The sequence below is a fragment of the Molothrus ater genome, chromosome 3, assembly GCF_012460135.2.
Source record: "Molothrus ater isolate BHLD 08-10-18 breed brown headed cowbird chromosome 3, BPBGC_Mater_1.1, whole genome shotgun sequence".
In the NCBI taxonomy this organism is placed as follows: domain Eukaryota; kingdom Metazoa; phylum Chordata; class Aves; order Passeriformes; family Icteridae; genus Molothrus; species Molothrus ater.
Window position 1 is genome coordinate 35675451 of NC_050480.2, and position 250198 is coordinate 35925648.

General features: G+C 37.9%; 2 protein-coding genes and 1 long non-coding RNA gene across 3 annotated transcripts; 2 read left to right on the top strand and 1 right to left on the bottom strand.

Annotated features, from left to right (window-relative positions):
• The first annotated feature begins 34262 nt into the window (after window positions 1-34262).
• On the top strand, window positions 34263-48855 carry YIPF4 (Yip1 domain family member 4). Its single transcript, XM_036380644.2, has 6 exons — window positions 34263-34550; window positions 38050-38203; window positions 40837-41008; window positions 43173-43250; window positions 44944-45057; window positions 46222-48855. The coding sequence occupies exons 1-6, from the start codon at window positions 34466-34468 to the stop codon at window positions 46357-46359; spliced, it is 741 nt and encodes a 246-aa protein (XP_036236537.1). The 5' UTR covers window positions 34263-34465; the 3' UTR covers window positions 46360-48855.
• A 1521-nt stretch (window positions 48856-50376) lies between these two features.
• Window positions 50377-226218, top strand: BIRC6 (baculoviral IAP repeat containing 6). The gene is given in 76 exon segments (XM_036380755.2): window positions 50377-50626; window positions 65966-66147; window positions 68486-68623; window positions 69006-69199; window positions 70824-70935; window positions 72189-72271; window positions 73380-73602; window positions 73704-73864; window positions 75717-75775; window positions 76499-77893; window positions 86611-86760; window positions 89998-90223; window positions 94480-94640; window positions 97431-97562; window positions 98797-98826; window positions 98829-98927; window positions 99181-99359; window positions 99831-99961; window positions 100790-100951; window positions 101060-101191; window positions 101463-101560; window positions 102750-102897; window positions 107463-107596; window positions 108689-108823; window positions 109404-109591; window positions 110226-110540; window positions 110916-111015; window positions 111504-111718; window positions 111889-112097; window positions 112404-112750; window positions 113787-114006; window positions 114946-115079; window positions 117575-117712; window positions 118496-118623; window positions 119034-119165; window positions 121103-121318; window positions 121699-121882; window positions 122268-122423; window positions 122763-122896; window positions 124477-124630; window positions 125407-125523; window positions 126437-126591; window positions 127736-127862; window positions 128720-128830; window positions 130442-130575; window positions 131513-131640; window positions 133425-133483; window positions 133486-133986; window positions 136911-137086; window positions 137633-137729; window positions 137905-138099; window positions 139975-140175; window positions 140802-141081; window positions 143612-143868; window positions 145043-145151; window positions 145662-145883; window positions 148788-149568; window positions 150453-150596; window positions 152305-152434; window positions 155761-155892; window positions 158202-158369; window positions 161420-161593; window positions 165703-165899; window positions 168056-168356; window positions 170983-171200; window positions 173848-174012; window positions 175930-176098; window positions 204128-204338; window positions 212126-212271; window positions 213097-213207; window positions 214442-214659; window positions 215335-215496; window positions 216730-216807; window positions 220894-221082; window positions 224379-224513; window positions 225534-226218. Coding segments are annotated over 76 exon segments (14547 nt in total). The 5' UTR covers window positions 50377-50391; the 3' UTR covers window positions 225714-226218.
• On the bottom strand, window positions 181872-186120 carry LOC118685293 (uncharacterized). Its single transcript, XR_004979950.2, has 2 exons — window positions 185265-186120; window positions 181872-184159 (listed from the first exon to the last, which is right to left on the bottom strand). It is a non-coding gene; the product is annotated as an uncharacterized LOC118685293 (long non-coding RNA).
• Window positions 226219-250198: the final 23980 nt, after the last annotated feature.

Here is a 250198-nt window from a genome sequence, read left to right on the forward strand (position 1 = left end):
AAGTTGATTCAAATAGAAATGGCCCAGAACCCCTCAAGAAAATTGCCACTTTAGAGACTCTCTTTCATTGCCTTGTAGTGACCTATACGTTATGTAAAACAGAACATTTCTTTTCCTGATCCTTGAAGTGGGATATCAGGAAAGGCATAACTTAGGCAGGCAATGCAAATATTGATAATCTTGTATGCTAAAGGAAACAAAAATTTTTCACTTAGAAGAAAGAGAGAAAGCAGGAAACCATGACATAAAGTGGCAAGCATGTAACATGGGATGGATGAACAAGTCTGATCAAAATAAAGTTCCCAGAAGCTCTTATTAACAATTTTCAATATTATTGTGCTGATTTCTTTGCGTTAACAAAGCTTATATATTTTGGGCTTGACATTATCAATTAACTTTGATGGACTGACTCCTGATTGACACAGCTGTGAGACTAAAATCCATTTTTCCATACTTCTAGACATGCCTCTGAGTACTGATGACATTTACATGTGAAGAAGAGAAATAGGAAGCCACTTTTCAATTAGTTTGACAAATGGTAGCATAATAGAGTCCTAAGCTCTTCAAAAACCCGATAATCCTATGAAGAATTTTTTCAGATGACATATGTGTCATGACATCTGGAGTTAGGAGACTTTGAAACACAACCAGAGCTGAATACATCTGAAGTAAGTATCATGTCAGTTATGCCTTCTGAAGAAAAATACACCAGTGAGAGGGCTCTGAAATTGTGTCTGCAAATATCAAACATTGTCAGTCAAATCCAGCCAAATCTTCAGGGATAGAATTCAAAATAAATAGTAAACAGTAAAATATTAGGGTCACTGAAATCAACAGGGCTGGTCTAATAATGGGCAGCAAGCTCAGCACCTTGCAATTTAATATCCCTAATGAGAACAACAAATGCAAAAGTCCATGTTCACTTTCTAATCCTACCACTCTTTCCTTCATTTTCTTCTATATCAGAGCTGAAGGAGGTTATGGTTGTCAATGATATTTGTAAGCAACGCAGCTTTTCTTTGTGATTGTTTCCAGCTCCAAGAAACATGAGAAATTACATTTGCTGCCCTAGAAATTCTCTTCAATCACAGCCACTTTCCAATACCAGCCCATTCTTCTGAATGTAATGTATTAAAGTATCCAGTGTGAGTGGCTGCCTTTATACCCTCATGTGCCTTGCAGCGTAAGAAACATGGGGAAGCTGTGCAATCTGAGGATGGAAAATAGCTTGGTCAAATAACTCAATGCCATTTGTTGTATATACTATATCTCAGCTTATATATGTTCTTACCTTTTCTTAATCAACACCTTCACTAACTTCAGCTTGAAATTGAGCCCAAAAAAAAGAAAGAAAAAAAGACAGAATCAATGACTAGGTGAAAGATGTATAAAATGTATTTATAATTATTATTCAGATAGTCCTCAGTCACTTAAAAAAAAGTGACTAAAAAAAGAACTTGATATGCCTAAACGCATCTTCTCTGACTAAAGACTGAAAGGGCATTGCTTCCTCACTGAAGATCTGCTCTGAATGCCAAGTCAAACAGGAAAAGAAACCTTCATGGAAGTGTTATTTTTAGCATCTACAGAAAAGCAGTAAGGCATGCTCATAGCCCTCAACCTCAAGACCCAAAAGCCTCTTTTCTGTTGCAGTTCTTCAGGTTCTGCACAGCTTGGTTTCTTGTCCCTTCTTTTTCCCTGGACAGATGCATGGGGCACTGATGAAGATACCATGATTCTTTTCAGCCAGTCCTTTGAACTTGTCTCATAGTTGAATTATTAGGCTTACAATATCAAGAGCTTCTTTCATCCATGGAGAAAAGGGCTGAACTTATCCTAAAAGCCCCCTCATAAACACTGCCTGGTAGATTATTTTTCTATTTATCAGGAAAGCAGCATTATGGGAGATGATCCCACCATCCTTGAAACTGTAATTTCTTACTACTGTTTATCATAGTATGGCATTTTCATAACGAGTTACTTCAACACTAGCCATTTAAAAATAGCTGCTTTTCTATTTTCCAGGGCCACAGCTGTCTTACATCAGAAATGCTATTTTGTGAGAGGTTTCAGTTGCTCTGGCAACAGCCTTTGACAAGTTCTGTCTGTGAGGCTGCAGAGAAGAGAAATTGCTGAGAGGAGAGGTCCATCCCTTCCCAGTGGTGCTCTGACTTGGCCACACAAACAGTACCATGTCTCTGAGAGACATCAGTGAATGCGTATCAAAGATGTCATTCCCTTACTGTCACTGAGTACTACAGGGAAAGGATCTTATGGAAGAAACACACTGGCTAAGAGTTAAATGGTTCTGATTCAGAACATGCAATACATGAAGAAATAGTACTAAGTTGTTATGCATGTTCTTACCTGAAAATGCCACTTCAAAAATGGTGGTAAAACAGCTGGCAGGCTCACTATTCTCTGTGTATGAATACCATCAGAGCTGAAGGTTACATAGAATCAGATTTTGAAGAAGTAATATCATACATGTTTATTGTTTAATTTTTTTGCTATAAAAAAGGTTCATGTTTCTTGAAGTTTTCTTTCCTTTTTTTAAGGCAACATGATAATTAGGCGTATGTGTTACACTATGTCAGTCCAATGTAATTTATTTGCAATTGGGGCAGACAGATGTTTCTTTCTACTAATTACTCTTAGCTTTGGACAATATCTCTGTAAATTTGCTTCTTCTATCATGATCATGTCACATTAGATCCCTCCAGACCACCTCTTTTCCTTTGGATTTTGGGTTGACAGAATTTTTGATTTATGGAGCCTCTTGCTACTGAAGTACAGGGAGCTTCTGGAAAGAGAGCCTTGACTTAACCCTTTCAGTTGCACAGTGGTGTATGGGTGCAGTCCCTATGCTTCTAAAAGTACTGCCCAAAGATGAGCTGTAGTAATCCTAGAAGATTGTACAAAAGCCAGTTTTGGGTAGGTGGGTGTAAAAACTAGAGATTCCTTCTCTCAATTTTTCATTGTATTTCATCTGCTGACACACAGTCAGGAAACTGCTATCTTAAGAATATTTGAGCTCTCAGGGCTTAGAAAGCATCCACAGGATTTTGGTGTCACCTATTAAAGTAAGTGACAAGATTAAAGAACATGAGGTTGTCCTCATGCTCTTGTCTGACAGCACTAAGCTGCAAAATTAGTTCTTGGCTTGATGGCAAATTTGGGATCAGGAAAAATCAGGTGGTTTAGTAAGGAATCTATGGCTGTCTAATATCTGTCAAGGAGAGCCTACTTAAACTGTCAACAGCTTTATGACTGAAAGTTGAATGTAGGATGTAAGTAGCTATCATTTATCATTTTGTTTGGTGGTGTTGAATAGAATGAAAATATGATAAATTCAACAGCAATGAGCAAAAATCTGCCTTGCCATTTTCAAATCTGCTGCCTACCAGACTTTAGCTCCTGTCCCATATAGTTGCACAGAAGAGCTCATTTGGGATTGAAACCAGTGTGAGCCCACCCAGATGTTACACCAATCCTGATCTTGCTTAAGAAATGTGATAAAGGGTTTCTTTTCCTGTTCTTCTAGGATGTCTTCTTAACTTGCAGTAACATTTTCAAGTTCTTTTTGCTGCTGTCATTCAATTAATTTTTCCCTTCTGTTCTACTGCTCTTCATCTTTCACAATAAAAAGTCATGTATCAAACATTCTTACAAATGGAGGCAGATTCCCCGAAACTGAGAGAGGCTTTCAAATAAAATTACAATCAAACAGTATTAATGGATTTATGGTTCTCTTTAAATGCTTCTTGCTATCAGCATTTTAATTCTGCATTTTAAAAATTTAACCCTCAGGACTGGAATTCTTGAAATTTTCATCACATTTTTTTCAATATAAAAACACCTGCAGTCTTTAAGTATCCTTATTGTAGCATTTGAGAATCTCAGGGAGCAACAGCTATTTCAGGACTGTTAAAAAAAATTAAGAAATGAAAGCACTGATAATTTTATTAATCTTATTAGGGCAGAATCCTTACAATTTGATTTCCAATCAGGAGCAAAATAGAAGAAGTATAATATGGACATTGTCTCTAAATTTGAATAGAAATGAGTGGTACATTTACTTTATGATACACATGACTGTAAAATCTTAAATAATTCTAGCACGGCTTATGTATGATCAAAGAAGTAAAGAAGCAGCAGAAAGGAGGCCCCAACCCTGGGAAAAGATTAGTGCTGACAATGTCTTAGAGCATAGAAGCTATAATCAGTGCTGAAAACTGCTCTATCCATCCTACCAGTAGATACCAGGGAGTTTGTTTTATTGAAGATGATATTCATAGCTCATCACTGGTTTTAACAGTGAATATGTGACAATTGAAAGTCTCAAAGAGCATGGCATTTATGGCAGGCAAAAAGCAAAGGTTGCTTATTCACAGGCTTAATTAGATGTAAATTGAAGGCTCCAACAAAGATTTTGACCCCACCTGGCTTTCAGAAACCCAGCTCACAAAGGGTTTTGCAGACTGCTGCTGTGAAAAATCAGGAAAAATGAGCTTCTTTTCAATAGGTTAAGGTCTTGCAAGGCCAGCAAGGATCTAATGAGTTTTTAGAGAAGTCACTGACAAATGTAATGATACGCCATACTGAATGAAATAGAAGTCCTGCAGAATAAAATCATATGTGAGCTCCTAATTATTTCTACTACATGATATGAAGGGATGGAATTAAGGATTTATAGACAACATTGTTATTCCTTTTGTCTAAGGCTATCACAATAAAACCCAAATGTTCTTTTATATGATTTTCATATATTTTTTATAGTTCTTTTTAGTATCTTTAGTCTGATAGCTGTTCCAGCAATGTGGAAATGAAACTAGAAATTACAAAAGCAGAAGGTTTGTCTGTCTTTCATTGTTAGATTGCATATGCTCATAATGATTCTTTGATTATTCTCCTCTTACTCTTACATGTATGCAGGCAGAATAAAGATGTAGGAATGATTATAATGACTGATTCAATATGACTGACATATTGAATCAAACCCATGTAAGTTGTTTGAATAAATCTTAATGATTATTTAAATATCGTAACACTGGAGTGAAGTTTTAAGGTCATTAGTACTAACTCTTTATAGATAGTCTTACAGAAATTCATAGTGACTGGATGTATATAGAGAATTCAAATTTGTCAGTAATCCCAGTGAAAAAAGAACAGATTCAGCTCAAGGGTGTCATTTAGCCCAATTGCTGGTCTCTTTCTCATAGACTCCACATTATCCCAAGGTATTCTTTCTGGACTTTTGCAGCCCTGTTAACACTGTGTAAGTTAACCCTAGCTACATGTCTGCCCTGTCATGTTCCCAGAAAACAGAAACTTCCTCCAACATTATGAACAAACAAATAAAGATGTGAGTGATGCAGGTAAGGTGAGCAGACCACCTAGGCTCCTTGAAAACCCTCTGGGTCTCACATGTTTTGCATTACCTCACTTTTTAAGAATGTTTTTTCATCATGACTGATGGGCCTGATGACTGATAAAGATAAGAAATTCAAGAACTCATATGAATTTACTTACTGTCAGCACTTCCAGGGATGCAAGTTTGCATACAGCTGCATCAGGATTGTTACATTTCCTACCTACATGTATACTTTATTTTTTCCTACCAAAGAAGTGAACAATGAGAAATGCATTGGCAGTTTATCAAATGAAACATCTGACTACATGCTTTGTACCTCTAGAGTATTAAAGTACATGGATATTTAAGTTATAAAAACTCTGCAGCTTTCTGTTACAACAGAAGAACACAGTGGGGTCTCCTATAATAGCAAGTTAGAACTTGCTAGTTAATGTCTTCCCATAACATTGGTTCTTGTCAATAATTTTTTACATCCCTGTGCTGAAGGTAGTAAGCAGTTTCAATCAAATCAACCAAAATATTCTAAATGCAGTTGTTTTGAATAGGAATTCAGTCATTATGAAAGAATTTTGAGCTTATTTCTCCTCTGATTAAATACTGCAGTTTTCCACCATTTTGAAGGAACAGTCTACATGAGCCTTTGCCACAAACAGATTTGTGGCATAAATTAGCTATTCCATTTTCAGTCTTAAACAAGGAAGCATATTGAGGCATTTTGTGTTCTTTTCCAAAATGCTTTAAGCTTATATTTCAGCAATATTCTTGTGTGGTTTCAGTCTCCTGCTGCTAATTAGAACAATCTTGAATGCCATCTTAAAAAAAAAAAAAAGAAAAATAAAAGAAAGGGTATTTTATGGTTTCCTTTCTGGGTATAGAATCAAGAGTGGTAAGAGGGAGTGCATTTTTCCATGTGGCTGATAAGACTTCATAATAAGTTGCAGTGAGAAGTAAATTTAATCCTTTAAAAATCCTAGGTTTTATCCTAAGTTTCTTCATTTAATATTTCTTTCTTCTCTCTTTTCTATTACTATTGCATCCAGTAATGATTCTAGAAATGTGAATCACAGTTTATCTTCTGTCCTGACAAATGTAAATACCAAATCTGATACTAGAGATCCTATGTAGTTCATGTAGAATCACAGAATCACAGAATGTGCTGAGTTGGAAGGGACTCACAAGAATCAGCAAGTCCAGCTCCTGGCCCTGCACAGAACACCCCCATGGATCATACATTGTGCCTGAGAGTATTGTCCAGATGCTTCTTGAGCTCTGTCAGGCTAATGCTGTGACCACTTCCCTGGGGAGCTGTTCCAGTGCCCACCCACCCTCTGGGTGATGAACCTTTTCTTAATATCCAACCTAAACCTCCCCTGACACAACTTCAGGCCATTCCCTTGGGTCCTGTCACTGGTCACCACAGAGCAGAGATCAGTGCCTGCCCCTCCTGTTCCCCTCACAAGGAAGCTGTAACTGCACTGAGGTCTGCCCTCAGTCTCCTCTGGGCTGAACAGACCAAGTGACCTCAGCTGTTCCTCATATGGCTGCTCCTCATATGGCTGCTCCTCAAGGGCCCTTCACCATCCTTGGTGCCCTCCTTTGCACACTCTCTAATAGTTTTATATCTTTCTTACTTCTTGCCCCCAGCACTCGAGGTGAGGCTGCCCCAGTGCAGAGCAGAGCAGGACAATCCCGTCCCTTGCCTGGCTGGCGATGCTGTCCCTGATGCTCCCGAGGACAGGGTTGGCCCTCCTGGCTGCCAGGGCACTGCTGACTCACATACAGGTTTCTATTGACCAGGACTCCAGGCCCTTTCTACAGCACTGCTTTTAAGCCTCATCACTTGTACTGTACAAGTCTGTACAAAGGTCTGGATGACATTTTTACACTATTTCAGAGCCACTGATAAATCATTCTGTTAGTCACATAAAGCTATAAATGTTCAATATAAACATGGCATTGGTGAGACATTAATCTTCTCACCAAATCAATGTTCTTACATGTAGAGAATGTATTTTGGAAAATACCATGTTATCTGTAAATGGATTAACTCTCCAGTTTCTGAAGAGAAAAAGTATTCCATTAACTGTGCTTAGAGTGCTTTTTCTACTGTTTACTTAATTTTACTGTTTTCTCAAATATTCCAATTTTAACTCTTACCGTTCATTTCCTTCTGCATGTGGAATTTTTTGCTTCTTTGTAAATATATCCTGTCTGCACTAGCTGGCAAAAAGCTTCCAAACAAAGTTTGTGATTTAGATTTAAACTACATGAACCTGCAAGTAAGTGTGGACGTACTTAACAGCAAATTTGCTTTCTTCCCTGCAGTATTTAAAGAGTCCTTTGAACTTCATCTTATTCCCTTTAAATGGTTGGCTCTGATGTCTTTGCTTTCTCCAAGACAGACCCTCATATGTAGAAAACAACCAAGCCTCAGCAGCCCACTTGAGCAGCTGTACATCCTGTTCCTTGTCTCAGGAGCCTGGGGAGCAGCTGGAAGAAGGGCTTACAAAAAGAAGATGCTGCTTGCTCTAAAAATATTGCTCATTTTAATTTCCTGAGGCTTCTAACATCTCATCGAAATATCAGAGAATCCAAATAAATAGAGACCTAATGGAGCGCTCAGTTCAGCCAAGTAAAACATAACACTGTTACGCTGATCTCAGGGAGTCTTTTCTGGTTGGTAATACACAATTGAGCATCACCAAAACTTCCACTATGTCTTTCCTCTGCCTCCCCTCTTTCTCCACTTCCAAACACTAGTTAGCATCTTGCTCAAAGCCCCCACTAGTGTTAGTGCCTTTTTTTGTCAGGTTGTTTGGAAATGAGAGAGGATTCCTTCCTAAGCAGACTAATGGCACACACAGCACAGAGCTTTTGGCACTGGATTTTCACTTGGCACAACAATGCCCAGTCCCACATCCCAGTTTTGCTTTAGAAGGTATTAAGGAGCTGCTGGGAACACACTAACATTTAGAACTGTGGCTGGCTAGCAAATCAAACCAAATGGAGTAATTTATTCAATACTGCAGATATGCTGACCAAAAATAGGCTTAGTGGTCACTTGCATTGTCTTCCCCAAATGCCTTTTGTTACCACTCTGTGGTAACTGCTCACTAACGTGAGTAATAAGCCACATCCATTGTTCTTCTTTTTATTTGGGAATAAAAATTTCTATGTTGTAAGGCATTATATGTAGATGATTAAAACTGTTCACACCAGCCTGCAGGGAGAATTTCAGTCAGGATGAGTAACTAATTAACTCTCCAGTACTCAGAATCTTCAGGAATTTGCAGGGTGTTTTTCCATGCTCAAATGCACAATTTACATGTGGAAAGCCCAGACAGATTGCTGGTTTGCTGATATGAAATATAGTTTCTCAAGTATAATTTTATCTGTATTTGAAGGCAATTTTACACCTCTGAGATGAAACCTCAGGAAGACATGGTGAATGGGGAAGAGGACAGGGCTCCCCTTCCATCACCAGTAAGCAGTCTATTCTGGAACAGTCTGGACATGGGACACTGATAATCCCTGGTGCTGCATGACTGTGCTAGCCAGCTGTAGTCACAAGGCTGACCTCCTCTCCTTTTTTCTTCCATTATTTCCTATCAGCCATTTCTGCCATATTCTGACACAACATTTTTTCCCATCTTCTTTCAGACTCCTCCAAGGTACCACCAAATTACTGTTCTGGGACCACAAAAGGTGGTGGAGCTGTGGTAGACGAACAAAGAATGAAAGCTAACAAGGCAAAAACCTCTCCTTATTTTGTCTCTTGCCCAACAAATTTATGCCTCCTAAGTGTAAGGCAGATGTGGCTTAAATGGGATATAGGCCACTAGAAACTGCAAGACTTATTTGGGTTGCAATTTTTTTCTGTCTCCCCAGTTAACTCTAATTTAAACAAACCTGTGTGTAGGGATTGTCTCTGGAAACAGCATCACTTCTGGTGAGTTCTACTAGTGGAAAATAAGAAACGGGGTATATGGAAACTTTGATGATAGAAATGAGAAAGAGGAAGACAAGAATTCATGTTTTTAACAATCTCCCTTTACCCAAGAACTTGTCAGTAAAGGAGATGTTTGAGAAAAAGCTTCATGCCTTGTTTGTTTTAACAAAAGTGTATTGTACAGTTCATGCAGCATTTACAGAGGAGAGTAAATGGTGAAAATGGTGAAAATGGTCTTGCTCTTCAAACCTAAGTACTCTTTAGTACCTTTGCTTCTTAAAATTATCCAAGGGTAAGGGTCTATTATGCTCCAGTGGCTCACAGATTCTGGGACCAGTGCCAATTTATTTGCAAGGGAATAAAAATGAGGATTAATATAATTGAGGTAAACAGCTCTATTTTGACTGAAAAGGAATATCACAACCAAATGCATTGTACAAACTTTCTAAAATTTAGCTAGGCTGTATAAAGACAGGAATTTCAAGAAGGAGGTCTAGAAAACCTACTGCCTCAAAATATTTAATCTTAAAAGTACTTAGAGATCAGAAGTTAGTTAGATACCTAAAAACAGATACCATTCGTGTTTAGAAACAACCTAATCTGGGAGTACAGGTGCTGTTACCTAGCTCTTCATGCCTCTTTACCTATGACCCTTCACAGACCTTCTCACAAAAATATGCATCAAAGGAAGTCTAATACACCACATGTTCAGTTTCTAAGGAGAGGGCTGACCTGCTGGGCCCTGACAGGAACTTGGGGAGAAATAGTGCCCTGTCACTTGGAGCAAGAAAGGAAAAGTGCTGATTCTGCCTCCTTGTTCAAAGCACTCAAATGAAAAAGTGACATCTTTTTCTGCATGCCATAAAGGGTGCAATGAACAGTGCGCTTTTGTAGGATGAGAGAGAACTGGCACTAGAGCCCATATCTGCCCACTTTAAGGGCTGAGAACGTCTATTATTATAGTCTCCAGATCAAGGCTAGAATTTTCTCACTCTTTTTCTGACTGTGGGACTCTTGCACTGTCAGATATTCAACACAAAATAAAGGCAAGACAGAGCTGCTCAGGAATTTGAATGCTCTGAGCAGAGATACTTTGACTGCATGAGGTTCTAGGAAAAGTATGTGTGAGTGCATGTGAGCGTGTGTATGTGCCTGCCTGTGTGTGTGATATGGCTCCGGGATACAAGGAGCCAGACCACACACTGGAAGAGAGAGAAAAAGCAGCCTCAACAGTCTGAACAGAGCTGCTGTGTAGGTTTGTGGGAAGCCTGGAGAGGTGACTCTTGGATTAAGGTTCTGGCAGAAAGTGTCTTGAAGGGGTAAGTGAAGAAGCTGTCATAGGTTGTTTAATTTTTTTTCCTGCGGTCAAAGTGGGATTTGGACATTTCTGTAAATCAAGTTGCATGGAAGATGTGTGATTGAATCCATTACTAATTTTTCTTCCCAGCTGGCTGATCTAACAGCTGCTTAGATAAAAACCTGCTGCTAGTAGCAGTAGCAAGTTCGCTTCTCATGGGGAATGGGAAGATATTTTTAAGAATGTTCATATTTTTATGTGTCAGTGCTATGTCTACTATCTCACTACTGCTGCCCCTTTTTCATGGTATTCAAAGATACTATTATTTCACAAAAGCAGACTTTAAATTTAGTCTACCATTTCAACCTTTTTGTCTTGAAATAATTCAGAAAACTCAGAGTTCTCCCACGAAGAAGATAGGCTGGCTTCCCATATTAGCTGTACTCCTGCAAAGCTCTATCAGTTGACTCTGAGTTTGAAATGAATCCTGCAACTCAGATCATTTAGGTTACGTTAAGTTTATATAAGAAAGAGATCTGAAACTCAGCTGACAAGTACAGATCTCAGTGGTATATGTTATCTGTCTTTTCTCACAAATCAGTGAGAAAATCAGCACATCATCCACAGACAATAGAGAGGAAGAGAGACTGACAGGGAGATGCACAACTGACAGTTCAAAATAGTCAGAGAGGGGCTAAGGCTTGCTTTTGTTAAAGGGAGAAAAGATGCTGGGGAAGTCAGTCAGCTTACTTTTGAAAGCAGCTAGGAGGCTTCTTTCCACTCTCCAAGGAAACTTTCTGACTTTTGGAAGGAAAAACCTATCTACAGAACCCAAGATGGCTCAAGCTTAAGAGAAGTGAATGAGCTGCAGGCTGGCTGCTCTGCTGAAAGCTAGTGCTGGCTTCTGCAGAGACAAGGGAAGTAAGTAAGTGAGTACCTTCCCTCTAATCTCAACAACCCAGTAGTGCTGACATCTTTTAAGAAGTAAATTTAATTTGTATACAAATGATGCACACATAAATCCTGCTAGAAGTGAGACACTGCTCATGATTCACATTTCCTACTGCATGAGCATCCAGGTGAAATTTCTCCCCACTCACTTTCAGCAGTGGCCTGGCTCTGGCTTAGGTTTGGGCTCAGGCTGAAGCTCAGATTCCACCACAGTTCTTGGGGCTCATCCCATTAGCTTCCAGCAATGTGAACTGTTCTACAAAGCTGTAAAAAGCCAACATGGAATTTAGCTGAATAAATAGTTTAGGAATGAATACTACAAAGTAACCTTTTACTTGGTCTTTAATAAAAAAAAGCAAAAAACCAAACCAAACCAGGGGATAGATGTTTGCTGGCAGTTTGTGTGTTTATTTTCCAGTTGCCATAGAAAATAATTGACCTATTTTCTTCCAAGAATAAATATCTTTATTCAAGCTCCCTAAAAAAACAGGCAGCCAAGACTTGCACTGAGGCCCCACCCATGCTGTCTGCTGCTGCAGTCCACAGCGGACAGATTAAGCTTTACCATTTTTAATGAGGCTTTTGAACTGTTGGATGAAAATGTGTTTCTTACAGTACATTTATCCTGCTGACTCCTACTGTTTCAGACCAGAGATTTGGGTCTAATGAGAAGCCTGTGTAAAAAAGACAAGATATTCAGCAGTGTCAGTGCCTTGAGCTCATTCCTGTTCTCTCTCCGTTTCTCTAAATCTTTCAAACAGAAAACTAAGCCACCTTTCAGAATGTTTCTCCTAGTCATTTTTCTTTACCTTGCTCTGGATATGTAAGGGCTTCATCAAAAGGCCACTGAATTTATGGAAAGAGTTGATGGCTCAGGAGTTGAGAATTTCAGTGTTAAGTAGATTATCCTTTGTTTCTGGATCCTTTTCTTACTTTTGCTTGTGGATGTAAAATGGAGTCACTTTGGAAGTCCTCATGCAGCTCCCTGAGAACCAGGCCATTTGCTCTGTTACCTTCTCTGTAACCCCATAAAACTCAGATACTTCTCCAGTTGCTTTTTCTCTTCATACTAATTCCTGAATATTCATCTTCTTGCATATTATTCATGTTTGCATACTTCTGTTCACTTTAGATAATTCTAAAATTATTTCGGACAGATTATAGGCAGTATTTCTATTTATATATGGTAGATTTTTTTTTTCATTGCTGCTAAACAGTGCACTGTATCTCTGAAAATCTTATCTATGGCTTTGTCTGCAAAATTTCTGTTCAATGTTTAGTGGTGTACATGGCAAGTGAGGTAGCCTTGACATGACTGAGAGTGTCTGGAGGAGTCCAACTTTATTTGCTGAAAATGTGGAAGCATGTAGTAAAGGCAGCACAATGATACACAAAAGAACAGAATTCTGGTTTGATTTTATGTACTTGATTAAGTAGCTGTTAGAACAGCAAGTTGTTGGGCTGCTTCTTCTGTTCTTCTTGTGCAGAAGAGTCAGTATCTTCAGACCCATCTACTGGGCAGTCAGAAACATGACCCAGGAGGACTAGGTAGAAAATTCCTCATAATCACAGGTAGATCCATATTATCCATTGGGCCATATTTGAACACAGCCTTGCACCTTTTCCTTGTCTGAATGCAAGGCATGACTTGGCAATGGGATTAGGCACATACTAAAAGAGAGAGTCAGAGAATATCCTGCACCTGAGTGCCACTTCAGGCCCCCATCCCCAGGGGCTCTTTGCTCTGCCTGGCAGGTACTGCTCTTCCATCCCTCAGCTGCTCTCTGACACTACAGGAGTCCTCTGTCCTCCAAACCTCCACACGGAACGTACCATGGGGACAGTTGTATCTCCTTCCCAAGCCTATTCATCACATCTGCAAAGGGAAATCATTATAATGCATGATCCTGTCACCCAGCTACCCTTGTAGAACATCAGGTATGTTTTAAAATGCAGTTGTTTAAAACAATCCATATTATTTGTAAACTCCCTTTAAAAATATGCAAATAACTAAAAAATGCTTTCTTGGTACACATCACAAGATTTTATTTCAGATACTAAATTAAAATTGATAATAGCTGGAGTTTCTGAGATAAATAAGATTGATGGCAGCTGGGAAAAGGAAAGAGAAATTATTATTATTTACTTGGTGTTGACTGTATCATTAAGTTAAAGAAGGGATGGTTTTGATCTTGTCTTTCCACTAGGATTTCATGTATGTAAGTTAAGTGATCCCAAAGATGCTTATAAGTATCACCATTCCTGCATGACAAATTGTTTCATGTTCTCCATGGTATGATAGCGAAATAAATAGAGGCAGTGTTTATTTTGCCACTCAGCAGATCTTTCAAATATTATCACTGTGACATATTTTCTTTGTTTTATTTTATTTCAAGGCAAAATTCTATTTAAGACTTTAGGTCACTGCTTTATGCCCTTGGGCCGGGTACAGGTCTTTAACCAAGCCACTGTAAATAAACGGTAGTGATTTCCATGATTGCAGATCATGACCACACTGGCAGGAACATTTTCTTTAAATGCCATGTCACTTTCACCTACTGCCTTCAGGCCAGTGCATGACATGCAGTAAGTGTCAGGCGAAATGTCACATCTGGGAGGAAGAGCTTGTGTGAACGTTAAACTGGAATGTGGAAAAATGGTGTCACATACTCTGTAATCTAATACTGTTCTCCCTTAAAAGGGATGTTTTCTCTATGGAGATATGTGTTTACCAAAAGGACTTCTGCTTGAAGTTCAACAGAAACTAAACTTATCTACTTATCCCAAGTTTTCTTGGGAAGCTCTTGCTACAGGGGTTGAATTCCACGTCCTTGTATATTTTGCTGACATGATAAGAGTCTTTAGCAAATAAACTCAGAAAATGGAAAGGAGAGGAATTAAATTAATTTGTTTTATGGAATGAGAATAATCTTCTAGGACATGAGAACATCATCCTACCCCTCAGACTCAAAGTCTTACGAGTCCCTATTCTTATATTTGGAAGGATCCAAATATAATAGTAGGGAGGGTATCTAATGATGCTTCACTGATGCAAACTCAGCTCAGGAATATTAAGGACTAAGGATGCATCATGTGCAGTGCCTCTTTTCTGTTTGTTTTTAATCTGTCACCTGCTAGGTCTGTTTGATATCATAGTTCTTATAATAGAAAAGGCAATGGATAACTATTCCTATTGTTATTAATTTTTCTTGGCTACTCTGCTTGCAGAAGTCTGCCACAGCATTTCTCCATTGCTTTCTGTGCTGTGTTCTGTTCCTCTTGTGGAAGACATTGCCTGGCTTGTCAAGAATCCCTCTTGTCTACGTCTTTATATTTTCTGATTTTACTATATGTTTTTTGAGATGATGGCACTGGAATGAGTTTGCTGTCCACTGTGGATTCATGCTGTACTCTTTTCCAAATAATTCGCAGAATTTTAGCAGCTTAATAATTCATTAGTAAGATACCTTTCAAAATCTCTCTCCTGAGTGACAAACTATTTCTGAATCTAACCGGTAGGTAGGATTGTTTCTCCCACAGGCATTACTTTACATTTATGCATTCAGTTTCATTCATTGTTCTATTACTGCCAAAACATCATAGAAGTCAACAAATCCTCACAGTCAGCTTTCATTCTGGTTACCTTGAAGAATACAGTAGCATCAGCAAATTTTTTCACTTCACTGTTAGCCTCCTTTCCAGCTCAGTGATTACATTCTCTGCCACTCTTTTTACCTGTTTAGGTAGTGTTTTCAATAATCTTGAATTCTTATTTCTGACAGCTGTAAGGAATTCCTTTCAGCTGTCATTGGAGTTGTTATAAACAAAACATTACATGTAACAGTTAAAAGTTTAGTTATTCCAAGCTTGAGATCCTTTAGAACTCTGCTCTGAACTACATCAAGGTACAGTGATTTGTTACTATTAATTTTGTTGATAATTCCACTTCCACCAACAATTAAGTTTGTGACACAGCCTCAGATTCATCCTCTAGGAAGGAGGAGTCTGATCGAGAAGTATACCCAGAGTCTCCAAAGAAAGCACAACTACAAATTTTTTTTTACTGTTTCTGCTCTGTCCTTGTGTTCTCTGAATACTCCCTTTTATGCTTGGCTATCAATTGCCCTGCTAAATTTCAGTCTGGCTTTTTATTCTTCATCTATTTGAAAAATAATCTACGTACATTTCATGTCTTCTGCAAGTTGTTCCTCAAACTCTTTTCCAACCTGCCTTCATATGCATTTATATTTAACCTGCCAGGTTTAATATTGTTTTCCATTTTCCTCTTCTCAGTGTAGCCTCAGATATTTGAAAGCCTGTCTTCTTACGTCAAATACCTTCCATTAACCTGATATTAAATCATGTCAATTGATTGCTTTGGGCTCAGGGTGCAATGTGATATACCTGAAGTTTGTGTGGTACAAGTCCTGCCATCCTTCTGAGCCTTTGAAATAGTGCTTATAAATAGTCTTCATGTTAACTGCAAACATTTACTCTTTAGTTGCCCCTTTAGGTAATTTTTTTCAGAGTTCTCATTTTTAATAGCTCTTGCTTTTTTTGTTTAATTTTTTTTCTCTTTTGTAAAATCAGCTACTACTGAAATAAATAGATTTTGGAGACTTGCTACTCCCCAGAACTATCATTGCCTTTGTGACCTTACTTCTGCCTTCTCACTTGTCTATTACCTGGCTGTAAGAGATTGTCTTTATGTGCCCCTTTCAAAGATGATGAGAAATTTTGCCCATGCCCTATTTTCAGCTAGGAGGTCATTCATGCAGTAATGCATTGCCTCATTCAAATGGGATCCTCTGCATTGCGACTGCCCTTTCTTCCAGTGAGATATTCCCTTCCTGGAACCATTTAACTGGATCGACACTCAACTTGCCCTTTTATTTCTAGGCAGAGGGATAATTGTGTGGCGTCATCTCAGACTGTGGAATGAAACTGTCACTGGTGCAGTGGTGCCATCACACAATATTTGCCAAATAGGTCACAGAACTGTTAGTATGTGCTGTCATGTCAGCACCACTGCCTCTGCCCTCAGACTGAGCATCTTCTTCATGCACCCTCTTCATTTGACCTCAGAAGCAAGTCTCCCAAACTCACATTTTTGATGGGTTGGTACAGAGCAGGGCATACTGACCTCACTGAATACTTTATTAGTGAAGAAGTAAATTATTGAAATACATACAGATAGAAGGAGAGAAAATGGAAACCATGCTATAAATAGAGAAAACTTGCTGCTTGAGAGTTAAGCAGCCATTCATACTCATCTTCTACATTATTTAACTCACTGCTTTAATTCACTAGTTTCTTCCAAAATGAAAAATTGACACTTGTTTCTATGGCAATCCTCTGAATTTACACTGAGCTGAAGATCTAGATAGCCCCTTATATTTTACAGGGGTTTTTAATCTGTTTAACCAAAACCTATAAACTCAAGTCTACCTTTATTTTTTTAAAGATATCCTTGAGGTTAGCTCTGTGTCTATACACTGATGACAGCGATAATACAGTAGAAAAATGAATAAGAGAGGCTTAAATTGATTTCATCAGGATGTTGCAGCCACAGTAACCTTGACATAAACCAGCTGCAAGCTTCTCAGGCTAAAACAGGTCCTGAGATGGATCAGTTCTAATAATACTTCTGGCTTGTGTGCCATTTTAACTGTATCTAAAAGTCCTCCAGGTTTATTGAGTTCAAGAGATATTGTTATTATTCAATTTTATTTGCATGAGTCACATGAAGCTTAAGCAATAAGCTCCCCACATGCCATGTACTTTAAAGGGTCATAAGTGACCTGTGAAGAAGTTTGTTGTAAATCCTTCTATCACAGAGCTTTGCAGACAGAACCAAGTGAACCACAAAACTCAGAAAAAAAATCTTGTGTCTGTGTACAAAAGACCAGAGAAAGAGAAATCTCATTCTTAGCTGCTTTCTTCAGTTATGATTGAGGGGTGGGCCTGGAAGTGCCTGACCCACCAGCAGCTGCTTCATTACTGTACCTTGCAAATGGTGTAAGGTAACCCCATCTGCCCATAGTTCAGTGAAGTTCACTATTAAGTCAGTAAATGTCAGGATTTTCAAATTCACCCACCCAAAGTCCCAAGTCTAGGTGCTCGCTTGTTGTTTATTTTTTGTCTCAAGTGATGAAAACTATGCATGTTTTAGCAAGTTTCCTTGGCACAGAGTGGACTTCTACAGCTGTCACTCTGTTTCATGTTGCTCAAAATTAGACTGAAAATTTTGGGACCTTGTCTGCATTATGACTGGTTTGCACTGGATCTCACTGTGAAGACAAATCTAAGCAATAACCAGGTAAAGTTTAATAGTACAAAATTCCTGTTTAATACTTCCAGAATGCTTTGTCTCTCCCCTCAATCAGCTTCTTATTTCCTTAGCAAGGAGGTAAATCAGAAATAGCCTTGAGAAGGAAATCCCATTACATTTTGCTTCGTCTTGAACTGAGCACTTCTGAGACAAATTTGGATCATGATCTTTGAATCCAATTTTATCAGTCACTTGAAATGTAAAGAATTAAAATATTATAGATGAATCTTGCTGATTCAACAATATTCCTCAGAGACCTTTTCAAAACAGAGAGCACTTCAATATAATTCTGAAACAGCTTGGTGCAAACCAACATAATCTGAGAACCTCCGCATGCATGCTCTTGGTGGTGATCTGAGGACTAAGGACTGCAGCATTAAAGTCATAATATTCTGTCTGGTGCCACAATTCAAAGTGGTTACATAAAAAAAAATAAAATGAGAGGACACTCTAGGATTACTTTATGAAATAAAGGATCTGAGGGTAACTCAATGCATATGGTCCATGTCACATGGTTAAGAGTTGCAGTGGTGGGATAGAAGAGAAACACAGCTGATAAAAGCATCTGTAATGTGGCAAACCAAGTAAGACCTCAGAGGTAAACCTGCACAATGGAATTCTAAATATTTGAAGAGAGATGCTTCTGGTAAAGATCCCTCTTAGTTCTGTTGCAAGTGTCTCTAACTACAGGGTATTTGAGCATATGTCAGGTTAATCACAGCATGTGAGTTACATGTCAGCAAATTCCTATTAGGTCTGTCATTTCCTACTTTACAGCCCATATTTGCCTTCAACTGAGAAATATGCATTCAGAGAAGTTGCTTCTGTATTTGCAGAATCGAAGAAGGCAGTGTGTAAACACCCTGATTTCTTGTTGTTTTGCTTAAAGTAGTCACTTTAACCATCCTTTCCAAAAATGTCATCAACACTTGGAGTTGTTTGCATTTGAATGGATGATCTCATTACAAACATATGCCTTTGGTGTTCCTCTTTCTCAGCATCCTGTGATTTTCCCTTCAAGAAAAGGAAATTTGAAATGCAAACTGCAATTTAAAGAAGTGGTGAGACCCTTAACAAAGTAGAGCCTCACAGCTGGAGAAAGGAACTTCAACAAAACTGGGCTTTCTGTCCAGCGTGACTGGATGATGATCTCATTGCTGTCAATGAACCAGAACAAAGACCTGACTGGAGCTGTTCTGGAGGAATTTGAGAAGAAAGTGTAATGACAGTGGAAAATCCTGACCTGTCAAAACCAACATGTTCTTTGGAAATAGTTTGGTTTCAACAAACTTCTTCCAAATCACTGTTGTATTTCCTTTCAAAACTTGCCTAGTTTTCTGAAAATTCATGGAGACAGGGCAGTTTAGGAGTTTGTATTTCAAAGATCTAGAACTCTTGCCAGCTCTAGCAAAGCTTAAAATAAGTTGAGTTGGAAGGAGTTGAAGACACAAAGTTTACAGTTTGTGAACAGAAGGGTGGTTTGCAGGAGAGAGCACTTGACAATATTCTGAAGAAACTCCTCTAATTGATTGCTGTCTTCAGAGCCCTGCATCTGGGCTCCAGCAGCTGATGACAGCTTCTGCAGAGAACAAGGTCCATTGCTCAGCCCTCCTGACAGAAGAAGACCAGACAGAAATGATCAAGTGTCACAGGCTCCATCCTGGTAGCAAAAGGACTGCTCCTATCATTTCCACTTCTGCAAAACCTGTATGGGAAAAGGGAAGGACCAAAAAACACCTGGCTCTGCCTGGTGTCAGGAAAGAAGATGTCATTGCCATTACAAACTTAGGAGGGACTGCCTCGGTGAGCAGTTCTTCATAATCTCACTTCCACAGGTACAGACCTGATTTGGGATATGAGAGACCAAATTAAATTTTTGACAGGGGTTGGGCTAATCTCAGGCTGGTGGTGGCCCCCACATAGATTTACTCTATGCTTATAGAACATGCAAGGCACAGGTGTGTCTGCTCTTCAGCCTAGCTGATGGTTAGACATCCCCAAATTTCAAGTCCCCTGCCCATACAGCTGGCAGACTCCCTTCTTGCTGACCTCTCAGGCTATAACACAGGGCCCAGGAGCTCTAGGAGCCTCAGCTCCCACTGGGTGTCACAAGACCTCCCCCCTCCTCAGCAGAGGACTGGCTGCTACATGTAGACACCAGAGTTTTTTGGCTCCCTGAGCTGGGTCTGGGAGTTGGGAAGCCAGGATACAGGGGGGGCTTTTGAGTGTCCTGGGATCTCTGGCACAGAGTAGAGTGCTGTGCCAGGCTGCAGGGCAGCAGCAGCAAACCTGCTGGAGAGCCCCCAGGAGATAAGTCAGCTCTGTTTCTTTTTAAAAGACAAAACCAAAAGCAAAGCAAGAAGACAGAAGAAATCTGGTGAGGGAGTGACAGTGCCTGTAGTTTCCATTCCAGATCAGAGGGGAAATAGTCCATGTTTAGGAGTACAAAAGCCTGAGTTTTAGGCAATTCTAGTTGCAACCACAAGGCCCCAGTCCTTGCAACTGCTTAGGCATCAGCAGACTCACAGAGGCAGAGGTAACTGCATAGCTGCTTCAGCTCCTCACCAGAGAATGTTTCTAATGCATACTCAGAATTTAGAAGATAACACATGTATAACTCACACTAAGTCAGTACTTCTCTCTCCTGTTTTCATCAGGGCACTGACCTTTCTGCCTTCCTTGCTGAGATTGATCAATCAGAATAGTGTCATTGATACCTACAGTTGCCTGACTCTTGCATGAATACTTCAGATAGCTAAATATATATCACATGGATATTTCAGATAGCAAAATATATATCACACTAATTTGAGCCTAAAGAAAAAAGAAAGCACTTCACCAGCACTTTCTGTTCTTGCTCTGTGATAACCATAGATGCAAGACCAAAGAAATGTTGACTCTTAGATGCAGTTATCTGCCAAGTCTCAACTCTTTCTACTTATGCTGCTGTCAAGTCCAGAGATGCCAAGAGAGTATCACCACATATTTCTTCTGAGCTTTGCATATGTGCCAGTCATGACAATTACTCGTGGCAGAATCTTATAGAAAAAGACTTTGAGAGGCAAATTATATGCCTGGACTTGAAAGTGAGGGCTTTAAAGTATCTTGACAAGTTGGATCCAGGTTCCCTCCTTTGACAGCACCACCTCTTTCTGCCTCTGCTCTTCCCACTGGCAGTCCTGCAATGACCTGCCAGGCCTTGCTGGCAGGAGCTCAGCACAGCTCAGCTCCAGGCTGGGATGCTGCTGCTGGTGAGGTTCTCTTTGCTGTCCCTGCAAGCAGTGCATGGTAACCTTCACTGACAATGACACTGTCTTGGGAAACATAAATAGCTGGAGAAGCATTCAGGGGAGTAATGTGTACAATGATCTGTCCAAAGCCTGGAAGTTATCCTGGGCTTTGTTTTCTCTGTCAGACTGAAAGCTGTTGGTGAAACAGAGGGTTGGAAAACCAGAGTTTTGAGCTGTTGTGTGCCATAATCAATCTTTTTTAGAAAAATATTCACCGAAGAAAGAACTTCCTTCTGGAGATCAAGTTGTTTACAGGATGAATTCCATGCTGAGGTTAATATTTATAGCCACTATGAATCTTTTAAAGGAGAACAGCTTCTAAATGCAGTAAGGTATGAGGCTTTAATAACGCAATAGTTGCAGAGCTTGGTCAAAAGATATGGTAGGCTTTTTTGTAGCCAATCTGTTGCAGAGAATGAAATATAAAATGAGCCTCTGCCCACGCTGATGCCAGCAGTCACAGTTGCAGATTGTAAAAAGAGCAGAAAAAGCAGAAAAGAGTATCTTTTTCCTACAGTAATCTCCTAGTTGATTTCTAGTTTTCTTATCATTACCTGTTCATTACTTTGGGGTTAAGAGTTTCATATATACAGCAGAATAAGCAACTTGACAATTCCATAAAAAGCCACAATAATGGTCGGCATTGTAGGCAACTGATTTATTTTCTTATAGTATCAAGCCCATTTTAGCTGTATTTGTAGTGACACAGTGACACCCAGTGGTTGCTAATAAATATAATGGACTGATCTATAATTTATTTGGGGCACTGGATCTGATCATTATCTAAACTAGCTCATATACATTCAAAAAAGTTCCAGTGTATGCTGTTTATTAAATAAAAGGTGATTCAGTACCTGGTTTTGTTTTGTGTATTATATTGAATCTCTAAAAGGAAAATAAAACAGAAACATACAAAGCTGATCATACAAGTAGTGTTTTCTGATAAAATAAAATTGTCTTGGCTCAAGCACAGTTCAAAGAACTAGCTGTTTTCATTTGCCACAAAATTTTTTCTAATCAAGTCTGTACAGGAAATATTCTGTGTTTAAGACAGGAGATAGCATGGTTTACATTCACTTTATCCTTCCATCTTTATTTTAGCATCTTGGGTAGCAAATGTGCTCTTACAGTGGACAAGTGTGTGAAGATGACTTTATATTTTAAAGAAAAAAATCTGGCTTTCCTCTGTGTTCAAAGTGTAGATTGGAATTTTATTGTGATTTTCTTTTTTTCTTTTTTTCAGGAGCCAAATGAGACTTAAAAATTGAAACAGTACAAGGTTTAATGAAAAAAACCAAATTGCTCTTGCATCAACTTGACATAAATAAGAAGCTTCCTGCTTGAAATTAAGCTAATAGTGAAGAGTGATTGCTGATTTCTAATCTAGCAGCAATAGTCATTTATTTTTCACATTATGTAGAGCTGATGCTCAGTAATTCAATTCCCTTCGCTTGAAATATTTATTGAATCTTTGCTGAAGATTCACAGAGGTTATTCTGATGTTCTTGTGATGTTCTTCTTCTGATGTTCAGCAGAAGGAGTACAACAGTTTAAGGGTGGTTCTGTGCCAGGCACAGATGAGCATTAGTACACTGTGAAAGATGAGACTGTGCACGTTCAGGAGTCAGGGGAGGCAAAGCAGCATCAAAGCCCAGGCTCCACAGAGGATCCCAGAGAAACTCCCACTGACATCAGTGGAGCAGAACTGTGTGTAACTGGCCATGAGTGCTGGCCCAGGGGATTCCCGCTGTTGACAATGTGCCTCAGGTCTGGGGCAGATATACACTCCTGAATTGGCTATTGCCACCCTGACTGTTGGGAGATATTGCTATACTCACTCATCTTCCAGGCTGTGGCTTTCATGAAGTACTGATTTTGTCCTACAGCCTGCGGAAGAAATCTCCTAGTCACTCATCTTTTCATGTTGTACTGGAAAAGGTTTGCTTCCACCAGGCACACTCCCATCTTCTAACATATAATTCATAATAGGAGTTGTTTAAGCCTTTTTTAGGATTATGTGTGAGCTGACATACCTTCTAACCTTCAGTGCATGAGCTTCTAGAATTTCCCAGCAAGGCACTATTGCTATTGGCTTCAGGGAGCCAGGTGTGCTCCACATTCCTACCTTCAAACTGTCAGTTGGGAGTGGTCTGGGGCAATTTTGAATAGAGAACCTAAGGGAATGTGAGTAAAGCTTCTGAGACTTCTGTGTGCCTTGACAAAGAATAGGAGTAGCTATGTCGCTAGTTTCTGCGTCTCCAGATCACTGCAATTTCTCTCTGGATACTGGGATATTCACAGGCTTGAAGAGGAGCAACGCTTTGCTGTTTTTCCTATTATATTCTTATAATTTGGAGGGAAAAAATGAGTTTTAATACTAACAAACCTGTTAATGTTGTTATGTTATTGCATTGTGGCAGGTGGCACCAGTTGATACAGATCTCAAGCTAATTTTTGAGGTCCCAGTTCTTGAAAGAATTTGAGTGATTGCAGCTCCCACAAAAGCAATCTGGCCATTCCAATATCACCATTAAAATCTAGTTAAATACATTTTGTTAAAAATCTCTTTGTTTCAAAGAGAAGGATATCAGGGAAAATTCACAGGAAAAAAGGAGAGGGAGGAGAAAGGAGTAAAGTTAAAGAAGAAAAGGAAAACAAGTGCAGGGGAATAAATTTCAAAGCCAGATGTGAAGGTTAGAAATAGTCCCCACCTTATTTCCTTCCTATTGAATCCCAACATGTTTTCACACAGGAGAACTAACACAGTAAGGACTCTAATACACTTCTTGCGTGCTAGCTGGTTATTAGAGCCTCACAACAAGGAAGGTGATCAGAGAATACTTGTCACATGCCCAAACTACCCTAATTCAAGGAACTTGCCACCTCAGTGCATCATATGAGGCAGGTCAAGCCTAGGGTGAAGCAAGCTTTCCGTGTAAGAATTTTAATTAGCAATGAGCACAATAAAATACATAAGCTGCTGAAAGTTAACAAGTGCTACTGTTTGAGATTTTTGTTCAAATCCATGCTGTGCACTTCCCTTTCCTCACTGCTAATGGATTAGCAGTATACTGGATAGTAATCAACAAATATTACAGTCATCCTTCTAATCTCATTAACAAACTTGTAAGAAGCATTAAGGACACATTTATACCACTTGTGGGAAACAGTCCAAATACAACGAACCAAAAGCTGCTTATCTACAAGCAAAACCAGCATTATATGACTGAAGGGCCAAGTAAATCAGAGCTATCAAGAGGCTGATTCAGGTCCAGAGGGCTGAGAAGGCAGGTGAAATGCTTGTTCATAAATCATTGAAAGCATACTGTATTGTACCACACTATACTGCATTGTAGCAACAAACAACGTTCTTCTGTAGGGTGCAGTTTCCTGCTTTCTGTATGTCTGTGTTTTGACATTTTAAGTATCTCATCAGCATCTCTTTATCTTTAAGTTGTGAATATGTTATAACTCAGCTTGTTAATCATCAGATCTTTAGGAAGGAAGGGGATAGGCTGTAAAAACAAACCTAAAATTGTTCATGTTTGCAGGGAGCACTACTGTGCTCACTACAAGCATATACAAAATAGAAAAGAATGTGGTTCCAAGATACTGTGGAAGAAAACTGGGGAAAGCAACTGAGAAAATCTGAAAAATCAGCTGTATTTGTTCCCAGATCCTCTGCTTTATAGGATGGAGGAGAGGACACGGATGGTTAATTTTTCACTTCAAAATACTTTAGAGAAGCATTGAAATGTGCGGGTTTATATAATATAAGCTCATTCACTGATTCCACCAGGGAAAAACTGGGATCTGGTCTTATTATGCCTTTCCTCTGATGGGATTGAGACTATCCACAGGCTACAATTCACTGCTCTTTAGAACTGTCTTCCAAAGGCTCACTTACCAATTTTTAAAAATGTTTAAAACACTGTTCCTCAGCTGCTTGCTTCCCCTGCACCCACCCCCCCACCCCCACCCCCCCCCCCGCCCCAGTCCTAAGGAAGACTTTCCTATTACTTGCTGTAAGTAAAGGATTCCCTTCAAAGACTAGAGATACTGGCACTCATTTCTGATCTCACAAGACGTGGAATATACTCCTGTTCTACATACAGCACAATAGTCCATATTTCCAGTGCCTGATATTCTACTGCTATGCACTGTGGTATTTACATGCATCAGCACAAAGCGAGGGCAAAAGGCTCCATTGCAACGTGTTCCCTCTGAAAAAATGACACTCTGGGATAAAAGACAACAAAACATGTTAGGAAGAACAGAATAGTCCTTTAATTACAATCATTAAGTCATGTGTGGTTTTGTCAATTTTCCCAGAGAACACAGAAGGTCGTCAGACTGGGACAGTATGGCTGAATAGCACAAGAGGCCAAAAACATGTGAAGCCAACACTTCTATTTGATAACATTGCCAAATCAAAATTGTATAAATTTGTCTTCAGCTACCTGAACAGCATCATTTGCTCAGTTTTGCAACTTCATGGGCATGTTTTTCAGTTCTCTTCCTTTCTTTTCTCTACCAAAAAACTTTACATAGCCATTTTTAGCTCTAGGAAGTAGAATGCCTCAGGGCTCCCACAGTCCTTTCACTTTTAGCATAGCATGAGACATAAGCCCTCATCTGGCTCTTATTTTCTTTCTCAGCCTCACCAAAATTTGACTGCTCCATAGCTCACATTTCCAGCTTGGTCCTATTATGTCTGAAATGCCAACTGGCAACAAAACTGCACAGGCACCTGGAGCAAAAAGTAAATATTTCTTATTCATTCTAATTTTTCAGCATCATGTCAGAGCTCCTGGTTTGCTCCCTAAGATTCTCCCTAGGGTCTCAAAAAAAAAAAAAATAGGATTATCCATCTCCGTTCAAGCTCCAGGACTGAACCTTTACCATCTGTTCAGAATTTTGCTCTTACAAGGCTCCCTGCCTGGATTGCACACTTTCTTCTTCTGGTTCACCAACAGCCATTAACACTATTCTGTCAGCAGCTTTCTAGAGATGAGTTTTTGCAACTGCCTTTAAATGGAAAATGAAGCCCTCTCATTTGATTGATTCAAACATCTGTCCACATCCTTGTACATTATGAGGCCTAATAGAGCTTTTTGGTTTTGTATCATTTGTCTTAGCTGTCATACATCTCAAGACAAAAACACTCAGTATGCTGCAACTCAATATCCACCAGAAAATAGAGTGTGGGCTTTTCTACTTATATTTTCTTAAGAATAAAGCTGTGGAACAAAAGGGATTTGACTCAATCTGCAGAATCAGGTGGCAGTCATAAAGAGCAAACAAAAGAAGACACATAATAAAAGTAGTCTTTCTAACTTTTCATTGTTTCTGCTGTAAACAACATCAACTGCAGTCTTTGGTGAGAAGTACACTCTTCTGAGGAAGTAGGAGGGAAAGAAACCAAATTCTGCTGTGAGAAGAGAGAGGAAGGGATAACCAAGAGCTTGGTTCCTCTTCATATTTTGACCAATCTGAAAGAGAGCTTTGAAGCACAAAGTTGCTCTGCTAAGCAACTAAGAAATTGAAAAGATTGGAATTCTTAAATGTTGATGAGAATATCTTCTTTATCATATTATGCTGAGATCTCTGTTCATCATCAAAATTAAAAATAAGTATTTACTACAAAAATCCATGTATCTGTTTTCACAGATGCGCCCTAGCAATTTTAAATCAATTTTTCTATTTTATTCAGCTTTATTCCATTTTTGGTCATATATCTTATATAGGATTTTTCTGCTTGGGGAAAAAAAATCTACTATGTCAGATTTTCTCAATACAGATAACTTACACATTCTCACTGAATTTAGCTCTTTGTTGAATTGGAATCATGCCTTTGAAGGAACCAAACTACAGGAAAATTACTCAGAAAATTTTCTTTTAATTGGCAGGGCGAAGTAGCTGAATGAAACAGCTCCAAAGCACTGCCCAGCACAAAACAGAGCCCACAAGCACAAGTGCACATAAAGAGATAACAGAGATAATGGGTTCATGATGTAGCAGCACCCATGGTTTAACAGTGCCTGGAGAAGTGAAACAGCAGCTCTCACAGGTGCTTCTGCCCCTTCATTCCACTGACACACTGGAAGCAAAGAGTACTGTCTTTGGTTGGCCACCACTTTTTACAGAGGTGGCCGAGTGACTCATCTGTTTTCTTCCTCTTCCTCTGCGTGCATGGTGCTCTCCTGGGACATTTGTGGGCTCTGGGAGCCTGGAGACTTCATTCTGACTTGTCTACACCAGGACCTAAAAAGGTTTCAGTCTTCCTGTAAAGTGAAAGTACAACATGAACTTGAGAGCACACCTGCAACTTTGTTATTATATCCAGACGTCAACTCTTATCACATGTTAAATGTGAGATGGCTTATTGTGAAAGAAACCAATACATGGTGACTTCTTTCTGCAAACCCAAATGGTGGTATATTAAAGATGGTAAATTCACTTAAAATAAGCTATCTGCTGTTTTGCTGTAGAGTAAGAATTCATTTGTGGTAAATAACTAAAGAATAGCTTCTGTTTACATCTACTCCAGCTCTGCTTTGTAGAACTAATATCCTCTAATCACTCTGTTGCTATTTTAGAGGTCTAAGTTTTAATTGGCATATTCTGTCTTTGCGATAAATTTTCATGTAGTGAATTACAGAGATGTAACTATACTAGAATTATCCTGCTGGTAGGAAAAATTTCCTTTTTCTAGGTCAGACAACTGTACTATCCCACTGGAAAAAACCCAATGGTAAAACACCTACCTATTATGCATCAGGTTGCAGGTTTTATTACCTTTTTCTTAAGAGCTTTCCCTAATCTGGATAGTTAATGTCAGAGCTAACAAAAAAGAGCTCATAAAAAAAACCACACAGATAAAGTGAACACTCTTTGAAATCAATTAAAGACTGAGGGGTGTTACAGGTTGCTGGATCTGAGGGTAATGCAAGGTCAGCTCTCCTTTAATTTCTTTTGACTTGTTTCTTCCAGAAGAGGATATGATACTATTCTCACTCCAGTCTCACTTGCCAACAAGGAGATCCAGATAATCCTCAAGCTGCTGAGTCAATATGTGGTTATAGAGAAAAGTATTTCTCGAATATGAGAGATTGTATGTCCACTGGGAAAGCTCTTTTTCAGGCTTCTCTCTCAAGGAAAACAAAACTAAACTATTTCTCATAAGTCACATTTTATTAACCTCTAGCTGTTCTTGGTGCTCTCTCTCAACTTCTCTGTACCTTTCTTAATAATCCTACTGAGGCTGAACACAGACTTGTTTTGCAGGACTCACCAGCACATGTTTTCTGCAATAGCACAGTTTTCCCAGTCTTTCACAGAATAGCCTTATTTTTTATCTGTTACACAGGTAAACCTCCATTTATATTAATGAAAATGATGACCCATTCCCAGCTGCAGCTTTTTACATCTGTCTGTAATGAATTCCCTATTGTCGTTTTTGAATCACTTCTTAAGTACATCCAATTTGATTCGTGGTTTTGTATTACAACAGGGTTGGTAAGCCTTTGAAATTCTGTATCATCAGATATTTTGTAAGTGTATCCTCCATTCTGTTGTTTAAGCCAACTGTTAACATATTGGTTAGAACAACAAAGGACTTAGAACCATAGAATTATGTTTTTTCCTTCTGTTACAGAATTATGTATTCATTGTCAAAACACACATATTCCATTTGTAAACTTACTATTATTATTTTTACCTAGAATTTCCACAGCATCTCTGGAGATACAGCAGTTGCCTAGTGGGATTTCTTCAAGGTTTCTTAGTTCATCAGGGATTTATCTCACAATGTAGGTTATGGTATCCTCAGTAGCTACAATAAGCATAGCCTTCTCATATTTCTGATACCTTCAGCCATGAAGGGGATGAGGAAAAAATTACAGGTCATGTTCTTAGCTGAAGTGTTTCGATACGTTTCTAATGCCTTGGTCACAGCAAACTGCTAGACAGAATTAGATGTTTACTCTCTTACACACTACAGCTGTCTGTATTTTGATGCCATCACTTATATGGCAAGTTTTGTTTGCATAAAAAGATAAACACAGCCTACTGATCAGGTACTGTATCATGTAATCAATATGAACTACCCCTCAGCCCAGAGAAAGTAACTCATAGAAGATCAAATGGGATCTTCCTGTGGAACAAATCCAGGAGAAACATTTTTTTACCAAGTCATCAAAGGCAGACGTATGAATTGCCATATCCATTTCAGTTACTAGATTGTGTGGCCCTAGCAAACACTCAAACTTTTCAACCTTGGTATCCAGTGACTGACCTCACAGAGAGGCAGCAGTGGGTCAGAGAGGGGAACTGTGTCACCTTTGCAACCTGAATGGCAGTTGGTGCAGATTAGCCAGGGCTGGGGTCAGTCTGTCAGATCAGCTTGACTGTGGTATGCATCACTAACTTGAAAGGAGCTCTCTGATACTTTGTGACATTTAGGATACAGAACATATCACAACTTCAGTGCAAATGTATAAGAAATCACTTTTCTAAATAAGTTGTAGGATTTTCAAGTTGTATTAGCATACAAACTTCAGAGGTTATTGAAACATTCACATTCTCAGCACAATATACTTTATTGTAGTGTAAAATAAGAGTAAGCAGCAAAGTGTTGTAGTGCTTGTCAAAAACTGTCTCCACATTACCTGAGTGCACTTTCTCTGCAAATTTCCTCCATGTACAATTACTTCATATCTTGTTTGCTTACAGAGTAACTTGTGCAATGCCCTTCTGTTGCCAGAAAAATTAGAGAATTGTTTCTTGATGCAAAGCAAGTTCCTGTTCATAAGTATTTGAAATTTTATGATACAGCTATCAAAAACTTGTTTTTCTGTCCAGAATTAATAGTCCAGTTAGCAAATATTTCTGCTACCAGCAGAAATGAGTGTATCATTCATTTTTAATGATTTCATTAAAAGATGGTAACTTTAATTCATTAATAAGATGTTTTTTGTGGGACTTTGATATCAAGACTAAACCAAACAGTCATATTGTTCCAAGAAGCCAGGCCTTACTAATTTGAGCAGCACTGACTCAAGCAACTAAATATAGTGAGGCAGGTCCAAAGAGAAGCTCTAACAACCCTAGATGAAAATTCAAAAGCCATTTCAAAGTGGATTATTTATATTATAACAATTAACCTAATCCGATATTACTCTGAGACATTAGGAATAAAACTCCACAGCAGTCTACCAACTTGCCTCATCATGGCAGTTGGCTCCAAATTTCCCAAAGAAATCAGAAGACGACTTAACATCAGTGGTTCTGACTTCCTTTTCACACAGTAATTATTACAGTATGTTTTGGAATTCACATAATGCATGATTCTTGAATGTCTAAAATTTAAATCAAACAGGAGTCTTTCCTAATGGCAGACAGGTTGTATTTGTGATGATGCAAAAAGGCATTTTTATGCAGCACAGCTTATTACAATCTGTTGAAATGCTTCCTTTCCCCTTTCCCTTTCTACCATACAGTAAGCCAGAGGGAAAGCAAAATCGCATTGGTGGTAGGAATGAAGCCAGCCTTTGCCAATAGTTAAAATACGTGGAAGGGTGGCTATGTGCAGAGAGCTGTAAGACACCCTGAACTTCAACAGACCAAACAGAACACTTTATGATTGCTCACATATCTACATGTGGTGCGGGCCTTAATAACTAAAGGCAATTTACTCAGCAGGTTTCAAGCACTTCTCACACACACACAAACACACAAACACGCACACACACACACCCACACCCACACCCACACACACCCAGGAAAAATCCCTGAATGGAACCGCGGACAAGGGCTGATCTAGAAAAAGCAGTGCTAGAGTGCCCTCCGCTGGCACAGCTCAGGCAGGGGATAGAGGGTTGCTCCTCTAGTCTGAAGGGAAGAAGCTGAAAGGAGGACATTGAATATTTGAGCAAACGCTGAGAAAAATCCAGATGGATTTCTTGATCCTTCACTACTCATGTATGACAGAGCATCCGGAAGAGCGACTCTTAAAAACTTACTCACTGTTATTTTACATAGGTATGGGCAGAACATCTATTCTTTGTCTCTTTCAGTGTCTCTTTGATGTGAAATTCCATCTGGATCTCAGCTGGTCAGAAAATCCCTAGAAAAGGAAATAATTAAAGTAAGTTTTAATCTTAGTCTTATCAAAATTATATTTTAAAGTGCATAATGATTGATAATTAATGTCTTCATAAATAGTCTTCTTTTGAAAGCAGAGAAATCAATTTACTTAAGTGCTTGTGCTCATACAGAGATCACAGTCAGAATCAGACAATGAGAAAACACAGAAAATATTTCCAAATAGTGAACAATATCTGGTCTTTTCTAGGTACCAGCAGTGTCCCAAAATTGTCTCCTGCTTCACACAACCTATGTGTATTTCACTTATACTTAGAAAATGATACAGCACATGCACAGTACAGGGTCCAGTGCATGAAACCATGAAACAAGGAGAGACAGAACTAGTCACCCAGCCTGTCATGCAGCCTCATTTGTCACTGCTCCTTTTCAGCACACTAATAAAACATGCATTTGTGACTCATCTTATTGCATAATATTCTGTCATTAACTACCATTGTCCAAGTTTCCTCCTCAAAGCTGATTCAGAGTGATATTTCATCTCTTTCTCTTTTGTCTCCTCCCACCCTTTTACAGTGCTCAAGGACCACTCCTTGTGTTTATCAAGAGGTACACTACTTTTGTGCCCCTAATCACCAAGTTTTGTTCTAGTTTTGTATGCTGTTGGTCTTGTTAGGAGGCAATTACTAAACAGTTTAAAATTCTATTTCAATAAATAAGAATTGCAATGAGGCAAGTGAATGGTTTGCCTTAAGTGCAAGCAATTCCTTGACATGGCATTCTTTGTTGCCATCCCTATATGTAGTTAAATAAAAAGAAAAAATAAAACCAAGCAAACAAAACAATAAAAACCACAAACTAAGAAAGGAGTCTAGGCTCCAGAGAGGGATCTGGACAGGCTGGATCAGTGGGCCAAGGCCAATGGGTTCTGCACTTGGGTCCCAACAATTCCTTGCAGTATTATATGGCTGGGGAAGAATGCTTGGAAAGATGCCTGGGGGAAAAGGACCTGGGGGTGCTGGTTGATGGTGATGTGCCCAGAGAGGCAAGAAGGCCAATGGCATCCTGGCCTGTGTCAGCAACAGTGTGGCCAGCAGGAGTGGGGTGGGGATTGTCCCGTGTACTCAGCTCTGGTGAGGCTGCACCTCAAGTTCTGTGTCCAGCTCTGGGCCCCTCACTACAAGAAGGACATTGAGGTGCTGGAGCATGTCCAGAGAAGGGCAACAGAGCAGGTGAAGGGTTTGGAGCACAAGTCCTGTGAGGAGAGGCTGAGGGAGCTGGGGGTGTTTAGCCTGGACTAGAGCAGGCTCAGGGCGACCTTGTGGCTCTCAACAACTGCCTGAAAGGAGGGTGCAGCCAGGTGGGGTCTGCCTCTTCTACCAGGCAACCAGGGACAGGATGAGAGGAAATGGCCTCAAGCTGCACCAGGGGAGGTTCAGGTTGGACATCAGGAGGAATTTCTTCACTGAAAGAGTGGTCAGGCACTGGGACAGGCTGTCCAGGGAAGCAGTGGAGTCACCATTCCTGGAAGCATTCAAAAAAGTGTAGTTGTGGCACGTGGGGACATGGTTGAGTAGTGGACTTAGTGTTAAGGTAATGGTTAGACTTGATCTGAAGTGTCTTTTCCAGCTTAAATGGTCCCATAATTCTATGATTTCATTATTTGAAATTTGTCCAATAATAGACCTGTCTGGCATCCTCTGGAGGGCAGATTCCAGAAGCATCCAAGACATCCCAAAACAACAGGGAACAGCACACTCATAGCACTGTAGTTAAATATAATAATAGACTCATGGAATGTGTCAAATTGAAGGGATCCATAAGGATGAACAGGTCTAATTCCCACCTCCTTGCAGAAAACTATATGACTAAAAGTATCATCCAAAAGCTCCTTGAATTCTGACAGGCTGGCTGTAACTAAAAAAAGAGAAAGAGACATCAGAAACTGAAAGAAGCCTATTGCAAAGATCTTGTACCACACAACAGCTAAGAAAATGAGGTGCTCTTAATAGATGTGTTGACTGCTCACCTTTTAAAAGGGAAAATCTGACAATACAAGTGTCTGTAGGGGCATTTTGTACTCATGACAATTTTTTATTTAAAAATAGGTTATGTGCAAATATAGGTAATTTTTCCTCTGCTGCAAGGAAATTGATAATTGTTGTAAAATGTCTACAGAGAACCCGAACCTGAATTGTATTTGATATACATGCAAATTTGAGTGATCCTTGGATTTGGCAAAGTAGGAACTTCGAGTCATGTTTTTTCCTTAAAAAGAAAAAGACTAGGTTTTACTTGTTAAGAAGTTTTTGAGATGGACCTTGCAGATTTCCTTTAATGGGGTATATATGAAAAAGAAAGTTCCTTCTGTACATCAAACCACTGTTCTAATGCAATTTCTGGACCTGCAACTTTTCCAATTTATAATACATTTATTATATTTATATCTCATGGCACTTGATGAGATCTATGTATGAAATGGAATCAAATGTATGTAGCACGAATGCAACATTTTAAGCCTGTTTCCTCGAGATGTCAGGCAAAAAGTGTGTCCTCTCAGAATAAACGTTGGTATTTAGTAGGGAACAAAGGGATGGATTTACCCTAACTAGGAGCTTTTCTGCTAAGTCATTGAACACAGGAAAAGTGAGATCCCACTTTCTGATTCTTCAAAGCACAGACCACAACCAGAGCCAGTGTTTGTCGTCTTATTGTAACAGGGATTGGCAACATCTCAACTGTATTATTTTAAAATTTCCTCACTGCTACAGAGGGGAGGGGAGGGGAGGGGAGGGGAGGGGAGGGGAGGGGAAGGAAGGAAGGAAGGAAGGAAGGAAGGAAGGAAGGAAGGAAGGAAGGAAGGAAGGAAGGAAGGGAAGGAGGAAGGGAAGGAGGTTCGGCCCCCGGGAGGAGCTTGGCGGCGGAGTGGAAGTGACCTCACTCCCGGGAAGCGCCGGGATCCACTCAGCGCTGGAGCACCGGCGGCCAGTGCGGGCGCGCCTTGCGAGCAGCCAATGGCAGCGGCGGCGCCGCTTGTTGTCGCCCCGTGAGGCGGCTGCGCCCTGGGCTCGGTGCCGCCGCCGCCGCCGCAGGAGGGACCCGGGAGGCCCCAGGCCCCGGTAGCCGCTCGCCTCTCGCCGGCCCCGCAGCCCCCGCGGAGGGCGGGGAGATGCAGCCCCCGGGCGCTCAGCAGCCGCCGCTCTACGCGCCCAGCAGCGGGGACTTCACCTTCGTCTCCTCGGCGGACGCCGAAGGTGAGCGCGGGGCCGCGGGCAGGGCCGCACTCGCTGTCCCGAGGCAGGGGCTTGGCCGGGCCCCGGGGGAACGGGCCGTTCCCGGGCCGCGGACACAGGAGGGGCCTTCCCTGCCCCCCGTGCCGCCGGCCCCGCGGTTGGTGTCGTGGCTGGGGGCGGAGCGGGGTGGCCGAGCTGGCCGCTGCCCTGGGGCCGCCTGCCGCGTCCGCGTCACGGGAGCAGCAGCAGCGTGGCAAAGGCGGCCGTGCCCTCCGCTTGCAGCTGCTCTGGAAGCCGGGGCCGAGAGTGTCCCGGCTAGGTGACATAGCCGTGAGCACTGTCACTGCCTGCTCCTCTGGCTGCCGAGCTGCTGGAAGCCCGCTCTGTTTTTTGTCTTACCGAAGCCACGTTTGCTGTAATGTGTCTGCGCCGTGTCTCACTGCGGCACAGTCACGGAGCAGAAAAGGAGGCCGTGTATGTAATTTAGGGGGTGAAGCATGGCCTGTGCCAGGCTGCTGCACAAACAGCAGTGCTGTGCCAGCATGCCGTGAGGATGTGCCTTCAGACTTCGAAAATGAACATACAGGATCAACATCGTGCAAACTTACTTTGTTAGAGAATATTTTTTAGGTCTCTCCCCATTTAAATAACAAGGATTCTACTTTCATGTGTGTATTTAGTTACTCTTAAAATTGTGACTAAGGAATCGTATAAATCCTTACTCATGTGTCCCACCCTGGTAAGGAATTGCTGAAGTGGAGAAATTACTGTAGAATACCTGTTCTTTAGTGAACTTCACAGTCCTTCTGAAAAGAAACACAAGCCGACAGTACTGTTGTAGCTGTGGCGTTTTTTTGTTGCTGGGTTTTTTCTTTTTGCTGGTTAGTTTTCCTTTGTTTTGGTTTTTTCTTCTTCACCTTGGCCTGAAAAGGAATCCTTGTACCTCTGAGCAGAAGCTCTGTGCTTCTTCTCTGGAAGTATTTGTTGGGCAATGCTGAACCCAATCCAGTAAAACCACCTTTCTGGTAGGTTGTGTTGAATCACACTTGGCTCTGTGTTTTTTATGAACACAAGCAAGATGTGATCTCCTGTGTGTTCAAGTGTAGTCCTGTCCTCAAAGTGCTGGATAGACCTACCCTAGCAAAGAAAAAATAAGCAAAATTAAGCATCGTGATATTTTAAAATTAAAATACTGTGCATTGCACTCTAATTTTTGCATGTTTCCCAAATCCCAATCCATATGAAAAAAATAAAAATTAGCTATACTGTTTCCCCGTCTTATTTCTGTGGGAGCTGTATGGAAGAAATCTGGGGAGATGTTCACAATTAGGTCACCAGACAGAGTAGAAAGAGCCCTCTGTTTGGGGTTTTGCCTCTTGTACTGCTTTTTCAAAATTAAGAGTCAAGACTGTTTTGAAAGCTGGTTTTCTACAATGCTTCGTTGAAATGAGGCATCTGAGAGACTTTGGGTTTGCTTCTGTTGTGTTCAGCCTGAGACAGTAGCAGTGAAGGCACCCAGAGTGTCACTAGGAACCGTCAATGTCATCAGTTCTTGGCAGATTTTCCAGTTGCCCTGCAGTTAAACGCCTCATTTAAAGCAGCCTGCAGAAGAGGAGGTGACCAATCCCTTTTCCCCTAGGTTTCTGCAGCTTTTGTCTTGCAAGACAGACTTAAGGTCATGTTAATAGATTTTATAATTTAAAAGTATGGTTGCAGGTATTCATGGACTGCTAAAAGGAGTCTTAGTAAATACGACTTGTGTAGGAGTTTTTGTGCTTCAGAATGGATTGTTAGTGGTCCCTGAGAAAGGAGAAATACGTGGCTGGTGGGACTGCTGTGTTTGCTTCTTTTGACAGCTGCATTTATGCACAGAGTAGCACTCCTTGCAAAAAAGTGTTATCTCGTAGCAGAAACAAATAATAACATCATATATATATATATATATATAATGTTAATGTCATTAAGACAATATATATTATATATTTTCTTAATAACATTAGGGTTCCCCAATCTAGAGAAAACTTCTGAGGCTTCAGCTTGATTAAGGCATTGAGATTCTTCTTTTTCCCCCCCTCTGTAAACAGCAGAGGAAGGCTTTGCTTGAGGCTGGTGAGAACGCTGCGTGTGCTGCAATTGGGAAGAGCAAAGAGAAATTCCTGCTTTAAGTTACAGTGATCTTTACCAGGGTCCTGTGCAGATGGTGTTCCAAGAATCAAAGGGGTGGATCAGTGACTCTCATGACTATGAAATAGTTGAAAAGCTTTTGTGGAGAAGCTGGAATCTGAGTGGCCTAGCAAGCTGGTCTGGGAAGAACAATTCTGTTGAATTAATTGCGATACTGAATGATCAACGAACACCTGAGACATGTTGGCTAAAGACATTGAGATTCTGTTACTGCACAAATTGTTTCTATAACACTGTAATATTTCCAAAGTGGATGTTGCAAATGTAATCTACAAATGCGGCCTGATGTGCCTCTGTGAGTGTTTCAGAAGTACTTGCTGTAGTTAGGTGTTCTGGGAAATTTGTGCTGAGGAACCTTAATGTGTGAAAAACACACAATGATGATAAGGCAAAAGATATTTTCTTTACCTCTCAGTATATTTATAGTAAGCTGGTACAAAATATTTACACATTTCTGTTTGGATTTTTCCTTCTTAGCAGATAATGGAAATCCATTATTTCCTAGAGAAATAATTACTCCCTTCTTATGTATCTTTTTCTTTCATCAAGTTGCCTAATTTATTTTCCTATACTATTTTTTACTTTCTGTCCATATATAACTGAACAAAATGAGCAAAAAAATTAATATTTATTGGCAATTTTGCCAAAACCAACCAGAACATAGATAAATTGCTGTTTGTTTTGCTTAGTACTGTGGTAGAAAAAGATCATAGTATATCAAAGAGAAGTTGTATAACTGTATAACTTCTAATTGTCTAGAGCCTAAGGATCTCTGATAGCATTCTTTCTCTAGCTTTTTCAGCTGCATTGAAGGCAGGCTACGAATTAAAACATCTTACAATGTTTTCCTTTTATGAAAAATTTGGCATAATAGCAGAGAGTGGTTTTGGCTGAAACAATGCCACTATTAAAAAATGGGTACCAAAAGAGTTAGGTATGATCAGAAAAAAATTATAAATAATCCACAATCTATAGCATGCTGAGACTCTCATTAGTGTCCTCCTTTTGTGCCTTTAAACACTTAATGATGAAGCACAAATGGAAGCCTTTCTGTTGTACCACAACACTGTGTCATAAAACAAGAGTCCCATCTAAAAGCTAAAACCTGGTATTTGAGACCTAACCCAACATTGTTACTATTGCAATAAAACCACCAGTACACTTTCAAATTACGTATCTGTGAAAGTATAACTTTATTTTGTAACTTTGACTGTTTTATGGTCATGACCAACACAAGTAGCTTCATATGTTTGTTGTTTATCTTCCAGTACTTTTAAAATCAAATGGCTTTTGGCAAGACATAAAAAGGTCTATATTTTTCTCCCTTTTTCTTTAGATCTTAGTGGTTCCATAACAACTCCAGATGTTAAGCTGAATCTTGGAGGAGAATTCATCAAAGAATCTACTGCAACTACATTCCTAAGACAGAGAGGATATGGTTGGCTTCTGGAAGTGGAAGATGATGACCCAGAAGATAACAAGCCACTCTTGTATGTTGTAATTATTTCTGAGTATCTATCTTTATTAGCTGTGTTGGGATAAGAAACAACTTGTAGTCTCTGATTGTCCCACAGCCTTGTGCTGTGACTAGAATTCTGTTTGACAAATTACTTGACCAATGAGTGTTTTCTGGTGTAAGAATGAAAACATTGTTTCTATTATGGATTTTAATCTCTGTAAGTATAAGCCTATATGGCTTTTCTGCTTTTAACTGTTGATCTTGTACTGATTTTTTTAAAAGAGACTGCATTCTTTGTATCATTTGCATTCATGTTTCTGGATATTGTGAAAGAATCAAAGACTAAGACAACCCCATGGGAAGCCTTCTGCTAAGTAAATCTCAGTCAGTTCTGTCAGTTATTCTGAAGCAAAAGCACTGTGAATCATGGTTGTTACAGTAGGGATATTAGAAGCAAGGTAGCACAAACTTTATAATCTCTATGTTGCCTATTACTATAAAGCTAGATTAAAAGGCTGCTAGTGCTGAAGGACAATAATATCCTTAGAACTGGAAGTCTCGCATCCATTGTTCTGTTCTAGAAACCTGGCTGGCTGAAGAAAGTTTGTATCTTAAGGTTATTACATTGTGAGTCAGGCAGCCTGGTCCTTGTTCTGCACCCAAGCAACTTCATTCTCACTGTCTCAGTGTTTTCCTGTGAATTAAACATAATGATGCTTTAAAAAATTGGAGTGAGACAGAGAGTACTCTGTAAAGCTCAGATGAGAGTGTTGGGAGACAATAGATATCTGGAGAGCTTAATGACAGTGCTACTTGAGAACTGGCTTAAATTAAAGTGTGCAGAAGTAGGTCCTTGTGTGAATGTCTGTTTTGTGAACCTCTAACTTTTAATTAATAAACAAACTTGTGTAGTGAGGTTACAACATAGGAATTCTGACTTTAGTGTGATTTTGTTGTTTTGATTATTCCCAGAAATGTGTCATAATGAATTCTTACAATCTGAATCCTATTAAGGATTGAAAGAACAGCAGCCTGCTAAGGGAAGTTCACCAACACAGGGCTACAGTGCAAATGTTTTGTTCAACAAAGTGAGATTATTTTTTTTCTACTTTCTCATTGGGCAGCCTTAGTCCAGACACTTATTTCCTGATACAGCTACCATCACTTTCAGTCGAGTTAGCTGTCAGCTTCATGCAAAAGACAATTTATTCACATGAGAAGCTGTCAGAAGACCTAGACAATGAGAAATAATTATTTCCATGTAGCAAATATTTGTATTACACAGTCTACAGAGTAAAATATAGGTCTGCTACATCCTTTTTAGGTAAATGGTAGCAAATAGATGCTTCTAGTCTGTTCTTTAATTCAAGGATGGTTAAAGAGCAATTTTTGTTACTTAGTCACCAGTTAGTAATACCACTTATAAAGTAGTTTTAGTAATAATAATCCAAAAATTGCCTTGAGGGACTGAATTTAACACTATTTAATTTTTTTAAACAGAATTTGTGATGAATCACATCTTTGCATTTTTTCCTCACATCAGCTTTTCTGAAGAAAAAGCCAAAAAACAAAGCCTTGGACAAAACCTTCCTAAACGGACTTAGGATATAATTCTACATTTTTCTTCACTGTGTTCTCAAATACAGAGCAGTTTATCTGTTGGAAGTGTCTTGCAACTCTTCAGAGTTCCTCAGTCATGCCTGAGGTTCTGCACATAAAGAGGTGGAATTGCCCATTGCTTGGGAAGTGTGATTCCTTCCCCATGAAGCTAGTACAGTCAGGGCAGCATGTCCCAGGGTCTGGGCAGAAGAGTCTTCTGGCCAATTTGTATCTGCTTGCAGAGAGTTTGTAACAGGAAGCAGAGAAGGCAATGAGAGAAGGGCAAGATCTGTTGATACATGTTGGAGCTAGTTCAAGTGACTTTTATTTATTTTACCCATAGTGGACACAAGCCAGAAATTGAACAATAGGCATAAACTGGTCTGTTGAAAACTACTGTTCTTGAAGGAAGCTAAACTCCATTTTCTTTTAAAAAATTAGTTTTACATTATGTATTTGGAATGGTTTAAGGTTAGTGAATGTAATAGTGTTCTTTCTTGCAGAATTTGAAATAAAATATTTTCATAGTAAGTGTGCTCATGGCAAACTGCTTGGCATAGGAATATACAGACATTCTTCATTGTGAGCATGTCTTTGACTTGTAGTGTGTCACATGTCCTGGTGTATCTGAAAAAACCCCTCCTATCTTAATGCAGACTCAGGGTATCACAGAATCATAGAATGGTGTGGGTTGGAAGCGACCTTAAAGATCATCCAGTTCCACCCCCCCCTGTCTTGGGCAGGGATGCCTTTCACCAGTTCCAGTAACTCAGAGCCCCATCCAGCCTGGTCTGGATATGCTGTGTATGCTTTCTGTTGTCAGTCATGTAATTTGCTTTTGAGTAATTAAATAAATCTGTGTTCCAGCAGTTGCTGAATGCAGCATGAAGTTATGGTGTTGCTTTACTGTGGATAAACTGTTCCTTTGCTAGTCGTGGCTTCAGAAAGCCTTGTGGCTGATAGGAGACTTGCTCTATAAATCTACTGTTTGCCCCTGTACTTATTTTTTTAGTTTTATTTCATTACTGTGCTGTATAGTAATGCTCACTTGCTTTACAATTTCAGGGAAGAACTCGACATTGATCTGAAGGATATTTACTACAAAATTCGATGTGTGTTGATGCCTATGCCTTCTCTTGGGTTCAATAGGCAGGTAGTGAGAGACAATCCAGACTTTTGGGGTCCTCTGGCAGTTGTCCTCTTCTTCTCAATGATTTCATTATATGGACAATTTAAGGTAGGTATAAATCTTCTGCCTAAAAAGAAATCTGAACTAAATTTGGGGATGTGATTGCTAAGCAATTTGCATTCTTACGTAGGTAGAAAGTCTTTTTTTCACATACTAATGTGGGGCATTTCAAGTGCCGTTTCTCAAGTTAATATGTAGAAAGACAGCAGTTAGGAATGTATTAAATAGCCCACGGGTAAGTTAATCATGATGAAATGTCAGGTTTGTTTTTATACAGTAAAACAAAGGAACAATGTGGTTTTTAGAGGAACCAGATTGATACTAATGGGTTTATAGTCATATTAGTGAATCTTTCCATTTTAATTGTGACCTTTTGTTAACTTGCTTTTTATTGCTAAAAAATGTTAGCAAAAAGCATTTCTTTGGATGGCATGAATTCTAATTTCCTGACAAATAAAGCTGCTTATTTAATTCATGCTATATGGCTGCTTTTATCTGGTGTATTTAATCTTCATTAGTGATGTTTGCTATTTTGCCCTCCCTGCTCAGTTACAATTAAATAACTTTCCTCTGGTCAATAGACTTTTCCATAATTCCTTTTGAACTCCAGGGTGAATAGCTATTCAGAGGCATTGGGCATATGTAATTGTCATAAACACCGTTATCTTTTTTCTTTATCTTCTGATTAAAATAAAGAAGTGTTATCATTTATAGTAACAATTTGTATGTAAGCCTAGGTGCTCCTGCATTAGAAATCCTTATGACTAAATGTGTGGTTACAGTTGTTATAAATGTGACCAAGTATGGCAATAAGCTGCATGTAAACCAGCAGAATGTGCTTATGCAAGGATTCTTGTGAATGGTGGGATAAAATCATTCCCTTTGGGACCTCTGGCTTCCATATGGCATACAAAATACTGACTAAGAATTCACTCAGTAGCTTGTCTCTATGAGGCTTGAAGTGAGTAGACTAAACCACTTTATTGTTCAGGTCTTCTGGGTGGACCACTCACCTGTCTCCTTGGCAAAGCAAGGAGCATTCCTTGACCCTGGGACAGATGAACCACCTCTGCAGTGTGTGTACCTCCTGTACAGGAGCACTGGCTCTCATGTTTCTTAGGAGCACTGGGTTTACCATATGGATGCACTAGTGCTGTATACGTACAAGGAGGCAAAGCTAGCAGCCAGCAACAGGATGACTGACCGTACCTGGACTAGATGAACCCAAAGGTGGGCTCTAAACTGGAGAGAGATGAGCACTTCTGCTCTTAGACTTCAAACTGGTCCTCTTCCCAGTCAGTGGAGGAAAACAGGAAGTAAAAAGAGGCTATGTGCTATTTTCACAAATAGAATAAAGCCACTTCTATTGTTTTTAGTGCTGCTGTGATTTTTAGCTGTTTTTTTCCTATTTCATTCTTCTGGAAATATGGAACTTCTAATTAAGCAAAGTATTGAACTGAGTACTGGCTTAATTTTTTAAGTTCAGTCATTGTACGTTTGGAAGTACATAGACTGAACTTAGACTGTTGTTTCCTTCTAAAAAGTTGTTTCAGAAAGGAAAGCTCTCCTTCTGGTCCTCCCAGTGGCTCAACACCAAAACCAGCTAAGTTAATTTGAAGGATTTTTTTAAGCCAGAGAATGACTTTCGGATTCCTTCTGTAGTTTAAGAGCAGTACTATGAAAGAAGCAAGAAAAAATAATGACAGATTTGGTCTCAGGAATCTGAGGCTCTTTATTAAGTTCTCATCATCATCAAGTTCCACTGAGAAGTAAAGTCCTATGTCTTCTGAGCATTCTCAGTTTGAGTAAAGGATAAAGTGGCATCTTTATAAGTGCAAGGAGAATTCCAACTGCTTGTATTGGTTGGGCTGACTTTTAAAAACAGTTTGAGCCCACATTTTGTAATAGGTGGGATATGAAGACATTTAGGGTAGTTTTAACTCAACTTCCTACTCCTGTTACAATACTTACAGACCACATTGAACATGCATTCCATGTACACTAAACTTACCATTAATGTGACTCTGTAAATGTAATTTCTGAACTTCATTTGTTAATTACACTGTGATACTAAACACTGTTCTTGCCACAATTCAGAATTCAGTTTTGCATAATAAAATCCTTGACTGCCGTGAAAGTGATTATGGAAATGCATTTTCCTTTTTCACAATGACAATTACTCATATAAATGAATTGTTCTTTATCTCTCAAGGTTGTTTCTTGGATCATAACTATTTGGATATTTGGATCCTTGACAATTTTTTTACTGGCCAGAGTTCTTGGAGGAGAAGTAAGTACCTGTATGTGAAAATTATGTAGAGGGAGGTAATGTAAAGTCTCTTGACAGTGTTTTTCAGCAATAGTTGGGTTTTCATAGTGCTTGGGTTTGGATCTTGTAGCCAGCTAAGAATGGATGCAGTTGCTAAGTGTCAAGTCAACGTTTCAGGTTTTCAGTCTCCAAAATGAAGTCTAAAATACAGAGATCATCAGCTAATCTCTTGGTGCAGTGGATGGTGTGCTTGCTTCCAGATTAACAGTCTAGAAATTTGTGCTGTGAACCCTGGAATTCTAGCAGCTTCCTGTGCTCCAGAACTGAAGTCCATTCTTGAGGGAGAAATGCTTTCAAGTTTTTGGTCACTGGACTAAATGGCAACTTTTTTTTTTTTTTTTAATGGGGTGCTAACAGCAGATAGATGTCATTGTGTGTAAAGCACCTGCCAGTGTTTGTTTTCATCCTTGGCCTGATGCAGTTCAAACCCATCAAAGTATGAAAGACAGGGCATGTTTCTCAACTGCAAAGCCAGCTGGAGTTGTGGCCTGCATCCCTTCCTCCAGCTGTTTGCACCAGCAGGGTTGGAATAGCTGCTTGAACTGTTTACAAATTGACTTATTAAGCAATTCAGGTGTAAACAACAAAAAATGACTTCGAGCAAGGTCCACAGACAGCTGCAGTGGAACAGTCAGGAGAATAAAACTTCTTAAAATGGATCTGCAGCATAAAATGCATTGAACTGTGTAGTTGGGAAGAACTAAATATTCAGTGATGCTTTATTTTTATACTTTTACCATGGATATTGCATTAATGATGCACCAGTATTGCAGAGGTCCTATGTTGTTTACTTTAATTTTTAAAATTTTTTCTTTAAATCATAATTGTTAGAGTCTTCTTTTGTGAATGCTGTTGTGAAATAAAAAGTTTTTTATAAATGTGATTGCATGGTATTTTTCTGCATTTTAACACAATCCAGAGGCCCTTAAATCAATCTGGTTTGTGGCTCAAAATGGGAAATCATCAGATATATAAACTGGAGAAAAAGTATAGGTTTGCAGATCTTGTCATGAAGGATCATCATTCACAAGAAAATGCTTGCAAGATGCCACTACTTCTCCTGTTAAATCCAAGAAGCCTAGCTGTGCTAGGATCATTTCAGACCATAGTAGGGGAAAATCAGACATTTCCTTCTGAAGCTAAAAGTAGTTATGGAAGTACTTGGAACAACTCTGTTCTAGATAGTCACAATAAATTGAAGCTGGAAATCAGAATTCTGTGCCTTACAGGGATCAAGTTTTAACTCTTCCGCTGACACCAAAAACATTCATGTGCTTTATGTATTTATTTATGTATAATGGATATGAGCATGTTAATGCAGAAAATTATGTCTTTGCTGCTTTTGACAACCAGGACTACAGCTGGTCCTTGAGAGATCTGTTGCAGTTCTATGCTCCTGGGTATCATATGTAAATGCTTCCTTTGAAAGTGATAGTTTACAGTTTTTTGGAAAAAAAAAAAAGGATAACATATTTCTAATTTTAGGGTTTAGCATACAAAACCAATTTTTATACTAGTAAGCCTCCTTAGGCTGAAATTTCCTGAGTATAACACATTATAATTATTATTCATAGTGTTATAACAAAAACAAAATGTATTTGGTGACAGAGATTGAGTACTGCAAAGCTTATTTTTATGTGCTTGAAAATTTCAGGTTGCTTATGGCCAAGTGTTGGGTGTAATAGGATATTCCCTGCTTCCCCTCATTGTCATAGCACCTGTACTTTTGGTGGTTGGATCATTTGAAGTTGTTTCTACACTAATAAAAGTAAGTTCTTATAATCTATTGAGAATTTAGTTATTTTTAAGTCACTTTCTTAACACTTCAAGTACTCTACTCAGGAAAACATATGATGTGTCAAAATTTTCAGAACTACAAAGCGAGCTCTGTGATCCTTTTGGATAGCATGGTGGAAAGTGAATGGGGTTTTAAATGTTCCATTTGAGTGCTTGGGAATATACAATGCTGTTGCTATAACAACACCTGTTGTTACTAGAGTAGCTTGTATTTAAGTATTTTGCTGTGCTCTAATAGTTGCATTATAAAAAAGATGGGATTCTCATGTTGAGAAGAGAATGCATGATTAAACCTCAGAATGAAGAATCTGAAAATAAGCTCTCCCTTCCCCCATGATCCAGATTATTTTTAGCCACTGCAGCATGAATATGACGTTAGTCATTGTTCTGAGACCTCCCCGTAGTGGTATCAGTACAAAGCTCTCCATACCCTTTGCAGAGAAGGTAAGGATTGTTCTGATTTAGAGAGGGAGAATGTAAGGCACAAAGAATAACCTGCCTGATATCACCTGCTGCTGGACACCTTTTAGAGAAACATTCCCTCAATGATCCCAGAACAACATAATGCTCTTGAACACTCCCAGTACCTCTTGAAACCCTTTAAGGTAGCCTGTGAAGTTACTGCTGAGCCTGGGAAGGTTAACTGATAAAATTCTGTTACGAGCTAAGCTCTACACTTTCTGGAGGTTTGTTCTGTTGATTTCGTTATTTCTGTCCCTTTAGCTTGCTGGCAGACAGTATAATTGAAGCACAACTAGAGTTATGATAAGTAACAAAATTGCTGTATTTGAGATTTGATAATCTGGGAATACTGATAAATGATAGAATGTAAATCATTAACTTGCCAGTTAACTAATAAATAACTTCAAAATAAATACATGTTCATGAAACCTCTGTTACTTGATTACTACTAATAGCCTCATGTTAACTTCATGGTGAATCTCTGCAAGGTTCTTATCTTTGCACTACTAGTATGAAAATGCATTACAAGCCCCACATGGCCAAAATTTCTTGGGCTGTGACAAGCACTACTCTGTAGCTGGCTCTGTGTTGTACTGAGAGAAGTGATTTTTACTGTGGTATTTGGAGAGACTTTCTTGTGGTTACAGCTAAGACTGTTCGTCTTCTTTTTCAGTTGTTTGGAGTCTTCTGGGCTGCATACAGTGCTGCATCATTACTAGTTGGAGAAGAATTCAAGACCAAGAAACCCCTTCTAATTTATCCAATCTTTTTATTATACATTTATTTTCTGTCCTTGTATACTGGGGTGTGATCTAGTGTAAGATGTGGCCAGAAACCATATTTCAGTCACTTGCAGACTGATAATGTGTGGGATTAAGAAGGCTGGAGATAATACAAGTGACTGTTTTGTATGCAGTTGTCGAGATGTTTTAAGATGGAAGAGCATATTTGTGTATATTATTTAATGAAGCAATTGTAGCTATATAGATTTGTATCAAAGTTCTAGGTTTGTTTAAGACTCTTCAGATTTTAATGAACAAAATAAAAGAACCTTGTGTTTTATAACAAAGCGTAGCAAAACTGCAACTCAATACCTGTGCCAAAAGCACTGGGACCAGATTACTATATTCAAGAATTAAAAATGAGAAGTTAACTGTTAACAATCTCAAAGTGCAATTTTTCCTTTAAGCTTAAACACAGCTGGCTTTTTTTGGCACAGCAAATTCTGTAGATAATATATATTTATGAAACAGTCCTGATTGTTCACAGAATAGTCTGTATAATCAAGACAAAAAGATACTACTTTTAATTTAGTGCCTCAATTACTGTGATTTGGCTGTTGAGTTTTTATAAATTCCAATTTGTTTTCAAAACATGTATATACTGTGTATTTTGTATCTATGGCTTGTGTGTACCGTAAATACTCCTTGGTTAAGGATGTATATTGGGTTTTTAAAAATTGAAGATACAAGTATTTGAAGTTTTCATTTACTATCTCTGACCAAAGGAGCAAGATACTTACCGTGTGACATAACTAATTAAAGTGCATATTTAGAGAATCAAATTATTTTACTTAAAAGTATAAATTTACAGAGAAATGGGTGAACACCTTTCTCAACTCTAGTGCTGGCCTAATGTTGGAGAAAAAAAGATGATCTATCAAATTTGTGTGATCTTTAAACAATGTTATTTTATGATGACAAAATAAAAATACTGCTTCCCTAACTATGTTTTACAACATCTTGCTCTGTTTTGCTTTTAATAGCATGGTATTTAACATGCCTCCTTTTTTTTTTTTTTTTTTTTTGCCAATACTGTTAACCTCCTGTAAAGAGAAATAAGAAAGATTTGAGATTTGGAAGGCTAGATTCTCCCTCCACTAAACAAGGCAGAGTTACAGCCTTAGTAACAGTTAGAGTCTTGCTAATTTTGACTCTCCAAGGATTATGTAATTATGTGATGACATGTTAAATATTTCCTGTATACTGTGTTGATTGCTTATGTAATGGTCCTTATGGTAATATTTCTTCACAAGGGAAGTCCACTGAAGTTCACTTTGTATGGTACTAACACAGGCATTTGCAATCTTCAGGATGAATCAACAAATAGCTCTGAAGGTTTGGGTTTTTTTTCTGGCAACAGAAAAAAAGCATTTCCCATTCTCCCCGTCCATCCTTTTTTTTAATGCTACAAATAAAAATCAGCCATGACAAGATTATAGCAAGGGCTGTCTTGGATCCCTGATGGACATATTTCCATATCAGAACTGTAATTTTTCAGCTTTTTAGACCGTGTAACTAGCCAGGTTGGTAATTTATTTTTACCAGTCATTACTGATGCAAAATACGTAATTAAATTCCAGCTCTCCCACAAACCTTTAGCTTACTCAGTCTGCTTTCCTGGCTGATTCTTGTGTTGGTTTTAAACAGAACCACTTGAAGTTACTGCTGGACATAAATTGTAGTGTAATACTTGAGCTTGTAATACATAAAAAGAGAAAAATTGGTAGAGTGATTGACTTTTCACCTGATTTTTGATTTCTGAATAAGTTGTGGTGGAATTAATGCAAACTTGTACTAAATCAATTTATACCAGCAGCAGCTAATTTCTTACCTACAAGTGCTTTGAGAGCATTCATACCACATTCTTAAAAAAAACGGCAGTTACAGTGTATTTGAAAAAAAAGCATATTAGCTTTGGAATCTTGCATGATAATCTGGTTTTACCTCCTTTTTCATGACTTACATTCCTTTTTTTAACAGGAATATCCAACTGTTATTATAAGACTGCACCCAGCCCCTGTGAATGCATTTAACTTCTGTCCCCACAAAGGTGAAGGGCAAGAACACATTTAGGTTACTGGGCTGTCAGACAGCTTTAAGCTTAGTTCCTCTTTGCATAGTTCTTCATGAGGTGTGCTGTGCATCTGAACTGACTATAAATAAGGATGCAAGAATGTTCTATTGAATCTCCAAATACCTCCCTTTCCAGTAATGCTCTGTGAAAGTTATGGTTGGAATTTTAACTGTTCCCTTCCACAGACTTTGCACATGTGTAATATGCAATGTAGATAATGCACTTAACATAGTACATATTTTGTACCCAATTGCAGATTTGCACCTTTTAATCTTAGTATCTTTAGGGTCACTTTTTGCATAAATTGTGCAAGAAACATTCCAACAGCTTTCAAATTATTCTGATAGTTTGTAATAACTTTGCATTCAACAAACTCATATTTTTAGATGAGGTATGTGTGTAAATACAAGATGTATTTTATAAAAATTTTGAATTAAACTTGTTTACAGAATCTATGAAGCTCATTTATATTTACTGACTTAGTACTGAATAATTCATATTGATGAATTAGGGCACATCCATGTTCCTGTGCATGCCACCAATTTATTCATGCTATATACCGATAGCTTTGAGGCTATAAATGAGTTTTTGTGATAATCAACATACTGCTTCAGTCTGTCAAAACTGGAAATTTAGAGTATGTCCATCTAGCAAAAAAATTGTCTTTCTAAGATGCAACACCTCATTTTGGGGTGGTGACATGGATATTACACCTTGGTGAGACATGCATTTTGAATGATCTCTACAGAGCAGCTAGACATGTACATCTTGTTTCCTCTCCTACCCATCAGACATACTCTGCTGTTTATCAGAAAAATTATACTTTGAAAAGTTGATGGAATCAATTGTTAAGACAACATACAGCTTGAGATCTGCTGTAATTTTATCATTGTCCTTACTGGTGTTTAATGTTTTGCTCTCATATAGCTGCTTATTTTGTTCTCAGGACAATTTTGATTAGCCTTGGTGGCACACCCATGTGGGTTTGGTTTGGTTTTCTTATTTTTTCTTCACACACTGTATTTCTTTAAAAATTTCCCTGCCTGTGCTAATGAGGGTGCTTTTAATAAAAACATTCCATAGAAAACTTTGTATTTGAAAATTAGCTTTAAGACCATCAGTAGCCTAAAATCTGTGTGTAACATGTCACATCGATCAGATAAAGCCTACGGCAGATAAGTAATATTGTACAGATAGGCTGAGCTATACAAACGAAATTGATGTTTTAGTGGGTGAAAAGGGAAAATCTCAACAAAATACAAAATATTTGATTAAACTCAAGTCATTTTCGAAGCACTTCTCCAGAGCAGAATGCTCTCGTGGGTGCAATGGCTCCTGCTGCCGGCCCGGGGCCAGGGCCAGCCTTTCCAAGGGCAGCGTGCCTTCCGGCGGCAGTGGCATTGAGGCATTGTGCCTTTGTCCCTCCGTACCAGCGCTGAGGCCACTGACACCGGGGCTCTCTGCTACGCTCGGGGTCAAAACACAACCGGTGTGGGAGCCGGGCTAAGAAACACAAAGCCCCGCTCCGCTTTCCCTGAGGCGGCAGCGGCGAAGGCGCTCGCCCATTTACGACCCAAGTTTTGTCCGAAGCACTAATGACACGGCAGCGGCGAGGGCGGGGATGGCCGGCCGAGGGCCGGGATGGCCGCCCCGGGTGGGGACGGCCGCCTGGAGCCGGGATCGCCCCGGGCCGGGAGCACCGCGGGAACGGAGCCAGCGCGGGGTGGGCGGCGGTGCCGCGCATGCGCAGCCCCGCCCCTGCCCCGCCCCTCGCGGAGCGGCCCCTCGCCCCCGCCCCCCGGCGGGCCGCGGCCGCTCGGTTCCGCATCCGGCGCGGCTGTGTCACTTCCCGCTCACGCGGGCGCTCTCCCTTTCCCCCTCTCCCCGGACCCGGATGGTGACTGGCGGCGGCGGCTCCAGGGACTGTCAGTGAGCGGCTCTCCGCGGGCCTCTTGTCCTGAGGGCGGCGGCGGCGGGGGCCGCGAAGATGGCTGCGGCGGCCTCCTGCTCCTCGGCGGCGGCGGCGGCGGGGCCCGGTCCCGGTCCGGGCTCCTGCGAGTGGCTGCTGCTGCGGGACGGCTGCCTGCGCTGCGACGCCGACGGGCTCTGCAGCCTGTGCTATCACCCGGCGCTCAACGCCATCCTGGCCGTGACCGCGCGCGGCGCCATCAAAGTCATCGACGGCACCTCGGGGGCCACGCTGCAGGCGTCGGCGCTCGGCGGTGAGCGGGGAGCGGGAGCGGGAGCGGGGCCGCACGGCCGCCGAACAGGTGTCGCGGCGGGTCCGGGGAGATTCGGGAAGGAGCGGCCGGGCTCGGCTCGGGCCCTGCGTGCCGGAGGATCCCCCCGGCCTATTGCCACCCCTTTTTCTTTTTGTGGCCTGAAGGGCCTCCCTGGGCAGGGAGGTGGTGGAGCCGCCGTCCCTGGAGGTGTTTAAGGAGAGCCTGGACGCGGCACTCAGTGCCGTGGTCCCGTTGACGTGGTGGTGTTTGGTCATAGGCTGGACTCGGTGAATCTCAGAGGTCTTTTCCAACCAGAACCTCTGGTTCTCTGTTCCTACTCTTTGGGGCAGAGATGCTCATGTAAACAGTGCCGAGGCGTTTTATTTCTGTAAAGCATGGTTACTGAAAGATTAAATAGGGATGGAAGGCTGTGATGTATAGGGTATTGTATTTTTTAATTTTGCTTTTGCAGGTGTTGTTGTAGATCATTAACGTTGAACGTTCCAAAGATTAGAAGCAGCATGTTAGGCAGGACAGGCATAGTTCTAATTCTTATTGATACATGATACTGAAATAATTTATTTATTGAGCATTATTCTGCTTTTTAAAGAAGGCTTACTGCTTAAAAGTGTCATTTGTCCTGTGGCTTAAAACAGTTTAAGCTCAGAATCCTTCATGAAGTTATTTGGTGACACGTTTTTGTACGTGTTTGAATAGTTCTTCAGGCTGTTGACTCTCTGGACTGTCTCTGGTGGTAGTAACCATATCCCTGCTATTATGTTCAGGAGGCATGACTGTGTACTGGCTTTGTAGAGGCTTAGGCTGTAGCATCTCCATAACTATGAAGTAACTTTATTTGTTGACCATTAGTGTTTCTGCACTGTTAATAAACTAGCTCTGTAGAAAAAGATCTAAATGCCATTAAAAGCTTTTGTTCCTTGTTCATTAATGGCTTTTAAACTGTGGCACTTGTCAGAATATTGGCAATGGATGGTGGGTAGGGTTATTTGTCTCCTTGTGAGTCCAGCCCTTGGAATAGAAAGATAGGCTTCTTACCAGTTGTGTGCCTCCATATTTAGGGTACTGAACTGTAAGGTGCCTCCGTACAGTTGTGTGCTGCTAATAAGATGTTGCTTTGCTGAGTGGTGGTGGTGAAAGGTTGTTTGCTGCCAGAACGTGGTACAGTAATGCCAAGAACCACATGGGAATGCCATAGCCTAGGCAATATGTACACATTCACCTTGAAAACCAGTAACTGTATTGCAAATGTCAAACTGAAGAGAACAGGACAAAAATTGCTGATTTCCTTTCATTGATAAAAGTTGGTACATTGTATGTAAAGGTTAAGCATTTGGGGCACTTGAAAAAAAAAGTTTTGTGGAATTATTAAGAAGGTCCCAGCTGCTTTTGTTGTCAGTTGCTTGCATGGAGAATGAGGCTCTTGTGTGGTGTTTCCTGCATTGTTCAGATTCAGATCACTCTGCTTCTACAATTCCCTTCTACCATGCTGTCTCCTAAACTGCTTTTTTATTAATAACTTGCTTATTTTCTTCAAGCTATTGCAGGAATTTTAAAATTGCTTTTAAGTTGTGGATGAAGAGGGCATAAATAGAGGACTTAATTTGTAATTGGCTGTCTGTGTAGGAGATGTTTAATTCTCAGATGCAGAAAAGGAAGTGATCTGTAAATCAAAGTGGTTCTACAATTTGCTGTGATAGAATCCTTGCAAAGGATTTGACTCAGTATTCAAAATGCAAATGGAAATTCTCCCCAAAATAGTAACTATTAGAAAATAACATATTGCTTTGCTTCTGTTACGTACGTTCAATCATGTATACTTCCTTTAGTGTCAGTCTTCTCTCTGACAGCATGGCTGTAAAAGATGGGTTCTACTCCTCCTCACATCAAACAACAGAATTACTTGCAATCTACCCAAATTTTATCTATGCAGTAGAGCTGATGATTTTATTACTGGGGAAAAAAAATGATAACCTTTAGTTTGTAGAAACTTCAGATGAAATTTCTCGTGGATTCAGACCGGCATGCTGGTCAGAAATCTGGTGCATCTCAGCAGTTGGTGTCTGTTGCGGCTATTAGCAATCCTGTTCACTCTTTTTCTCTCTCTCTCTCTTCCTTCCGTCTTTGGGAAGAGGAGGAGAAGGGAATTTAGCTGCTCTCTGATGTCTGCCTGCAATGTACAGTGTGAGCTCTTTTAATGTAGGATAGTAGTAGCTGGACACTCAGACGTGTAGACCAACTCTGTCTGTGCTCCCTCCCCTGCCATAAATGACAGGTCAGAGGATATTGTTGCTTCAGGGACTTGTGGTACTATAACTAAAAATAGAGTCTCTAGGAATTAAAACTGCTTCTCCTGGGAGACTGCTTGTCCTCCTTGGGAATTGAGGCTGCAGGTCTTCTGCCTTGCCAAAAGATTTATGTTGGACAGAAATGCTGTTGCTTGTTACCCAAAGAAAAACAAAATGTAGCAGGCCTCTTTCTAGAAAGCAGAGCAAGGAAAAGATTCTCCTATCAAGGCAGGATAGTGGAGGAAAAGAAACACCACCAAGCCTCAGTGTGTTTTGTATCTGCAGTCACAGTTCACTGCGGAAATATATATTAAGCTTTGAGCTCATTCTTTTTGAAAAGATTGAACCTGTGGAATGCTGAATGTGGTAGAGCAGTGGAAGCTGCCTTCGTTAGAACAGAAATGCAGATTGCTCTTTGGTGTGTAAAAGAGCAAGGCAAAAGATTCACAGCCAGAAGACAGTCCAGTTCTAGATGGGCTCCAGACATTGGGATGTGGTCTGTGTGCTTTGGTTGCTCATGTGAACTTGATTGATCTAATGGATGTGGTGATCCAGGGACTGTTCTTCTGAGCCCAGTCTGAAGGAATTCAGTTTGGATTGTTAGACTATGCTGAATCTTCAGCAGCTCTGTCTCTTGAAGGTGTGTAATCATCTTTTATCTGTTTCCAGCATGAGCCCTGTAGGCCTGTTCAAGGGGACCAGGCCATTTGCAACAGCCCAGAGTGTGGTAGTGCATAAAAGTAGGGGGAAAATCAAGTACCACTAACATTAAGCTCTGTCTTACCTGGTCATAAGGTTGTCCTTTTTTTTCTGTCAAGACTGTTGCATGCACACTGCATTTCAGAGAACCAGACGGGAAGTGCAAGGACAATTCTTGCGATTTCTGGATGTTCTGCATTTCTGTTTATTCACTTGTAGTGGTTAGTCAGGACTGGTTTTGAATCTGTCACGCAAGTCTATCAAGTACTTTATTTTCCCTCTTAGACATTTAAATATTTCTGTGGTTTCAGTTTCAAGTTGAACGCTGGTAGCCAAAAAAGCATAAATGAAGAAACTTCAAATACAGCGCTAGAGATGAGCCTTTTCCTTGGCCTCAGAAGAAGCAAACCAAAACAGCGAGACAAAAACCCCTGAAGAATCTAAACAAACTTCCAGATTAGTCTTGAGTGACTCTCTTAGTGTTCATAGAGGTGTTCAATTTATCAGTCCCTTCTATTTACAAATAAACAAAGAAAACTGCCTGAACTGGAAGAGTGCTATTACTCCCAGAGAATCTTTAGTTTCTTATTCTTTAAAATAAGAAACTAAAATGTACCATCAGATGGACAGTGACCATCTTGAATGTTCCAGTAGGTATTTCTAGTTTAATTTGATGTAGCAGTACCTTGTTTGCTAAAATGCACAGTGTTTTGTAGCTAAGGCCTTCTAAATTACTCTAGAGGCCCTAACAGGAATCAAAACATAGACTTCTGAATCTGTACAGGGAAGGATCTGTTCATGGTACCAGTTTCTGTAGGGGAAACAGAGCTTCTGCCTTATCATCAGAGGCCCTCAAGGGCTATTCCTCAATCAGAAGAATTTAGAAGTAAATAGATCTCAGGCCAGGAGCCTTACCTGTGCCAGCAAGTTCAACTCCATTGCCTGTCAGTGTTCCCTTTTGGGAAGTCTTGTTTTTCTTCAGCTGTCTAAATTATGGTGTCTTGGAAATCTCTTAAGAGGTATCCAGATTTGCTTCTTTCTTTTCCATGTGATGCAGAAGGCAAAACAAGAGGAAAATACTCTCTTTTGCTACTTGGAAGTCATAGAGGGAATTTACACTTACAGTAATATTTAGGGAGAAACTGTTGGGATACTCTGTCATCCAATTCTACACTTGATCTATTTGAAGACACCATCAACAGTTTCAGCTGTTTGAAGCTCACTGGTAATACTGCTCAAGTTCTCCTTCATTCCTCAAAACTGGGGCTAGTTTCTTCCATCTTTTTTTTTCTTGTGTTCTTTTGTTCCATTATGAAATAAAGATAATGATGATAATAATAATAATGAAGCCCCTTGGTCTTAACAGAGAATTTCTCATCATATAGGGAATGTTGTCAAATCTAGTGATGTGCTACAGCCCACCTTGCATTTGTGCATTCTTGAGTGACTTCTAATCTGGGTGAAATGATTTTTAAAGAGATCATCTCATTTATTTATGTGATCTTAAGATCATTCATGAGGTGTCTTAAGCATTTGAGAAAACAGGATAGGAGGACTGTTAGATTTGAGTTCAGTGTTTTATACTAGCAAAGGCTCTAGACTACTGTGAGTTTCATTTGTCTGCTAGCTTAATCAGTGTGTCAGATATCCCTTCTTACTTACCAAGCATCTTGCCAAACTGTCAAAATGCTGCTAATTGATATTTCCAGGCTCTGCTGAAGCACATCTGGATTATCTTCTGCAGAAGCCAGAAGAGAGTAAAATTAGAGATCTTTTCTTTTCACGTAGCTTTAAAGGGATGTTTGCATGTCCATGTTTCATGCAGGGATTCAGAAGTTGTAACAGGCAGCAATGCAAGCATATGTTATGTTGCCAGGCATGATCACACAACATTTTTTCATTTTATTGACAGATCATTCATATCTGGACTGATGGATTCATGGCTGTCACTGCAACAGCAGAGCAGTATTATTAAAGGTTGCAAAATGCTTTAATGTCAGATAATCAGAAAATTCCTAGATCTCTGCATATGGACTTTGAAAAGGGTTTTCTGCAGGAAGACAAATCCTGAAATGCTTCTTAGTGACTTGAGGAGGAAACACTGTGCTGAGATTTGTGTCAGGGATTTGAACTTTGACTACCTGTCCTAATTGTCCCACAGGTAGTTAAGGCATTTCTCATTGATATGAAGGTTTCTCGGGGAAAAAACTGACTTTCACCTCAGTGCTGATTATTGTCCAACTTTGGTCAAGACAGCTTTTAATCTGCCTGTATGATATGCTTCAGCTCAGCTCCCAGTGATGTTGTGTACTGTGTTGTGTAAGATGTAAAAGAAACTTGGCAGAAATATATCCTGACAGATAACTGATAGTTCAAATCCAGAACATTATGGAAAAAGCAGGTGTATCTCTGTTGGACTTCAAGTAATGAAAACATGGAGAAGGCTTTTACTCATTGTCCAGCCTAGTCATCGTTCAAAGCCTGATCTTTCACTATTCTGAATATGCTGGTGATCAGTGGTTTGGATCTAACACACTCTCTTGTCCTGTAGTTGGTCCTTCCTGGCAGCCCACCACAGTGTTAGCTGGCCCAGTAGAACCACTTTCTGAGTCTTTAGTTGCATTGTTTATAACTATGTTTTTATGGTTGCTGTTGCACTGATATCCATAACTTAAGTGAAATAAGACATCTAAAATTTTATAAGATAGGGTGTAAGAAAAATCTGTCCTAGATGAAGATTATTTTTTAATAATTATTAGGCTTGATTTTTTGGTTTCAGGTCTTCTTCCAAGTTACTTTCAAATCCCAAAACAAAGCTGTCCATCCTTGCTTTTACAAGCATTCTTTAATTTTCCCTGAACGCTATGATGTATTTCAAAAATGCTTCTTAGGCTGCCTTGAAGATGGAGAAGAGGCTTGCAATCATGTGGAGTCATGAGCAACTTTTGAGTGTATCAGACTGTCCCAGGTCATGTTGTAAGATAGTTTTTTTGCATGTTGTCTGTTCCAGTGGGATTGGTAACTTTTCACAATTTTTAAAAAAATTGTAAATAAAAGATTTACTCATGGGTTAGTTCATTTTCCTGATGGTTCTTAAGTGATGCCACAGTATTGCTTTCTGCTGTTAGAAAGCTGTCCTTTAAATAGTTAATGCTTTCTTAATTACACTGACTGCTTGCAGTCACCAGATGAGTGCTTGTCACTGAGTAGAAGTTTCAAGAAAGAACAACTATTGGCCTGAGTTGTTTTACTTGTGAAATACAGATGAATACTAACGCTTGCAAGTGCTTTGCTGCCTTGTCTTTGGGAAGAGTATCAAGATTTGTTAAGGACCCAGTGTACACTGCCTGTGAAAAGATAGACAGGAATACTGCAGAACATTTATTTTGAAGATTCCTGTGCCTGTTGGGGAAAGAGCACTCCACAGATAAGGATGATAATCAATAAACATTTTGCATAACAAAAGTTTAGAAGTGTTAAATTATGAAAATAATAACTTATCTGTCATATCAGTATAAACACTATTATGTTTAAAATTTTCTTGAGCTATTTGCTAGGGCCATTCAGGGAGTATTGATAACTTTCTAATATGTAGCTTAAGAGGGAATTGGCTTAAGTTGTCTTGAAAATTGGTAGTGTTAATGAAAACATATCCAATGACAAGTGCTGGTTAATGAAGGCTTGCATAGCATCCAGTCTGTCAGCAGTTCTTCAGTCCCCTGTACAGTCTGGGGAGGGAAATCTGTTTGATCCACTGCACTTCCTTTCATTTGGCTGAGCATGAAGCACTCAGGATCTTATTGTTGCGTTTGACAGCTGTACCAGAACAGTTTGGCAAACTCTTGTTTCCTGGCAATGGGGTACAAAGATTCATGAAAAACTCCATATTGAAAGGAAGAGCTGGGAGGGTGAAAGGTGGCACTGAGAACTATGATGGAGTGCCTGAATGACAGTGGGGAAAGGGTTAGGGAAGTAGGAAGCTGTGAAGCTGGCACTGAAGACTGGAAATATAGTGTTTAATTGGAGGATAAGTAGGCAGTGTGGTTAATGTGGAGAAATACTGGGGTAGATTTAGCTGACCTGTCTTCTGCAGGATCCTAGATTTAAGTTGTGATGTAAATGGTGATGTATAACACTGCTCGTTAAACTTTTTTTGGTAGTGGATCTTTCCTGATCAGTTTTCTATAGCTTTTGTGAGTCAGAAGTCACAAGACCAGCATTTTTCAACAAATAATCTCAGATTCCCTCCCCCTGCCATAATGGGAAAAGTCCTTATTCTGAATCTGTGGAGGACCTGGCTTGCCAATACCTACAGAAGGCACCTGGCAAGGCCAGACTTAAGGACTTTTCTGAATGTCCCTCTTCAGTGACAAAACTCAGGTTTAACTTATGTGGTCACCATGTTCAAATATTATGTTGCAAATAAGTGTTTTAAATGCACAACGCCTTTTAATTTTGCTGACTTCTCTGAAGACCTTGAAAAAGCATCCTAAAGGATAGTTTCACTTTTAAATATAACTTAAATGTGCATGAATCTAGTCTGTTCTACTTCAGTTTCCCCGTGTAGAAGTAGTTACCAGGAGAATATGAGAATGCATTTAATAAACTTGAAATACTCATAAGAATTTAGTGGGGTTGTAGCCTGGTGTACTGGGGTCTAAACGAATTCATAATGCCAGGAGATCTTGTGCTAGGAATATGAAATACCAGCTAAATGCTTCATTGTTACTGTATAAGCAAATGCTAGAGAAGTTGTCAAGAACTCATCTGATTATATGTCCTTTTTCAATGGCTGTATATGTGCTGTATTTCCATCTCAAAAAGAGTGTGACAGAACTAGAAAATTAAGGTGTGGAATGGTTTATATATGTGAAACAAATGGTTTATATATGTGAAACAGTATTCAGTCTGAAAAAGATGATGGGGATGATTTGGAATGGGGAGTTGAGAGAGTGAGAGCATGAAAAATGAAAATTGGGAGTTGATTATTCAAGTACAGGAGCTGAGGGCATCAAAAGAAGTAACTATAAGAAATAGTAAAATATGGAGCTCCTGGCTACAGGGCATTGTGGATGCTGATTGTTTGTGGAATTACAACAGTGTTGGACAAAGTGGTAGACGAAAAGCCTGTCTAAGGTCATTGTAATAATCAAAATCCCTTTTGGGTCAGAAGGTCCCTAAGCACAAGCAGGCTCAGGCCGAGAGTGTTCCAGGAAAGAACCATTGTGTAGATTACCTTTCTTAAATTTGTCACTAACGTCACTAACCGCTTGGTTTAGACCGCTGTCTTGGGCAAAATATGGGGTTATGAGCATTTTCCTATGATCCACTATGCCTGCTTCTCTGGTCATTACAGTTTTTTGAAAGTAATGTCCAAAAGAGAAAGGTAGTAACTCAGCAGTCTAAAATAGCTTTTGACCTACTGCTGCAGTAATGGAAGACTGCTGTTAGATTTTCTGCTAAACCTCTTTTTCTGCAGACTAAACAAGCTCAGTTATCTTAGTCTTTCCCCACGTGTTGTATTCTCCAGCCCTCTAACTTCTAGTACCCCCTTCATGGGACTGTCACATGTGTGGTGATACCTCAGATGGAGGAGCAAAGATGGAACTGATATTCTGGATGTGGGCTTATTGCTGCTTAGAGGAGACTGATCTTTTCCTGTGCTCCTCTCTATGGTAACAGTTTGTTGCTGAGAGGATGCACTGCTGCCTCTTGTTCAGCCTGTCCATCAGGATCCCCAAGTTCTTTCTGTTGGGCTCCCACCCAGACGATTGGTCCCCAGCTTCTCTTGATGTATGGGGTTATATCCCATTCTGGATGTAAGACCTTGCATTTGTCTTCACTCAACATCAGGAGATTTGTGTCAAACTTTTCCTCTGTCTGGCATCCTTGTAAAAGGCAGCCCTGCCATTTAGTGCATCAGTTGCCCTCAGTCATCTCCCAGTGGTGTCCCAGTCTAAATAAAGGTGCAGCATGTCCCACCATCCAAGCCATTGTTGAAGGCAGTGAACCATATATCAGGCTTTGTTGAATGCCTCTCATAACTGGGTAGGTGTTGTATCCTTAACTACTAACTTTGTACATGACAGTGTAGCCAGGTTTTCACTTGCCTTATAACCCACCCATCTGCTTTTGAGAACTTGCTGCTTCTCCCAGCGTGATGTCTTGGAATCTTCTTACAATATTGGAGCTCTGAAGGGTGAGAAGCTAAATCATTTCCTGCCAAACAGTCTTGGGAGTTCAAAAAGTGCCATATGTGGAGATGTTTCCTCCTGTCGCAGAGGCTGCAGGATACATAATGGGTGAACTCAGATGCCACTTTAGGGACCAAAAGAGGAATTGGTAGTAAAATTTCATCTGGCAAAGTTTCTTTGTTGTGAAATGCTGAGATGGGCCTAGCACTTGAAGAACGGGAACTTCCTGTTACTGAGCTGTGAAGTGTTCCTTGCCCGTGTCTGGTTGTGGGTGGAAGCTGTGTAATCTGTCTGTCTGCACCCTTTGAAAGAAAACTTTCTGGAAATTTTTTCATCATTTTTGACTTTAAGAAAAATTTTGAAGAAGAATGTGCCCTCAGTGAGGTGTTTGCAGAAGAACTGCAGAGGATTACATTCTCACAGTTTACTGGGGCTTACAGGAAGGATTCTAGAATACCTTGTGAAATCTTTCCTAATTTTTTCTTGGGATAACGGTGTAAAGCTGTGTGAGTAGTTTTGTTCTGTACATGCAAGTGATGCCAGTGATATCAGATACATGGAGATCTGAAACCACACAAAGAGCATGGGCACAAGGAGCTCAGGAACATCCTCCTGCTGATTCACTCTCATTTTGAGTCTGTACAGTGGGAGAGGACTCTGTGCCTGCAAAGCGAGTGAGATATGAGCTGTCTTGATCTCAGTGGGGTTTTGTTTATGTTCTGAAACCTTTTAAGTGTTAGTGTTAGCTTCTCTTAGTAGTTGCTTGAGCAGACACATCTAGTTAATATTCATGTGGCAGTCTCCAGTGCTTTGGCCCAGATAACACATCTTCCTGTTAATAAGGATTATTAAAACCAGCTATCATAAAATGAAACTGATACTGAAGCAACTCTGTTGTGCTTGTTGCTAAAGGAAAAGATAAACTTTCGATCACACGTCTTGTTTTTTATTAATTAAGTCCAGTTTTGCAAATAAGCGAGTTTGAAGGCACTTTGTGATGTGAATTTGGGTATTCATCTCCTTTAGCATTCTTGTTGTTTAGAGAACATTTTAAATTTTCTTTCCTGCTTCAGCTCTAGTGTGTTTTTTCTTTATTAAATAATTTTGGACAGCTCTTCCAGCTGATGTGGCAGATGAAGGTATGTGCATATAGTGAAATCTAAAAGAAAATGTTTTTTGTATATACCTAGAACCTGAATTTGTGTTCCTCTAATAGCTTCCTTTCTATCCTTTCCTAAAGTTTGAGAATGTTTCTTTTTTGGGGAAAGGAGAGGTTCATGGAGTGCCTTTGTGATGACAGCAGACTGCTTTGGTGAGGTGATGTTTAGTGCAAACAAGGGGCTGGACCCGGAAGATAAAACTACAATGCCAAAGTATCCTCAAGGGATGTACATGAGGAAGAGAAGAGGAGGAATGAGGGAGGATCTATAACTGATAAATTCAGTAATTATGAGCAGTCATGGCCTGATTTGGCCAGACATTAGACATCTTCTCATTTTGATGTTCCCAACTGTTCATAACCACCATGTCTTTGTTTCATTTGGGAGCCACTGATGTGAAATAATTTGGAGGCAACTTTATTTTTAGACCAGACTTAGAGGTTTGCTCTTTATGCTCTTTTTGTGTGAACCCTTTGCAGCTCATCCAAAGTTGTGATTTTCTGTAGTATTAGTTCAAAATAGATTCCTGCAAATATGGCAAGTTAAGTTCAACAGCAAGTTGAACTTTAGGACAGGATTTTCCTTTTTTAAAAATTTTATTTGTATTGTCCTCAAATTGCAAATGTTCTGGTATGCTTGCCTTGGCAGATGTGTTGCTTAGCTAATATGTAATTGGGTGTTATACTTGCTAACTTTTTGTTGATTTTATGATTACATGAAGTGGTAGCAGTAAGAAAGGCACTTGCTTTGTAACAAATGAGGACAAGTGATACGTAAGGTTTTTTTAATCCCAGGTACCTGAAAAATGTGTGAGAAGTAGCTGAGTGAGGTTCTAGCAGGAAGTGTTTTTGTCTCAGATGGAAAGAATAGTTTTGCTGTTCACTAACCTGGCCTTTTCTTGAGTTTTGGATTCACTTTAAGTAGCTTGATGCTTAAATCTTATGGTACGAGATCAATGGAATAGGTAGGGCTTTTGATTTCCTGAAACTTCATTCATTATTTTTTCCATGCTTGCAAGTATTTTGAAATGGGTACTGAGATATTGTTTGGATATTTTAACTTATATGGCAGGTGCCATTAGTAACCAGATTGGAAATTATTAAGGGCAGATGCAATTAAATGCCAGAGACTGGTATTGCTGCACATAATGTATCTGTTCTACTGGGCTGATGGGATTTCTGTTTCTCCAAAAATGTTACTTCTTTATTTAAAGACCTAGTGACATTCATAGATCAAAGCTATGAACTCTGAACCTTTAGATACTTGATTGGACTTGGGTCTTAGCCTTATGGAGTCAGTGCTATGATGCATGTGTTTATCACTCTCACTTTACAGCTGCAGGTAAGTGTTAGTTTACTTTAATTTAGAAATTACTTTTAAGCTTTTTTTGCTCTGTATTGGGAGCTTCTTGTCAAGAGAATTACTCACTTTGATATGTTTTAATACTATTGCTGGCTAGCAGTTTTCTGGGTGAATTAACTTTTTCCAATATCACAAAAGATAAAGGTGTTACTGCCAGCATTAATCTCTATCTCTTCATGATGGTGGCCAAGCATATGCATGTGACAGCCACTTCTCTTAAGCTCTGTCGCTTTGAGGCTGAATCTGTCTTTAGCAGAGAGATGGAGACAAACTTTTTCATTGTTCTACTTCTTGAAATGCAAGGCTAATTCTCTAATTGGTTTGGTTCATCTTAATGCCCATAGGCAAGGGGGCATGCCAGATGCTGCTAAGACTGTTATGAGTTCTCCAGACGAGTTTGTTTTCTGTAATACTCCCATGGGTCAGATTGCGATCACAGGAAATTGCTGGTCTCTGTTCTCTGTTGTTTGAAACAAAGAAGGTGGAGGTGAAATGTTCCTTTTCTCAGGTTCTTAATTTCTGCAATCTGATGTTTGTTTGGTTTTATTTTAAGTTTTTAGGTTGCTAGTTCTAATGTTGTGATAGATGTCATACCACAGTGTAATATGCTATTGGATTTGCACTTCTGGCATGCTAGCAGCCTGCCAAGTTTCCTTGTAGGAACTGACAAAAGGTTTAATGACTTCTTTGTGAGTTGTTTTGTTTTTAATCCTAGGCAGATAGGCTGGAGATATTGGGAGAAGCTATGATTCACTTGCGCCGAGACTGAAAAGCAAAATCATTAGAAACTTAGAATGACTGCTTTTCTCCTACCACCCAAAATAAATTACAGCTAAAGCAATGGGGGCTAAAATGAGAGTAACAGTTGGGTTTTGATGATCTAGCTTAAATAATTTAGTGATTTTTACATGAAACTTTTTAGCTGTGGTTGCTAAAGGTGCAGATCACTATTTATTGCCAGTAAACTTAGACTGGACAGGCAGGACATAATGTTAGAGGGGCACCAGTATGTTTTTTCAATGGGTATCAGCAGAGTCCTTTAGCACATTGTAAAATATTGATCCTAAGTTAAAAAGAGCACTTCTGACAATGCTTTAGGATGATTTAACTTTTCTAGGCATAACTTGTAGGTTACTACTTCTGTAGCAGTGACTTCTACATTTGTTGGTTTCCTGGTTCTCAATCTATTATTACAATCATATGGTCAGCCATATGTAGACTGTGTTACAGTATGTGACTAGTATTAGAATTATCTTGAAATGTGTTTTGTGAACTTTTAAAATTAAACTCCTATTTGCAAAAAAGCTTCTCAGCAACTCAGAGGCTATTTAGTGTAAACTAGTCAGTTACAAAATATGTTTCTCTGAGTTTTGGAAAAATATTAAATATTGATTGAACAATTTCCTTGAAGTTCCATCGACTTAGGCTAAGGGAGCCTGTTTTGGTTTTATGTGCTTCAAATTAAATAAAAACAGCAACTGTAAATAACTTTCTAGAGATAATTTGGCCAATCTTTCTGTCAATACAACAAACCAGAATATTAGCCAGCATGCAACAAAAAATCACAGCTGGAAGACAATATATTTTTTGTTCTGTAGTTATAACTTATTTTGTTTTGCAATGGAGCAGAAATACTATGTTATCTGCCTCATTAGTTATCTTCATTGGCTTCTAAAGATTTGGACCATTTACTCAGAGGGTAATAGCTGTTTGCTGCTTTAGACATGAGATTTCATTAACATCACTACAGAATTGATAAAATAAGAATGGTCTAGCCTGGAAAGCCACAATGTCTGGGGCTCCTACAGACTGCAGAACTCCTAGGCACAGGGCATGAGCACACTCCTGTGCTTGACAAGAAGTAAGGAAAGTGCAAAAGAAAGTGTTCATGGTGTTGGCACTGCCAGAAAGGGTGAGTTGCTTTTCCCATTTTCTCTGGAAGGGGGAAGGAGGAGAGAAGTGATGTGTTAAAGAAAGTGTCCTGTAGTGATCCATTCCTTGGATCACTCTGGATAGTCTGCAAACATCATCAGAATCTACTGAGGTTTCTAGTTTAGTGCATCAGATACTGTTCAGTTTATTTGCATAATAGTTTCCACTACATTGTTGAAACTTTTAAAAATATTAAAACTTGTATTTGAATTTTTGACAAAGCTTATTTTCCTGTAGAACATTTTACTTCCTTGCCTGCAGCCGTGTTGATTGGAGAAAGTTTTGTGTGAGGAACTCCAGTGTATTGGCAAAAACACAGTTTGAAATTAGTTGATTTACCATTCAGAGAACTCTTTTTTGCTGAGCAAGGACCAAAGACTTCACAGCTATCAAGTGATTCCGGACTCTTCAAGTGTTTCTGACTGCTGTATCAATGATTACAGCTGCAGTATACTTACTGCAGGCAAAGGCATATGTCCTTTGTTTTGTGAGTATGAGTCATTGTTTCCAAAATCTTGGTGAGAAGGGCAGCTGACAACTGTTCTTTACCTGCATTTTCAAAGAGAGGATACCACAAATGTAATGTGGTCAGATTCATGTACTCTGGATTTCCAGAAGTTTTAATTTCCATTTAACTCTTATCAAACTGTGAAGATGACAGAATTATGTAGCTGTCCTTACCTGAATGTTTTACTGTATGCTAGTAACCAAAATGGTGATTTTTAAATTATTTATAATAAAAACAGTATCCAGTGTCTGAGGAAAGAGGAGAACATGGACAGGACATGATTAATGCAAAATTTGATGAAACTCCTATTTCTGTGTAATAGGAAGACATGTATGTTGACGATGCACCATTTTCAGCTGCCATTGGAGAATGTGTCCATGTATTTATAACATACACACAATCTGCTTCTGGAGTGGCAGCTTACTCTGCCTGTGACAGAAAGCAGTTTGCCTTCTATGCAGGTAGCATTTCACATGGATTACATTTAGTTCTGCAGTCTATCCAGCTTTAGGCACGTAATAACGATGAGTAACATTAAACGTTTTAGGGGTTAATATCCATTGCCACAGCCTTTCCTTATTTATCTGGTGGCAGTCTTCCTCTGCCTTCACCAAACTTCTCAGACCTGTTACTAACATCACGTATGCAGCACTGAGCAGAAATAAGCTGTTGTAGTGTTTCAAGGAACACACACCACATTGGTACGTGTTACATGCTGTACTTAGTTTTGAGAAGTGTTGTTTTGCTTGATGAAGTGTTGTTAGTAAGCCTTGATGGTAATTTAGCAATTTTGTCTCAGTGTTCATTCTGGTTTGTGCATTTTTGTTCTTATTATTGATTGTCAGCTAGTATCAAGTTTAAACACCAGGCATCTGCATTAAGATTGAAAACTAGCTGAGGCCTCCTAGTAGGAGGAGGATTTAAATTAATGGCTTCCACTGTAGGAATAAAATGGTTGTAGTTATTGATGGAAAGTATAGATTTTGGTAGTTTGTTTTTTAATGTAGGAAATCTAAAACCTTGGTGAAAATTGTGGTTGCTAAAATGCTAGGTTTTGATCATCTCAAGAAGTAAAGATTTTGCCAAAGTTTTACATTTCTTTCATAAACAGAAATTAGACATCTTTTCTATAAAAGCATTTTTCTAATTAGATCTTGCATTTTATCTTTCCTTTATAGCTAAACCAGGTGGACGGGTGAAATGTCAGTATATTTCTGCTGTGGATAAAGTGATCTTTGTGGACGATTATGCAGTAGGATGTAGGAAAGATCTCAATGGCATCTTACTGTTAGACACAGCTCTGCAAACGCCTGTTTCAAAACAAGATGACGTGGTTCAGCTTGAATTGCCGGTTACAGAGGTAAGATGTGGGGGGGAATGAAAAGAGGTATGTAAATAACTCTGACAGAAATACTGAAACCAGACATTTGACTCTGAGTTTCTCAGGTGATATTTATACCATGTAATGGAAAAGTTTCTTAGTTATTAGCTGTCATAGGGCCACAGCCTTTCACAGTTTCCTGTATCTCAAACAATAAGAGCATGCCCCAAGACCACATTATTTCAGAAGAAAGAACTTTTTAGTGACCAGAGATAAGGACTCATTTCCCCACCTTTGTCAGTGATTGTGGAATATATATATGCACTTCTAGGAGTCAGTCTGGCCTGTTAGACATCCCTGATTTGTTGTTATAATCTTTCAGGAAAAGAAATATGAAATCAGGTAACACAGTGTTCCATCATGTGACGAATTAGAGCTGGAATCTAAGTTTTCTAGCAAGGTCAGCTGGCCTAACAGAAGACTTTTTTCTAAGCAAACCTGGCTTCCCTTTTATGTTTGGATCAGGTGTAGCACAGTACTTTGTGGTTTGGGCATTTAGTATCACTTTAAGAGAAGCTAATGTAGGCATTTCTGCTTAGAGTGTAATGCAGAGGATTTTGTTGCATTTGTTTATCCTCAGCATTGATGTACATTATTTGTTATGAATCAAGAATGTATGTTATATATGAGGTTTTTAACTATGTGACTTGAGTAGGAGTACAGCAATAAAATATTTCATAGAGGTCTCTGCAGAGAGCTTTCCGGGTTCCTGATGCTTGCAGCCCACTGGCATCGCTTTTGTACCCTTTGTGGGTTACTAAAGAATCTTGGTATGTGTGGCTGAGTGTGAAGAAAGTGTCAGAGGTCAGGATTTCCTTTCATAAGGTCTGCTGTGACAGGTTTCCAGTCTCACATGGTTCAATACAATCTATAAGTTTGTGTTAGTTTTTGGCACAGAGCTTCTTTGGTTCTAAAGAGTTTACAGACCCTTTTTTACAGCACTTCTCTGTTAAGATCCTTCCTGTAGAAAAAGAAATGTGGAGTTCAGAAGGAATAGCTTTGGGAGTTTCATCACTAGATCAGTGAGAAAGGAGGCAAAACATTATCAGTCTCAAGTTCTTTTAATTTTAAAGAGGTGGTAACCCAGACCTTGGAAAAACTTAGTAAATACTAAGCAAATATCATACAAACACATCTGTCCACCTCTTTCATCGTAGAAAGGTCAAGAACTTTCATCCAAGGAAGGGTATTTAGTGGGGTTTTTTTTGTCTCTAGAACTTTTCTGCAAATTTTTGCACTTAATTTAAGTAGTTTGATCTGCTGGTAGTGCTGTGCACCTTTATGCATTTCTTATTGTCAGCATTAACAAGTTATGAAGCAATCTCTGTGCTGTTTTGAATTGGCTGTAGAACACTGAAATTGAGGAACTTCCACAGTCTATCTGTTATTCTTCTGATAGAACCTTAGCTCAGGGGCTGGTTTGCCTTATTTCAGTCTTTCTTCCCCTGAACTTCCCAAGGACATAACTAAGGCCTTTTGGTTCGTGCTGTTTCAAGCAGTTTGTGGTTGTTTAAAGGACTGGCTGACCATTGTCCTTGGGAAATATTTCCCTGTATTTGTAACTTGAAAGAATTCCTGTAATATTTTTCAGATATTAACTCACCTAACAGCAGATTTAGAATACTCTGCCTTGCACAGTAAGCATTCCTTTAAACCTTACCTGTCAACATGAAGTTAGCAGACAGAGGGATAAGCTGGAAACAGATGAGACTTGGAAGAAAATGTCTATAAATGGATGATTATAGCATTCTTTTCTAGCTGCATTATTTCTGAGTTTCAAGAACTAACTTCTAAACTGGCCTGGGTTTTTCTTTGCTTCATTTTTCAGCTTCACTCTATTAGCATTGTAAGTAACTTATCTCAAATTGTATTGCAGTGTGGTTGTTCTCATTATTATCTACCTTTTTGAAGGTACAAAGCTACTCAGAAAATGGCAAGACTTTTGTTCTTGCTGTCACTTTTTGTCATTAAAGCTGAATGACTCCTTTTGAAGAGAAAGCGTTGGGCAATAGATGTTTCCTCATTGCTTAAGAGATCTTGTTTTAACTTTTTTGACTGACTTTTTTTAACATTTGGTAATATTGCCCGAGAGAATTTGTAGTAATTACTGTTATCATTGCTGGAGTTTATCTGTGCGTTGGCCTGTGATGTAAAATTTGGAACATCATACTCAGGCCTGGAGTGGGAATTATGCTGATATAATATATGATAAAGTAGGATCTGGCAAAGGACATTTCTGAGAGTAATGAAACAGGCATAATTCCTGTTGTAGTTACTCAGTGTGGATGCTAACTTTGCTTGCACATCTGCATTTTAGGCTCAGCAGCTGTTATCTGCTTGCATAGAAAAAGTAGATGTTTCTAGCACTGAGGGATATGATTTGTTCATCACACAACTGAAGGATGGCTTAAAAAATACCTCACATGAAACAGCAGCAAATCATAAAGTTGCAAAGGTAAGAATTTGTACTGTCTAACATGAATTCCCAAGTCTATTTTGTGTGTCTACCATTGAAATATACAAAATCTGTGACTCAGTGTGATGGATTTTGTTTGAAGACAGTGGAATATATTATCTGTTCCTTAGTTTTATGTGTGAAGCTTCACTTGGTAAAAGAACAAACAAGATTAGTTTCTTGCTGCTAAGGTCAACTAATAAAGCCAACTGAGCTTAAAATTTGAGGTTACTTTCCTTGTGTTATGTTCATGTTGCTTTTGTGTGTCTGTTGTTGTATTTCTTGATATCACAGGTGTTTGGTTTTGGTTTTGACACTCTTCTGATGTGTTTGTTGTTAAGATTTTAAAGTTCTAAAACATAGACACTTTTTTCTTATTTAGTGGGCAACGGTTACGTTCCACCTTCCTCATCATGTTTTGAAGTCTGTCGCCAGTGCCATTGTAAATGAACTCAAGAAGATAAATCAAAATATTGCTGCCTTACCTGTAGCATCCTCTGTGATGGATAGGTTATCTTACCTCTTACCCAGCGCACGACCAGAGCTCGGTGTGGGACCTGGCCGATCTGTGGACAGGTATATTAAGGCAAAATAAGTGATGAATTTGACCCCTTAGTTGTATCAGGATAAGCTCTTAGATGACTTTAACTTAAAGAGTTCGTCCTATTCTGTACTTTGTTGCTCTTACACATACAGCTAATGAACTGTTTAATGTGTGCTGTGCCATACATATTACTGAATTTAGGAAAGCCTTTATGGACACCATAAGACTATCTGGGTTTCAACTTTAATGCAAATCAAATTTACTTTGCTGTTAATCCCAACATATGCTTTTAGAAAGGTAAGAATTGAAGCCTTAAATACATACTTCATTGTATCCTGAAGTCAACTGCTTTTCCCTCATACAAGAAAGAGTCATGATTATGTTTTATGGTTTAGAAGTTTAGGAAGTTACCTTTGCAGACCATATATATGCTACTTCTGAACTCTCTAGTCAACTGCAACATGTGCAGGATAAGATAACATTTTATCTCAGATTGCTGCTTCATCTCTTTCTAAGTGGTAATGTATACACAAGCATTATTTTAACCTTCATAAGCTGAGACTAGTTAGAATAGTGGTAAATCTTCTAAGTTTATAAGTTATTCTTTCTTGAAAGTGTCTGTACAAATACTATTTTGCATTTGTATTATCATTTCTTACATCTCAAATAATTTAATGAATTTGATTTCATCTCTTAGCTTTCCTTCCCCAAGCCTTCAAGTCTACCTGTACCTCACTACATTGTATTTTGATTAGAGCTCTCCCAAGATCTGTTTCTTGAGCTGGTATAATGTCAAGTTAAGATAGCTCTTATGTGAACGTTGCTAGAATAGATTACTTCCTTGGCAGGAAATGTTTAATATTTCCATTCTCTTACAAGACAGCAAAAATCTCCTGAAACTGAAAAGCAGAAACAGGAAATAAGGCACATTTCCCTCTAACAGCCCTAGTTCTTGGGAGAACAAAACTCTGTCAAAGGAAAAGAAAAACTGATACTCATTTCTCATGTGCTGTTGCAAATGAGAGACATGCATTGAGTGAAGGTGGAAAAGAGAGGAACTTCTTTGCTCTCTTACTTAAGTTGCAGAGGGGTTCATGTTTTGGGACATAGTAGTTTAAAATTTACAAGTATTACAGTATGTAGTGAGTGATGACTGGGAAGGAGGGTTGTACCATGTATTTAGTTAAGCCTAAAATATCACTTTAGAGTATTTTTAAATATGTAAATTTATATGTGTTTAACTAAGAACCCCAAATTTTTACAGTATTTGTCATGTTTAAAAAAATCCAGCTCTCTTGCACTTCTGTTGGGCTAGCTTCTCCACCTGCCTTCGATGCAGAATAGCTTTGGGCATCTGATGCTTTTTGCAGGTAGATCAAATAGGCTACCTGGAAGCTTATTTTCTTAATCCTGCTTTTAAGGTCCATAGGTTGTTGTGTGGCTTTTAGTTTTTTACTGGGGATATACTTTAGGCACCCAAGTGAGGGAGGTTTGTAATTTTCATGTAATAGTTAATTATAATTTTATGTGTAAGTTATAGATAACTATTTGTGCTATTTTTAATGGTTACTAAAGGACTGAAAGTCTTATAAAATAGTTTAGGTTTTTAATTTTAAGTGGCAATTTTGGGTCATGTAGAGTTTTTCACCTTTTTAGGTCTTTGATGTATAGTGAAGCTAACAGACGGGAGACATTCACTTCATGGCCTCATGTGGGTTATCGGTGGGCACAGCCAGATCCTATGGCTCAAGCTGGGTTCTATCACCAGGTAAGAGATTTAGTTGTTCTTAGTATTTGTTCCCCAGGTGGGAGGGCAGGGGAAAAAAGGTGGTGATGTTTTCTAGTAGGGCTTTTTTTTCTTTTTTTAATGGATTCCTTCAATTATGCATAAACCATAAAAACTTTGTAATTCAACTTTTTTTTTAAGTTTCAAGGGGTTTTGGTGCCTGGAGTTTGCCTCTTTTTTTTTTTTTTTTTTTTTTTGTACAGATCACAGGAAATACTGATCTGAACTTCAGCATATCAAACTTTTTGAAATAGTCAGATTAATCTGAGTTAACAGTAATAGAGATTAAGTTGGTTATTACATAGAATCTGTCTTTCTCCTTGTTAGATTGTTGAGTAAATAATCCTTTTTATATAACAAGTAAAGCAAAAAAGCAATAAGCTTGGCACTGGAGTTCTCTAAACATACTTTCCTAGTAGAACTTTGTTGTATCAAACAGAGGCCCTAGATCACATTAAATTGTTAGGCTCAGTGAATAAATACAACCTCAATGTTTTATTCCACTACTTTTGCTTATTTCCATTTTTCATTCCTTGAAATTATTCCTGATTTAAAAAATATTTATAATATGGATTTAGATAATGATTGCTGGGCCGTGCCTATCATTTGACAGCAATATTGTCTGTTTCATTCTGTCAGCTGTAAAGCGTGATAGGTGGATGAAGTTTTTGGATGATTTCTTAAACTTGCACGGAAGGAAAAATGCAGGGAATTCATATGTTGAAATTGCATCTGCATATTCCCAAGCATGTCTTGAAATGAGATAATGAAAATGCTAAATTTTAAGAGAATGGAAATTTTGATTGTTTTTCCTCAGTTACTTCAGCTAGTAACAACTGTTCTTTGCAGAGGAGTGATAGAGAATACTTTATGTCCTAAGAGCTTGGTAGGAATATCTTTTAACCCGTGTTTATCCAAGCATGTATTCTGCTGCAGTTCTAAATTTTTTGAACCTTGTGAATTTTTGCCAAAGAAAAATAGTAATTTCTATTCTTTGTCTGTGGTTTGCATCCAATGACTTGCATGAATGTTAGTTCTTGATCTCTTCTACAGAAATGTGTATTCTTTTTTTAATGTGAAATGCTGCCACTTTGTAGTATATAATTTGTGGCCTTTTATATGTTTGGTGTGATGCTTTAGTATGTCACTAGAGGGAAAGATGTTGATTACCTAGTTAAAAGTGTTTTGTAGTACATAGCTATGTAAATTTCAAGTGCTTCTTCCTATTTTCATAGCCTGCTTCATCAGGAGATGACAGAGCCATGTGCTTTACCTGTAGTGTGTGCTTGGTGTGCTGGGAGCCTACAGATGAACCTTGGTAAGTTTAATGATGTGTGAAGAACACCTAATTTTGTGCTGAAGAGGTTAGAAATCTTCAAAGGACAAAAATCAACATTTCTCAAAATGATTCCATGGAATGAGTCACAAAAAGATTTGATATACAATATCAAATTTCTGTATAATACTAAAAGAAAAAAAATGTAGTTGGTTTTATATCTTAATTCTGATTTGCTGTTTTATTTCAAATTGCTCCTTGAGAGCTGTCAGCCAGTACTTGTTTGTGGGGATCTAAACTGAGTCTTCTATTTGATTGAGACTAGAATACATCTCTTCTCAGGTTCAAAAACTGCTCTGACTGTTTAGTGCATATTTGCCTTTTATGTGAAATTGCAGTATCCATTACAAGTTTCCTGAATCATCTAAAATTGTGGATGGTGACTGAAAGGGGGGACCTTACACTAATAAAGAGTTCTTAATGTAATTTTATTCTTGATTAGTTGGTAATTTGTAATCTTTCCTTGAACACATCAGATTCCTGACTTGGTGGAAACTTTTCCTTGTAATATTATCTTCATAGTTTTTGTCTACTCCTTTCACTTACAATTTTCAAGACATTTTGTAGCCGTGTAATTGCTCTTGTCATGTCTCTGCCTTAGTTGTATATCAAGATTCATTTTTTTCCATGCTTCTTGGTTAATGTGACATTCAGGACTATTTCCAGTTTTGATTTTTTTAGTTGTGGATATAGAACTAAAACGAGGACATTGCTTCTAAAGTTACTCGTAACATTAGAGTTTTAATGTACGGTAATTTAATCTGGGTTTTTCTTCATGGGGACATGATTGGCCACTGCCTATAGAACAATTTTTTTTTTAATGGACTAATTATATTAAGAGCATTGTGTAGATTGATCCATTTTACTATGAATGCACATTGAGTGATCAAAGTCTTTAAATACAGTCTGCTATTGAGAATCAGCAGGGAAAGCTGTGTTAGTAACTTCAGAACTCTCTTGTATGGTTGGCTGCAATAGAGTTCAAACAGTTCAGTTTCAGCTTCACTACTAGGGCTTAACTTGCATATACTGTGTGTAGTTTTCACAGTAAAAAATGGTTGTTTTCTGTGTTTGTTTTTAATCTGGAAAGGTCTGAACATGAGAGACATTCCCCAAACTGCCCATTTGTCAAGGGTGAGCACACTCAGAATGTACCTCTTTCAGTCACACTGGCAACAAGTCCAGCACAATTTCCCTGCACAGATGGCACTGACAGAATAACCTGCTTTGGATCTGGAAGTTGCCCTCATTTTCTAGCTGCTGCAACAAAACGAGGAAAGATCTGCATATGGGATGTTTCCAAACTTATGAAGGTATGCAATGTAAATAATTATTTTTCATCAGCTATTTACTGATCAGGCATATCCTGATTCAAAATCAAATATCTCTTCTGTTTTTTCTTGTAATTTCTCAGGTCCACTTAAAATTTGAAATCAATGCATATGATCCCGCTATTGTGCAGCAACTTATGTTATCAGGAGAACAGAGCTCAGGGGTTGACTCAAGGAGACCAACACTAGCATGGTTAGAAGATTCCTCTAGCTGCTCAGACATACCAAAATTAGAAGGAGACAGGTATGCCAATCTACCAAATGAGAAATATTAAATGCTTCTGTGTGAGTGGTAAATGTCATTTAGCAAAGTCATGCTTTGTGACACATAAGATTGGTAATTTTGTTTTCATGGAAATAATATTTTTAGTCACTCTGTATTTGTACACAATTCAACACTTGAAACAGACTAATCTAAATTTCTATTTTTTAAGCCAGTTTCCTGCTGTTCCAGTTTTATACTCTACTAGCAAAGAGATTTCAGATCTCGTTGCTGCTCTATGCTCATGTTTCAGAGGCAGTGTAAAAAGAGAAAGGAATATAAGCTTTGGATCAGCCTTTCATTTTAGTTATGGATTATACATTTCAGATCTTGAAAGTAAAGACTCCTCTTGGACTTCTGGAACATGCTTTTTTTCTGATTGCTTCTCCACAATTTGTGGTTATGTCATTCTGAAAATAAACTGTGTGCACGTGCTAGGAATTTGTGCTTCCTTGCATACTTTTAGTACACATATACAGACTCTAAACAATTAGATAGTCCTGTTGCAAGGGCTTGGATAAGCTACAGGGTATGTCACCTCTTAGAAAGTGCGATGTGAGAAAAAGTAGTATTTCACTTGTGCTTCATGCAGCCTAACCCAGTTACTGGGTACTCTTGTCTGGTCTTGTCAAAGCTCAATAGAGTGAATAACTGTTGGAAAATGTAGAACAAAAGTTGACTGGGGAGTCTTGCTAGTTTCTGAATGTTGCTTCTTAAACTTCAGCGTTAAGAAGAAGGCAACAATACTGTTATATGCACAGGGATGTAAATCTTGGTTTTAAGCTTAGTGTGATTTCTACAGTAGTGCAGAGCAAATACGAAGGTTGGGCTTCTGCTGACATCAGCAGCATCAGCAGCTGCCTGGACTCTTACTGTAGCTTTAGGGCTGGGAACTCCTTAATAGTTAAAGAATTAAACCAATTTTAAGAGCTGGATAAAGGACAGCGCAATCATACTGCCTAGAACTAAGCATCTTCCATTTCATTTAACCTACGTGGAGTTTACTCTCACTTCTCTGCTTAAGGGGAAGCTGGATCAGAATTAAAGTATTTAGTTGTGTCTGCCATGTTGTGAAGTGAATGTTGATCAGGTTTGACCCCACAAAGATCTATTTCTTGGATATGAGGAATAAGCATCTAGTTTGTTGAAGTTTGAGGATCTGACTTGGTACTGTGAGTTTTACCTGAAGCTGCAAAGGGATTACTGTCCTTCCTGTGTGTAATGAGCCTGTAATAGTAAATAATTTCTTTTATTGGAAAAGTCAGGTGCATTAATTATTTATGTATTCTTAGAACTACTCAGGGTCCTATTTCTCTTGAAAAGATGTCTTCAACAGAATCTGGTTTTATGACAAAAAGATTTCTCTGGCAGTATTTTTAAAACTGACAACACTGTTCACCCCTTGTTTCAGTACTAGCTACAGAATCGCTTGTAGAACTGAAGACCAATCTGTCAGCTCCACTTTCCAGAGATGATTTTGAGGAATTTGAAGATGTTGATATTCATTTTCAGATGTCCTGAATGTATGGTTTTATTTTTCTTGGAAAGATTCCTGAGAACTGGTTTTCATTTTAATTCAATTTAGACCTGAATTGTAGGAAATACAATAGTAGAATGAGGCAAAAAGAAATCTGGTCTACTGATTCAATAATGGAGGATAAAGTCTTTGTTGTTGGTGTCTGTGATGAACTCATCAATGGATGAAAAATGCTGGCTAAAAGGAATGGCCATCTGTAGTACACATTGTGGTTTTTATGAAGTTTTACTAATTTAATTAAAAATAAGCCTGCAGTTAGCATGTACATGGTGTCATTCATGCATTATTTTTTTTCAGTGATGATCTACTGGAGGATTCAGACAGTGAAGAGCATTCCAGATCAGAATCTGTTACAGGTAGGTTATATCTGACCTGTTATATATGTAATAGTTTAGAGGTGAAAGGGAAAATTCTTCTTCCAGACTTTTTAAAAAACCCTGTCAAAACTGATGATATCATATTCACTGGATTAGAAAAACGGAAAAGAATTTGCCTTGGAAAAGGATTTTCAATGGATTTACCATTGAAAGGAATGCCAGTATTTAAGTTTGTGTGATGGAGAGATGATGGCATACAGGAGAAAAGAAAAACTGCACTTTGTTAGTTAATAAATGTCTTACTTGACAACAAGCATTGCTTATCTTGCTGTGAATAAAGCACACAAACCAAGATAAAAGAACTTTCTTAGAACAGGAACAAATTACAACTGTATGAAACGCTTTAAATTCAGGGGATTGCCAAAAGAGTTCCTGTGTCTTGATTGTTTCCCTAAGGGTATGCACTTTGATAAAGTATTTCTTCCTGAGTAAAGATTTTATATGGAAGCAGAACAGTGCTATGCATGGTATTCTTGTGTTGTTTTCATAGAGATTCAGTCAAAAATTTTGAGGGAGGGAGTACTACATGTTTATTTTCTATAATGTGGTTTACATCTTTAAGTAAGGATCACCAACTGGGGAAAAAAAGAGCATGAGATGTAGAAAAAGATCATTTTTTTCCAACAAACTGTAATATATGCACTATGATTCCTGTTTTGTTTTTTGAGCATGTGTATTATGTTAAATGTTTTTGTTTTAAAGGGCATACATCACAAAAAGAAACGATGGAAGTCAGCCTTGATATAACAGCTCTCAGCGTTCTTCAACAACCTGAAAAACTTCAGTGGGAAATTGTTGCAAATGTTCTGGAGGACACAGTTAAAGATCTGGAAGAACTTGGGGCAAATCCCTGTTTGGCCAACTGTAAGAGTGAAAAGATGAAGGAAAAACATCTAGAACAACACAACATTCCCTTTCCTTGTTTATTAGCTGGAGGTCTATTAACATACAAATCACCTGCTACCTCTCCCGTTAGCAGTAACTCTCAGAGATCACTGGATGGCTTAAGCAGGACTCGAGGTGAGAGTGTCTCGGAACAGGGATCAACTGACAATGAATCCTGCACTAATTCAGAACTGAATTCCCCTCTGGTAAGGAGGACTTTGCCTGTATTGCTGCTGTACAGCATTAAGGAGTCTGATGAAAAAGCAGGAAAACTCTTTTCCCAGATGAACAATATTATGAGTAAAAGTATACACGATGATGGTTTCACAGTTCCACAGATCATTGAAATGGAGCTGGACAGTCAGGAACAGTTGCTGTTACAGGACCCCCCTGTGACTTACATTCAGCAGTTTGCAGATGCTGCAGCCAACCTGACATCTCCGGACTCGGACAAGTGGAGCTCTATGGTTCCCAAGCCTGGGACTTTGGTTCAGTGCCTGCGCCTGCCCAAGTTTGCAGAGGAGGAGAACCTGTGTGTAGATTCAATCACACCTTGTGCAGATGGAGTTCATCTGTTAGTAGGACTGCGGACTTGTCCCGTTGAATCTCTGAGTGCAATAAATCAAGTAGAGGCCTTGAATAATTTAAATAAATTAAACTCGGCACTATGTAATAGAAGGAAGGGGGAACTAGAATCAAGTCTTGCTGTAGTGAATGGCACGAGTATTGATGTAATCCAGCAGGAGACACCAGCAGATGTACCAACTCCTTTAATAATTCAGCCTGAACAGAGAAGTGTTAGTGGTGGATACCTAGTGCTTTATAAGATGAATTATGCCACTAGAATAGTTACTCTAGAGGAGGAACCGGTAAAAATCCAACATATCAAAGACCCCCAAGATACAATTACCTCAATGATTTTACTCCCACCAGATATATTGGATAATCGAGAAGACGACTGTGAGGAGCCTGTAGAGGAAATACAATTATCTTCTAAAAATGGCAGTGGCAGAGAGAGAAGATCTGAGATCTCTACTCTTGGGCACCTGGTAATAACTACTCAGGGAGGATATGTAAAAATACTAGATCTTTCAAACTTTGAAATTCTGGCCAAAGTGGAGCCACCTAAAAAAGAGGGCACTGAGGAACCAGATATGTTTGTCTCTGTGATATACTGTTCGGGCACAGACAGATTATGTGCATGCACCAAAGGTAAGACTTTTCTTCAAATTTTTAAAAAATTATTTACTTTACTGTATTTGGATTATGTTACAGAATTTAAAATTTAAATTTCAAATTCCACTGAATGTACTTAGTTTAATGGTCTAGGAAGCATGGACTCTAGTTAATTCCTCACCTTAAATGTCAGTTTTAATCTCTAGAATGGCAGTAGTTCTTGCATATGTCTTAATTCTTGAAGATGCACAGGTTTTCTTAAGTCCAAAACAAATAAAAGTCATTCTTGTATGTACTTACTTCTGTGATAGAGAAATCCTACTTTGGAAAAATGTCTTTGCCTGTAATTGATGATATTCAAGACAGCAGAGAAGATAATGCTTTTATACCTTATCCCAGTGTATTTTCATTCAGGTAGCGTGCTTCTTGTTCTGCTTCAGCTTTTTGCAGTTTGGATTGTACTTTCTTGAGTGTTAGAGGCAGACTATCCATGCAAGATTCTTTTTTTCCAAATGAACACAAGGCATTTTGGGGAAGTGGGCAGGTAGGAGGGGAGTGTAACTCAAGCCCAGGTAACAACTACTTGGTAAGAGTCCCTAAACCACCCCACAGCTCCCTGTTTCCTTGTGCCACATTGGAGCACTGGAAACAGCTCTGGGTGTTATCCAGCTGAGTTCCTCCATGTCCCAGTGTTCTGGTTAGTTCATCTGCAGTTGATTGCAGCTGTGGAGGAAATGCTTAGGCTCTCAGAGGGGTTAAGCTGATGGGATGGTTCATAGATATCAAAAAAATTCCCATCAGTATCGCATTGAGCTTCTTCTTTGCTAGAAGAATTGAAATTGATACCTTTTTTCCTTTCATGACAGTGTCACACTAATTATAAAGTCCTCCTATGAGCAGTTGTTAAATCAGATTTACGTGTTATTTCCAACAGATACAGTCAAGTTGATTGTAAACATCTCAGTTTTCTTAAAGGTTCCTTCAGTCACCTACAAAGATTTCTAGAAGTGGACATTTCAGATTTGCTTTTTAAATACCAATGAAAATGTTGCAAGTTAGTAACTAGTATTTATGTTTGCAGATTCCCAAGGGTAACATCCATATTTACTAAATTGTTCTCTTTTGGTGACTGCTTTTGAAGAAATAGCTATTAAACTGTTTCAGCTGTATTTAATAATGCATGCTTTTTCCTAGTTACAATGGAACTCTAAATGAAAGGTTACTTGCCTTTGAAAACTGTTCTGTCTTATCATATCCATGTGTCCTGGTTTAGGGAATATTTGGGAGAAAACCTCCAAAGGGGTTCTTCTAGAAAGCAAATTCAAGTGGTCCCTCCCTTAACCAGCTCAGGAAGATATTTCCTTGGAGAAAAGTGTAAAAAAACCTGTTTATTTAACAGGCAAAGCATTCACCACCACAAAAAAGTGAACAATATTAAACAATAAAACTTCTTGCCGATCTGAAGAGATGACAGACTCAGAAATTCCCCTTGGTGGGCTGTAGCTTAGCTCACTCAGTCTCTTATCAGTCCCTCTGGCGCTGGAAATGCTGCAGCCCAGGCCTGGCCAAGTGTGCTCAGGTGCTCTTCTGGGTTTTCAGTCCAGAGCAGGTTAAACAGTTCTAAGAGAAAGAAAAACCACAGTCCAGGGAACTTCTCTGCCTCAGCTGGCTAAAACTAACTAAAAGCAAAGGAGAGCTCTCTCTCACTGTCCGGCGCTGCAGACAACACAGTCCAGGAGCAGGAATGTGGAGGAACAAGTGCAGTTTCTGATGACAAACTCTGTGCTTCCTCTCTCCCCTCCTCCACTCTCAGAACCAGTCTTAAAGGTGCAAAACTTATTTCTGGGCTAAACAGACAAATGGGGATACAAGCGTCATGAAGTCATTCCAGGACACCATGTCATAATGTTTTGACTCTATGCTTAGCTGATCAAACTGCAATCTCATTGAAAAGACCTCCAAACAGAATTTTGTTTTTCTACAGAATTTTATTACTATCAATTTCTTTCCTTTCATCAAAGCTATTTCACCTTTCTTGTGTTTTAAGATTCATGATAAAAGTTAAAGAGCTTATTGTGCATGGTACTTTTCCATCCAATACTAGTGTGTATGATAATCATATTTTCTAGTAGCTTTTGGTGTTATCTAAACCTCTTTGGGACGTGGAGTTTAAGATACACAGGTCTCTTGAGCTGGAAACATTTATTCTGTGTGTGTAGGAGTATTTTGTCTCTGTCTAGATAACTACCATTTCTGTTACTGACTGGAGAATACTTCCATCTTCTTTGTAATGGACAAGCACATCATTCTGCTTTTGCAGTAAATCTCTCAGGATTATAATACCCATCTAGTAATTCATCAATAGCTTTTTTTGGATTTCTTCTGTTTGTGCTGCCCTTAAGATGACTTGGGGTATTTTTTGGGGTATTGTTTCTTCTGTAGCCCAGTATGCTATAGGCATCAAGTCAGCCTGCAAGGGTCCTCTTTTTGAATATAGTACTTCCACTGATTTTTCTTATCAGTAATCAGTAAATCCACTGATTTTTCTTATGTTTCATTTACATCCACTATACCTTGTAGGAGGATAGAATATTAAAAAACAAAGATAGTGTAGAAAGTAATCTTACCCCTAAGGAGTTGCAGCTGGGCCAATTATCAAAGATTAGGCATAGGCCTGACTTTAACAGGCCCCAGTAACCAATGAGAAGAAGAGTGCTATACAAGAGTGGTTGGCTGGTTGAAAAGGGAACTGGAGTCAGTTGGCTGCTTTGTGAAGAGAAAGAGTCAGTGCTCTGAGAGCTGCCCATAAACACCAAGAAGGTATGAAACCTTTGCAATACGGAGACAACAGTATGGAACCCCTGCAGTAAGATGACAACAGTACCTCTGTTTGGAACTTCCATTTTCTGCTCAACCATGGACTTCAGGATTCATTATTTTAATTGCTGAAATGTCTTTAGAGGCTTTCAATTTCTATTCTTTATTTAGGGTATCAGTCATTGTTATCTTTTTCTCACTTTGAAGAAATTAAGTCCAAAGCCATCATAGATACTTAGGGGGCAATGTCCTTAAGAGGTCTGAACTTCAGGATCTGATGCTAGGTATGTCTGAAGCCTCAGAGTCAAAACATTTATGCCAAAATACATCACTTGGTAAAGAATGACTGAGTGGAAAGGTTTATATATAAGGCATAAAAGGTATAAAATTCAGGAACACTAGAAGAAAAAGCAAATCAAAAACCTCAACCATTAATCTACCTTTTTTAATCCTCTATCTTATGGTATGTTTGAATAGCTTAGCATATGAAATGAGCTTTGCATAATTTTCTTTGTCTTGAATAATAATCGTCCTTTAAACTTTTGCTTTAAATGGGTAGAATTTCCTGCTTAGCTAGGTGGCTGAAGATGGAGGGTTTTGCTGTTACTATTTTTTCTTGAGTGCTGTTTTCTTAGGCTTCTTCATGAACCACTTAGAGGTATTTGCTCCTCTAGGATTCCTGCCACAAGTGGGACAGTGCCTGCAGTCTGACAGCATTAGAGAGATACACTGAAAGTAGAATAACTGTATTCACTAATGTGTTCAACATTATTCTGTATACAAAGGACTTGTAGTGCAAAGACATAAGTGAAAATTTTAAGTGAAAGTTTTGGAGCATACATGCGTTGGAAATGCTTGGGTGATGTTGCAAAATACTCGGGCATGAGCTGTTTACTTGTTTGGGATGTCAGAGTAGGCAAAGAGGTACTTTCATGTTGGAAAGTTCTGAATGCAGAATAGCATTTTCTTCTGTTTCTCCTGCTTGTTGATGTATTATTTTCATTGGTAGATTATATAATTTTTTTTCATAGCTGCCTCTTAAGATACAAGTGAAAAAGAAACCTCTGTGTGAATGGGTGCTTCAGATCTGGAGTGGTTTTATGGAAAGTTGTTTTAGACCTGCATTTGACATCATCCATCTTTGCGAGTCACACTTCAGAATGTTACCTCTTGGTGTCAGCTTCAGGTACTTACCTGTTTCTGCAAGGATTACCTGAGCTTGACCTCTGGGGGAAAGTGTGCAAGTATATTCTTGGTTCCAGTTCCATTAAGCAAACATAGTGAACTTTAATCTCTTTGAATTTTGCTTTCTTCTCTTCCCCTTGGCCAAGGTAGGCTATATTTAATATCCCTCTTAGCAGTGCTTTGTCTGCTCTCATATGAAGGTTCAGATGTTTTCTCTTGTGTCATTAGTAAGAGTCTAAACTCTGCTTTTATGATGTTCAAAATAATAAGTAAGAAAATAAGTAATTTCTTTATTCTAAAAGAAGGCAGCAGGTACTGTTTTTAAATAGAGATACTGCTGTAGGGTGGTCTTTTGATATTTAAAGTTTATTATCTAATGTTTAAGAGGGGTAGATATAGTTTCTTACTGCTGGATGGGGCTCATGTGAAATTTTGAATCTGTTACATTGTAACATTTTGAAGGTGCTACAATATAACAAGAGTTTTTAGTCCCTCCCTTTTGTTGGAAAAGTATTTTTTCAGGCTGGGTTTTGGCATGTCCAGAGTGAGTTGCCGATTTCTTACCTGCAAGCCTGGCAGGAGTGGATGGCACTTGGATACATTTGAGAATTGATTCCCCCAAGTCTTGTGCCTTTCATTTGTAGCAGCTTTCTTGCTCTTGAGTTGTAAATAGTGTAGTAATCACATTCTGTAGGTTTTTTCTGATTTAGTTTGGATATCTTACTTGTGTCTTCCTTGTCATTAGGCTTTGCCTGCCTGTGTACTGTGTATTTGAAGTTCAGGAAGCAATTCAGTATTTTCAATTTTCTGCCTTTTTTGGTAATGGAGTCTAATAAGATTTGAGAGAGGCCAAGTTTTTTTCCCACTTCAGAATTAGTATTGGAAGTGATGCTCAGAGCTCATCTTCAAGTCAAGGTCAATTATACTTACCCATTCAGAAAGAAAATATTGATCACCATTCTCAAACATCTTCAAGACAGAGGTTTAACAGTCTGCTCATGAAATTTCTCCTGCTCATGCTGGCCTTGATGATGATTTTTTTCACTAGTGTTTAGCCTCTATCATCTTTGTCACGGGAGTCATATCTGTTATAGCATTCATTATGAATATGGCAAAGAGATTTCTTCAAAAAAGGAGGGAAATACAGGCTGTATTTAGGTGCTGTTGTTCTCCAACCATTTATTTTCTCAAGCTGGCTATCTCCAATCCTTTCAAACTTACAAAAGAAGAAGAAAAACAGAGCAGCTTTTACTTTCCACTCTCAAAAGATCTGATCAAGTCAGTCCACAAGCTTCTTGATGAGATACGCAAAACCAGGCTTGGTAATCCTACAGATGAATTCCTCAAGCAGCTCTGGAGGTTGTACATACCATATGTGTGTATACATAGTGGAATGTTTGCACTTTTGAGCAGGAAATTGAATGAGGTTTATTATCTGATTCACAAAAACCTTTCTTACAGAACTCCTGTCCAGCTGATTTTTTTTTTTTCATCCTGTAACAGGGCTTTTAATTTCTTTCTAGGCATGGTAACTTTCACTTGTCCCTATTCGATTGCATTTTTTGTTTTTGAAGTCAAGGCAGAATTTTATAGCTAAAATCTCCTAGAGTAGTTCAAATTGGAGTGTCTCCAAGTGAGGTTTTGGGATAGCTTTCTTGATTACGTTTTTCAAGTGTTCTGAACTTGTACATTTAGAGCTAGCCAATGACAAGAGAAGGAGGGGACTATAGACTAATTAGTGCATAGTTGCCTGTGGTATGGCTTTGTTTTCTAATTCCTTTTGATTAATTGTATATTGTTCAACTCTGTCGTTGTGTTGTGATTTGCTAATGACAATGGTGTCACTCTTCCCAAACTGCTTCTAGAGTGTAGGAACATCTCATCTAATTGGCTTTGACTGCAGTGACCTTAGTCTCTGACATGCTCTCTAGCTTGTTGCAGTGCTGCTTTCCTGGAGCCAGGAACTGTTTTGCCTGAAGGAAGCCTGTGATTTATTTGAATAAATCCATGATTTTTGTGTCCTGTTTGTATTGCTACCGGGTTCTTGAATCCATGCAAATTGCAGGTTTTAAATACAGTTCAGAATTAAATTAACAATGTTTTGATTGTGTTACCTATATTTTGAAGGAAGTATAACGATGCTAATTTCCAATTTGTCTCTTTTGTGATAACTGAGTAAGTCAGTGTCAGCTTTCATTTCTTCTTGGTAGTACAACAGAAATATTTATTCCTTCTGTCAAAGCGATGCAAGCAGGGGAACCTTCAGATAAACTGCTACTTAAGGTGTTTGCTCCCTGGCTAGAATTAGAAAGCACTGGACGAGTCACTCTTTGAGCCTAGTGCTGCAAACAATAGTAGTAACACCAAAAAAAAAAGGAAAAAAAGAAAAGGGCATTGACTTCTGTGCAGATTTTTTCACTGGCACTTGACTGTTGGAACTGCAGTATCATTGAAACAAATAATGAAGCATGCATCATCAGAAAGTCATCTTTGGATGTTCTGTGAGAGGAAATGCCTCCTTTGTGATACAGAGGCACAGCCAGCTACAGCATTTTGGAAGAGTGTGCATAAGCAGAGGCTAATACTGTACAGCTAAAGTTCATGGTAAACTTCTTTACAGAACCTTTTAAAAATGAATAAGAGGAAGTGAGGTATCTCAAGTTTAGCACAGACTTTTTCTTGGAAAAGTGTTGGAATCTTTCAGGAATGCAGGGATTATGACTATTTTCTTGTATGGAAAAAATGATAAGGACATTTTTGCTGCTGAGCCGTAAACAAAGTGATATACAAACTAAGGTTTGACCTACTACCAAATGAAGCTGTCAATGTCTGTGTTTTCTAATGTGTCTCAAATTCTCCTTCAAGTTTGAGGAAAATTGCTTATTTATGAGCTGTTTAATTTCAAGGAAACTCACAAGTGCTATTTGCTAGAACTATTTTTTCCCCCTCCACTCCTGAGGTCTGCTTGGGATGTACTTACTGTTCTGCACCAAGGATCTGTGGTTTGAGACTGAGAGAGGGGAGGTACAGGCTTCTTAGTGGATCTCCGTTAGAAAAGACCCACCAAGAAATGGCTTAATGGAATAGCTGTTTTGAGAAGATAGAATGAAAAGATAAATAAATATAATGAGAAAATCTCCCATCTCTTCAGATCCCAGAAATACCACTTTTGTACATTAACTAGACCTGGGGTACATTTTCCCACAGCGCAATGCACTGATGCTGTCCATAGAGTTGTTCTGACCATTTTGGTCATTTGAGCGATTTGTTTTTCTATCTTCATAAAAGACTGAGTTATAAAGCCATTTGTTGTCAGGCCTTTCTTAGTGATATCTCAAAAAAACCCCAAAACTGTGCGAGTTCCCTCTGTGCCTCACACTCTCCCTGTGCCCCTCTATCACTCTCTTTCACTCCCCTCACAGTACAGGACCTATACCTGCTTTTATCTTAGGGTTTTATTACATTTTTATTCTCAGGTGGTTTTATTTCAAATTACCTGGATATTTTGTATAACAGGGTTTGTGATAATGTTAGTTGCTGAAAGTCAGTCAGATAATTTCTCAGAAAAAATCACATTAAGGCCTGTGCTTGGATTTGCCTCTTGATTTGAATCCTACTAATTTGACTTCTTGTAACTTCTGGAACTGCAAACAGCTCTTCTCACCCTCCCTCCCCCAGCATTATGTAAAGTTAAACATTCTTTCTCAGTGACTTAGAGCACAAGTTGAAGGAGGAGCAGCTGAGGGAGCTGGGGTTGATTAGTCTGGAAAAAAGGACGCTCAGGGATAACCTTATGGTTCTGGACAGCTACCCAAGAGAACATTGTAGTGAGGTGTGGGTTGGCCTCTTCTCCAAAGTAACAAGTGACAGCATGAGAGGAAATGGCCTCAAGCTGCTTAAGGAGACGTTTGATATTAGGAAAAAAGTTTTCATAGAAAGGGCTGCCAAACATTGGAACAGGCTGCTCAGGGCAGTGGTGGAGTCTCTCTCCCTGGAGGTACTTAAAAGATGTGCAGATGTGGCTTTTAGAGACGTGGTTTAGTGGTGGACTTGGCAGCTAATGGTTGGACCTGAGGATCTTAGCACTCTTTGGTTCTATGACTTCTCTGTAAATGACAGAATTGATGTATGTCTATCTGTAGTGGTGAATTATGGGCAACCTCCTTGAATGATTTCAAACTTCCATCAATACATTGTGTCCAGTGAAAATTTTGGACTTTGCTCTTTTGTCTGTTGACTTGATCAGTGTTTTAATTCTAGGTTTGATGAAATAATGTGGAGAGCTCCTTAGTTAGGAGGACTCAGAGAAATTAGTTTAATTTTCAGATGTTGCATTTTAAAAGGAAGTTTAGGCACTCTGTACAGATGAGGTAGTGTAGGCCTTCACTTGACATGGTAGAATATTTTCTGTTATAAGCATATTTGGATTGTGGAAAGTGTCATAATGTTAGGATTTTTGGTTTCTATTGAGGTATCCTTTGTTAATTGCCTTTTAAAACCCATCCCCCCATATAGTTTTTACCTTTGATGCCATTTGCAACTGCAGTGTTTCTGTAGTTCTGGTTTGCATTTGCCCTGAAAAAAATTAGTAGTACTAAAGCAAGTATTCCTCTACAATTTCACTGATTTCAGGTCCTGCATAAATACTGTCATAATTGCATAGCAGTTTTAAGTGCAAACCTGTCTTGTGAGTTGAATTTAGCTGTATGCCTGTCCAAACTTTCTTCTTTTGTTGTCTGTGACAATTTTAGGTGGAGAACTTCATTTCCTTCAGATTGGAGGGACCTGTGATGACATCGATGAAGCTGATATACTTGTAGATGGATCCCTCACCAAAAGTGTAGACCAGTCATCAGAAGGCACCAAGCCATTATCCAACCCTTCTAGTCCAGGCATTACAGGTAAGTTGCACCTGTGTACGTGGATCAAAATACTTTTGTCATTTTTGAAAGCTGCATCTGAACATGACTTGCAATTATTTAATAGCATACTGCTTGATAATTTTTTTGCTGGTCAAATTTAGAGTTCTGTAGTTGCTGTATGTCTGTCATTACAGCAGTTCCTGATTAAAAAAAAAAAAACAAAACAAAACAGTGAATTTTTCCAGCCTCTAAGTGTGATTCTAAGTGTGGCAGACTGTATTTGTGTGACCCTGATTTTATTCCTCAAGAGTCAGTCGAAAGAAGGATGATGAGCTTTTTGTTGTAAGTTTATTTGTAAGCAACATTACAGCAGTTGCTTTGGGGTCTGAATTTTACCTGTTCCTCCTCTTTTTCACAGAAGAGGCCATTCCTAAAGTTTGAAGATCTGCTAGAAAATAAAGTGTTGTACATATGTGAGGGGGGGAAAGTCTATGGCTTTCTTCTGCACCCTTCTTTTGCTAATGGCAAATAAAGCAAAAAAGAATACAGATGTCAAAGATGTTCTTCAATGGATGCATTCCCTGTATAGTAGCTTATCAGCAGAGAAGTGAATTCCAAGCAAATGGTAACTCACTATTCTGATGAGTCAAATAGATTATTATTATTGTTTAAATTCTGCCAGTACTATAAAAGGATTTTTTCCTTTTTTTTAATCTTGTTCCCGTCCAGCCTTCAAAATAGCCTTGATTATGACTTATTGACTAAGAAATTGATTTATTCATGTATAGGCTTCAAAGCAGCTGTATCTTTAGGTTGTTCACAAGCTGCAGGTCCTTCTTTAAGTAGTCATATAATTTAGACATTGTTGTATTGCTTGATTTTGTTCTGTAATGGTTTCCAAAGAGTTGTTAGGTATGCAGGAATGAGCAGATGAACTGAGAACTATTTTGCTGTGGTGTAAAACGGAGTCACTAAAAGCTCTGAGAGAAGCTTAATAGTCATAAGAAGCCAGTGCTGAAATGAGGGGTCTGGGTGGGAGTTGTTGAAACCAAATGGCTGCAGAACTCTTGAGGATACTGAAGTCAATAATACAGGACTCTTAGCATATATGAGAATGATTGATTGTTAGGGCTGTGTAAACCTCTTCAGTACTGAGGTTGTCAGTACTTGTATGGATCATGATCAGGATTTGATTTATAATATCAGTGTTGCTTCTCTTTTGGTGTTACATACTAAAAAATAGAAAAAGTGTTTTTTTCCACTTCTGTCTTAGCATGTTTTTCAGACAGAGACACAGCTCAAGAGAAAGGCTTCTGTTTGGGGAAATGAAGTCCTGCAACAAGCAGAAGCTTCTAGTCATATACGTTCTTCCTTTATTTTGTGGTCTTTGTGTGTTTATTTTTCTCCATTGCTTACATTCTAGAATGTGTTTCTTGCATTTTATTTTCTAGCCTGAATTTGCAACTTAGATGCATATTAAATTTTACTGTCTTAAGAGAAAATAAGTTAATCTTATAGCAATCTTAGACTAGTGTTTCCTTTTAAGGAACAGAGGATTTTTTGAGGTGAAGTAATCTGAAATAAGGCCTTTTTTCAAAGTGAATTAAAAAAGAATATTCGTCTTCCTGAACAGTTTAAAGCCTGTTTTCAAGTTTGGTGTTAGAACTTTGTCTTGTTATAACACTTGGTTAGAATATAATAAAAGTTTTGTAATTTTAAAAAGAAGCCAAGTATACTTGACAGGAGTGGAAAGTTAAGTCCTTAACTTTTCAGTTTTGGGCATTGATTTACATGTATGTGGTTGCTGTGAATACTCTGAATTTGGGTTTGTTTCTCTTGGAGGAGGAAGGAGAATGAAGCAGAAAAATCCAGTCTGCTCAAAGATAGGCTTGTTCTACAGTTTGAGCAATGATCTCACTTCTCATTGCAGTGTCATCCAGCTAATGAGGTTCACATTTGGCACTTAGGAAAGTGAAGGTCTTTGCTGTATTATTGAAATTCAATTTCTAAAGCATTTCTAATTTCTTTAGCATTTTCCTGCCTCTGAAATTGAAAAGTAGAAATTATAGTTGCAATGAGAGTGAATTTATTACCTGTCCAAGTGTCTCACCTCCAAGTCAACCTGGATTGCTTTTCAAGATATTCTCTAGGTTCAGGCTTGCAGTGAGAGTGGTATTTGTGTTGGTGTATTATTATCTCCTCACCCTGAGTGGTGACAGCCGTAGTCAGGTAGCAAACTTTGTCCTTTTGAAAAGCATGATTTCTCTACAAGTAAAAGATTTTCCTTCAAAACCCCCTTTTTAGGAGAAAATGCTCAAAATACTAGAAAATACACATTGTACATGTCTTATTTTCCCCCAAGTTTGGTTGGTGGGAGTTTGTTGGTTGGTTGGGTTTTGTTTGGGGTTTTCTTGTTTTGGTTTGGAGGTTTTTTTGGTCTGTTTTTGGTTTGGTTTGGGGTTTTTGGCTTGGTTGGGGGTTTTGTATGTCTGAGGAAATCTGATTATCAATTTTTGGTCTCTATTGTGGTTCCTTTAGGTGTTTAACTTCCTGAGATATTTTTATTTTCAATACTTCCATTAATGCTCTTGTTTCCTTGGTACAAGGCCTAAATATAAAGACAAGACAAAATAATTATCAAGGCCCAGTCTCTTTTAAGTGCTTAACATAAATCATGTTTGTTTTTCACTTACCCCTCTTTTAAGGTGAATTGAAAGTACCTATTAAAACTACAGTGTTCTACTAGTCCATCATAAAACAAGTCAATATTGATAATCAGAGGCCAAAGTAATGTTTTAAACAGTGATAAAAATGCACAGTAATTCTTTACATCTGTTTTCATGAATTTTTTTTTCATCTGAGTCAGTAGGGGTATTAAAAAAATGTTTAATCAGCTTTACATCTTCAAAGTATAGCTGGCTAATTACTTATTCCTGATGCCTCTGGCTGAATTCCAGACAGCATGCTCAGAGCTCTCAGTATTTAGAAAATTTATTCTAAGTGAACTGCCTTCAAAGGATACAAGCTTCAAGGCTGGGATGTTTGGTTGCTTGTGTTGGGATTTTTTGTAGTTGTTTTTTGTTGTTGTTTGTTTAGGGTGGTACTTTGGGCGGGGGGGTGGGGAGTTTATTATTTTTCTTTTTTAACTAAAAAGCCTTCATATGACTTGTAGTTCATTTTGCCTATAGTAGTTCTGATGTATTTCAAACTGTTTTTTATAGGATGTTCTGAAAAAATGTCCACGTAGTAATGAATGTATGTGCTGTAATTATTCAGGAGTTGATCTTTTGGTGGACCAGCCATTCTCCCTTGAGACACTGACATCCCTTGTGGAACTGACCCGTTTTGAGACCTTGACACCACGGTTTTCAGCCACTGTCCCTCCCTGTTGGGTGGAAGTCCAGCAGGAGCAGCAGCAAAGGCGGCACCCTCAGCATCTGCACCAGCAGCACCACGGGGATGCAGCTCAGCACACTCGGACTTGGAAGCTACAGACAGACAGGTATGGAGGGGAACAGTCCATGAGAAATTGTGTGCATTGCTTAACTGGATGGTGTAGCTGTACCTACATTTGTAACCACAAATTTAATGCAATTTAATTGCTTTTAACTAGTGTGCAAGTTAAAGAACGTGTTTTTGCAAAGATAATCCCCATTTGGCAGTTTGCATTATAGGTGTTGGTGAGATTGGCAGAGGCATTTTAGTGGACCTTGAAACAAATTGAAAAGTCAGGTTTTGAATTGGTGGAGTTTTATTTGCCAAATGTGGTCATTACATTACATAAATAGACAAGCACATTTGCCAGAATTAGAGATACTCTTAACAGTTTCTGTAAAAGTCTGATTCACCCTTCTTATGTATACACACATTTTTAGTACATTATTTAATCAGAAAATGCAAACTGTGGATGCCAGTGTGACTAATTAGTTGTCCTAAATTAAATCATATTGTAATTTACTTTAAAATATGAAGGTAGAATCTGGTTTTATGTCTATTCAAGTTACATCTTTATATATGAAACATTAAAGCCCCTCCAGAGCCCTAGTAGTGCTAAAGTTTAGGCAGTATTTTCATTGAAATGAGCTGCACCAACATGGTATGTGTAGCAGGACTTAGTTTTTCACACATGACATGAGAACTTGGAATTCCTCTGGTCTCCTAAATATGACTTCAGCAGTGTTGCAGTCCCCTTGAAGGATTGCTTAAAACCTACCTGAAGTAGCTTTGCATAGTTTTTTTTTTTTGTGAAAAATGCTTGGAGAAACACAATATAGATAGAAATTGTTTTATTAAGGGGCATGCATAAGATACTACAGGATTTTTAGGTCAGACTGTTACACATCTGTTCCATGGATGTGTAACATTTGGGTTGTCATGTAGACTTGAAATAGCCATAGAGTGAAAATAATGAAATGGCCAAAGGGTGCTAGGGAAGCTAGAGGTCATGTGTGGGGCAAAAATAGCATGTCATATAAACAGCTGAAAGGTAGCATGTGATCATGAAGCATTGCAGGTGGGAAAACATGTAATAGGTGGAGGACATTCCCAGGGCTGACACAGAGCAGGAGTTGGACTTGCTTTAAATAAATATTCATAAGCTACAGTTGAAAACTTCCAATGCATTATAGGCTTTAAAGCCTTTATTTATCTTGTGGTTTTGCATTGTGTAAGTCAAATATTCTGTATGTAGCAAGTGGAAGGGAGGTGGCTCCTTGCAAAATAATTTCCAGTTAAAACTATTGATTGTCCAAATGTGTTCAGCAGCAGTTGAAAAGTAAAAAGCTACCAATATGAAGTTACAAGGAAGCAAGCAGTGAAGGTGATAGCTGTTAATTGGAAAGGGCTAAGTGGAAAATTAGCTTATGAATATTGTTTCTTTAGAGGAAAAGAATTATGCTTGCTGCTAAATAAAACAGGGTTGTAAAAAGGAAAAGTTAGAAGTTTTGGTTTGGTACTAGAAATCTTTGACAGTTACTATATGACTCATGATGGATGAAAATTATTAAATTACAGTCCCTTTGTTCTTAGGGTAGAGTCTTAAGATTGAAAGCCATGTTAGCTCTTAAGTAAAAGTTACCTGGGAAGAATAACTGATGGATTTCTCGATTATTTTTTTGGTCTTTAATATAAGGTTCCTTTTATCTCCTTTTTGAGTGCCTCATATTGATACCTATCACAATGTGTGGTTACAGTGTTAGATGGATGAGTAATGCAATTTGATATGGTAATTCTTTTGTTTCTCAAATAGATAGAAAGAGATAATCCTATAACTCTATTTTAGAAAATGGCATTATATTACGATCCTAATTTGTTATTTTAAAAAGACTGTGCACAAAGAAAAAAGAAAAGCAGAGTCTGATTTACCTTGCGAATTATCTGAATATCAGTGTTGTCCCCTCAGGTGTAATGTAACTGAAATGTTAAATGAGGTTAATCCTTTTAAAATAGATGTACATGAATTCCTAATATGAAAGGATAAAACAGTGACATCTGAGTTGCCTGGCTTTATCTCAAATTTATGTAGGATGTATTCATCTTACAGAGACTTATTTGAAAATATATGAAAGAAGGAAGAGCTAGATAGTGATGTGCAGTTGTGGTGGAAGGTCAGACAGTGAGAAGTTCTAGAAAAGGAAGGAAAAATGTGTTGGAAAATATCTTGTAGTTGAGAATAACAGTATATTGGTGCTTAGAACACAGTATGGATTGTATGTTTTTCTTTAGAAAGATGGTATAGATTTAGAAGGGTTTCAAACATAGGCGAGTTGCTAAAAGACTTTGCATTGGGTTATCTATTTAGGATAGATATGCTAATATATGAGAAAATAACAAGGAAGTAAATTAATTTGTTTGCTACTTTGAACTTTGCACATCAATAAAGGATGTACTTAAAGCAACCTATGAGATATTAAAAGAAAACTTTAAAGGGGAGTTTTTTAACTAATTACAGAATTAGATTGTGACATTTATTGTCAGAGGTGTAAGAAGACCTCTTAACTGCTGGATTAATGTGAGACCTTCAGGGAGATTATTTATTCCATATGTGCCTATTGAGCATCTGCTGCTCAATTCTGTCAAAAATATATTTCTGGGGTAGACAAATAACAGTTGTAATTCACTATGGCTGTGTGCATTGTATGCAACACATAGATTACAAAAGACTGCTGCAGACAAAGTGGTTTATTATTCATTTCTGGGCTTGTACCAGATCCTTAACTAAAACTGGATGAGCAGAATATTACTTTGTGTTTCAGAAGTCTGGCTCCTTTGAGTATCTTACGTAGTCCATGCTTTGTATTACATGAAAAACCACCCCCAAATCTCTCTCTGTTTGGCAGGATTGGATTATGTGTTCTCCAAGCTAGAGGAAAGGCATGAGTGATTCTAAATATTTAGTGTTACAGTTGCTAACTGAGGTTTTAGGGGTTTTTCCCCCCAGAGCAGTGGGATAAATTTTCATTATATTTATTTACCTGTGTTCTTTGTACAGTTAGCTGAAAATTCTTCACTGTTCCTTCTTGAATTATAACCACAAATTCTCTTGCTTCTATCCATCTTTCCTCCCAAAAGGTCTGCTTTTCTATGCTGCTAGCTCTGGAAAGCTGGCATGCCATTTCATTACTCATACCTGAAATCTCTTTTAAGTTGTCTAACATATGCCTGAAGGAGATCTGGCCATCAGGGACATTACCATAAAGAAATGCATTTGCACCATTCCTTAATCTATTTTAAATGGTTTTCTGCACAATACTTTATGTGTAGCATGCTACTGAAGTTAAAATAGCTATTTGGGAATTAGATGTTAGAAAGATGTCTCAAAAATATTTATAGCAGTGTACTCAGTTTCTTAGTGTACTCAGTTATACAGCCAAATAAGTATATTAAAGTTACATTTAAAAAATTATTTACTGTTAAATTAAGGAGATCAAGAAGTTCAGTTTGTTTTTAACATGTACACAAACAAGACAATTGACACATAATTAGCTTTACTTTCATTGCTCTTCGGTTTGAACTATTTTTTGCAAACCCCAAAAGTGTATCAAACTATGGAATGGATCATCAAGGGGTACTTGTCTCAAGTTTACACTTTCAGTGTAAACCAAACTTGTCTTCAAAACAAAAATGTGACTTTATAAAAGAAAGTTGCACACTTTTGCCCAGCACAGGCTTCTGAGTATGCACCTGGTAAGAAGCACTTTTCATCCTGTATGAATTATCAAATGTGCTTTAAAAATACTTGGAAAATAGTGTTTTGAGTCTCCTGTATGTTGATTTTTTACCATTGGAAAGTGACATTAAGCAATAAGCAATGGATAAGGGCAACTTGAAAGAGATTACAAAGTAGTTACCTCTGATCATGCTTTCATACACTTGACTAATTGATAGATCTTATTTTAGTGCTGTTTTTGGTTTTTTATTCTTGTACTTCTTTTTCATGGAAGCAAATAACTGTTATTTACAATAATATGGAAACTGTACTGAGATAAACGTAATGGGGAATCTTTCCACTTCTGCTTTCATGGGAACATTGCTTCTCCCCATCATATCAATTGTCATTTTAACATCATCTTCACAAAATTAATGTGGTTATCTTGAAAGCTTTAAAGTTTGAAAGGCTTCCTCAGAAATTCATATGGATGTTAACTAACGCAAAATAAGTTTCTTTTCTTATTAAGAGAGTGTGCATAGATGCAGAATAGACTCTGTGATGGGAATTTTCTCTGTACACTGGATCATTGTCTTCTTTTTTCCTGACAGCAACAGCTGGGATGAGCATGTCTTTGAACTAGTTCTACCAAAAGCCTGTATGGTTGGACATGTGGACTTCAAATTTGTTTTGAATTCAAACATCACAAACATTCCCCAGATTCAAGTGACTTTACTGAAAAATAAAGCTCCAGGCTTAGGGAAAGTCAATGGTAAGAAAAAACTAGGATATCTTTCAGAACATTATTTCTTTTCTCAAACTCAGTATTCTCTGTGATGGATATCAGAAAAAATTGCTTGTAATTGTGTAAGTATTTCACTTTTACTGATTTATTCTGTTTCCTGGTATCATGGAGTCTTTTCAGTTTTCATGCTTGAATGTAAATAGGGGAGACAAACTTGGTAAACAGCTTCAAAATCTTGACATTTATGCAAATAAAGTACATAGCTCAAAAAGAATGAACTCAGTTATAATTCTGGACTGCATTAATCCTACAGTCATTAAAAATAAGTTGTCAATTGTAAATCATCCTAGAGATTGACTGATTAAGCAAATGGTGCTCTTTTAAGGTCTCGATGTAGTAAAAAAAAAGATACTAAATTATTCCAAGTCACAGAAGGAGATTATTTGCCAGTGAGAAAATAGCAAGGCTTTTCTTGATGGAAGTAAAAAATCCCATGGGTTCCTTGGGAATTCTCTCATCATTTGGCTCATTGACTAAGCTGTGTGAAAGCTGCAGTAGGATTTCACATTTTATTCGTGCAGCTTTGACAGAGGAGACCAAAGTTAGGAATGCTCTTCCCTTGGGAAGACTCCTGGCTGGACTGTGCATCTTACTAGCTCTCAGGGAACCTGTGAGGGGGTAGCATAAATTGAAAAGTCAATTCTTTGATGTGGAAGTGCCTCCACTGGGATTTCCCTGTGGTGAGAGCATTTCTTTCATGTCCTGCTGCCTTGTCTGCTGGACGTGGAAGGTATTACATACTGCACCTCCTTTTATTGAGGCATTAATTGTTTATCTTTTTCTGGCCCCCTCTTTTTCAAAAGCTTTTGGGAACTGGCTATTTCAGAGAAGTCTTGCTGTCAGATATTATTAAATTGCTTGCTGGATATAAATTGTGTTGAGAAGAACAGCAAGCATGATCATAAAAGGCCTTTTTCCCTCCTTTTCCTATTTTTTTCAATTGCCTAAGACCATCCCACTTCAACACAAGAGTAACAGTAAATTTCAAAAAGGAGTATAGGCATTTCAAAGATCATTAACAGGCTTTCATAAAAGCTCACTGTGTAGCATCCTGCAGTGTTTAATAATAAAAAATGTGTACTGGAGATGCTCTCTTAAATACTGTAAACTGCTTGTAACCCAATACTATTAGCTATAACTATTCTAGCTTAGTAATATTGTTTGAGAAACTCCTATTCTTTTAGGGTGTGAGATGCTTTAGATTTAACAGAAGTGCTAGCTGTGACTGCAGGACAGCAGTCAACAGGTGTTCTTTCAGTTTCTTCATTTTTGTTAATTCTTGCTGTAAAACCTGAATTTTAACATGGAGTAAAAATTTGTTCTATCAAAGAAAAAAATAGAACATATTGTCCATGTTTCTCTCCTGAATGGAACCTCTGTTTTCAGCATGATTTCAGTCCATTTGTAGATCTGGATGTCAGAATTAATCTGAAAATCTTCACCTATGGAACAAAACAATAGAAGAAAAGCTAAACTCTTTTCCTTAATGCTTCAGTTTTAAACACTTCTGAACAAACAGTTCCATGAGTTAGTAATTCCTTGGAGACATTTGATTTAGCTGTGAAATAAATTGCCAGAGCTCTCTGTGAATGCTTTTCAGCAGAGCATACTGATCAGAAGACATGACAGAGCTCTTCCAGAAAATGACATTTCACTTCCTTGCATGTAATATACTGGAATTTGCTTTTTTATCTTACAAGGAGGAAAAGGCTTCAATAGGGGGTCAGGAAGTCTGGAAAGGTCTGGGGAGAGTGAGAGCACCTGCAAGGCAGCCTTGGCGAAGTCTTTTTTCTTTTTAATTCGTAGGATTGGAGATCCACAGCTAACCAACATCTTCTCCAAGTGTAACTGCATTGCAGTTGTTTCCTTCCCATTTTCAGTTTCTTGAGTTTTGGAAAAGGACTTTAGTGACATTTGCCTTTTTTCTTTGCACTATTGAATAAAATAATAGGGCACTAATGATTTCATTATAAGGGAAGACAAAGTTAGGTAATTTATATCTGTGATAGATCTTAACCAAGGGAGAAGTAATACAATGTTTGGCTCTTACAAATGTATAAAAACCTCAGACTGAAATTCGATTAACTTCCCCTCCAACTTCTGTCCTTCCAGATGGGGAGAGAAAGGAACTAAAATTTTAAGATAATGAGACATAGGGAAGATGTGCAGGGCAGAATTTATTCAGTCATTTTTTGGTATGACAGGAGCCCTGGAAATAGTTAAATATGTAGTGTGTAATAATGGGAAGGCCAGAGGCATAATTCTTCTGGTTGGGAATTAATGGTTTTGGTCTGGCAGTTAATTCACTGTATATGCTTCTTGTTAATTTGCTTGCATGTCCTCTTCATTTATAATTCATGTGATCCATTTAATTGGAAAAAGGGCTGTGTTTAAGTATTACCAAAATAATGTTTGATGTTCAGCAGGAGCAATCCAGTTATTTTATGTTTAAATTATCAGACCTTCAGTACTGGAATCTAATTGCTTAGGAGTAATCTGCAGTTGATTATTAGGGAAAAGAATTTGGGCAGTGTTAAAACAAAACAGGTTCTTTACAGGTCATTCAGAAATACTGGTTTTTTAACTATTTTCTGCAACTTCAATCCATATGAAAAACATGTGTTTGTGTACTTGTGGATTTGTATTAAAAATATTGCTGTGGGCAGAAAGTTGATAATTTTGCTATAAAAACTACCACTTCTGTTTTTCCTGAGCCTTGAGCAGTGTTTGAAATCATGCTAATATTTTTATTTCCAGAAGCAGCAGTAGATAGACAGATCGCATTTCCTTTATCTCCAGCTCATAATACAGAAGTGGAGAGAAATGGAAAACCAGGACTGGCAGAATTCAGTGAAGAAATGCAGTATATGGATGTAGAGGAACCACAATGTAAGTTTTATTGATCTTGTTATAGTTCACTTAAAATAGGACCTTGCTTTTTTCTTGTTTAAAATGATAGATTTGAATTCCTCTGCAAAAATTTCTCAGACATTAAAATAGAGTAATTTCTCAGCTGTCTTCAGAGGTTTTTTTTCTCTCTTATCTGTTTGCCATATTGGTTGAAAATTTAACAAAAACGCACCAGAAATGTCCTAAACTACTGGAGAGGTTTGGTGCTTACAAGCAGATTAATGTTTATTTGAGTTTAGAAATCAAGTAGATTGACGTGGCACCTTTCTAATTTAAATTGCTAGCCTGTTTCAGCAGTATTTTACTTTGTTTCTTTAGCTAGTTTTAGTATAATTTTTCTTTGCATACCTGGCTTTTGTAGACATTGCTGCAATAAACCAATACTGAACAGAACATAAAGAATTCATAACTAGGCCACATCACACTGTGCCTGTTTCTATAACTTTGTTGTTAACTAGCACTCTTCCACAAAATATCTTAGACTGTGTGAAAGCATTGAGTGGGTCTGGGTGAGGAGAGCTGCAGACTAAAATTTAACAGTTGGAGTGACTCAGTTCTAGAGCGATGGTTCTTTTTCTTGGTCCTTTCAACAGTCTTACTTTACACCTGCTTTTCTCTCATGGAATCAGCCTTGTCTAGAACATGACTGTCAAGGTCCTTTCCAACCCAAACCATTCTATGATCCTATGACTCCAAGGGAGGAGGGGTTAGAAAGGATGAAAGGAAGGATCAAGGGGTGATAAAAGTGCTGAAAGGATGTGTTTGATGCTGAGAAAGGAGCAGCAGATGAGTGAAGATGATTTCAGTAATTTGTATATCCTCTAGAAGAAACAAAGCCATCCTTGTTTTAAATTTATTATTTGTTTTGTTTTTAAACAGTGTTGTCCTGCTTCAGTAATGACCCAGTAAGGATTGTGGCTCTGTATATATTGGTTCTTTATTTCATCAGTTGTATATTTTTGTGGCTTTTATAAGCCAGTCAAGGTAGATATTAATCCATATAATGCAACTGAAAATGGTTTTCAATTGTCATTTACCTTAATTGATTTCACTGGAAAATGTCTAAAAGTGAACTTCAAGTCTTTTTTTGTGTAAAGTTATATGAATTTAGTGATCAGAGTTTGACATGGTGCATTTTTAATCCATACAAATGATCAGATTTTATGACTTAATTATGGCTAATTCAGATCCATGTTACTTATGTTTTTCTAAGGTCTTAGATTGTGTCCATTTCTGGAGGAACACAAGAAGATATACTTTGTGGTCCAGTATGGCTGGCTACTGGACTTGATCTATCAGGACATGCTGGAATGTTGACACTAACAAGTCCAAAGCTTGTTAAAGGTAAAGCAGTTTATTATGCTATTTGCATGAAGCCTGTGTGACTGAAGTGCATCTCATACTTCTGTAGTCAGACATAGGTTTGTTATTTATTTATACATTGACAAATTCTGCTGTATAACACCATAGTGAGTTGCTGTTTCAAATGGATGGTAAACTACTGTAATTAACATGGTTTATCTGTTCTGTTTACAACTTGCAATCTGTTTAAACTGTGCAAATTCTCCCTCCCTCCTTCTTTTTTCTCTACTTTTAGGCATGGCTGGTGGCAAGTACCGTTCATTTTTAATTCATGTCAAAGCAGTGAATGACAGAGGAACAGAAGAAATCTGCAATGGTGGCATTAGACCAGTGGTTAGAATACCTCCTCTAAAACCTCAGACAAACAAGGGCCATTCACTTGCTTCATTGTTGGCAAAAGTTGCAGCAGGCAAGGTAATGAATATCCAAGGAAGATAAGTTGGGTAGTTGTAGACTTGGTATGATTCATGTCATCTGAAAATGAAGCAGCTGTTAGCAGAATTAAGATCCATTAAAATCTGCTTTCTAAAGAGGTGACACTGTGTTGACACCTTCAAGAATTAGAGTTCAACATTTCTAAGTTGTTTCTTTTGTGCAGATTGCAAAGGTCTGTTCTGCCACTTTCACATTCTGAGCACTTGTTTTTGAAACTTCTGTTCCCTTGAGTATTTTCAGTTGTTGATAGGTCTTAATCTTCTGTGAAGATGTGTGTGTGTGCATGTGTATTGTTCTATATTAAAGCAATTAGTGAATAAAAATAGTTTATTTTGGAATAATGCTCAAACTAAGAGATTTTAGCAAACTGCTTGCATTTCACTGAACAAGGTATAAAAATAAATCAGAACCAATGTGATTTATGAATGTTATTTTTCCCAAAAATATAAGGAAAAGCCATCTAGCAAAATTGAAGCCACTACTTCTTCAAGAAAATCAGATAATCTGCGAGGCTGTGACTTACTTCAAGAAGTCTCTGTAACAATTCGAAGATTTAAAAAAACTTCAATTTCAAAGGAAAGGTTAGTAGGTGTTTTTTAATTCTGAAAACATATTAGTTTTAGTTATGCTTCTCATCAAGAGCTTAGTTCTTGAAATAGCTCAGGTCAAGATGCTGTTTAAAGTTATCTCATAAGCTTATTTTTGTACGGAAAATCCTGTAAATTTCAAGTAAGAGGGCACAAGGCTGTGAAAGCTGTGGTAGAATAACACTATGCATGAAATTTTACGTTGAGTGAGTTTTTTTTGCCTGACTTCAAAAGGCAAATGTAAATAAGTTTTCTTGGTAAAACTAATTTTTTTCAAGGGAAGCATCTTCTCTTTCTATTTCCACATTGCCTTGTTTTGTACAGCAGAAAGTATATTATTTGTCAAAAAGTTTAGAATCAAATTTAGCTAACAAAGAAGTGGTTGAAGTCTTTGGTTTGGTACTGCAGACCTAGATACAGGTAATACAATATTGAAAGTGTATTACCAGCTGTCACCCTGCAGTGGTGGCATTCACTGTAATGGGCTTAAAGAGGTTGACGAGGCTGCAAAGAGGTATGTGCGAACAGTTGATAAGAGTTTTGTAGATGGTGAAAGTTTGTTTAGGTTTAGAAGTTGCCAGGCAAGTTACTGGGGGGGAAACTTCGTAGAGGTTTGCTGGATCTGTTGTAATGCAGGAAGTTCTGTGAGCAGAAAGTAGGATGATTGGGAATGTGTGCACAGAACGTAGTGCATATGCTTGTGTACTGCTTTTACTTTCATCTAGGACTCTCTTTTTTTTTGCTACTCCTAAGACAGGATACAAAGCTGGAGAGTGGCCATATTGGTTAATTGTGGTTTTCTTTCCTTCCCCTCCTCCCCAGAGTTCAGCGGTGTGCCATGTTACAGTTTTCAGAGTTCCACGAGAAGCTGCTCACCACTCTTTGCAAGAAGACAGAGGATGGTCTGACTACAGAACATGCTCAGAGTCTTGTACTAGACACACTTTGTTGGTTGGCTGGAGTGTATTCAAATGGCCCTGGCAGGTAAGGGAGGAATTCTGTTCAAATTATCATGGCTGTTTCTCAGTATCAGTTTGGTTTAAAAAAAGTAGGTTTATGTTATTTTCTAAAGTATGTAACTTGTTTTCACAGCTCAAAGGAAGGAAATGACAGTTTGCTTTCTAAAACACGTAAATGTGTCTCTGATATTATACGTGTTTGCTTCTTTGAAGCTGGGCGGAGCATAGCTCACAAATGTGCACGATTTCTTGCACTGTGCATCAGGTCAGTGCTAATTATTTGCATCTATTTGTTTTTGTTTATTTCTGTTTTACATGTATTTCGGGATTTGCATGCATTCTGAACTGAACATTTTGTTTGTTGCTGTTTGACGTTGAATTCATAAAGCAGCAAGACCTGGTAGATGCTCTTTTCAAGAAATATGTGTTTAGGGTGTGAGTGCAAAGAACACCAGTCTTTCAGCTTCATCTCCTGAGGAGATTTCATCCCTCATTCTTACTTCCTTAAATGTTAAAATGTTGTGGTTTTTTTGTAGCAATGGCAGGTGTGACCCAAGTCAGCAAGGGTTTGGATCAGTTCTTCTGAAAGCTTTACTCGACAATATGCCTCTTCTGCCTGCTGCTGCCACAGGCGGTACGTATGCAGTGTTCTTGTCGTAAGTGTACACCGTGCATTTGTTGTTTGTCGAGCTGTGTTGGACTCCCTTGTGAAATTAGAATGAGGTAATTGTTCAGTTAGTACTAAATGCTTCTTGGAGTGGTCTGGTCACGAAGTAGGCATTTGCAGTTGGTGAAATTTTAAGCAAATAACCTTGTTTAAGCCAGACGTGAAGGCTGACATTTTTTAAGAACTTAAGTAAGTTTTCTAAAAATTCTCAAAGGTGTTTAGCAACAACAGATTCTGTTGCCATAAGTGACAGTCAGGGTGGTCTGTTATTTTTTAAAATTAGGAGATAGCCAGGAAATTGGCTATCCAGATGATGTCCGACTAGCAATCCACTCTTCGTTCTGCACTACAAGGAAATTTTAACTAAATTAAATTTCTTCCTTACCTATATTGCAGTGTAATGGTCTCTTAGCACCTTGTTGAAGCATCTGGAGTGCCAGATGGAATGGGAAGATGACTTCACCCTTGTATTTTGGGTGGCAAGGCCTGCCTTTTCACACTAGGATATTGTTGAATTGTTTCTAGCTTGGTATCACCAGTGAGTCTTACAGAAAAATTAGTTTGGACTCCAGACTGGGACTACCACCCAGGTCAAAACACATAACACAGTACTACAGGGGGTATGGAATGCACAGGGATGGAAGGAGAAGGAGGAAGCTGAGATTTGTGTTTCTGTACAGAACCACAGTGCTGTGCTCCCATAAATTATTTGTATGGAAGCAGTGCTGCCAGCAAATACAGGTTAAGGAGACAGCAACCAGAATGAGAGGATGAAAGGAGGAAAAGAGTTGGCTTTGGAGTATGGCTTGGCTCTGATGAGATTGGAACCCCTAGCCGAGCACCTTAATATATCAAGAGTATCTTGATTGTTGTCAGCAGGAGGAGTGAAGGAAGTGTGCAAAGCTGTCTCTTGGGAACCATTTTTTCCTTCAATTATGTGTTAGTTGATAAGAGAATTGGAAGTACTTGTAGAAAGTTATGATTGCAGAATGATTCTTAATTGAAGCCTCTCAAGAAAGGGGAAGAGGTAGAATATCTCCTAGTCTGTATTCAGACCATTAGATCATTATCACTTCTGTTGATTATCCTTCAAAGTATGCTTTCTCAGTGAAAAATTTATATCATATTTCATGTGAAATATTTTTTTTAAATGCAGGATCTGTGTATTGGTATTTTGTATTGCTGAACTATGTAAAAGATGAAGATTTGGCAGGATGCAGCACAGCTTGTGCATCATTGCTGACTGCGGTGTCCCGGCAGCTGCAGGATCGCCTAACACCAATGGAGGCGTTACTTCAAACAAGGTACTAACAAATGTGGTTGTTGTAAACTTAATAAAAACAAGCCTAAGAACCATCTAATGCCATCCCTTGCAGGTTCTGAAAAAGGTTGTGTGTTACACTTTGCTGTGTTTGTCTGAACAAGAATTAATTTGCTAAAGTTCAGGAAAACAGTTTTAACTTGTGCGAAATGAAGTTGAATTTAATTGCTGTGTCACATTTCAAATTAGCAAATACGTATGTGGTGTTTGAAGTCTGTGCAATCCTTAAGTTAGTAATTATGATTTTTATTGTAAGGACTAACACAGCATGTCAAATTTTGACTCTTGGAAGGAATTAAGTATATTGAATAGTACTCAGTGAGGCACAGTGCTTCTCAAAGCTATAGTCTTTCAGTAGATTGACAGTACATTTAACGTATTTCTCCCAAAGGCCACATTCTAGGTGTAGAGACCTGGAGTAATTTACTGGGAATGCAGGTTCTTCTTTTAAATTACGTATCAATGTAATTTAGGACTGTGATGTTGTTTCCATACTGAACTGATTGGCCATTTAACTTTGGATTTACATGATACAAAAAGGAAATTTCTGATGGTTCAGTTGTGTAGCAGTTCCCAAAGCTGCATTTTGGTGAAGGAAAAATGCTGCTGTTTGACATCTCTTTCAGTTGTGGTTTGGGTGTAAGAGTTTTCCTCCAAGTCAAACAAGATCAAGGTAGAAAAGGTTTGGTGGAGGTTAGATCAGAATTTTCAGGTAAAATTGAAAATGTAATAGAAAATGTAGTAAGGGAAGGTGTAGAGGAGGAACAATATCTTTTAATTTTTGCTTTGGTTTTTAAAGAACTATAATTCCAAAATACTTCATAAAAACTTAGTCTCGGGTGTTACGCTTGGATCCTTATCGGGCTGTCTACTGCATTCCTCTACTTAGTTGTTAATTTATTTCCCCATCTGTAGTCCTTACAGTTGATTAGAAGACTTAGCCCAGCAATATAAATGGTGTCTGGAAAAATTTAGAATTTTGGAAAAATAAGTGAGTTGAATCAAATGAAGGAGAAAAAAGTGAAAATTACACTTGACATGAGAATGGCACCTTTCTGTAGGAATCAAGTTGTTCCTGCATATAAATTGCTTCCAAGTACTTTCTTTAAACAGCGTATCTTAAATAGAAGGTTTTCCTCCTTTCCAGTTGCCCACTTTTGAATTTGGCACATGACATTTCAGATCACCTTCTGGTGAGCACGTGCTGTCTGCATGGCAAGGGAAGATTTCTGAAGTGAGCCTGTTCTTGGTGTCCTTCAAGCTCAGATTTTCTGAATGTTTCTAGATGGTGTTTTACTGAGTTTCTTCTTGAAACTTAATTTGCTTTCTCTTTGAACTCTATAACCCTATGGTTATATATATATATATATATATATATATATGGTTATAACCCTATGGTTATAACCCTACTCTTAAAACTACCCTATGGATAGTTTTAAGAGTAGCAGCAAATGCCTTATTTGATTACAACATCTCTCTAGCAAGGACTGACTGTTTCTTGATTTTGTTTACTAATTCAGGCAAAATTTGTGGGTCTTTATTTCATATGTCCATGGATCGAGGGAATACTGTCATTTTTGGGTTTCTCTGGTTTTTTTAGTAGGCAGCCATAGCTTTCCCCTTTTTCCCTTTCCTCAAATTGTGTTATATCTTTTTTGTGTACTTTTGTGATGCAGAATTTATCGTATTGTGTTTTTCCCCTTGGTCCCAGGTGCAATAGGCTAACATCTGGTAATCTGCTAAAAGCAGATGTCTAATTAATGGATCTGCACATTCATGGGAGAATAATATTCATTTTACCGTCATGTGCTGCAATAAATCAAGTAAAACTTGAAAAATCGAGTAAAACTTGAAAGGATAAGGCCTGTAGGATGTGTTACATGATTTGCAGTTCATAAAACAAAAAAGGGATTTTAGATAGGATTTTTTACTTTCTTACAAAAAACTAGGTTGGTTTTGTCTCTGGCAAATCTAAAACAATTTCTCCAGCCTATTCTTGAAAGTACGAGATTCATGTAGTCAAGGAATTAAATTATTCTAAATATTGTAAGGTGTTACATGGTTTAATTATTGTCATCATTTGCACTTGAACTGTCTCTGGCTCTCGTCTAATCTGAAAACTCTCCTGCTGCTCCATTTAGTGCTTGTAGGGGGATAGAATATAAGAAAATAAAGATAGTGTAGAAAGTAATCTTACCCCTAAGGAGTTGTATTTGGGCCAATTATTAAAGATTAGGAGCAGGGCTGACTTTAACAGGCCACAGTTGTAACCAATGAGAAGAAAAGTGCTATTAAAGAGTGGGGTGGCTGGTTGAGACAGGAACTGGAGTCAGTTGGCTGCTTTGTGAAGAAGAAAGAGTGAGTGCTCTGAGAGCTGCCCACGAGAAACACCAAGGAAGGTATGGAACTTTTGTGGTAAGGACACAACAGTATGGAACCCCTGCAATAAGATGACAACAAGTGCTTATGTCCTCCCCACAATGGCCCTGGAGAGCAGCTTCTTTCATTCTAAACAAATTTGGGATGTCTGGAGTGTATTTGTATCTTCACTGTATTCTCCAGATCTGTAGTCATTCTTAAATAATTTCCTTTGGCTTCTTTGGTCCTTGTCTTCTTTGTATTGTGATACACAAAATTTTACACATTATTCTGGTTGAGGGCTCTGATGAATGAAATAGAAGAGGTATGTCACAGAGTTCATGTTCATTACTGCATGGATGAATTAGGTGATTGTGTTTTTACATTCTTCATTTAGTCCTTGTTTTTTTGTTGGTGTGCCTTCTATATCCTTTTGTGAAAAGGATTGCTAATGCAGCTCAAAACTGTGAACCTGATCCTTCCTGCTGAAGAACAGGTAAAAGGCACTATGCTTGTTGAAATAAATCTGGGCTGGACAGCATAAATTAAACCCTCTGCAGTTTGTTCAAATTCTGATTCTACTCTACAATACTCTTGCAGAATTTTGACATTTTATCACCTGCTTATTTAATAAATCAAACTGTTTAAAATATGTAAGTAATCAGTGCTAGTGTTGAGCTGACCTGATTTATTGAACATTTAAATTCTGATGTCTAAAGCAGGCTGTGAAGGTACCACACTGAATTTTGTCTGAGCATTTTTGTATGTTTTAGCAGCCACTTTACAGGAGCAATGTTGTCTTGGCTGGTATGCGAAAAAAGGTCAGGCAGCAAACACATCTGTCTTGTCAGATGTGTAGGATGCACTGGTCCTGTCTAATGCATGCTTGTAAAGAGCAACCAAGTGTATCTTGTGTTGTTCTGAGTATAAAGTTATTTTAAATTTGCTACCTTCTAAGTAACTTGGTTGGGAAATGTAATGTTAAATGGGCTTGATCTGTAATTTTCAGATGATCTGCCCTTTTGTAAGATCATTCATCATTTCTGATAATTGCAGTCATAGCATTGTGTGGCCAAAAGCACTGACCCCAGCTAACGGGGAAGCATTTTGACAATCAGATAAGTCTAGAATCTGTTTTTACCTTGTTGCTGGTGTTGTATTCATGTAGACATTTACATTTCTGTGATTACTTGATCAAAAAAGACATTTAAACATTCCAGCCTTCTCAGCATGTTGGGGGCTTTTACTTCAGCTGGTAAAGGAAAGAGGAACTGCTTGGAGGCAGAGGGAAAAGGGGGTGGAAGAACTTACTGCCTTTGCTAGTGTGTTTGTGGAAATATTTCAGATTTCTTCTGTCTCTTGCCAAAGTGCAGAGTGTTATGTTTCTCACTTTTGTATCTACACAGGTGCATTTCTTTCTACTCTGGCTTAGTAATTTAGCCTGATTTCCATTTTTTTTCTGCTTTTCACTTGCTGGTAATAGGTATTTGCAAAGACTAAAAAAAAAGCCAAAACAAAAAAACCCACTTTTAAACAAAACCAAAACCACAAACAAACAACCCCATTGATTTTGATACTACTTTAAAGTTTCCTTTTTCTTGGCTTATAAAACCATAATTGATTTGGGACCACTTCGAGTGATGGTGCTATTTTTTGCCCTCCAGTAGTGCCAGAGTAAATGCTATGAGTTTTCTTCTGTTGAGGTATTTATCACAAGTGTTGATTGGTATGCCTAGCAGCATTTCCTTTTTTAATTCTTACTTCAGCTGGAAGAACAAGCTGAGGTGGAATTTCTTCTCCTGTTTTGAAACAGTACTGTGTTTTTATTGACTTCAGACTAATGTCTCATTTACTATGTGCAGGTGTGTGTCTTGCTCATCGTCTGAGGCTTGTAGTTCTATTTTCATGTCTAGTGTGATTTTGTATCATGTTTTCAGGATAATATTACATCTTCGAAACTCTTTAGTAATGAAGAGTTGCTTACTTAGCGTTATAAGCTGTTTGAAAATGCCATCAAATAAATAATTTTAATAAACTATAAGCAAGTGATAATTTCTAAGATGTGTCAAATGAATGAACAGGATAATTTGGAGTATAATAAATCTGGATGGTAAAATACTTGATCTTTTACTGTAAATAATTTTATATGAGTTCTTATTGTGTGAATGGTGCTGTTTGTCTTATTTGCAGATATGGATTATACAGTTCACCTTTTGATCCAGTTCTGTTTGATTTGGAAATATGTGGCTCTTCTTGTAAAAATGTATACAACAGCAGTATTGGAGTGCAGTCAGATGAAATTGATTTGTCTGATGTTCTATCAGGTATGTATGTTTAGTTTAGCAGTGATTGATTGTGGTAGAATTAGTAAATCTCTATTATAGTGTTTTCTTTTCCTGAAGATGTGATTTTATATTTTCCAACTAAGCTGAAGTCCAAGGTAATCTCTAGCTCATGGTATCTTTTACATTTCCTGTGGCCTTAGGACAAGAAGAAAAAGCCTCTTTCTGGAATCTGTTATTTTCCTATCCTGTGGAATATCTCAGGCTAGAGATTAGACAGAAAGGCTGCTCTCATTCCCTGGTCAGTCATCTAGGAATCATCTGTCACCTCTTTCGAGTAACTTCCTTGAGCTATGTTATTATTCATTTAGGCTAGCAACACTCACATGAGCAGAGAAACTTAAATGGATTTTTCTGAAGTTGGAAAGCTGCCATATGGCATTCTTCTACTTAAATATAAGGGTTTAATGAGGTATTTTTTTCTGTTTTAGTGGAGTTAAAATATCTTAAAAGCATATTTGTGTCTATCTTCTCAGGTTAATTCATAAGTGAACCTTTAGACCCTGCAATGTCCTAAAGAACTAAATAATTTTTACCTGTCAGGAAATTCTTTTCATAGCAAGTGTGTTCATCAGTCTTAGTGACTCCTTTCCTTCTCTTGTATGCTATTGTCTTTCTCCTTCCTGTCCCTTCCTCCATACAACTTTGTGAATTTATTTGGATATTGATAGTTATTATTAATAGTCTGGGTTCTACACTAAATTTGTCTATGATCTTAGTTGGTCTGACAGTTTCTTCTTCCTTTTAGGTAACATCAATATTTTCTTGCAAGCTAATTTGCTTTCAGTGTAGAAAGACTAGAGCCATCCATATATGATTTTTTTCTGGAATTTAGAAGGTTATGCTATGCTTCTCTCACAGTTGACAATTTGACTTATTAATATGCTCTCTTCAGATTTGACAGCAAATCCCCATTTATATTGAGGATATGATAATGTTAAGATGTTTCTTCTACAACATGAACTAATAAAATATGTGCATCATATTTAGTTGTCCCTTTTGACACTTCATGAATTGAAGTGGCGCTATAAAGAAAACATTGGCTGACTGTGCAGATACATGTTTCTTTTTCAGGAAATGGGAAAATAAGTAGCTGTGCAGCTGCTGAAGGTAGTTTTACTTCTCTTACTGGACTTCTGGAAGTTGAACCTCTGCACTTTACCTGTGTTTCAACAAGTGATGGAACTAGAATAGAAAGGGACGATGCAAGTACGTTTACTGGTATATACAATTTTTCATTTTTTCTACTTAGCATAGTTTGTTCCGTAGTACATTTTTAATTTAACATAATGGCACTGTTTGACAAACTGACTGCTTGTAGTTTTGAAATATTAAAATGTTTTGTTTGTGATTGTTTTCTTCTTAAATAATTTCTTTATGTGAAGAAAGCCATATGTTGGGTCTCTGAACAGATATGTGGAGTTAAACTTCTTGGATCTTAGCAAACAAAGTGGATTTTAAGAATATTAACTTGAATCCATTTCTTTCTATTGGAGAGTAAAATGTACAAGCTTGCATCTTTACCTTACAAGCTTTTGTAGTGGAAGAATTCCAGAGCAATAGGTGGCTTTTCTGTAATCCAAGTGTTACATGTATGACCAAGTGCATAGTCTATAAACCATATACTTTGTAACTCAAGATGATGTTTCTTGTAGCAAGAACTGGATTAAAAAGATATGTCTCTTCGTTTTGCATCGCTCTGAACAATTTATAAGGAATTGTGTGTTTTAAAGGTGTGTTTTATAATTTCTACATAGGTGTTTTATTTTGTTTGTTTGTTTCATGCCAGTGAGTACCTTTGGGGTTACCCCAGCAGTTGGTGGCCTCTCTTCTGGAACAGTTGGGGAAGCCTCGACAGCACTGAGTTCAGCAGCCCAGGTAGCTTTGCAGTCTCTCTCTCATGCAATGGCCTCAGCCGAGCAACAGCTCCAGGTGCTGCAAGAGAAACAGCAGCAGCTTTTGAAGCTTCAGCAACAGGTTGGAGGCCATTTGGCTCTTTTTAGTGCTGTATCTAAACTTCGAAAGCTGAGAAATTAGTTGCAGAGCTAGATGGCTTTTTTTCCCTCCATAGTATATTTGAGGAAGGAACTGCTCAGCATTTTGGTTTGCTCTTCTTAAGCAAAGTGCTGGTGGTGTCTCCCATGCTGCTTTGGTCTTTCAGACTTAGTTTTTGTGTATTTTAAGTGTGGGTTGGGAGTTTGTAGTAAAACCTAAGTCTTCATAAGTAGGTATATCAGTCTGAAATTGAAAAAGCATACCGAAATGAAAAGCACGGTTGCTGACACAGGAAAGTGCTAGTCATAAAGCTATTGTTAGCCGGCCAGTGCTTGGCTGTGTTGACTCTACTTTGCTGTTCAGTGTAGGGATTTTACTTTTTTTTTGATTATTCCATATAATTACTCATGTTCCTCAGCTTGTGAGTCAAATTAAATAGTTTAATAGTTTAATTTTTCAACTTATAGGTAAGCTTTTTTCAGCTTACCTGTATTGAAGGTAGCTTAGGTTTATTAAATCCAGTTGTATAATCAAAGTTGAACTTGTGGCTCAATACTACTCCCATGTTCACAAGTAGTATTATCTGCTACATACATTGCTTTCATCTTCTCCACAGAAAGCTAAGCTGGAAGCAAAACTGCATCAGACAACGGCAGCAGCGGCAGCAGCAGCATCAGCAGTTGGTCCTGTTCACAACTCTGTGCCTTCCAATGCAGTAGCAGCTCCAGGGTTCTTCATTCATCCTTCAGATGTCATTCCACCCACACCAAAAACAACTCCTCTCTTCATGACTCCACCTTTGACTCCACCTAATGAAGCAGTTTCTGCTGTTATTAATGCAGAGCTTGCTCAGCTTTTTCCTGGTTCAGTCATTGACCCCCCAACAGTTAACCTTGCAGCACATAACAAAAATACCAGCAAGTCTAGAACGGTAATTATTTTCTTTTTCTTAGAGAAACAAGGTACTGTAAGCATTACCAGGGTCTTAATTTGTAATTGAGTGCTAGTAAATATATATGTATTCGGGTGAGATGTGAAAACTATATTGCTAAATTTATACCATGAGAAAAGAACTTACGAAAGCAAGATAGTATTGTTACAGTACCTCATCTGGTTTCTCTATTGGAGCTATCTTAACTGTGTAAGGAGTTAATAATCCTTTGAACTTAGTAGTTCATCTATTTTGATGGTTCATGCTCAAATCTAAGTGTAGTGAAGTGTTGTCAAAATTATGCATTTTTAACAGCTCACAATAAATGCATAGGTGTTAATCACTCAATTTTACTGATGTTTTTCCATTCCTCAGAATCCACTTGGATCTGGCCTTGCTCTTGCAATATCTCATGCTTCACATTTTCTTCAACCTCCACCTCATCAGTCAATCATCATAGAGCGAATGCACTCAGGTAAAACCACAATTCCTAATAGTTTTGACACATGTTCTAGTAAGAAGTGGAATATTTTCTGGGGCTTTAGATAAGTTGCTTAGCTACAGTCTCTCTTAGCTTTCCAGAGTAAAGATATTTCTTGGTTTGTATTCTGTGATACCTGTGAGTTTAAGACCTAGCACTTGATGATAGTTGAAAAATGCTGGAGTCTTGGGGAATATGTTGGGTCTCAACAGAGAGCCTGTTCAAAAATAATGCATAAAAAGCAAAACAGCTTCATTTATGTTTATGCCTAAATTTTCTTCTCAGTGTTCAAGCTGTAGTGGGAGTTTCTGGGATTGTGCAGGTATTTGTAGCCTCAAGTATGCAAATACAACTTTTAAACAATGCAAAAACCTTTATATACCTTTTAAACAATACATAAACATGGCTTTATTGAGAAGTAACATGTCTCGCTGGTTAGCATACACTGGTCTTTCAGGCAGTCTTGTGTTTTTCTTACCTAGGAGCAAGAAGATTTGTGACTCTGGATTTTGGAAGACCTATATTACTGACAGATGTATTGATTCCCACTTGTGGAGATTTGGCTTCTTTGTCCATTGACATCTGGACTTTAGGAGAAGAAGTGGATGGAAGGCGACTGGTAGTGGCTACTGACATTAGCACGCACTCACTTATTTTACATGACTTGTTGCCACCCCCAGTTTGCAGGTTTATGAAGGTAAAAGGATCTTTTTAAGTTCTTGATGTTTGTTAGTACATGAACTTCCACTTAAGGTGTCTTCAGGCCAAACTCTTTTGGGCTATACATTTTTAATGTATTTTTGACTTGGTGTTTATCTTTCCTGTTTTGATACAATTGTGTTACAATATAGTTGCATTTTCTTTCAGATCACTGTTATTGGTCGATATGGTAGCACAAATGCCAGAGCAAAAATCCCATTAGGATTTTATTATGGCCATACCTATATCCTACCCTATGAAAATGAGCTGAAACTAATGCATGATCCCCTCAGAGGAGAAGGTGAATCAGCAAATCAACCAGAAATTGATCAACATTTGGCAATGATGGTTGCATTGCAAGAAGACATACAGTGCAGGTTAGAAGAAAAAAAAAGTGTATTTGCTAATTATTTTAATGTAAACCACTGGGATATCATAATGTTGTAGATTTTTTTTCTTCCCATTTTTTTCTTCAGACCAAAAAATACTCTGTACTCTGCTGTTGTAGAGTTGTGAGTATCTTTATAGGAATAATAAAAACTACGCTGTATTTTTTTTTTCTGTATCTGTTTTAACAGTGCGTTCACAATGGACCAGAAGTTGGCTTCTGGCAGGGTGGTTGTCAAATGTATTGCTGTTTGCTAATGTGTATTGAATTGTGTTTTTTGAATATTTCCCTTCAGGTACAATTTGGCCTGTCATCGGTTAGAAATCCTTCTGCAGAGTATTGACCTGCCACCACTCAATAGTGCTAACAATGCCCAGTACTTTTTGAGAAAGCCAGACAAGGCAGTAGAAGAAGACAGCAGAGTATTTTCTGCTTACCAGGACTGCATTCAGCTGCAGCTTCAACTCAACTTGGCTCACCATGCTGTTCAGAGACTCAAAGTAGCTTTAGGTGCAAGCAGGAAAGCACTGAAGGAACAATCTGATCCAAAAGAGTTGATTCAGATGTCATCCACAGAACAGCTACGCACCATCATTAGATACTTACTGGATACTTTGCTCAGTTTGCTACATTCGTCCAATGGTCAGTATTTTTTGAGGTTTTGATTTTTTTTGTCATGTTAGTAGAAACAATTTCCAAGTATTTTTATTTCTTGACCTGCACTTTTCTACTATAAGGCATTTATACTAGGTTTAGATGTAGAATCATAGAAATGTAGAATGGTGGTGGAATTTGAAGGGCTCTTAAAGATCATCCAGTCCCAACACCCTACCATGGAGACACCTTTCACTAGAGCAGGCTGCTCCAAGCCACATCTACTGTGATTTTAGTAGCTGATAGCATACTTCGTAAAGTTTTACCATTGGCACCAAGCTGGCCTATCCACTTCCTGAAAAGGATAGGAGAAGGTGTCAAGGTCCTTCTCGCTTTTGTGTAGTCCCGGCTGCATATTCCTTTTTCAGATAGTCTTTCTTGGGATGATCCAGTTTGCTGAAGTAACAAAACATTGCCCAGGCAGAATACTCAGGTGGTTTTCACAGGCAGAATCACCTTGTGAAAGGATCTGTGAGCAATTGAGGCCAGTGTAATGCTGGGGATGGATTGGGCAGTTAGAAGTGGGCTGAGGAAGCAGAAGTTGCCTCAAGAGTGGTGGTAGGAACTCATAAAACCAATATTTCTAGTTAGTTCATGATTTTTTGATAGCCACTAAATATTTTTATTTCCTAAGCTTGCCATTGAATGAAGTCTTGTCAAATTGAAAAATCTGAGTAGGAGTTGGTGGTGTTTAAAAAAAAAAAAAAGGAAACGTTAAGTTTCCTTGTTGATTAGTTGTTGTGTGATTTTCTGTGCCAGTTTGTTCTAAAACATGATGGAGATTGGGTTTTTGCTTCATGTAGGTTCTGTGGAGTATTTGCACTGACATAGTATTGATTTGGTTTTGACCAAATGGCCTGGTCTTTGAGTTACCTACAAATCCCCATCTCCCCATATGTTCCCACCTCCTTTGCTCCTGTGCCAGTTAGTCTAATTGTAGTAGTTTAAAAAACTTACTGCAAACTTCTTCCTATATTTTCAAGTCCTTGTCTCTTTAAACAGAGGTGTTCTCTTTTCTTAAAAGGGCACTCAGTTCCTGTGGTTCTGCAGAGTACTTTTCATGCTCAAGCTTGTGAGGAGTTATTTAAACACCTGTGCATCAGTGGAACCCCCAAGATCCGATTGCACACTGGCCTTCTGCTGGTTCAGCTCTGCGGAGGGGAAAGGTGGTGGGGTCAGTTTCTCTCAAATGTCCTGCAGGAATTGTACAATTCAGAGCAACTTCTCATATTTCCACAAGACAGGTAAGATATAAATCTATATTGATACATTACCTATGGATCAGTGAAGCAATTTCATTGTTCATAATTTAGCATTGGAGTTGACAAAATGAGACTGAAGGGCACTTATCCATGGTTTTCACTGATTTAAGAAATAGACCCAAAAAAGTACTGCAGATGATAAATGTCCAATTGCAGTTATTTATTGCACCTATTTGGTTCTTACACCACAAAAAATTTGCTATTTTTTCTTACTTGGAGATCTTTGCATACCAAGCAGGATTGCTGTCTAGTGGCAAAAGTGACCTTCTCTTTTATCAGACTTAAAATGTACCTTCATCACAGAGCTGCTCTTCTCCAGTATTTGAAAGTGGGATTGAGACTTGAAGGTACACTATTAGCATTCACTGCAAAAGACTACACTGAGATTAGAGCAAGAACATGTAGAGTTGAGCACTGAATGTTGGATATATTGATTATTTCAGATTATTGATTGAAGTCTTTAATATTCTAAATGTTAGCATTTTATTTAAATCAAACATATTTGCTGCTTAGAGGCTTTCTGCCTTCTTTGAACAGCAACATCTGTATTCATATATTTTTAAAAGAATAATAATTAATTTTTAAAATTATTTAATTCAAGAATATAAGAATCCATTGATTTCATTCTCTTTGCCTGCTATCAGTAATATGTAGTAGGAAATAAAATGGATGAGATCTTGTTTCAGATGTGGAAGACTCTGCTGACCTCTTGAGGGTGAAAGAGAAGATGTTCACCCTAAAATGCTGCATTAACCTTAACAAAGATAAGAATGTGAAATCTAGTCTACTAGCTGGGCCACAGTACTGCTTTCTGTGTCTCAGATGAAAGCCTGGGACAATAATGTTATATAAAGGGTGTAACAGCATATTACTGATTCTGAAAAAGAAATAAAATCTTAAATATGTAAATTTTGTTTTTAGGGTCTTCATGTTGCTTTCTTGCATTGGCCAAAGATCGCTTAGCAACAGTGGTGTTTTAGAAAGTTTACTTAATCTCCTGGATAACCTGCTGTCACCACTGCAACCTCATTTACCTGTGCACAGAAGAACTGAAGGTAGCTTTCTAATTTGGGAGGTTATTTTCATATTCATTATAAACTAGAAAAGTAAGAGACTAACTCAGAATTTTTGGTGTATTAAAAGAAGAAATTGCTTGTTTACTATATTTCTAAAACACAGTTGTCTTTTAAAATGTGATTAATCTTTTTGTTCTTTAGGTGCTAAAAGAGATTCCTTCCCCCACCCCATTAAAACTGAGCAAAATATGTTTGATTATTTGTATTTCAGCTAGGAAGCTTGGGCAGAGTGGGGGGAACACTCAGTGTATAGGCAGCTCTAGTGAATGAGTTTGGAATTTAATGGTTTGGAGAGAAATGCACCTTTTTGCTCATGAGATCCTTTCTAAGTTTCAAGTTTTGGAGGTGAAACAGATACGAAAACAAGTTTAGGTGTATCTGCATGGTTTCTGCAGACTACACGGTTTGCTCTTGTGGGGCTTTTTGTAATTACAAGGAATTTATATTTTTTGATCCTAAAAATATACTGAAATTATATCCTGCAAACTTGATTTTCTTTGAGTGTTCTCTTAACTACCCCGACGGTGACACAAATTCTTATTTTTGAAAACATCACACCCTAGGCTACTTCATTTGTTATGTGCAGGTAGCACTATAGAAGCATCAGTTGTTTAAAATTCTTAGCCTTGTGAGGTCTGTAAAGTGCCAGCTGAGTCTCTGTCCTTACAGACCTACAGCTGGTGTCAGAAGCTGTCCTATTGCTTCCCACTGATCTACCATGTGCTTTCTCTATCGGGGCCATATCCTGCTATAGTCTCTAACTAGTTTGAGGCAAACCCAAGCTTACATCTCCTCTACCTCTGTTTGCACTCTCCCCACAGCTTCCAATTCCTTTCATAGCTCTTGCCTTACTAGTTGTCCTCATGGAGGACTTTAGGAAGCAGAAGTAACTGATACTTCAGAGCTTTATTTGCTGGTCTTCCAGCTTCCTTCCTCCTGGACAGTACAGGTGAGTACTAGGGCAATATTATGTGTGGTGGAAGCATCAGGTATGGCAGAAGAAATTCCTTTTTGAGAACTGTCACACATAAATCAGGGCCAAAGGGGTGAATACTTACTGAGAAAAAAGTGAGAAAGCAAAGGAAAATGAGAGCAAGAGGTGAGTTTTAGGGGTGGAGAGAAGTTGTAAACTTTGAGACCGGAAGAGGAAAAAAGGAATAAGCAAAGACATTTGGAGGGAGGGAGGGAGAGAAGCTGAGAGATTTTTTTTTTTTTTGGTGAGATAAAAGGAAAATAAATGGTCTTGTTTTAACAGAAGCATGAAAAGGTATGTACTTCACTCTGCAGCAGGATCCTTTCTTTTTATTCTGCCAACCAAAAAGGTGTGTAGCAGTCACCAGTGCTCCTCATTTCTGTTCTTGCAATTTAGTCTGTGGTTCCAGTCCAAGTCCTGTTATGGACCTGTTGGGGTCCTTCCTCTGCCTCCATGGGATGGGCTGCTTTCTGTCAGAGTGTGCTCAGGAAACTGCAGTTAACAAGTCAGGCTGCATCCTAATGCTTGGATGCCAGCAGCTACATGTGATTTTGGATGGATCATTTCTGTGCCTTAGTTTTCTTGTTTGATCTGCATTTAATAATAGTTTGAATTAATTGCAGCTTTTTTGAGGTCAGTGCATGAAAAGCAGTGTACTTAAATGTGGCTCAGCACAGTGCACTGATACGAAAATGTGGGTGTAACCTCTCGTGCTGATGTCTTTGCTCTATGTTGACATGGTAAAATTATGCCATTTACATAATTACTGTAATTAAGTGGTCATTATTTGCATATTACTACATATTATTTGTTTCTGGTTTTGTTGAGCAGTCATGAGTTCACTTTGGAACTGTTTATTAGGATTTCCATGTGCACCAAGAATTTTCTTGTATGATGTGCAAGATGGGTTTTTTTTCCTTTCTGCCTGTACAAAAACACAGCATTTCAAGTGTGAGACTGAAATAGGCATTAGCCAGTCTTTAGTGCCACCAGTGTCGTTCATCTAGTCTGAAGTCATCCTTGGCTTTCCTGCAACTTATTCAGATAGCTACATGAAATGCACTCATGGAGAAGATGAAGGTATCAGTATGCATGGTTATAACTGTCTTATTGGAGCCCTGCTTCATGGAGGAGTTACGTACTGTAGAATTTGAGATACCTACTTCATGTACTTTAATGCAAGTAGCTGTCATGCATTTGGTATTTAGGAAATTTAGACATTAAATTTTTGACTCTTTGTAAGAAAAATGCTGTTTAATTTTTAGCTTGAACAGTTGAGGTAAAGCTTTTGACATCCAACTTAACCAGACAAAGGGAACTGTGACATTTTCGTTTGCACCTAAGTTTTATACTGATTTCTTTCCTCATTTATGAGTGCTCAGACTCTCTCCTTTTAAAAAACAAAAAGAGGGGAGTGGAGTCTTTGTGGCCTAGTGATGTGAAATATGTAATGTTTGTCTTCAGAAATTTATTAAAGCACTGAAATTTGTTTATTTTGAAGGAGTTTTAGATATTCCCATGATCAGTTGGGTTGTAATGCTGGTGTCCAGACTACTGGATTATGTAGCTACTGTTGAAGATGAAGCAGCCACAGCCAAGAAACCTCTGAATGGAAAAGAGAGGGAACGCTTTTTGACAGGTACATCACCTTTATTATCAAACGTTCATTCTATGAGTATTATTCTGGGAGGTGTTCATTTTCTATTCACTTGAAAAAAGAGATTTTAAGAATGCATGTTGTGATCTTTTTTTCATTCTTGTCTACTTATTTAGATCTACATCTCCTTATAAATGTAATCTCTTTCATTTTTTCAAGTGAAAAATGCAGGATTGATTTTAATTTGTGAAATGTCTGTATATTACCCTATGACCAGGACTTTACAATTGAACACGCACCATGTTGAGACACTTGGTATTGTGAGAAAGGGCCAGCAGTATGACTTTATAAATGTTTTGGTATTTGTACCCACTATCTTTAAATTGGTTTTTGTCTGTGTTTCATTTATTTAATAATAATAGTAGTAGCAGTAATAATACGTACTATATATTGTTGTTCTTGTTGTCATCGTTATTGTTATTATTACTTTGATTAGCTATGGTTTTCTTCTAATATCTTTTCTAAAAATTAAAATAAAGCCTTTATGTTATGAAGATGTTTTACTATATTTGCTTAGGACAGAGTTGCTTGCCTGCCTACGTGTTCTAAGAATAATGAAAAAAAGATGGTACCACTGCATTTTAATATCACACAGAAATACTATTATGAGTGGGGACAGTTGAATAATGCCAAGAGTTCAGTTTAGCTTGTTTTTTTATTACTTACTATATGGAGATGCTAACCATTGAAACATAAAGGCTTTTCTCTAAAGTTAAATGAGGGTTTAATAAGATGGATTAATTTTTAAAATTTTATTTCCATTAGGAAACCAGTGGAGTTTTATAAATAATAGCCTTCACACTCAGAGTCTGAGCAGATCTACTAAAGGCAACAGTAGCCTTGATAGACTGTATTCCCGAAAGATCAGAAAGCAGCTCGTGCATCATAAACAGGTGACTTCCTGCATGGTAGTGGCCATTTTCACAGAAGTGTGTCTCATTTATAGGATATCTCATTTCTTGAAACAACAGCTTTGGCATTGGGACTCATTCAGCCTTGCTTTTGCATAGGTCTGATTCTGTAGCTAAAGGCTGCCTAACTTCTTTGACATTCATCTAAAACCATGGGGCAAGGGATCTGCTAGAAAAACAGATGTTGGACTGTACTGTTGTACTCTATTGGACAATAAATATAATGTACTTTCTACATAAATCTGAGTACAAGCACCTAAGCTGTGATTTAAAAGTATTTTAAAAGCTCAAGTTACAGTTTGAACTGAAGATTGCTATCATGTGAACATACTGATCCTTTTAACATCTTATTGCTTTAATTTTCATTTATTCCTATTAACATTTTCTTTTAGCAACTTAACTTATTAAAAGCAAAACAGAAGGCTTTGGTGGAACAGATGGAAAAAGAGAAAATACAAAGCAACAAAGGATCATCATACAAACTTTTAGTAGAACAGGCAAAACTAAAGCAGGCTACTTCAAAGGTACGATGCTCTGAAACTGTAACTGACTTCTTGTCCTTTATGTGAAAAGACCTGTTCCTGCAAAGTCATTTTTGTCTTACTTTGACCTTATTACAAAAAGTTGTTTGATCATGGCTGCTATCAAGTATATTCTAATACTGAAAAAAGCAGCCATCTGGAAACTTACTGCTCTGTGAAAAATAGTTTATTGTTCTACAGGATTCTTTTAGGTAGTCATGGCAAAAAATACCAATAAATTTGTAGCTTCAGGGATGCCAGTCATGTCATTATACTTTGGATAACATGCAGCAATAGAGAGATAAAGTAGTACTTTATATGGGTAGCTTTTGTGCATGATGCTCTTCTAGATGCTTTCCTGGTTGAGTAATTGAAAATATTCATGTCAATGTCTGTCTTCCTGAACTAATAAATACGACTTTTGAGAATTGTTTTTGAAGTTTGTCATAAGCTCTTTAGCTTCCTGAAGGTACCCACCACTTCAGTTGTGACATCTTGCAATAGGCCCAGATATTGAGAGTCGATGATGTAGTTAAAGAATTGATTCGGCTACGAGAGGAGATGCTGAAATTTAGTCATTTCAGACAATGACAACATGGACTTTGCAGGGAACACAAAAAATGTGTAAATCTTTCTAGCTACCAAACTTAGGTGATATTTCTCTTGAATTATCAATATTTTGAGAGAAATATTTCTCTTGAAATATTTACTCCCTAGTTCAAGAAGTATTCATGTCTGTTAGGATGCCTGAAAATAGGTCTGTGGAAGGAGATTACATGATGTTGGACCTACAGGCAATCTAAAGGAAATCTTAAAATTTCTAGTAATTTTGGAAAAAAAAAATCACTAGCATAAAAATAAGGCCCTAAATTTTCACTAACTGTACTTGTCATGAGCTGTTCTTTCCTGCACTATCTTCTGCTTTATTTCAGCAGGTTATACCAAGGTACTACTCCACTGGGGGCCCCTTGAGACACCTTTAAATGAGTTACTGACTGAACTGTGCTGTCCAGCTGTTTTAAGTCTCACTTTATATTAGCCATGTTGCATTAAAAAAACGTGTTGAACAAAAGATCTTTCCTCTTGTAGTTTCTTGTAGTTAAGGTGTTACTGCACCCTTGAAAAGTTGCATTTCATGCATGTTTTGCTATTTCGCCTACTAATCACTTTTAGTTATGACAAGCTGTGAGTGACATGAGACGTGTACTGCATTTAGGAGAAAGTGAAACCTTTGTCTTACTAAATAGCTCTTTCTTTGGTAGCTACTGCTTAAGTGAGATTATTAGAGGAAATTGTATTATCTAATGACTGCTAGTGTAGCTGATACAATGAGCTGAGCTGCTAAATGAATGCCCTTGGTGGATGAGAGGATTAATAAAAGCACCTTCTTTTCTCCATTGCATATAGGCCCTCTGTCAGAAAGGTTTTAGTTCAGAGCCATTATCAAAAATCAAACTAGTTCAATTTATGGTATGAATGATACATACTTTGTATCATGGCAGTATTAAGAAATTGAGAAATTCCTGATGATTTATCAAACGCGAAGAACTGAAAAGTCAGTGTTCTTGTAAATTTCCATGCTATTTTTATATGAAGTTTGTTTTATTGTAACTGTAGCTTTATGTCCATGTGTGGAAATATCAAAGAAACTTTGAAAATATGTATTTTCAATATGTGTTATAGTACACGTAAGGCTTAATTGGCACTTTTGCAGAACTGAATTTGATTATGCATTTGTCATCTGAGATAAGATACTGCCAAAACAAATTTCTGCCAATAAAGCCTTCATTCCATTCCAGATGCTCATATATTTTTAGACTTCCTTCTATTTTTTTAAGGAGTTCACAGTCTCTGTTATTGCTGCCACACTGATTCCAGTGGGAAAGGATTTAGAGATCAGTTTTAAACTGTAACTGTTGTTTCAAATTTAATTTCTGCAGCACTTCAAGGACTTAATACGCCTGCGTCGAACTGCAGAATGGCCTCGTTCTTCTTTAGATACAGAAGTATCAACAGCAAAGGAAACTCCAGAAATTGAACCACTTCCCTTTACACTGGCACACGAACGTTGCATTTCTGTAGTGCAAAAGCTGGCACTCTTTCTCTTGTCCATGGACTTTACTTGTCATGCAGATTTACTTCTTTTTGTTTGTAAGGTAAACATAATATGGAACATCACTATGTAGCTACAGTAGCAACCACATTACATTAGTTTTCTATTGCTGCATTTTTGCTTGTTTGATGGTAAGAATTAACTGCAGCACTAAAATGGCTACTCATTTCTGGTGAAGTAGTTTTTCTGATCTGTCACTTTTTGTGTGACTTACAATATTGTGGCTTCAAAATTGCATGGAAAAACTACCTTTAAAAAAACTATATCCATGTAATTACACTTGTAAAATTCTAAAGTATGAGCTGGTAAAAATACCTGATTTATTTATAAGCAAAATCTAATAATCATAGAAAATAAAGTTATTATATATTTTCATAGGGTTTACTATGAAGAGGCATATATTTATCTCTCTTATTTTAATAGGTCCTTGCTAGAATTGCAAATGCTACAAGACCAACAATTCATTTATGTGAGATTGTAAATGAGACTCAGTTAGAAAGATTATTGCTGCTTCTTGTTGGAACCGACTTTAACAGAGGAGACATCTCCTGGGGAGGAGCATGGGCTCAGTATTCTCTGACTTGTATGCTGCAGGACATTCTAGCAGGTTTGTTTTAAAATCATATTCTTTAGAAGGTATCTTACACTTGAATCTTTCTTCCTTTAGTATTTTGGGGGGGAGTTTATCACTATGTTAATCTGCTGACACAGTCTAAATTATTAAAAAGCCCCAAAAAATCATAACATTTAGGTTAGTGTGTAAAAATATGATTTAAAATTGCAATTAGAGTAAGTTGAAAAGTTACATTGAAAAGTTAATTTTATGTGACCTGATTATTTGGTAATTATTCAGAACATTACCTCTTGAAGAAATAAGCCCCCAGAGGATTTAAAGTTACATGAAAAAAATGACATTGGCGTAGACACTGGGATGTTAATTTGTAATGGTAATAAAGTTTGAAATTAAGTTGTCTGCTTAATTTAATACCTAGGAGAGTTGTTGGCACCTATAGCAGCTGAAGCTATGGAAGAAAGTGCTTTGGGAGAAGATGCTGGAGCTTCAGCTGGAGATTCTGATGACTCTCTCCAGCAGGCCACAGTTCAGTTAGTGGAAACCATAGATGAGCCTTTGACACATGACATTACAGGTAAATTATTCCATAATTCTGTATGTGCGTATTCATTGAAAAGAGTAAAAAAACAATTTTACTCATCTGTCAAGGTAGCAGTAAAAGACTTTTTGGTGATAGTATAAATAGTTTTGGATAATATAGGCAGATTGAGTAATTAATTAAGTTAGTTTTACATCTGGCAAGTAAAAAATGGTTATTTTTCATATTCTTTTTAAAAAGGCAACTTGATTGCATATTTGAACTTTTTCCGCAAATTTTAATAGTAAAAAGGTTAAAATTATCTTTTAAGTGTATTATGCATCCTCATTGTATAATTTTAACTTGCTAATGTTAATATTCCTTTCATGATTCAAGGTGCTCCACCCTTGTCATCATTGGAAAAAGATAAGGACATTGATCTTGAATTACTGCAAGACCTGATGGAAGTTGATATTGATCCTTTGGATATTGATTTGGAAAAAGATCCCCTTGCAGCCAAAGTCTTCAAGGTATGTCACACCTAAATTTTCAAGATAACCTTTACATGTGAGATAGAAAAGTCCTTACTCTCTTACACTTCTTCAGTAGTGATATTTGTTATCTTAATCCTGCTACTAGTTTTTTGTGATGTTTAATGTAGAATGACAAGAAAGAATGCAAATATTCACTTCTCAGTTGACCACAAAACATTTTACCTTTGCATGAAGATACTTGTGTAAACAAGAGGTTCTGAGTTTACTCACACGTTAGCACGTGTTGAAAACAACAAAAGCATAATAGAAAAACAAGATCTAGTCTTGTTCTTTTTATTAAGAACAGAGCACCATTTCTGTGACTGATCTTAAGATGAGTTTATGTTGTTAGTATTGTATTTAAAAAAGGAGGCCAACAGTAGCTTGTGCTCAGATTGGCTTCAGACTAAGAAGAGAAGCAACTCACTTCAAAATTTACTTCACTGGGGAACAAGAAAATTACTAAGTACTTTGTACTAAAATTAAGGCTAAAAATACATATGTTGTACAATTACAATGTTCTCAATGTCTATGAAAAACCAAAAATATTTAGACTTTAAAGAAACACACTGTTCATAATGAAATATTGAGTGTCTTTTCTCTGTTAAGAAGGATAACATTTGGAGTTTTTCCATGCCTCTCACTATTGACTTAAACCTCTCATTTGAATTAACCTAAATTATCTGTCTCACCACTTGCTCAGAAAACACTGAAATTTTTTTCTGTATTTCCTCATATGTCCTTCCACCCATCACCTATCATGTAAACATTTTTTTTCTTTAAATCTCAGTCTACCACCAAAAATTACACTTACTGCTGAATTTCTGTGTTACTGATGTTTCCTGCCTTCTTTGTTGTCCTATCATGTAATGTGGCAGTACTCTTTAGTCAGCTTCATCCAAGATGTCTTTATTGTCTTATTACCTGCTTTGATGTCTACCAAAAAATCACCATAAAACTTCTTGATTCTTCATCCTTCTTAATATTTGCTTCCTTATCTCAAAAATAAAAGTTGGTCTTGGATCTTACCTGTAAAAAGACCAGCATGTGCAAATTGCCTTTATACAGTGTTACATTACTTTTTTCCTTGTGTACATAGGCTTTGTTAGTGTCTGAAATTATGACACAAGTAGAGATTACTCAGCTGTTTCTTTTTCAGAGCCCAGTACAAATAGTCCCTGAGCCTCACTGAGGCTTCAAGGTACTTAATTAGTACAGTTAATAGTATAGTATAGTATTCTGTCACTATAAATACTTCCTCAAAATATCTGTGTAATGCTCTACTTCTAAATTTACAATATGGTACAAATGTGAGAAGAAAAACTGATGTTGACATTTTCAAATTGGCTTCTTGAATCTTTGAGACAGGTAACTACACTGCTGGATTTTGATAATCACTAAGGATTCAGTAGCTTATACTGCAGTAAGGGTTGAAACAATTTTCTAAAGCTATCAGAACCAATCTTCTAGTTTTAATTTTTTTTAACTTCCACATTTGTTGTTAGTCATGAAAAGCTTTTGGCAATCTAAAGACTTGGCATGTATTGTTTTTCCTTTGTTTTTTGTTTATTTTTTAGCCTATAAGCAGCACCTGGTATGATTACTGGGGCGCTGAATATGGCACCTACAATTACAATCCTTACATTGGTGGTGTTGGAATTCCAGTTGCAAAACCACCTGTAACTACAGAGAAAAACGGATCACAAACTGTCAGCATATCAGTCTCTCAAGGTAAGCAATGAATTGAAGTTCTGTTCATGGTTTCTTTTCTGTAATGCTGTATTTGACACCTTAGGACAAGAAATTATTTTAGCAATATCTATGTATTTTAAGAGGAAAGAATTACATTTTATATATGCCACTTTTTTTTCTTCCTGTAGTAACTGAGAGAATATAATGTGAAACTTACATTTAAAAAAGCCCAACATAGCAGAAAATCTTACTTTCTAACATTTTGGAATGCACTTATAGGCAGTTTTAAATCATTTCTATTTTCTCAGGAAATTTTGGAAGCTCTTTTGTAGTTGGCTCTACCCCAAAGGAGTGAAGTGGCACACTTGTTTCATTTGTAGGAGTACTACTGAAATGGGTGATAAATTTTTCTTTTGCCACACTGGGAAAAAACAACTTTTTGGTTCTCATTTGAGAGCTCTTGCCTTAGGAAGAAATGACTTGAACATATGCAGATTGTCATGTGTGATAGTAAAGTAAGTGTGGAAAGAAATTTGGGTCTGTTTCACAGAAATACAGTATTTCAATAATTACATATTTCAGGTCTGTAAGAATGTTATCGAAAATTAGAGGAACAAAGGTGAGATGAGCTCAGTTGTTCAGAGCATGGTGCTGATAACACCAAGGTGGTGGGTCCAATGCCCATATGGGCCATTTTATTAGGAGTTGGATTTGATGATCCTTGTGGGTCCCTTCCAATTCAGGATATTCTATGATTCTGTAATTATGTATGTCCTTGATATACTCAGTTTTACCTTTTTTGTTGCCTTCTGTAGCTTTAGATGCACGTCTGGAAGTTGGACTTGAGCAGCAGGCTGAGCTGATGCTGAAAATGATGTCCACACTGGAGGCTGATTCCATTCTACAAGCATTAACAAACACATCTCCTACATGTAACTACATGTTGTCAAATCATTCTCTTCACATAATGATCATGATGCTTTGAAGTTTTTAGTAATGTGTTTGTAGTCACTTAGTAGCTGAGAAAAAGTTACACTTTGCTTGCATTTTCTTATTAGGCTGAACTTTAGAGATAGCTCTTTATTCAGATTTCTGATTAACTTATATGCCTGTATTTAAGACATTTTGTGAAACAGTCAATAATGCATGTGGATTATGCTACAAAGAAGGGAAAATTTTCAGTTTTAGGTTTAGGTGCAAGCAAAGATTAGGCTCCTGTGTGAAGCTTCATTCTTGGTGTTTGAAAACTCTTTGCATTCGACAGTTACACCTACTGAGTGATGAAAGTGAAAATACTTGAATACAATTTTGAACTCAGCTGTTCAGTGAGCTTTATGTTACAAAAACACTCAGTGTTTTACTTTTCAACCTTTTTTCAGTGAGTTGTGCTGCACATCTTGTTAAAATGTGTTTCTTTGTAGCCCTCTGGGTACTTCAGTATGTGCGCAGTCATTGGCTGAGTATGTAGTGATGGAGTAGGTTTAGTGATATCTTCGGAGTTTACTCTCTGGAAGTTCATTATTGTCTGCAACAGTTGCACTGTAATGGATAAAAGAGATGTTCCAATTGTTTGTCTTACCAGGGCACTGCTGTAATAGCTGTGAAAATGTATTTGTGTGGACTCGGTTCCAAACAGTTTTTGTCAAGATGGAAATGTTTGATATTCAAGTATGCCACTACTATGGCAGTCAGTAGTCCAACTGAACACTGTGTTGAAGATGTTCTTCTAATTTATAAAAAAGTGTCTTTCACTTAAGTACAAAATGCAGGAAATAGTTATGAAATGACTTCTGGCAACTTTTCAGAGTAATTCATGGGGGAATGGTGCCCTGTTTTGTTTTCTAGTGACGCAGTCTCCCAGTGGCACAGATGATTCCTTGCTGAGGGGATTACATGCTGCTAACCAAAATGCCCAGCTCATTGTGCAGTTGTCATCTATACCTATGCTGAGTGCATGCTTCAACAAACTCTTTTCCATGCTGCAAGTCCACCATGTTCAGGTAGAGAATTTTGAATTTTAAATGTTCTGATAGTATTTTTCTCGAAATTTGAGAGTTGTTTTCCACTACTTCTTGCTACCTAGGATTCAAGTAATCTGTTAGGTTTTGTGCTTCATTGCTTATGAATATGTCATGGACAACAGTACTGTAGTAGACAAATTAGAACAATGTAATAATCAAAGCTCTGAAAGCCTTTGTGAAAGCAGGCATTGCTTGTTACAGTGGAAAACTGGTATACATTTGCATATTTAAAAACAAGTTTGTATGTCCACTGAATGATAATTGTTTGCTTATTAATGAAAAATGTCACTAAGTGACACTTAATGACATTTGTGGAGGTTTTCAAAACCCAGTTGAATAAACCCCCAAGTGACAAAGTCTGATCTCTTCTTTGGCATTTCTTTGAGCAGATTGGATTGGATAACTTGCAAAGGTTCTTTCCTGTCTGAATTATCCAATGATCCTGTATGGTAATAGCAAATTTAAAAGTTTGCTTTTTGAGAAGTCACTGGTTTAGCAATGCTTTTCTTGATTCATACAAAGGAATGCCATATTTGGATAGAGTGGCTGACTCCATCCCTCAATTGTTCTTTACGCGAGAAACTGTTTTGGATGAGATGTTTAAACATCCTTGATGCTTCCCCAGAATATCTAAAGTTATGTTCCTCGGGGGAATTATTCAGAGTAAGCATTAGCATCTCTGAGGTTTCTCATTAGATAAATGGGCCTTTTGAATAATTTTGGTTGACTGGGAAACTGTCATTTTAATAACATTCCAAAAGCTTCCCTGCAAACCTGTAAGCCTACCTGTACATGTTACAGTTATAGGGTTATGATAAAGATATTTCCAAACAGTGTGTAAAGCTGCATTTTCTTAACACAAGTTTGAAGAAACTTCTTCAGAGAAATTATTTGGAAGAAATCAATTACAAAAACAATAGCAGAAGCATTTTCTAGTTAGGCTGAATTTGCCTTGAATATTATGTTTAGCAGAATTTTCAAATCCAGTGAAAGAGAGAGTGAGTGTGTGTGTGCAGTGAAATAGTAGCAGCTGAGAATGTAGATCAGGCTTTTAAAATTAAAATTTTGATGCTCTGGGGTTCTGAGTTTGTTCTCATAGTGGGTTTTTTTCCCTTTCTTTCAGCTTGAATCCCTATTGCAGCTGTGGCTCACGTTAAGCCTGAATTCCAGCTCCTCTGGAAGTAAAGATAGTGGTGCTGATATTTTCCTTTATAATGCTAACCGAATACCTGTTGTTTCCCTAAACCAAGGTAAAATACATTAAATATGGGAAATGAGTTTGGGTTTGGGTTTTTTTTAAATACTCAATTTTTAATAATAAGCAAAAAGTATTGCAGTAAGTATTTTTGATAAGATCAGTGTTGAGATAATTTCTATGTTCTTATTAAAGAACTCTTGGTCTCATTTTCATCTTAAAGCGGAAAACACATTGCTAGAGTGTATCAGAGAGTTGATTCATTCAATTTTTATAAAATGGTAAAATGGTAACATTTGTGGTTCTTAACTCAGAATTATTCCCAAAAGGACTCATTAAAATATGCTTCTTAGTCTGAGATGAACTCTGCAACTGTACGCATTTTTCTGACGAATTTAATCTCCTTTATACCATCCTATGATCCCTCCCTTAACAAAGGGGTCAGCAGAGTGGGAAAGCTCCATTACTGTTGAGCATCAGACTACTAATCTAGTATGAAGGCATGCTGAATTTTATTTTTTTTTTCAATTTGTTATATATTTAATTAAGGAAGTCTATGGTATCTTGTGGTGATAATTATAAATGTTAATGTCTGATATAATGAACCTGTTACACTGACTTCCTGAGTACATTTGAAACGAGTTTCTTTGTATCGTTTTCTTTGACATGTCAGGGTCTGTACACTGTAGAAAGTTCTGTGGGCCAGTTCCTGTGAAGCGTTGGTGAGGCTTCTTTTCCTAATTTCCTGCAACAGTGGTTGCAGGAACAGTGACAACAGTGGTCAAAACAAAATGGATGCAAGGAACAATAATATTAATAACAATAATCAGCATAGCACCTTGCAGTAAAAATTAGAAATTTATAGTAATACCTTGAAGATTAAAACTTGGAAAAAACTGTTTTTCTTGACAGCTTCAGTAACTAGCTTCCTGTCAGTTCTGGCATGGTATCCTAATACTTTACTCCGGACGTGGTGCCTTGTGCTTCACAGCCTAACACTCATGACAAATATGCAGCTTAATGGTAAGTTTGTTTGGTTGGTTTTCTTATGTTGACAGTTTTAGAGATGTACAAATGAATGTTGCTTCCATCAGAAGACTTCCAGAACATTCCTTCTGTCATATGCATGCTTTTGTTCTCCATTAACTTCGGGCTTTTCAAGAGTGAGCTCCTTGAATTGCTTATACCGTGGGAAGCAGAAACCCTTATGGTAAAAGAAAATGTCATTATAAGTAAGTCATCAGTATCTTCCAAAAAACATTTTAGGACTAGCTAATGATCTCTGGGAATTAGTTTTGTAGTAGGAGAAGTAGCAGCAGAGAGGAGTGATTAAGTAGCTGTGAATGAGACTGAAGTTTTTCTAACAGAGTAGGAATATTTCTGTAACTATGCAGGCACCAGTCACTGCTTATATTCAGCTATCTGAAAATAAGCCCCCAGCAGCTGAATCTATTAAAATAGAAATCCAGCCATTTCATTTCCCTATGCATACCAGAAATATCTCACATTCTCTATATTGCTCCATAACACACTAGAAATAATCTCACTTTGGGAATGAGATTTTGCCACAATGCTGATAGAAATTAAAGGAAGTAGTTTTTAAATACTGCCTATGAATCTTTTTTTCATATTTGCCATTTCAAGTAATTGACTTTAAGATGCACTTTGTTCGCAAAATTTTTACTTTCTGTGATGGTATTTTGAATTCAGTCTCACAAAAATCTGCTGAAATTTTTGCCATCAGATGAAGAAGTAGAGCAAAAAACTAATGAAAGAGACTTAGGCACAAACTGAGACTTCACTCTTATTCATAGTATTTGAGAATAGATCATGGCCTGATTTTTGGAATAACTGCCTTAATTAACAAGCACATGTACTGTCAACTCTTGAGTCAGTCACACCTTATCAGAAGGGATGATCACATTCAGACCCATGTGTGAATGTCCCTGTAACTCCCCCAGGGTGCAGTTGTGTACCTGAGCCAGTCGTGAAAAGGGAACATTGGCATGATGGCATTGATCAGAAAGCATTGTCCCACTTCCACAGGATCTGTTTCATACTGGGCTTTGTTCAGGCTTTGAACTGATTCAGTATACTAGTACTGCAAGAGTAAGGCTTCACATTTAATAAAGCTCATTTGTTTGATCACTGAAGGGTTATTTTGATTCAAATTCCAGTCTTCAGAGTTCTTATCTGTTAAGCTCCCTACAGTTTTATTCTGAGAAGTCTTTGCATGTGCCAGGAACAAAAATACTATGATTGTTTACAGGATAACAGAACACTTGGTCTCTGTCTGACAAACTAAAAAATGCACTAGAGCCTTATTGAAGTGTTGGACTAACAAAAAAAGACAAATCAAAATGTCTGTATCTGTTGCACCTGCAAAATTAATCTTGATTTTCAGGAATACTGCCTTAGCAAGCTTGGAACACTGATTAGATGGTTTTGGGACTTTGTATCTGTACTTACCGGAAAACTCAAAATTGTGGTCCTGAGTAAGCAGTTTTTGGTACCTGATTTAGCTGACAATGTTTCTACGTCATGAAATAAATATAAGGGTTTTGCACTAGAATTACTTGATTTACATTTAATGTTCAAGATTACACACATAATTTTTATGTCTTTATTTTTAAGCTGGTCCAAGCAGTGCCATTGGAGCTCAGGAAAGTACTGCCCAATTGTTGGTGTCAGATCCCAACCTTATTCATGTGTTAGTGAAATTTCTTTCTGGCACTAACCCTCATGGAACAAATCAACACAGTCCACAGGTAATGAGCAACTAAAATAAGAGAAACTTCTTGCAATAGGATTTCAAGACACTTGACAGAAATATGTGTTCATTCACAATGTATTATATCCTTGTCTTGTTTCTTCTTCTAGTTATAGACTTAGTTGGTTCTGGTGAGCAGCCATAGAGAAATTCATGTTGTTGATACACTCTCAGTAGTGCTGGTATTTTTTCACAGCTCTCTGGAGACTTGCCACAGGGAGAGGATGCCATATGTGAATGAAGTGTTCCATTCAGTTACTTTCCCAAAGTCTTGTTGGGTTGGGATGAAAATGCCAATGAAGATTAAGTTTTAATAGCTAAGAATTCCTGAACTTAAAATTATACTTCATTTTCTTCCTGTTTCTGAATTCATGTGGTATCTGCTGCCTCTCCTAATTTCAATTAATGTTTTCTTGTTTTTTGCCATCTTTGAAATATCTGCGAATAGTGTTTTAAAAAAAGCCCAAGTGAACTTAACTGTAGCTAGTATTTGCCAGGAGTCTCAGTTTGAGAGACAGAAAACACCTGGTAGTTCCACGGGGTTTTCTTCCAGCAAATTTTCGAGAAAATACATAGTCATTTCCAGAACTTGAACACTGCATAGTGCCATTAAAGTACATACTTAAGTATGTACTTTGTGAAAAAACATTCAGATTAGCACAGAAGTGGATTCTGTATGGAGTACAGTTTGCATTACTGAAAAGAGAGTCTCAAGCTGAAACAAAGACAAAGAACTGAATTTCTTGCTTTTGACTTGTGATTAATAATAGAAAAATACATAATATAAATGGATACAGATTAGTTTGTAAAGATGCTGTAAAAAATTTCAAAAATCAAGTTAAGCTCTGAAATACTTTCCTGTTCTTAGAAGATGTAAATGTTCTTGAAGACATTTTAGTTGTATATAATTCTTCCTAAAATGTCTTTTCTTCTAGGTTGGGCCAACAGCAACACAAGCTATGCAAGAATTTCTTACTCGATTACAGGTGCACCTCTCTTCAACTTGTCCTCAGATGTTCAGTGAATTTTTATTGAAGTTAATACATATACTTTCAACAGAAAGGTAAATCTTACATGTTTGTTTTTCTTTCATGCCCTCCTTTTCTTTAAAATCTGTGTGATTGTGAATCACACCTCAGATGTGTATCTGCCATGTCAATGGAAATCATCATTGTTGCTGCAGCACGAGCAGCAGGACCTGGGCTGCTCCTGGCACATGGAAAAGTGCATCTGGAATCCACACACATCTGTCTGTGTGAGGGAGTGTCAATAGAGGCACTAAAATGTCGGAATGATTTTATTTAAAGCTTGGTGAAGTAATTCCTTTTGTTGATGAGCTTACCTATTTAAAAAACTATTCTGAGAGGTCTGAATTAATGAAAGACTCCAGAAACTCATAGTTTCTGGAATAGAAAAATAGTAAAAATAGTACAGATGTCTTTTCTCACATGGTAGGATGAATTGTGAGATTGCATCATTCTATTTATGCAATATGCATTTTTACTGCTTTATCTTTGGTGGGTTCTTTTTCTCTCCACATGACAGTGGAAAACACCCTCTGTCCCACTCTCCTGGGGCCTATTGATGCTCACTAGTGTAGAGAAGTGCCTCTGGCCAGGGGAGAGAGAAGAGCTTGTGGCTCATCTTGCACAGTTCTGCTTCCTCAAGGCAAAGCTGATGGGCACAAGAGTTTGTCTCAGTGGTACACTGGAAATAAGGCAATTGCTTCGTCTGAAGTACACTAGAAAGCATTTCTTTCTGGTATTAATGTTCTGCTCATCTCCAGACAAAGGCTTCCCATAATTAGGGATGAGTTTCCTCCGTTCTGCATTCCCAGTAGGTGGCACTGGTGTTATCTATTCTCTAATCTTACAGAAAATGGTTTCTGCCTTCTCCGAGAGATTTTACCTTTGTAACTTAAATTATAGGAGTGGTGTTTACCAAGTTATATAGATGATCAGTGATTTCTATGAGACATGTCATAATACAATAAAATCATTAATTCACAGTGAATCTTGGAGTGTGTATCTGCATGCCAGCATTTGTTTAAAATAAGGTATTGAGACCACTGAAAGGGTAGTTTTTGAAACGTGTTAAGGTTTTTTGTGAAATGCCATGAAATGGAAGCAAAGCACCAGGAAGGGATTTACATGGTTATTTCAAAGAACACAGATAATTATGGAACTGTACTGTGTCTGATCATAAGATTAGTTGTAAAGAAAAGCAGTATTTTCCTGCCTTTTAGAATGACTTAAATTCCAAATATTTTTTCAGAGCTGTTTCTATAAACTGTTTTGTTCTGTATTTAATTTTAAAAGTTCAGTTAAGATTGATCAATGGGAAGAAGAAAATCCATCATGATTTCCTGTTAGCAACTAAATAATCCTCATGATATTAAAGTATTATGTGACTGCTTTCCATGAGGTTTTCTTGCAAATGTTGGAAACTTTTCACCAAGAACTGAACAGGACTGTTCAGCCTGTATGTAGACTGTTCCAAGTATTTACCTACAAAATTACCTGAATTACAAAACAAAAGATGAATCCTAGCCTTTTTCAAAGCTAACCTCTTAATCCTTACTAGTATCGGGAAGGTGGTGGCATGAGTAGGTTCTGCAGGCTGTTTAATGACCAGTATATTAAAAATTACAGAAACTTGATGCAGGTGGAAGATTAGATTTTGCTTCAACATGCATTTCTGGAAATAGCTGGATTTTTATTTATTGGAAGTCTGGTGTGCTTTTGAATCCTTAAAAAATCAAGGAAAAAGACCGCACTCAAACACCCAAACCTGTATAACTTGTAATATCTCTCTTTCTTCCTCTTTTATTTCTTTTGTTTCTTTCAGGGGTGCTTTCCAGACAGGCCAGGGACCATTGGATGCTCAAGTGAAACTCTTGGAATTCACCTGGAACAGAATTTTGAAGTTGTATCAGTCAGCACTATTTCTGCAGTGATTGAGTCCATAACCTTTCTTGTGCATCATTACATCACGTGTTCGGACAAAGTGATGTCTCGCAGTGGCTCAGACAGCTCTGTGGGTGCTCGAGCCTGTTTTGGAGGGCTTTTTGCCAACATTATCCGTCCAGGTGATGCCAAAGCAGTTTGTGGAGAAATGACAAGGGATCAGCTCATGTTTGATTTATTAAAACTGATCAACATTTTAGTTCAACTGCCGCTTTCCAGTAACCGAGAATACAGTGCCCGTGTTCCAGTAGCAAGCAGCACTACAGACAGTGTGTCTGATGAGGAGAAGGTCTCAGGAGGCAAAGATGGCAATGGAAGCAACCCTAATACTCAAGGATCAACTGCATACGTGGCAGACTTGGTGTTGGCCAACCAGCAAATTATGAGCCAGATTTTGTCTGCTCTTGGCCAGTGTAACAGCAGTGCTATGGCCATGATTATTGGTAGGTATTTTCTGAGTAATGTGCAAGGTCTCTTGGGTGGTGAAATGTTTAAAACTTCTGCAATCTCATAAGCTGCTGTGTAGATGTGAAAGAATGTGTTACAGAAGTGACAGGAAAAAAAGAGAGAAAAAGCTAAAGGGAAACCGATGCATGAACAAAGCCCCTAACAGGAGGTGGGAGACAGTAATTGAAACCAAACAGGAATGTGTTTGACATTTGAATTTGCTGAATCTCAGAATGCTTAATGTTAAAGGACCTCTGGAGATTGTCTAGTCCAGCCTTCCTGCACAAACTCAGAGCCACCTCAATTGAGAGCAGATTGCTCAGTACCTTGGTTCAGATGGGTTTTTAATTGAACTCCACAGCTGCTGTGGGGCAACCTGTTATAATGTTCAATCATTCCTAAAGTAGAAAAGCCTTTTTCCTATGTTTAAGTGGAATTTCCTGCATTTCAGCCTGTGGCCATCAAATGCCTCTATGCATTAGGATGAATTAGGATGAGTCTTCTTACAAGACACCTTACCTCAGTTGTTTGCTGGACTGGATGATTTTCCTTTTTTAAATCACTTTTGGAAAATAATGATTACAATCATGTCCCTTTCATAGAATACCTAAACTATTCCTCTGTTTTATCAGAAATTGCATTAACATCATGTTTTAGGAGTTGCAGTCATATATATGTGGATGGGATCTTCCTCTATGAACTGAGGGAGATGATGATACTTAGAAATCAAAGCTGCTGTTTGTCAGACATTTATCTGAGGTGCATTTTCTCAGAGTCTACCTGTCTTTGTGACTTACTGGTGTGCTGTGATGGTAGCATAAGAATTTATTTGCACAAGTTAAACCACTGGCTGAAATACCAGGGATTTCTGCATGTGCTGAGCATTTTGCAGGAGGATAGACAAAGACCTGCACTCCATTTCAGGTGTAATAGTTGTAAGATTTTGTTCTCTTTATACTCATTTTCTTACTTTGAAGCAAGTTGCTCTGGCCTTCTCTGTGCTGCCTCTTTTAAGAAGATAGAAAACTTAACCAGTGCTATTATCAGGAAACAGTTACTTGTTCAGTGAGCCCTCATGAATATTAGACCAGTGGTTTATTACAGCATGAAAGCAATTGAGGAAGAGATAGTTATCTGTAGTAGTCAAATTAAACAGGAAGCAGAATTTGACAAGCCTGCATTGTGCTGTTGGAACCTTCCTGAAATTAATTCCAGAGCATCTCCTCCATCACTTTGGGTAGTTGGAGTCATATTGCAAATGCACTTATGAACACTGAAAGTAGTTTGTTCTGGGTGTGTGTTTCTTTGGAGTGAAATTCAGATACTCTTCTCAACTTTGATGTCTTTCCAAACCACTGACTTTTGTCTGGCAGTTGTTTTGCATTTTTTAAGGACAGGTTGGAAAGAAAGTTTTTTGAAAATGTTTTTCATTGAAATTAGGCTTCTGGGCCACCTGATCCCTTCAATGAATTGTTCTTCCAAAGGGTTTTTAATTCAGGTTATTGAAAATAATCTGTCCGTGTATTTTGGGAATATGTAACACAGCTATTTGTGGGTTTAGTTCCTTCAAGAAAAACTATATTAAGTTCTCTCCCAACAATTTCTGTGAGAAAAAAAAAAAAAAAAACATTTTGCGAGACTGCAGCCAGGGTTACAGAGGATCTGAAAATCAGTTATGAGCATATAGTAATAAATATGTAATAACTAATGCAGTATGGAAAGGTGCTACCAGGACAGGTAAACAAGAAGATGTCTGCAAATGTTACTGATAGGTAGTGGCTCTGGTGTCAAAATTTATGCCAATAGTGTTAATTTACTACATCTGGCAAGCCAGCTGGTCAGGATCCAGGATGGCCCTGAGTAATTCACTTTAAAATTTAAACATTTTTCATTCTGTTTTTCCTTTTATGACCATTGTGTCTGTTTCATTAGGGTTTTATGTTTTGTAAATGGCAAACTGTGAAAATCGTACCAGTAACAGTATTCACACCCTATCCTATTTTGTCCTTAGCTGAAGGTCCTCCCTCACAGCAAATCCAGCTCACTTGACTTCAGCTCTATTATTCATTCCAATTAACTTTTCTTGGCTGGACAGAGGCTGGGTCTTAGGACTGCTTTATCTGTTGCTCTGCATGCATTGCTTATCAATATTTGCTTCCTTGACAGTTTAAAAATGGCCAAACACCTGGCAGTTCTCTTTCCAAAAGGTTTAAGACATGCTCCAAAGATCACTTGAGCACATTGATTTTTATTATTATTTGTTCATATAGCTTCAGTTTCTCTGAATGGGACAGGATTATTCTGGGGTTGTCTTACATTTAAGACCACTTTTAACAACTCTTCCAGATCACAGTTATATGATTGTAAGATAGTTGTATTTATGGAAGTACTCACTTCCATGGGAAGACTATTGTTTTGCTTACTGTCTGTAATCTCAGCAATGTGTAGTCAATATTGCTGATAATTGATATTCAGAAAATTGTCCTGAATAAATCCTGAGCTTTAATAGTGAGAAACAGAATGCCAGGAGAGGTATTTCTGATAGAAATATATGCGTTAAATATTTGGGGAGGTTTTGGGCAGCACAAGGGCACTTTATTATTATCAGGAAAAAGATCTTAAATGTCAGTTGCTTCTTGCTAGGAGTGATTCCAATCCTTGTAGTTACCCTGTTTCCTTCACTAATTACACTCATTTTTATGGTCTGATTTGATTTAAATTTTCTGACTTCCTGGGTCAAGTCTTCCTATTTATACATATCTGGGAGCAGTAATTGCAAGTCATATGATCCTGAAAACTGGTCCATTTTTACTTAGTAAAAATCCATGTGAACATTTGAATATTCTTGAGTTCTCTTATGTGCTATTAATGGTTTGTTAGGTCTCAGTTCGTTATCTTTGAACTGTCTGCTTTTGTTTAGGTGCAAGTGGCTTACATCTGACTAAACATGAGAACTTTCATGGTGGCTTAGATGCAATATCAGTTGGAGATGGGTTATTCACCATCCTGACAACACTTAGTAAGAAAGCAACAACAGTTCAAGTGATGCTTCAGCCTATTCTTACCTACATGGCCTGTGGGTACATGGGAAGGCAGGTGAGTTCCCTGAGGCTTGCTGTGCTTCAAGGTAGTTGACTCTGTAATCAGTAATAAGGTCAGAAAACTAAAGTATTGCTATGTAAAAGAAATGTTAACAGTTTTACAGCCTCACTTCATTTGGGTGCTGAAGTTAGGAAGCCTCTCTCTGTTGCCTGTGGTAGAGGGAAAGAATTTTCTCTAAGAACATTTTGACATTCCTGTAAATGTTTCTGACAAAAGGCTTGAAGATGGAACAGATATTTTATTATGTGCAATTTAGAGAAGCACATTTATTGTGGCTATTTTAATGCTCACTACTCATATTTCTGAGAAGATACTCACCCCCTGAGTTTGAGCTTTTCCATACCCCAAAGACTTTTCCTGTGTAAGGAATTGAACCATGTGGAACATGGCATTGTATATGGTGGCAGAGAGATTAGCTGTGGTGGCATTTCTTCTCTAGTAGTTTTGCCGACTAAAAGAGGAGGCTGAGAGCTGTTACTTGAATTTCTACTGTACTAATTTTGTATGAAACCATGTGTTTCTTAATTAATTTTCTTCTAGGGTTCTCTTGCCACATGTCAGTTATCTGAGCCACTGCTCTGGTTCATTTTACGAGTGTTGGATACAAGTGAAGCACTGAAGGCTTTCCACGATATGGGTAAGAATGTCTTTTCTTTAGCCACATCAACTAAAGAGTTTGATTTAGATCTTTTTGGCACTTAAAGAGTACATATATGTGTTGACATGTATTATTAAACAGGCCTTTGCTTGTGTGGAATCTGTTGTGCACTCCTGAGCAGTATTTTTTTTCTCTGTGCCCACGTTATACACAGGTGGTGTTCAACTTATCTGTAACAACATGGTAACAAGCACAAGAGCTATTGTTAACACAGCAAGAAGCATGGTTTCAACTATAATGAAATTCCTGGATTCTGGTCCCACCAAAGCGACAGACAGCAGTTTGAAAGCCAGAGTGCTCGCTTCTGAGCCTGATAATGCAGAAGGAATTCACAATTTTGCACCTTTGGGTGAGTAATGCCTCTTTTTCTTAGATTATTATCTACTAGTCATTTCAATGTGTATCAAGTTCTTAACAAAAAGTAATACAATAGTGTCAAATGCTTCAATACTACTAAATCCTCTTTTGAGAGGGGTTGCTGGTGTTTCAAGGTAATGTTGAGGCATGAGGTTAGTCCCCTCCACCAGAGGTAATAAGACCTTATGTGGACAGGGGAGAGAAGGAGAGAGAGTGAACTGTGTCTAATCAATACATCAAGGTGAGCCCCTTTCTCCTCCCCTGGGTCAGGGGATGCCTGGTTCCAGCCCACCATCTGCCTTAGACATAGTGAGACTCAGTAACTTCTCTCAAGGCACATCAATTTTGGTGGAGTTTGTACAAAATCATGGCATGGTGGGATGATAGTGAATGAGCCTGAGCTCTGTGAAGCTGGAGCTGATATTGCTGATGATGCTCTCATATCTACTTCTGACTGCTCTCAAGTGACCTGCACAAGCATTTGTTAGAATTTCAGTGCTGTTCTGATATCAATACAATGGCTGCCAGTTAACTAAAATGTGTGTGTTTTAAGAGGTAGTGGTACTGCAGTATCTTACAAAGGCTTTCCTTTTCAGTACTAGTGTCTTTGTTTTCTGTTGCTGCCCACTAGCCTGGTACAGCCCTTGAATGCATTCATACAGTTTGTCTCACTGACCAAAGGGGATTAATCTTAAAATTTCTGGAGAGATTGTTGGATGAGAAAGCAGTCCGTTCAGTCCTGGGATTCAGATTTAAGAGTGTCAAAAAGAATGGCATTGTGAAAGACAATAAAAAGAGGTTTATTTGGTAGAATAGGGACCACTGGAAATCTTCTATTTTGCTCTTCATAAATTTCTGAATGGTAAATTTAGGAATCCTGCACATGTTCATTCTTTTTTACTTTAAACAATAAAAATCCTAAGCATGTGTGGTGGTAGGTTCTTGCCTACCTTATCTTCCAGCTTACAAAATGCTGCAGTTCTTGATATTCTGCCATGAGGGCATCTCTCTTAATATTTAACTTTCAGTCAGGAGTGTGCTTTTAAAATTAACCTTCTGGTTACCCTCACTTAGCACATTCTAATTCCCATCATTTGATAGTCTATGTAGTACATTCTGATTCTCATCATGTGGTTATTCTCTGAGATGGGCTCAATTCATTTTGGGATGAAAGTTTATCAATATCCAGCTGCTGCTAGACATTTAGTTGTGGGGTCAGGCTGGAGCTACTTTACAGTAAAACACCCCAAGTACCTGGAGTTTGGAACAGCTCAAATCTGGTCTTGTGTGCCATATAACCTGCTAAAGAAGACAGCCTACATCTTCCTTCATCATTCTTAACTTATGCTGGGAGTAGAAAAAGAAGCAGCAACTGTGGTCAGGTTTTTTTTATTCTGACAGGTTTTTTTTTAGGAAAGGGTTTTCATGTGAAAGCTGTTTAAAGAAAAAAGGTTGCAGAAGTTGGTTTTAAAGTAATTTATGTAATTTTAGTATTTAAAATGTGTTAACTGTGAATTAACTGAGTTAAAATTCTAAGCATTGCTGTTTAACCTGCACCTTTCTATTTGGTTTGATTTTGTCATGTACTCTTGAGAGTAAGTTTAGAATTTTGGCAGCAGTTTTCCCCTAGCAAATTTCAAGGACATACATATGCATGTGGATATATAAGCTGCCTATTTAAAACAGCTCAGAGTAAAAGAAAAGTAACTGGGCAGTGAGCATTAAATATGGGATATTACTGATTTACTGATAAAGCAGAAGAGATTAAACAGGAACAAAAAAGGTATTTTCCACAGTTCGGGTAGTAAATTAATCTAGGTTTTATTAATAAACATTAATAATCAGTGTTAATGGTGCTGTTTTGAAGGTTCAATCACCTCAAGCAGCCCCACTGCCCAGCCTGCTGAAGTGCTGCTGCAGGCTACTCCTCCCCACAGACGGGCTCGCTCTGCTGCATGGTCATACATATTTTTACCTGAGGAAGCTTGGTGTGACCTCACCATTCACCTTCCTGCAGCTGTGCTGCTCAAGGAGATCCACATCCAGCCTCACCTGGCCTCTCTGGCAAGTAAGTAGATTCACTGATGTTGATGCCAGTTGAAAAATTTGATGGTTGGGATACAATACAAAGAGTGTAATCAGAGGAACTAAAGCTGTGAAGTTGTTTGAGTAATGCCTGTAAAATAAGTTTGAAAAGCTTGCAAATTCTGCTTTCCTTGAGAACAGAAGTCCCTGCCTCTGCTTGTTTTCTAGTGTAGTAGATGTCATGTGCCATTCTTGTTAAATATGTCAAAAAAAACTTTGTCATGCTCACCAAAACCCAGTGAGAAAGTGATATTGGTCAAGGCTCTTCGGGCAAAATGCTTGTGTATAGTAGTTGGGAAAAAGCATGAGATTTTCAGCTCTTGATATTGTAACCCTGATGGGGAGAAACAGTGTTTACAGTGACAGGACTATTCTTTCTCTGAAGTCTTTGAAATAAACTGAATATACCATATCTCAAAATGCTTGTGCTTTTTGACATGTACCGTCTCCCAGGTCAAGTTCTCCAGCTGCAGTTCTGTAGTAGTGTCTGCCTGAGACCATTTAAGTCATTCTGTTTTCTGAATTTTAAGTGCTAACCGTGTAGCCATGATGAAGACAAACTGGTACAGATTTTAAAATAGTATTAAACCTTCTTATCTTACTCTGTAGCTTGCCCTTCATCAGTGTCTGTTGAAATAAGCGCGGATGGTGTCAATATGTTACCTTTGTCTACTCCTGTTATCACGAGTGGTCTCACCTATATAAAAATCCAGCTGGTAAAAGCTGAAGTTGCCTCAGCTGTCTGCCTCCGTCTCCATCGTCCTCGGGATGCCAGCACCTTGGGGCTCTCTCAGATCAAACTGCTGGGCCTCACAGCCTTTGGAAACACCTCCTCTGCCACTGTCAACAACCCTTTCCTTCCCTCCGAGGACCAGGTCTCCAAAACAAGGTAAGGCTCCAGTGACAGGGGACAGTTTGTGCCAGTTCATGGTTTAGTGTTCGGGTTTTTTATGGTGTTTGCTTCTCTGAGTCAGATCTTTCAGTAGCAAACTCTTCCTCCTTTTTTTTTCCAGTATGAAGGGATGTTGATGCAGGGCGACCCCAGCGTAGGGAATAATGTGCTCTGACTCTATGATTTCAAAAGGCTGAAGAAATGCTTTATTAAGCTATGTTTTATTACTCTAATACTATACTAAAGAGATACTGTACTAAAATGGTACTTAAGAGAAACCTGACCATGTCTGAGACAGTCAGGACACAGCTGTGACCCAATTGGCCAATCAGTCCAAACAACTATCACCAGAATCCAACTAACCAATCACCTTTGGTAAGCAATCTCCATAACACATTCCCCATGTGCCAAACAACAGGCGCAGCAAGTAGAGATAAGAGTGGTTTTCTCTTCTCTGAGTTTCTCACTGCCTTCCCTAGGAAAAATCCTGGGAGAGAGAACCATGTCTCTCTCTGTTCAGAGAATGTGAATACTGCATCAGGAAATATAAGCAGTGCTTCTGCCTTCTTTAGTAGCATGCTTAGTCTGCAAATGTAAAAGGGAATGTTTTGTCCCTGCAATGGCGAGAGAATATAAAGCACAGGAAAGCATTTTGAGTTGCATTTTGTGTTTTTAATGGGTAGGCAGTTGTCAAAAAAAATGGAGTGCCAAAATACTTCTTATCCTTACAGAAGTCAATGGAGTTACATAAGTTTTGGAGCAGGAGTAGAAGTAGAACAATGCAATGTTTTGTGGAAGTCATATCTAATATTGCTGTTTGCAAACATTTCAGAAATAGGAGCTGAAGGTTCTTACGATTCTGGCATATCAGCAAGATTTCTTTTCTAAAGTGTTGATTTGGTTAGGTGGCATTTTGAGTTTCTTACTCTTTTTAAAAATAAAACTAAATGAACACTTCAAGAATTTTTTTAAAGTGTCAGCATTTTCCAACTTTGAATTTAATTTACAGGATGGATTTTTGATGTTTCCTGGTTTTCAAAATTAGCTTACAAAGTTGTAAAAAACTCATTAATTTTAAATATTCAATCTTTAAATCTTAATGTTTATATATTTGAAGAGCACGTGAGAAAATTTTGAAAACCTTTCTTTTGCTGGGGGAAAATTTTGAGAGCATAAGTAAATTTAGAGAACATGAATACTTTAGGTGTACATTTATAAAAGCTGTATAACTGAAATTGGTCATTGCTCTTAAATAGCAGTGAAGAAAATTACTATTGCGAAATTATACTGTATTTTTACTTAAGAAAAGGTTGTTATAAAGTCACACAACAATAACCAGTATCTAAAGAAAGGTCAATGTATGTTCCTCATTTCTTGAAATATTTTATTGTAGCTTTCAGCTTAATGTTGTATCTCAGTAAAACAGTGATAGTAATGTGAAACATATATTCAATAAAATTGGCATAAATTTTATTTTAGACATAGCAGAGAACTTGCTCTTTTTTATTAATGAATCCAACTGATTTAGGAGTAAGTGATTTCTAAAATGAAATTGTAAGCCTAATTTAGGATCTGTAATTAAGTTTGCATTTTTTAAAACTGTGGTAAAAGTTAGTTGTCAAAACAACCTGCTAGTTTAGAACTTGTCAGTGAAAGATGCCATTTATTTCACATACAGCTTAGATTGCCATCTTGTTCACGATTCTAGTTTAAATAGTATTGTGGTGTAAAGTCTAATAGATGTGTTGCCAAATTGATTTGATTACAATAGGTTTATTTCTCAGGATTTATTATTAAAAGAACTTCTGAACAATTTTGTCAAAGAATGAGAGACATGAGGGAAATGTAGTAGCTAACACATTTTTAATTTCTCTGCTTTTTCTATATGTATTTTAGAATACAGAAATAGATATATAGATATATATATCTATTTCTATATACAGAAATATAGAAATCAGGTTCCCTAAGGTTCACTGTAGTTTCTTGTAAATATCCATGATTCTAAACATTTGTAATGTCAGGGAAGTTGTGCAGGTGTATAATTTTAATGCCAACTACTGTTGCACTTTCACTCATTTGATGTAAATAAAAACAATACGCAAGCAAACAAAACCCAACAAAGAAGAAGAAAAAAAAAATTAATGAAACCCAAACCTGCCCCACACCCATCCCCATATATATAAACACCTTCCCTTTCATCCTTCCCTCAACAGGGAAGGATTTCTTCCTGTTGGAAGAAATATGTATGTGAATCAAGAAATCTTGAAAAACCTTAGTAATAAAACTTGCAGGCTCTTAACTCTTTCTGCCCCCAGACCCTGCCTTTCTTATATTCTTAATCCAATGATTGCAACAGCATTACTAATGTGTATTTCATTATGGTCTTAAATTCAGTCATTTGCTTTGCTCAGATGATGTTTGATCATGTCACAGAAGTTTTCTGCGGTACTTGTCCTGTAATCTAATACAGGTAAAAAGTAATGCAATAAAATAATACATTAGCTCATTTTTCTGTTTTCCTTTTCAGTATTGGATGGTTAAGATTATTACACCACTGCCTGACTCACATAAGTGATTTGGAAGGAATGATGGCCAGTGCTGCAGCACCCACTGCTAATCTGTTGCAGACATGTGCTGCTTTACTAATGTCCCCTTACTGTGGGATGCATTCTCCCAACATTGAGGCTGTGCTTGTGAAAATTGGGCTTCAGTCCACCAGAATTGGACTAAAATTGATTGACATTCTTCTAAGAAACTGCTCGGCATCAGGGAGTGATCCTGCAGGTGAGTGCAGTGTATTTCTTTTCAGTTGCTGCTTAAAAGCATTGCTTGTCTAAAAGTACAAATACAGTGTATTTACACGTTGCTTTCTGATTCTGAGCCTGGGTTGCTAGAACTTGACATTGTGCTTTGATGGGCTTCTAAGTATCACAGTCTTTGTATGTGGGTAGTCCTGCCAGGATAAAGCAGTGCTCCCAGAGTTGTTTGGCTTTTCATAATTAGAAGGGTGTTTTGAAGAGAGTGTAGGATGTACAGTGTATCCTAAATGCCTCTTACTTTAGACGCTGTGTCCAGATGTTTTAAAATAAAGAGTACTGCCACAAATGCTGCTAAGGAAAACAAATGCAGCAGAATTTGGGCAGCAGTAGTCTGTAAAACAGTATGAATTCTGAATACCTGAATATGCTGAATATTTTCAACATTGAAAATCTTTATGTTTAGAGGTACATAATGAAGATATAATTACATTCTATGTCCCACAGTGAAGTATTGCAGAAGCTGTTCTGTTAGTGAACTGGGGATTTTGTATTTATGGTTTCATACCACTTTGCTGTTTTGTAGTTTCTAAATGAAAGAAAACAAATTCAATTTTTCCCGTTTTGAGGTTGCTACCAGAAAACACTCTCTTTAAAATGGCTTCCATCACTTCTTTTGCTATGAGCTAGTGCTTCAGCATAGATTGCTCTCTTTTGCGGGAATGTTGTTAGATAGGAAAGTACTTTGTGGCAGAGGATGAACATAGTGAGGAGAAGCTGAATAGGAAATAATCTGTGGAAATCTTCAACTGTAATCCTATTGATGGAAATTGGAGTTAAATAAGCTTTCATTTTGAAAAAAGCATTTGCTTCTGTAAAGCAAGAGGTTTGACAGCTCTATTGGAATTAGTCACGTCTTTTTGGAATATGTTGAAGAATACCCTACTATGCAGACCTCTGAGTTCTGTATCTGATATATGTTGTAATGGCTTTTCATTTCATAGTCAAGATGAACATTGGACATACAAACTGTGCAGTTTTGAGACAGTGGTGTGTATAGGAATTTCATCCTTATGTTAATGGGGAAACTTAATTCAATGTTAATATTGCAATTCTGTAATAATGTCATTAGTACACTTAAAAAATATGTATGTAAGTACTTCTATTATTTCCCCTCCCCTTTTTTTTTTGAATGCGGCAAGATCTGAATAGCCCTTTACTGTTTGGAAGATTAAATGGTCTCTCTTCTGACTCCACAATAGACATTCTTTATCAGCTTGGAACAACTCAAGACCCTGGAACAAAAGATAGGTAATGCTATTTGGGTTGTCATATGGAAGCATATTCAAAAATAACCTGCTAAACAGTGGCTTGATCTTAGTTCACAAAACCAAACATTTTTGGAATCTCATTGTTAGGAGGTAGCATGGAAGTGCAGAAATCTGAATAAGCTCTCCCAGTTTTCTGTTCTAGCTCTTTTCATCCTTTTCAGGGAATGCTCTCTTTGTCCCTCTATTTCTGCTCTTATAAATGTGATAAAACTTTGAGAGAAAAGTCAGTTGAAAAACAAATAGTCAGAACTTAAATACCTGCTATATTTTCTTTTTCTGTAGAAGGTTCACATTTGGCTGTCCAAGATAAATTTTTTTTATTAATTTTTGCCCTGATTTGAGTCTTGAGAAAAAAGAGCTTGAGCTCACTCTCAAACTTTACATCAAAGAAAGAGATAAATGTGTAAATTGGATTACAAAAAAACCAGCAAGCTCTTTTGACTCTGTTTCTTTGCTCATTTATAATATGCAACATCATCTTGTCTTCCAGAATTCAAGCATTGCTGAAATGGGTCAGTGATTCTGCAAGAGTTGCAGCTATGAAAAAAAGTGGCCGGGTCAGCTACATCTGTCCCAATAGCTCAACCAGAGAGTATGGGCTTCTGATGCCATCCCCTTCCCACCTGCATTGTGTGGCAGCAATTCTGTGGCATAGTTACGAATTGCTTGTAGAATACGATTTGCCAGCGTTGCTGGACAGGGAGCTCTTTGAGTAAGTAAAGCAAAGTTTAGCACCATGTTATTTCTATAATTAAACTGTTTTGTTCACAGATGTAATACAACTTGAAGGGCACTTATTGTGAAATAGTAGTGGAAAGTGAAGCTAATTGATAGAATGCATACCTAAACAAACAGATCGTTTTGTAGTTCTAAACTCAAAGCTGCACTTGACATATTCCAGGTATAATTGTCTTTAAAGACCCAAAAATCTGAGATGAGACAGGAAATGCATGTGTATACTTGCATAGATGTGAAAGGTAAGCTGGTTCATGGTCTTGTTCATGAGGTTTTTTAATGGACTGTTCTTGCTGAAATTGTTTGCAGCAATTTTCACAGTAGATATAGGTGATCTTCATTAGGATGCTGTTACAGAAACATTATTTTATTTGTCTCAGTATCCAGTATCTATAACTGAGAGGTGGGAAGGTGGGGATGATTTCTTGGAGTTTTCATTTCTGTTCTGGTTAGCCTGGACTTGAAAGAAATGAATGCACAAAATCTGGAGTGAATCTTAAACTATGAACTTGCTTCATTTTGATGCATTCTAAAGAGAAGTTCACCCTAAACACCAAATGTATACTCTTAGTGACTCCCAAAATAAAATATAGGATATAGTATTTGCAATTTATGTTGTTTAATGGAAGAGATAGTTAAACAAAATAATAAGCCACATAACACTTTTTCACATTTTATAGAAAAATGGCTTTTAAATTATGGTATCTAGCATTAGTCAGGCATCTTTGATTTGTACTGTTGAATGCAGTTGCAGTTAATGAAGGAATCTTTGCACATGGTTTTGTTGTTGGTCTTAGGAAACCTTCATATTTTTCCACAACCAGTCTCCTTTAAGCATAGTCAAACATTGAAGTGCTATCAAGTGTGTAAGTTATGGTTACAGGTACAAGCATGTGGAACTCTTACATGACTTCAAGCAAGACAATTTCCAAAGACTCTTCAATGATACAGTGATGTAGATAACTTTTAATTCAAAATGAGCTTGTTCATCATGGGAATCTGTTTAAGGATTTTAAATTGCAGGTCAATTAGTCCTTTTAGCAATACACTTTAACAGAAACACATTTTAACATTTGAAAAGGAAAAGCTCTAATAAAAATAGGCTTTCCAAAATGGACAGCCCAATTAGATTTATATAAAATCTATATATAAAAGTTGGTTTCACAGCTGAGTTCCTGTCTTTTGGAGTAAAGTGTGTTATTTTCATTACAGGGAGAAATGATAGTTTGTACCTAGTTTGAGTATGCAAGTTATAATATGACCCTGTTCCCCTAGCTCCTGCCAGATATAAAACTATCACTCATCTAGGCCACCATCTGGAGCAAATTATAAAATATATTCTTTAATAAATATAAAAGCTTTTTTGTCAGAGTTATATGGGCAAATATTTTTTCTGATAAAAGTAACTTTTCATGTGTATTCTTCATTTTTTTGGTATTGTAACTTTTGAAATATTGTAATGGATTCTCTCTATAGCTCCAAGTTTCTCCTTCATGTGATAAATCACTTTGTTCTTGGAAATATTTTCCCATCATCCCCTTTTTCCATTTCAGAATTTTTGCTTTGGCCAATGGATGCTAATCCCATAGTTATTTTTAAATATGTATTTAGAAAAAAACCTTATTTTTCATAGAGCATGAACTCATGCTGAAGATTTTAGCATTTGGATTGTGTTAATGTATATTTGGAAAAGAGTTAAGTGTAGGTTTATTACATGTGGACTTTTGGAAATTGTGACTGTCTTCCCAGAGTTATAGATCATTTAGCCACTGAGATGAGTTTTCTGTTGGGGAGGGATTTTATCAATCTTTGACTGTGATAAATCCAACTTTTGATTAGACCTGGAGAGTTCCTTGAGCTCCTAGGGTGCCCTTAGACGAAACACAGAATAACATTTCCATCCAGAGGAAGGGAAAACAATCCTTGCCTTCAAATGGGAATGCAAGATACAATAATACATCCAAATTTAATTTAAAAACCTAGCATTGAATGGCATGAAGTGCATGTTCACTTCTGTCTGTAAATGGTAAGATAATATAACATCTGTGGTGTCAAGGTACTGTGAATGCATTTTCGAAAACCTGTTTTTGTTTTAAAGTACTTCACATACTCTGGACAAGTCTGTGTGAAGAAATTATCATTTTACTTTACAAGTACCTGTTCTGAAATTTAAGCTGGATAACAGGAGCTAAATTAGCTTCTGCACTTAAATGGCTTGGATTAGCATTCAAGCAGATAGTACTTGGATGTGATGCCAAAGGTAGGTGGGACTTTAGAATAGCTGAGGAATAATTCTGTTGTTGTGTCCTAAATTTAGGTCAAGTAAGGATAACAAGGGTGTGTTGTCCAACCAACAAGGTTGTTGCTGCTTTCATTTTTTTTGCAGCATCTTTAAGAAAATCCCTAATAAGGGAAATTTTCAAAAATTTTGAAGCATGTTAAACTACTTTCAGTTCTTACCAGGAATTGACACCTTCATGTAAATGGCCTTTGTCCACACACATAGGGTCATTGTATGACCCTAACAGCTGCAGCTTGGAGAATTGACAGCATGAAGAGGTTGCAGTTGGTTAAAAGTGGATGAGATGTGTGACAACTGTTGAAAGACTGAAATCTGGTTTTTGTGTGCAGCTGGATTATATCTATTTAAAATACAGTATGATGAAAGAAATTTAAGCATACAGTTGAGAAATGCTTTTTGTGGGTAATCATCTTGCTGATATTGTGATCTAAAAGAAGCTTCCAAGTTCAGCATGGAGTGTTTCACAGCAGCTTCTGTAATAGTAAACCATAAAAGTGCAAAAATGTTGTATCAACCAATGATAAAAAAGGGAAAATAACTGGCAGGCTATGTATTGATACAATTTTCTGTCTTCTACAGGTCACTGTTTAACTGGTCCATGTCTCTTCCTTGCAACATGGTTTTGAAGAAAGCTGTTGATAGTTTGCTTTGTTCCATGTGCCACATCCACCCAAATTATTTTTCCTTACTGATGGGATGGATGGGTATCACTCCTCCTCCAATGCAGTGTCAGCACAGACTGTCTATGACTGATGACAGCAAAAAGCAGGACCTTAGTTCATCTTTGACAGATGACTCTAAAAATGCACAAGCCCCTCTTGCACTAACAGAGTCTCACCTGGCTACTCTTGCTGCCTCATCTCAGTCTCCTGAAGCTATCAAGCAGTTACTGGACTCAGGTTTGCCTTCACTGCTTGTAAGAAGTCTTGCTAGTTTTTGCTTTAACCATACTTCTAGCTCTGACTGCACTGCACAATCAATGGATATCAGCCAGGACAGGCTCAGGAGGCACCATGTTCCACAGCACTTTAATAAAATGCCCATCACGGCAGACCTGGTTGCTCCTGTTCTCAGGTTTCTGACAGAAGTTGGCAACAGCCACATGATGAAGGATTGGTTGGGTGGCTCTGAAGTCAATCCATTGTGGACAGCACTTTTATTCCTGTTGTGCCATTCTGGTGCTACCTCTGGAGGACACAATATGACAGCACAGCAGACCAGTGCAAGGTCCAGCTCTCTTTCTTCAACTGTGACCACAGGATTGACCACTCAGCAGCGGACAGCAATTGAAAATGCAACAGTTGCTTTCTTCCTCCAGTGCATCTCTTGCCATCCTAATAACCAGAGACTTATGGCACAGGTGAGAGAGAAAAATAATGCTTTAATGTTTTGAAAACTTTCTGTGTTTTTTACCTTTCTTTATAATAACTTGGGGTTTTGTAAACTGTCATTGACTGGAAAAATTTATATTAAAATTGTTAGCTTGTTGATCTGAGTCTGAAACATATATAAAAATGTTTTGGCGTGGATGTCCAGTCCTTTGTATAGATTTGTATTCCTCTTGGTTTAGAGAAATAAACTTTAGACTGAACTCCAAAAGACTGTTTAATTGGATAGGGCTAAACTTTTGTGAAATGGAGTTTGAACAGAAAGCTTCACACATATTTTATATTAGTAACCTAAGGAGATTTCCTCGGAAGTTTGCTTGTGCAACCTGTGTCCAAGAAAATACAGGGTATTGCAGAAAATGGCTTTGCATTTGGCATTTTAGAGCAGATTCAGCTATCTTTGTCACATTCATTAACCTTGCAGACCTAGCTGAATGCAAGTATAATGAAAAAATGCTTTTTCAGCATTAAAAATAATGATGCTCTAGGAAGAAGTAGACTTCAGTAAAAAATTGAGTCAGTTCTCTGTTAATGGCTGGGAGTAATAGTGCATTATGCCATGGGAAATGTTCGCTTTAGGGATTCAAAAGCTGGTTTTCTAAATACTTTATTGTCATTTTTTTTATCTTTTTGAGAAATCTATATCTTTACAATTACTTTGCTGGAGTCAGCATTTTAAACTTTTATATTAAGGGCCTTATTTGCTGCTGATGTTTTCTTCAGTGGTGCTCATTTCTGAGCTGGTGTGGTAACTGGAAGTGGATCTCAGGCACTGCCTACTTTGGCTGTGTAGAGCTATATTTTAAAAACCTAAATGTAGAAATATTTTAAACTTGATATCATTTTGCCTTCTCAGGTTCTCTGTGAATTGTTCCAGTCCTCTCCTCAGCGTGGGAACCTCCCAACCTCTGGAAATATTTCAGGATTTATTAGGAGGCTTTTTTTGCAACTGATGCTAGAGGATGAGAAAGTGACTTTGTTTCTTCAGTCACCTTGTCCAGTAAGAATTTTTGATACCATATGGTAAAGGTGGGATAAATTTAGCCTGTGAATCCTAAGCCTGAGTATATTCAACTTTGTTTGACATGTTAGCAGCTTTTTTCTGCTGTACACATTATGGAATTTTGGAAAGGAAAGTGCTGTTGAATTTTAACTCATCATTTTAGAAGGAAATTCAAGGCACTGTGCTACAGTAACGCAAAATATTTGTTGGAAATGTACTGCTTCTGAAGGATCTGACAACTGAAATTGATCTTACAGAAGGCTTTTTAATAGTACCCTTACACACTAGCAATAAATATAGATACAATATCTGTTCAGTAGTCCTTAGCAGTATCATTAAGGATCAGTCATAGTCAAAATTGGCAGACACGCTTCAGCAGTTAGCCAAAATGCCATGAATAGAGTGACAAATATGTGAATTCATTTATAAAGCAGATGTATGCTTTATGGTTCCACATGCTTCACTGGAACAGAATTACAATTGATGTCTGAAGTGCTCTCCATTGAAGGCTGTGACTAAAAAAACAGGGCAAAACCACAAGTTTCTTTAAAATATCTGATACTCCCAGATAAAGATAATCCAGAAAAAAGTATTTGCTGCTTTGGTTTCTGCATCTCAGAAGTAAAGCACTGCAGGAGATAACATGAGAGGGAAACTGATCAGATAGTATAAAATGGAAAAGGAGGCACAAATACAGTTTTAGCACAAACATTTAAATGTTTTAAATAGGCTGAATAATTGTTAACAAGTCAATTGATAATGTGAAGGTAACATCAGTTACCAATTTTGTTATTTTACATACAACAGATTTTTACAGAAGCTGTTACTAGATATGTAAAAGCAGAAAACATGTCTTGAAGTTGTCATAGTTCAGTTTCTTTTATTAAAAACACTGGGGAATTGTGTTCTTAGTGAGATGATTCCTCCTATAAGATGCAAAGAGAAGCCTTAAAAATAAAGTGGATGTACAGGATATACTCCTAGAATTTCCAACTACATAACCTTTCAAAGATCGATTCCCTATTTTTATCTTACAAGTTCTTACCAAAACTGTTTTTCAGAAGCTCAGTTCTGGTTGTCAGGAAGTAAATTTTTTTTAAATTGCATTGCACAACAATTAATTGGTCCTGTAAGTTGATATGCATAAACAGGTCTTCAGGGCTGTCTGAAATACATTATGGTAAAATATTTGCAATGTTTTAACATTTTAATAGTGACTTAGTTACCTGCCATAATAACAAAAAGTAGATATTAAGTCTTGAATAAACTTCCTCCTCAAGTGAGAGCAACAGAAAAACATCATCTTTCTCTACTCTAAGTACGTTGTTGGTTTTTGATATTTAGTTTCAGAGTTAAGTTTTTGTTTCCTAAATATTGGCAAGTCTCAGGCTTGTGGTTTTTCTGTCATAATACAACTATGTAAAATGATTGGGTTTTTTAAAGCAAAGATGATATCATACTGTTTCTGGTCCTAAAAATATTGTAGGTTTTCAAAAGAAATTATTTGGAGTTAAAAAGCTAAACATGTCCTAATTTGATGTATTTTTACTGTTTACCTCTAAAGTTGAAGGATATATTAGTTTTCTTTTTTAGCATACTAAGGATTTAGCTTTATCTAGCTGATGTGGCTTTATAAGAACATAGTGATTTAACTTATTTCTCAGTGTTAAAGTCATAATTAATGTTGACTCTTTTTTCCTTTCAGCTGTACAAAGGTAGAATTAATGCTACTAGTCATGTAATTCAACATCCAATGTATGGAGCTGGACACAAATTTCGTACTCTTCACTTGCCTGTCTCAACAACTCTAGCAGAGGTTCTTGATCGTGTGTCAGGCAAGTTTGCAATAGTTCATGGTTTTGTTTTGCTTCTTTTTTAAATGCAGTTAAACAAAACTTACATTGTTTGTTGGACCATAGAAATCAGACTGCAAATATCAGTATTTAAAACACACTGTCTTTTATCCTTTCATTAAATTTCCCAAAATTTTGTCAGTTAAATAGCATGGAACTTAGTGGTACATCTCAAGGTGGAGATGTGTGTCCTGTGAAAAGGACCTTGATAAGGGCTTCATCTAATTTCTGTGGTTATACATTTGTCTGCTCGATAAATATTTGCATTTGCTTACTAAATGAAAAATGAAAAGTATCATTTACTTTTAGATATTAATTTTAAAATTATGCTCAGTGAGAGGATAATGTTATGGCATTAATTTATTTACTTGTTTTTTAAATTTCAGTACTTTCAGTTATACTACTTGAATATACACTGAGATTAACCTCTCAGAGACCATAATATGGACTTTGACACCTAAATGGTAGACATCTTAATCTTAAAATGAATCCAATCTTTAATTTTAGTGGTTATTTAATACTTCAGGAAACAGAACTATATGTTAAAGATTATGGGTAATAATTTTTTACAATTTAGTTAGCAAGTAGAATTCATACTGAAGATGTCATCTCCATGCCAGAGCTCTCTAGGTAGAACCAGGCAAAATGCAAGTTGATTCTCCTCTAGTAATGAATAGAGTAAAAATTGTTTGGACATGTTAAATGAAAAATCAGTTTTATACATGTCTAGTTTTAAAAAAATAAACAAATCCAGGACTACTTCTTTACTCTTAAAATGTGGTTCTCAATAATGCCAAAGAAAAGTCAAAGATTGTTAGAGCAATTATGTTTTTGCCAAAAGGGAGATGTGCACTGAAGGGTGTGCTCTTAGTTGCCTCTTCATCTGACTAGATATGTATGCTCCTAGATGTAGGTTTACTTGATTGTGTACTTCTTTGGAACTCAGGGTAGATCAACTTTTCATTTATGAGACAGGTCTTCATGGAGTTAAAAGCAACTATTGCTTTTTTATATCTATGGAAATGTTTATACTTACAAATTTGTTGGGGCGATAAATGTTGCCTAACAAGCTGATAGGAGTACTAAAATATTATTTGGCAGAATACTAGAAAGGACAAGATGTGTTTTAGGATTTTAATAGAAAAATATCCATTCCTAGCTAAATGCTTGGATCTTATTTATCAAGGAATAGTTCACTATTTCTGATAGAGTTCTATATTTGTTTACTGTCCAGAGAGTCATGTGTGAAATGTGACTAAGGTTTTTCTGACCACAAACTGCACAAGGATCTCATTTACTGTAATGGGTGGGATGGTCACTTTGTACGAAGGTAGGGATCAGTTGCTGAGCAGTGACAAACTGTCCTGAGTAGCTGCTTTAGTGGTGCATTGTTGTCAGCTTGATAGCCAGTGCTAGTAAGGTCTGGAGAGGAGAATGTGATGATGTGGTAGACTGTTATGCCTGAAATTGAAAATAGTGCTGACTTTGTAGGGCACCATAACTTTAGGGTTTGCTGCTGCATTGTTATGCCTTGGCTTTGTGGTTCTTGTATGTCATTCTAGGGAATCCATGGTCAGGACAGAGTAAAGAAGGCTTGACTATAAGAGGAGCAAGCTGTGTGTTTAGGGTGAGAGAGAGAGAAGGGGTGGATTGGGATAGAAAATAAAGAAAAGGCTGTCACCACTATAGCAATAGAAGTCATGAAGATCCTGTGTCAGAATCTGTCCATTGGGTTAACTTTTTTCTTTACTAGTGTTAATGTCTCAAATTAACCATTTCATACTTTCTGCATGAATAAGTCACAGGACCCATATTCATTTTGTACTTTTTTCCCAGCTTTAAAAAAAAGAGGGGGAGAAAGGGGTCATGAAATCACTGATAGATCTGCTACTTGCATCCCTTCACCATAGGAAGCAAATGTGCAGTACACAGCAGATAGGATTGCCTGGAAGAGTACCAGGTGTTTTGTAGTTCATGCACCTTAGACTTGAGTTACTGCTGGAGTCAGAAAAACTGAACAACAAATCTGGATTTCACCTGAGTAGTTAAAATACCATTGCTTAACCTTCTTTAATAATTTTATTAATGACCTTTAAATTGCTCAGCAGTAAGTGGACATTGAGTCCATGGAACAAAACTAGAGCAACTCAGAAATTTAACAATAATAATGAAAGTTTTTTAAAAGCCAAAACCATTCACAGTCTCATAGATACACTTGTATGTGTATATATATATACACACACACGTTTGTATATATACACACAGATCTATGCATAGAGATTGTATGTGTGTGAATGTTGAGTCCTAAGTGGCAGTAGTTTCACACTCTGTATCTCTTTTTAGTCTCCAGTGCTGTCTAATACAGACATAACTAATGTTTTCAGGCACAAATTATAATATATTTCCAGGCAGCCAAATCACATCCCTTTCAGCACCTCACCCACTCGTGACACACAGTTAAGGTAGCTGCATGTTACTTCTAGGTCTTGAGTCTGGTTGTACCTTAAAGCTGCTGTGGCTATGCTACAACTAAGAGAATTACTTGGCCATTTTGGTGCCAGGGTTGTACCACACAGGGTATGAAATTGTCCATTTTCACCAATTATCAGTGATTTAATAAGTTAGATTAGATTTAATAATGTACTGATAGTTGTGATCTGTTCTAGTGATTAAACCAAAATGGTCGAACTGCAGTAATCCAGTGTTCTCTTAAACAGCTCAAGATTTGGTTGTGTAACGTACTTCAGGCATCTTCCAGTTTTCTTTTCCAAAGGAAGAGAATTTACCAGTTCTGAAATTGGATCAGTATGTAACAAGAAATATCCAGACCCGAATACAAGATCATGTTTAAATAAGTCTGCAGCCATCCTTAAAAAAAAAAAAAAAGATATTTCTTTTTTTGTTGGATTTTTTTCTTTTGTTTTTTTGTCAAGATTTATTGTGGGTTTTTTGGTTCATTTGGCTTGGGTTTGGCTAGAGATTTTTTGCTTAATCTCATTTTTGGTTGATTGCAGTGGTTTAGTGTTTTTTAATGTGAAAACACTTGACTCATCAAGTAATGGCTTTAAACTTACAGATTGAAATTGTCAGAGAACAGAGTTTTGGGGGAAGAAGGGGACAGAATTACTATAGTACCTTAATTTATAGGTATTGACAAGACTATTGCTGCCTGTGTTGGAACTCTGAAATGCTACAGTAGTTGAGAATAGCCTTGTTAACAGCTTAGAATCTAATAAAATCAACTCAGTATCTTGAAATGCTTTTCTTTCCTCTCTTTCTTTGTCCTTATCCTCTCCATTCCCATATAGATACACCTAGTATTACAGCTAAGCTAATTAATGAACAGAAGGAAGATAAAGAAAAGAAGAATTATGAGGAGAAAGAAAAGGTTAAAGCAGAAAATGGATTTCAGGACAATTACAGCGTTGTTGTTGCTTCTGGTATGTCTGTTTCTTCTATCTTTTATAAAATGGATCTTTCTGGTGTTAAAAGTGTGTTAGGGGAAGAAAATATCTACCAATAATTAACTTTATTACTAGTGATGGTTAGAAAGATGGTAGCACCTGGTACTACAATTGTAATGTAACTGATTGTTAGACAAGAAAGATTGATTCCTGGTGAAACAGCTGCCTCTAGTAGATTATACTGTGACAAATTTGTCAGTTCTATGTACACCTAAATATATGTGTCAGTGATATCTTTGTGGATGCTGTTGCTAGGGTATTTTACAGGATTTTTTTAAAGACACCCCTGGAGCTTGGAGGGTATTACTGCTTCTGCTTTTTGCAGTAGCTGGTACAACAGAGTTTAGTCACCGCTCTTCTGAAAATATGCTTTGGAAATAAAAGGTGTCCACATATTTTGCATAACAGCAAATGGTACTCTACTAAAAACTGTCAAATGGAGATTTTGGCATAAACCCATGTTATTCTACTTGGAAACAACTAATACTGGAGTTTCTTTCAAAGCATTCAGTTTATAAAAACTATTGAGTCAAGCCTTCAAAAGCCTCTTGTGTAAGCCCTTTTTCTTACAAAAATGCAAACCTTTTGTTGGAGCATATAGATTGAACATAGTAATTTTGCAGTGGTACACAAATGTTACGGTTCAGATGATGGCTGTAGAAGTCATTCATCTTTCAGTTTAAAGTTGATTAATGAACTTCAAACTACTCCTTTCCTATCTAGCTTTCTGCCATTATTGAGCTACCTTGAGTTCATTCACACTTCATGAAGCATAAAGCAGAGATGCTGATTTCCTCTGACTTTTGGCACCAATATTTCTTAAGCCTTTTATTTCAGGTTTTTAGATGTAGATATAACTTAACACAAAGGTTGAACAGGGCAGCAGTTTCACTGAACTTGGTGGGCATTTAAAACAACATAGCTATGTTAATTACAGCATCTTTATCTGACAAAATAGTTACAGTAGGGGCCACATAAACAAGTTAAACATGTTTTAGTAGTATCTAAAATATTAATAGGTCCAAGGAAAGGGTTACCTAAACACAGAAAATCTAGAAAGAAACAAAAATACTAAGCCAAGTTTGAAGATAGGGCATAGTACAGTCAGCCCTGCCATTCCAGTTACATCGCTCATCCTACTGCGTGATATAGCTCATTCTCTATTAAAAAGAAGCAGATTTCAGGTTTTTTTCTGATATTTCCAATTTTCTCCAATTTAGTAAGAGTTTAAATGTAAACTTATTTAATTTGGATTTGTTTTACTGCCTGTTGGTCAAATATTTTCTTCTTTTGTAATAATTTTTCATATATTCTGAGGGTTTTGTAGTGTCCTCAGAATCTCAAGAAGTTGAAAGTATTTACGTTTTTACCTATGGGTAAAATTAATAGAGGGAGAAGATGGTATTTGCAGCCTGATCTTCCTGAAGCAAGCTAGTCTAGTGTACTGAGATTATTGGACAATGTGTTGTACATTAGAGCTGCTTCTAATGATCAGCTGAAACCAGAGTGTATTACAGCATTTGAAGTGTGGATCTTGTTAGTTTTGTGGCAGCTCTTGGACAATGATGAGTTAGTAATTGTCTGTCTTTGTCTGTTGACCTGATGGCTTTTTACCTCTGTCACCTGCACAGAAGGGTACATGATTGCAGTATAATTGTGCTGTACCTTAAGTCACCTTAAGCTGTCCTAAGATAAGGCAGTCTTGCTGTGTAGTAACAGTAAGCTCTTCTGTAGCTAGTCTACCTCCTGATTTTCATGTAGTGCTTACTTCAAATGTTTTGGGGTCAGGGAACTTGGAAAGCACATATAAAGGCACCTTTCATCCCATGTGGTACTGTCAGTACTGCAGCTAAAGTCACCTTTGTAGGCCAGACAAGGGTTTATTAGCTATAATCTGTGCTGAAATGTCTGTCAGTTTGGAAAAATTTGCCTTTTTTGCTTTCAGGTGAAAAGACAGCCTAAAAACATTTTGCTCTAGGGCTCATTGTGAGACACTCTTCAATGACAGCAGAATCAGAATAGCTTTTGCTTTTTTTTTTGCATGATGTCATCTAGTTATGGTTTGGTTTATGTTTGGCGCTTAAGAGAATGCACAGCCTTTTCACTAAAAATACTGGGATTATATTCAAATATATTTTATACAAAAATATTGTTCTGGCATTTAATTAGCCAGTGAGGTAAAGTTCATCTATTTTTCTATCATTGAAGGTTTTGAGTATGTTGTATCTTGGCAAACTGAAGGTATAAATACTAGAACAACTTGAAAATTTTTACTTCTGTACTAGGTTTGAAATCTCAGTCAAAAAGAGCTGTTTCATCCACCCCTCCACGTCCACCATCGAGGCGAGGAAGAGTGATGGCAGATAAAGTTGGTGCTTCTTCCTCAGGAGGAGAATCTTCCAGCAAGACCATTAGTGTTCCAGTCTTTCATCTGTACCATAAACTACTACCAGGTAACTTTAATAATACATTTTACATATCAAAATTATGGTTTTTTCAGTGGGTTTTTTTTATGGTTTTTTTTGATCAGGAAGTTGTTACAATGGTAATGGGCATTAGCATCTTGGAAGTGTGGAGCTGGTAAACAGCTTTCAACTGGAAATCATTATAACATCAGCAACTGCAGCATTGTAGCATCATAGCAGCTCAAAAAAAGTGGCAATTATGTTGATCTCCCTTGAAGTTTAGTACCTTATTCCTAAGAAAACTCTCAAAACACTTTCACTCACAAATGAAAGGGTGGATTTGAAAGGTGACATAGGTTTTCTTCCACATACAAGGCAGAACTGAACTGGTAAAAATGCCCTATTACTTCAGGTTCTAAGTGGGCAACCATCTTGCATTGCTCTCTGAAGGGTTGATTTGCCAGTTCAGGAATATTCTTGAATTCCATAACATTTGTGTTTTAAAAGCACAGCATGTCCTAAGCAGTTGGTCATGTTCCATGTATATCAGATGTGGTATAGCAAGACTGGCAATCTCTTTTCTTCAGGAAGAAATTGCGGTGACTTAGATCAGGAATAAAAAACAGAAACATGAGTGAAACGCTTCATTATTATGCAGAACAGCTTCTTGTCTGCATCCAGCTAATGGAATTAAGTGGTCAACTTCTGATCAAAGTCATTTTCACTCAAAAATCCCTAAATTTGAGACTTACTATCCAATTACCAGCTTTGAGGCTGTCCTCTGGCAATTATTAGCAGGATAGTATACTTGGATTAAAATATCTAAAATTGATGAGTGTCCTGGTTCAGGGCAAATTTGGGAGAGAACCCCCAAAGGGGCTCCTCTAGAAAAGCAGATTCTATTGACCCCTCCCCCAGCTGGTTCTGGAAGAAATACCTCCTTGGAGAAAAGTGGAAAAAACCTGTTTATTATAAAACCTAAACAATATTAAACAATAAAAGCCCTTGCTGCTCTAAAAGCGATGACAAACTGAGAAAGTCCCTTCCCCGGGTTACTCTGATCAGTCCCTCCAGTGCTGGAAATGCCACGGCCCAGGCCCGGCCCAGTGGGCCACAGGTCTGAGCTGCTGGTGCTCTTCTGGTGTTCAGGCCAGAGCAGCTTTAAACAGGTCCAAAGAAAAGGAAAAAAAACCAAACACAGTCCAGTCCTCTTTGCCTCAGCTAGCTAAAACTAACTTAAACAAAGGAGAGCTCTGTCCATCTGCAGCCGGGAGCAGGAATGTGGAGGAGTGAGTGCAGTGTCTGAAAACAAACTGCGTGCTTCTTCTCTCCCTCCTTCACTCTCAGAACAAATCTTAAAGGTGCAAAACTTATTATTCAGCATAAACAGAACAAGAACAGACAACTGGGGGTAAAAGCATCATATAGTCAAGTGAGGACAATGAGCAAAACCTGGTGGGATGAGTCCAGTGATTGGTGTGCCATGACGGAGGGTTACAGGCTCTTCTGGAGAGTGGGCAGATCAGGCACAGCATTGCCAGCCAGGCAAGGGAGGGGGTTGTCCTACTCTGCTCTGGGCCGGCCTCACCTCAGGTACTGGGGGCAGTTTAGGGTGACACAATATAAGAAGGACTTAAAGCTATTAAAGATAGTTCAGAAGAGGGCAATGAAGAGAGTGAAGGGCCTTGAGGGGAAGCCATATGAGGGATGCCTGAGGTCACTTGTTCAGCCTGGAGAAGAGGAGACTGAGGGGAGACCTCGTTTGCAGTCAACAACTTCCTCATGAGGGAAGGAGGAGGGGTAGGCTTATCTCTTTTCCAGTGACTGGTAACCAGTGACAGGACCCAAGGGAACGGCCTGAAGTTGTGTCAGAGGAGGTTTAGGTTGGATATTAGGAAAAGGATCTTCCTTCAGAGGGTGGTTGGGCACTGGATCAGGCTCCCCAGGGAAGTAGTCACAGCCCCAAGCCTGATGTTTCAAGAAGCACTGGGAAAATGCTCTCAGGCACATGGTGTAACTCTTGGGGCTGTCCTGTGTAGGGCCAAGAGTTGGGCTTTGATCCTTGTGAGTCTCTTCCAACTCAGGATAGTCTATGATACTGTTATTTTGGAGATGAGATCAAAACCCAGTGCCTGTTTTCAGTATGTAGCTGGTAAATGTTGACTGTCTTGTAATGGTCATGTAAACCTTTCTTTATTTGTGATCTGGTTGTGTCTTGCACAGCAGACTGTTATTACCTTGTACAATGGCAAGGCGTTTTGAATTTTTGCTTTTCTTAAGACATAATCTTCAATTGAAGAAACAGATTGTTACTAAGGAACTCTTAGATGTTGTTTTACTTGATTAAGTGCAATCATGATGAAATGGACTTGCTATTATATGATCCAACTCTAAAATATTTAATGTGTAAATCTACTTGTTTTCAGACAAAATTTTCCAGCCTTCAGATTAGCTTGTAATTTCAGGCAAGAACATATTTGCAATCAACAAAGTGGCCAAAACCTGAATTAAAGTAATCCATTTGGACTGTATTGCATGTGCATTTCAAGTCTATGTTGCTGTGGAGAAAAGTGATCCTGGAAGTGCCCTTTTTTTTTTTTTTTCCCCTGCTGTCTTGACACAGGAGTAGTGAGCTAGGCTTGGGATTAGTAGGCCTGAGAAAGAATTGCCAGTTTCTTTGTTTTCCACTTTTTTCAATACCACCTGTTTTACCTTCCAGTCGCAGACACCTCTCTGCTCCCACAATTCAATGGTGCTGCATAGGCAGTGGTGTTTAATAGCGGGGGACAGCCAGTACCCACTTAAAATGCACCTCAAATTACAGCCTTAGCCATTTGTTAAATGTGCCAAGTGCTTGTGCTCTCAGCACAGGGCTGTCTTAGGGAATGCTGGCATAGATCTTTTTGATGATTGGTTCCAAACTGATGGGGCCCCTTTTCCCAAGAGAACAAATGGTAAAATGAAGGCCTTAGTTTGGAGCCAGATGATATTTAGTCTACTTGGCTTCTGTGGTGCAAGTAATGAACAGCACCTGGATATGTATGTTAAAGTAACCCAGTCAGAATTTTCCTCTCTGACTTGATGCCTTTGTTGTCTAGGTCAGCCATTACCAGCTGAAATGACACTTGCCCAGCTTCTGACTTTGCTGTATGACCGCAAACTCCCTCAAGGATACCGATCCATAGATTTGACAGTTAAACTTGGTTCCAAAGTAATCTCAGATCCAAGCTTATCAAAAACAGACTCATTTAAACGTCTTCACACAGAAAAAGGTGAGTGTTCTTACTTTTTTGGTATACTCCTTTTAAAAATGTTTTTATTTTGGACAAAAACTGTTTTGATTTTCTTGATGAGAAACAGCAGTTTTTTTGTATTTTCTTGGATGATTTTCCTGAGCTATTCTTTTCCAGATAAGAGCTAAACTTTGTGATAAAGTATTAATTCATTCCCTGCCTAAATTATATCTATAAGATGCTCCAATATGGTTGCTCTGGTTTCACTTTTCTTTTTTCATTGTAATATTGTATGTGATACAATTGTGATTGGATATATACAGTATATTTTATTTCTTGACATGTATATCAGCTCTCTCTAGTAAGTGTGTTTGTGCTGGTAACCAGGGCAGCCGGAGGAATGTCCTGGGTTATTTTTTAAGGTCCCGACAGTACCTTAAAAAAAGTGTCATAACTCCTGTAATACAGGAGCTGTTGGAAATGAAATGAGTTAGAGAAGCCTGTGAATTTATTTATTGAGCTATCTTATGTACCAAATGCTGCTTTGAAAATGGGGATTTCTCTCAAGCCATCTAAGCAGATCTTATAACTGCAACTTTTAAAAACATTTAACATTTTCTAATATGATGTATTTATTGATAATACTTCTGCCAATTGCTTGCTATCTCCTTGCTGGGGAAGGGGAAAGGAGATCTATCCCAGGAGTCTGTTCTGAAATATTTTTATATCATTCCTTTAGGCAAGACTTAGAGAAATGGGACTTTGAAATTAAGCTGATTGTAATCTGCTGATCATCAGCCTGCTGACACACATGGAATTCCAAAATTAATCATTCAGTTCTTTTCAGACAGGGGCTTCTTTTAAAACCTGTTCACTTGATAGTCTGTTTCTAGAAAAGATAACAAACAGAAGTGTTGAAAAACAATTATAATTTTCTTGATATCTGGTCTGAAATTAGCCTTTCATGACTCTATGCAGTGTTTGGATATACATATCTCTCACACTATTAAGAGATAGATCTTTTTCAAATAATACTTTGGTTTACTTATGCTCTTTATTTGAATTCTAAACATACAGTAAATATTTTACTATTTGATTAAAACTCAAATCATTAGACAAGGTTCAGTTTAGTAGTAAAGTTGTGTGAAGACATAAAGGTCCTCTGAACTTACATTAAGTTATTGGGCACTTTTTTGTTTAAATTTGAGCTTGTCATTACAAATCCATTGATCTGCAGTGATATACAGCAAAATATTAGTTTTATTCACAATCACCACTCAGCAATAATGAAGGTCAGAGCTACTGCTTTTTCTTCACTAGTGTGTAATATCTAGAGAAATTATTCTTACATATCAGTGCTCCTTTACTTGCTACTTAAAGTAGACCGCAGGGTTTTTGACACCTGGATAGATTTTTGACCTACTAGATAGATTTTATAGGTTCACATGGTGTCTCTAGTGCTACATTTCCTATTACTTGAGGAAGAGTGTCATTTATTTACATTTTTTTCTGTCTGCTTTAATGCCTTTTATGAGATCAGCAGTTTTCCACAGTGAAGTGCATGACTTCACTGAAAACCTGGAAAATGCTCCTGGAGGTGAAATGGTTTCAGTTGGATTATAAGAAAATTAACTAAAGCAAGGACTTGAAAAGCATACTTAAGTGTAACTCCTTGAGTGAATATTGAAGAAGTTACTGTGTTTGCACTCACAATGAAAGGATCTGCCTATAGCTTTACTCACTGAGAACTTACTTTTCAAGTGTCTTTTGCAGAGAAGCAGTTTTCAGTGCTTTATCAATATCTCAGTGTTTATATTTTCTTATTGTCTTCCTTTGGGAAGGCTTACAGCTTTTTACACTGCAGAACAGAGGGGTGAGGTTTTTGGTCAAAATCTTTCCTTTAAAACCATCGTTATGAAGGATATCTAACATTTCTTGCAGTCTGATCAATTCATGCCACTGCAAGCAATTGAATTGCAAATCACGTTCAGCCTAGTGAGGTGGAATCCTCCACATGTCTGGTGGAAGGTGGTTCCTTGCTGATACCAGCAAGGTTGTGACACCCTCACCCACTGTCTGTGGGGAAAAGGAGCATTTCCATAGAGGTTTCTGCCTGTCCTTTAGAACAGTAGACATCAAAGCTGTATGTACTGAAAGTGTTACGATTGGACATTTTCTTACAAGGATTATCCTGCTTTAAAGGTATCTGCGACCTTTTCTTAGTCTGTCTCTGAAAGACTTCTTCAGACAGACAGACTTTTCATAGTCTTTGCTTTTGAAGTAGGATGAATTGATGTACATATTCCTACATGTCCCTGATTTAAGCTTATTAAATCTTACACTTTGATCATATTATTCCAAAGCAGTGTGATCCTCCCACAGTATATCAGTGGTGTCCTTGTAACACGGTGCTTCTTGCATGTTTTAAAGTTGAGAATTAGGATGGGGAAAGACCTGCTGTTTGCTATTCCCTTTCAAATTAGAAAGGAACAGTTTTAAAAGATGAAGTCTCTGTTAAAAGATACAGTGTCTGCTGTTTAAAAGTTTTTTCATAAGAAATTTATTTTGGTAGCTGCACAAGTTATTCATTAATGTGCTTCTGTGTTTTTACAAGTATATAATAAATAATAGCATGTGTGCTATATATTTGGAGTATAACTGAGGATTATGATGAGTGTCAGAATGTTCACAGTGAAGAGATACTGAGACCACTTGGTCTCTCCTGCCTTTTGATGTGGCTGTACTCTGAAGACTTGGAGGACCCCTGCATTACATTGCTTAAAAATATAATCTGCAAAACAGATTTTTAGATTAAATATACAGAATATTCACTGAAGTTTGTCTGTGGCAATTAGCAAAGAGGGCTGATGTTTGGCAATAAGGAATTGTGGTAGGGTTTTGTATATTCTGTATATACTTTTGTGTGTAAGTGCATAGAATGTTCATTTTTTTGTCTGTTGTACAAGATATTAGGGTGCCAAGTCATAAACTGGGAGGATGGAGGTTAAAAGAAAGTTAGAAATCCAGATCATGATCTTTTCTTCATGAGGAAGAATAGAATTAAATCTCATGGCTTTTGCAGAGGGTCATTTTGACACCTCACAGAGAAGAGATGTGAAAAGCAAAACAGGTTAAGATTTAAGGTTATCTTTCCTTTCTTCAGCTGTAAACTCTTTATTGGAGAATAACAAACCTACTTCTAGATGAGTGTTAAAAAGTGTCATAACTCCAAAATTAGCAAAGTCTTGAAGGCATAGATCAAATTCTAATAAAACATTAAATTCTAATAATTAACATGTAGCCATGTGTAAATAATGCTGAGTTTGACATGGATCTGCTGTCATTGGCAAAAGGTACTGTCAGGACCCAGGACATTCCTCTGGCTGCCCTGGGTGATTCAAGACCCTGTCAGGACTCAGAGACCTTGGCACAGAGTCAAAAACACCTGTGCCTTTGATTTTAGCCCATGGAAAAAATTACCAACTTTGTGTGAAGTTTAAAAGCCACGAGAGTTTGAGTAGAATGATAGTTAATCTGTCACAGGGTGAAAAAGCAGAGTTTTGGGGTTTTAGAATGGGGGTTCAAAAAGCAAGATGAAGGGATCTGGGTGTGTCCTGTCCTTCTTCTCCTTCTTCTTGTCCTCCATCTTCTGCTGTGATAGTGACACTTCTGGATTGGTTTAGAGTAGAGACAGACTGTCTAACATAGGTGATAGGTATTGGAAAATTATTGTAAATAAAGTACACGTAGTTCTTAGTATAAAAAGATAACACCGCCCTGAGGGCGGTCAGTGTGCCACAAACCAACCTGCCAGGCAGATCTCAGCAGGTCAGAGAAAGAATGTAATAGATAAGGAAAAACAAACAACCTTGAAAAGCAGAACTGACGAATCTTGACTACTTCTTTGGTCGCGGGGCTGGGAAAAAAGACTTTCTGATACTTCAGGGGTCATCTCAGCCACAGAAACCCGAGAAGGTACCACTAACACGTTTATTTTCTTTTGTCATTCTTGTATTCATTTCAGGTTCTTGACTCAGTCTTTGCTTGAGAAGGAATCAGTACTTTTGAAAACCACTTTTAAATGAGGACAAAGAAATAAAGACAGTGTTGATGATATATATTAATTTCTTTTCTGTTTGTTTTTGTAGAGCATGCAGATTTACTGGGACCTTGCCCTGAAGATGAAGCCATCAGTCCTGGGGATGAGTGTATGGATGCAGTTCTAGATGAATCACTTCTTGAAACTTGTCCCATTCAGTCTCCACTGCAAGTTTTTGCTGGCATGGGTGGATTGGCTCTTATTGCAGAGAGACTCCCTATGCTTTATCCTGACGTAATTCAACAAGTGAGTAGAAAAAAATAAGTGTCGGAAAATATGCTGAGAGTATTTTGTTTGTTTGTCTGAGGACAGTATTTTCCTTGTCTTTCCCTATAGTTCAGTTTAACTTCTCAGTTATTTGGGGAAGTTACTTTAAAAGAGGCAAATGGATAACTCTGCAGCCCTGTCCAGCTGTACGTGTGCTTCCCTGTCCATGTCACAGACTGCCTGAGTAGCTGTGGTCTTGTTGGGACCAAGGCAAGCTTTTTCTGTTTGTTTAAAATACCTTGGAGGGTGCAGTAAAATAAAGTTACTGATGTACTATAAAGGCATACTTGCTTATCACTTAGTTGTTCGTGCAAGTGTACCCTCATAGATGTTTTTATGGTTAAGTGAAATTCAGTTCTCAAAGATTATGTAATTTTATTATTATAAATAACAGTATCATCTTAATTATATTAATATGAAGAAATAATAGATATTATTTGTATACTTATATATATATATAATTCCTCTAGATGCACTGATAGACATTTCAAAAGTGTCAGTAGTGGCATTAGTGTGGAATTACTCCTTTGGCTGCTGTTTTAAATACACACTGCTAAAAAGGGAAGAAATAACCTGTGAATTATTCAGGTTCTTTTTGACAATATTTTTGAAGCTTTTGGCTGATACTCCTAACAGGAAATAATATTTATTCCCTTTGAAACTGAATTAATCATGAATTAAGGGTATCATACTATGGATACGTATTGAGAGTACATTATTCAGTATCTTGACTGTAAAATTATGGCAACCATAGGAACCCTGTAGTGAGACTGGATAATTAATATGCATCCTTTGTAAATAGTTCTACAAAGGCCTTAGAGGTCTAGTACCAGTGCATTTCAAAAATTGCAAGTTGAAGAAGTATTTACATAAACAGTTACTGTGTTATGAATTCCAAGAGGGATAATGTGTACTCTGTATTGAAGCAAACGGATATGTGGAATTCTGCAAGACATGAAAAGTAAGTTATGACCATGAGAAATTTCATTCCTTTTCTCCTTCTTTTTCTATAGTCCTAGGAACTTACTATCTTTTCACAATTTCTTAGCTTGAGATATATGTTTAGATTCAAATACTGAATAAGAATTCTGCAAACCATAAAAAAAATTAAATACTCACTGTTCAGAGTGAAAACTGATGATTTCTCCAGACCCTTAATTCTTTAATTTTACTTTTATATTTCTCCAAGTCACTGGAGAAATGTGAACATAATTGGAATAAATGCAGTAAAACATGGCTTTGACTTTAAATTAGGAATTTGGTATTCTGGATAATTTCTGTAAAGGCTTTTCATATTCATCTTTCCCAGTTTATATCAGTCTGGTAATAAGTGCTAAAATTCTAAATATGATGAAATCAGTTTATCTGAATAGCATGAAAACTTGAAACCTCTGTGACATTTAATTATGAGAGGGGACCTCAGTGTCATAATTTCATTTAAATTGTTTGATTGTGTCTTGGGGCACTGTACAGCTACTGCCCCCTTAAACTCTGACTCCCATTATAATGCTTGACTATACTGTCCTCTGGTCATAAAACAGACTGTTCTGTTAGAGTATAATAGTAATAAAGCCTGCCAAATCAATCAAAAGTTCAAAAGGCTCATTGCTACGAAAGGCTCATTGCTACAAGTTGCTACTAAACTGCTAAGATACCTGAAGTTATTCTTTGTTTTTGAAGGCATTATGATTAATTTTTCTTCTTTTTACAATAGGTAACTAAAAATTAAATACTTATTATGGTCACAGTGTTTAATGTTAAAAATAAAGGGCCGTTTCTTATTTAACAGTATAGTACATAAATGAATCTTTGTATTTACCTCAGAGTAATTTGTGAGTCTTACACCTCTGTGTTTAAGCAGCACACTTTAACTGAGGATTTAGGTTGCCAAAATATGTTTGCTTGCTTGTGTAGGCACAACTTTGTAGCACTGAATTGAAAATGCAACAAGTATGCCCTTTCAGGCCATTTGGCATGGTCCCTGTATCTGCAAATGGTGGAGTAGTTCATGTGACTTCTTTTTTGTGTCCTACATTAAGATTGCATGTCTTTTAGATCCTTTGTAAAATAGAATTTTTGTTTAAGGCGTTTAACTGAATGACTGCTAAATTTCTTTGTTGTTTCTGTTGGTTAAGGTGAGCACTCCAGTGGTTACGTCAGCCACACAAGAAAAACAGAAGGACAGTGATCAGTTTGAATGGGTTACCATTGAACAATCAGGGGAATTGGTGTATGAAGCACCAGAAACAATTGCTGCAGAGCCTCCACCGATCAAGTCAACAGTCCAGACTATGTCTCCCATACCTGCACATTCTCTGGCTGCCTTTGGTTTATTTCTCCGTCTCCCGGGCTATGCTGAGGTGCTGCTAAAAGAACGGAAACATGCTCAGTGTCTGTTGAGATTGGTGTTGGGAGTTACAGATGATGGTGAAGGAAGTATGTGCTGTAATTATTACCTTTCTTTGTAGACCACAGATAGATCATTTTACTTAAATTTATTTGCACTGTATTTCTTTTATCAGGAAGTTAGCATTGGTTTGTGCAGAAGCATGTTGCAGGCATCTTTGATAAACTGTTGTCTCTAATAAGCTCTCTCTGGCAAAATTTTATCACAATCATCAATATTCAAGAGTTCTCATCTCATGTAAGAGTAATTGTAAAATAAGCACTGATAAAACCTACAATGACATTGTCAAGCTAACTGCATTCAGACAGAAAGTAGCTGGAAATGCTCAACTAATTGTGCAAACATCCTATAATTCCGCAACCAAATGTAGAATAATATGGATAAGAGCAAAGCTACAACAAATGTAGAGTAAACCATTGAATAATGTTTTAGTAAAGGAGAGTAAGATCTAAATATTTTGGTGATTAAACTGCCTAAACAGAAGCTCTGCCTTGATAGTGTGAGTTCAGAGGAGAAATGGGATGTTCTTCAAAGAATAAACAGACAAGCCAGGAGAAAAATTTGTTGTCAGTGTCTTTGCAAATGAGCCTGGAATTCTGCATGTAGTTCTAATATTTGTGTTTCTTACTGTTTTGAAAAAGTGCAAGAGTGTGTCTGAAATATGTTTTCATACATTGAAGGCATTTGCTTTCACTGGGTGTTGTGTAGTGGTGCACTTGAGCAGTGTCAGGTTTACAGCTGAACTTGATGATCTCAAGGGTCTTTTCCAACCTGCATGATTCTGTGATTATGACTTTGAAGAGTGCTGGTTTTTCTAGGCTGCAATCATCAGAAGTTAGTCTCTATTTAGCACTCTAAATAGGGTGGTAGAGTGGTGTGCAACATGGACCTTGTCTCATTTGCTCTCCCTTCTGTTTGTCTTTTTATTTCACTAGTATTTAGGTGCAGGACAGTAGACGAGAATAAACTGGGCAATAAAAATTCAATCTAGCTGTTTACACTCACCTAATCAGAGTGGTAAATAACTGAAGAACTGTATGCAGTTTCTAGAGTAGTCCAGTCCCTTACTACTGCAGGCAGTTTTGATATCTTTTCTTTTTTTTAATAGAGAGGCATTTAGAATTTGGGTTGCTTTCTTTTTTTGTAGTAGTGTGGGTGTGTGTGCAGCCACTACTGCTATTGGAATACCATTCCAGAAAGTAATTTTCTTCATGGGTAGGGGTTGCTTTAATTTTCTGCCTATGTTTATTCGTATGCAGTTAGTGGCCAGCAGCTCTTCTTTCTCCAGTGCATTTGTTGACAGGAATTGCATTCCCTTGTAGCCTTAGTTTTAGCTGGACTAAACAACCAATTTCTCTTTTCCCTTAGCCAAACATCTGAATTCAACTCTACAAAATGTGGGTTCAGTTGTACGCAGTAATACACATGAGTTTTCTGTATAAACTATTAATAAACTTCCTTTTTTGTTTGAAATGCAGCTTATCACACATGTAGAATCTCATTACTTTCTTTCTTGAAGAGCTGCAATTATAAATCTATGGCTTATAGATTGTAGTTGTCTCAAAGATAAACAATGTGCAGATGTTTCGATTTTCTCTTTTCATTTGGCTATGCCTGCAGTTATGGAATTCTATCAGATAGTCTTATTTTCCAGAAGTTTTTGATTTTATTTATGAAGATCCTGGTCAGACGACTTTTGATTCCTTCTTGTTACTGTCTTTGCAAAGAGTATCAGATAGATGTGAATTTACACATGTGTATGTGTGTAGATACATGTACACAAATACGGACATTTGTTTAAATCTCTGGATGATGATATAGCTGATAAACTCTTAAGAATGAGGGAGAAAATAAAGTATTTAAAATAGAAAGCAAACTTCTGGACAGAGTTGGCTATTTTAAAGTATTTTCACTGTTCAAAGCGTCTCCAGTTGTCACTTGTCTCTATATAAGCACTGGGGAAGGAATGTGAAATGTATTGTTAAATACAAGGAAAAAATTGAGACAGTTTCCCATATCTCAGTGTGTTGCATTAATAGGCCACTGCATTATTTGAAATATGGCTTTTAAAAGAAAATTTTTGCTCATAATGCAAAGGGGTTAAAAATTTTAAGGACTTGTAGCACAAAATTCATACATGCAACTCATCTAATTTCAATTATGTTAGTATTTCACCATGGGTTCAACTTCAGTAGAAACTTCGTTTGTGTCAGTGCATTAATTCATACTTTGGGCACATGAATACAGAAGAGAATCCTACATGTAATAAACTACTGCTGCTTGTCAGCTGAGCTGCTATTAGCTGATCCCATGCATTCTTTATCTTGCTGTATTTGCTAGTATTAAAAATATATATGTATTTTAAAAAATTAGTCCAAACCAGTTTTCTCCCTGGAAATGGCAAATCAAATTTTTTAAATTTGATTCTTTACCAAATCTATAAATAAAATAACAAAACATTCTTTCTTCTACACTCTCCTTATAATGAATTTTTTCTTGGAAGAGAAACATAGTAATGGATATTTACTTTACTGTATGTGAATGCTTAAGTCCTTAGTAGATTTCTGTATGTTCATAAACTATTGCAGAGATTAATAGGCTTTATTGAACTATTGAAAGAAAATGTGGGTTTGATGTTTTCCTTCTCCAACCTAGGTCATATCCTGCAGTCTCCTTCAGCAAACGTGCTCCCGACGCTGCCGTTCCACGTGTTGCGCAGTCTGTTCAGCAGCACCCCGCTGACCACTGATGACGGAGTGCTGCTCCGGAGGATGGCGCTGGAGATCGGCGCCATCCATCTCATCCTGGCTTGTCTCTCTGCCCTGAGCCACCATGCACCACGAGTGCCCAACTCAAGTCCCAACCAGGCAGAGGTAAGCTTACCAGCACAGCAGGTACCAGCCAGAAGTACTAAGAGTTTTAATTAAAAAAAGAAAATCATCTCATCGCTTTCATTGTAGCCTCATTTTTGCAGACTTTAAAAATAATTGCGAAGTACTTGATTAGGTAATTGTCCCTGCATGTTGCAAACAAACATAGTAATCATAAAAGTAGAGAAAGAAGTCTTGTCTTGAGGCATTAAGGTGTAATCAGTTTCTTTCACAGAACCTTCTTTTTCAGGGCAGGAAAGGCATAATGGTCAATGAATGGTGGTTCCTTAATACCCATTAGATAGTATGACCTCATTACCTTGTTTAGCATTCATCATCTTGTCACAGACACATTTTATGAAAAATCCTTTTGCTAGGATTTTTTCTCCTGAGAAGCTGAGAGGCCTCAGGAACAAAATGTAAGCACTAATTATCTGCTGCTGTGGAATGTAACAGGTGCATCTTTCATTGGTCTCATGTGGTTGTTTTTAATTAATGGCCAGTCATAGTCCAGCTGTCTCGGACTGCCTGGTCAGTCACAAGATTTTATTTCCACTCCTTTCCTTTCAAGCCTTCTGATGAAATCCTTTCTTCTATTCTTTTAGTATCGTTTTAATATAATATATATTGTCATAAAATAATAAATCAGCCTTCTGAAACATGGAGTCAAGATTCTCGTCTCTTCCCTTGTCCTAGGACCCCTGTGAACACCACCACAATCATCTAAACTCCTGGTTACAAATTATTTCCTTTCAAATGCTTCACAAATATAAATGAGTTGTGAAAATTAATGAATTAATGCAGTGATTTTTGTTACAATCTTCATACTGATATTTAAATGAGATCCAAACACAAAAAATTTCCATCATATTCAAGATCACAAATTATTCTTCAAAATTTGACTTTTTCAAGGCATTTCCCATGTTATACCACCGTCTATTCAGAATATGTATATTCTGATTTTCTTTTTAGGACTGTAAGTTACCATTTCTACATAATGTCTGTAAAAGTATTTAAAAAAACCCACATTAATGACTTGCCCTCTTTAGCATTGTTTTGGTAGAGGCTTGCATGAAACAGTTCCTGGTGGCTGAATATGGATTAGTACTTGCAAAATATAGGGCTGTCCATATTTTAGCAGCTCTGATACTGATGAAGGATTGAGCAAGCAAGAGATGAAGTTGTGCCTGAGAATAATTCACCTTAATGGCTAATCAAATTCAAGGGGAAGCTGAGAGATTCTACTTCTAATGGGGTATCAGGCTCCTGACACATTAACACCTTAGCATTTTTGCATGTTTGGAGGGAAGGGGCAACCATTAATTCTTACTTCTGCTTCAGTGCTACCATGACCCTTTAAATAGCTTGCTTTCTCATAATTCATATCTATCAAGTGATAGATGGTAACTTGAAACTAGGGATCCATCAGGCCTGCACTGAGGCTTGTATTTCTGGGGCCAGACTCTCCCTTAAGTGCTTTAATTCAGTGCTCATGACAGTCCTCTCGAGTGTTAAAGGCACAACATGTTCATGAGTAATGTCTGTGTGAAAATAACCACACAGCTGTTTCATCACCAAGACACATTGCATTCCCAGTGTAAAAGATTATCCAAGACTACTGTCAGTATGATACTTCACAGGTGATAATTTCTTTTACCATTGCAGTCTGTTCATATATCATTTCTTTTCTTTCATGCACAATCTTTAATAAAGTCACTGAAGAAGAAGTGAACCGAAAATGAAACTTTTTGGAGCCATAAAACAAATACTGCATGATGTGGTTTCCAGCTAATTGTGACCAAGTAATGAAAGTAGCAAGTCACTTGTTTAGGATGCTAAATATGCAAATAGGAAAACATCAGTTAAAAAATGCTTATCAGAGTTTTTTCTGCATCCTTTTCACCAATGACCTGCTAAGATTCAAAAATTAATGTAAATACTTCCACACTACTTCATGAGGGCTAAGCATTGTAATATTGGAGTTGTGTTACTAAAATCACTGAGGCAGACCATTGGTCAAAGGTGTTTTAGCTGTTACCAAGCACTGTTGGAAAAATGTGCTCTTAAAAAATTTTAAGGAAGGCTGACTTCCTTGCTCTTACTTAGAGAGGAGGTAATTCGTATTTTAGTGTCACGGAGATCATGTGTCAGAGCTATATGTGTAACTTACTCCTTTTGTTTTGGAGCATTTATTCAAAATCAGTAAATACTTGAGCATCTTAACATTTCAGTTCTGTTCTCTTGATAACATTTCCACTCCCATCCCTTTCATCTCATTGTGTTATTAGACTTGATTAGGTTCTAAACAGCAATAATTACAGAGCTGTGATGTTTAGAATTATATTGATTAAGTAGCATTCTAATACTTCTCATCATTTAAGCAGTGATAGTATCTTAAAAGAGAATAATAAGGGGCTTACAGTACTGGTCAAATGGAAGAACTACTTTCAACAGTCTACTGCTGACCTTGACCAGAACTCCATATATGTGGCAGTCTTTCCAATGGAAAGCTTTGATTTTCACTGGATCCTGAAGATATCTTTAGAAAGTTAATAAACTGGGATTACATTCTTTTGCATAACAAAGGCTTTTTAAAGATAGTGCAACTAAGATTAAATCATTAAATAATTGTGATTTTTTTTAACTTTAGCCACAGGTGTCAAGTACACACAATACTGCATCAACAGAAGAGCAGCAGTTGTACTGGGCTAAGGGTACAGGATTTGGAACAGGCTCTACAGCTTCAGGATGGGATGTTGAACAAGCCTTGACTAAGCAAAGACTAGAGGAAGAGCATGTGACCTGCCTTCTACAGGTGTGTAATTATAAATTACGATTAATGAGAGGCACTTAAAGCATGGATAATAAAACTGGAGTTTTTTCAGTCACACAGCAGAGTAATTACAATATTTTGGGCAAAAATTACTTGCAAACAACTGTCTTATTGGAAAATTATATAGTTCATATTTTGAGCAAGGCTGTTTTCAGATATCACTAGGCTGCTGCATAGAAGACCTGGGTATGAGTTCTGAAGAGAAAGTGGGTGAGGGTGCTTTTATCTTGAGCTGTCACACACCTCTGTCAAGAGCACTGCACACAGTCAAAACTGAAGACTGTCCATTGAAGGAGAAGGATATGGCAGTAGGCATTTTGTTTTGTGTGCCAAACAGTGTTACCTATATAATTTCTTGTGTACTTTTCACTCTACTTTAAGGAAGTGCTTATAGTTGATATTGGTGTCCATGAATGTGTTATGGCAAAATAACAAAATCTCACTCATACACATTAGAAAATCTTGAGTATGTCAATTACATGACAAAAGTAGTTCTTCAATAAACATCTAGATCTTAGTAAAATTCTGATGTCTTCTAATACCTAAGGAGAGGAAGATCATGCATAATCAGGCTTTTCAGTCCATTATGAAATCAGACCAATCCCTGTTATCTTAGATCAATGTAGGGAATATGAGATTGTATCTAGTCATCAAAAGTTTAATTCAGTTGAAAAGCATTAGCTGACCTGCTGGGGTTAGAGCACAAAGGAGATGAAACTTTGCAAATGCCCACACCGTGATGAAGATACCATTTTGATGATCAGTTATTTTAGACACTATAGATTACATGGCACAATCATCATATCCCTTGTAAAATACAATTAAGATCTGAAAACATTTTTCTAGGCAAGAAAGAGGAAAATTGCCTAAATTGCTCTCAGCAAAGCTTCCAGGCAGTACTCTATTCTGCCAGGGAGAGGTTTCACTATCAATGTGATAAGTCATGAAGTAAGGAGGCATTTGCTGAGGGCACTCAGCAGTTGAAGGAAGTAGCATTTTGCTGAACATGTCAGTCAGTTGTACGGCAGACTTTCCTTAGTCCCTGCTCTAGAAAGGTTTAGAGAAATTCTGTACAGAGTGATAATAAGATGCTGCAGCAAAATACCATAGGTAAGGGGGTTAAAACAAAGAGGGTGAATGAAAGAAAAGAGGCTGAAAAGGTGAATAGAGTCCCTGGGACTTCAAGCTATACAGCCTGTCAAGCCTCAAAGTTACTTAATTTGAGAGTACAGCTGCACAAATCAGAGCCATGGAAACACTTAAATCTACAACACCCAGTAAGGGCCTGTGAACTCAGCCACAGCTACCCTTGGGACAGGCAGGTGTGCAGTCAAGAGGCTGCCTTCCCACCATTGCCAAGGGGAAGGCTGCTCTTTGTTTACTCAGATAAGAGCTGTGCTCATGAGTAGTCGCTCCTCCAGGTAACTGTTGTGCTCACCATAACTTACTGTTCCACCTGTAAACCCCGAAGTCCCATCCCAAAGGAAGTTACAAAAATACCTGAAGCATTTGCAGTTGAAAAACAGAAAAGTCCTACTGCTATTTGGTGTACTTAGTGTTCTAAAGTGAAAGGGACTGGTCAGCTGCAGGTCTCAGTGGTCTGAGCTGGCAAACTCTTGCTTTGAGCAACTCCAGTAAGTTTGTCAAAATTCATATTATTTGATCTCCTAAAATAATTCAGAATTATAACAGTTACTTAATTTTACCATTAGCCAAAGTTTGAATAATCTAAAAACTGTTTAGAAATTCTTCTGAAATCTCTCTGGGCCTGCTGAAATAAATACCAGAACTGAATTTGCAAAACAGTTAGTGAAGTTTTAGGGCATGTGTCTTAAGGAAAGTCAAAGTTCTTTTGACTGAAATAAATCAGTTTTGATTAAATACTTTGGTGTATTTCAGGTTCTTGCCAGTTACATAAATCCTGCAGGGAGTACATCAAATGAAGAGACTCAAACGAGCCATGAGGGTAGAGGCCAAAACAGCAGCGCTCTTCCATCCATCCTCCTGGAGCTGCTCAGTCAGTCCTGCCTCATCCCAGCCATGTCATCGTACCTCCGCAACGACTCAGGTAACCTGTCCCTGCCTCCTTCCAAATCCAAGCTGCCTTACTTCTGTCTAATCAGCTTTTGAGAAACAACAGGGGGTTCTTGTTTCAGTATGCTTGCCAGTTCAGAATTTTACTAATGGAACATTCACTTGAGCCTTAGAAGACAAAATAAAACAGAATCATCAGACAGAATCTTGTTGAAATGTTCACATTTGTTGCAGTATCTCTTTAAATTAGAAGTTCAGTTCTTCAGCTGTTGAAACTATCAGGAAAATTGTGTTTTCTTCTGAAAAGTTTGCATGTTAGTTCTTCTACAAAAGATAACGGTGGAAAGGAGTACTTTATACAAGACCATGAAACGTAGTGTGAAGAAAAATGTCAATTTTAAAGAAAATTGAGGAAATGCATACCTGAATTTGGTAAATGTTGCACATAGGGCAATTCTACTTCAATCAAAGCTTTTTTCCTTCATTTAGGAAGTACAAAAATAAGCCTCTTATCAGAAGTGTAAAATATTTCAAATATATGGGAACAATTAATTTTTGAGCTTTTTAAAGCAAAAGCAAATGAGTTCATCAAATTTCTGCTTATAATTTTAAAACCAGATGCTCTGAGAGTTTTCATCTGGTGTGTTGTACCTGACTGGGGAAACCATTTCAGTTTTACAAGGTGGTGTGAAGCAGTATGAATTAAGCAAATGCCTGTGCGGAACTAATGACAAAATCAGCAGACTGGGTTTGTGATTTATGTGCAGTCTCACTAGATGACATGCTTTAGTATGGAGATGAGCCTTAGGTTGGATTTTTATTAAGTTACTTTTTTTATAAAGATGGATTTAATCCTTAAGTATCTGGAGGAGTTGTTGCAAATGTGAGTAATTTGGTTTTGGAGCTTATTTTGCCTGCCCTATTTTTGGAGCAACTGATTTAATGTCTTTGTCACATTACTGCAGTTCTTTGGGATGCCAGTTGGAGGGTGTGGTCATGTGAATTCATGGAACAATGTTATAGCTCCTTGAATTACAGCGTACATTTTATGTTAGAGGTAAAAGAGAAATTATCTCTAAGTATTTGCAAAGCTATTTAAAACTAAAACAAGAATTTGGCTCTTTTAATTTGTACTAAGTACAGCATTGCATAATCTTGTGTGATGGAATGGAACTAGTTCAAAAAGTCTGCTGGGGTCTTATAGTAAAAATAAAAATATAAAGATCTTTCACTTGCTAGTCTGCAGATTGACACCTCACCCTAATTTTGCAATGAATTTGTTGGTTCTGTTTGGCACATACTCCAGTGAGGAAAATTAACTAGTGATAGACCAAGCTTGTTATTGCAGTTGAAAATGCACTGTAAAACAATCAAGGAAATTATAAAGTAAGAGAATAATCTTTCTAACAGATACTCATAAATTCTTCTTTGTTGAGGAAAAGGAAGAGTCATTGAAAAGCCTAGCAAAAATGCCATGTTATCTAAAGGATGAAGCAGCTGATGCTGAGTTACAGATGAATCACAGCTGCTGAAATTGCTATTTCCTGTTTTCAATAGAAGAATGTGTCTGTCTGTGTAAGTCACCTTTAACAGGGAGAGAACAGTCAGATACTGATAGAATAGATATGTGGCTGGCGGCGAGAAGTTCAGACTCGTTTGGCTTTCAGGAACCATTTGTTTTCTCATCATACATAGAGGCAAAGTTTTGGTGAAACATGTTCATTTTAGGTGTGTTTTCCACTGCTGAACTACTGTTGTTTGTGGTTGGCAGGTGTTGAAATGCCTGTGCATTAACAATTAGGAAAGAGTGAGCAATGTAGCAATTAAACTGTATTAAAGCAAAACCTTGCTTTTCAGAGCAAAAAATGAAAACTGCCCTTCCGTTTACAAGTTCACAAAGAATGGCGTTATTTCTATTGAAGTTTAGAATTGTAAAATCTAAGGGTTGTTATCCTTTGATTGATCAAAGCAATATGAATGTTTCCTGCTGTATTTGTTCAAACATCTATAAAACACTATAATTAACAATGCTCTCCTGGATTTAAAAATAATAACTTTGCAGGCTTGCAACAGTCAGGCTCCTCTTTGGAAGCACAATAGGATAGCAGTATGAAAGGGAAATGTGCAAAAAGGATGACTTCTGGAAAGAATGTCTTCTCTTTGTCAATATTTGAGCCAGATGCATTTAGCTGGGAAGGACCCCCTGAAAACAGTTTGTCTTAGTGATAACAAGGCATAATTCCAGTGCAGTAATTACTGTTGAGTTGAAAGGCAGACAGATAATTTTCACATTAATGAGTGCAAGTTGCACGTGATGCTGGGGCTCTGTGTCACTGACACTGAGTGTCAGCAGACATAGCTGACACAAGAGAAGCAGGTTGAGAAGCTCTGAAGCTGTGTTAGGTTCTGGTACAATGCTTGTGGGACTGAAAAATTCCCTTAATGCATTTATGGTTCAAACATTTCAAATAAGGAGATGACTTTTTTTCTTATTACTACTATTTTTATTTTCTTTTTTAGCGTCTTGAAGACCAATGCAATTTAGTAGAACAGATTTGAGTCTTTCCTGATAGAGCTTTATCTAATTTCAAACTTATCTTGAATACCTGTGTCTTCTCTAGCAAGGCTGAACAGGAGTCTAGGGAGAGTTGGAAAGGGAACAGCATTGGTTGTAATGCACATGTGTATGGGATTCTGGTTTTCAGACTGGTGCCACTTCTGCTCTCAAAATATACTTCTGTGTGGAATAAGCAGGTAACTGCATTCTTCCTGTAACATGCTTGTCTGAGGAATTAGGGCATTGCATATAGAATGCTAACAGAATGTTCCTGGGTTCTGGCACTTGAGCAGGAACAAGCTGTGCCCAGCACAGTGATGACAGAAATCAGTGATTTTCAGCAGCCCTGTAACTTGCTCAGATTTGAGTGGGTACTGGTGGGACCAGATGAAGGTTACCCTTATGCTGAAGGTATTCTGCTAGATTTTAGGTTTTGTTGTAATTATTGGAATGATAGTGATCTTCACATATCAATATGTATCTACCATACACATAAAATTAAGGGGGAGGGGGGAAATTTTGATATAAAAATATGTGCAATGAATCTGCAGGCATGCTTTTGTCTTTCATTGCACAGTAGGCTGTTAACTCTGTGGTAATATAAGACAATAAGTATTCTGGTATTTATGTGAATTTTGTATTTTTTTACACATGTTCAATTAGTTACAGGTCTGACACATCCACCTTGCAAAGCTCTTTCGGCAGATTGGCCTGTGTCACAGTTGTAAATCTATCTAGGATTTTTGTTGCTTAAGTTTATTTTGGCATCCTGCTTAATTTGCCTAAAACATACATGGACTAGATTGTTATCTATATAGTCCTAGATAAAAGGAATATTGATCAGGCAAGCAGTGCTCACATAACATTTAATCTTTTAGAAACCTCACCTTGAACCAGATTACTACAAACCAGATTGCTCTGATATGTTCTGCAGCTTCATCTGCATCGAAGTGAGGTGATTGTGGAAGTCCTTGGAAATTATGACCATTTAAATTGATTTCTATAATTGCTTGTTTCTTGTAGAGAAGGAAGGTTTATCTGTCCTTGAAGAACTTGCCTTAGTATGCAAGATAGCTCTCATCACAAGGGGCAATAGCTGCTGTAATCCTCACCATTTCTTGATAATTTTTTGGTGTTTTTTCGTGTCTTGTTATGGCATTACTGTGGTTTTTATTATCTTTCATTCCGTAAATGAGGTTTATTTCTGCAACATGTGAGATTTTCTTATTATACCTATGTTTATTCCTATGACTTAACTCATATTTACACTTGTGAAATTGATGTAGTTTTTAACTTCTGTATCATGAAACATCTAGCATGTATTCATTATCATGCATATAGGCATATTTCACACTAAAAACTATCATGTAAAACCTTTTCACTCTTGTCTTGTATACAGCATGTTTAATTTGAAAGATTTTAGGGACTCTTTCAAATACATCAGCACTTCTCTTCTTGAACAAAATGCGCAGCAATAAAATTTGCACTTTACAACAGGAGGTTCCCAGCAAACGTGGGACCATACGTGACGGTCTTGGAGGTCTAGATTTTGCTAATATAAGAGTTATTTGACTGGTAGGTTTATGGAAACTAATACAAGATAGTATTTGCAAGTGGGAGAGAAGAAAGCAGTATTTATAACAGTCTTTGTAGCTAACAAGATTTACAGAGACTAGACAGTGCAAAGGAATTATGAAACAGAAGGAAAATCAAGTGACTTTTAGAACAGGGCAAGGACTGTCTATTTTTTAATAGGCTTGAACAGTAAGAAGGCAAGTGAAGTTGGGATTTGTCTATGCCACAATATTAGGTAGTCTCTTAATGGTAATGTCCTTAGACTAGCAAAGCCTGAGATGACTTAGACTTGTTTAAAGCCAAATATCAGGAGAGGTTTGTTATCACCTTTGCCTTGGAAAACAGACCTCATAGCAAGTTGCAGAATTCTGCATGAACTCTCCTTGTTTGAATTTCCAGGCTTACAGGAAACAGATGATACTCTAGCTTTAGCTGGGGTTTGCTTGCATGCTCCTTTCTTAGGCACCTTTTCCTTCTTTGGTGGACAAAATGCCGTGTGATGTGGTCATCATAGCCTGTAGTCTTCTATGAGCTTAGTTTTCCCTAGGTTTGGCTGCTGAAAAGAGATGATGCATTTCTGTGGGAGGGCTTTGCTAAAAGAATTGTCTTTACTGACCAAAATGTTCCACTTGATGAGAGTCCAGTGTTTGCTTTTTATGCACTTTTCAAAGTTTACCAAATACTACCACATCATGGACTTGTGGATTCATTAATGTTGTGCTGCTTTATCCTGCTGCCAAATACCTCAATGTGAACTTTGTCTAATCAGTACTGTGGACAGATCTGTTGAATGTGAATGTGCTGCATTCTTTTTTCTGCCTCTTTTGATGTACCTTTCTTAGTTGAGTCATTGAAGTCATACTGTTGAGGCCGCAGACCATGAACGCCGCTAGTTGGTCTGCTGAAGATTAAGTATTTCTTTTCTAGCAATCACACTTATTCTCAAGGCATTGCATGGTGTTATTTTACTTTCTGTCAAGTTATCCAGTCCCACTGAACTGAGTATGTTGGGTACTCTGAGGCAGGTAGACTGAGCTCTTTATTCATCCATCACTGAAGGTGTGACGGTACTGCTGCAGTGTAAATGTTGAATCATCATGCAACTCTGCTTTTCCCTAGACTGTTGACTTTTTGCTGTGTATAAGGAGAGGTAGTTGCTATTAAGATATTTTTTTGTTGGTGAAATTCTTAAGCATATATTGGATTAAATGTGTAAGTACCAAAGCTGTTTATTAGAGCTCATTTAACTAAAGTTAGACTTAGGTCCACATGATATAGCCTGCAGGTATTACCTGTTAAGAAAGGACATCAGATTGCTGTTTTAAAACAAAATGTAACTTGTATGCTGAGGCAATCTAATGATGATGTTACCCTGTGACTTCCCTCTAAGGACCAAAGCCTTTGCTATAAATGAAATCAGAAGTACAGTGGCAGTTTAGATAGACAGCATGTAATTACTGAAATTAAAAATTCTCCTAGCCTTCATTAATGTTAATGAGCTCATTCACTGGTAAAAGAAATCATACTGACCCTTTGCCACATTTGGTTATCATTTTGGGATTGGTTTTTGTCTGTTTTGCGGTTGAAGAGCTTACAAAAAAAAAGGTGCAGGATTTCATGTAATGCTGTTGTAATAGTTGAATCACGATTTCGAGAAGAGAGCTAAGCACTGAGATGATACGAAATAAAACTGTTTATTTATTTCACAGAATTGACAAGTTTTAAATAACTTCAGGATCAAAATAAACAGCAGTAATTTCTACCTGAATTTCGCTGTTCAGGTTCTTGTAATATTTCAGAGATCCATCTCAAATATCCTGGTATTATGAGATTAAATGCAATAATATCCATAAGTATGTAGATATAAGAAGTACATTGAAAAAATAATAATGGTAATATCTGTTCTGTAGTCTTAAATAAACATTAGTAACCTGCATAATTCCTCTAGAATGTAGCTTAGTTTGACAGAATGCTTTGGTGTTTCATATACTGAAAATAAGTATACATTTCATAGAGACTTGCTGAAGACTGTGGCTGGTGAATAAATTTTCTTGTCTGCATGTGCTTCCTTCCAGTGCAGCCTCAGCCCAGTTTATGATTTCTTCTAGTTGAGCAAGTATTGACTCAGAGTTGCAAAACCAGAATATACCATCTTCCACCTCATTTGTCCATAAGTCAGTGTTACAGTGTGCAACTGACTGAAATATCGATGCCAAATTCGTTCTCTTCTAGGTCCCTGACCTTATTCTGTGCATGTACTGGTTTCAAAGTTCCTTCCAAAGGCTCAGTTGGTTTAGCAGTTACCAAATTCTATACACCAACAACCTACATAAGAGACGTATTTCTTCACATGTCATTTTATGGAGGGACTGGATGTAGTTTTGTAGCCTAGAAAAAATTGAGCTGATATTCAGAAATGCAGCTGCTCTGTTGTTCCTCTGTGGCACAGGTAATAGTAAGAAAAGTATTTATTAAAATCAGTTTCTTTTTACTTTTTTCATGTTGTTTGTTTAATGAATTTTTAATCCTAAGCTCTCTAAAGTAATTTTCATTATAAGGTACATGTGAGATACATTCATGTATGCAAAAACTTCTGTGGTCTGAGACTGTCTGCAGCTCTGGATCTAGTTTAAAGGCATATGTAGCTTTAATTGAATATGTGGAATTAGTTTCTAATTCCACATTCTACTAATTTCAGTAGCCAAATGGTATGTTCTGTGAAGTATGCTTAACAGTTGCAATTCTGGGCCTCAATCACAGACAGTGCAAAAAGGGAACATTTCTTCAGAACTTGGTCCAGAAAGAGAGAGTACAGTCCTCTGGACAGAGGTTAATTAAACCTGTTTTCCATGCCACACTGTGAATCCTTGCATAATATGTTTTACTTGAAAATAAGCATCAGGGTGAAAACATGAGAATTGTATTTGACTTCTTTTAAACACATTCTAAAAATGATGCTATAGAAAATGTAATTTAAGATTTTTTTCATTTGGAGAATATGCATTAGTGTGTCATTGGAATTATTAATATGTCTTAAAAGAAGTACTAAAATTACTCTTTTTTTCACACCACTTTAAAGTATTTTTAATTAGAAAAGCACATTATCAGTATAGCATGATGATTTCAAATACAGATTTAGTAAAGGCAAGAAAAATCTAACCTTTTTCAGCTTTCCACAAGACTAACAAAAATGCTGCAGAATATAGTCAATAGTTAAAATTTTATTTATGATATTACAACTTCTAGTATAACAGCATTCCTGTTTCCACACTTACTATACATTAGTGTGAGTCATAAGCCTAAATTACAGTGGCCTAAAAATAAAAAACCCTTTTGCCTGTTTTCTGGTCTCAGCTATGAAGAGACATACTGCACAAAACCATAGAAAGCATGGGACTTGCTTATAGTTGCTCATAGATTTAGTTATCTCTTTCTATGTTCTGGTTATTTTCAGTGTTTGGCTACGTTTCTGTCTTGCATGTTTGCTGGCAATAAAACAGTGCCATCTCTGATCCTGCTGTTCAGATTTCATCTGTTACCAACGAAATGTTATATTTGGTCTGCCTCCATTTACGTAATTTAGCACCCTAGCTGGGCTCACAGGTGCACTTTGCAGTCATTGATGCAGCACCCTTAGCCAGACACTTCACTCTGGAATGTTTTTGTTGCTCTTTTCAGAGAGTGGTGGGTTTCTTGCTTAAATTTAGAAATCATCCTTACCATTGCAGGTCTTTGCACTTTGTGCTGTGCAATTGATTTTCAAAAATGTCATCAAAGTGTAGTGTAGATGTACACAAAAACAATAACAAATAAATTGAGCACAGTTCCAATAATCCCAAGCAGTGCTAAAATAGATTCTTCTTTTTCCTCTTTCTCCTCTTGCCTTTTTACATCTTCTAGTGTTGTGATGGCAGAGGTCCCCATTTTTCCTGCAAATACCTTCACCAGTATTCTGGCAGCTAGCTAGAAAAAAGAAAGCAAATGGTAAATCTGATCTGCAAACATGCAAGATTCTATCTTTTTAAAAACAGTTCTGTAGTTCTTCATACAGCATTTCTTAATGCTGTGTTTATTGAGTTGTATTTGTCTTTTGTTTTCTTTCTGTATGAACATGTCTGTTAAAAATAAATGTTCTGTAGGTATAGATTTGATAGGAATGAAGAATAGCTTGGTGCTTCAAGCCAGTTAGTATGCCTTAATATAAAAGACATGTAAAATTTATCTTAAGCCAGCTTATTTGTTTATAAAAGATGGTACTGGTGAAAGCAGGTATGTGAGCATTGTCAAATCCTCTGAAATGCCTGGGGAGGTTATATGCAATTTTAGCTTCTCTTAAATATTTAACTGCCATGTAAAAATACCAGTTGAAAATATTCATGCCTGCTATTTTCAAACATGGAAAATATGCCTCTTAATACAGTATCACAGTTGCTTTTCACCAGTGAGCCCCAAGCAGGCAATTGCAAGTGAGATCTTATCCTTTTTCATGTTTAACAGATCAGCTTTTGGGCATCCATGCAACAGTAAACATTTATCAGAAAATGTCTGTCTTTTGAAATAGAAAGGTGGTTGTTATGTATGCTGATGATTGCAGTATGCCACAGCACAGGTAGTACTTTTATAGCAGCAACATTCTATGCAGTGTAAGAATTCAAGTAGACATTTACAGATGCATGTATGATTTGTTAGATTTTTTTATTTGCAGAAGTGAGGTTGACAGGTCATTTCTATTACTTAGCTGCTCTTGTACTCCTAATTTGCAGTCAAATATCTTCTAGAAACATGTTCCCTGTAAAATTATGTTCATTGGTGACTGGGATGTTCATTTTGTATGTAATCTGCTTTGCTGTTTTAGCTTTATTGATCAGAAATTTGATGGGGATTTCTACTAGTTCAGATCACTCCAATTTATTGAAGATATACAATCGTTTTATAGTGCAATAGCATCTTTCTCTCCTGGCAAATGGCTTTAATGATTGGAGATTAAGGTATTTCTGCTGTGAGTCTAATTAATGTTATCAGCTCAGAACATATCTTACAGAAAGGTTAAAAAAAAGATATTTCTTACCCTACATTGCATCAGGAATAGAATGTCATCAGACATGCTTCTTACTTGTCGATTCAGTGGCAAGCCAGGCTTTTATCTTCATGAAGGGGCTGCTCTCCTCTCTCAGACAGACCAGACAGGAGCACGTACAGTTTCTTGATGAAGAAGTTTATCAGTGAAGATAATAATGTTGCAGAATCTTCCAAATGACTGGTGTTTTTTCTCAGTAATCCACTAAAGCAAGTGTAGTCGAAAAAACAGTAAAGCTCTTTCTCATAATGATCCTCACTGTTGACTAATTCTCATTAAAATTGAGGCTTTTTTTCCTCAGCTGATGCAGAGCAACAAAATGCATGCTGTTCTGTTTTGTCTTAAAAAAAAAAATACGAACAGCTCCTGGTTTTATTCAGTTATACTTAGTTATTTATTAAGACTTCAGAAACATCCAGCCTTTGATTTACTCTTTGTGGCAGCCGTCTGAAGAGGCTTTCTCACGTTGACATGCTGTAATTCCAAATGCAGCGGACTACGTGCAGTCACACTGTGTGATTTTAGTCCAGCCTGAAAAAGGATGAAAAGAGGTCTGCTTTGCTGGCAGGAGTTGGAACGCTGTCACCCACCTGCATTCAGAGCGTCTGGAAAGAATTCCAAGGTATTCTTCGGAGCATTGCATAACTCAGCCAGGCAAATCTGAAGAGAGGAATGACAGTGGCTTTAGTTGCACACTGTGGTGAGCTGTGACATTGATTAAACATGCACTTGGCACTTGCTGAATAAAGAAGGAGCTACGAGCCACCCTTGCAGACAGTGAGTTGCATAACAATGTGCGATGGCTCTGCTGTTTCATCGGCAGGCCGGGCACATTTTAATCCTGTACCCACGGAGAAAGTGCACGGTGTAAAGAGGAGCAGAGTTAACTGTGCTTGGGGTTTTCTGAGGAAGTGCTGCATGACAAATGGTGACATTAAGGCATTCAAGCTGAAACAGTGTTTCTGCCTTTTGTCTTTTTATGCTTTGTTTGACAGGCAATTGTTTCTATGGGAAATAAATGCTTTTCCTCTTTTTTTCACCACTCAAAGAATGCGGGTTACCTGTAATTAATGGAAACACTTAAAAATAATCCTGTTCTGATTTCTTAGGAAGCATCAACAGAATTTTTTTCCTGTTTCAATCAGAGAGGCAATTTTTTCCTGCCCAATTGGAAAGGGGGGAGAACTCTGTAAAGTCTTCTCCTCCCCGTCTCTCCAGACAAAGAAAAAAAAAAGAAAAAACAACCCATGCAATTTTAATAGCCTCTGGAAGGAGCTGTATTTCAAATAATTTTATTCAGTCACTTTGATCTATGAAGGCTACCAATGCAATGTATTTTCATTGGTGTAGCATAGCTTCTTGCTGTGAATGCAGCTGTATTTTAAATATATCAGAAAACTTGTTTTGTAAAAAATACATGCAACGCCAAGCAAGTCAGAATTCAAATGTACAAAAATGTACTTTTGTGTATGTTTTTGAAAAATCAAAATGCAGTTAATTAGATTGAGTTTGAACAATAGGAGTGTAACTGGAAAACCTTAATCATTTTCCAGAACAGCATATTTTAGGAGTTACAAGGCATTGTTTGAAATTCAGTGTTGAAAAATCATCTATAGAGAAAGCAGAAGACAGTAAAATCATTGTTTTAAACTCTTCATTTTCAACTTAATTTACATTACATTTTTTCTCATTATTTTTCCAAAGTGTCTAAGTACATTTGTTACTTTCTCAGTAACAAATAAAACTGCATATTTTGCATGTGCCTTATTTTAATGGTAATGCCACATTTAAAGTACTGTGAGTTGTATGGTACTTCTATGTGGTTTGTCCTGTATCCCAGAAGTTATGTTGCCTCAGTAAAATTGTTTGATTCTAGAAGAATAAACTAATTGGGTTAAATCTCTCCACCATAGCTTCCTTAAATATATATTTTCAAAAATTTATATATGGTCTTTCCTTTCAAGCTCTTCCCTTTTTCTGAAAACTGCTTCATCTTCAGTTGTCTTGCAATTGTTTTGTGTCTGTGTATCTTGAATATATTTCTGTATTCATTTGGATCCATGGGGAGATACAAAGATGGGGGAGTTTTCAAGCCGCTGTACCTCACCTGCTCAAAATCAAACCCTTTCCCTTGTGAAAGAGGGAAATTGTGCAACGTGAATATTTTATTTAAAGATTAATGATGCATTTGCAGCTCCACAGCTAAATAAGATGTACCCACAGAGAGCAGCAAAAAAATCCTGCAACATTTCTTGGCCTGGTTATTACCATGGTTGAGATCTCATTGTGGTTTGCTGTTTTTATAATTGTGCTGCAGCTGGCCCTTCAGTGGCTCAGTGAGGCTTGGGAAACAAACCTGTCTGGGCTGCCTTTGCACACAGGTGATGGGCAGAGCTGCCTCCTGCACAACGTGATCCAGACGCAGCGGTTGCCATTGCATTGGTATGCAGTGTCTGTGTGGGCATGACGTGAATGGGCTTGGGAAACAGAAATAAATCTCCAGCACAACACAGTAGGGATGGGGAAGTAGTTGCTTAAGCTGTCAGTGGTGGCAAAGAGTTGCTGTTTGAGAAGAAGCAAATAAAGGTTGTCAGACTTAACATTTGTCAGTTATAGGAAACTCAAGGAATTCATCCATGTTGGGTGGAAGCTGGCATTTACAAATAACTTCCTTCTAGCATCTCCAGTGTGAAGAGAAAATTTCTTGCAAGATTTCTCACATGAGTGAAGTGAGTGATGTAGGTTGATTAGAAAAGGCCTTGATTTATCCATAATACTCAATATTTGGAAAGATTTTACATTTTGTGTAAAATAACATTAAGTCATCATTTTATAAACATCAGTTATAAACCCACCTGTTTTGGAGCGAACATTACATGGTTATACAGTATGTGGAGTTTGGACACTGGTATCCAAAAACATCCTAAATTTAATTCTGTTACTTCCATCTAGGAAGAGCTTTCAAGCACTTAGTAAGACTTTGGCAACTCCTCAGTAACTGATTTATGTGGTATTCTGAGAGCAGTGCAAATTTGGTTGATTAGAGGTCACTCTGTTCATTACTGCTGAAGTCACTTCTCTTGCATGGGAATAGACCTTAGGCAGTACAAATGTATGTCATATTTTAAAGATATTCCTACTTCAGGGGAAGTTTCCAAGCTGTCTTGTAAAAACCTCGTGGTATAAATTCAACAATTTACAGTCCCAATCCTTTGATGATCATTATCCTGCTATACGCTACAGCTACCAGTAATGTGGTACACCCAGAGCATCACAATTGCAAAAGGAGCAAGTTCTCTTAAGCGTTTGTTGTATTTTTCCTCATGTATTTTTATGAATTTGTAGAATTTGGATTTTTGTGTATGCTAAAGTCATTCTATATGCTGTATTTTTTTCATTAAAATAGCATGGTTTTACTCAGATCATGTCTAGACTTTAAAATCTATTTAGGTTCAAGTGCTCTAATGAAATCCAAAAGATCAGTTGTCCATGAAGAGTGTTTTCCCTTATAGTTGTTCTGAATTTTCCCTAAGCAGAAAGTACTTGAAATTAGGTAGCACATGTATTCTGTAGGGTGATGTATTCTAGTTTTCTTCTCCAGCAATCTCCACAAACTTCCCTTTATGAGGTCTGGTGGTTTTTCAGTTAAATTGTAGAGCAATAGAGCAAAGCTGTGTCCCTTGGGAGATGCAATAGTTTGTATAAATTAAGATGAACTGGTTGGCTTAGCATAAGCAAGAAGTGGATAGCCACATCCCTTCTTTCTTCTGTAGTTTTTTAATTTTTTTTCTCTCTCCTGATAACATAGATACCGTTTTCTTTGTGGTAGCTGTTAGCCTATTTTTTATGATGCAGATTGATGTGTGATGCCCTTGAGTCAGCAGTGATAGGCATGGCAAGGTTTCAAAGTATTTTTTTACTCTTCTGCTGAAAAAAAGAGGAAGGACTCAGGTCCTCCATCTGAAGCAACGCAAGTTATTTTTATTTCGCTTTCCTACTATTCTCTTTCATGGCTCTTTCATGTATTTCAGCTCAGCACTGACTTGATGATTTTGGCACTTCAGCTGTACACTTCATCTTGTTTTCCTTCTGATTGAGGAACTTTATTGTTCTTTTAGCTATTGTCTGGGGGTTTTCCTGATTTTGTAACTTAGATGCTGACCCAAAATACCCTTGGAAAAAATCAGAATTCTCTCATAACTAACTACAGAAGTTTCTCCAGTCAGTTCCCACCTGTCAGTTTTCACTTAGCAAAAATGTTCTTGTTCCAGTTTCCCCCCTTTGCTCTGAATAGTTCTGCATTAAGAGGTCAATTAAATGAATGTGAAGTAGTACCACTTCTTCTGCCACAGCTCTTTCAACACCAGCTTCTCTTGGTACCGGTCAAGCTCAATTCCTGTGACCATGGTCAGAATGGACACTGCTATTTTGTCAAGAAAAGTACTAAGTTTGACAATTGAACAAAAGTTTAGAAAGAACAGCCTTTGGAAGGTGTCACATGACATGTCATGTATTTGTTAGGAGAGAAGTATTTAAATCACTGCCCTCAAGTGCTGAAGCAGTTCAGAAGTTGGTGACTGATGATAAATGTTCCTGTGATAAAGGCGAGGAATGCAGCCCCAGCTGAGTGTGGTGACCTTCTGACACTGTGCAATCTTCATTTTTCTCTTATTTACTTATATCAAAAAGAATCTCTTGTGTCAGTATTGTGCCTTTCTAAAGTGGTTAGTAACTTCTGGAATGCTTCAGTTCTGATTCAGTGCTGTTCTCTGCAGCTCAAGAGAGGATTTTTATCAAGAATCGCAGGTTTTTGAGACTATTCCTTCACAATGTTTGACTGGTTGGGCTTTATGCTTCTGTGGGAATATTTCAAGTATCATTTTTTTGAGTTCTAATCTTCATAAATTTTGGTGTGTTACAGGAGTCCAGTAAGTGAATATTGAGACCTTACTGGGCAAGCAGAGTAATGAGAACTGATCGTAGTCCAGGAGGGTGGCTCTCAGGGAACTGCAGTACCACACCAACTTCTTTCTCCTAAGTCCTTAAAGCATCTTAACCATCTGAGAAAGAACACATCTTGTCTGATTTTTCAGATGACTGATCTTGAAAAACAAAACAAAGCTAGAGATTACTGCACTCCCAGCATCTTTTATATGTTTCTTTCTTCTGTTTTGTTATCTTTATTTGGAAATAGTTTTGAAGTAAGAGGATGAAAATATTAGCCCACAAAGCCTCTTATTTCCTATTGCAAAAGAATATGAATATATGCTTGTATTTTCAAAGCACTTAAAGTAGCAGACTGTTTTCTAGTAGATACTGCTTTTGGATTAGAACTATAACAGAATTTTTTTCAATGTCAAAACTGATTATCCATTTGGCTGGTTGATAATATAAAAGATTTATGAAAGAACAAATAATAAATTTGTAGTTTCAGCTCTACTGAAACAGAAATTGCAGAAATTTGTTTTAATTTATAAGGAGTAATTATTTATTGAAACATCATGGCATTGGAATCTTTGAAAATTAGAAACCTAGTTGTAGGAATGAAGTAGCTTAAATTTGATTTGTAATTGGGCACTGGATTGCATGACAGATAAAGCACTTGCCCTTTTCAAGACTGAAGCTTGCTACAAAGAGCTAATTGGAGGTATTTTTTTTCAGCAAATTGGTATTTAGCAAAGTTCACTGAGACACTGGAACTTGGCTTCAATCTTTATCTGTACCTGTACTGCACATTGTTTTATACGGCTTTTAAACATAAATTCATGAACTGGCAGATCTTCATTGATTTTTTCAGCTGGTGGTGTATTTTGCAGCTGCAAGTACAGAACATTCCTCAGACTAGCTTGTGACCTCTGGCCCCCCTCACTTGATCATAGTGAATTAAAGTGCCCATTAAATTTTCCAGAAGGAAAGGATTTTCATGATTAAGATACTCAAGAAATATCAGGTGAGAAATAGGAGGGGTAAAGACGAGATTTCAGTAGGGCTTCTCACATCCCACGTTGTTCTTACTTCTGCTTCTCATCCACCTATTTTTTTGTCCTGCTGCCTAAATGCTAGAGTGTTTTGCTGTGGAACCAAGAGTGGGGTGGAGTTTTTGTCTGTCACTTTCTTTTTGTAAGCCTTAAATAACAGAAATTTTTCCAATTGGTAGCTAAGCTTCTGAAGGTGCTTTACAGGACAGTCCTGAAAAGCTAAATAAACAAGATTTCTTCCTCATCTGAGACCACTATGGATTTGTGGACCTTTGTGGTTATTGGATAATATCACTGTCTTGAAAACAACAGACTGCTGTATCTATATCTGCCTGTCAAGGACCTGTAATTTTTTACTATTCCCCTTTGGATCCACTTAGACATTACTCTTCTGGTACTAAGCAGAGATAGATTTTTTCACAGACCTTTATGCCTTGCACTCCACTGTATAATATATGTCTTATGTAAAAGGAAACTAAACTATGGTGTTTGCCTTCCTGCCTCCTGCAGATGAGTTCTCTTTCAGGAGATACTGTTAGATGCTGATCCTTGATACAAGGATGTATAGAAGCTAACAAATCATGGATGAGATGCAGCTGGTGTTTGTTTCATTCCTAAGATTGGTTTCTGTATGCTTACCTTTAATTGTTCTCTTGAGAAATAAAAGGCCTGGGTTGTTGCCTTCAAAAGTGTCTGGGTTTGGCCGTGAGGGTTCAGTAAAATTCCTTCTGCCAATAGACTGTCACCATCTTGTTGTGATGGCTCTTTAGTTTTGGGAAAACAGTGCAGGCCATTGCCCTGCCGGTTTGAAGGCGCAAGGCAGTGAAGTTTAGTCTGGAGGGAGCCTATCCTTAGGTTTTCTTGGGCCATTCATCTCATTGCTAAGGCTCAGGAGTGCTTCACTCAGGAGTTTGTTTTTTCCCTTCATCAATTGGAAGCCACACTGATAGCTGTATCCTGCTCATATGGGAAGCCTGGGAGTCTATAAGTAATGGATTGGTTTCCCCTCTGAGGGTTACTGGTGAAGGTGTTCAGCCAGCCCTTTAAAATTGGAGATACCAGACTGCATCTTTCAAAATTTCCAGAATAAATATTCCCAGTCCTACCATTTTTTTCTTATTTTACTTTAGTTAGACAGTGCATCTCAAGTGGTTTCATATAGACTTGGTAATTATGGTTGGGAATATGAGTGGTGGATGTGTGAAATAGACTGCTCTGCAGTGCCACATGCTACAAACATTCACAGATTTTACTAGAGGCATTAAGAATTAATTGTAAAAATTATGCCTCATTACTAACAGACTCAGTCTTTTTTGAAAAGAGGATATGACTCCAAAGAAGAATGTGACACCACACTACATGTCCTACACAGTTCCTATATAGCAGAAATGTCCACTGTGTGTTCTTCCTTTTTTTTAACTCTTGCGCCTTCCTGGTAAGATACAGTAAACACTAACAGAACACAAATGTTTTAAGGTACACAAGAGACCTCTGAAAGAACTGTAAGTAACACATTTTCAGTTTTTTGTAGTATTTAAAAGTAGTGATTTTCAGTTTTTTGTAGTATGTAAAAGTAGTGATTTTCCCAAGTAGTAGCAGCACAGTTAGATAAGCTGCTAAAAATTTCCTGACTACAAAAATTCCTTTCTGACTAAAGAAATCCCTAACAATCTCTTTCTGTTCATGTGCAGAGCAGATTGCCAGAGGTTGTCCTAGACATCTTGGCTTTGTTTTTCCTAAGAGCAAGCTCACTGTACTTTCAGGGAAGAGTTTTATCATCTGGGATGTGTGGCTTGATGTGCATTTGAAGAACTTAGTGAAGTGAGGGCTGACTTTCATTTTCAGCAGTTGAAAGTCTTATTTATTTAGTCAAGTGATAGGTTTTCATTTTCTGGACAGTAACAACCTTATTTGTCATTTATTTCTTTTGTGTTCTTTTTTCCTCTCATGTTTTTGAAAATAAAACATTGTAAATGTATCTGGCACTTCCCATATTGTTATGCAGGCACTTCCCACTCAGAGTATTTCCTTTCTTACTCTCCTCTGAGAGTATTCTTAGTCCTGAGTACAAATCCAAGGAAATGGATCCCTGTGGTTGAAGGAAGTAATCTATGGCAAATTATTCCAACACAAAGTATAGTTTTTTATTATGGGATTTGTATCTTCTTGTCCTCTCTAAAGGACATCAAGGTAACACAGCTTATTAACAAAAGAATATTGTATTTCATTTTGAGTTATTTTTTGTTGCTCTGCTGTAGCATAATGGAGGATGATCCATTTTCCTAAGTGGTGCAGGAACTTGCATGAGGTTGCAGGAAGGTGAAAATTTTCCTATTCCAGAAGTCTTAGAGATGTTTCTTCCTACCATATATTAAATTGGTTGATATATTTACCACATAAGACCTATCTAAGACACTTTGAATATGCAGTAAATACAGAGAGTTACCTCTCATTTGACTTGGACTCAAGGAAGCTGTAACTTTTCAGCATGCTCTTTGTGTGTTTACTCAAAGCCTTTCTTGGTATTTAAAGAACCGACTATTCTCTGAAAAATACACAGGAGTGATAAAAGTTCTGTTTTGCATATGCATAGTGGCTCTGCTATCTTGGCCAAGCAAAATAATTAAATATTGAATGCAGAATGAGATGCTTAAATAGTCTCCTTTCTATCCCCTGAGGACATGACCTTGTAGGTGTGCTCACACATACAGGAAAAATAAAGCACAGCAATCACACATCCTTTCATTCCAGTAACAGTCTTGGTATCTTCTGCTGACAGAGCAGAAGACCCAAATCTTGGCCTTTTTCCATCTGCTGAAGTAATAGTTTAAAAACACTCCACAACTCCATTATCTAATTTTGAATTTCTGCATCTATTTCTGCAGCATGTGCAATGAAATGGCAGGTTTCCATCTTATTTCCAATTCCTTTCTTATTCTAAAATACTAGTGACTGTTTTATGGCCTGGAAGAGGTAATTTCACCATTTCAAGGTGGCTGCTTGCCCACTCCTCTGCCAAAAATAGTGAAATCACTATTCCCTTCTCCATTGCAGGGATGATGAAAGCCAGTGTAACTTTTATTAAAAAAATCCTGATACATGTCCTAAGGGTAGTGATACCTTTCCTTTCATCTCTGTATAGTGCTACACACTTGGAACACTAAAGATGACATGATAAGCAAGCCTCCACCTCCTTACTTTTTTTGAACTTATTTTTACTTTTTTGAAGAAAGGGTTTTTCTGCAGAGTATTTAAATCTTGTATTTTTCTCTGCAGAAAATATTTCTCCTCTTTTTCTAAGTGGAAGATGAATTTGACACTTCTAGCTTACCTTTATTATTAGATTTATTTTAGTACATTGACCTCAAATAGAAATCATTGGTCCTCTCTATCTTACTAAATGCCATAGTGGGTTGTATTAGCAATAAGTTTTTTGTCATCCCTTAACCAGGCAAACAACTTACTCTCATGCAGTCTCTGAAGGCCTGTCTTTATATGTGTCTGTCTTCACATTTTTCATATATTTTTTAAATTATTTTTTCTTTTATTTATGCCTTTCTCTATATTGTTCTTTATTTGTTAATATAGAACATTCCTGGAGCATTGATGCTTCCAACAACACCAATTGTTTTCTAGATTTCAATGCAAACTTGATTTGGTTAGAGCTTTATGCTTTCTTGAGTTCCTCCATATTTTGTTGTTTTTAAGAACTGTTAATGGGTCAATCCAGCTTTCTTTCAGAGGAGAGGTTATTAAAAGTTGTGATAGGGTTGGATTCCATGGCAGTTTGTGCTTACTCTTCAGTACCTTGCTCACAGCCTTTCTACACTGATGTCTGCTGGGCCATGCTTAAAATCAAACAACCACTGAATACACAATTTTGCATTTTTAGATTTCATTAATTAATTTTGCTTGATGATGTATTCCCAAGCCTCATATAAGATTCCTCTGTAGACTGCAAGAAGAATCTCTCCATTACCTGACCACCCTTTCAGGTTTGTTTGGCGTTCTGTTTAATGGCACAGAGTGATCCCTAGTGAATTCCATTATGAGGGACTAGAGTGCAGCATTAAATAGTAATATCTCCAAAACTGGGGATCATGCATGGCTTTAATAGTCACTTATGCTTTAAAAGCTCACTTTGGTTTTCATGACTTTACAAAAGTTTCGGTTTCTTTTTCCCATCCTTTCACATGCAGGAAATTGTGTCTTGTTTATTGAACTGTACATACTGGCTTAATGAAATAATGCCTCACACTTCTTCTGGCAAAGGGTTTTTTCTGGATTCATGGATACATGTGTTAAAAGTGTTGCTTGACTTGACTTTTAAACAGAACTTTCCTGAAAATATTCAATTCCACCAAAATCAGATGTTCTTTAAAAAACAAGTAAGCCAGGAAGTTGGCTAAGCGCTCTAGTTTTGAGTGCTCATTACTACACTGTGGATGACTGTCCAACTTGCCTGAGCAGTGCCTTTTGCCTGTCTAATCGAGCACATTTCCTTTCCTCTTGCAGTTACACTTTTTTTTTTCCCAAGTTTCCTAGAACACACTGTAATAGCAATACCAAGACAGAACAAGGTTGTTAGGCTGCCACTTTATCACCAATAAGAGGGAGAATATAGAGATGGGGTGCCATGCAGATGCTGCTTTGATATTGCTAGTATGTTGCCAAGGGTGGTGTCCCCTCATTTATTAGCCCTTGATGGCCTGTTCTTACATCAATTTACCCAATTACTTTTGAACTTGTGACAATATTTACTACCCTGACATTCAGTGCTAAGCTTTTCCAGACCTTAAAAGTGATGTATTGTGTAGTGTACGTTCTTATACAAATGGCATTATTTCTTCTAATGGTGTGCCCATTCCTTTGAACATATTGATCAGTCCAATTCTATGCACTTTTTTTAGCACTCATAATTTAAAAGCAATGTCTTTATGATACCCTTCATTAGTCACTGAGGCTGCAATGTCTTTATTTCATTTTAGACAGTGCAGCAGCTCATTCTGTACCTTGTGTTGTTTAGTCACCCTTCTCTCTCTTTTCCAGGTCTGTCCCATCTCTTTTATAAAAGGGGGAAATGCACATGGTGTTGAAGTGATACTAATGATTGAATGCAGCCTCAGTAATTAATTTATAATTTATTATCAGCTTTTCTAACATTTGACCTGATTTTTTTTGTCTGCTAATGGGCTCAGTGCTGACATCAGAAGGACAAAATTTTCAAGTTGTGTCTGAACAATAATAGTAATAATTTGGAGCATGACACTGTACCCATCTTAAATTCAGAGGCCCACCCTTCTTGTGTTGTTTTTCTGCTCTGACGTGGGCTTTGTGACTCATGGCCGATAAGGGTGCTTAACCCCTTTCTCCTGCTTCATCATTCAAGGGACAAATCTCTCTTGATGTCATCCTTCTTAGTACTGAAAACAGTACTGTGAAAATGCTGGTGTTATTCCTATTTTAAAATAAGTGAAGAAGTCAAGCTAATTAAATTACTACAAGATGACAATATTTGGAAAGCTTTTGTTTTATTTTTACTCAAAGGCTAATGTTTTCTTAGAGATCTGATTTTGAGCTACTCTGTGGGCAATCTCTTTTTCTAGCAAAGCAGAGCAGAGCACAGCGTGTTAATTAGGCCTATTATAAAAGAGGCTTGCCCTGGGTTGATTGTGAAACAGAAAATCAAGAGGCAGCAGAGCATGACGTATTTGGAACTGACACTATTGCCTGCAGCAGGGACTGCATTCATACATCATATGTTTGCAAAGAGGCAGCAAATGGGGGCTGAAGAACGGCTCCAGTTTTAAAATATTTAGCAAAAGGGTGTGTGGCCCTGCTGCAAAAATGGAGTGCCTCACTCGTGCTTGGCAGTATATGTGGCCACAAGACTCTGTCTTCTGAAGGTTTTAATTAAAAATACAAAATTAGTGCTTCCTTTGTGTGTTGTTTTTGTTTTTGGGGTTTTTTTGAACAGTGGTGTTCATAGCAGCTGAGAGTCTTTAATATGATAATGAGATCCTGAAGTCTTTAATCTGATCATGGCTATGGGTGAATAGCATACTGAGGCATCAAAAAAAAAGTCCTCACTAATTACTTAGCATGTTTTAGAAATTGTGTAAAATTGACAACTTTTGGATCTTACTTTTAATTTATTTGGAGGTTTAAAAGCATGAAATAAAAAAGGAAAATGTGTAGTGCCAGGTGAATGTGGTACTGTAGTCGTGGTCTTAACATTGGCCTTAAACTTTAGTAAGTAGCAGGGTAATAAGAATGTCTTATTTTACTTTGAGCTTCTTAAGCTGATGATCCCATGTCTTTTAAACTTTATTACTATGAAAGAAAAAATAGGTTACTCAGAATACATAGGTATTTTCTTGGGTTTTTGCAGGGGAGACTTGGATATATTGTAGTAAATTTAGAGCATTTGTGCATGATATGAATAAAACAGTTTTATAATATAGTTAGTCCACATAACTGGTATTTATCTTTCACATTGCTTAAAACTGAATCAGGGTTACATGGCTACTTCAGGATGAGTATTTAACAAAACACATTCATCTTCTCAGGAAGATGAAACATCTTACTGAAACAGATCCAAAATAAAATAAGAAATGAGGTTTGAAGGCATCTCTTGGGTCACTGGAAACTTTATCCCATGCAAGAAGGAGGCCCCCATTATATTTCTGGGGTTTCCATATGGGTTCTCTCCTGAAGACATTTTTCTTTTCAGCTACTTCCTTTTAATTGATCCTTCATTATCATCTCTCTCATATTTGTGGTGGTAGATCTCTTTGAGAAAAGAAACAAAAGGACTGTAGTTTTGGAAGAGTTTCCAGTTGCTGCTGCGGCTGCCAGCACAACCTTCTTTCCTTCAGCAAAGGCAGAGCATCAGTCATGTGTCTTGGTCCAAAGTAAAACAAGATTGTACAGAAGAAAAATACTTCTGTGGGCCTCTAAAATGACCTGAATTTCACTAAGTCCTTAAATAATGAGTGCAGAAAATGAGAGGTTACTTACAGGAGAGTATAGATTGAGAGTATATATAGACAGCTTTTGTCAGAGCCCAGAAGAAAGGAGGGTCTGCATCTGGTACAGTCATAGCTGTAAAACTGGTAGAGGTGTTGATTTTTTATTTTTCCTCAAGGGGCTGTTTGGGGTTTTTTTTACACCAAGTTTGTAGGCTCCTTTGGGGTAGGAATTATTAATACAGTCACAGTGAGAATTACAGTGGGAAAGACCTTGACACTAGATGCAAGTAAATAAGAACTTTGCATCATTTTCTTACAAATTGTTCTTCTGTATTTGTCTCTTTAATTTGCTGTAAAGTGTGAAGATTTTTTTATATAATGGATACACTATATTAATAGTTTGCCTCATTTTAGAATAAATATGCATATTCTTTGTGATGTTTTAAATATACTTTGCAATGGAAATAATCTTTTTCATAGCCAGTTAAGTTGAACTGAGGATGTTAAATCAATTGCAAAAAAATTTATTGCTGTTCAGTACTGCCTATTTAATGGGCCATTAGGCCTGGCTATTCTTTGTTTGAATATTGTATAATATTAAAAGAAAGCAAAGGAGTATTAGACTCAGTTGGGTCATTATCTTGCTACAGATATATATGAAGTTTAAGGTGATACCTTGATCCTGTGAAACTACCTGCCCTCATATCCTTCTTTCTCATTATATTAAGGTTGTAACTGGATATGGCTAGTCTTAGATAGTTGTAAGAAGTAGATCTATATTAGTGATGAACAAATAGATTTGTGGGAAGCAATTTAAATGTTCTGAAATCACACATGATCATTAAATGTTAATCAGTTGCTTCCCAGGAATAAGCTGGCATAGGTTAAAAATTCTCAAAAATGCCTTAACATCCCATGATGTTTAGGCATGTGAAAGACTGCAGTTTTCAAAAGGCAGGATGCTCAGCAGTTTGTGGAACTCAAAAATTCTTAACAAAACTTCAGTCATACTCCTTTTCCTTCCACCCAAATCAGACTTATTGTTACTAGCATAGAAGGGAGATTTAGTTTCATGAAATCTCTATTTTTTTACTTATTTAGCCTTTATTCAGCATCTTTCTAAGTTGCAAATATTGTGGCAAGAGACTAGCTGAATTCCCCTAAACCATGAGATGTTTTCTAGATGTTTGTCATCCCCACCTATCTTAGTAAATGGCAGTGACCTTGCTGAGGTGCTGAGGTTTCTGCTTCTCAAAGTACAACGGAATAAATTTAAACCTAAGGTACTTTTTTAATGTGAATTGTGAGTAAATATGTATGCTGCCTGTTGCCCCTGAACTTCCTTGCTAATTATCAGGGACAATAAGAACACTGACCCATTTTTTGGATATGTCCATTCATAATTGCTTAATTAATAAAACAAGGTTAATAGAATAAAAATGCTACTGGTAACAGTTATGTGTGGTAGCACTGGTATTCCAGCCTTTAAGAGCACTGCTGTCATCATCTGGCCACTGGCCCATGGTGCTGTTGCCTGCTGTTCTCTGTCACCTCCTGCCCTGCTCTGTCACCCTGGGCTGTCACAGCTGCCTCCAGGCCCCAGCAAGGGGCTGTGATGGTGTCCTGCAGCTGCCTGCTCCTGCTCCAGGTTCAACTGCAGGTTTTAGCCTGTGCTCTGCTTCATGCTCTGCTGGCTGGGCTGGTTAACTGCTGGTGTAGCCAGCAGGTGAGACCATGATGTGTATTCACTCAGTGCAGTTTGAGAGTCCCATGGCAGGCTGTGGGGAAGCAGCTTGGGTCAGGTGATGCAGAAGCCAGTTCCCAGTTCCCAGCTCTGGTTTTGGAGCCTTCTCTGGAACACCACCTTGTCACAGGCAGACCTATCCTGACAGCCCTAGTTAAGGTGGACAAGGAAGCAGGATAAAACCTGAGTGCAAACCCCTGCCTTGAGTATAGAAATGAAATAATTTAATCTTTTCTTTTGATGTAAGTATGTGTCATACAGTCATCATTTGAAGACGTGCTCAGGATAGCCAGCAGAAGTTCACATGGGCTCTCTGGGGCAGCAGTTCTGTTTGAGAGTCAACAGGGGGGAGCTTCTGTGGTGCTGGGAGCTGAACATTCCTAAGCACTTCATTGACCCACAGAATCAGGGAGCACCAACAGCACAAAAATGGACAGATGTGACAGCACAGCTGGTGGGAGCCTGACAGCCAGGACACTCTGAGTGTACTCAGTGCGGGAGACTGAGAGCCCCAAACAGAGCTCTGGGTGAAAGGTATCTGTCATTATCTCGTAACTGTTTTGTCCTTGGGATAACAGACACTCATGGATAAATATCCATCTGTCATTTTTACAAAGCCAAGAATGTTAATCTCCCATTTCCATTCTTAGGAATGCTGTGTATTTGCAGTTGGGTGTGCTTACATGCATGCCGGTATAAACAAAACACTGTTGATGCCTTCTCACACAACTGAAGTACCCATACAGAAAGATTCTGACATATTAAATATGTTCTAATAGTATTCAAATTATAGGTCTGGTATAAGCAGAAGTATTTGTTTCTATTTCGTGGTGTGTTGGATTTTTTTCCTATAAGAAAAGCTATCATATTTAATTCAGGTAAAGTGTTATGATACACCTTCATTGCTCAATTGAGTCAGACAAAAAAAGCTGGATATGTTCCCAAGGGAGGGCATACTTTGAAGAATACAGTGGTTTACTTTTAACATGTGTTCTTCACTGGAGTTTATATTTGCTTGAAATCCAAATTGTTGACATTTAGTTGGCCAGATACCTGTATGTGAGGACAGTAGTCCAAAAGTTCCATTGCTTTTATTTGATGGAGATAGGCATTTTAATTTTCAAGTTTGTATTTTATGTTTTAATTCATGTTTGTAGTATTTCAATTCAGTTCCCATAAAGGACCTTATTACAGGATCAATTTTTTTTTTATTATAAACCTGTGTAATTTATATTTCTGAAATACATAATGATATCTGAAGGAAAAATCTTATTTAGAAATCCTGACTAAATGTGCTGCAAGCACTAAAAGCAGCAAGGACAGTGTTGGAGTGTGAGTGGCACAGCCTGAACTGAAGTTCTACTTGGGATGCTGCTGGATGTGTTAAACCTCTCTCAGTCCAGAAAATTGCTGTTGGGACATCTGTAGCTGCAGCTGGTCACACCAGAAAGAGGTGGACAGGTTAGCAAAGAGTAGATCTGGTCCAGGAGTGTAATGTACAAAATAGTATCCTGTTGTCCTAGTGGCTTAAACATAGTGTCTTAAAAATTACCTAGAGCTCAACAAACTGCTCAAGTCTTCTTCACCTCTTTCAGAAAGCAGAGCTGTATCTGCTCTGAGCATACACTGTAATCAGTTGGCATTCTTTCAACTGAAAGCAGGCACAAGGAGTAGGTGAACTGCCAGATGAAGATAATAAACAGATAAAGATAATAATAAAAATTCTAGGTTCTTTCCAGCAAGTTTTTCTGATATTTATCTAGAAATCCAGTCTTGATGAACATTTTGGGGCTTTAGATTGGGGATGGAAGGGAGTTGAGGCATTTTGGGCAGAAAAATAAACTTGCATGAGTCACAATTCTTAGTAAATATAATGAAGGAGGAAAATAGGATAAAACACATAATGGTACCAAAAATTGAGTTCACAGAGTCTGGCATTAAGGTAAAAGAAATTAGTTGTTGTTCCCTAAAAGGTTGTTTAAATTGAAGCCAAGTGAATGCATTTCATTTGTTTCACATGGGAATTATAGCAAAGCAGTGCAAGTGAGTTAGATCTGCTAAAACCAGGAATCTCTCCCATCTCTCTGGAAAACATTCCCACTTGAAAGTTATGTCGGTTCAGTTCCCTTCATGATGGGAATTTTGAACTTAACTATCCATTTAGCAAAGGAAAGGGCAAGCCAGCATTGAAGGATTTGGAATTATGTATTCTGGTCTCATGAAAATTTCATGGTTAAGATAAATAAATAAAAGGTTTCCAGAGTGAAATGCTGTGGTTATCTAAGAGGTCATATCTCTCCCTCACTCACCATCCTCATAATAAACAGCTATTGATTAAATTGAGGAGCCACTTGGTCTTTAGCACTACAGGTGGGAGATGGTTTCTGGCCAGGGCTATGGTAGGATATATTTTATGCTTGCCCTTCTTTCACCACCCTCCTTTTCTTTTTTTCTTTTTTTTTTTTTTTAATGGATGTGTGTGTGTTTGGATTTTTTTTTTTTAATCCACACATAATCAGATCCATATGTGTTTATTTTTACATATTGTGGGGTTTTTTTTGTGGGCAATCATTCTTCACTAGTAACTGAGCATAAAAAATGGAGGCATATATATATAAAAATATATATGTAAAGGTAAGAATCAGCAGGTAATTCAAACTGGTTTTCTTAACATCACTGTTTAAATTCAGTTTGCTTTAGATATACGGATTATTTTGACATGGGTTATTTTTAGAGCCATGACACCAGGCCTGGCAGATTAATATTTTGTTTTGGTAAATTTTCTTCCTATTCAATAGCACTTCACCCAGTTAAGAGTTTGTACCACTGTAATAGATTCAAAAGACAAATAGCAAGCTATTGATCAAAGAAGTCCTGGCAGAGATAAATCCGGCCTTAAACTGCATAAACTGGCTTGTTGAATTTAGCTTGGCTATTTATACTGCCCCATCCTGCTGTATTTAGAGCTAAGGGTTTGGTGACAGGAGTTGAAAGTCTCTGATCTGCTTTAGCTTGGAGGATGAGATGTGCTAAATGAAACATTAAAGAGTTCTTCTGTACTTTGTTCTGTTCTAATGCAAGTTGTCAGGGGCTTTTTGTTGTCTGGCCTTTTTTGCTGGAAAAAGAATAAATTTATTCTATCATAAACTCAGTCATTTGTGAATACTTTAAACTGGAGCAAATATTTTCTGCAGTTAGGTTAAACATAGCATGTCCTAGGGGCAGAGGAAGCAGCTGTGTTAAAGTATCTGTCTATTGCTACATTTTCAGGATTTCTATTAATGATACAAAGTCAGTTGAAATGACATCCATTACATATTTGTCTAAACAAGTGGAGAAGAAAAATAAACAATGTGGTGCTAGGGAATCCATTAGAATTGTGTATCTCTGCCTGTCTTCCCTAATCAGAGGAGCTGATATCTGTATTCTACCCACAGTTACTTCTGAAGCACTTATATATCACACTGAAAAGCACTAAGACAGTGAGGTTTGCCTGCCTAATCTATGTTCTTGCTCATCTTTGCTGTTTTGTGGTTTATATATATATGCAGATAAAATTTGCATTCTCTGCAAGATTCATAATGGTTTCTAAAACAATCCTTTCTTCATGAAAAGAAGAAAACTGGACTTCTACTTAGTAGATAACTTCATTCATTACAGAACCATAAATATTTTTGCAATAATGCAGAGAAATTTTCCCAAAGGAGAAGATGACTGTAAATAAAGTGGGTGATGTGAAAGTCTTTATACATGCTTATGCTGTTAGATTCAGCAGATGCTACTCTGCCATAGGTTGCAATTTTTCCTCCAGAGATTTTTGTTTACTGTTACTGTTAGCATACAATTTGAGCCAGGACTGTATATTAAGGTACTAGAAATTAATATAGCATGTGATAATCCTGTGCCTTACCTTGTTAGCACTTTTGTCCTCTTGTGTCTTTTATTAACCTTTGTTTTCCAGGTATCTTGTACATTTCTTTCTGTACAGGTCCATTACAGCACAAATTCAAAATGATGATTACAAAATACTGGATTTTATCGTTACATTTCATTAATATTTTAATAATTACTAAAATGTAGCTTTTCTCTTTGAAACATCCATACTAGGAGTGAGAGGGTCTGCAGTGTTAGTAATTTTAGTAAACTGCTTGTCTCTTGCAGTTTTGGATATGGCTCGCCACGTTCCCCTGTACCGAGCTCTGCTGGAGCTGCTCCGTGCTATTGCCTCTTGCACATCCATGGTGCCCTTACTTCTTCCTCTGTCGGGAGAAAGCAGCGAAGAGGAGGAAGAGCAGTTGGAGTCCCAGGCTTCTGTTGGGACCTTGTTGGCTAAAATGAAGACCTGTGTAGATACCTACACCAACAGACTGAGGTAAGCACTTGTATCAGCCCTGGCCTTCATTTAAACTGTATTGTGTGCTTGTGCTTTAGGAGTGATACTCCCCAGTTTAGTGCTCCCACTGAGACACTCCAAACCATGCTGCCCCTTGCTGGCTCCTACCTTCCCTTCCCCCTGTGGTGGGCTGGAGGGGAGAATTGGAGGCACAAAAGGTAACAAATCACGGGTTGAGATAAGAACAATTTGCTGGAAGCAGCAATGAGATAAGAGAACAAACAGCAACAATATTATTAACAAAAGTGAACAAAAGAGAGAGTGACTCACATGCAGAAATGCTCATCATGGAGCTCAACCCAACTGCAGCTATACCACCCTGACCTCTCCCTCCAGCTGGGAGCAGGCATTATCCAGCTGCTCCCTCCAGTGTGGACCTGGCACCACCCAACTGCTCCCTCCACCATTCTTACTTGGCCAGAAGGAACCCCCTCCCAGAGGAGAATCCCTTTCCCCTGCCCCAGCAATGGTCTGAGGTGGGGTACGTTAACCTCTGGGTCCTCTCCTGGATACTGCAAAAAATCAACCCTGTTCTGCCTGGAACAGGACAAGCTTTTACTTATTATGAATATAGACATGAAAGAAGATTGAATTCTGTCTATTTCTCTGAATGGATGTTGCCATCCAGAGTGAGAATATACCATCTGTTTGATCCAGATTTGTATTTGTATGTATCTGTCTGGTTTACTGTACTGTTTACAGGGAATGGTTTTGGTATGACAGACATAAGCTGGTAGATTTGCATACTCTTGTCATTTCATTGATAACTATCAATCTTGCAATGCAAATTTTCATTTCTTTATTTTAATAATTTTCTGTTTCCAGTAATTAGTTGGTTTCTTGATTCTGTTTACTTGCTTCCAGTTTAAAGACAGCTTTTTAAGAAATAACCTGTCCTTCTCTGCAAAATTTAGTGCTGCCCCTAAGCATATGCTGAAACTTCATAGGAAGAAGGTAAATAAAATGTCAGGAAAAGGTGTGTGGAGAATGTTCTTTCTTCCACTATTAACTCAGAATATTTACCAACCATTACCCAAGAGACTTTTCAAGAAGGAATCTCATTATTGGGAACTCTTTCTAGTAGCTCCTGATGAACTGGACTTTACCCATCAATTTCTCCAATCCCTCTTGACTGAGACTGCAAGTCTTTTTTATCAAGCATGTAAGGTACCTGTAGTGGGATTTTTTTTTTTTTTTTTTTGCTAGTGTAGTGCAAAAGAAACAGAACTGGGAAGGATAAAAGCCAGTTCTTTATGCTGGATACCCACCTAAAAAAGTCAGCTTGTGCCTGCTGGCAATATTATCTATATATCTCATAGTATATGTAATCTTCTTAAAATAGGAAAGAAACTTGGCTTTTGTGTAATCCATTTCCAGTACCTGTGTATGTGATTCTCCACCAGAATTGCTGACTGTTTTTTCTTTGCTAATCTGGTCATCCATCAGCCTGGGATATAATGGCCATGGAAACCTCTGTCTCCTCATGTCACTTCCCCAGGCTGAAGCCTAAAAAGTCTCTCTGTGAGAGTGGCGTGCACCTGCTGTTCATAGGCTCTTTTCTGTTTCCTAAAGTAAATACAGTAGGAGTAATTCTTCAGTGCCAGCTTAGGATCTGGAAGCAAAGAAGAATTCTAGAGTCACAATTATTTTAATATTAGCTGGATTTGATAGGAGTTTTGTGGTTCATTCTTTATGCATTATCTGTACAATTTTCTTGAATTACTTTGTTATCCCAACACAAAAGGAAAGCCTGTCTTTTACTGGGTGGTTTAAGCATAGTGCAGTTTGTGTTTGAAGCAGTGCATAGACAAGGATGAAAACATCAACAGCCTGAACAGCCTGGAGTCACTGGGGTGGAAGGCTTGAATTCTCAGCGTTTTAGTTGAAGGTGTGCCAGAAATATAAGCAAGTATTGGCATGAATTTCTTAAATGGGACAATCTGCTGTTCCTTTCAGATCAAATTGGCAGAACAACAACCCAGAATTATGGGTTCTAGTTTCAAAGGCAAAACATCACATCCTCTGAGCAGCAGACTTGCGTGTCTGCCAGATGTCATCTCTATGTTGGGCTGGGAGTGTCCACTTTGTTCCAGAATTGAAGGAGACTTGGTTTTGGACTTCAGTTAGCATTGAATTTCCTTTACTTTCAAAGGCCACAGTATTCTCTTAGAAAATTGGGAAATTTCTGGATAATCGAGAAGACATTTAGGTATGAGATGATTTCTCATGGCTGTCTGGGTGCTAGGAAGTCAAAGCCATCAGTGATTGGAGAGCAGTCAGGCTGGTGTTATGAGTTACCACGAGGGATGGGTTTGAGACATGAGCTTGCTGTGCTGGCTGAGCCCTGTGCTGCAGGGAGCTGCTGATGTGTGGCAAAGCAGGCTCATTGGAGCCAACATCTGCTGGGTGAGCTTCGTGGCAAATGGCTGTTCTGGCAAAATGAGATGGTGGCTCATTTGTGTGATGTGCTGTCTAGCAAGCTTACCCCTAAAATTCCTAACTATGCTTCATGGGGATGCTGGAATACAGCCAGGTGGGCTTGAGGTATTATCTCTGCTATGGCTTTTCATTGTCTTCACTGCTGTTTTGGAGAACTTTTATGTGAAAGAGTGCATTTTTCAAACAAAAAATTTCTTTAGAACTGGACCCCAAGAATCAAGGCCTAATTTGTTTTAATTTATTTTTCTTTAAAAAACAATTATCAGTTCCTTCTGCTGCATGCTGAAACTCACATTTTGAGTTGATGGTTGTCTGCAGGGAGCAGTCCTGCAGCCTCTGGTTTGGAATGCTTCCACTGAATGTCTGTAAATAGTGCTTCAAGCCCCAGGGTGGGGTAGGTGGAGCCATCTGGGAGGAGGTTACCAGCTTTCACCAGTGGTCATTTGCAAAATCACAGCCCCTTGCCTGTTTTGCCTGATTTCAGGAGATTTGTTTGAGCAAGTGTGAATTACTGGAAGGAGTAAATGTGGAGTCCATGAGGGCTGTGGTTGCAAACCCAGGGTAGTTTTATCCCAAGACAGTGAGTCCCAGCCTAAGACTAAGCAGCCCTGTGCTGTAAGCACTGTCCCTGTGGGGCACAGGGGCTGAGTGCTTCATTGGCTGTACTCTGGGAATGCTTTGATAAGGGTATCACTCTGTACCACCACATTCACCTGCAAGCACCAGGCACGGGTGAGTAAGTATTAGTATTGACTTGGAAAATTAAAGTTGCCTTGGGAATGTATAATTTGTTATTCATTTAGCACAGCATAAAGAGAAGGCTGTCATCTCTAGCACAAGCTAAATTAATGGCTTAAATTATTAGCATGTACACTGCTGTCTTTTCTAGCAAATATATTAGTGACTGTCATCCCTTTAAATATGGGTTGACATTTTCTCTGCTTTTTCTTCAGTGGCTGAAAAACTGTATGGGAAAGTTTCTGTGTCTGAATTTTATATTTGGCTCCTCCTCCACTCTGGAAGTCATAACATTTAGATAAAGGTTTTTCCTGCATTAAAGCTCAGGAGTTTGTTAAACTGCTAGTTATCTCCATACAGAAATTTCTATGCAGGGTGATAGAATACAAGGAAAGAGCTGAAGCATCTTACTGGCTTTATGATTTCACTTTTGGTATTTTGTCTCCTCCTTCACAGAGTGTTGAGAGAGCTGTAAAGTTCCTGGCAACTGCTTCTCTCAAGCTGGGGCCCTCCTGGTGCCTCTGGATCACTCATGTATCACCCAGCTTGGAGAGAGAATGAATCCAGGCAGGACTGCAGCACTGGAGATGGCAGTGAGAAGGGGATTGGAATTTTCTCAGCTAATAGTGGGCTTTGCCCACGTTATACCTGCTCACAAACAGCAGAGTAGTCATCAGGTTGCTTTTCTCATGTGTGCACAAAGCAATACCATGTGTTTCAGGTCACACTGAGATGTAGTTTTTGGATTATCATCTTCAGTAAAGCTGTAATTTTGGTACTGGAGGACTCCAAGATTGAACCTGAGCAAGGAGTTATTTTGTGGGGTCCATAGAACAGCCACAAGGCTGCAGCAGGCTCTAAGATTGCCCAGTGCATGGGTGATATGTGAAACCCTTTGAACTTTTTCCTGGGCTTTGAATTACATCTTTGTCTCAGCCCTTTTAGAAGAATACAGTTTAGGGAACAAAATAGGCTTTTAGATTTTTCAGACCAGGATGTTTTGTTACATGAGGGAGATGGGTACAGAGACCATATTCACACCTCCATCTGCTCCAGAGCTGTTTTGTGCAAGATTTTTGTCTTATAGTGCACCTGTTCTTTTTAAATTGCATGATTTAATAGCCAAAAGCATAAATATGTTTTAAGGATATGTTTTCAGAAAGGGCTGCTGTGGTCTTCTAATGTCAAAGAAATAGAAAATTAAGTATAATAGTTCATGTCTGCAGGGATGTTCATTTCTATCTCAGATCACAAAACTCTGTGAGCTTTAAAAATTATCATCAGTGTGAGAGTACATATGGCTGGGGAACCATGGACAGATTTTCCCATCTTGAGTCTAGGGAATTACTTGATTTTCCATATGCTGATTGTAAATAAACTGAGAAACTGTAAAATGCTGTTAAATTTCTCCAACATTTGTGAATAATGCTAAAGTAGAGAATAAAATAATGAGGCAGATGCTTACAGGAGAGCTGGAGAAGGACTTTTTACAAAGACCATGTAGTGACAGGACAAGAGGAAATGGCTTCAAATGAAAGAGTAGGTTTAGATTAGATATTAGGAAAAAATTCTTTGCTCTCAGGGTGGTGTGGCTCTGGAACAGGTTGCCCAGAGAAGCTGTGGATGCCCCATCCCTGGAGGTGTTCAAGGCCAGGCTGGATGGGGCTCTGAGCAATGTGGTCCAGTTTAAGGTATCCCTCCTGTGGCAGGGGGTTGGAATGAGATGATCTTTAAGATCCCTTCCTACCCAAACCATTCTGTGATCTCACAAACTGTGCAGGATGGATCACACTAAGTTGGTGTTCTTTTGAATCAAATAAAGGTAGGAAGACAAAATGGGGAAAGAAAAAACTGGATGTCATCATTCATAGGAGTCTTGCATGCTGTGGCAATATCAGTTGGTTTGTTCCCCAAAAGTGGGGGGAAAGGTTACCTTTAGCCTAAGTAACCCTTAGAATATACAAGGAACACTTGTGTGAGGAAGCTAGATGTTGATAAGGCAGTATGTCTAATTTTGGGAATTTGTGTACCAGCTATCTTATCCTCCCTAAGAAACTGGCTGAAATCCATGATTAGGCAGAGTCAAGGACAAAAAATGAGACTTGGATGGGGCACAGGTGTGGCTGAGTCAGATTTATTCCTGCATTTTGCTTCCAAAACTGCTCTTCCACAGGTGTGGCCTGACTCAGAAGTAAGGCAGCTGGATAATGTAGCTGTCAGAGTAGAGTTGTTCTGCAAACATAGGATTTTAAAAGTCTCTTGTGAGGAGAGGCAGGGCAGGGGTTTTCTGTTGTGCTCATGATTGCAGTGGACAGAATCTCCTTTCCCTTTTTTTGTGGTGGCACAGGAGATGTTAGGAGAATACAGTTCAAAAGGGCTGGAGTGTAACTGTTGTGGACAGCAGGGAGAACAAGAGGAAATAATATTATTGGTAGTTTGCATTTGAGTAAATGTCTCCTTTCCCTGCTGCTTCAACTAATATATATTCCTTGTCTGCTGAGGTAGTTGCTGTCAGTAACTCACCATCTCTGTAGGAGTTTTTAAGCATGTGGTGAAGCATTTTGCTTAATGAGGCCAACACCTTGATTTTTTTGATTCTAAGATCAAAGTGAAGCAGGAAAACCAAAGAAGTGGTCCAAATTGTAAAAGCAAGTGGACAACAGAAGAGCCACAAGAGCACTGTTTTGAAAATGGATTAGTAAGAATTAATTATACTTTTAGTGCCTTCACTAAGCACAAGTTTATTGCTTTTCACACATCTTTCTCTTGCATAATGCCCACTGACATTTTACTTCAGCCAGAATTTCTCCAAGGGTTTTATAGCAAATAGCTTAAGGCTTCTGCATCAATAGCAGGCAGATCTAAATCTGTATACCTTTCTAGGGACTGGTAGCTGCTAGCATGTGCATGATGTTAAAACAGGTTATCACTGAGGTTTAGTAGGTTTGAATATGTATTGCTGAAGGTGCTTAGTATGTTATTTAAAAAATATTTGCCTAGCTTTCCACAGGGAAAAATGCAATAAGGATTGGAAAGTATGAATGAAAGATGCAGCTGCTGCTTTTTTGTCATACAATGTTCTTCAAATGCAACCTGGGGCTGGCTGTGATGCCTCCAATTCCTCCGAACTTTTGAGTATCTGAAAGCTCAGAATAGCTTGAAGTCTGCCATGGGCTAACATCCTTTTGGATTAAATCTGGAACAGGGAAAATGGACCGTGCTACAGTAATGTATTTTGTTATTAATGCTCTCTAGGGATATTCTCATTTGATTAGGTACAGTTCAGAGACCATATTCAGTACTACTGTAATCACCTCTGCTGAATAGTTTAGAGAGTCATTCATTATGCACAATTTCAGTCTAGATTAAAACACAGAAAGGTTTTAGTTGGTAAAATATGTTTGCTATATCAAAACATTAAATTGCTGGTTTTACTCAAGTGGATAGTTTCTTGGTTTGCTAGTGAGAAAGAGCAAACCACTTCATCTTGGCTGTTGAACTTGTTTGGGTATCAAAACGAACGAGTGCTGTTGAAACAAAAATGAGTGGAAATTGTTGTAAAATAATTTGGGAGCTGTTAGCATTGAAATCTCCCAAGTTTTGCAGGATGACAGTGTAAATTTATGTTAGCTCTCAAAACACAGAAGCTTTTAAATAGTCACATTTAGGTTACATTAGTATCAAATACCCTTGTCCTCATTTCAGCAGTCGACTATCTATGCTGGTAAGGACTAGATTGTTGCAATCTAAAGATTTAAATGTATGATTACTATGCAGCTAGCTTCTATCAAACAACAGTTGTGCACATGCATTTGAAAATGCACTGCATTTTCAAATAATTAGAAAAATTTGAGATGTTTAAATTGACATTTTGATTTGCAGATTATAAATATCCGATGTAACCTAGATGCTTTTTATATTTTAAGGCTCTTAAAATTATGTTACATTAAACTCCTTATTGAAATATAAGCTCTACATTTGTGTAGCCCAGAAGAGAACTGCAGAGACAAAATTTGTATTTGACCCACAGTCCTGTGGTGCCTGGGTTGATGTTCATCTACATGCTGTGAATTTTTACTGGAGGTTTCCTAGAGTTTTATCATTAGTGTATTTTCAGTAATTGCTAGTGTATTGTGTAACAGGAAGGAGCATTTTGTCATCTATTTAGGACTTAGTTTTGCACAAGGATCTGCAAGGATGAAATGCATATTCATGACATGATCTTTGTTAGATTGATTTTGTAAGGTTTGAAGGTGTGCAGACATCAGGTCAGCCTGAAGGGTAGGCCTGAAATGTTGAAGCAGAAACTGCTGTAGTGCAATTGCTGGCTTTGTGTTCCTATTTTCACTGCTCATACTAGCTGTACCTCTGTTTGTCAAATCAAGGCAACATGGTCAGTGTTGGAACTGCTGGTTGCTTCATTCAGTGATGAACCTGAAGGTACAGAGACACATTCCATTTCAGAAGGCTTCATTTAGTCTCAATCCATTACCTTTGGTATTTTTCCCTGTTGACAGATGCACTGGATACTGTATGTCTAGTTGAAAGATACTCTCTCATGTTACATCCTATTTCTTTGCCCCATGCAGGTCTAAAAAAGACAAGGCTAAAGCAGGAGTAAAACCGGACAGTTCTGATCAGGAACCAGAGGGACTGACCCTGCTGGTGCCAGACATCCAAAAGACCGCAGAGATCGTTTATGCTGCCACCACCAGCCTGCGCCAAGCAAACCAAGGTGAACACACACACACTCCTAGAAGTGCTCTTGCTGTTTGTCTGTAGTGCAGCCATCTACAGATAACTTATAACTCAGCTTAAAAGCAGGACAAAACATTTCCCTCCTGTCCCCAGGAAATGCTGACTGCATTTTCAAAGGCGGTTGGAACCTTGTTGGAGTTTTAAGTGTTTTGATGAAGGAAACAGACTAATTCAAGTAAATAGAGGACACCTAACAGCTTCCAGCACAATTTTATAGCGCCTTTTTTATTATTATTTTTCTTGGCAGAAAACAACACACAGGACCTTTAGTAATAAAACTTTTCTGTTGAAACTAAATCTTATTAATTGGATTAACTATGAAGTAGATGAATGCAGAAGTAAAATCTGAAACATGGGTTGAACCTCAAAAGACCATTGGTTGTCCAGTAATATAAACTAAAGATTAAGTAGCTGAATCAGGGGAGTGCATTTTATATAGGTATGTATAATCAGCTCCTGATTTTGGAGAGTCCAGGAATGCCTGTGGGAATAGCCATCCACACAAGCATATGTCATACTTCCTTTTTGAAATTAAAAAAAGATAAATTAAAAGAAACAACAAAAGAATATTCAAAGAAGCAGCAGCAGTCATGACTTATTTCTAAGCTGAGATTATGATCTTTATTTACTCCAGGCTGCTCAGATAATGATATACAGTAGTGAGAAAGAGATTTGTATGTCCTAAGTGATGCCCAGTTTTGAGATGTCTCTATGAAAGAGTGTAACCATAAAATGTCAACACTTGCTGTGCTTTTCTTGGAACTACATAGCTAATTACAAATAATCACATTTTACACAACAGAAAAGAAGATGGCTGAATACTCCAAAAAGGCTGCTGTGAAGCCCAAGCCTTTGTCTGTTTTACGATCCCTTGAAGAGAAGTATGTGGCTGTCATGAAAAAACTCCAGTTTGGTAGGTCGAGAAGTGTGAATGTATGTGTTTTAGAAAGCAGACAATGAAGAAATGTGTGTTCTGTTGAACAGAATCCTTTATTATTTTAAAAGTTAACAACTGTCTTGCATATGTGACCACTGATAATTTTCACATGAGGGAAATTATACATGTGTGTTTTCAGCTTACCAACTCATGCACTCTTTGAACTAATAAGGAATGTTTTAAGCATGCATTAAGGTAATTCAAGGAACCAGATGAATTCAGTGATGGGATGGTGTTCATATTTTCATTACAGTAATGATTTTTTGTGAGTCTTTCAGTTCTCAAATCACATTGAAATGTTTGATTTTTTTAAAGCTCATATATGAGCTTTATATATTTATTTATTTATCTATATATAAAGCACATATATGTTATTTTTAAAATAGAAAATAATTCAAATCAAAATGTGTTTTTAGATGAAACTGCAATAAAGTTAATTGTGTCTTTTCAAGAAGTGCAATGTATTGCATTTGGAAAATGTGATGGGAATTGGTCCTTACTTTAGTCATAAAAGGAACGTGTTACCAAAAAAATTCATAAAGAACTAATAGTATCTTATCCAAAAAGGAGCTATAAAACTATTGCAAAAACATTCTCAGTGAGTATTTTTTGAGTTGTGGTGACAGCATTTGCAGTCACATTTCTTTGCTGTTGTATTTGCAAGAGGTTTTCCTCACAAATGTTTGTGGAGGGTATGCCAAGAATAGGAGTTATGAAGGTTTGTAGGAAGTGAGAGCTTTTCCCTCTGGCAGCTGTGCTACAGATTTTGTGTAGCAAGTGATTAAAGAAAACCAGCTCTAGTGTAGTTTTTCATGGTTCCTCAATAACATTGCCACCAGCACACGAGTGAATACCACTGGCACTTGGCTTCACAAGGGTTCCATTATTAGCATTGTTATGTATTTGTAAGTATCATCATATTCCTGGTTGGGAATAGCTGGTAGCTTTCCAGATTGGGAGTGGTGTATATTTGACAAGTTGCATATGAGAGTTTGTAAATTAGCTGCAGAAATTGTTTCAGCCCAGCACTGTTAATGCTTTGGTTTCTGTGATCACTGTTAATGCAAAAAAAAAAAAGTGTTTTCTGACTTACTGTGAGGCAAATTAAATTTTCCTTTTTTTCATTTTGATGCTCATAATCTTTGTCCAAGACTAATCCATTACAAACTTGCCTCCTTTCCTGACACATTAAAATTCTCTTCTCTTCCAGATACATTTGAAATGGTTTCCGAAGACGACGATGGCAAATTGGTATTTAAAGTAAACTACCACTACATGTCTCAGGTGAAGAACGCGAGCGACGCCAACAGCGCGGCCAGGGCCCGACGTCTGGCCCAGGAAGCCGTGACTCTGTCGACCTCCCTGCCGCTCTCCTCCTCGTCCAGCGTCTTCGTGCGCTGTGATGAGGAGAGGCTCGACATAATGAAGGTAAGGAAGCAAAGCTGGGTTTAGTTCTCTCTTCAGCTTGGCAGAGAAGTGCTCAGGAAGGTGCCTGAAGTCTTAGGGAAAACCAGAAATATTTTCACATCCACTTTAATTGCTGTCCAGGCATTAATGTAAGTGGTAGTATTTGAGTCTGAGTCTGATTTCTCAGCATCTTGGCAGGGACAGGAAGAGCCCATCTGCCCCAGGAGTGCTCTGTTGGCCAAGGAGTCTTCACAGAACAGGATTCATTCTTTTTCAGCTATTCCAAAGGGAAAAGTTTAGTGCTGTTGCTCCATTATGGGCCAAACATATCTTCGCATGTGACCGTTGAAGTTGCAGGCAGTAGGTATGGAGAAGTACACTGAGTGCTTCTGGACCTGTGTTTTGGAAAAAACATTCTGTTAATAGCATCCAAGAGGAAAGAGTTTTCAGCTCCTTCTGTCTTGTTTTCCATTTGGAATCTGGAGAAATGAGTGTTCACAGAGGGCTTTGCTTACCCACAGTATCAGAGTGAACAGCCTGTGTGTGATTATGAGGTCTAATAATAATTCCTGCTACACAGCAGGTGGAAATAAAATGTGTCATATAACTTACAAAATCTCAACTGTGTGATAGATACAAGGGTGGGGATTTTAAATTCTTTTTTTTTTTTTCTTTCTCTCTTTTTAACGCTGGTAGGTTCTCATTACTGGTCCTGCAGACACCCCGTACGCAAATGGTTGCTTTGAATTTGATGTGTATTTCCCACAAGACTATCCAAATTCCCCTCCACTTGTCAATCTGGAAACAACTGGAGGCCACAGTGTGAGATTTAATCCAAACCTCTACAATGATGGCAAGGTAGGTCAGCTGGGATCCTGTGTTAGATGTCAGCCACTCCCAATGTACAGGAGGAAGCTCTTTGGTTAATACTGGTCTTCAGAATGATATGAAGAGGGATTTGCCAGTTTCAAGTGGAATTACCTCCTTTCTAAATAGTCTTGCAGATTTTTGGAGATCCAGCCTTTATGAGTTGGATTGGACCAAAAAAAGCAAGTACTTTTGACTGAGAAAAATGTTCTTTTCCAACATTTTCTGCTAAATGAACCAGTCAGAAATCTGTTTTGGCTAGCTGAAATACCCTTTCCATGGACAGAGTATGCTTCATATCAGCTGTAGCTGAAGGTTTGCTTGAGTGCCTTGTCTCTTCTTCTCCATTTGTTTTCTATTAATGTGGACACAGAATATAATTCCTAGTGGAGACTTTATCTCCATTTCTCTTTGTCTAATTTTAAGTATTGGAAAATATTTGCCTCTAAGTTTCTTCTGTTCATTTTGTCTCTTTATTTTCCCTGTCTTGGATTTTTCTTTTTCACAATAAGATTCAAGAACACCATAAACTTCCCTGACATTCAGATCAGTCACAAAAGTTAAGGAATAATTCAAATTTCTTGATAGTCTGTGTGACAGAAACCACCTTTTACATGCTTAAGCAGAATGCCTGTCTTCAAAACACGCAATTACAGGTTTTATAACAGTATTTAAAGCAGAAGGTAGAGAATTGGACAATATTCATAATTCATTTTTTTGGAGCCACTAGAATCCATAGGTTTCCTGTGAGGAAAAGTAATCTGCCTTGTCTTGTTTATTTATTAGCATGCTGTTCTTGTTATCCACATTATTTTTATGTTTTCCTTTCAAAATAGTCTCATGGTCTTAAGCTGTACTAGGAGAGTCTTAGGTTGGACATTAGAAGGAATTTGTCCACAGAAGAGATGTTTAGACATGGGATTGGGCTGCCCAGGAAAGGTGGTGGAGTCACTGACCAACCCTGGAGGTGTTTAAAGCAAAGACTGGACCTGGCACTCAGTGCCCTGGTCGGGTTGACATGGTATTGTTCCATCACAGATTGGACTCAATGATCCCTGACATCTTTTCCAACCTCATTGATTCTGTGATAGGAAACAAATTTGTCTTTAGAATGCTGTTGTAAAAAAGTTTGTAAAAAAAATTAATGTAATGCCAACATTCTGTCCATGCAGAACAATTTTGTCATAATATTTGTCTGTGGTATTAATAATGTCACTTTTTCAGGTGTGCTTAAGCATACTTAATACATGGCATGGGAGGCCAGAAGAGAAATGGAATCCCCAAACATCAAGTTTTTTGCAGGTGAGCAATTTCTTCTTTCACTTCTAAATGTCATTTAGGAGTAGTAAGTTGTCTCTTGGTCATAAGGATTCTTTTTCTAGACCATTTAAACCAGACTAATCTTCAAATAAGCATAAATAAGACAGAAGTCCAGAAAATGTCCTTGGAACACTTGGAAAGGAACACTGCTGAGGAGACAGGTTCTTCAAAATGCTCTTTCTAATGAGTATTTCTGTTGGTCTGGTCTTGAAGAGCAGCTGTTCATGTGTGCAGCTCATTCCTGCACCAGCTCTGCCCATATGATTTCAAATAGTTTATTTTATTTTCAAAAATTAAAAAAAAAAAATTACTGGGAGATGACACCATCTCATGGATTTATCACAAACCTTTTATGGTGAAGACAAAAGAGGCTCCACACTGAGAGATGAGAAAGTGAAGTACACAGTGCAGACTGTAGCCTTCGTCCTCCTAAGTGTGCAGGTGAGCTGAGTAGAGGAAAAAAGATGAAGGGAATGCAAGTGCAGCTATGCTGTGTTCAATAACAATTAGTGTTACATTAGAGCAGAATTTATTAGGGCATGCAGTCCTTTTCAGCTTTATTTCCCAGACATGCACTGACTCACAAGCAAAGACATTAAGTAGAAGTAAAGCTTGCAATGGCTTCTTTCCTATGGCAGTTACTGAATTTATTCCGAGTTTGGAGTAATTATTATGTAGCACAAGGTACAATTTCTGTTCCAAATCCTAGAAGACTGCACAGCTTCAGCAAATAGAATTACTGCCTTCAGCAGAACAGATTGCAGCTTGTTCAGGATTTGGCCTTGGAGAGCAGGTTTATCAGTCTCCTGATTTATCAGTTCAAGAATGGTCTATTCCAGTGTGTGGAAGTCAGGCGAGCGAGGCAGAGGCCAGCATGGGTAAAGAAGAGCTCTTGCCTAAGCTCAGCTGCAAAGAGAAGCAAGAAAAGGTGGAAGGAGGGGATGGCTACTTGTGCAAAATAAAAGGATATTGACCAAACATTCAGGAGAGAAATTAGGGAAACTAAAGCTCAGATGGCACTGAAAATGTTGAGGGTTATGAAGACAAACATGAAGAGCTTTTCATAAGTATGCTGGCAGCAAAAGAATACATTTTCCTTAGGCTCTCCAGCTGCTCAGAGGGGAAGGAAACCTATTGGCAAGGGAATGGAAAAGGCAGAGGTCACCTCTGCCTCACTCTTAGGGGTAAGACTTGCTTTGCCTTGTCCCTGAGCCCTCACTAGGGAGGTTGGTGAGAATGAGGAATTACCCACAGTAGAGGAACAGTATTGAGCTGCTTGGACCCACATGTCCATGGAACCAATCCCCATGAGTCCAGGGGAGCTGAGGGAGCCAGCGGGTACCACTGCAAAGCCATTAGCTCCCATCTTTGAAAGGCAGGGCAATCAAGGGAATTTCCAGGCAACTCTCCCACTCAGCTTCAAGATCAGCTAGAGAGAGATCATGTTAGGATAGGTATCCTTAATGAGTGCAAGTCTCCCAAGATCCAAATTCTTAATCAAGAGATGAACTGCAATTTTGAACTTCAAGTGTAAAATCAGTGTAGAAAAGTACAAGTATTTAGGAAGTCTTATTTTCACCAAAGTCCTTTTTCTTACATTAAAATGTTAGATTTGATAGTTAGAAATCACATGCAGCATAGAAGTTTATAATTTAAAACTTTCTTTCAGTGTTTCATTTTGAGAATAGTAAGAAAATTGTTGGAAAAAGTCCCATCCCTACCATATTGGGAGAAAAACACTTTACAACTATTAAATAGAAAACAGCTGTAGGACTAAATAAGTTGCTTGGAAAGAATTAAGCACTACATGTTTTTTCTGGCTCAGAGATTGAACTATCGTCAGACCACCCAAAATACTTCAGAAATTAATTTTTATTACCCAGCAAAACTGGAAGATTGGTGTATAGTTTCTCATTCATTACAGTTATAATTGAAAGTACTGACTGCTTATTCAGGCCCAGGAAGTAAAATGCTGCAGTGTGAAATTTCTCTACCATAGCTACTTTAAAAAGATATAAATATCCAAAATAGAACATTTTTGAAAAGCAAAAGCCTATTCTTCCAGAGACATGTAAAGGCCACAGAGATCACCTTTCATACCCAAAGCCTTGGCCTTGAAGTCACTCTACCATGACTTAGCACATCTACATTAATATTCTGCCTTTTTTGGTAGCTATGTGGCCATTTGCTTGATGAAACCTGATGTGTGAGGCACATTCTGTACATTTTAATACATTTACCTATGTCTTAAGGTTTAACACTAAATAACTATTTGAGTGCAGGGCAGGGTACAGGAGACTGTGATGATGGTGCACACAGTACCAGCAGCTACCTGGGGCATCTGCCTGAGAAACAGAAAAACCTGGCTAATTTTCCCTCTCAGCCCAACAAGGGAGGCTGGTTCAAATCTCCCACTGCACAGCTGCATGTCCAATCCAGGATAAAGACTTGGCTGCCCTAGACTGCCAGTCTGTGCTGTAATGAAAGCACAGGCAGCACACAAGGGCAAAGTGCCATGGCATCTAAAGGAGTGAGGCTGTGTTCCTGTGAGGTGCTGGTGGGACTGAGGGTAGCCTGTGTCATTCAGCTGGCTCTTGGACTGCTGCTTTGATAGGAGTTACTGATCTGGCATTGTGTCTGTGGAGTGAGGAACCATCACAGAGAAGATGGGAAGCTGGGACACTCCTGTGCCCCCTTTGCTACAGGAGAAACTCCAGAAGAATGCCACACCTGAGCACAGAGCACAGCTGTGGATGTCAGGGCACTGCCTGCAAAAGAGTCAGAGTTTGGATTGGTGCTGACATGGCATCTGTCTGATGTGAGCTGTACATTCTGCATCCACCAAGAAAAAGAAGGGCTCTTGTCTTCCACATCCATATTCACAAATTAGGGGATGTTTTAAAGCTCTAAGTTGTACCTGGACTGGGAGGAGAGTCAGTTCCAGAAACAGCTGCCCTGACATGTGGGTATCTGCACCTAAGTATGCCCAGTGCTGGAAATGCCATTCCTAGGTCTGTAACATATCATCAGCTTTTCACTAAATGAGAAAATATAAGTGTTCCAATCATCTTGGTTGAATTCTTCACAGTTCTGGAGGTTTGTGTCACAGAACTGAAATCCCTAAAATTGTTGCTGGTGGACTTGGTCCTAAGTACATAAGAAAACCTTGCCCTTCATTTAGTAAAAAAAGCAAATTGACAGGGATAAACTTTAATACTGGAAAAACTAGCAAGCCTTCAAATCATGAATATGCAGTACATCTACATTTGGATACCTAAGAGCCTTATGTATCTGTTTAATTATTTGGGGTTTATTAGGAATGGCTGAGTAAATAGTTAATTGCCTTGAATATATGTAAACATCTATTCACACATGTGCTGGATAGTAAAATAGAAAACAGGAAAATTGTTATTTCTGAATTACTGAATAGTTGGTGCTTTTTCATATAGTATTGAAAACATTTTTTCCCTTATCTTAAAAAAAATACTGAGGTTTTGTTTTATTGGTATATGACACAGTATCGTTTGTAAAATCTGAAACTAAAGGGCTATGAACATTCATTTAAAAAAAAATGGGAGATGATGTAGATGAGGATTAATTTCAGTGGTTCATGTGCCATTTTACCTCCTTTGGTTTTTTTCCATCTAGTTCAGAATTACAGGAATTAGCAAGCTCAGCCATAGGGGAAAAAATCAAAATTGTTGATTGAGAAGCTGACAAATACACTTTCTTTCGCAAAGGGGCACAATCAGACATCTCTTCCTTTAAATACTTTATCTTACTTATATCTGTATGTTTGCGTTGTAGGGTTTTAAGTTACAAAGGTTTTAAAATTTGTCATTTTCTCAGTGTTTGGGCTAAATACACAGCCACAGGACTCAGTGGTTTTTGTGTGTAGTGACAGTTTAGGTTTGAAAGTGTGGATGTTCCTGCTTGCACATAGCCTGTATCACAAATGGAAGTACTTTGCCATGGAAATGGTTTTGCTTGTAAAGTGAGAGGAGCTTTGTATATTTGTAAGAATACTTTGGCAGCATCATTTTAATATTTGGTTTCTTCTCTTGCCAGGTGTTGGTGTCTGTCCAGTCCCTAATACTGGTGGCAGAACCATACTTCAACGAACCAGGTTACGAGCGATCACGAGGTACTCCGAGCGGTACCCAGAGCTCCAGGGAATATGATGGAAATATCCGACAGGCCACGGTCAAGTGGGCAATGCTTGAACAAATGAGAAATCCATCACCGTGTTTTAAGGAGGTAGGTTTTGTGAAAGGCAGTATTTCTCTTTTTTGAGCATTAAGAATAATGCAAATATTTGGTAAGATAATGCATGAGATGTCTGTTTTAACCTTCAGTCAAGAGACTGAAATGAACAAGGATGGGCCAAACTTCACAGATTCTTTTCTGGGAAAGAGGAATGCAGGCAAAGTGGGACTGACCTGAACGGGATCTTGGTGCACAGTTGGATAAAACATGGTTCAATCAGCTCACTCTTACTACTGAGCAGGACCTCTTACATGGCCTGTAACACCTGTTGGTCAGCCCTACAAAGGGGCACTCCATGCTCCACACTCTGCATAATTAACAGGCAGTATTTTCCCAAGGATCATAAATTTGAAGCAAATACTAAGAAACACCTCGGATATACCAAGATAATGCAAATTGGAAAAACACCTTAAAAGAAATTCCACAAAGCATCTGCACTAGAAACCTGTGCCTTTGAAAAAAACTGTCTTGATGCTGCTAAAAGCAATGCTAACCTTCATGCATTCAAGCTGTCTTAAAAAAAATTTTTGTAATCAATCAAATTGCCTAATTTTCTTACTTTCCTGAAGGTAGACTAAAGCTCACCTGTAGCATCTTAGAAGAATTTCATTATTAGGGACTTCTCAGTGTCTGTAGTCCAATTCCTTTCCCAAAGCAGATGAGTTAGATATCAGGGGTTCAACATATACAGCAAGAGTTCAAGGGAAAAGGAGCTGAAGAAGCACCGAGAGAATCCGTATGAATATTGATACAAAATGTTTGGTCAAACATGAGTCATCTCACAGTATTACCAGTGAATATTTCCAGAAAAACTTATTTTGCTCTGAACTACTACAGCTGTTGCCAGTGTTGAAGTGTGGAACCATCTGGCAGTATCACCTATGCCTTCAATTGTCTGCATAATAAAATGTTGAAAAAACCTAAACATTTTAGGATTATGCACATTGCTGGGTGTGGCATCTGAGATGTTGATCTCTCATCCCTTCCTTGATATTGTAAAAAACATCCTTTGGAATGCAAAACCTTTTTTCATTAAAGTTGTGTGTCTTGTGGAATAAGAAACTATATTTTTATCCACATGCAGGTAAAAAAGGATGTGCAGTGTATGTAGGGACGTTGAATTAATGAAATAAAACCTGGTGGTTGTTCAGAATTACCTTTTAAATGTTCTACTCAATAAGTAGAAGACCATGCATCATAAAGATATCTGGATACATAATCCAATAACTTCTGCTAATAGATCTTTTTCTTCTAGCTAATGTAATGGTTTCACTTTGGCAAAAGGCATTCTCAAATCACAGTAAGATTAAATTAATTGAATATATAAGAATATATAAGAAAGCAGTGGACAATAATGCTCCACATTCCTTCTCACATGTACAGAAGTGAAGGATATGCAGTCTTACACCATTTGGTAACTGAATCCCAGCTATTATTGCTGCACTTTTCTTTAAGAGTCTCAGTAATTGTGTGCTCATTCTGCAGTGCAGCTCTCACACTGCTGGTATGAAAAAGGTAGCTTTGGAACAGTGCTAGAGTCTATCCTCAGCCCCATCCAAATGGAAATGCACCTCTCAGGTTATCTGAGCACTTCTTTGGGAGATTCCCTTTTTGTTCAGACCTCTGGGGTTTTTGTACAGTTATCTTAGAAACCTTAACAATGATGATCAATTCAGTAGCACAAATGCAAACTCATGTTGAAGACTGAGGTCTAAGAACATACATCCTGAGATCTGTTGTCTTCAAAAGCCTGAGTCTTGTCTTCAGTATCTTAAATGATGGGTAGGCTCAGGAGATCTAAACTGCCAGTCTTTGGGAGTTTTTCCAAGATCCATTATGGATTTAAGGAACATATCCAGAATTGAAGTCAGTAACACTTTCAATATGCAATTTCTATTTAGACAGATAGCTATTTTCTCTAACCTCCAGAGGGAAAAAGTATTTTTCCCATTATGTTGCAATATGGCCAAGAACTCCCAGTGCTCAATAAAATTTCTTTGGTTTTATTTTTGCCTTCAGTGTTCAGAGTTTCAGAAAACTGTTTAAGACAAAGCCAACACCAAGTAGAGTTTCACAAATTTGTATGAGTGTTGATTGGTTGGATTTTTTAAACTCAAATACGTGCTTCAATACCAAAATTACTCTTCAGTCAAATACTGGCTCCCATCCAAACTGGGCAGCTCAACTGCCATGGCCTGAGAATTCCAGTGTCCCCAAAGGTGCTGCCTCTGCCTAGACCGAGTGGCTGCATCCCCTTGGAGGCAGCTGCTGTGATCCTGCTCTTGGCAGAAGCACGCAGTGTTCCTGTGCTCGTACCCCAGCAGTGTTTCTGCTCTGTGGTGGTGTTCACAGGGCGAGGGAAGAGACCAGAATCTTGACTCCATGTTTCAGAAGGTGGATTTATTAGTTTATGATATATATATATTGTATTATATTAAAACTATACTAAAGGAATAGAAGAAAGGATTTAATCAGAAGGCTTGAAAGGAAAGGAAAAGAATGGAATGATAACAAAAGCTCATAACTCTCAGAGAGTCCAAGCCAGCTGACTGTGATTGGCCATTAATTAGAAACAACCAACATGGACCAGTCAAAGATGCACCTGTTGCATTCCACAACAGCAGATAATTATTGTTTTTCTTTTTCTCTGACGCTACTCAATTTCTCTGGAGAAAAAACCCTAACAAAAAGATTCTTCATAAAATGTGTCTGTGACACTGCTCCTCTGTTTTCTGTGAGGGGAGGACGTGGTGCTCCTGCTTGCTCTGTGCTTCTCTAGCAAAACAGGGCAGGGAAGGAAACAGTGAAAGCCTCAGCACTGTGTCTGTGTAGCTCTGCTCCTGTGCGAACGTCGTGCCTTCGTAGTACATCCAGCTTTGAACTGCAGAACGTGAGCAGCGCTCTGCTCTCCCTTTGGCTTCTGCTGGTGTACTTCTGGCACTGGTTTGCCCTGCACCCAGGTAACACAAGAGACTGCTGAAATGGCAGGCTGCACACAAACAGTGGATTCCTGCAGACTGAAGGAGATATCCAGACCAAAACACTCCCCAAAACAGCATCAGCTGAATTCAGAACAGGTTCCTCTGGGCTTTTTCCAGTTGGATTTTGGAAATCTCTGAGGACAGAAATTCCAGTTTTATCTCCAGTCTGGTTCAATTCTGAATTACCTTCATACTGATTTTTTGTTTCCCTTATATTCAATTAGACCCACAGAGGTCTTGCAAATTTGGTATTGTTAAAATATATGGTTCTTCCATCCATGTTACATTGGGAATGTTTTCTTGCAGGTCATCCACAAACACTTCTACTTGAAAAGAGTGGAGATCATGGCTCAGTGTGAGGAGTGGATAGCAGACATACAGCAGTACAGCAGTGACAAACGGGTAGGCAGGACCATGTCCCATCATGCAGCAGCTCTGAAGGTGAGATGTTTATAACAAATCCAAGTTTCCTGGTTGTCAAGAGAGGCAATGTGTGTGCATTCCACTTCCTCAGTATTTTTACTACAAGTTGGATTTTCCTCTAGCACCTGTCCTGCCTGTTTTTTCTATGAATATTTGTATAGGATGCAGTGACTCCGAGATGGTTGGAGCATGGTGCTGATGTAATGCCAAAGTTGTGGGTTTGGTCCCCTATGGGCCATTCACTTCAGAGTTGGACTGGATCCTTGTGGGTCCCTTACAGATCAGAATATTCTGTGATAATAGCTTTTTCTGTTCACTCTGAGGGTGGGTTGGGGTTAATGATAAAGTTGTATTATAACCAATTCCTTGCCAGAAAACAAACTCCTAGAGTAGACAAGCAGTTAATAAGCTGTGGTCAGCTACAATCAGTTTTATCCTGTGTTAATTTGAATCATTCTAACCATTATAAATATTTTCTGCCTTCCTAGCCAAGTATTACCATTTGTGTATTTTGTGACCACACAGATAACAGGGCTATATTGTTTTTAATATTTGAGGTTTTATTTCCCCTGAAGTGCAACCCCCAGATTTAGAAAGGCTTTTTTTTTCTGTTGCCAGACTTCCATTCTTTCAGTGTCACCAGTCTTCGAAATGAAGTTACTGTGATCAGTATACAAATCTCTGCTTATCTGTCTCTGTCACAGGTCTCATCATGAATTCTTTATAAATTTGGTTTGACTGTATGACCTACCAAGTCCAAACCAGTTTCTGCTGTTATACAGATATGACTCAGCTGCAGGACAGTGTAGCATTTGTAATGAGGCACTTGTTGGCTGCAGTTCTGTTGACCGCCTTTAATTTGTCCCCAGCAGCTCTTGATAATTATTCTGTCACTAAAATGAAAATATCAGTCCTTAAATATAGGAGAGAAGCTGATCCAGACATTGAAATAGTACATTTAAGCCTTTCTTAGAGTGTCTAACCTTGTGAAAAGTTTTAGCTGTGGCCTTCCACACTGACTTGTTCTTGTATATCCAGCGTCACACAGCCCAGCTGCGGGAAGAACTTCTAAAACTTCCCTGTCCGGAAGGATTGGATCCAGACACTGATGACTCCCCAGAAAAATGCAGTGCCACAACAAGCTCAGAAGAGACCATGTTGCACGACCAGGTTAAACCCAGCAGCAGTAAAGATGTCCCCACTGATTTCAAGTCATGAGTTGCATTGACATGGACTTTGTAGACACAACGGCTTTGAAGCACAAGCCAAATATGTCAATATTTGTATGTAAGAAGTTAATTATGTAATAGGTAATGAAATTGAAACTATACTATGCCCTTAAGGATATACAGTTTAATTAAAAATGATCTTTTATTTACCTGTACAAGAGTGTAAACTTTTTTGTGCTTTTATTTTTCAATTGTGAGAACCACTGATTGGTATGTTTAAAAAGTTATGTATACAAAAAATGGATAAATCACTGATATATAAGGGAAACTACCTTAGGAAAGAATGTTTACTGAATGTTTATTATTTTTTTTTTACTTGTAGAGTGAGGGCGGTTGTAACAAAGAATATATATTGGTCATTCTTACAGCTACTATTTAAAGTCAGAAAATTTTCACTGAATTTGATAGATTTTACGTTTGGCCATATATTCATGCTCATATTTGATTCTAAATAAAACCTCCTGTATACTTCAATAAACGTTAAATGGACATGATCCCTCTTTTATGATTTACTGGTACGTTTTTTAAATAAACTGCCATAAAATACATTCTAGCTGAAGACTTGCACTTGTATGACTGAATTCATTACAGTCAACCTACTTAATTTTATGCTTACTAAATCTAAAATGCAGATGAAATAAATGCACGTGGTTTTACCTCATGCCAAATTTGGACTTCTGAATTAGTTGGGGTTTTTTGGCTATTTTATGCAAACTAACAGTATTCTAAATTTTTTAAGGGCTATTCTGGAACAAAGTCTTTACTGTATTGAAATGTCTGATTTTTACATACACAGCTTGCTCTTACTGACACGCCACACAGGACTCTGATGTTCTGTAGTTCCTACTGTGTAGAATTATTTCCAGTTTTATACTTGCAACCACAGATCCCTGACTAAAAGGGGAAGGAGTTTGCTTGATTTAATAATCAAGTCTCACTTTTAACATAACATGCATTGCTATCATTGTTATTAATTTTTGAGCAGTCCTTGAAGGACTAAAAAGTTAATACTGGTATTACCTCAGACTAATGATCTGTTGTATGATACATACTATAAATCAGGCAAAACCGAAAGTTTTTTGTTTTCTATTTGTTCTTTGTTTATAAGTATCACGCTGGAACTTTTCCACTTTTTGTTTTACAATGTATTCTTTCTAATCATTAAAAATGGCACCAACTGAGGTTGTGTTCTTATGCTGATGGTTAACAGTTAGTTCTGATAGTCCTTTTAGCAGTTTTTGTGTTCTGCTGATGTGTTGTGTTAATCCAAGGCCTGTTCTGATTGTACATACCTCTCAAAACACCAGCTTGGCCACATCTGTGGAACTTCAGGGGTCCTTAGTCACAGAGCAAAACAACCAGCCCTGTGCCAGAACTGCTGGTAAATACATGAAACAAAGAGCTTATGCCACATAGTCCAAGTGTTAGAACTTCATCAGTGTTAAAACAGCCCTGCATTTTTCCAGATGGGTATTTATTTCCATTCCATTACTGTTCAAAAGGACTGTGATACTCCTGTAAAGTCTCCAAAAGCAAAATTACCCACTGACTTCCAATTAGATTTGTTAGGAGTTTCCATTAGAGCTCTTCATTTACTGCTTAAGCTGCCTGTCTACAGGAGCACAGTCTTTTTATAAAATCCTGGTACTTGTACCAAAACCAAATGTATTGAACCTGAAGATCCTCTTTAAAAGTGGACTTTTTTCCTTACCATTAAAACACAAGCCTGAAACAAGAAGTACCCATCTTGCATTGATTTGACATGAGGAAGGTGGTTAACATGATTGTACCTTTATCTCTGGTGTGTATTTACAGTTTCATAGCAATGCTAATGTGAAGTCACTGCTGCTTAATTAAGCAGATGTAAACAGCTGCATGAGATATTAAACTCTAATTTGCATCTACATACCAATTATCCTTTTTTTGCTCTAACATGAGCTCGAATGGTATTGTACCAAATTAATGCAGAGATTCAATTCTTAATAAATTGCAACTGTGTTACAGCCTAAGTAAATTGTGAACTTGGCAACAAATACAAAATACACATTTTTAGGTTTTTAAATATACAAGGTAGCTATGCTACATGGCAGTAACATCACAGTAAATCCTATGAGGTGAGAGACTCATCTCTTACCATTTCATCAAGGTGAATAGAAACATGTACAAATATAGATCACAGTTTCTAACCATCCATTCAGGTCCTGTGTTTTTAACTGTTAAGCTGATTTTGTAGAAAATGTTTTAAAATTCAACAGAAATTATATTCAAAAGTGCAAAAGTCAGCAAGCTGCTAGTTAGATCATTACGGGATTTTACTCCATGTTTTTTGGTGCTGCCTTTGGCCCAGGATTGATGGTTGGCACTACAGGCCTGTAGTGTAGCGTGGGATGTTACCAGCCTTTGGAATTGCTCTGGTCACTCTGCCAGAGGAGGAGTAAGGCACCACAGAGTTAGGCAGGAGCGTTTCATGGTGCTTCACAGCCAACAATGCCAAGCTTTTCTGCCTGGTGCAAGCACAGTGTCTGTGGAAGAGGAGACAGCTGGGCAGTCCATGAGCCCTTGTGCTCCATGAGAGCAAAGCCCTTGTTGCACTGGCTGCTGCACACTGTTCTGTTCTGCAGCTGCAGCCACAGCACTCTCCATATACAGACAGTAATGATGGTGCCTCCTCAGGATTTGATGGTTTCCTCTGGAATTTCCTCTGGGTAAAAGATGTGCATAAATGTATGGATTAATGCTCCTCTGTAATTCTGCCACTCCTATACAGGAAGAAACAAATATGACCATCTAGAAAAAAGATAACAAAACAAAATTTGAAACATAAAAGCTGTAAACAACTTCCAAGTTTCACTCCAGTAATTACATGTTGAATGTTTAGGTAAAAGCAGAATAAAATATGCGTGACTATAGATGGACTGGATCTGCAGTGACCTGTGTGGCATTGTTGGTTGGGCTTTGTAAATGTTTTTCTTGTGTAAATCTTCTCCATAAGCTCAAGGTAGATACTGTGCACCTCTGCCAGCCAGATGAGGAGACTCTTCTGCAGCCACAGGTAAAATCCTGCTCCCACAGGTAAGGCACTGGGCTGCTGATCACTTCCAGGGAGCTTCAGTGTGAGTGTGCCAGTGCTGTGCTTGGATGTTCTGTTTAGCAGCAGTGGAGCATCTATTCTTTGCTTTAAAAAAATTTTAAAAAAGAGAAAGCTACCATACAGTACAGGAAACGTACTGTACTACTTTTGATGGCGCTATCAAATAGAGCATTCAGTTTCTGGCAGGATCACATTGTTAAGAAAATGTTACTTCAAAATAGTGTTTTTTCCCAGCTATGTCATCTATTACTTTTCTTCCCCAAAATGTGTCTGATGGCACTTTAGGAAATGTTCTGTTTAATGTCCTGAGGAAAACAAGTAAACAGCCGTATTATTAATTTGTCTTGTAAAACCCATAAATACCTGAATACAAACCCAGCTGACCTATATTTAAGCCAGGACTATATATGTTGTTCTGATCCCTGTGAAGGAGAATTATTTAGGCTTAGATTTTTAGTTGGAGTTTCTCAGGCAGGCCTTCTTCATTTTATAACTCCATGCTGCCTTTGTACTAGTGTGATTTATAGATGTTTCCTTTTTTATTCCTTCAGAAGCCAGTCACCACCAAGTGGACTCACCTTCTTGGACTGTCAGCTCTCTCTATAGAAAACAGAAATTAAAAGCATTTTACAAAAGAAAGGAGACAGATTTTCATTTTTTCATGTCATTACGAACGAGTACAAGGTGCAGAAGGTATTTCAGATCTATTTCTCAATGTTTTTTACCAACACAAACACATATCTATCCAAATATAAATGCATCTGGTCTGGCAGTCTTGAAAATGTTTCCTGAGCTGTATTTTTTTGTCCTTCTACATAGACAGTGATAGCTTTAGTAGGAGCAATAGGGCATTTATATCACAACAATGAGCATTCCGAAATGGACTGAGCTGAGTGAGGGGTAAAAGTAAGCTCCACAATTACTGAAATAAATCACAGGTAAAAACATTTTGATTCTCCAGAGATTTGGGTGTTGCCATTGTTTTATTCTCCTAAACCATGAATGCAGAAAATATATTATCCACCCACTGAATTACTATAGCAGAGCTCCAAATAATCTCACCACTGCCTCTGTTTTATAAAGGCTCAGAAAGCAAATCCCAAACCACAATTCTCTGTCTTGATTGAGAGAGTTTTGCATATTGTGACCTGTCATCTCTGTAGGCTGCAGTCTCCTCTGCTCTTGCCTCAGAGCCCAAGTTTTGGCTCTCAAAAGATAACCTGGTCTACTTAGTTCTCCAGGTGTATTAATGCTACTTACCCTTTGCATTAAGAGTGCAAATGTGGAAAATGAAAACAAACTGAAAATCTCATTATAAAAAAAATTCAGTTTGCCATCTGTAAAGATTCTGTGTTGCGTCATTAAGGATTTTCTTATGTACTGAGAGAGCGATGGGAACCGCAGAACTTGGGCGGGGGAGGGGGGTCCATCTTCTTTGTTTTCATTAAAATATTTAAAGGAGCATGTGATGCAGAAACAGAATACCAACAGAAAATGTCTTACAGTCTACTCTTAGCAGTGCCTTGGATGTCTCCAGAAGTCCAGTCAAAATTTCTCCAATCATTGCAGAGTTTTCAGTATAAACTTGTTTCTACAAGTATTTTAAGCAGCGTGTGAGAAGGTGGCCTTAGCTGGCTTCTGGTGCAGCGCATTTCTAAGCCTGGACTATGACAGCAGCTCCTTAACACTGCAGGATGGGTACCAGTGTGCTGGTGCCAGATCCCTGTGCACAGTGGCTGGGAATGGTCTGCAGGATGGGTCCCTGCCTTCATCCTGGCTATAGCTACAGTTCAGGCTGTCCTGAAAACCTTGGAGCTGCTTGCTGGCAACATAGGGGGGCAGTGATTCAAGAGGGAATGGAGGTGATGTGGCACATCAAAACCTAGCAGCCAGCAGCAGGATTGCTGGAAAGCAAATGCTGTGCTTGCCCACAGGACCCATCTTCTCAGCTACCAAATAGTCACACTGCGCATCTCAACTGTATTTTGAGACAGTTTCAAGCAGAGAAATTTGATGTGATAGATAAAATTCACAGGGGTTGGCCTCCAGCAAAGCAGCAACATGATTTCTCACAAGAGAAATCATGCAACCATCTGGCTGGCTGAATTTTGACATAGCTTGTGGGATTCTGGAAGAGTCCCAGAGCATTGGAGGAACTTCAGACTAGTGGAAAAAAAATCAGATTCAATTCTACACATCTCCAGTTGCCTCATGGTCACTAAAGAAGGCAAGAGTGTGCAGGCTTGTCACACAGACACTGAAACACTGCTCCAGTACAGGTCCCTGGGAGACTTCAGCATCAGCAACATGAAGATTCTAACAGACACCATCTGATCCATCTGACAGAGCAGGGAAAACAAGGTGTAAATTACATCCAGCTATTGATTTAGCTCCATACAAATTTCACTCGACTTAAAGAAACCAAAACAGACAACACTACAAATGTACACTATGTACACTCAGACTCAATTGTTGTTGATGAGAACAAATGATGACTGAAGCAATGGTAAGCCAAAGAACAAAATATCCTTTTGTATCTGCACTGTCTACTAATGGGTTGAACCTTCTTTCACTTGTTTCTAGCTTTCCCTCCAAGGGAATTCATGTTAGAAAACAAATAGCCAGATGAACAAACAATAAGTTGTATCAGAGGAAAAGCCAAGCCATTTGAACAAAGAATGGGAGAACAGCAGTACATGGCTCCTGATAAACAAGTGTGTAAGTCACGAAAGGTCAGTCTTGAAGAGCTCTCAAGAGCCTGTACTGGTAGCAGAAGTCAATGAGGGACAGTGCTGAAATTTCTAGATTGCAAATAGAGAACTGCTGTAGAATGCTAAATTTAATGCATGCCTAATGGAAGACTTGGATTAATCATCTGAACAAAAATAACACGGTTAAAATGCTTGTTGTGATACTGCTGTCTTCCTGAAAATGTTAGTATGACTTGTGTATTTTAATCAGTACCTTAAATACATTTTTGCTTTACTTGCAAATGCCTTTTCATGCACAGAATCCAACAGCAAGTTATTTTCCATTGCCAAGTGTGCCCTCAAAGAGAGTTGTCCAACCAATGTCACTAAGGACAAGCCATGACTGTAAATTCATCCAGTTTCCATTTTTCCCCAATACTTCATTTTACACATTTCCACACAGTGAAAGGCACCAAGGCTCCAGTGAGGCAGCAGAGCAGTGCTCAGTGCCCAGCATCCATCACAGCCTGGGATTAAATGTCCAGAAGCAATATGTAGTTGATCTGTCATACAAAAATTATTCATTCTCAAATATTACATCTTGTGAATGATACAAAGTCTCCATGCAGATTAAATTGCCAGTGTTCACCTCAACCTTTGCCTTCTTTTTAGCAGAGTGATTCTGTTCCATAAGGCCCCTGGGAAAAAAATGCCACTGTTTACATTTTTCCTGAATTTAAGTTTTTCCATAGTTGAACAGCTTTTGCCTTAATGGCCTTTGGGGTTTAGTTCAGTTAACCTATGTAAAGAAAATATTTCAGAGTTCTTAATCAGCATCTTCTTCTCGTCTTAGTTTAGGCCTTGGTATATTACTTGTTATATATATGATATCTAAGGAAAAATATTGCTCTGTATGAAGCTAAAAGAAATGTTTCAAATGTCATTTTAAGGCATGGATCAGAAAATATTATTTGCTCCATGCTTTCCTGGTAAAATACTATTTCACCATTCATGTGACCAATCTGTATTCTAAGTTCTCTGCCCAAAGTCAACTGTTACAGAATCATAGGAATGGTAAGCAGGAGGGGCAGCTGGAGGCAATCATCCTTTAGCCCACTCTTCCCCAAATGAAACGTGCCTTCCTTGAGGACTTGGACTCCTCAAGGAATATGTGATCCAAGTCCCCTGCCATCGTGATAGTTTAGGCTCTGTGCTTCAAGCTGATTTCTCTCTCCCTTTTGTCTCCATTTCTGTAATGATGTTACCATGGCACCCCAGCATTTAAAATTACTTCAGTTACAAGACATAATTTTTACATTTTCATTTACTCACAACCAAAATCATTTTACAATAACTGAAGAAAATAAAAAGGAGGAAAATTGAGCATAGGTCATGTTTCACTTTAAAAAGGCTGGCCATTTCCAGGTTCTGTCATACTTGCAGTAAAACCATTAATCATCATAAACTCATTTTGTCTAAAAGCAGAGGTAATACATTTTTCCATGTAAATCACTTCATTGCCATGACAGAATGATGTCAGAGAATCAAAATAGGTGATATAATAAATGTTCCTTTTGGAATATTGTTTAGCACTAAAGGTTATGGGGGGCAGGGGGAGGGGAGAGAGGGGACAAGATTGATGTCAGCTGCTAAAGAGTAGAATTTGATTTTAATTTTCATTAAATAGACATAAATACTGTATTGACACAGACTCACTTTCACAGACTAAGAAAATATACACACAGCTTAAAAATGGTACAGTAAGAACCCAAAACCTTCCTAGAATAAAAATCAAGCTCCAGCTAATACTTTGTAAAAGATGATTAAAATAATAATTAATATTGCAGGTTTTAATTTCTTCCCTTTTTTTAAGCACAGTTTTTGAAATTCAGGCCTTCACATTCACCATTTGTACAGGCACATATAGTTGAACACAAATAAACTGGAATTAGCTTAGCATCTCATTTGGCTGTATGCATAAGAATCCTCAAAGAAGGAAGCAGTAGTACAGGAGAGAAATAGAATTTTATTTCCCCTCCTCCAAAAGCAAGCAACCTTGTCTGAAATACAGCTTATACCTTAACCAAAATGCAACTATTTTCTGAAATCCTGCAGCAGCCTGGTACAACAAATATATATATATGGCATCATGGAAAAGGGAAGGACTGGGACCAAACCTGAAAGTCAAAGCTATTACTCCCCATTTCTCTCTGTAAGATTTCAAGTCAAGGTTTGGAAGAAATTAACGATTTTGGTTTGATTCAAACCTTTTGTTTTTCTATTAGCTCTTTTTTATTCCTTTGGAGAAAACATGAAAAACAAACTGGGGAAACAGCTGAAAATCTGTTTCCCACAGCTTTAATCCCTCCCCCTTGCTGTAGCCATGGTGTGTACAACCACAGCCCTGCTGGGTGAGGCAGAGCAGTTCTCTTTCCACACAGCTGATCTAATCCGAGGTGTGCAACAGCCCACACAGAACAGCTGCAATGAAAAAGCAAGTCCCTTTTAAAAACATCCATTTCCTACACAGATAAAATGGAAGGCTGGATAGCCTCTCAGCATTTATCCAGCTCTTAAAATGGGTCCCACAGGGCTGAGGCTCTTTCAGCTTCACAGTAAGCAACTTCAAAGCCAAGTTTTTGTACATGAGACTTTTATATTTTAACTTAGAAATTAGACACCATGAAGAAACAAATGCCATCATGCAGAATGCCTACTTTGGGAAAAAGAGAATTAACACTCAAAAGTGTGCATTTGTTCATTATTTGTTCCTATTGATGTTCAAATTACAACACCTGACTCCAAAGGAGAAGCAATTTTGTTGGGGCTGTTTATTTCTGTAAAATGTAAAATTTCAGTACAATGTTATGCACAATGGTTAACACAAATGTTTTAATTATCCATTTCATCCTGAAGCACAATGCACAGTCCTGTGACATGGCCTGACTTGGCCTAGGAGGTGACTGCTGCATGAATGGGGGTGGCTCCAGCACTCCAGAGCTGAGCTGCTCATCCAACACTGGCATCCCTGTGACAGTGTCATCCTCCACCTGACAAGAAGCTGCCTGAACAAAGAGGCACCTGTCAGAAGCTGCAGCCCTCAGGGAATGCAAAGGGCAGAGTGGATGGAAGCAAAGCAGGAGGGCAGGGTGTTGAGACCTCTAATTTTCAGAGGCAGTGACCTGTTTGGCCAGCTCAGCTGCTCATGCAAGCAAAGCCTTACCTCATAACTTTTAGTTTCCTTCCTTTTCTTAGTAAAAGAAAAAAAAAAGAATTAAAAAAGGATGTATATATTTTAATAGCTCCTTTAACTAATCTGATTTATTACAAAAGGACAGTTTCTTGGTGAATTCAACCTAATTCTTTTATCAGTCATGTTTATTAATTTTTATTCAGCTTGATTAGCTCACCAACTTAAATTTCTCTAGATGGGCTCTGAAATATATTTTTGGGGTAGGGCATATAACTAGCATGACCTTGCACCAGGAAAATCTCAGTACACAGTATAGGGGAAAAAACCCAAAACCAAAACAGGAAACAAAACAAAGCAAAAACCAAAACAAAACCAAAAAAAAACCACCAAACCAAACAAATATCACCAGTAAAGCCTCCTGAATACACAAAGAAAATTTTAAAAATCTTTCTTTTTCCATACTTCTGCATACTGTCCAGGAATCCTACTGCCTCCCACATCACACATCAAAACTAAAACCAACCACCTTGGGGACAAAGAATCTTATCTTTCCTCTGTTCTTACCCTCATAAAAGGAGACTGTATTTCCATTGTTGTACTTGCATGCCAGCCCACTGATCATGACAGGAAAGCAAAATCAAATGAAATAACCCTGCCCTGTTCTGGCAGGTATGACACAGCCTCTGTCCTTCTGAGGAGCTTCATTAATTTCTCAATACTGATACAGGGGAAAGGAAATAGGCTAAAGTGCAGTATCAAGGGGTTAATCTAGAGCTGCATGCTGGTTTCCTGGCATCTTGGAGGACACCACCTTAAATGAGACCAACCCTCGGCAGCAATCAGTCAGGATCTGGGTGGTATAATCTATACTGCTGACTCTCAAGAAACTCAAAATAGAATCAGATCCAAAAAAATTGACTCAATTATGAATTCCTCTCACTAAAACATTTGAACTCAAGCACTGTATTCTCAAGTGCTGTTTTCCTGCATGACTCCCTTTATCAGCTCATAGATTTTTCCTACTCATTTATCTTTCTCTCACTGCAAAAACTACTATTAACTTCTCCAAAGTTTGCATTGTTCTTTCCCTTCTATATTCACCCTGCTCATGCAATCTTTGACTCCTGTCTTTCAAAAATTGTTCTCTCCTGGTAATGAGAGGCCCATCACTCCAGGCTATTTAATTAGTGTTTAGGACTTAACTTATATTTGGATGCCCACTTCTCTTAATGCGTACAGTATTTTCTAGATCAACAGTAAAATCTTCACCTTTTTTTTCCTAAAATGGCACCCTAAATATGTTCCATTTTATTATTTTTCAGGCTCTTCACCTTTCTGCCCCTTTTAAGAACAAAATATAAAACGCAATTCAGTAATTGAAACAATGATTAATTTCAGTGATATGTTAATGTCACATTTAAATGGTAATGACAGTGGTAACATAAAAGAAGAGAAATTCATGCAGACATTCTCCATGTTGTATTCAGTGCAGGAACAAGACTGTAGCTGTCAACTTCATGTTTACTTCAAAAAACTGAGTAGTCAAATTTCTGTACTTCTGGATGTTGATAAAGATAGCATGGGCTTTAAAGTAATACTGAGGCCTCTTATCCTCCAAAGCCATTCTAAAAGCTGACAAATTAAACCTGCCAGCTATGGATATATTAAATTCCCTCTAATTCCTTCCACCTACTACATGCAGAAATCAATTACTTTTCTTCTTTAAATCCTTGTATATGAGTCTCTCTCTAATAATTTCTGCCCAGTGCACTGTGGTAAGCCAAAGAATAATGTAAAGCAATTTGCAAAACTGTTCTATGCAGCATTTGTTGAAGTAAAACTTCTTTTTTCTCTGTTTTTGACATCCCAGTGACTGCACTGCAGAATTTCTCCAACCACTTCCCTTACAGGTGTCAACATGCTGATATCTTATTTAAATTCTGCAAGGGCACCACCTGCCCTATTTTTGAGCTATGAGGCTGAAATGCTCTTGATTCCAAAACAAACAGGAGGTGTTTTAGAGAAAAGAATGTAAATTTTGTGGGGGTGGAAGGAACATGGACTAGCTTTCATTTGCTTGAAAACTTCTATTGCACTCCAAAGAAATAAAGCAGACTTCAAAGGAGCCACGGTCAAGGACTGAATCTCTTGTCCAGATGCTTAACCTCTACCAGCAGAGCTACCAGAATTTACACGGAGGTTCTTCCCAAACATGACTCTTGTCACAAGATGCTACCTTTAATAACTATTTTCCTTATCAGTAACAGTAATGTATCAGACCTTTTATATATCCACTCTCTCACCTTATTCATCACCTCCTGAACAAGGCGCTGGAGTTTTTAATGCACGTGTATGGAAACTGGTACAGCAATGTTCATTTCCATTGCCTGTTTACCCTTTCCTCCACAAACACATTCATCCATCTTTCACACTGCATTATGGACAAACTAAAACAAAACCCTTCCAGGCCTGTCTGCAATGCCACTTCTCAGCACTCCTCTTTTCATCCTTTTCCAGGATCTACCATGACAGCTCCTGCAATGTCCTCTTTGTAAATACATGGAGGGTTTGCAGAAATTTCCATTATTTGTGTAGCACTCAGATCTTTTCATTAAAAAGATAAAATCCGACAAGATGCAGCTGTTTACACAGCTGACATAAAAATGTTGTTTTCTCTGCCTTTTACTACATTAGCACTCCACAGCATCTCCAAGTGTATCTTGGGTGAAAAATGCATATTTTGTGATTGGCTTTTCACAAATATTAAAATGAATATTATATATGTTGTGTTAGAAAGTAATGCTGTATTAATTCTCTTAAGCAGTGTGCTAAATATAGTTTTAGGTTACAACAAAATGTTAAAATAGAAACTAAGCTATGTAGGATACTTTTTTTTTCTAAAGAAAGGACTCGCAGTGAGATAGCAGCCCCAGGACACCTAAATCTTTCAGAGAAAGAGAATTTATTGCTCCATTATCAGAAGAAATGAACTTCTTCCCACCTCGCTCGGGCAGGATGACGCCGTCAGGATTAAGAGGAAGAAGCTGACATTGACCAGACAGGATCCTGTGTTTGAATGGAATTTATGCATCATGTATGAGATGTATGAATATGCAACAGGCTATTGCTTTTAAGGGTTAATGCTCTCTTAATGTGTGTCCTTTTTCGGGCTTATGCTGCCCAGGAAAAGGTACCCAGACATCCATAACTCTTTGTTTCTATTGTCTCATATTGTCCTAATTCAAATTGTCCAAATTATTATTACTCTAATTGTATTACTATTTTTATAACCATTTTATTACTATTAAACTTTGAAAATTTTAAAGACAACTGATTGGCATTCTTCACATCTTGCAACAACTCTTCCCATCTTAAACACTGGAAGGGTTCTTGTCAGAACCCCCAGTGCACTGACAGGCCTTGGTCTTAACAAGCCTGACCAGCCCCACCTGCAGTTTCCACACACAGCTGTTCCTGTGGGCTCAAGAACATTATTTAAACCCAGCCCAGGGCTAGTAGCCTTTGCCTGGACTGAGCTGGTGTTGGTTTCTGCCTCTGCCATAGCCATGGATTCTCTTGAACTCGACCCCTGGGCTGGCTTGACCCTGGACCTGGTGAGTTTTGTAATGATCTTGACTTGCCTGGGTTTTGTGGCTTGTGGGGCTGCTTTGCCCAGGTGTTGTGGGTAGCGGGCCTTGACTGTGGGGGACCTGGCCCTGCCCTCCCAGCTCTGTCCTCACCAGCCCTGAGGAGCAGCCAGAGCTTGCTGCTGCCTGCTAGCCCTGTAGCAAGGACTGCCACCCAAATCTTCAGTTGTGATGAAGAATTCTGGTCCCTGTTTTAATATGGGCTATTAAAAATTACTTCCCAGGCAATGAGTTAGCTAAGCAGTTTGATTGCAGAGCTGAAATCAGACTTTCCATGGAACTGACAAGCTTCTTATGCTATGTTTGTACACTGAGTGGAACAGCAGGATCTAGCAGAGGCACAACCCTAGCATGAACAAACAGTAACACAGCTTTGGAAATGCAAAAAGGAAGGACCTCATTTGTGTGAGGTTAAAAACTGCTATTGAAATTTTTTCTATTAAAAAATAAACCTACAAACAGGAGAAACTGCAAGCGCTCTGTTATGTGAGCACTATGTTTGTAAGCAAAGCTCAAGCTGGTGGCATAACTGCATTGTCAACATCAGAGAAAAACTGTCACTAGCATGGACTGAATGCAGATGAATCATGTTTAAGATAAGTCATATTTGGTTTTATTTTTGTCCTGTGGCTTCATCCAAGATATTCCTAGATTGAAGATTATCCTGTGCTGGACTTGCCAAATTTCTCACATTTGAATCTACTGGCTGTCAGAATTATATGTAAAACCAGTGTCCTGCAACACAAGGCAATACTTGTCAGAGACGTGTCTTTTGCCTCTTAACTAGCCATTTCAAAATAAGGATGAGGATCATTTGCAGAAACCTTAAGAGAATTCAAAGGCAGATATTCTACCTGAGAAAGCTGTAAAATTTTCTAAGAGCAGATATCTGACTACAATAGCGCTGGAGCATGTGCTGGAAAAAATCCCTGCAGACTGCTGCTGTATTGGCTTTAACATTGGCTTTGTTTAAATTTCAATTTTATTTTACTCAGTCTTCTTGGAAAAGCCACAAATCACAGAAGATGTGAATTCACTCATGTCTAGGGAAACTATGAAGACTGTGGAAGTACTGGGAGGTCATTATTTCCAAGAGCTGATCCTTTCTCTGTGTCTCAGACTATCCTTCTATCTTGAATCAGATTCCTCGCTCACACACGTATTTAAATGTGTCTTGCTTTTACTTCTGGTGTATAGGTGAACACATCAGGATGACAAAATGATCAAAAGAGGGATATCTGGGTTTGAGGGTTTTTTAAAAAAGGGAAAACAAGTTACCTAACTCCTATTTTAGTCATACTCTGCAAATAATTTTTCTGAGTCCTCAAGAGACTGGAGTTTTCCACAGTATGTCTTTTTCCATGGTTATTTTTGGCCGTGGTTGCTGTTTTTTTCTATAGAGAGGACAAGGAGGAGAAAAGCCTGACTGGCCCCAAGTTCTTGGTGGGCTCTTTCAGAAGTTCTCAATGTCACCTAGAATCATTCTTACCAAGAATTCTCCTGGGCTAAAATGTGAAACCAGCTATAAACTGACTTAGGAGTTGTGTAAGTTTTGCAGCTGAAGAGTGGTAACATCTTATGCTTTCTAATTTGCTATAGGGTTTTTTTTACAGAAAAGCAACACAAAATATTTTATACTTGACTTCCACTATCACTACTGCTCTGATGCCTGAGAGAAAGTGATGTAAATAAATGTTCAAAGGAAAATCCTTTAAACATGGTTATTTCTGATTGGCTTTAATCTGCTACAATTGCTCCAAAAAATAAAATTCTAACCTCAGTCATCCAAAGACTGAAGCTTTGCCCTCTCCATTAGCATTTTAAAAATTGTGACTTGTTATGTAGTGAGGAACAGGAATGCCTTTTTTAAAGAAGCTGTTCCAGGATTTCACAGCTGTTTCTGGGTCCAAAGGAAGTGTTACGTGTGAGAGGGAAGCAGCCAGTGCTGCTGCAGCTGGGAACTGCCATGAAGATGCTCCTGTGGTAGCGCTAAATTTTGATTTCACTGAAATAGACAGAATTTCATGTCAACATCCAGCTGTCCTTTGCAAAGGCAGGTGTGGTGAAGGGTGTTCTATGGGACTATTTCATTTTTTCCCTTTTTTTTTGATGATGGTACATATCTTACTCATACACCCCTATTAAGTCCTGTTGCTAATAAATGGTGTTTCAGTAAGAATATATATTCCATCCCAAGTGAAATTAAGAAGATGCCAAAAGAAAATTGTTGTCAATTTTGCAATCCAAGGAGTTTGGCAAATCTGACTCAACAGAGAAAATGTCAAGCCTTTCTCTTTCATCTCTCCTTCTCACATCTTCACTTTAGCTAGTATTCTTTTAGAGTGTTTTTTTTTTCTTTCAGAACTGTCCTGGCAACCTGTAGCAAAGCATTCCTCATGTTAGAAAGCTTGGGGCATATTGACAGTGATTCAAACCACAATTGCTAAGACTAGAAGAACTTTACAAAGAAAATCGCTGTGCACCAGAATCATCTTCCTCTTCTTCCCTAGAAAATACCAGCATGACTTATAGAAACAAATCCTGGTTTAGAACTGGAATTTGGAGATTTTAAGCTGCACACTTTTATTGATGAAAAGAAGACTGAAATGCAAGCTGGTTGTAAAATGAAGTCATACCACTAACTGAAATATGGGATAAAAGTGAATTATGACAGCGGCTTGCATTGCCACAGGCAGCAGAGTTGAGCAGAGATGTAACATGGGTGCTGTGACACAGGAAAGTACCCCTGTGTTATGAAAAGAGAATTCAAGAGACAGAAAAATTTACTGGGAGAAGTAAATAAGCTTAAAAGCATCTGTAGTAGGTACTCTATTGTCTAATAGCTTTCCAAATGTGTGGTGCTGTAAGCAGTAATGTTAAGGATCATGGTGCCATAACTAAATCAGGAGTTTTGTGTCCAGAAGGGTTCATGAGTGTGGCCTCCAACTGATTTGTGCCTCAGCTGACTGCAGGCACAGCTGAAGCTTTTTCTGCTCTCAGGGCCTTTAATGTTCCCCTCTCCTACACCCCTCACCCTCCTAAGGTTGAGTTCTCTTTTAATAATAATACAAAAGTTTTCACACAGGATCCAAATTTCCGACTGTTATCTTTCTCTTCCCCTTATCTATCCAGCTTTTTCACAAACCTAGAAAAAACTTAACGATCTTAGAGGCAAGTTTTGTCTTTGTTAAGTTCAGCTGAATGATGCCAGTGCCTTCTGAGTGTCTTAACTGAGGGCAGTCACAGAGATCAGAGTGCATAGACTGGGTTTTCCCTAGGAAATCAGGCTAATAAGGACAGTATTAAAGGGACTGGAGAACTTATTTTTGCCCCCTTATGTGAAGTGTTCTCTTTATTTTCTATCACATGGAGGACTAAGATGTTGGCATTATCTCATTATTAGGGTTGGTTAATATGTTTTTATGTGTCACCATCATCCAACAGAGTCTGAAGTCTAGTGCCCATTTATTTAGGTAGTGAGTGTGAACATTCTTAGTCCAAGCTGCTGGTAGGCCTTTTTCCTGGAGGCTAAATGGCATCTTTCCAAATTGGATGCTGGCAGAGATTTTGTCTGTGCTTCGACCTGTGGGATTTACTTCTTTTTCTATTTCTAAGTCATTAAGCAACAATAAAATCTTTATGGTACCTAGGTATTGAATTTTATAACCACTGATCTAGTAGTGTGATGATAAGATTAGTTTATAATGTCTTTTCAAGTTCGCTATCACGTGCTGTATTGTATTCCAACTTGGGTGTCAACAAACACTAGGCTTGACAGAGTGACAACAGGTACTCTGTATATTCCAGGCGTGGGACCTTCCTACATCAGGACAGGGTGTGTAGTTTGAGCCCAGTCTCTACCATAAATGCTAAGAGACAACAGAGTAGCTACTAGAGATGTTTTTAAGCTCCTTTTAGAACGGATGGAATAATGCAATAATATCTAAGACCAACTGAAATATCTCTGTACATGCCAAGGTAACAAAGTTTTGATTTATAGCAACTGCATATCAAATTCAAGAAATAAAGCTAGGGAACACAGGTGGCAAAGGATTACACTGTCAATTCCAGAGTTCAAAAGTCAGCCACTGAAATAAGCGTCTCATCTGCCTCTCCTAGGGCCACTTGTGCAATTCTGAAGCAGTTAAAAGATTCTGCATTTGGAATGTGTCTGAAGTTACTTAAAAATGTTGTAAAAATAACTCTTTGAATTAACTATTTTACATATCTAAATCAGATATGTACTATGTAATAAACATGAAGCTTTCCTGTACTTAGGCCTATGCACTTCAGTGCAGAGACAGAAGACAGAATTTGGAATCTCTGAATGCTCAGCCATTAAAGTAAACAGGGGATACATTCAAACTTGGTTCATTTGTCAACCTGACAGCAGATGGAAGATTTCTGCATGCAAAATATAGGAGCATCTGGCTATCAAGGATATTTAAGGCCTTACCTATTGATCTCTTTCATCTGCTTAAATTAATTCAAGATGTTAAGATGCCAAAAAATTGTGATTGAAGATCTTGTGTGTATAAAGCTCAAATCCCAATAAGCGGTAAGGAGAAGTTAATACAAACACTACAAAACAAAACCAGCAGCAAAGCTCCCAAATAAGTGATTATAAACCTGGAAACAGCAGAAACCTGACTGCCAGAAATGGAGGACAGTATGGCTTATTAACTGAGGGAGACACACACACACACCCCCACAGAAAATGCATTTTGTTATTTTGTCAAGATGGACTTTAGGGAAAAAAAATCATTGCAAGGAAAGGTAAGGAACTAGAAGAAGAGGAAAAACATAATTAAAACCAAAAAAGAGGCAATATTGCTTACAAATATATGCTGGTGTAACCTCTCTAACAAGGACCAATAGGCTCTGAAAAACTCAGGTTTCACATAGTGAATACCTGAAGCAGATTCCTTTAAGTTCAGAACTTTACCAAGTAATTCATTTAAATAAGCAAATGTTCAAGACCAGATTGGATGGGGCCCTGAGCAACCTGATCTAGTGGAAGGTGACCCTGCCTGTGGTCATGGTGTTGCAACTCAATGATCTTTAAGGGCCCTTCCAACCCAAACCATGCTTAGTTAGAAACTGGAGGGCTGCACAACCTAACAAACATGTGTTGCTACACTAACTAGGTGACTTAGGGACAAAAGCCGTATCTTACCTTTATTTTTAAGAGAGTGGGACTAAAGTCCCCAAGATCACCTCCATTCTTACAGAAACAAGTGAACTATAGCAAGGGCTTTTATCCTGTCTTTTTATCCTGTGCCTTTTTTGTCATTTTGGCACTGGCAGGAATTTTGTGACTTGAAAATGAGATGTAACTAGAACTAGCTATTATTCTATGTCAGGAGCAGAAAGATGACATTACAGGAGAATCCATCCACACTAGAAGCCAGACTAAATAAAGTCCTGACCTGTAACATGCTGTGATGCTATCAGAATCTGTCTCCATGCCAGCCAGTCTCAATGTCAACTCTGCAAACTAAATTCAACTATTAAAAAGTATGTTTAGCTACAGAAAAGAAGGAAAGCAACACACAATGGCTGCTTACATTGCTAAATTAATGGAAAGTAACATAGCATTATTTCAGTAGATGAAACACCATTAAGACTGAATAATACATAACTGTAAAAAAAAATCAAGAAAGAGAGGCAGCCATTTCCAATCAAAGCTGTAATTCTTTCTCCTCTTTTTAAGGTCATTCAGGTGTCATTCCTACAATGAGACTTATTACTCATTTTAGGGCTCTGCCTGGGTGCAGAGTGGGGACTGAGATAACAAGCCGAAACAGCAGAGGAAGAAGAGGAGGAAAGGTTCACTTTAGTTGTTGGGGTTTTTTGAGAAGCCTTTGACTAAATGTTTTGAATCATTTTTCTAAAATGATTCAAAACTCTTGCAGTATGATTGAGCAGCACTGTAAATGGGACACATAGTTTTAAATCTATTAATCAGATCACAACCATCCATGACAGATCTTGTCCCCCTTTTCCTGACTGCAACTTCAATGGAGCAGACCAGGAAAGGTCTGTACTGACGAAAGTTAAGCCAGCATATTCTGTGCAATATATCATCAAATTGTCTTCAAATGTGAATGCAGCCATCTCATATTGTGGGGGTTCATGGCTCAGAGAAAAACTTCAGAGGAGACAAAGTCACAAGGAAAAACCTTCATCAAGAGATCATTTAGACCAAGCTTGCAGCATCAGAAGATCACAAAAGTCCAAGTGTGTGCTGAACACTTTGTGTCTTTTTTATAGCAACTTTTCACAAATGAGAAGACTATTATAAACTCCCTAAAACTTCCCCTTTTTTGGCTCTTTTTTTAACACACTAGTTCATAAAGAAAGTATCAAAATTTGACAAGGAAAACAGAGAGAAGTGGAGAATTACTGATTAACAGGAAAGAAATAAAGAATTTAAAAGAACCTTCCGGTTCCCTGATGCTTTAGCCATTGTCAGAAAAACACCAAAAGAAATAAACCGGTTCCTAAGGGTCAAGAAATCCAAATTGATTTGTTTCTGAGCACAGATCCTGTGATGACACATTAGCTTAAAATTTCCTAAATGAATTTATCATTGATTTCAGCAATTTAAAAAAATCATTACAATGTAATGCATAAGTGAAAAACACATTTCATCATTTCAACAAAGCTCTTGGTGGAAGAAAGAATATATAAATAAATTCTAGAAAGAACCTACTTTGTAACAATATAGGAAAAATTTAGCAGTTTTACAAAGTTTGTCCGCGTTGAAGGTTAAAATTGCATGTGAGCATCCAGCATAGGAATGATGAATCTATAGCTCAGCCTTGGAATTACTGCCAACTCTGAAGGAAAACTTGAATAAAAAAACCTAACCTTCCATTTCCTGGGTGAGAAAAGTCAAGGCATGGCTTCACTAAGTTAAAAAAGAAAAATAGGTCTGGGCAAGAAGATCTAAGAGCACTATCAAGACACAGGTAGCAGCAGAGACCCAAAATATATTCCTTGGAAGTTCTAAGAAAGGATGTTTTTATTCAGGAGGGCACTTGATTATGCCTTTTCAGCCTGATCTCTGCTCAACTTGTGAGGGCTTATCAATTTTCAGAAGCAAATCCTGTAGGACTTTTGCCAGACGTTAAGTCATATGCTCTTAGCCCAAGTGTGCTGACAAGAATTTGGCAGTAATATTAATGTTCACCTGAAAAGTCCTTGTGAAAAATGCAGTGAGCAACAAAATTCTGGTGACTTTGTGGAAGGACAGATCACCTGCTATGTCACTAAGGTTACAGAGGATGATAAGCGTGGGGCCAGGGGGGGAAATGATCACAATTTCTGGAAGAAGGATGTATTGAGTTCCCTTCTCCCTGTCCTCAGCATAAATTTGGAGATCTGCCCTGAAAACACAATGCCTCATCTACATCCAGAGTGATTAGAAGAACATTAAGTCAGGGACGGATCTCCTCTATGTGTGGCACTCCTGGTTCACTTCATCTAGGACTGATGTATGGTGGCAAAGCCCATGGAATAAGTACCATTTCATCCCAGGCTGGAGAGTTGTGAGCTGAGTGGAACTGAATACAAAGAATTTGTAGCACTGGCTGATCATCTTATTTTAGAAAGGCTTTTCTTTTGGTGGCTGCACACAAGATTGTTTTAAAAGGATTAGCATCTTTATTCTAAAGGGTTTAGATGTTACATCTATAAAGGAAAGGCACATACAAACAGCAAAAATCAGCATTCTGCTTGTGTTATCCTCTTGTGTGTTGGCATTGGAAGGAATTCAGTTACAGCAAAATCCCTAGAAACTGGAGGTAGGATTTTATATTCCTTTTTCAATTGGAGGAGTGAATACCTGCTTCTAATAGAGCCATAAATGACTTACTGCACCTGCAAAACAGTGCCTCTCTTCTTCACTGTGGATGTCTGTTAAGACAGAAACTTCATTGGGAGGAGAAAACAAAAATGTGCCAACTGAAATTGCTACAAGGGAGAGACGGCAGCTCTTTCCCAGCAGGGATGTCAGTACGCAATGAGAATGAGTCATTGTGATGCAGGTCTGTGATTCAGACAATTCAAAGCCACTCTGAGATGTCAGACCACCAACATATTTTTGCTGTGTGTGAATCCATCAAAGATAAAAAGTATTCTCCAGCTCTTGTTAGACTCCTATGTCTCTAACAACTTTCTTGTAATATTTTTTAATTTTCTTTTCTAAATTTGTTACTGCAAATCCAGATTTAGATAACTTTTGCTCCTTTGTAAAATGTCTGTATTTGTTTTAGATCATTCTTTATCAGGAAACCTAGAGGTACTATATAGTGAAAAAGAGCCTTAGGCAATTCAGACAAATATCCTAAAATTAGGAGTAGATAAGGGCCAAAACCAGAACTGTTTCATTGTTAATATTTTGTTTTAAAAGCCAAACAAGAAGAGCTCTTCCTCTGAGACACAATGTAAGTCCAAAGCAACTGCTTTTCTTCCAGGTGAACAGGTTGAGAATGAATGAACAGAATGAATGTTTCTCTTACCCTCCTGTTCAAAGTATGATCACAATGCCCCACAGCTGATTTCGTGGCAGAACAAAATTAACCTGTAGACATGGGCTAATCCCTTACTATTTCCTCATCTATTTCCACTAATAATTGCTATAGTCAGTCTTTGAAGAGAATGGATGTATAAATAGATCAGCAGAGCTCAGGCAAACAGTAGCTATAAAAAGTACTTTCTTATCATAAGCAGTTCTAGTCACAACCCTACCAGAATATTCCTAAACCTACAACATCAGAAAGAGGAAAGAATTTCCCACAGCCACAAAAGTAAGGCATAATTCTGCTGCTGAGAACAGCTGGAAAACCTATAGGAAGTTATTTTCATCCTATTAGCCACAGGAAACCTGGGAGAGGACTGGAATATGATACCACTCACTGTACCATACGATCTGAAAGATTGTACAGAAGTGAAAGTCAAAGCCTGATTTTATTGATACTAGTTTTGCCCGTGGAAAGAGATTGTGAATGATAGATAAAAAGTATTCTCCAGCTCTAATGTTTGTGGAGTCTAATGATTAACAACTGCAAGATGAATGAAAAATCACTGGAGTGCTGGTTTTACACAGAAAATTTGTTAGAAGAATTTTTTGGACATCTTCAAGGACTGTAAAGGAATGGATTTCTTCCAACTCTCTGGAAGCCTGCTCAGAACACGTCAGAGTTTCTCCTTTGGGCAGTCAGGAGAAGTAAAGAGCTAAGCAGAAGCAGTCATGGAGGACAGGGAAATGAGTCATCCTAATCCACTGTAATGATCTCATCAATCCTTCACCGTGTCAAGTTATAAATATATAGTAAATATTGACAAGCCTGTTGAGGCAGGTTTTGAATTAGAACATTTATCTTATTGTTGTTCTTGCTAGGACAGATAATCCTCAAAGAAGCTAGTAGTTTCAAAGGTTTAGGGAGAAACTCGTTATAGAGAATATGAGAAATCATTTCAGTGCAGATTTTTGGTTGCTGAAGGACATTGAGATCTACTGGTGTTTTAAGTGTGAATAGTCTCTTCTCCATCTACTTCCCTCCACTATAATCTAGTTACTTATTTAACTAGAACCTTTTTCTTTGCAACTTCTAACATTTGCACTCAGTTTTGGAGAATAAATAGAATCTACAGTGATGTCCCGTATTGTCCAAAATAACATTTGAAATTACCATAAAACATCAACTTCTCATAAATATTGCACAAGTATTTCCAAATTAAATTCACTAGAACAATTGGATTTGTGTCTTTTCCAGACACTTCCAGAATTTGAGGCCTCCTGCCTTAACATTTGGTTCTTGTAAGTTCTATTCCTCTATGATTATAATTCTATCCCACTGCAAAGCTGTGCTGAATTTTTACTTACAAAATTCAAACTGAGATGGCAAAACACACTTCTCTGATATACAGGCCACCATATGCCCAATCACTAAATACCTCCTCATCCAAAATACACATTTCAAAGAATAGAAAATACAAGAAGAAACATTTTTGTGCCTGTGTTTAAAAAGAGAGAGAAATTGCACCTAGTTTGCTTAGAAGTCCAAGCTAAGGGACATTTTCCAAATAGAAAACATCAAACTTGGTATTTGTGCTATTTGGCAAAGCTGTGAGCCATGGGAAGTTTTAGGATAATACTCTTTTCATCAAGCAGAATGTTCCTTGTTGTGTTCCTGTCATTACAAATCAAGACAGGCATTTAAGCTAATACCACTGTTAAATCCTTCATGCTAGTTAGTTAGAATTGTGCTGGAAGGTACATTGTAACAACTCAGTTTGGTGACTATTCTGTAGATCTAAAACAATTCTGGAATCCAACTTGCATCAAATGCATTAGTGTCTAATGTAACATTTCAGCTCGTGTTTTTAAGAATCTAAGAAAGATGAATAGAACTGCTTTTTATATTTTTATAAAAATAGTCACAGACCTGTATCAGCTATTTTCTGCTGATTCACATGGAATATTCCACATTAACGTGACATGCCATATTTCATCCATAGAACCCACCAAATCTTACATATAAACCAGGAATGACCAATGCTCCTTATTCCCTAAGTCATGCACCAAATTTTACTGAAGTCAAGAGTCACAGAGATGCCCCAAATTTTGGAGGCCCAAAATAAAAACCATCACTGCAAGTGATTTCAGGCACAATTGGTGCTGATGAAATCCAAGAGCTTCACTCTTCCCAGGTGACAGACAATATGTTTAGGATCCAGCTGGGACCTCCAGATCAGGAACTCATCATCCCCCTGTTGTTTGCTGCCTGTCTCAGTCCATGTTTCTGATGAACCCAGTCTCATGCCAACACAGCCCCACAGGGATGACCCGGCAGGAGCACTGCAGCCACCATGACCTGGCTGTGACACAAATATATCCCAGAGCCAGAACTATCCACTCTTTTTGTTCAATGTGCGGTAATCTCAAAAACATGTTTCTGCTTACAGGTAACCATGCACATTCTATGTTCAAAAATATAATTATGTTTGTGGGCGCACTAAAGAGATTAAAATTATCATGTAGTTTTAATAAAATATTCTATCTGTTTCAACTAAAATTTATGTGTAATGTAGTGTGATGGGAACCAATTTTGTTTGGCTTGCTTTCTTCAGACTACCAAAGAGAATCCAATTAATGAGAGCCATTTAATATATTTTAAATCTCACTTTAAATTCTCTCCTTTTGAAGTTAGCAAAGAGAGAAAATGTTGCTGTGTAAAAAAAATTAGACATCATAAAATAATGCTTCTGTATGAGCTCATATAAGAAGGCATTAAATACTTTGCAAATGTCTACTTGGGCAGATATGATGTGCTTATTTAATGAAAGAGTAATTTCTGAATTCTTTTGTTGAACAGTAAATTGAATTATTTCCACTTTGGTTTCTTCATCTGAAAACTCTCAGATGTTATGTAGTTGAGGCAGAGCAAATATCTGCTAACAAGGTAATGACTACTTTTTAAAAGTTCAGATGAGATATGTTCTGATGTGACAAAAAAGGAGAAAAAAGAAAGAACAGAGCAACATTTGCAAAATGGTCAGCAAATGCTTATTCATGGACATCAGGAATGGCAATAGATTTTCTACTAAATGGCTAAATTTTAGAAAAACTAACCTATTATGAGTGGGAAGACTGCACCTCAAATATTAAAGCTGTATTTTACAGACAGAATAAGTATTTACTGGAGACCTACTTCCTCTTTTTCTATTCATTTATTCATCTGGGACACCATACAAAGAGAGATACAGTAATGTTAATATTTAGTATTTTCCAAATGATTAATGAAGATTAATGTCGGCTTCTAGAAGAGCTGCCACAATACCAGA

Bases quoted from the DNA above. Each gene is read 5' to 3' on its own strand.
- YIPF4 (XM_036380644.2), top strand. From the start codon at position 34,466: ATGCAGCCCCCGGGCGCTCAGCAGCCGCCGCTCTACGCGCCCAGCAGC. The intron at 41,009-43,172 runs GTAGGTATAAAT...TTATCTCTCAAG, and splicing joins CATTATATGGACAATTTAAG to GTTGTTTCTTGGATCATAAC. The intron at 43,251-44,943 runs GTAAGTACCTGT...TGAAAATTTCAG, and splicing joins CCAGAGTTCTTGGAGGAGAA to GTTGCTTATGGCCAAGTGTT.